The 288,358-nt window shown below is 44.6% G+C and overlaps 1 protein-coding gene and 2 long non-coding RNA genes across 8 annotated transcripts; 1 reads left to right on the forward strand and 2 right to left on the reverse strand.

The window, feature by feature from the left end:
• Nucleotides 1-10,952: 10,952 nt before the first annotated feature.
• On the reverse strand, nucleotides 10,953-32,647 carry LOC129052750 (uncharacterized). 2 transcript variants are annotated; one of them, XR_008517900.2, is made up of 5 exons: nucleotides 28,812-32,647; nucleotides 24,474-24,599; nucleotides 19,421-20,434; nucleotides 13,279-13,970; nucleotides 10,953-11,755 (listed from the first exon to the last, which is right to left on the reverse strand). It is a non-coding gene; the product is annotated as an uncharacterized LOC129052750 (long non-coding RNA). The 2 variants fall into 2 exon arrangements; XR_010139547.1 differs by lacking the exons at nucleotides 10,953-11,755; nucleotides 13,279-13,970 and having other exon boundaries at nucleotides 18,346-20,434.
• Nucleotides 32,648-44,001: 11,354 nt separating this feature from the next.
• ATXN10 (ataxin 10) lies at nucleotides 44,002-214,733 on the forward strand. Of its 5 annotated transcripts, none has more exons than XR_010139423.1 (12): nucleotides 44,002-44,375; nucleotides 61,965-62,156; nucleotides 65,253-65,335; nucleotides 72,515-72,611; nucleotides 74,897-75,055; nucleotides 89,273-89,353; nucleotides 100,181-100,346; nucleotides 109,423-109,531; nucleotides 111,059-111,228; nucleotides 177,565-177,710; nucleotides 178,816-213,334; nucleotides 213,688-213,804. XR_010139423.1 is itself a non-coding variant. In XM_063722671.1 (12 exons), the coding sequence occupies exons 1-12, from the start codon at nucleotides 44,260-44,262 to the stop codon at nucleotides 182,353-182,355; spliced, it is 1,440 nt and encodes a 479-aa protein (XP_063578741.1). In that variant the 5' UTR covers nucleotides 44,002-44,259; the 3' UTR covers nucleotides 182,356-213,804.
• LOC129052751 (uncharacterized) lies at nucleotides 60,576-69,740 on the reverse strand. The gene is made up of 3 exons (XR_008517901.1): nucleotides 69,635-69,740; nucleotides 65,617-65,716; nucleotides 60,576-60,993 (listed from the first exon to the last, which is right to left on the reverse strand). It is a non-coding gene; the product is annotated as an uncharacterized LOC129052751 (long non-coding RNA).
• Nucleotides 214,734-288,358: the final 73,625 nt, after the last annotated feature.

A 288,358-nucleotide genomic window follows, 5' to 3' on the forward strand; every position in this document is an offset into this window, starting at 1 on the left:
AGGAGATCGAGACCATCCTGGCTAACACATTGAAACCCTGTCTCTACTAAAAACACACAAAAAATTAGCTGGCGTGGTGGTACGTGCCTGTAGTCCCAGCTACTTGGAAGGCTGAAGCAGGAGGATCACTTGAACCCAGGGAGTGGATACAGTGAGCCAAGATTGTGCCACTGCACTCCAGCCTGGGCAACAGAGCAAGAGTCCATCTCAAAAAAAAAAAAAAGATTTTGAAATGTAAAGCTGTAAAATCCTGTACCCTTCTCTACAGTCCCAGGCTTGCTGACAGGCAGAGGTCAAGGCCACGTCTGTGCTGTGTTTTTCCACTGCTGTGGGCTCCCCTGCCACGGCTCACTTATCTGCAGCTCATGGGCCACGTGGATTTCAATGCAAGGGGGTGGCACTGGTCTTTGCTTATGCTGGGTGGGTGTCACCCTGGAATTCCTTTCCTGGGACTGCATAAAACAAACAAACCCCCAAACCTCTAATGAAATGGGGTGTAACAAATCAATGAAGGTTCTGCAGAGAGGCAGATGATCGCGTCTGTAAAATATTTCCAGAAACCGTGGCAGTTCCTGATGCACGTGATGGGAACACTGCCTCGGTGGGTGACTGTCCCTTTGCTGCCTCACCAGAATGAACCTCTGAGTGCCCCGGGAGCCACTCGAGGACGATGAGAAGGTAAACTGACTCACTTCAGCAAAACAGATTTGTGGCAATCATGTTGCGGCAGTAATTACAGTTTATGGCAGGAGATATATGCTTAGCAAAAATAAATACAAATAACACGACTCATGCGGTGGCAGCCTTCACTTTGGGACTGGTTTTTGTTTGTTTATTTGTTTTTGTTTTTGTTTTTTTTGACAGAGTCTTTCTCTGTCACCCAGGCTGGTCTCGGCTCACTGCAACCTCCACCTCCCAGGTTTAAGTGATTCTCCTCCGGCCTCAGCCTCTTCAGTAGCTGGGATGAGAGGCACGCGCCACCACGCCCGGCTAATTTTTGTATTTTTAGTAGAGTTGGGGTTTCACCGTGTTGGTCAGGCTGGTCTTGAACTCCTGACCTCATGATCCACCTGTCTCAGCCTCCCAAAGTGCTGGGATTACAGGCATGAGCCACCACGCCAGGCCTTTTCTTTTTTTTTTTTCTTTTGTGATGCTAGCATAGCTTTTAGAGGCACAGTGAATAAAATTCACAACATCTCTTTAGGGAGAGGCAGCGTATGTCCTTTGGAAATAGCTCCAAGCCGGTAACCTATCAAAGCAGGGAGGAGATAAACCTGAGCTCAGGCAGCCACTGGCTTGATAGCCATGTGGGTCTGGACAGGTCACTTCAACTCTCTGAGTCTATTTCCTGGTGGATAAAGTGGAACTAATAATGCCTGCCTCACACCATGGTTATTATGTGAATTAGAGAAACCATGTGACAGTCCCCAGCCTGGCACTGGGTAGCGGCTTTGAAAATGCAAGCTGGGGCTGGGCGCACTAGCTCACACCTGTAATCCCAGCATTTTGGGAAGCCGAGGCAGGTCGATCACTTGAGGTCAGGAGTTCGAGACCAGCCTTGCCAACATGGTGAAACCCCGTCTCTACCAAAAATACAAAAATTAGCTGGGCATGGTGGTACGCGCTTGGAGGCTCAGGCAGGAGAATCGCTTGAACCCAGGAGGTGGAGGTTGCAGTGAGCCAAGATCACGCCACTGCACTACAGCCTGGACTACAGAGCAAGACTGTAAAAAAAATAAAGAAAGGAAGGAAGGAAGGGAGGGAGGGAGGAAGGAAAGGAGGGAGGAAGGAAGGGAGAGAGGAAATGCAAGCCAGCTATCTCTGTGTGCAATCACAACCATTGCTATAATTTACTATGCTCTCTCCATTTTAGCTATTGGTGTGGGTCTGCACCATAATTTCTATCGAGAACCTCCTAGATTCTGGGCAAGAGGCAAGCAAATGACATCTTAGGGAGGTTAAGGGACTTGACCAAGGTCACAAAGCTGGTAAGAAGCTGAGCTGGAATTAAAAGACAGTTTCTTTTTCTTTCTTTTTCTCCCTTGCTTCCTCCCTTGCTCTGTCTTTTCCTCACTCCCTCCCTTCCCTCTTCCCTCCCTTCCTTCCTTGTTTAAATATCGCCCCCCAAAATGTTCATGAGGTCAGCTTTTTGAAGGGCTACCTTTCAAGGTAGCAGTTGTCACATAAACCATTATTGCAAGGGCTGTCCTCTCTGCCCGCCCCCTGCCATCCCCGCCCCCTCCCTGCCACCCCCTGCCGTCACCCCCTCTCTCCCCAGAAGTCAGAGGCCATGCAGATATTCTGGGGAAGCCCCCAAGGCCACTGTCAGGCAGCCCACACTAGCTCCGCCAGCCAGGAAAGTGTGACCTCACAGCAGCAGTCCCCTCGTGAATTATCTCCTTCCCCGTCCACGTCCACGCACTGTTAATCTCACCGCCTATCCACACCACCTCTGAAGGGTCTGCGGGAAAAATTGAGCTATGTGGGCTACTTAGTAGCTACAGGGAGAAGCACGGCCTGAGCAGCTGGAGGATTATGTATGGGCTTGTTGACTTTGCTTTGTCCTTGCCCTTGCTCGCCGGTCGTCCCCATTAAGCTGTGAACTAGGCGGTGGGATGTGAACATGGTGAGGGCCTCACATCCCTCCACTGGCTCATCCAGCAGTGTGTGTCAGCAGGCCTGGGCTGTCATGAGCCATAGTTCAATAGATACACCTGAGGTTCCCATTTTAAAAATGTTTTCGGCTGGGTGCAGTGGCTCGTGCTTGTCATCCTAGCACTTTGGGAGGCCGAGGTGGGCAGATCAGTTGAGGTCAGGAGTTAGAAACCAGCCTGGCCAACATGGTGAAACCCCGTCTCTACTAAAAATACAAAAAAATTAGCCAGGCATGGTGGCAGGAGCCTGTAATCTCAGTTACTTGGGAGGCTGAGGCAGGAGAATTGCTTGAACCTGGGAGGCGGAGGTTGCAGTGAGCCGAGATCATGCCATTGTGCTCCAGCCTGGGCGACAGAGCAAGACTCCATCTCAAAAATAAATAAATAAATTGATTAATTACATTAAATAAAAATGTTTTCGACAGAGGAAGCAGGGGGATGAAGCTGGAGAACGCGCTGGCGGTCGCCAAGGAAATGGTGCTGGCGGCTGGAAGAAGAGAGGCAAGGCGGAGAGGTGAGCTGAGCCACCACCCAAGGCAGGTGCAATCAACAAAGCGGGCCATCCAACAAGTGCGGATTGTGAGTATCAGGACCCGAGACCCCCATGTGGCCCGGGTGGAGTGCCGGACAGGTGACTGCTATAACCACAACTGGGAATTAAGAGAGGCGCACGCATCATCTCTTTCAGCGTCACAAGAACCCCAGAGGCGGCCCAGCTGAGGGGGGCAGTATTGATAAGAATGGGGTTCGGCTGGGCGCGGTAACTCACGCCTGTAATCCCAGCACTTTGGGAGGCCGAGGCAGGTGGATCAGTTGAGGTCAGGAGTTAGAAACCAGCCTGACCAACATGGAGAAACCCCGTCTCTACTAAAAATACAAAAAATCAGCCAGGCATGGTGGTGCATGCCTGTAATCCCAGCTATTCAGGAGGCTGAGGCAGGAAAATCGCTTGAACCTGGGAGATGGAGGTTGTGGTGAGCTGAGATCATGCCATTGCACTCCAGCCTGGGCAACAAGAGCGAAACTCTGTCTCAAGAAAAAAAAAAGAGAGAGAGAGAGAGAATGGGGTTCACCGCGTCAGAGGAGGGATGCACAAGCCCGAGTCAACCAGGAGAAACCAAGTGAGTCTGGGGGTTGCAAAGATCACCAGGACCCCAGGGAGAAAGAGACAAAATGAGCAGAGGAAACTGCAGATTGTTTGCCCTCTGGGGGTGCCAAGGGGTGCTGTGGTCTCCCAGACAGCCAGGGAGGGAGGGAGCCAGCCCTGCTCTCAGTTGCCCTGGCAACGCAGCCAGTCTTGGTGCAGGGAATTAGAATGAAAAAGCTGCATGCAAATGAGGTAAATTGCAATTGGGGGGAAGAGCAAACACTTGGTCTGTCCTTGAGGCCGCACTGGGGAGGCGTCCAGGAGGTATTTGTGCAGCAAAGAATGAGGCCGCGAAAAGAACTCGCATTGCATAAAAGCCTACACCAGGCCCAGGGTGCCCAGGGGTCCCTTGGGTCCTGGTGGATCCCCCGCTTAATTGGTGATGGTCAGATGTCTGGTGAATGTCAGGAGTCCCATGGCTGCCCCTGACCAGTATAATGCCTGCTGCGGAGACCAGAGGGAGCAGGATCAGCTGTCAGTACTACTAGAATTATCTCCTTCTTACAGATGAGAAAGCAGAGGCTTGGAAAGAGTGCACGACTCACCCAAGCTCACATAGCTGGTGATAAATTCAAAAGTCAGATTCCAGACCCCTCAACCATTCACTCACTAAGAACCCCAGGGGACTGGGCATCTGCCCTCATACCAAAAACAAACAATTCTCTAAAGATGAATCCCCCATATTCTGACAAGTATTCTGCTACCCACCTCGTCGCTCCAAACTGAAACCCACCAATGCAGCCCTGCGCATCTGTATTGTTAATGACTTTTATAAAACATGAGAGAGGGCCAGGGACCATGACGCACACCTGTAAACCCAGCACTTTGGGAGGCTAAGGCAGGAGGATCAATGGAGAACAGCCTGGGCAACACAGCGAGACCCCATCTCTATAAATAAATGAAGTAAAAATAAAATGTGAGGGACAACCAAGGAGCACTGGACTTTGAGGAATGCCTCTGACATTCAAGGTGAAAGTAAACAGCTGGGCACAGCGGCTCACACCTGTAATCCCAGCACTTTGGGAGGCTGAGGTAGGGAGATTGCTTGAGCCCTCGAGTTCAAGATCAGCCTGGGCAACATGGTGAAACCCTGTCTCTTCAAAAAATAAAAAAATTAGCCAGGCGTCGTGGCATGTGCCAGTAGTCTCAACTGCTTGGGAGGCTGAGGTGGGAGGATCACTTGAGCCTGGGAGGTTGAGGCTGTGGTGAGCTGTGATTGTACCACTGCACTCCAGCCTGGGCGAAAGAGTGAGACCCACACACAAAAAACAGAATAAACAAATAGAAAAAAAAATCCCTAAAGTAACAGATAATTAAGGAAATGAGTGAGAACTTCAAAAACAACCACCACAAAGACCTCTAATCAGGATCCCTAGAAAGACTGGAGAAGATGCTGTATTCATAAACCAAGAACTGACTACTCTGAGAAAGGAACGTTCTGAAAACAGGAGAGAGATCCTGTCTCCAGTGATTGGCAGAGCAAGAAATAAAGGAATGTATATATTGCCAAAAGAGAAGTATATTGCCAAAAGAGAAGGAGGCACAACAAGAGGACAAGAAAAGGTGCAGGGAGACGGAAACTCCCAGCAAAGGAAGGCGCAGGAGCCGGGATTTCTGGGCAGTGCCTGCCGTCCCTGGTGACTGAGAGGCCAGTCCTGCAGCAGTGGCTCACCTGCCCCACCCCCACGCCACCCCTGCCGGAGGAGTGCCCAATCTGTCCTTTCCCCGTGGGTCAAGAGGCAAGTTGTCTACTGTTCCTCTGGCTAACCCTACCTTGAAAGTGATTCCTTATCCCCCAGAGCAGGCAATGGAAAAAGAGATGCATTGTGCTCTGGTCCAAAGCCTGCATTCCCTTCTGTGGGGGTGGGGGAGACAGGGTTGGGGGGGTGCCAGTGTTTATTTTCCTAACCGACAGATAGCCTGGGATTATGACCTAACTTCAAACCACCCAAGCAAGAATGTGCTTCTATTGTTTTGTCTTCAGAAGCCACCTTAGTGTGTAGTGCAGGGTCGACCCTGGAAAATAGAAGTCATGGAAACTAAGATGTGATGAGGGACTGGGCTGATAAATAGCTCAGAGCCGGGCAGGAGCCAGCTAATCACTGCTGCAGAGAAGCAACAGCTCTGATTCCCCTAAGTTAGCCCAAGCCAGAGGAATGCTGACAGTATGATCTGCCTGGCCTGGGAGGGGGATACCAGGTCACTGGGATGAAGATAGGCAGGGCTGGGCAGTCAAAATCCTACAACACAGATAGCCCCCAAGTGCAGAGAACTCTAGAGGCCACGCCTGCGTATGCAAATAGGATGGAGCCACACTGGCGGACCAAGATGCCTTCCTGTGACCCCGAGACCCTGAAGCCGGAAGGATTGTCTTAGATTCCCAAAGGGCAGCTGCTTCTCAAAGGGTTACTACTGTCATCTGCCCTTGGTCAAGGGCATCCTTGGTGAGGGTGGGCGTTTGAAGAAGCAGTCACATTTTGTGTATTTGTATTTCTCATCCTTATGTCACATTTGTGTATTTGTATTTCTCATCCTTATGTCACAGAGCATCCACTGATCTGAAAGTGAAAAAACAATTGTGTATGCTTCGAAGTCATAGAGACTTGGGTAAAATTCCTGCTTCTGCCACGTACTGGCTGTGTGATCCGGGATCAATCCCTGAGGCTTGCTGAGCTCCAGTTTCCTTGTCTGCAAATGGGAGAAGTTACTTTTTTTTTTTTTTTAGACAGAATCTCGCTCTGTCACTCAGGCCGGAGTGCAGTGGTGCTATCTCCGCTCACTGCAACCTCCGCCTCCCGGGTTCAAGCCTCCCAAGTAGCTGGTACTACAGTCACGTGCCACCATTCCCAGCTAATTTCTGTATGTTTAGTGGAGATGGGGTTTTGCCATGTTGGCCAGGCTGGTCTCGAACTCCCAACCTCAGGTGATCTACCCGCCTCAGCCTCCCAAAGTGCTGGGATTACAGGCGTGAGCCAGCGCACCTGGCCAGGAAGTAATTTTTACACTGAGGTGAGGCTCAAGCAAGTCTCCCCTCCTCAAGGGAAGGCTCTGTTCTTGATGGGTCCCTGTTCTTATACCCTTAATGCCTCAAGGAAGCACTCCTTCAAGACACAGCTTAATTTTTCTAATGGCCAACACCCTTGTGTGGTGGGTGCCATGGGCAATGCCACTTCTGGGTGCTTTAAAGGCAGCAGCTCGTTCGATACTGACACAGCCCTCTAAGCTAGGATTTCTTTGCATCATCTCCTTTTGCCGATGGGGAAACTGAGGCTCAGAGAGGTTGTGTAATGGAGCCAAGGTCACATGTCAGCAGCAGCAGCAGAATATACTGGCAGAGAACCATGTTCAGACCCCCTTCCCTTCACCTCTGCGCTCTAGGGCCTCAGAATCCTTTTTTTTTTCTTTTTTGAGACAGGGTCTCACTCTGTCACCCAAGCTGGAGGGCAGTGGTGCAATCTTGGCTCATTGCAGTCTCCAAGTCCTAGACTCAAGTGATCCTCTAGCTCAGCCTCCTGAGCAGCTGGGACTACAGATGCACACCGCCATACCTGGCTAATTTTTGTATTTTTTTTTTGTAGAGACAGGGTCCTGCTAGATTGCACAGGCTGGTCTCTAGCTTCTGGTCTCAAGTGATATTCCCACCTTGGCATCCCAAAGTACTGGGAAGAATACTTTTAAAAATGAATCTTCTGCCGGGTGTTGTGGCTCACGCCTGTAATCCCAGCACTTTGGGAGGCTGAGGCAGGAGGATCACTTGAGGCCAGGAGTTAGAGGCCAGTCTGGCCAACATGGTGAAACCCCATCCCTGCTAAAAATACAAAAGTTAGCCGGGTGTCGTGGCGCACGCCTGTAGTCCCAGCTACTTGGGAGGCTGAGGCAGGAGAATTGCTTGAGCCTGGGAGGCGGAGGTTGAGGTGAACAGAGATCGTGCCGTTGCACTCCAGCCTGGACAACAAGAGCAAAACTCCATTTAAAAAAAAAAAAAAAAAAAGTCCACTTAAAGTATTAGTAACTGGATTATTAAGGAAAAAAGAGAAGGAAAGAAAGAAAGAAAGCCACAGGTAAATAAACGACTTTGGAACTCATCCTGGGGGATGGGGGCTCAGCAAAGATCTCCAAGCCAGACTCCCATTGTTCTCACAAGAAAACTCTGTAGTTAGGTCTCAAGTAGGTACTGATTGCAACACAAACAATTACAAGCTGTAAATGGCCTCTGCTCAGGGGAGAGGTCCAGGGATCCCCCCATGCATGCATGCATCACTAGGAGCTATGTAGAAATGTTTCAGGTCCCTTCTCTACATGAGCTTAACCCAGTCAGATGAACAGCAGCGAGGCCAGGAGCATTCCATTTACTGAGTGAGTTTAAGGTTTTGGGTTGTTTTTTCTTTGAGACAAGGTCTGGCTCTGTCACCCAGGCTGGAGTGCAGTGGCACAATCTCGGCTCACTGCAACCTCCACCTCCCAGACTCAAGCGATCCTCCCACCTCAGCCTCTTGAGTAGCCAGGACTACAGGCGCGCATTACCATGCCTGGCTAATTTTTGTATATTTTGTACAGATGAGATTTTGCCATGTTTCCCAGGCTGGCCTCAAACTCTTGAGCTCAAGTGATCCACCCGCCTTGGCCTCCCAAAGTGCTGGGATTACAGGTGTGAGCCACCACACCCAGCTCGATTCTTCTTTATAAGCCCTTCGGAGTAGGATCAAACCAATCCAGCCATTGGAGTCTTTCAAAGATGACACAGATGTGAGGTGAGTTTTGCAGAATCACAGGCTCAGTTTAGAAGCTGAGGCCGTGGTTGACTCCAGGAGCTTCTAAGGCCTTATTTATTTGTTTAGTGGCTGGAAGGTCAGATGGGGAGAACCCTGGGTGATGTTTTCTGCAGAGGTGGACAGCTGTATTTCAGTCCCGCCCACCTCTAGCCAGCTATTATTCCCTGCTCATTTGCCAGGAACCTAGCTGCAGATAGGCTGTCCTGCTGGGGGAACAGTTTTACTGGAAAAAAAGTGCCTGTCACATTTTTTACTGGAAAAGTTGAGAGGGTGGGAGGCAAGACTGGCTGGTTTCAGGTTCCCATCCATGTACTTAAGGCAAGCTGGGCTGACAAAAGCACCACTCCCTCAAAACCCAGGGCAGGTTTTAGACCAATAACAGCCGAGTTTGGTTAAAAACGGTGGAAAATATTGGTGCTTTCTCATGGTTTTGGCCCTAGATCGACTTGATGCCACTCCAGAGGTTCTAGCATTCCCAGCCTGCAACTGCAGATTCTCAATTTCTTTCAGAAAACAAGACGCCTCTCAACCAGCAAAATTGGTCATTTTCAATCTCGGTTTCCTTCTTGCCATTGTGTTAGTCCAATCTTGTTAAACCTATGAAGAGTGAGGGTCAGAGCCGTGTAGCCCTAAGTTATATTCCCAACACTTACAACCAGCCAGCTGATGTGTAGTTAAGAAGCACAACCTTCACTGGCTTTTACAATTATCAAGAGAGGAGCAGATGGAAGTCACGGGGCAGGGCAGTTTTCTGAGTCTGGTGAATTTTGCTGATATGAGAAGGAAAGTGATAGTTTTAGAATCTGAAATTCGCCATAGAGCAATGTCTTCTCTTCTGACCTCTGCACCTGCCAAGGCCCTGCTCAACCTCTGTCTTCTGTGTCCGGAGAAAGTCTTTCCAACCCCTTTCAGGATGAATGAACCCCCTCTTCTGTGCTCTCATCTCTTTTCTAGACCCCCAACTCATTGCTGTCTGAATAGCTCCATCCCACTAGACCAGAGACTTCCCGAGGCCAAGAGCTGTCCTACCTGCCCAGGACACCCTCATTTGCTTGAATAAATAAGCAAACAGCTCCTTCCTCCAGCTGTCCCAGCCACTAAGTTTCACCTTGACCATGACTGGTGCTTCTCAGACCCAAGCACAGTAGCTACTGCAGGAAAGGGAACCCCTATAAAAATGAAAAGATGTTCATTAACATGGGGGAACACCTGTTTGACCTCCCAGTTTTCTGCTTGTTGGAAAATATTCCAATTTTTCCTCAGCAAGTAGATTTCCCTTCCCACGCCTTCAATTTCTTTTCCTTTTTTTTTGGAGACAGGGTCTCTGTAGGCCAGGCTGGAGTGCAGTGGCACAATCTCGGCTCACTGCAACCTCCACCTCCCAGGTTCAAGCGATTCTCCTGCCTCAGCCTCCTAAGTAGCTGGGATTACAGGCGCGTGCCACCACGCCTGGCTAAGTTTTGTATTTTTAGTAGAGACGGGGTTTCTCCATGTCGGCCAGGCTGATCTCAGGTGATCTGCTGGCCTCAGCCTCCCAAAGCGCTGGGATTACAGGTGCGAGCCACCTCGCCCAGCCCGATTTCTTTTATAATCTGTCCCCAAAAAGGAAACTTACAAAATCCTCTTAAAAGAATATTCTCCACAGCAGTGGCAGATGAAAGAAAATGTTATTGAGTTGCGCGTGCCTTAATCGACATTCACTCTACTCTTAGCCATCTATATTTGTCTGTCTGACCGGATTCCCTTGTAAGTATTTGTACTAAGGAAATTTGACTTGCTGCCATTTGAGGTATTGTGGATAAATGGGCTTTTCAGTTGGCAAATCCAGAACTTTCCATCGTCATCAACCCATACTTTGTGAGCTCCTATTAAGGAGTAATCTCCTTGCTCTACTACGGTCTTGTACATGAGCAAGGAGATTACTAAAGTTTTTAAAGTCAGCTAAGAAAATAAATCAACATTTTTGTTTGTCAGTAAGAGGTTGATGGCATATATATTTACTGTATATATATGTGTGTGTGCACATACACATGTGTAAATAAATGACATACATGGTGAAAGCAATGTTATTTGGTTAAGACTGAAGGCATTGTTGGGAAGGGAGGTGGGGAATTAGATGTTGATACAGTAGGTGTTTCAAATGTCAGATTTCAATGGTAATGGGAAGGAAAAGAAAGAAGAAAAATGGCTCCTTTAGAATATATCAATTCATCATTTCCCATTTGCAAACATTGAAAAAAAAACGAGAGAAGCTGTATGTCTTTCCTTGAGAGCTGCCTTTTAGCTCCCAGAGAGATGGAGTTTGGCTGATGTCAGGGTTACTAAGGAAACGAAGTATGCTTATGAATAGCAAAGCAAATAGACATATAAAACGCAAGTAAATCATTAATTGATTAATATTATTATTGATGGGATCTGGAGAGACTTACATATTCCTTCTTTATTCCAAGCTCTCAAAAGTTTTCTTTCATCGCAAAGCAAACACTCAGAAGGCCACTTTATGGATAATTATTCCCTCTTCGCTTCACTCTCTAGAGACGAAGAAGGGCTCACTCTTGGATTTTAATGGATCAAAGAAAATGGTAAGCCAGGCAAGAGAAGTGTGCTTCATGTTTTCTGTCTTTTTTTAAAACTGATGGCTGTGGTTTTTGAAGAGAATGGAAAATGCATTAGGGATAGTTTGACTTAAACACAAAGCACATTTTGGTTTGACAAACAGATTTGAGTAGAGGCTGAGCCACATCTTCTGACCCATGATTATGTCTGTTGCAATGGTGCCTTTCTCAGTGGCTGGATTCCATGGCAGAGGGGTAGGGCCAGGAGGTGCTGAGTGGTGCCAGGTGCAGGGTGGCACAGTGTGGGGACGGCAAAAGGTGAGGGAAGCCAGTATGCGCTGATGGAAAGCAGAGGGGACGCCAGCCCAGTGGGCAGGTGAGGCCGACGCACCCCCGGGAGGCCACAGTTGCAACACGAGGGTGTGTCCCAGCTTCCTATTAGTGAGTCAGCATTTCCTCTTCTGGCGCCCAACAGCCCTGGGGTCGCTGTGGAGGTTAGGGAGAGGTGAACCGTCCCATCTGGATGATCCTTGTTTGCCTCTGGCCCTCCTTGTCGATTCAGACCACGACCGAGAAACCTTCCCTTCACATTGTGTCCTCCTCCCCTTCGCACTGCAAGTGCCCAACCTGAAATGTGTCCATGGTCACTGCTACCCAGGAAGTGTGCAGTTGGAGACGGGCCCTCTCCCGAGGCCACGCCGCGGGTAGCAGAGAGGTCAGACGGAGAACACGCCCTGTGCAGAGACCTCTTGGAGTTGCCCCTGCCTTGCTGTGTGACCTCAGCCAGCCACTTAACCTCTCTGTGCCCTGGCCGCCAATCCCCTCACAGCACCCCCCTCGAAGGGCTGCTGAGGGCATGCCTTTGCATGCACTGCTCCTATTCTCACAGTGAGGGAAGCAAGAGCCGGGGAAACAGCGTCTTGGTTGGCAACAGGTCCAGCTTCTGGCCCCAGCTCTAGATACTGTGGGTGCCCTCAGAGCCTCCACAGGACTTTCAATGAGAGGGGTGCCTCATCCAGCCCACCCCTACATGTAGGCCAACGGGATAAACTATCTCACATCCCCCACATGGCAGCCCCTTTCCTCCACTGAGCTTGCTCAGGGAAGGACTCAGTGCCTGTTTGTTGATTGGATAAGGTTGGTCCGTGCAGGGAGGTGCTGTGGTGCAGCAAGGTGAGAAAAACCACAGCCTGAAAGCTGTGAGCCCCAGGGGCCTGGAGCAGGAGGCGGGAGCAGAGGTGAGGGCAGTTAATTCTGTTGGGGGTCGAGGGACAGGAACCCAGGAAAGCTTCCTGGAGGTGGCTTTTGAGGTGGGTCTTGAAGAATGCACAGAAGCTTGGCAGAGGCTCTGAAAGCAAAGACAGCAAAGCCCTGGAAGTGTGGGAGGCAGAGGGTGCTGGGGGTGCCGGCTGTCCCAGGACAGCAGCCAGGAAGGGGGTCTCTTCTCCTTTCTCCTCCTCCTGGTGGACGATCTCAGACCCTGTAGGTCCCAGGAGGGGAGGGAGAAGCTTGATTCTCTGAGCCTGAGGTCTCTGAGGGCAGACCCTGTCCTACTCTTCTCACACCCTAGGAGCAGGTGCCAGTCTGGGAAGCTCCGAGGGCTTTTCCTTTTCAGAATGGGTGGGGGTTGCTGTGTCTCAGCCTTCACAGTTGGTCAGTGACACAGACCCTAGGCCTGTGGTCCCTGGTCAGGAAGTTGTGCTGGGGACAGGGAGGGGCCTGCCCTCAGGTGCTGGTTGGCCTTGGTGGAGAGTAGGGAGTGCTGGGGGCTGGGAAGACTCCCCTGGGTCCCAAAGGGAAGGGTTATGGAGGTGCTTGACTTTCCCACCTCATTGTGGTAGTTCCTGGTGGAGATACACGCACCTGACTACCCCTTTGAAGGGATAGAGCTGGCAGCTTGCAGGCCTCAGAATGAGGGCACACAGTAGCCCTGGGGTCAGCTGGGCCCTTTGTCTTTGTGGCAGCTACTCTCGGCTTGAAGGGCAGCCAAGCATTCACGTCTGCCAAGAACCTGGGACTGAATCCTGGAACAGTCCACACGTCTCCCACCCCAGGTCTAAAATGGGAAGGTGGACAGCGGAGGAAGCCGACAGAGGGTCACCCCAACCCTCCCCTTCCACCCTGGAAGAAGCAGAGGGGCGCTCCCTTACCCACGTTTTGTTGATTGGACGGTCGAGTTCAGAGAGGTTGCCCGATGGACCAGAAGAAACACAGCCAGGAAGAAGCTGTGGTAGCCCAGACCAGGAGCCCCTGAGGCCCGTGCTCCTCCCTCAGGCATGTGGGGCTCAGTCCAGTCCCACGCCCTCCTCTCCAGGGAGCAGCCAGGCTGGGTTCACAGTGCTCTTGTTCCAGTCCACACTCTCTGCTGGGTTTGGGCGGGTGCAAGGTGCAGTGGCCCAGAATCCCAGCTCCCAAATCCCATGAGCTTTGCCATGGCTCAAGCTTCTGGGCCCATCTGGAAATGATGCTGCCAGCCTTACGGGGTGCCTGTGGGGTTCACGGGCCGGCGTTTGAAGAGGCAGTGGTGGCAGGCGCCCGGAGAGCAGGGCTGGGGCTGGTCCCTGTGGGACGGTCACCCCCAGACAAAGAAAGGCGTGGAAGGCACAGGTGGACTCTCATGGGGCTCTCAAATCACCCGAGATGAAGGTTCAGTGCAGTCCCCAGGCCCGGCCCCCAGAGATCCTGACTGGGAGGTCTGGCGTGGGGCCCCAAAAGGTGTAATTTTCACCAGCACTGCAGGTGTGGGGTCCGAAGCAGGTGGTCCGTGCACGGCACTCAAGGTCTTGGTCCAGCATCAGTGCGGGGTTCATGCAGCAGCCACACGGGCTGACTGCCACTGGCCCTGGGAAGACAGGGCAGGATGAGGCTGGGCATCCCCCTGGGCTTGGGACACAGAGGGAACACACGGATGTAGGGTGTGGGCCTACAGTGCATCCTCTGCTCCCTAAAGTGTGCCACCATTCAACATAAAGCCCCTTGCATTTGCTGTCCACGCAGCCTTCAGTGAACCTGTCTATGGGCACACTCTCAGAATCAACAAATTATGGGGCTCAAAATCAAAATCCGCGTCTTCCCCCTATACCAGAAAGGCCTGTCTGTGCCCAAATGTTGAGGGAAATGGATCTGCCTTGACCCTTTCCTTTGGCGCGATCTCAGCTCACTGCAACCTCTGCCTCCAGGTTCAAGCGATTCTCTTGCCTCAGCCTCCTGAGGAGCTGGGACTACAGGTGCGCACCACCACACCCAGCTAATTTTTGTATTTTTAGTAGAGACGGGATTTCGTCTTGTTGGCCAGGCTGGTCTCGAACTCCTGGCCTCATGTGATACACCTGCCTCCATCTCCCAAAGTGCTGGGATTACAGGCATGAGCCACCGCGCCTGGCCACCCTCTCCTTTCAATGAAACGCTTTTACCTTGGTTTACAGACTCAGATGAGATACTCCCATCTCTTCATAAAGGGAACAGATTCTGACTTGTGTTCTAATCTTGAGTACCAAAAACTCCCCTAGAAGGGAGGTCTGCATTTTCAGAGGCTCACCCACGTGCCCATGTAGGGTCTGAGAAAGGTCCTGCATGGGTGAGTGGTTTAGAGACAGGCGGTAAACTGAGGAAGTGACATAAAGCCTACTGCACAGAGATCCCACATTCTACCTGGTATTACTCCCGTTCTCTGCACTGCTGACAGCTCTCAAACAGATTCTTTCCACGGGGAATTAGCCCGCACACAACATGAATGGGCTCGTTTTATATCAGAAGGCTGAATTTTAACTGACAAATTGGACAGGTTCCCCAAGGCAAGGGTTGCTAAGCTTTGTCATTCTTGCTAAAAATGTGATTTATAATATATTTCTATTTGCTAGACACTCCTTTTCCCAGGAATGAAGACCCAGCACAGAAACAGGAGGTCTGCTCAGTATCTTGACCCCATATAAAAATATGCTCCTCAAAAGTTTTCATTAGCATATAAACAGATGTGCATCAATCAATCTGTAGCATGGCCACATCAGCTTTATTTCATTATGTTTTAATGATATTTTAAGCAGCCAAACTCTTAGAATTCAGGACAGGGCAAGAGTAACCCACAATTTACTTTAGAATTTTATGTTTTAAAGGAAAGATCTAAGGGTCTGATGAAAGGAGTTGTATTTCCTCGGATCTTTTCTTCCAGTTTATAAAATAAAAACCATTTCTGTTGCTTCTTAAGTACTCTGCTATTGACGAATGCAGAATATGTCAGATATTAGAGATCAACCCACACCTTCAGCCAAGTTTCCTCAGAGATCCTTTGTAAAAAAAAAAAACCACACACAGAAAAAGTGGGTGAAACCGTCTGACTTCTTAGAAGTCTGAGTTAAAAGTTGCAAACTCATTTTGCCCAAGATAACCAGAAATGCTCTAAGCTAAGTGGGCAGAAACAGATTTGATCTCTGTATCTGATTGCTGGCAGAAGTCAAGCAGCCAATTTTTCAACAATGTCTCCATATCATGAAACTTCCTAAAAATCTTCAAGGAAGTAACCTGAGCTTGTGAAAAATGATCCCGAATGTCAATAGGACAAAGCTTCCCTTCCAAGATATAATTAGGGGAGCTTGGAGCAGGTCTTTCATATTTGAGTTGACAAGCATCTTTTTTCCTTTGTTCAGTCTGTTCTGGAGGGCTTTAGGAGGGCTTCACCATTTCTTTGTTAAGAGGAATGGTTGAAACAAAATTTGTATAAGAGGAATCATTTAAAATTGAATCCATTCAATAGGAATGTTTATTTTACCCAACATTTTTCTGTGTGAGAATAATACCAGTTTTTCTAGGTAATATATGTCTTTTATTTAATCACATGCATATTTAAGCCTCTAAGTTCTCTGTTCAAAACACTGATTGATTTTTTTTTTTTTGAGACAGGTCTTGCTCTGTCACCCAGGCTGGAGTGCAGTGGCGCTATCATGACTTACTGCAGCCTTGACCTCCCAGGCTCAAGCGATCCTCCCACCTTAGCCGCCCAAGTAGCTGGGACTACAGGTGTACATCACCATGCCCAGCTAATTTTTCGTAGAGATGGGGTTTCACCATGTTGTGCAAGCTGGTCTTGAACTCCTGGGCTCAAGCAATCTGCCTGCCTTGTCCTCCTAAAGTGTTAGAATTCCAGGCATGAGCCACTGCACCTGGCCCATAACACTGAGTAAAGACATACCGATCCGCCGGGTGCAGTGGCTCACGCCTGTAATCCCAGCACTTTGGGAGGCCAAGTGGGGGCAGATCACGAGGTCAGGAGTTTGAGACCAGCCTGGCCAGCATGGTGAAACTTTGTCTCTACTAAAAATACAAAAAATTAGCCAGGCACGGTGGCATGCACCTGTAATCCCAGCTACTCGGGAGGCTAAGGCAGGAGAATCACTTGAACCTGGGAGGCGAAGGTTGCAGTGAGCCGAGATCCCACCACTGCACTCTAGCCTGGATGACAGAGTGAGACTCCATCTGGGAAAAAAAAAAAAAAAAGATATACTGATCATATGAGCAAAGCCTTGCTAAGAAGGCTGATGTAATTGTTAGGCTCCACTGAGAGATGCCTGGTGTCTAGAACTTATGATGTCCAGGCTGGTGGGAGCTGGCCTGGAGTTGGTACCCCATGGCCATAGAAACATGAATGCATCAAGAGTATCCACAGAAGGGACCAGAACCTTGAGAAGACTCAGAGCTCTCAGGCAGAGGCCGGTTGCGATGGCTCATGCCTGTAATCCCAGCACTTTGGGAGGCCGAGGCGGGCAGGTCACTTGAGCCCAGGAGTTCGAGACCAGCCTGACCAACATGGTGAAACCCCCACTCTACTAAAAATACAAAAATTAGCCGGGGGTGGTGGCGCGTGCCTGTAATCCTAGCTGCTCGGGAGGCCGAGACAGGAGAATTGCCTGAACCTGGGAGGCAGAGGTTGCAGTGAGCTGAGATTGCGCCACTGCACTCCAGCCTGGGTGATAGAGCGAGATTCCGAGATTCCGTCTCAAAAACAAAAACAAAAACAAAAACAAAACAAAAAACCTCAGAACTCTCAAGCAGGACTTCTCAACCTCAGCACTGCTGACTTTTGGGGGGGACAATTCTTTGTTGTGTGTGTGGCGGGATAGAGGTGCTACGCGATGTACTGTAGGATGTTTAGCAGCATGGGGGCCTCTTCCCCACCAGACGCCAGGAGTGGTCTCCCTCCTCCGGGTAGATCACCAAAAGTTCTCCAGACATTGCCAAATGTCCCCTGCAGGGCAAAATCGTCCTCAGTTGAAATTGTTCACTGCTGTAAAGAATGCAGGAAGTTGGGCACACTTAGCTCGAAATGAATATTTACAGGGAACATTAAAGCTGTTTGTAGGCATCGTATGAAAAAAGTTATTCTGATTGTTTCAGAAGGCTGAACAAGAACAAACGGGGCAAACCTGTATTTTGACTAAGGAACAAGGAGACCTTTCTAAAAGAACTGCTCAGCTCCCAGTCCCCAAAGCGTGTATGTTTAGACCGGGCTAGGATCCTGACTCAAGGTCCGGGGCTCTTTCCTCGGAAGAACAGACGGACCGATGGTCTTCTGGGCACCCAGAGGAGCAGTCAAGCGCTGTGCTGAGAGCTTGGCCTCCGTGAGTGCCATTTAATCTGCTGTTTGGAGCGGTATTCAGAGCTTTGCGGATGGGCCTCTGCCGTTCCTCCGGGCCCACTCCAGTGCCCCAGGGAGGGTGGGCAGAGCAGCGGAGGCAGGGGGCTTGTGGTGGGGCCGGGGCCGGCAGAGGAACAAACGGACTCACAGGACGTGGAGCAGGCAGGAGAGCCCTCTCCCGACCTGGCCGTCACGGAAGCCTCTCAGCCGGTGTCTGAGCTGGGACTGGGACCCAGAGTCCTCAGTCAGGCTCTTCCCTCCGAGGTGGGGAGGCGAGCCCGGGGATCCGCACCCGCCCGGGTGGACTCCGCTGCTGCGTGGCGCCTGCGCTGGGACCCAAGTGCGCCTAGGCGGCACCTCCCCGGGCGCCCAGCAGGTGGCGGTGCGCGGCCTCGAATGGCGGCTGGCAGGGCCGGGACGCGGCGGCTCCTCGCCGGGTGCGTTTCCTCCTCCAGCACGGTCTCACCCTGCTCCATGCTAACCTGCTGAACAGCCCCTGGCCTCTTTCCGCCCTGCCCCCGCCTCCGCAATGCGCCCCCCTTCCCTTCTGTGGTCCCCTGCCTGTCGCCCTCTCACCCTCCAGATTGTGAGCGAGTATCTCCCCACTTTAATGCCCTACACCACACCGCGCCCGGCCACAAGAAAGCTTTTAAACATACACAACCCTGACAAGGAAACTTGTTCAAAACCAATCATTGCGCTCATCATAAAGGTAAAGAAAGCAAGGAGGTGTGTGTCCACGCACAGGGTAAATGTGGGCTGGGTGTGGAGTTCTAACTTGGAGAGGGCCTGAGGGCAGTGTCAACTCGCCTTGCATTGGAGGGAGGCCTTGCAGGGCCCACAGGGAGAGGCTAGAGAGCCTCCCAGGTGTGGGACAAGGCATGGGCTATGCTTGGGGGCAGAAACAGACATCTGTGGAGCAATGAGAGGCTTTTGGCTGCAGAGGGGCAGCCGGGACACCTGCCCCAACCCTCTTCAAGCCCTTGGTCTTGTTTCCTGACATCCCAGGTCATGTACAAATGTCTCCTCTCCTAGAAGCCGAGGTTAAAAAATGGTCGAACCATTAATTACTTAACAGTTTGTTTGGGCAGTACTGCCTGCAGCAGTGGGGTTTTTATGCAGCACAAAAATAACAGAAAACAAAGTTGGAAAGCGAGGGCCACTCTGGATGAACGTCCACCCTTGGCTCATGGTCCAGGCCATCGAGATGTGTGACCATCCTGAGAGAGCAGATGACAGAGGTGCTTGTGCCTTTGGTTGGTGGGCAGTGGGTGGAATGTGGCCATTTTTTCGTAGTGGGGTGAACTTGTGAACAGTGTGATCGTAATAATGGCTAACAATTTTTTTTTCTTTTTTTTGAGATGGCATCTCGCTCTGTCACCCAGGCTGGAGTGCAATGGTGTGATATTGGCTGACTGCAACCTCTGCCTCCTGGGTTCAAGGGATTTTCCTGCCTCAGCCTCCCAAGTAGCTGGGATTACAGGTGCCCACCATCACACCTGGCTAATTTTTGTATTTTTAGTAGAGACGAGGTTTCACCATGTTGGCCAGGCTGGTCTCGAACTCCTGACCTCAAGTGATCCACCCGCCTTGGCCTCCCAAAGTGCTGGGATTACAGGCGTGACCCACCGTGCCCGGCCGGCTAACAGTTTATGAGCACTTACCAGCCACTGTCCAGTGCCCTCTCGTTGAATGCTCACAATGACCCAATGGGATGACCCTGTCACCATCGTCCATCCCATCTTTCAGAAGTGGACGCTGAGTCATGCTGAAGTTATATAATGCACTCAGCTCACATGGCTGGTAGCATTTGAAGCAGGGATCTGGACACAGACGGCTTGACTCCAGAGCTCCTCTCAACCACAAGCCGATGTCAACAAGCCTCCACCATGAAGGTCCTGAATGATATGAATAAAATAGCGTTTGCAGGAGAGTGATCTCCTTGGATATCCTGAGTGGCCCATTTGGCAATGGGTGGCTGGGACAACTATTTGCTAGCTTACTGGAATGTCATCATTTGTGAAGTATCTTCATACACATAATCATATTTGATTCTCCCAGCAGCTCTGTGTGCTGGGCAAAGCAGATATTAGCAACCCCATTTTAAAGATGAGGAAAGTGAGTCTTGGAGGCTGTTGAGTGGCTGGCCTGGAAGCTGCAGTCAGGGAGTGGGATTTCAGAGTGCAGTTGGAGCCTTCGAGAGATGACAAGGCCCAGGGTATGGGTGGCCACGGTGGAACGGAGGTAAAGGTCACCATCCAGGAGGTATGGAAAGGGCTGTGCAGTGCTGGCAGTCCCCCGGACGCCTTGTGCACCTGAGCTGGGAATGGACTGGGAACCAGCAGAGTCAGGCACCTGCTGCAGGTCAGGCCTGTCGGTAGCTAATTTCAACCACTCTTCACGATTTATCTCGGTTTATCTCCCTCTCCTCAGCCATGCTTTCCAACTTTGTTTTCTGTTCTTTTCCTCCACTTACTGAGGCTGAGTGCTGTGACTTGTGCGAAAGCGTGACTGGCAGAACCCACAACTGTCTGCCTACGATGTTGTTATTTCTGTCCTCTCCCAGGGCCTCTTCTCGGCTTATGTCCTCTGCACACTTGCCCACCGTGGAATCCAGCCCGCTTCTCAAGCCTCACTGTTTAGATTTGGGACGCCAGTTCCTGGGCATGGTTTTAGCTCTGAAAATGGAAAGGACACTTAGCTTAGAAATGTTATGGACAAAATAATTCATGAGGATTTGTAATAGACTGGGGGTGGGGAGGAGCCAAACCAGCGAAGAAGAGGAGGAAATGAGTGATATAAAAATTGGGGGTTGGGAAGACAATGATAGGGTGGTTAAAAAAGGGAAGGATTTGGTATAAAGAAAAGAAGTCCTGTTCAGCAATGTTTGGTGGTGGTGAGACACTCACAGGGTAGACAGAAGCAGGAAGTGAGGGTGACAACTAAGGGCCACAGAGGCACACCTGTGAGTCATCGAGGGACGCATGGAACGCAGGAACCATGCACGCAAAGCCTCGGGGGGCTGCCAGCGCTGGGCTGCCCTTCCCACACCTCCTGGGCAGTGACCTTCACCTCCGCTCACTGTGGCCACCCACGCCCTGGGCCCTGTCATCACTTGAAGGTTCCAACTGCTCTCCGAGATCCCACTCCCTGGCCACTTCCGACGCCGCCGGGCCTCTCACGCCTCCGTCCCACCACACCCCCTGACCTTGTCCTGATCTCAGCTCCCTGCACTTTCCTGTGGACACCAGCCACCCCGGGTCCCCATCTCCGGGCCTCCGGACCACAGGAGACATCATCCCAGCCACCCTCTTGCCAGCGCCCTCACATGCCTGGCCCTTTTGTCCTTCCGCCCTGCTCATCCGCAGCACTCAAGCCACGGATTTACACAGCACCTGTCTCCCCCATCCCATGCTAACCTCCGCGTTCTGGCGGGAGAGAGCCCACACCAAGGATGTTTGGTGCCTACAAAGCCATGGTACCCAGAGGCAGCTGCTCACCCCATGCTCTCAGCCTCCTCCTCTTCCCAGCATGTATTCCAAATGGGTGACATCTTTTCCAGCAGATGGCTCTGCCTTCTAGTTCACAAAGGAACAGGGCAGGGCACAAGCACGGACGCCCAGAGCGCTGTGCTCCCCTACCTAGAAATGCATTTTCCTTCTTTCTTTCTTTTCCTTCTTTCTTTCTTTCTTCCTTCCTTCCTTCCTTCCTTCTTTCTTTTTTTTTTTTTTTTTTTGATGGAGTCTTGCTCTGTTGCTCAGGCTGGAGTGCAGTGCCGCAATCTTGGCTCACTGCAACCTCTGCTTCCCAGGTTCAAGCGATTCTCCTGCCTCAGCCTCCTGAGTAGCTGGGACTATAGGCACGCGCTACCAGGCCTGGCTAATTTTTGTGTTTTTAGGAGAGACAGGGTTTCACCATGTTGGCCAGGCTGGTCTCGAACTCCTGGCCTTGTGATCCGCCTGCCTCAGCCTCCCAAAGTGCTGGGATTACAGGTGTGAGCCACCACACTTGGCCTGGAAATACATTTTCTATGTGTGACCACTGTGCCAAGTGCTCTGTGGCTGTGTTATCTCATTCATTCTTGCGCCAACACCCCTTTATTCTCATTTTGCAGGTGAGGAACTTGGGGCTCAGTGAGATGGAGTCACTTTGACCTGCCTGATGTTCCACAGCCAGCAGGTAGGAAAACGAGGGGTTTCACATGTGTGCCCTGAGTCCACAGAGCCAGGTACCAGGCTCGGTGCCAAGAATAGAACCACAAGCTGGACAGACAATGTTCGTACCCTCACGAAGCATATGTTTTAGGACAGACAGGCAACAAACAAGGAAATAAGTAACTCCACTGAATAATTACAGACTGTGTAGGTGTCGGCAAAGGGAGACACAGAGTTCAATGACTAAGAATGCAGAGCACTCTGGCTTAGGTGGGGGGTCAGCCGAGACCCCAGCAGGAGAGTCACGTCCTCTCTCGCTAGCCACCTGTCCCTTGCTATCCACCTCCACCTGTTCAAGGGCAGCCCACTCATCTGTGCTCGGGATGCCAGCATTAGCAAAGCATCTCACCCTCATCATGGGCAAGTAGCCTTGGTATAGATGATGAGCTTAGGGGACTGAGGCCTAGAGGTAGAGAGGTTGTAGGGGTATTTGTGGGGTCAATCATCTAGGGAAGAAATGGGTCCTTAAAGAGAAAACCAGGGGCCGGGCGCAGTGGCTCATGCCTGTAATCCCAACACTTTGGAAGGCTGAGGTAGGCAGATTGCCTGAGGTCAGGAGTTCGAGACCAGCCTGGCCAACATGGTGAAACCCCATCTCTACTAAAAATACAAAAATTAGCTGGGGGTGGTGGCGGGTGCCTGTAATCCCAGCTACTCGAGAGGCTGAGGTGGGAGGATCACTTGAATCTGGGAGATAGAGGTTGCAGTGAGCCAAGATGGTGCCACTGCACCCCAGCCTGGGCAACAGAGTAAGACTCCATCTCAAAAAAAAAGAAAAAGAGAAAACCATGGTTTGGGTCACGAGCCTTGGATGGGTGCCTCAGCTGGGTCCCTCCCTCTTTGGAAGATGGCCTGGGCTGCAATGGAGGCAGGTTAGTTCAATTCCTGTCAACAAATAGTCGGTGAGCATCTTATCCCAGCTGGGACTCCCTAGGACATGGGGGATAGAGGATTTGGGCATAGGAAGTTTATTGGGAAGTTCTCTCGGTATCACAGTGGAGAGTAAAGGAAGCGGGATTGGGCAGGGGGAGAAGCTGAATGTTTGATGGTAACAGTGGGTGGATCAGTTTTAATGAGTGGCTGTCCGTGCCAGTGGGCTCATGCACAGCTTCAATGCTTGCCACTGTAGCCAATCGATTCATGAGAACATTGGGTCTGCTCCCTGGGGGCCAAGGACAAAGGCTGGTGGCTAACCCCATTGTTGGTTGTTGAATGCCTCTTCTGTGTTGGACACTCTCCATCGTGCATGAACCTGTGACGTAAAGCTATTTTTTCTTGTTGCCCGTTCTCTTCGTTCATTCACACCTTCTTTCTCCTCAAGATCTGATTCCCAATCTTCAGGCTTCTGACCATGCTATCTGCCACTGTTTATGAATCTCTGTATACTCCAACCTTGGGCCACCTCTCTTTCCTTGTGAAATAGATGACCAGCCCAACCCTTGAAACTCTGTCCCTTAAGATTTCAACTTATTGCTGCTTTCAAAGCCATCCCTGGATGGAGCTGCAATCCAGCCACGTTCCACTTTTGGCTTGTGCCCGCGGACCGAGTGTGGTCATCAGAACGGTCTCCCAAAGAGGTCTCTATCCTAAGTGCTGGCACCTGTGAATATGTTAAATTACAAGGTAGGGGGTGGATTCAGGTTGCCCATCAGCGGATCTTGAAGTGGGAGATTATCTTAAGTTATCTGGGTGGGCCCAATGTAATCACAGGGATCTTATAAAAAAAAAAAAGAAGGAGGAAGGAGAGTTCATGTTGGAGATAGAAAGGAGGTGTGATAATGAAAGCAAAGAACCAGAAGGATGGCAGTGTGAGAAAGACTCAGCCCTTTAGCCCTGTGTGGCTGGCTTTGAAACTGGAGGAAGAAGCCATGAGCCAAGGAGTGTGGACGCCTCTAAAGGTAGAAAAGACAGAGAAACATTCTCCCCTAGAGTCCCCAGAAGGAGCTGATGGGCTGGGTGAGGTGGCTCACACCTGTAATCTCAGCACTTTGGGAGGCCAAGGTGGGTGGTTCACCTGAGGTCAGGAGTTTGAGACCAGTCTGGCCAACGTGGCGAAACCCAGTCTCTACTAAAAATACAAAAATTAGCCTGGCATGGTGGCATGAGCCTGTAGTCCCAGCTACTCGGGAAGCTGAGGCAGGAGAATCGCTTGAACTTGGGAGGCGGCGGCTACAGTGAGCCAAGGTCACACCATTGCACTCCAGCCTGGGTGACAGAGTAAGACTCCATCTCAAGAAAAAAAAAAAAAAAAAAAAAGGAGCTGATGGACATCTTGATTTTAGCCCAGTGAGACCCATTTCGGTCTTCTGAACCCCAGGACAGTAAGATATTAAATGTGTGTTGTTTTAAGCCACTAAATTTGTGAGTATTTGTTACTGCAGCCGCCAGGAACTAGTACACCAAGCAATTCCATCTGTGAACCAAGCCTGCCCTTTTTCCTTCTTCCTGTGATCCTAAGGCACTCCCATCTGGTAGTCACAGGTGTGAGCTTAGGGACACGTACCAGTGCAACGGAGGTGGATGACGTGAGTTTGGGCCACTGGCTTGTGTGACTTGCTTTTGCCCTCTGGCTTTGCCAGTTCTCAGCCCCGGATGTGCCACTTTGTCCTCTGGTGAATTGCTGCAGCACCTGGAAGGGTGTGATAGAATCCGGCTTGTGACGCGCAGTACCCGTCACATGGACCCTTGACATCATGGTCAGGGGTTCCATATCTACCAGGGCTTGGTTAGCATGACAGGAGCTTGTTTTCTTTAAAAGTTTGCTGACTGGGGCTAGCACAGTGGCTCACATCTGTAATACCAGCACTTTGGGAGGCCGAGGCAGGCGGATCACTTGAGGTCAGGAGTTTGAGACAAGCTGGCCAACACGGTGAAATCCCGTCTCTACTAAAAATACAAAAATTAGCCCGGCATGGTGGCACATACCTGTAATCCCAGCCACCCCAGAGGCTGAGGCGGGAGAATCACTTGAACTCGGGAGGCAGAGGCTACAGCGAGCCGAGATCATACCACTGCACTCCAGCCTGGGCGACAGAGCGAGACTCTTGTCTCAAAAACAAAAGAAGTTTGCTGACTGTTGGTAAATTTACTCAGTGGCACGATCAAGGAGTTTCAGAGCACTTCCGTTACCCCTAGTATTTCCATTTGTGGTCTATTTGCAGTGTGTCCTGTGGTCATTTGCCAAATATCCCTGTTCCTACTCCCAGCTCTAGGCAAATACAAATCTACTGCTTGCCTGTATCGTTTTTGGTCTTTTCTAGGGATTTCATATAAATGTAATCATATGCTATGTAGTCTTTTTTGTCTGCTGTCTTTCCTTTATCATAATGCTTTTTAGGTATATCCATGTCACAGGCGTCTCTCCACTCCGACAGTCAGAACTCCAATGTCTCCTAGCTCTGTGTGAGCCCCGGGAATTGTGAAGGTTACAATTCCCTGACAGTCGTTCTTTGTCTTGTTCTGTGGACTCTCCCCCATGCACGCAGTTTAATATTTAGTCCAAGACCCAAGCAGATGCCTATCTGATTTCTGGAGTTCATTCTCTGCAAAGCTTCCACCTCCGGAAATTCCAGCCACTTCGATTTGCAATCTGTGATCTCTGCCTCCCTAATTCATTGAGATTGTCTTGCTATCCTGGGCCCCTGCTTTCTGTGCTGTGATGTGGAACGTGAGTCCAGGCAGAAAGGCTGGGCGATCATAAAGATCACCTCGTTTATTTCTTTCTCTCGGGGATCCCAGTCCTATTCTTCCTGTTAATCAATGTCTGAGAAAGGGTTCTGTTTCCCGTATATTTTGCTCAGTTTTTTAGTTGTTTGAGGCAAGAGGGCAAGTCTGCCACTAGTTATCCTTTATGACCATTATTGTTGTTGGATTTTTTTTTTTTTTTTTTTTTGACAGAGTCTCACTCTGTTGCCAGGCTGGAGTGCTGTGGCACGATCTTGGCTCACTGCAACCTCCGACTCCCTGGTTCGAGCGATTCTCCTGCCTCAGCCTCCCGAGTAGCTGGGATTACAGGCACGTGCCCACCACGCCCAGCTAATTTTTGTATTTTTAGTAGAGATGGGGTTTCACCATGTTGGCCAGGCTAGTCTCGATCTTCTGACCTCGTGATCTGCCCGCCTCAGCCTCCCAAAGTGCTGGGATTACAGGTGCGAGCCACCGTGCCCAGCCCTGGATTTTTTTTTTCATGATCTATTATTTATACACAATCAAATTCACCTTTTATTTTTTGTTTAATTAATTAATTATTTTTTGAGATAGGGTCTCACTCTGTCATCCAGGCTGGAGTAGTGGCATGATCACAGCTCACTGCAACCTTGATCTCCTGGGCTCAAGCAATCCTCCTGCCTCAGCCTCCCAAGTAGCTGAGACTACAGGCATGTGCCACCATGCCCAGCTAATTTTTAAATTTTTTCTGGAGACAGGGTCTCACTATGTTGCCCAGGCTGGTCTCAAACTCCTGGCCTCAAGCTGTCCTTCCACCTCGGCCTCCCAAAGTGCTGGATTACAAATGTGAGGCACCAGCATGTGCCCAGAGGGTAACTGTATACAGGTAACCACCATCACCATCACGAGAAAGAACAACTCCCTTCCCCTGGCCAGTTTCCTCCTGTTCCTTCACACTCCATCCTCTCCCCTCTCCAACCCCATGCAACTACTTATCTGTTATCACTATAATTTTTTTGTTTGTTTGCGTGTTTTTTTTTGTTTTGTTTTTTTTGAGACAGAGTCTCCCTCTGTTGCCCAGGCTGGAGTGCAGTGGTGCAATCTTGGCTCACTGCAACCTCTGCCTCCCAGGTTTAAGTGATTCTCCTGCCTTAGCCTCCCAAGTAGCTGGGATTACAGGCGCCCACCACCATGCCTGGCTAATTTTTTGTATTTTTAGTAGAGATAGGGTTTCACCATGTTGGCCAGGCTGGTCTCGAACTCCTGACCTTAAGTGATCCACCCACCTTGGTCTTCCATGTTATCACTATAGTTTTGTCTTTTCTATAATTCCGTATAAATGAAGTTATACAGTACACAGTCTCTTGTGCTTGATGCCCTTCATTCAGCATGGTGTTTTTGAGACTCACCCACATTTTTGCATGTGTTAGTATTTTGTTTCTTTTTATTGCTGAGCAGCATTTTATTATGTGGCTGTATCACAATTTGCTTGCCCACTCACCAGGTGATGGACATTTGGGTTGCTTCTGTTTTGGGCTATTATGAATAGTGTTACTATAAGGATTCACGTACATGTTTTGTGTGGACATACGTGGAAATGAGGGGACATGTTGTAAATGTATGTTTAGCTTTTGTTTTTTTTGAGACAAGGTCTCACTCTGTCATCCAGGCTGAAGTGCAGAGGTGCCATCATAACTCACGATAACCTCAAACTCCTGGGCTCAAGCAATTCTATTGCCTCAGCTTCCCGAATAGCTGGGACTACAGGTGTGCACTACCACACCCAGCTAATTTTTAAATTTTTTTGTAGAGACAGGATCTCCCTATGTTGCCCAGGCTGATCTTGAACTCCTGGGCTCAAACAATCCTCCTGTCTTGGCCTCCCAAAGTGCTGGGATTACAGGTGTGAGTCACTGTGCCTGGCAGTGTTTAGTTTTTAAAGGTATTGCCATACTGTTTTGCAAAGTGGCCATACCAATTTGCACTCCAACTAGCAATGTGTAAGAGTTCCAGTTACTCTAGGCCTGGCGCGGTGGCTCACACATGTAATCCCAGCACTTTGGGAGGCCGAGGTGGGTGGATCACCTGAGGTCAGGAGTTGGAGCCCAGCCTGCCTAATATGGTGAAACCCTGTCTCTACTAAAAATACAAAAATTAGCCAGGTGTGGTGGCAGGCGCCTGTAGTCCCAGCTACTGGGAAGGCTGAAACAGGAGAATCACTTGAACCCGGGAGGTGGAGGTTGCAGTGAGCTGAGATCATGCTACTGCACTCCAGCCTAGGCGACACAGTGAGACTCTGTCTTAAAAAAAAAAAGTTGCAGTTACTCTAATCCTCAGTGACACTCATAAACTTTATTTTTTCTAATTGGTGTGTATTGATAGTTTATTGATTTCCTATTTGAATTAACTTTGCATTTCAGTCAAACCCATATTTCTGGTAAGACTATCAAAATGTCAGGTATATTCCACTACCTGATGGGCCATTTAAATATATGTGGACAGATTTCATTCAAATGTCATCCTCAGTGCCTGTTTTCTGGGGGTAGAAAAGCTTTCCCATGCAAGAGGGTGGCTCATTATGCTGCAGTGTATTTTCTCCAGGTAAAGAAAACTTTTCGTGGTTCACTGACTGAGGAAAATCAACCCCTCCACAATCTAGAACCTGAAGACTGGATCTTCTGAGAACATCAGAAATAGACTGCCTTTGCCATCCACACTACAGCAAAACTCTGGGACCTTAAACTTTGGGTTCATAATCTCACAGCCCAAAAGGTTCCCTCCACACTCCTGGAACTGTACACCCATTGGAAACTTTAAGGTAACGCTAACCAGGGAAGTGTCTCCCCAGAAGGTGATATTCTTGATGTGAACAGCTTTTCCCCAAGATCATGAATCAAGATTTCTCTACTATCAGGAGACTCTTAATCTTTCAAAATTTTCCCCCTTGCTCATGCCTCTATGAGCAATAGAAGTGAAGTCGGGGTCAGTTGTGCGTACTCATGGGGTATGCTTTTATTTGTGAAGGATTTTGCAGCCAGCCTTATACATGGATAACCTTATGGTTTGACAGATGGAAGATGAAGGCCCAACAATGTAGGTGAGAAATGTGAATGGTATATTACGTTCCCTTATAATCAGTCAGAAAGACAACATGGGTCTACTCCTCTTTACCCACCTCATGGGTTAAAGAGAACATTGCCAGGAGGTCTTCACTCTTCTAGAAGGGCATCATTTGTTAGGTCCTTTTTCCATGGTTTGGAGTAAATGAGGCAATGATTAGAAATGTATCCCTCATGAGAGGCCCCACAGCAGATTCCACCGTAAAGCCTGTGGTTACACAACGGACTTTAAATTCTTTTTGGAAAGTTATGCTAAATAATAGAATTTCTCTAGATTGCTTACTGGCTAAATGGAAGTATCTATAGAGCTGCTGACACTTGTTGCCCACGGAGAAATACGTAACATCTGGTGTTACAGAGATTCAGTTGTAGGGGATTAACAAAAAGACTGCTCAGTTAAAGTGAGTAGACTCTTTAGCTCGTTCTTTGATCCTTTGATCTATTTGGTTTTAGCTTGTCTGGTTTATGGGGACCTTGGCTAAGGAGCATACTCCAAACTCTTGGTATTATCTTTCTGATATTCATAATCATCGTTTCCCTGGTGTGCTGTCTTCTCTTAAAAGTTTTAAATGTCTGCATGCAGCCATCTCTAGAATGTCAAATGGTCTCTCTTCAGGTGGAATGACAAGAGCTGAAAGAAATGTGTGGCCACGAGGGCACCATAACCTATGAATGACGTGCTGAGACCAGAAGCCCAAAATGATGGTAACTGAGAGTGGCACTAAGGCCCCACTTTTTGGTCACACTCTCACCTAAGTGAGAACGTGACCAAAAGGGGAGAATTTTAAGAGAAAATTATGGGAGGCCATTGTTTTGGACTGAGCTCATGCACTAAGCCCCAATAGACCAGACCAAACCAAAATGGAGTTACTCATGCTAAATGTGATGTACCCAAACTAAGACTTTCATGAAACACATAGATCCTAGAAAATACCTGATTTTATCTTTTTCCTGTGAACAGGACATTCCAGGATGTACCCTCTACTCTAACCTTTACAAAAAAGTAACCTGAAGTCCTTGTTCCCAACTTACAAAACCCACTGTTTTGCTATTGCCCAGTGGGTTTCAAGACTAAGTACATTTGTGATGGTAATAGTAACATCAATGACTAAAGTTTTGGTCAATCTCTCAAAATTGAGAGGATGACCAAAAGAGGGGAATTGTTAAATTAAGTTTAATCTAAAGCTACCTCCTTACATATTTTAAGTTCGGCCTAAGGGTTTCTCTGTACATCGTCAACTAAAACCTAAGTAGAGTTGTGTGCCTACTAATGTGCCAGTCACTGAGTTTTAACCAATCAAAGGCAGGCAACTGTTCAAACCATGTCCAAACAAGGCAAACGCTGAGCTGTAACCAGTCCAGCTGTTTCGGTCCCTCACTTCCATTTTCTGTCACTTTTCTTTGTCCATAAATCTTCCACCATGTGCCTATGCTGGTGCCTTTGAGCCTACTGTGGGTCAGGAGGCTCTTCAATTCACGAATCATTCTTTACTCAATTCAATTCAATTTAATTCAGCTAAAGTTTTTCTTTCAACACTATATAAGTGTGTTTATTTCTGGACTCTGTATTCTATTCCCTCGATCTACGTGACAATTTCACACTATCTTGATAACTGTAATTTTACAGTATCTTGAAATCAAATAGTTTAAGGCCTTCAACTTTGTTCTTTTTCAAAATTGTTTTGGATATTCTGGGTCCTTTGCCTTTTTGTATAAATTTAAGATCAGATTTTCAAAATCTTTTCACAAAGCATGTTAAAATTTTAATTGGAATTATACCAAATGAATAGGTCAATTTGAAGAGGACTTACATCTTAACAATATTGAGTATTCCAACTCACAAACATGGTGTATCTTTCCATTGAAATAGGTCTTTTTCAACTTCATTTTGTAATGGTTTGTGTTTTTCATTGCACAGGTCTTGTATATCTTTCATGAAATATAGTGCTGGATATTTTTCATATATTAACCTGTATCTTGCAAACTTGCTACATTCACTTATTAGTTTTAATAGTGTTTTTATAAATTCATTAGGACTGTCCATATACACTTTTTTCCCCCCAATTTGTTTGTCTTTTATTTCTTTTTCCAGCCTTGGCTAGGACCTTCAGTAAAATACCAAACATAGTGATGGCAGACATCTTTGCCTTGTTCTTGATCTTATATGAAAGCTGAGTCCTTCACCATTGAGTATGATATGAGGTGTAAATTTTGGTTTGTTTTTGTTTTGTAGAAGTTTTCAATCGGGTTGTGAAAGTTCCCTTCTATTTCTAATTTTCTGGAAGTTTTTATTGAGAGGGTACTGAATTTTATCAAATGCTTTCCCCCATATCTATTGAAATGATCATAACACTTTTCTTTTTTATTCTATTAATAAGGTGAACTATATTGATTCATCAAACTTTTAAATCATTTTAGAAGGTAAACTAATCTTGTATTCCCTAAATATGCCCCACCTGGTCTTGATGCGTTATTCTTTCTATAGATGATTTGATTTAATTTGCTAATATTTTGTTAAGGATTTTTGTGTCTATGATAGTTAGGAATATTGGTCTGCAGGGTTTTTTGTTTTTTTTTTTTTTTGAGACGGAGTCTTGCTCTGTTGCCCAGGCTAGAGTGCAGTGGCATCATCTTGGCTCACTGCAACTTCTGCCTCCCAGTTTCAAGAGGTTCTCCTGCCTCAGCCTCCCGAGTAGCTGGGATTACAGGTGCCCGCCACCATGCCCAGCTAATTTTTGTATTCTTAGTAGAGATGGGGTTGCAACATCTTGGCCAGGCTAGTCTCGAACTCCTGACCTCGTGATCCACCGACCTTGGCCTCCCAAAGTGTTGTGATTACAGGGTTGAGCCACCGCGCCTGGCCTGTCTGCAGAGATTGTGTGTGTGTGTGTGTGTGTGTGTGTGTGTGTGTGTGTGTAAAGCTTTTGCCTGGTTTTAGAATCAGAGTAATAATAGCCTCGTATAAAATAAGTTAGGAAGTGTTCCCTCTCTGTTTTCTGAAAGAGTTTGTGTAGAATTGGTGTTGTTTCTTCCTTAAATGGAGGATAGTATTTACCACTGAAGCCATGTCAGCCTGGAGCTGCTTTATGGGAAGGTTTTTATTTATAAGTTCAATTTATTTAATTGATTATCAGACTGTTTAAGTTTTGTACTTTTTCTTGAATGAGTTGGTAATTTGTGTCTTTTAGGGAATTTGTCCATTTCACATAGGTTATGTGAAACTTTATTGTTATAAAGTTGTTCACAATATGCCCTTTTTATTATTTTCTGTTTGTTTGTTTTCGTTTTCAAGATGCAGTCTTGCTCTGTTGCCCAGGTTGGAGTGCAGTGGTGCAATCTCGGCTCACTGCGACCTCTGCCTTCCAGGTTCAGGCTATTCTCCTGCCTCAGTCTCCCAAGTAGCTGGGATTACAGATGTGCACCACCACTCACAAATAATTTTTGTATTTTTAGTAGAGACAGGGTTTCGTCATGTTGGGCCAGGCTGGTCTTGAATTCCTGACGTCAAGTGATCTACCCACCTTGGCCTCCCAAAGTGCTGGGATTACAGGCATGAGCCACCAAGACGGGTCCTTTTATTTTTAAATTGAGGTATGGTCTTGCTGTGTCACCTAGGCTGGAGTGCAGTGGTGTGATCACAGCTCATTGCAGCCTTGACCTCTTGGGCTCAAGCAATCCTCTCACTGCAGCCTCCTGAGTAGCTGGGACTACAGGTGTGCACCACCACAACCAGCAAATTTTTTTTTTAAATTTTTTAGCAGAGACAGGTTCTTGCCACATTGCCCAGGCTGGTCTCAAACTCCTGAGCTCAAGCAGTCTTCCCACCTCGGCTTCCCAAAGTGCTGGGATTGCAAGTGTGAGCCACCACACCCAGCCTATTCTTCCTTTTTTTTTTTTTTTTTTTTTTTTTTTGAGATGGAGTCTGGCTCTGTCCAGGCTGGAGGGCAGTGGCGCTATCTCGGCTGACTGCAACCTCTGCCTCCCAGGTTCAAGTGATTCTCCTGCCTCAGCCTCCCGAGTAGCTGGGATTACAGGCACCTGCCACCATGCCTGGCTAAGTTTTGTATTTTTAGTAGAGAGAGGGTTTCACCGTGTTGGCCAGGCTGGTCTTGAACTCCTGACATCAGGTGATCCACCTGCCTCGGCCTCCCAAAATGCTGGGATTACAGGCGTGAGCCACTGCGCCTGGCTGATAATATCTAATATTTAATCAGTGTTTATTCCATTATACTTTACTGTAATTATTGATATGATTGGGTTGGGTCTATCATTTTATTTGTATTTATGTATTTATTTAGAGACAGGGTCTCGCTCTGTTACCCAGGCTGGAGCGCAGTGGCACAATCACAGCTTACTGCAGTCTTGCCCTCCAAGCAAGGGATCCCCCAACTTCAGCCTCCCAAGTAGCTGGGACTAAGGCCTGCACCACCATACCTAGCTAAGTTTTTTAAAAAATTGTTTTAGAGATGGGGTCTCACAATGTTGCCCAGGCTGGTCTTGAACTCCTGGGCTCAAGTGATCCTCTTGCCTTGGGCTCCCAAAGTGCTGGGATTACAGGTATGAGCCACCACACCTGGCCTTTGTTTTCTGTTTGTCTTCTCTGTATTCCCCCTTTCAGTTCCTCCTTTTCTTTTTTATTTTCTCATTTGAATGTTTTTCAGAATTACATTTTGATTTTCCCATTAGCCTCTTAGCTATAATTCCTTACATTTTTTAATGGCTACCCTAAGGAATGTAATATACAATGAACTTACAGGTCAGTATCCCCCTCTGTCCTTTGTTATTGTTGTTACATGTAATACATCTGCATACATTGTACACCTCACAAGAATATGCTTAATTTTTGCTGTGAACCATTATATGGTTTATAAACCAATTGAGAAGAAAAATGCAAATGGGAAAAATTATTTGTATTTACCCAGCTATTTACCATGTCTAATACTTGTCAGCTTTTCTGAGGATTTGAGTTTCCATCTGATATAATTTCCCTCAGCATGAAGAAGTTCCTTTAGCATTTCTCGTGGTACAGTTCTGTTGGTGAGGCCATCTCTTAGTTTTATTTTATCTGAACCTGTCTTTATATTATTTTTATTCTAGAATAATATTTTTTCTGGATGTAGAATTCCTGATTGATAGTTTGTTTGTTTTTTTTTCCTTCAGGAGGTTACAAATGTTCCACTATCTTCTGGACTCCATGGTTTCTGATAAGAGACAGTCATGAATCAATGATTGTTTTTCTGTGTATGTCATTTTTATGTTGATGCTATCAAGATGTTTGTTTGCTCTCTTTCTTTGACTTTCAGTAGTGTGATGTGTCTTAGCATAGGCTTCTTTATGTTGATTTTGTTTGGTGTTAGTTTAGCATCTTATATTTGCAAGATTCCACCTTTCACCAAATTTGGAAAATTTTGGCTATTATTTCTTCAAATACTTTTTTTGGGGGGTCCTGTTTTCTCTTTCCTGTCCTTCTAGTCTTGCAATTACACTAATATTTGAAAATCTGATATCCTCTAATAGGTCCCTGAGATTCTTTCTCTTTGTTGTTTAAAAATATATATATATTTTTAGGCCAGGTGCTCACACTTGAACTCCTGGCCTCAAGTGATCTGCCCACCTTGGCCTCCCAAAGTGTTGGGATTACAGGCATGAGCCATCATGTCCAGCCCTTTTTAATCATTTCTATTTCTCTGCTGAGATTGATCATTTTCTCTCTTGAGGTTTTTATTCACTGAAGTCATGTTTTGTTTTACCTCATTTAATTTAGTTATAATCACTGCTTTAAAATCTGTCAGTTCTCACATCTAGTTCATCTCACGGATGGATTTGATTTTCTTTTCTCTTGAGAATGTTCTCTAATTTCATATTTGTATTTCAGGTAACTTTTGGATTGTATTTTGATACTATTAATAGTAAGCTGTGGGGATTCTGGATTCTGTTATTTTCCTCTGTGGAGTGTTGTTTCCTTTGTTTTCATAGACAATTTTCTTATGTGGGCTTGGGGTGAAAACTCTATTTCTTCAGGAGTAGTTCCAGTTTTGCATCAGATCTTTTGTATTTAGTTGAGCTGCTTTGGGTCTATACCACATGATAAGGTTTATTAAGTGGGCAGTCAGCTATACGGATATAATTAATTTGGGGATCCCCTCTATCTTGGTCCATTTCCTGCTGCTTATAACAGAATATCTGAAACTGGGTAATTTATAAAGAAAAGAAATTTATTTCTTACAGTTATGGAGGCTGAAAAGTCCAAAACTGAGGGGCTGCATTTGGCGAGAGCCTTCTTGCTGAAGGGGACTCTCTCCAGAATCCCAAGGCAGTGCAGGGCCTCACATAGTGAGGGGGCTGAGGGTGCTAGCTCAGGTCTCTCTTCCTCTTCCTATAAAGCCACCAGACCCACTCCCAAGATAACCAATTAATCCACTACTCTATGAATAGATTAATCCATTCATGAGGACAGCTCTCATGAACCAGTCACCTCTTAAAGGCCCTACCTGTCAATACCGCCACCTTGGGGATTAAAATCTCAACATGAGTTTTGGACAGGAGAGACATTCAAACCATAACACCCTCTCTGGCTCTTTCCCTTTTGGGATTTTTCCCATTCTCTTCAGTGTTCACATTTTCATACATTTACTTTTATGTTTCCCCAGGCCAGAAATAATGCAGAGTTTTGCACATGTGCCCCCAACCATTGCTGTGCACATCCACGTACTACAATTAGTCCCAGGCTAAAAGCTACAGAGATGTGAACCTACTTGTGTAGCTCCCCATCTCCCTTCCTCCAAGTGAGGAGGTACTCCCCATCAGAGTCTGCGTCTGTTCACTCTCAAGCCCTTCAGGTGGTCGTTTTTTGTAGTATAACTAGGTTTTATGATTATTTACTATGGGGTACATATGTGTGGGGGTCACCAAGTAGGGTCTTTGTCCATCTTACCCAGAAGTGGAAGCTTGTCATGAATTGGTTCGCAGAGCACCTTGAATAGTCCTGGCCTAAACCACTGTCTCGATGATGGGCCCCATTCAGAATGGCATTTGCAAGTTTCTCTTCCATAGTTTTCTAGCAGATGTTTATAAATGAGGTTCAATACCAGTTAATGTCAAAACTAATAGAGGAATTCCCAGTTCAGGCAAAGGGAGCACAGAGTGCCAATAATATCCAAATATTGTTTGGTACTGATTGACTTGACAAAGCTCATTTCATAAAAAACAGTTCTGGCTTTTGCAGACTGTTCTCAATGGATTTTCTTTCTTTGCTGGCCTTTGACTTTCTGTGATCTTGGCTGCTGGGAAGTGTAAGGCAGAGGAAGTCCTTAGGCAGGAGATAAACCTGGGCCTGTTCCTACAGAGATGGCCTTCTGAGAGGCCTGGGAGCGCTAGCTGGGACAGCAGAAGGCAAAAGTCCCAGGTAGTGTTACGATGGTTTGGAGCAGAGCCATGTCATGAATATTTTAATTTTTTATTTTAAACCCTATGAGACATTGTTGCTTTATGATTGTTTTGTACTTTGGATGTTCATTTAGATGAAGCTGATGGTAAATACCATTCTCAGTCTTCTTTATTTCTTTCTACGTCTCTCATCTTCCATCTGGGATTGTTTTTGTCTCTAATTCACACTCTTTTGTATTTCCTTTAGCATGGATCTGTTGGCAGTTATTTTTATTTTTCAGCATATTGAAGACAGCATTCCACTATTTTGGTTTCCAGTGTTTCTGTGGAGGATACAGCTTACTCAATCCTCACTCCTTTAAAAATAAACTGTCTTTTTATTCCCCTGTGGCTTCTTATTAGATTTCATCTTTGTCTTTTTCCATAATTTCACTGGATGTGAATATATGGTGTGTCTATATTTAGATTTCTGTTCGTGTATTCTGCTTTCTATTCATTGAGCTTCTTGAATCTGTGGTTTGGGATCTTTCATCAGTTTTGGCAGATTCTCAGCTATTATCCTATGCGTTTCCTCTGTCCTGTTTCCCTCTCCTTTTGAGACTCCAGTTACATGTGTTAGACTTTCTCAACTTATTTTCTGCATCTCTTATCTCTTCTGTATTTTTTGTATTTTAATTTCTTCATTCTGGATAGTTTCTTTCTAAGTCTTCCAGTTCATTTATTCTCTCTTTAGGTCTCTCTAACCTGTTTTAATCCCATCAATTGAGTTGTTACTGTGTTATTTCTAATTTCAGTTCCAGAATTTCTATTTATTTATTATATAAATACACTATTTCACTTTTTATAGTTCAATTCCTTGCTTGGACTTTTGAACTATTTCTTTTTTCTTTTTTGAGATGGAGTCTCACTCTGTTGCCCAGGCTAGAGTGCAGTGGCACGGTCTCGGCTCACTGCAACCTCTGCCTCCTGGGTTCAAGTAATTCTCCTGCCTCAGCCTCAAGAGTAGCTGGGATTACAGGCGCATGCCACCATGCCTGGCTAATTTTTTGCATTTTTAGTAGGCACAGGGTTTCACCATGTTGGCCAGGCTGGTCTTGAATTCCTGACCTCATGATCTGCCCGCCTCAGCCTCCCAAAGTGCTGGGATTACAGGCGTGAGCCACCGCGCCTGGCCGAATTATTTCTTTGAACATAGTAAACCTGTTGTGTCATTGCCATGTTTCATTCCAATAGCTTAAGTTTTTGTGGATCAGTTTCTGTTGTATGTTGCTTCTGCTGGTTCTTATAATATCTGCTTTCCCTGTAGAGTGAGTTATTTTTGTGTTGTTCACTCTATTTGAGAAGTATTTGTAGAAATAATTTGATGCTTAGGATGGCACATTCTTCCAAAGATGGTTTTCATTTGCTTCTGCCATATGTCTAAATGTGCCACCATTCTGGGTCTGTCTTAATCCCAATTCAGGTGTTTTGGTTGCTTGGATCAACTAGGTGACAAAGAGGTTTTTGAAATATTTCATTTGGGTTTAAAATAAAAGTTTTTCTCATTCAGAGGATAGCTTTAAATAACTTGGCGTGACATTACCAGAAGTGAAGCTTTTTCTGTTTTATGAAGCTTCTTGTATAAGGCAGGGATTACATCTTTTCTCCATGTGTGGTAGAATCATATATAAAGTCAGCTGGTTTGAGGCTATATTTTGGTGCTTCATTTTCTGGAATGTACTTCCACCTTCGTTTGTCTAGTGCTCATATAATTATTTAAGATTCAGCTTACATGGTTTCTCTAGTTGTATTTCTTCATCTCTCCAGCTTCCTAGCTCTTTATACATCTTTTTTCTGACGTTATTTATTATGCTATATTATCAGTATATATTTCTGTTTTCCTTTAAAAGACTCAGAGGTTATTCATGACTGAGGTATTATATTATTCATCTTTGTAAGACTAGGTTCTAATATAGTCCATGATAGATGCTCAAATCTTCTGGTTAAATTGAAATATGAAAAATAAAATGTAAAATGGATTGGTAACAATCATAAGGAATAGCTTAATAACTTTACAAATTACATAAAAATAACTGATCCCCACAAGGCAACTATTACTAACATCAGAATGATCACCTCAAATACCGGTAGTCTATTGTCAGTCACTTATTACCAGTTATATCTTGACACTACTCACAATTTCCTACGTATTTCCTACTGTTTCTCATTTGCCCAACTACCTAACAGCTTTTGATCTCCTTGCTCACTTCATTCTTTCTACTTTCTCACTTTTACACCACACAGTTCACTGTTAACATGTATTGAACTAAGCTAAATATATGACAGACTCTGGATTGACTATCATCAAATCTTCCCAACAATTTAATTAAGTAGGTGCTATTACTATTCCATTTTACAAATGAAAAAAAAAAGGCTTAAAGAGATGGTTACTTGTCCAAGTTCAGGTGCTAAGAGATAAAAGAGGGATTCACATCACCCAGGTCTGTCTGACTCCAGAGCTCATGTTCTTTACCAGAAGTTGGCAAACCTTTTCTAAAAAGAACCATATAGTTAATATTTTAGGCTTTGGAGGCCATACAGTCTCTGTAACAACAAGTCAGTTCTGCCACTTTAGTGCCAAAGTAGCCACAGACAATATGTAAATGAATGACTATGACAGTTTCTAACACAATTTTATTTATGAAAATAGGTGGCGGGAAGAGTTTGGCTCATAGGTGATAGTGTGCCAATCCCTGCTCTGAACAAGTACACTACTCTGTAATTTTTTTCTCCTTTTTCTCAATCTCCAGAGTTTTCCATTCAACAGATATTGATAGCATTGCTTCTAAGCACAGGGCTGGGATGAAGATGAGAAAATCCCTGCCTTGAGGGACCTTAGATGTGGAAGAGGAGGGCATAAACACACATCTATAGCACAGGCTGACTATGGAAAGTCAGTGCCAAAAGAGAGGCACGGGCTGACCAGAGATTCTTCTGAAGAACACATGAGATCTTGTGGAGTTGGTGATATATGACAAAAGCTTTCTAGCAAGAGCATCATAGGCAGAGATGCTAAGAAGAAAGTTTCCAATAGAAGAGCCAGCACAAACACACATTTTTCTATCCACCTGTCACTTATCTTCTATTCTGTCTCTTTTTTTCTGAGACAGAGTCTCGCTCTGTTGTCCAGGCTGGAGTGCAGTAGTGTGATCTCAGCTCACTGCAAGCTCCGCCTCCCAGGTTCACACAGTTCTCCTGCCTCAGCCTCCCGAGTAGCTGGGACTACAGGTGCCCGCCACCATGCCTGGCTTATTTTTTGTATTTTCAGTAAAGACGGGTTTCACCGTGTTAGCCAGGATGGTCTCGATCTTCTGACCTCATGATCCACCCGCCTTGGCCTCCGAAAGTGCTGGGATTACAGGTGTGAGCCACCACACCTGGCCTCATCTTCTATTCTCTTTACCAGTATTCACTTACTTCCTCTCTCTTTTCCTTGCCAAAATCATATGCACTTTGGTCCAAATCTGTTTTTGCCTTGCACCTCATCTACTTTCTTCTCTGATTTTCTTTTTTGCCTTCCTTTTCTTTTCTTTGTTTTTTTGTTTCTTGATTACTGAGTCATTGTTGATTCAATTCTTCTGCAGTGGGCTCAAGGTACAAATTTATATCACAAATTTCATTTGAAGTTGAATTCATGTACATCAACATGGTGGCATGTTCATCTGGTTTGTCTAAGTCAAACAGCTGTACAACATTAACAATGTCATTTAGCCCTAGTGAAATATTAACTTGGTTCTGTCAATTCAGTCAAGGTTGAAATCCTCTAGTCAATTTTGGGCAGTCAATAACATTCACTGTTTGACCAGTTTAATTTCCTTTCGTTTCTCTTATGCATATTTCTACTTTTTGTCTGTCCTGTTAATCTCTCTCTCTTTTAATCTTTTCCCTTATAATTTTTTCTTCTTTTCCCATCAGCCTCCTTTTCTGTACTTTTTGGATTATTGCACTTCTTCTAAAGGCATGCTATCTCCTTTCTCCTTTCTGCAGATATATATATGTATATTTATTTATTTATTTAGAGATGGAGTCTTGCTCTGTCACCCAGGCTGGAGTGTAATGGCGTGCTCTCAGCTCACTGCAACCTCTGCCTCCCGGGGTCAAGCGATTCTCCTGCCTCAGTGTCCTGAGTAGCTGGGATTACAGCTGCCTGCCACCATGCCTGGCTAATTTTTTTCTATATTTTTAGTAGAGATGGGGGTTTCACCATGTTGGCCAGGCTGGTCTCAAACTGCTGACCTCAAGTGATCTGCCTGCCTCCGCCTCCCAAAGTGCTGGGATTACAAGCGTGAGCAGGCGTGAGCCACCGCGTCTGGCCTCTGCTGATATAGTTAAAAAGATTCTTTGTTCATTAATGCAACTTTTATTGAGCAATTACCACATAGTAGGTCTTTTTCTAGGTGCTGGGCTGGAGATACAAAAATAACCAAAAGAGACAAAAATCTCTACCCTTGTGGAGCTTACATTCTAGTAGTAAGTGAAATAGACAAGCAACAATAAACAAAATAGAAAAGTAAGTTATATAATATATCAAGTATTAAGTGCTATGCGGAAAATTCCTGGGGATCAGGAATTTGGGTAGCCTGTTACAATTTTAAATAGATTGATCAGGAAGGTTGTCAAAAGATAATTTGAACAGGTAGTTGAAGGAAATAAGGAAGCAAATCATGGAGATGTTTGTGAGGAGTTGTTCTATACAAAAAACAAAAACACCAGCATATACAAAGTCCTAAGGCAGGAGGGTTCTTTTCCTGCTGGAGTTGTGGGATAAAAAAAAAAAAAAAAGGAAAAACAAAACTTTATCTGAGGAATATGAGCTCCTTTAAATGATCAGGCCTAGAGAAGCATTGGAATGAAACAGCAATCATGTCTCTCCTCCTTGAGCTAAATACTTACCTCTTTTTAAAAAGAATTATTACTATTTTTTAAAGACAGGGTCTCACTCTATTACCCAGGCTGGAGTGCAGTGGTGTGGTAATAGCTCACTGAAGCCTTCAACTCCTAGGCTCAATGAATCCTCCCATTTCAGCCTCTGGAGTAGCTGGGACTATTGCCATGTACCACCACGCCTAATTTTTTAAAAATTTTTTGTAGAGATGGGGGGTCTCACACTATGTTGTGCAGGCTGGTCTCAAACTCCTGGGCTCAAGCAATCCTGCTGCCTCAGCCACCCAAAGCACTGAGACTACAGGCATGAACCACCATGCCTGGCCCAATTACCTCTTGAAGCCACATTCTATTTGGGCTCTAGATGAACTGATGTCAACTAGCCACACAATGGCATACAATCTATAGTTCAACATTGTACAGCCAATCATTAACCAACATTATTTCTTAAACCAATAAGAATTCATGACAACCTTTTAAATCACCCTGTCTCCTGATTCGTCCTTTTTTCTTTAAAAAGTTGAGCTTCTCTTTCGTTCGCCAGAGCACTCCCCAAGGCAACTTGGATGTGTGTCCTGGACTGCAGTGCTCATGTTGGCCCAAATAAACTCTTTATATTGATTTTACCTCAGCTTATTCCTTTTAAGCAGAGGACAATAAGGAGGTCAGTATGGCTGAAGCGCAATGGAAGAGGAAGAGGCTAATAGATGTGATTAGAGCCCGCAGGGGCTGGAGGTGATGGCGAAGGAGGAGGCAGGTCATTTAGGGGCTTTTCTATTGGAAGAACTTGGCTTTTACTCTGAGTGAAATGGAAGTCCCTTAGAGGGTTTTGGGCAGAGTTAAATGTTGACATATTTTTTAAAGGATCTAAAACATAAGGAAGCAAGAGCAGAGGCCAAAAGACCAATCAGGAATATATTGCAATATTCCAGGCAAGAAGTATGAATATTATAGGGAATGTTCTTCTGGGAATGTGGTTACATTTGAGGATAAGAAAACTAAAGGTCAGGTTTGTTTGTTTGTTTGTTTGTTTGAGACAGGGTCTCCCTCTGTTGCCCAGGCTGGAATGCAGTGGTATGATCTCAGCTCACTGCAACATCTGCCTCCCAGGTTCAAGCAATTCCCTTGTCTCAGCCTCCCAAATAGCTGGGACCACAGGCGCCTGCCACCATGCCTGGCTAATTTTCAGTAGAAAGGGGGTTTTGCCATGTTGGCCAGACTGGTCTTGAACTCCTGACCTCAAGTGATCTGCCCGCCTCGGCCTCCCAAAGTGCTGGGATTACAGGAATGAAGCTACCGTGTCTGGCCTAAAGGTCAGGATTTTGGTGCATAACAAGTACATTTTACCATCCTGTGCTCCTTAAGGGAAAATTAAGAGATTTTGCCCTGCTAGCTTAAGGAGTGTTAAACATTTTGCATTGTCTTGAGCATTGCTATTAATAAATGATCTAATACCTGGCACATAGTACACAGCAACATTCGTGGAATGAATAAATACATACCCAATTAAATGGGTAAACTGAATGACAGTATCAAGTAACTTGCTTGTGCAGCAGCATTCATTTCCCTCCTTCCTTTTTTTTTTTTTTTTTTTTTTTGATACAGGGTATCATTCTGCCACCCAGGCTGGAGTGCAGTGGTGTGATCACAGCTCACTGCAGCCTCGACGTCCTGGGCTCAAGCAATCCTCCTGCCTTGGCCACCCAAAGTGCTGGGATTACAGGCATGAGCCACCATGCCCACCAGGATTCACTTCTTCTGCATACTCTGGTGGTGTTTATTGTATCTTTACATTTTATTTAGCAAAGAATGTTAAAAGCGCCATGTTATAAGCACACTCCTACCCTCCAAGCAGAATGTAGAGGGTATGTATTTATATATTTTAAGTGGTCCCACAGCAATTTGTACAGTTATAGCAGTTCACAACCATACTCAGTTATGTTTGCTTCTCTCCTCAATAGTCTGTGAGGTTCCTTCAGGTTTGGAACTATCTTTTATTAATCTTTATATCTCCAGCACCTAGCACAGGGCTTAGCAACAATTTTTGTTGAAAGAAAGTATACACACTGTAATAAAGGGCAGTAGAAAGAAAATATGTGAGTTATCAACACCAGCTAGAGAAGCCTTGTCTGATTCCTGTGAAATATATTCATTTCCCTTAGGAAAAAAACAATTCTAACCTTATTGCTGTGTAACTTAGCTTCTTGACTTCGAACAGTATTTTAAGCCTTTGAGGAGCTGCAGCAATGTATACTCACTCGAGGCAGAGTGCCTGGTAAGTGGTCTGGTATTGATCAGCAATGATCAGTAAGTACTGGGAAGTGAGTTTTCAGGGCCTGAGACTTGCAAGCCGGTGACAGACCGCTCCAGCTTCCAGTGGACCCGGGCGGGGGCACTGATCAACCCACTTAGGCAGTGGGATCAAGGTCTTCAGCCTTAGCAGGGGGAGCCTCGGCCCGGCCCCCTTCGTTCCCAAGCCCCTCAGTCAGCGTCTCCTCCCAAAAGGGTCCCCTTCACCCAGAATGTCCTCCCCTGGGGGAGACCCCTCTGTCTGCGGGCCCCCTCCCATAGGAGGGCCCCTCTTCCTCAAGGTGAACCTCTGTTTCCGATATCCGCTCCCAAGACCGAGATCTTGTTACGGCCCCACCCTCCACAGGCCCCTTACCCCCCGGACCCCCTCCCCTGGGGGAGACCCCTCTGTCCGCGGGCCCCCTCCTATAGGACGCGCCCCCCTTTCTCAGAGTGAACCTCTGGTTCCCGATACCCGCTCCCAAGACCGAGACTCTGTTACGGCCCCATCAACACGGGTCTTCCTCACCGCAGCATCCCCTCCCCGCCGAGGAGCCCCGTCCGCGACGCTTCCCAGTCAATCACCCCCAGCATCCCTCCGCACTCTCACCCAGGACTTCCGCCGCGCCCCCTCCCCTCAGGCGGGACTTCCGCCGGCGCCCCCTCCCCCAGCGGCGCCGTCTCCTCCTCCTGCCTGAGGCGAGTCTGGGCTAAGCCTAGAGCTCTCCGGCCCCGGCGCAGCCTCAGGGCAGCGCGGGCTGCAGCGACGGCGGCGGTTAGGGCTGTGTAGGGCGAGGCCTCCCCCTTCCTCCTCGCCATCCTACTCCTCCCTCCTCGCCATCCTCCCGCTTCGACCTCCTCGCCTTCCTCCTCCTCGTCAGGCTCGGCTTAGCTGTGAGCGGCAAGATGGCGGCGCCCAGGCTGCCGCCTGCCAGGCTGTCGGGCGTCATGGTGCCGGCGCCCATCCAGGACCTGGAGGCCCTGCGCGCGCTCACGGCGCTCTTCAAAGAGCAGCGGAACCGGTAACGGGCCTGGCCGGGGGGCTGCCCCGGGCAGGGGAGGGCGGCCGGGACTCCCGCGGCGGCCCCGGCCTGGACCCAGGCGCCGCCCCCGCCTCGCTGGAGACGCGGAGGGCGAGGCCTGCGCGGGCTGCCCGAGCGCCACCCAGGCCTCCCGACTCCCAGGCACCGCCTCGTGCTCGTGGGTCCCCGCGGGGCCTGGGGCGGGCGCCCGCTACCCCACCGCAGCCAGTCCGGGTGCGAAGCCGCGACCCCGGGAGCCCTTGCCGCGGCGTGCCGGTGATGTTGACCCAACACACGCTTAGGCCGCCCCTGTCATGTGGGAGGGCTGCGCCAGGCCCTGGCTGCAAGACCCACGGGGCCCCCAAAGTCATAAAGCGTGTGTTTTAGCGGGAGAGACGCGTGTTACGGACGCGGGAATTAGGCAGTTGCGGGGATGGCAGTCTCTAGGCATGGAGTGGGACTGGTACTCCTTTCTCCTCGGCGTTAGAGCCCAGGCTGCACCATCTCCCCTGGGGGCAGCGCTCTGTGCAGTGTGGAAGAGCACGGGCCTGGAGAGACCAGTCCAGTCCTGATGCCACTGAGGGGCAAGATAGCCAGGCAAAAAGAGAAGGTGCCCAGGAGTCGACAGTTGTGGATTTGGTTCCTGGCCTTGTAAACTGCGTGTTACTGTGCAGTTTCTCCAGGCCTTAGAATTCTTGTCTAAAAATGGGACTATAATACACAGCCTAGTTGCTGGATTGTACAGAGGAATAAATGAAATAAAGCATGTGAAAATATAAAATGTGCGAAGCCCTCAGTCAATGCTTGTTTGATCTTGTTCTATCCTCTGGGCCTCAGTTTTCTTGTCTATTTAATGGGAGTAAAGTTGAACAGTACCTCCCTGGTGATAGTGTCATAAGGATTAAATGAGATATAATGCATATTAAATCCTTAGGACATACCTGTACATAGCACTAAATGTAGTTGATAGTATCACAACACATTGATTGGTAGTTCCCCATGTGTCAGCTATTGTGCTAGGTGATGGGGTGGGAAAATGAAAAGTCCTTGCTCTCTCCTGTACTAGTATGTACAAGATAACACAGCTGTGGGGGTATGTATGTACAAAGAGCCGAGGGAACATTGAAGAAAGAAATACTTAGACTTGGGTCTGCCTAGGTGATCACTAGAGGACTTCCTCTCTTTAAACTAGACACCTGGTCTGAGCACTTCCTTTACCTCAAATCAGTTTGGCAAATGTGGAGCTGCTGAAAGAATGCTATTAATAAAAGTCCCTGGTACTGCTCTATGGGCCTTTGGGGGAGAGGTATTTATTGATTTAATGCTTAGGCATTTCTGTATCATGATGGACCCTCCTTTTAGTTAATAACCCAGTCATCAACCATTTATTGAGCACCTACTATGAAGCAGATTTTTTGTTAGGGTCTGAGGGTACAAAGAGGAATGATGTGATCCCTTTTATCAAGCATATTTGGGAAATTGCTAAATAAACACATTGTAATGGAAATCTATACAAGAGGTGGTGGCACAGGGGAACATGTGGATCTGTTGAAGACTGGCGAGCCAGGAGAGGCTTTTTAAGATTATTTCAGGTGCTGGGTTATAGATAAGAGGACTAGAAGGAACAGTGTCTGCAAAGGGGCCATATGTTAATTTTGCAAAACCGATGAGACAATTAAGTAACATAGATTAGGTTTCTCGTACAGAGGAGACATTTATTCAGACATCAGTTCCCTTTTTATAACTTGGAGAAAATCCAAGCACCTGAGCCCGTTTAGAAGGCCCTTCTTGACTCTGTCTCTTGTGAGGGAAGAAGTTACAGAGAACCATTGATGGTTTTTGTCAAGGGAATGGCATGGTAAGATCTGCCTGTTAGATCTTCCTGGCCGCCTGCGCCTGCGCCTCCGCCTCCATTGTGGGGAATAAATGAGAGGATGAAGCTAGAGACAGGGGGGACCTTTAAGGAGTGGTAGCAGAAGCCCAGGTGAAAGAGAAAAGTGCCTAAATTAGGACATTGTGGGGATGAGTAGAATAAATACTGAGAGATACAAGGTCGAATGGGCAGGACTCGGACCAATTGGATTGTTGGAGGGAGAATGAGTAAATGAGGATGCTTCCCAGATTTCATCTGAGTTCTGGGGCAGTGTCCTTGTTCCAGGCAGAGATTGGAGACCAGGAAAGGTGAACTGATGTGCAGGTCCTGGCATGGAAAGACAAAGTTGTGTGGTGGTGCAGAGAACTCATGATCAGGGTTTATAAGGACAGGCTTCTGGTCTTGGTTCTGTCACTGCTTCTCTTTGTCTTTGGACAAATTATAAGGGTCTTGTGGGGCTGGGCCCAGACTCCCGCTCCTCTGAGAGGATCCCTCCAGTTCTGATGCTCAGGGAGCCAGTGTTTGTCCTTGGGGGTCTTCTCTTCAGAGAGGGCATAGGGCTGTTGTCTAGTGTGAACAGGAACACGGATGGACCAAGGTGTTAGAAGGTGGACGAGACAAAAAGCCAGGCAAAATGAGTCCTCAGTGTAGCAAATAGAAAACAGCAGACAAAAAGCAAAAACAGTGAGGAAAGTAATTAAGAGATTCTTCTCTTTTGGTGGAATACATTATTTCTCTAGGATTCCATTTTATATTTGAAGAATCATAGACATAATGTAGTTGGTGGTCCTTCTGAGCTCTTCCATGCTACAAAACAAACTTCTGTCAGTGGTAGCTTGAGTAATAGAAGTGTCATGCAGTGGAAAGAGCAGTGGCTTTGGAACCTTGGAGACCTGGATATGAATCCTGGCTTAGTTTCTGTAGACTTCTTGTTTCTTGTCTTGAAAACAGGATGATGGTAGCCACTTTTACAGATTATTTTGAGGATCTGTAATATTATATGTGTAGCATAGTGGTTTATGCATAGTAAATGCCATTTATTTAGGACCTGTTATTAAAATATAGCAAGGTTATAAGTGACCAAGAATCCATTTGTGTTGAATCTCCTGTCTTATCAGAAACAAAAATTGAAGCTATTTCAGGAAGACAGTTCTAATTTTGGGGTTTCCAGAGAAAGGGATCTCAGGATCTCATTACATTTTTAGCAACCCCCAAGTGAAAAGAAATTCTTATATCCCATTGTGGTAATTTTAAATATGTCCACAAATTCTTTCATACTCTGACCTTCTCAAGAGGAGGAGGTTAATTGTTTTCTCCTTGAGTGTGGGCTGAACTTATTTAGTGACTTGCTTCTGAAGAATAGAATACGGCAGAAGTGACAGTGTGCGACTTCTCAGACTAGGTCATAAAAAGCATCGTAGTTTCCTCTTTGCTGGCTCTTTCTTGGATCACCCACTCTGACAAAGCCAGCTGCCATGTCATGAGGACACTCAAGCATCCATATGCAGAGAGCTGTGTGGTGAGGAGCTGAGGCCTCCTTTGAACAGCCATGTGATGAACTCCCTTGGAAGCAGCTCCAGTCACATCCTCAGCCACGTGTGCAACCTCATGAGACACCCTAAGCCTCTCAGATCTGTGTGAGATCATAAATGTTATTGTTTTAAAATGCTAAATCTTGGGCTAATTTGCTATGTAGCAATACATCATTAATACACCAGTCTTAATTCTCCATGCTCTGTATTAAATGCATTCTGTAACCCACTTCTTAAACAGTGTCTTGGTCACTAAAATAATTTAAACATATTGCTTATGGTCGTATAATATCAGTATTGAGATATTCCTCAGCTGTTTCTTCTCTGTGTAAGATAATTCTTTTTTCTCACATTTGTTTTATACTTTTTGTTTAATTTAGATATCGGTGTATTTCACATTTGTTTAACAAGTGATTTATCTTGCTGTGAGTCTTTGCAAGTCATGTTAAATTCTTTCTGAACAAGTAAGACAAACACATTTAAAGTTCTATTTTAGTTGCTCCTTTAGTTATTTTTATTTTTATTTTTCGAGACAGGGCCTCACTTTGTCATCCAGGCTGGAGTGCATTTTTTCTAGAGAAGGGGGTCTCACTATGTTGCCCAGGCTGGTCTCGAACTCCTGGCCTCAAGTGATCCTCCTGCCTCGGCCTCCCAAAGTGTTGGGATTACAGGCATGAGCCACCGTACCTGGCTAGTTGCCTTTATGATGCATCTATGAGGCATCTCCAGACCCCACAAAGTGTAGAGCCAGGTGAGATGGGTTGTCATACTCCATCTGTGCTGTTCATTAAGTAGCCACTAGCTACATGTAGCTACTTAATTAATTGAAAATAAGTAAAATTAATGTTTCATTAATATAGCTAATAGTTGCATTAGCTATATTTTTTAATTTTTAATTTTTTTTTTTTTTTTTTTTTGAGACTGAGTTTCACTCTTGTTGCCCAGGTTGGAGTGCAATGGTGTGATCTCGGCTCACCGCAACCTTTGCCTCCCAGGTTCAAGCGATTCACCTGCCTCAGCTTCCCGAGTAGCTGGAATTACAGGCATGCGCCACCACACCTGGCTAATTTTATATTTTTAATAGAGACAGGGTTTCTCCATGTTGGTCAGGTTGGTCTTGAACTCCAGACCTCAGGTGATCCGCCTGCCTTGGCCTCCCAAAGTGCTGGGATTACAGGCATGAGCCACCATGCCCTGCCTTTTATTACTATTTTTTCAGAGACAGGGTCTCACTCTGTTGCCCAAGCTGGAATGCAGTGGCACGATCGTAGTTCACTGCATCCTCGACTTCCTGGGCTCAAGCAATCCTCCTGCCTCCTTCCCCAGTAGCTGGGACTACAGGTGTACACCACCATGCCCAGATAATTTTTTTGTTTATTTTTTGTAGAGATGGAGTCTCGCTGTGTTGCCCAGGCTGGCATTAGCCATATTTTAAGTGCTCATTGGCCACATGTGATTGTGACAGCACAGATACAGAATATTTCCATCATCACAGAAAGTTCTGGAAATAGTGCTCTTCTGTAATAAGTTTTCTATAGGGGAGATTGTGTTCTGACTCTTGAGTATTCTTGAAATAGTGGAACATTTGGATACTGCTTTCTATAAATTCATCTCATACTTAAACTGATATCTCATTGGTCTTCCACCTCATAAGCTTGTTGAATAAAGTGGGGCACATCACATTCACTGTATGCCTGGCATCTAGCATAGAGTTGATAGTGGCAGATGCTTATCAGTTTCTTGTGGAGTTGCTGCTATTTCTATAACTTATTACTCATTGCACTTGCTTGGTCTTTTTCTTGGTCATGTAGATGGTAATTTTTTTTTCAGCTTCTGTCAGTGTAGCTCATTTTTTCTTTTCAATCTGCTTAGACAAAATGAGGTTTCCGTTGGTGTTTAATTTAAAAATTAAAAAAAAATTCAGGCCAAAAGTTCTTAAAAAAAATGAAAAGGCAAGTCCTGGACTTAGAGAAGTATTTAAAATATATATGATAAAGAAGTTGTTTCAGAATATATAAAGTACTCCTACCTACAACTCAATAAAAAAGACTCCTACAACTCAATTTAAAAATTGGATAAAATCTGTGCTTTACAAAGAAAAATAAAGGCCAATAAGCATATGATAAAGTGCTCCAAATCATTAGTCATTAGGGAAATGCAGTTAAAACTACAGTGAGAGACTACTGCATGCCGTTTAGGATGGCTATTACCCAAAAAATGGAAAAGAACAAGTATTGTTGAGGATGTGGGGAAATGGGAACCCTTGTGTGTTGCTAGTGGACATGTAAAATGGTGCTGCCACTATGGAAAATAATTTGGTGGGTCCTCAAAAAGCTAAACATGGAATATGACCGAGCAGTTTTACTCTTAGGTATATGCCCGAAGAAAATGAAAAAGGACAAATACTGTATGATTCTGCTTTTATGAAATACCTAGAACAGACAAACTTGTAGAGACAGAAAGTAGATGAGAGGTTACTAGGATTTGGAGAGAGGGGAAATGGGGAGTTACTGAAGAATGAAGAATGGTAGCTTCATGTTTACGGAGTTTCTATTTGGGTGTTAAAAAAATTTTGGAGGTAGAGGTGATAGTTGTACAACATTGTGAATATAATTAAAGCCATTGAACTGTAGACTTAAAATGAACAACATGGCAAATTTTATGTTATATATATGTATTTCACCACAGTTAAAAAAATTAATTATATAATGTACGAAAATCCATTTAATTGTACACTTTAAGTGGGTGACTTTAGTGTGCCACATGAACCCTATCTCAATAGTGCTGTTATAAACAAAACCATAATAAGATACCTCTGCATCCCTATTAGAATGGCTACAATGAAAATGACTGACACTGAATTTTGGTGGGCATGTGAAGCTATATATTTATGATTTTTAAAAAGTCACATTGTTTGGAGTGGAGGGGATGTGTTTAAAATATGAGCTCCTGCCTCACTGCTATTTTCGTTTCATAAGAAAATAGCCTTTTATGTATCTTTTTCCCTACTCAGTAGTGCCTTTCTTGAAGGGAGGGACTTTATGGTGTTTCTTAGCAGAGTGCCTGGCCCATTTTGGGTACTCTGTAAATGTTGAACTGAACTGAATAGAGCAGTGAAGAGCCAGTAGCTCCAGTGAGCCAATCAGTAATTACTCAAATTACTAAAATGCTATTGATTAGTTTACCATGTAATTCATTCATTGAATCACGCCACACATGATATATGTAAGATCTGTGCTTAGTGCTGCAGCTGCGATCGATATGATAAAATTAACTATGTTAATTTTATTTTGTTAGTAGTTCAAAGTAGCTTATTTTGAACTAACATAGGAGTAGCTCACATGCTATTAAATTATTAAATTTAATAAATTTGTAATTTGCTAAAAATGTATATTTGTAATTTATATTTACAAAATAAATTTGCAAATTTGTAAATATAAATGTCTTAAGCCTTCATTCCTTTGCTTATACACACTCCTTATTTTCCCTCAAGGTTGAGTTGTCATTTCACTTCCTTTTGAAAGCTGTTTCTGACCTCCAGGTGCTTTTGCCCCTGTATTCCCTTGGCACTCTGTGCTTACCTCTTTCAAAGAACTTCACATAGAGTATTACAATCACTTAATTGCCTACCAGTCTCACTACAGTGAGAGCAGCCCAAGGCCAGGACTCTTACTTACCTCTGTTTTCAGTACCAACTTTCAGGCCTACCACATAATGAGAATTCAATAGTATTTTTATTATTTTCTTGAACACCTAATTTTCTTGAGCCATGAGAGAGAAAATGAGAGCATAGAAGAAAGACTTTAATTAGGAGGGGACAGGAAACGTTAAATATGACAGATGACTGATTTCAAGGGGTAAAAAATGACTTGGTGTTGTTACTTGGTTGTATAAATATGTTGACTAACCTTCATAAAGAAAGTGAATAGATTAAGCACTTTAGAGGTCAACATACCACAGAGGTAAAAAATAAACCTATCCATCTGTGTATACACACGCACATGGATTTTCCTCAGACGTTACTGAGCCTCTGGCCAGCAAGTGTCTTTAACTACACCAAAACACACAAAAACCCAAAAAACAAAAACCCACACGAGTCATCAGCTTGGCTAAGGATGCCATATGGCGTTTTGACTCAACCATGATTCAGCTCAACTTTGTCGAGAGAGAACATCAATTAAGTTACACTATAAAAAGCATATTTTAGAGTGTGCTGGCAGTTTCCTTTATTTTTACCTATGCCATGAGCTGGAATGCTACATGGAATTGTTTGGTAAGGTGTTCTGACTCAGCTTCAAAACACAGAAGTGGTCAGTGTGAGCCACCTCATACATTCAATTATCTTAAATGCATGAAGTAGACAGGAAAGAGTTTGAGCCAGCCAATCGAAATAAATAAGGTTAGGATTGTGACCACCAGTACCCTCAGAGCAGAGTTTCTCAGCTCTTTCATTCTTCCAGTCTTTTGTAGTGGTCACTGGACCCAAGGGCTTGGTCACTGGACTGTGGGCAATGTCACTCAAAAGCAAAGGAACTGTGGGACTACCACTAGGGCGAGCTGGGCCCTCTGATGGCCACAAGCTTAGAGAAGTTATTAGAATTAACAAGATGATCCATAAGTGAGGGATGCTCTTTCATTATAGCTATTGAGGAGTTTGTGTACTGCTTAGAACAGTGTCTGGCACCTAATAGACACAGTTTAAGTGTTAGCGTTATTGTTGTTGGTGTCATTGTCATCATCATCATCAATGAGAATATTATAAAACTATCAAAAGACATTTAAAAAGATTTAAATGGTAAGATACACCATTGTATTATAGGAAACCTCAATAACAAAGACATCAATACCTCCCAAATTGACCTATGGATTCAATGCCATTCATAATAAAATTGCAGCAGGGTTTTTGCTAGAAATTCACAAACTGATTTTCTAAGTTATATGAGAAACTCCTAGGTCTTCTCTTACTCTGAACTCTCATCCCTTTAAGGCTTTTTTTTTTTTTTTTTTTTTGAGATAGGGTCTCACTGTGTCACCTAGGCTGGAGTGCAGTGGTGCTATCACAGCGCCACCATGCCCCGCTAATTAAATTTTATTATTATTTTTTTTGTAGAGATTAGCTCTCACTATGTTTCCCAGGCTGGTCTTGAACTCCTGGGCTCAAGCGATCCTCCTGCCTCAGCCTCCCATAGCATTGGGATTACAGGTGTGAGCCACTGTGCCTGGAACCCTTTAAGGTTTTTTACATGAATCCTTTTCTGACTCCCCAGTTCTTAAGATCCTTCTCTATGCCCTCAGCAAAATTCCCTGTATCCTGAACTTCTGTAAACATCCATTCATCTTCTTGATCTAAATGAAATATGGCTCTGAGGACATGCCTTTCCCAGGGTTCTTTAAAGTGGGAGGCTGTTTTCTCTCCTGCACTCAGTATAATGCTTGGCTCAAAGGTGTGGTAGTTCTCCTTGATTGTCATTGCTGCTTTCAGACCTTTTTCCTCCATAGACCACTCCAACTTTTAATCTCATGACATCAGAGTATCCCTTGTTTAATCACTTTTGTAGTTAAAAGAGACCTTTGGGTCAGTCTGCCTCATTCCTTGAAGAGTTTAGCCCTGGCTTACTTTTCACTCTATTTGTTCTCCTGTTTTAAATCTTGGTTATTTCATTGTTTATATAGATTATCCTTTCATTATCCTGACCTCGAATTTCTTTGACTTTCTCTCCCTTAGTGAGCTTGACCTCCATCCCATCTCAGCCACACATTGCCATACCTTATTTAGACTTTATCCATAACTGTAGCTGCCTTCCCCCACAATCTCGAGTCCCAATCCCTGTTTTATCTTCTCTTTAGGGCCCCTGCTTCATCAAGTCTTTAACCTCACCAGGACCTACAGTCTTTTGACCCTATTTCCTATTTACTACCCCTTTTGTTTTTCATTCCCCTTCTTAATGTTCACATTCCCATCTTGATCTGGCTTAGATCCATGGATGAGTAATAAGAGCATTTTTTAATGTACATCCTCAACTCCACTGCCTCCTCTCTAAACTTCGTTATGTTTTCCTGGTAAAACTCCAGCTCTGGTCAAATCCAACTTGTTTCCTTTGCGCCAGTACCCAAATAGCTGAACAAGGCTAGAGAAAAACATACAGCCGTGCAGACTGCTCTCACTTTAACTTGCTGATCACTAACTAAGGTGGCCCTTAATGCCACCTGTCAGTCCCGCTGTTTGCCCTGGTCCCTTGACTCTCCTGCTCCCCGAGTCAGGTATTTCATGCCCCACTCTCTTCAAACCTCCATCCTATCTCCCTCATCCTCACTCTCAGCTCTCTGAAAATAGGAGCAACTAGAAGATAATTTCCAGGAACTCTCATCACCCTCTCTGCCCACCTACTTGTATCTGTGCCCATAACCTGCCTTTGCTTCTGGTCTGTGGATGAGCGGTCTTGCTCTGAATATAAGCTCCCCTTAAGTTTGCACTAAATTCCATAGCCTTTTGCACACATTGCTCCAGCAGTCTTCTTCCCTCCCCCCTTAAAAATCATCAATTTTACCCTTTCTGTTGGATTGCACTCATCAGTTTATAGAGCTGCTGTAATTTTTCCCATACTAAGAAAAATCTCTACCTCCATTTCCCTGAGTGATAATCCTTCCCACATCTTGGAACTCAGTCCTCAGACCTCTTCTCTTTTCTGCCTATATTTACTTTCACAGTATTCTCACTCAATCTTGTGGCTTTAATAACTTCCGTTTGCTGGTGACTAACATTTTTCTTTAGCTGGACTTTTTTTTTGTTTGTTTGTTTTGAGACAGGGTCTCGCTCTGTCACCCAGGCTGGAGTGCAGGGGCACGATCTGCAGCCTTGACCTCCCAGGCATAAGCAGTTCTTCCACCCCAGCCTCCCTTGTAGCTGAGACTACAGGCATCCACCACCATACCCAGCTATTTTTTTAAATTTTTTTTGTAGAGACAGGGTCTTACCATGTTGCCCAGTCTGGTCTTGAACTCCCGGCCTCAGGTGATCCACCCGCCTTGGCCTCCCAAAGTGCTGGGATTACAGGCATGAGCCACTGCACCTGGCTTAGCTAGATTTTTCTCCTGAATGCTAGACTTGTTTATTCACCTGACCACTTCACATTCTACTTGTATTTCTACTGATCCTCTCATCCACCAGATATCCTCAGAGTACTCTTGTTTCTGTAAACAATAAATACATCTTTCAATTTATGGCTCAGGCTAAAGTTTTGGTGTCATCCTTCACTCCCCTTTTTTAGACACCCTCATAAGAATCCATCATCAAGTCCTATTGGCTCTATCTTTAAAATATCCAGAATTTGATTTCTATTTACCATATCTGCTGCTTTCCCTCTGTTCCAAAAACAGCCTCCTAACTGGTCTCCTGCTGTCTTCTCTTTCTCCCTTTAAGATTGATTCTTTACAAAGCAGCCAAAGAGATCCTTTTAACACGTAAGTCAGATGATGTCACCCCTCTGCTCAGAACCTTCCATGGGCTGGGCGCGGTGGCTCACACCTGTCATCCCAGCACTTTGGGAGGCCAAGGCAGGTGGATCACCTGAGGCCAGGAGTTTGAGACCAGCCTGGCCAACATGGTGAAACCCGTCTCTACTAAAAATACAAAAATTTGTTGGGCCTGGTGGCACATGCCTGAAATTCTACCTACTTGGGAGGCTGAGGCATGAGAATTGCTTGAACCTGGGAGGCGGGGGTTGCAGTGAGCTGAGATCCTGCCTCTCCACTCCAGCCTGGGCAACAGAGCAAAACTCTGTCTCAAAAACAAAATGAAAAAAAGAACCTTCCATGGCTTCACATCAGGATAAAAGCCAGCGTGCTTCCGTGGCCTACTGTGCCTGTCCAGGGTGGCTCCGTCTTCTCTCTCTGAGTCACACTTCTCTTTTCTCACTGGGGTTCATTGAAGCCAGCCCTGACTTCCCCATGATGTGCTCTGTATGCCTTTGCCTCTAGTCCAAGCTCTTCTCCCAACAAGATGCATAGTTGGCTCCCTCACCTTCTTTGGATCTGTGCTTAAATACTACTTTTAAAATAAGGTTTAAATAATGTCTTATATACAAAATCTTTCTCTAAGAATATAAAGACATTCTCCTTATATTTTCTTCCAAAGCCTTGCAATTTTGTCTTCCATATATTCCTAAATCCACCTGGAGTTACTTTTTGGGTAGTGTAAGTAAGGATCCAATTCAGTTTTTTTCCTTCTAGATTAACAGTTGTTACAGCACCTGTTCGAGCACAGTCCATCTTCCCCAGGTCTTTAATGCTATTGATAGATGCCATTTGTCAAGTTACCATGTATACACAGTTCTGCTCTTGGGCTGTCTTTTCCAGTGGTTGACTTTCTGCCTCTGTGCTAATTTCACCTTTTTTTTAAGCTTCTCTTTCTTTCATTTTCTTTTCATGTTTTCTTAGAAACAAGGTCTCGCTGTGTCACCCAGGCCTGAGTGCAGTGTTGTGATCATAGCTCACCATAGCCTTGAACTCCTGGGTTCAAGCAGTCCTTCTGCATCAGACTCCCAAGTAGCTAGGACTACGAGGCACAGACCATCAAGCCCAGCTAATTAAAACAAGTTTTTTTTTTTTTTTTTTTTGTAGAGATAGGGTCTTGCTATGTTAGGCAGGTCTTGAACTCTCCTGGCTTCTGCCTCTCAAAGCACTGTAATTATAGGCATGAACCACTGCGCCTGGCTGCCTTAGTTCCTTTCATTTAGCACAGTGCATTTGTTCTGATGAAAGATGAATTTTGAATGTGATGAGGACAGTGGGAAAGAGGAAGTGTGTGGTTTTTGGGGAGTGGGGAGAGGACTGGTATGTTTGGAGCCCTTTAAAGCAGGGGTTGCCAAACCATGGCCAGATCTGGCCCACTACCTGTTTTTTTTTTTAATGACCCATGAATTAAGAATGGTTTTTTACGTTTTTAAATGGTTGGGGAGATAATAAAATTTCATGACACATGAAAATTATATGAATTTAAATTTTAGTTTCCACAAACAGAGTTTCATTAGAGCCCAGCCATGTTCACTTGTTTAGGTGTTTCCCGTGGCTGCGTTTGTGCACTGGGGGAGTTGAGAGTGTGACAGAGGCTGTTTGGCCATCAGAGCTGGAAATATTCATTCTCTGACCCTTTACAGAAAAAGTTTGTGACCCTGCAAAATGGATTGGTCTGGGTTGTCAGGACAGCTTCAGAATCCCGGATGTGACAGAAGAGGAGAGAAGAGTGTGGAAAAGAAGTTTTGAGTTCTGCGCAGATTTCAAAATTTTACTCTAGGCTGTTTGTGGCAGGAGATACAAATGTTTTTATTTTCTGTTTTTGTTCAATCCTGCCCAGTCAAATCGGCAAGATTATGGTTTTAAATAACAACCAGTGATTGTTGTTTTAATCTCTGAACTTGTGTGGATTTTAATAGTTTTTCTCACTGGCAGTTGTTAAACTACTCTAAACCACATATGCCAGTTTTTAAGTAAATCTAAGGTATTAGAATAAATCTTTTAACAAGTATGAAGGTCTTAGTTGTAGCATTACAATGACTAGCATGTAGCTTTTTTTTTTCAGTGGGAGGTCCCATCTGATGATTTAACTGTAAAATGTGTATACATACAGTATATTAGACCTATCTAACCTGTTACGTATAATCACAGGTAGTTTTCTTTAATTTTACTCAAACAGGACTTGCCAAGATTAAACCCTACAGATCTGTTCAAACTTGAGGGAAATGAAATTCTACCTTTTGTATAATTCAAAGGATTTTTTTGCTTCTGTAATGTAACATTTCATTTATACATTGTCTTCAGGGTATGCATTCCTTTCTAATAGGAATGTCTAACGGTTGAATTTTAATTGTCCTTGTAAGTACTTTCTGCCTTCTGTGAATGAAGTAGCTAAGCTTTTTAAAGTCTCTGTACATTTTTTGTTAGTTTGGTTAAAGCAGAAATGACAGCAGTTATTATTAATAACGTTTGTAATATTGGAGTGATTGATCTTTACTATTTCATTGTCGTTAATCCTTACACATATTTAGCTGCATTGTCTTGACAGTGAACGTAGATTTTGCAGACAAGAGTATACTAGGACTACTCTGGATCTGTAATGCCAAATAGTTTTATTTCAAAGCTGTAGAGAAGGTAAGGATGTACAGAAGAGTTAAATGCTTTCGTAGTATTTACTGTTACTGAATAAAAGCTTCTTTGTCCTCATCTGATGAAAGTTGTTGACATATTGTATAAAAATATGGTGAATAGAAGCTATAGATATTTATTATATGACTCTAGAGGAAGAGTTTTACCGACACCATTTATAAAAGGAAACACATCTGAAACATGTTCTTTGCTCTTAAGAAATTTAAAATGCAGTTAATTGGGTTATAACTCCTCCCAGACCCTCAAGCTTATCCACTGTGTCATTTAATGGGAAAGGAGAAATTCGATGTTTGCTTAATAGCAGTCATAAAATATCTACATGATATTCACATCTTAAAATCTGACATGTTTTTCAGTTTCTGAGTAGAGATTATGTGGATTTCTTAATGGGAAAGGGAGGGTTGAGCTGATGCCTCACTTTCCCCTTCTTTCTGTTGCTGACTCAAAGAGTGCTGATTTCACTGCCTATGTCAGGCCTGATTCCTGGCTCTGAGCACAAGCTCTGTAAGTGCTTGGATTACATAGCAAGGCTGTGATGCAGTCGGGGGCCACTTTTGAGTGTGCGAACAGTCTCATCACTGTTTAAAACTTGAACAAATTCAATTAATGGGTGCCAATTCTGGGCCCTAGAGATATAGAAAAGAATAAGATAGTCTCCATTTTTCAAGGACTTAATAGTCTAGCTGGGGAGATAGGTTAAGTAAATCTTATCTGATGTGGACAAGTTATTCCAGTCTTATGAACAGAGCTCCAGGGCGGCATAGAGGGAGTCTGTTTGTCTGGAAAAGTGGAGGAGTTTCACCAGGTCTGAGTTTTCCAAAGGTTTAAAAGGAGATGCAGGCCAGGCGCAGTGGCTCACGCCTGTAATCCCAACGATTTGGGAGGCTGAGGCGGGCAGATCACGAGGTCAGGAGACCGAGACCAGCCTGGCCAAAATGATGAAACCCCGTCTCTACTAAAATACAAAAAAATTAGCCGGAAGTGGCGGCATGCGCCTGTAGTCCCAGCTACTCAGGAGGCTGAGGCAGAAGAATCACTTGAACCCAGGAGGCGGAGGTTGCAGTGAGCTGAGATCACGCTACTGCACTCCAGCCTGGGCAACAGAGTAAGACTCCATCTCAAAAAAAAAAAAAAAAAAAAAAGGAGATGTAAGTTTCTCCCAGGCAGAGGCTTGGGAGATTTGGAGAGGACTTTCTTCTGGTGGTGAGATATGTTTGAGCAAACACAGAAGATTGGCGAAATCGGGGGTTTTCAGGAATCCATGGTTTACAACCTGGGGAGAGCATATGACAGTGATCACAGCTCCACATTATTTTTTCTTTATACTGCAAACGCGAATTATTGTGTGCCAAATAGATGCTGTCATGATTACTCTTTAGTCGCTATTAATAGTTATTTGGATTTCAGGAATCTTTTGGTTGGCCTTAGCTCAGTTAAATGCTTTTCATTTGGTTAAAATTATTATAAAGGCATGGTGCATATATAACAAATTACCATGTAGCATTGGGAATTCACAACATAGTTCATGAACTTAGTATTTATTCTATGGTCGGGATATCATTCCTCCCGTTTTCTTTAAGAATATTGCTCTTCTTCTGTCTTGTTTAGTCTGTACCATAGTTTGATTCCAAAGCTTTTGCTGTGCTAGATACCAATTTTGAGTAAAACAGATGTTAAGATTGCAAGGAATGACTTCAGGGAAGACCATTCATGGGGGGAAAGGTGGTTCCCATGTGACAGGCAGACAGCAAAGGATCAGGTGAAAGAAATAATTCTCGCTGCTTTCTTACAGCTGTAAATACACATTCTTAGTCATCTCAGTAGGAAAAGAGAGGCGTTATTGAAGCTTATTCAAGTTGCAGAGCTCTACTTTTACTTGACTATAACATTAAATAATAAATGGCTTCAAAACTTCATGCAGATGGGGCAGATAGAGGTGATTAGATTTGTTCTTTGTCCTAGAAATTGTGATCAACCTTAGCATTCTCATAGTGTTTTAAACTCCTGGGTATTTTCTTAGCTGATTAGTGTCTACAATATATTTGGTACTCCTTAAAGTTACCTTAAGAGTGTTAGTGAATCAGCCAGATGCGGTGGCTTACACCTGTAATCCCAGCACTTTGGGAGGCCGAGGTAGGCAGATCACGAGATTGGGAGTTCGAGACCAGCCTGGCTAATATGGTGAAACCCTGTCTCTACTAAAAATACAAAAATTAGCCGGGCGTGGTGGCGTGTGCCTGTAGTCCCAGCTACTCGGGAGGCTGAGGCAGAAGAATCGCTTGAACCCAGGAGGCAGAGGTTGCAGTGAGCCAAGATCGCGCCACTGCAACTCCAGCCTGGGCGACAGAGCAAAACTCCGTCTCAAAAAAAAAAAAAAAAGTGTTAGCGAGTATTCTTCTATTCTTCTTATGGCAATGTTGTCACTAAAAAATGGCTTATGTACTTGTTTCATACAGTTTATTGAGGCAGGATTAGTGCTGTACCCTTGAATTTTCATTTTTTAATTTGGTCACTCAGTTGCCGAGACACTGAGTCAAAGTTTCATTATCTACACTCAGGGCTGACTGGGGGAGACATAGACAAATTATTTTATGTGCAGTTTCCCAGTTTTTAGTTAATTTATACTCTGCCTCTTTCAAAACCAAGTTTGAGATGCCTTAAAAAATAAATACGAGAAAAAGATAAGGGGGGAAATTAGGGATAGTGGAAAAGCCAGATAGAAAAAGTAAGGATTCATATTGTTTGGGTCATAAATTTGACTCCAGACTTAAGAAAGGCCCCGACAGAGAGAAAACATAATAAATAATGTGAGTTCTATTGTCTGTTCGTAAGATAAAAACACACATCACTTGTTGTATAACAAGCGATGGTACTGAAGTTGAAGGAAAGAAGTGTTTCCTCTGCCCCCGGAAAAGGGGCCTCCATAGGTGTCTTCTGCAGCAACTGAGCAGCTCTGTAACCTGCGCAGCTCAGTGTCTGGAGTTCTGAATGAACATGTGGCTCCCTGCTGGTCTGGCTCAATCCAAGGGTGAAAGGGTAGGGCACTGTGAATCTACAGCGAGAGCAGAAGGAGAAAATTCATATGGTCTGAATCATTTGGCATTTATAGAATCTCTTAAATTGTCCAATGTGGCAACTTTCCTTCTAACGTTAAAAGAGATTTGCTGTTTCTTTAGGGGATTTATGGAATGAGGAAGTTGGCTTGCATTTAGGTGCCATGTTGCACAAAAAATTCTTATCTTCAGAGCTCTGGAATGATAGCCAGTGCAGGCAGTACTCCTGGCATGAGAGGCATGCAGAGACTGAGATGCCCAGAGGGTACAGCCACAGGTTCATCTTTCTCCCTGGGCATACATTCTTGGTGGAAGAACAGGCACACTTTACATTCTCCCTCTCTCTTTTCTCTCCCATCTATGTAGTTGACTGTAGAAATTTGGTGTGTGTGTTGTCAGCCTCACTGTGTCTACAGAGTAGATAGTATCCTTGTCCTACAGGAATATTGTTTCTTGTAACTGAACTTAGGTACATATTGGGTGACAGAGGACCGGACTGTACTCTCTGTCTAGAACATTAAATAAAGATACTCTGTTCTGATTCAGGGTAGATCCATAAGCATGAGCAGTCACTGGAACTGGGATTTGGTTTGTCATGGGTGGTGGAAGTGCTCAGGCCAGAGTGCTTCATTTGGCCTTGTGGCTCTGCCAGTTATTGGCTGAGTGATTTGTGCAAGTTACTTACCATCTCTACTTCGCTTACCTTATCTGTAAATGGAGAGGACAGTGTTGGCTTCATAAGGCTATTGCAAAGACTGAGATAATACATGAGAAGTGATAAGAACAGTGTCTGGTGCATAGTAAGTGCTCAATATGTGTAGATCTTTTATTTGGTGTTGTAAATTAAGGAGCTAAAACAGATAAGCCTAGCGTACCTCCCCACAATAGTAGATAAAAGCAGTTTTCTGAACAGGACATTTGGAAATCATAATCTTTTTTTCTGATTTGTGATAATTTTATCCTTTTTCAGAGAAACAGCACCCAGGACTATCTTCCAAAGAGTTCTGGATATCCTAAAGAAATCTTCTCATGCTGTTGAGCTTGCCTGCAGAGATCCATCCCAAGTGGAAAACCTGGCTTCCAGTCTGCAGTTAATAACAGAATGCTTCAGGTGTCTTCGCAATGCTTGCATAGAGTGTTCTGTGAACCAGAATTCAATCAGGTAGTTACACGCGTACCTTGGATTCTGTTTCTTTGTATATGTGCATGCTGGTTCTGTCATTTGGTTTATCTGTTAGAAGTTGTTTTGGGCTGGGTAAGGTGGCTTATGCCTGTAATCCCAGCATTTTGGGAGGCTGAGGCAGGAGGATTGGTTGAGTCCAGGAGTTCAAGACCAGCCTGGGCAACATGGCGAGACCCTGTCTCTACAAAAAAATACAAAAAATTAGCTGGACATGGTGGCGTGCACCTGTAGTCCCAGCTGCTCAGGAGACTGAGGCGGGAGGATTGCTTGGGCCGGGGAGAGGCAGAGGTTGCGGTAATCTGAGATGATGCCATTGCTCCAGGCTGGGCCACATTGTGAGACCCTGTCTCAGGAAAAAAAAAAAAAAAAAATTGTTCTGGCATGATAGTATCACCCACTGTTATTGCAGAATTGCCCTTTACATCTGCGGGGAGAGGCCTTCTACAGGCCTCGCCATTGGAGTCTTTCTGACTAGTGTATAAAATAATAGAGTGTGTTTAATATTAGGGGTTAGATTTCTTGTTTGTTTTAATCACATGTTTTGAGGTATTTGGTTCTTCTTAGCGTTTTGAAGCTGATTTTGAGTCTTTGTTCCTAGATTTTACCTGCTTAAGTTTATATGCAGTTCTTGACCTCAGGTTGTAAATGTTTTAATTACTTTTAATGTTTTAATTTGTTACTCTTGTGTTTGAACAAGAAGCATATTTTGTAAATTTACAAGATGACCTGTCTTTCCTAAAGATCATGTAAAGTTCCAAGCTCTGCTTCCACCTATTTTATGATGTGCACATTTTTAAAAGTAGTTAAAACATGAGCAGGCGAGCTGTCTAGTGCTCTTCTTTGCTTTTACATGTTACTGTCTCCTCCCAGAACCCAGCATCTTTCTTCTTTGATTTTATGGAACCTGCTTTTTATTAGAAATTTTTACTTGAAGTCAGAAGCCACAAACAGGATGCTCACTTTCTTTCCTGGACTTGGATGTAGACAGAGCCTCCAGGCTTCCCTGTCACCACTGTGACGGGTGAGCTTGGGCTGGTCCAGAAGCCATTTGAGGGACTCCCTTCGGTTAGACACGTATACCCGAGGCTTTGATATGATTAATGAGATTTTTAAGATCAAAGGAGAGAGGGTAAAAAGTGAGTTGTGTAACTTCAATACTAAACCAAACCTGCCATCCATTTGTAGATAAATGGATAGAAACAACAATAATAATGACAATAATAGTCAACATTCTAAAACATAACTAGTTATATGCTAGAAGCATCTGGCCAGAAGGCTAGTTTCTTTTGTCCTTTTCCAGTCAAAAGGTGCTCTAGTGTGATGGGGAAGGAAAGGAGAGCCTTAGAACTAACTTTTGACTGTGGCTGGCAGATACACCTTTGTGCTTGGCTAACCTTGGTGGGGAAGGGAGCGAGCATTCGTTGAGTCTGCCTTCAGCATTGGGCTTTGTCCCAAGTGCTTTGCTTGTAGTATCTTCTTAATTCTTAGAACAAACTCAAGAAATTTTTCCATTTTTACAAAAGACAAAACTGTAACTTGGAGAGGTTAAATAACTTGTCTGAGAGTCACTTGTTAAGTGAGAGAGGCTGGGAACATTCTCTCCATATCCAGACATGTGACCCTAAAGCTTAAACTTAACAAGCAGTCTGCCCTTACTGTTCTGAGCTTAAGCTCAAAAGCAGTCTGGGCCAGGCACGGTGGCTCACGCCTGTAATCCCAACACTTTGGGAGGCTGAGGCGGGTGAATCATGAGGTCAGGAGTTTGAGACCAGCCTGGCCAGCATGGTGAAACCCTGTCTCTACTAAAAATAAAAAATTAGCTGGGTGTGGTGGCACACACCTGTAGTCCCAGCTACTCTGGAGGCTGAGGCAGGAGAATCGCTTGAACGGGGAAAGTGGAGGTTGCAGTGAGCCAAGATTGTGCTACTGCACTTCAGCCTGGGCAACAGAGTGAGACTCCGTCTCAAAAAAAAAATGCAGTCTACGCTTGCTGTCCTGAGCCTTACACATTGGTCTTGTTGTGGATAACTGCTCCATCTTGACCCTGGACAGGTGACTTGGTCTTCCTGAGTATCAGTTTTCTCCTCTGTAAAACTGGGTAAGCAGTGTCTTCCAAACGGGCTGGTTATGGGGTGTAAATGAGATTGCTTATGTAAATGCCTAATGCACATTGTGTGCTCAGTAAACATTAAATGTTTCTGCCTCTGCCTCAGGAATGAATGTACAACACAAGTTTATGTTAATACTTTCTTTCAAAGCAGTCAATTTTTATTTTCTTTTTTGAGTAATATATACAAACTATAAAAATTCAAACATTACAAAAATAAATACTATGACAAGTAAGTTATTGGTGGTCTTTTGGTAGGGCCAGCAAAGCAAGGGCTGTGCTGTTTGTGATAATATCTTTTTATTGCATGCAACTTATGGTTGGGCTGAAATGAAAATGAACATTTAAGGGTGTTAATTTTTCTGCCTCTTCCCTTCCACGATTGTATTATTATTCACTGTTGATTTTTAAAGGAAAATTTCAACCATTTAGGGCAGCAATTTTCAGAAAAGAATTTTCTAGTTAGAAATACTACAAAGATTCTAGTAAAGACTTTGTGGCCAAGCTTAACTAAGGCCAGTATTTCTGAGCCAGTCAAGATTCAGATTGCAACTAGTACATATTTTTCTGATGTTTTATTTTAAGTCATTAAAGAAAGAGTTAATCAAAAGGTGTGATGCTATTAAAGCCTAGATCTTTTTACATCTTTTGCACTTTGTGTGGACTGGGACTGTTTTTGCCAAGAATGCGTGGAATGGGGTATAATACAATAAAGCAAAGAATCTGAGTGATGGGAAACTTCAGGAAGTGCTCAAAAGAAAACTGTTGGAAGCAGTTAGCTCTGCATGTAAATATAACCTCTACTGCTAGGGTTGCTATACTTTTCCTGTAAAGAGCCAGATAATAAATAATTTAGGCTTTGTAATCTCTGTCAGATTTCTCAGCTCTCCCATTGTAGTGCAAAAACAACCATAGGCAATATATGAATGAATGAACATGTCTAATTTTGTCTTTTTTAAAAAACCCAGGAACTTGGATGCGATTGGTGTTGCTGTTGATTTGATTCTTCTGTTTCGTGAACTGCGAGTGGAACAGGAATCTCTGTTGACAGGTAGCAATATAATTCATGAATTATTTATATCTTTATAAAGGGTTCAGAACCAGCACTTTGAGTATTAACATCATTCATTGAAACACATGTTCTGTATTTCATGAGATAGGGAAACTTTAATAGTGAAATATTAAAGAATTATAAAGTTGTAGCAACTTCCCTTCCTGAATGGCTGAATTTTGTTCCTTTCACATTTGTAGGTTGAAGTCTGTCTGTTCCAGTTGCTATAACAAAATGTCTTAGGCTGGGTAGTTTATAAACAACAGAAATGTATTGCTTACAGTTCTGGAGGCTGGAAAGTCCAAGATTGAGGTACCAGCAGATTGGGTGTTTTGCGGGGCTGCTCTCGTCTTCATAGATGGTGCCTCTTGCTTAGTTCTCCTGTAGTGGAAGGTGGAAGGCAGAAGGCGTAAACAAGCTCTCTGGGCCCCTTTTATAAGGGCACTAATCCCATTCACGAGGGCTCCACCGTCATGACCTAGTCACTTCCCAAAGGCCCCATCTTATACTAGCATGTTGGGGATTAGATTTCAGCATAGGAATTTTGGAGGGGCACAGATATTCAGATCATAGCATGGTCCTAACCCCCAGTACCCAGAATGTGACTGAATTTGGAAATAGGATCTTTAAAGATGTAATTAAGGTAAAATGAGGGTATATGACTGGTATCCTTATAGGAAGAGAAATTAGGACATGGCCATGCTCAGAGTAAAGACCATGTGAAGACACAGGGAGAAGATGACCATCTGCAGGCCAAGGAGCGAGACCTCAGAAGAAATCAGCCCTGTTGACACCTTGATCTTGGACCTCTAGCCACCAGAACTGTGTAAAAATAAATGTCTGTTGTTTAAGCCATTCAGTCTGTGGTAAGACTAATAGACCATCTTTTAATATTTATGAATGTGACAGGCCCTGGTCTAGGTTTTGGGTGTGATTCAAACAGTGACCAAAACAGACAAAAAGTGTCTGTCCTTAGAGAACTCACATTCCGTTGAGGGGAGCCACATGTTAAGTGTCTAAGTCAAATATCTAGTGTGATGAAAATGGAACTTAGCTCTGATTGTTAACGGTTGTTGACTTGGGATTAAGAGAAACACCACTCTTCTTTAGACTTATTAGTAGAGTGGTTTTGGTCTTTGTTCTTCTAGCATCAACACCTTTCCTTTGGACAGTGGTTATTATCTTAACATAATGTTTTAAAAAAAACATAGATTTTTAATTTATGATCTCTTTGTGCCAGGAATTGAAATACTTTATGGGTAAACCTAAATTATTTGATAAAAAAATCTTAATGTAGGCTGGGTGCCGTGGTCATGCCTGTAATCCTAGCACATGGAGAGGCCAAGGTGGACAGATTGGTTGCGCTTAGGTGTTTGAGACCAGCCTGGGCAACATGGTGAAGCCCCATTTCTAAAAAAATACAAAGGCTGGATGCAGTGGCTCACGCCTGTAATCCCAGCACTTTGGGAGGCTGAGGGGGGCGGATCATTTGAGGTCAGGAGTTCAAGACCAGTCTGGCCAACATGGTGAAACCCTCTCTCTACTAAAAATACAACAATTAGGTGGGTGTGATGGCGCATACTTGTAATCCCAGCTACTCAGGAGGCTGAGGCAGGAGAATTGCTTGAACCCAGGAGGTGGAGGTTGCAGTGAGCCGAGATTGTGCCATTGCACTCCAGCCTGGGTGACAAGAGTGAAATTCTGTCTCAAAAAAAAAAAAAAATAAAAAATAAAAAATAACCGGGCATGGTGGCACACGCCTGTAGTCCCAGCTACTTGGAGGCTGAGGTAGGAAGATTGCTTGAGCCTGGGAGGTGGAAGTTGCAGTGAGCTGAGATCACCCGGCTACACTCCAGCCTGGGTGACAGAGCAAGACTCTGTCTCAAAAAAAAAAAAAAAAAAAAACCCCGGAAAATTTTAATGTAAATTTCCAAGTGGATAAGTTAGATGTACTAAATTATAGGTTAAATTTTGTTGTTGTTGGCTGGGCGCAGTGGCTCACGCCTGTAATCCCAGCACTTTGGGAGGCTGAAGCAGGCGGATCACGAGGTCAGGAGATCTACCTGGCTAACACGGTGAAACCCCGTCTCTAGTAAAAATACAAAAAATTAGCCGGGCATGGTGGCAGGCACCTGTAGTCCCAGCTACTCAGGAGGCTGAGGCAGGAGAATGGCGTGAACCCGGGAGGTGGAGCTTGCAGTGAGCTGAGATTGCCGCCACTGAACTCCAGCCTGGGCGACAGAGCGAGACTCCATCTCAAAAAAAAAAATTGTTGTTGTAATAATGTCTTTACCTTATAATTCAATGAATATAATCTTTAAATGAGAAGTCTCCAGTTGCATTTAAAATATTATTTGACTTACAAATTGTTTTATATACAGTTTTAATGCCTGTACTTTGCATATAACATATGAGGCATATTTCTTTTTTCTTTTTTTTTTTTTGAGACAGAGTCTTACTCTGTCGCCCAGGCTGGAGTGCAGTGGTGCAATATTGGCTCACTGCAACCGCCACCTTCCTGCCGGGTTCAAGTGATTCTCCTGCCTCAGCCTCCTGAGTAGCTGGGATTACAGGCGCCTGCCACCACGCTCGGCTAATTTTTTGTATTTTTTTAGTAGAGATGGGGTTTCACCTTGGCCAGGCAGGTCTTGAACTCCTGACCTCATAATCCACCCGCCTCGGCCTCTCAAAGTGCTGGGATTACAGGCGTGAACCACCGCACCTAGCCACATGAGGCATATTTCTATTGATGTTAATATGTGTGCTTCTCTTGGTAGATAGACAAGAACTAGAGGTCATGGTCTTTTTTCACAGGTGAAATAGGCTAAATTAGCATGTTAGAGCCACTGCCTGGCTTGGTTTAATTTCTGTGATTTCCTAGTGTTTTCATTTTAAACTCGGTTTGCTAAAAATTCTTGGATCTTGCTATTCGATTTTGAAGTATTCCTTTAGGAAATGGTAATTAAAAATTAATTACTTCCTGTAAGAATTTACACACAAAGTGCATCGCCACGTTTTTTGAGCATCAGTTTTTAAAATAGTCTCAAGAAATTGAAAGGATGTAGGATTTAGTTGTGAAATGTTTTTACGATATTATATATTTAAAGATACTACTGTAGCTCCATTTTATAATAAAAGGGAAGCATCAGTACTCAGAATTGGGGAATTATAAATTAGCAGTAAAGTCCGTGTTTCACAGTGTCACTTGGGAAGGCAGCTATTTTGAGGTCTCTGTGTGGTATAGTAATTGAGAAAGTTAGTTCAGAATGTACTGTGTTTTATAGTTGGTGATCCTGATGGGGCGGGCAGTGTGGCGCTCCAGAGCTGCAGCGCTGTGGTGGGCAGAAGGAGGTTTCTCTTTTAATGATATATCCTAAATGAAGAAGCAAAGAGGAAGTGCTGTACAAATGCTGTGATTAAATAACTATTAGAGTGGAGCCAGCCCCTCCACCATGTGCTGGATTTCATCGCCACTTGCCCACGCGGAAGCTTTTCTCCCGAAATTATCCCCTTGCTCTCAGGCAGCCTCTGTTTTTTAACTCTTTACTCCATGCTCTCCCATTTTTCATTTAAAAATATCTTCTTTTGACTCCATGTCCCCCTCAGTCCAGTATCTCGTTTTTCTGCTCTATCCCAAATGTGCTACAAAAGATGTATTTAGTTTTTACAATATATGGTAAAAGATTATTTCATCCTTCACAGGATTACTTTTCACTGAAGCAGGTAGATGACCTAAGAAAAAATTTAACGGAGCAGATATCTGAAACTACTTTTATGAACCAGTTTGTCATTGAGGAGTAAATTGGTTATTTGGTTGTTAGCTTGGCTATTCACTCATATTCACTAGTCAGAGAGGGTAGATTCTTACAGACCTGTTACATGTTAGCTGTATTAAATGTTGTTCTTAATTTAGGTAGTTGCATTTGTATGAGTTTAATTACTTTTTATTGATGTGAGATTCACATATTGTTAACTATTTTAAAGTGAACAATCGAGTGGCATTTAGTACATCCACAGTATGGTGCAACTACCATCTCCACCTAATTAAAAAAAATTTTTTTTTTTTTGAGACGGAGTTTCGCTCTTGTTGCCCATGCTGGCATGCAGTGGCACAATCTCGGCTCACTACAGTCTCCCCCTCCCAGGTTCAAGCAATTCTTCTGCCTCAGCCTCCTGAGTAGTTGGGATTACAGGCACCCACCACCACACCTGGCTAATTTTTGTATTTTTAGTAGAGATGGGGTTTCACCACGTTGGCCAGGCTGGTCTCGAACTCCTGACTTCAGGTGAACCACCCACCTCGGCCTCCGAAAGTGCTGGAATTACAGGCTTGAGCCACTGCTTCCGGCCTAAAAATCACCCTAAAAGGATACCCTGTTTTCATTGAGCAGTTGCTCTCTTTCCGCCTCCCTGTAGCCCCTGGCAACCACTATTTAGCATTCTGTCTCTGTAGATCTACCTACTCTGGATATTTCATATAAATGGAATCATAGAATTAATTATGTGACCTTTGGTTTCTTACTCCTTTCACTTAGCATAATGTTTTTCGTTTTTTTTGTTTGTTTGTTTTGTTTTTGAGACGGAGTCTCGCTGTCGCTCAGGCTGGAGTGCAGTGGCGCGATCTCAGCTCACTGCAGGCTCCGCCCCCCGGGATTCACGCCATTCTGCTGCCTCAGCCTCCCGCATAGCTGGGACTACAGGCGCCCGCCACCACGCCCAGCTAATTTTTTGTATTTTTAGTAGAGATGGGGTTTCACCGTGTTAGCCAGGTAGATCTCCTGACCTCGTGATCCGCCCGCTTTGGCCTCCCAAAGTGTTGGAATTATAGGCATGAGCCACCGCGCCCGGCCTTTAGCATAATGTTTTTAAGGTTCATCCACCTTGTAGTGTGTATCATTACTTTGTTCCTCTTTATGGTGGAATAATACTCCGTTGTGTTGATATATCACATTTTGTTTATCCATTCATTGTTGGACATTTAGGTTGTTTCCACCTTTTGGCTATCATGAGTAATGGCTGTTGTGAACGTGCTGGTACATGCAATTGTTTATCAGTTTTTAATTCTTTTGGGTACCTAGGAATAGAATTGCTGGGTCATATGGTAACTCTGGTTAACATTTGAGGAGCTGTCAGACTTTTCCACAGCAGCTGAGTCATATGACTTTTCACCGACACCGTATGAATGTTCCCATTTCTTGCATCCTTGCTGACTCTTTCTTCCTGTATTGTAGTCATCCTGGTGGGTGTGAAGTGGGGGTACTTCATTGTTGTTTTGATTTGCATTTCCTAAATGATCACGTACTTATTGGCCATTTGTAAATCTTCTTTGGAGAAATGTCTATTTGAGTCCTTTGTCCAGTTTTTAATCGGGCTGTTTGTGTCTATTTCTTGTAGCATTGTAAAGGTTTTCTATACATTGTAGATACTTGGGATAATATTGAATCTAGAGATCAATTTGGGAAGAATTGCCATCTTAACACTATTGAGTTTTCAAGTTCATGAATATGGAACATCTCTCTGTTTATTCAGGTCTTATTTAATTTTTCAGTTGTGTTCCTATTTAGTAGATAGCTTGTGTTTAGCCACAGATATTATTGGAAGGATATTCTTGAGGCAAGAAGGAAAATGGAAAGGAAGTAATATTTCTCATCACCTTGAAAACGGCAGCTAGTGAAATGACCGAATTTTAGTTGGAATTCAGCAATGAAATTTGGATTCCACAGTGAAAGTTAGAAAAAATTTTATGGTGTGTTAGTTCAAACCTAATACAAATAATCTTTTAAAAAGTATTCTGGTTCCTAACAAAGCACCTGTACTTTTTTGACTCTTTCTCTGTGAGAACTTTATTCTAGGTAGATTTTTTAGCAGGGTATGTGTGCCAGTTTTTTGTTACCACACTTGAGGTAAGAACTGTAATTACATTGTCAAAATAATATTTAGAGTATTATTTTCAGGGAATAATTGCAGTGGTATGACGAATATATTATGCCCATCACATTTGATGTAAACACAAGCATGAGTTATTTTAATTGAGATTTTGGTGTTGTTTTTGGCCTTTATTCTTTCTTAATCTGTAAAAATAATGTTGGGATTTTTGAGGGTCTTCATAACATTTGCAGTATTTACAGAAAGATCAGTTGATAAGCTGTTTGGTAAACTGTCATTTGTACCTGTCTGGAGTTTTCTTTTCTTGTGTCTAGGACATCTTTAAGCCTTTTCCTTTTCAGAATTATGTTCTGATCCCGAGCATTAATCTTAGATGCCTGATGAGTTGTTGGATCAGTTGGTTTTCAGATCAACCTATACTGTTGGCTTTTTGCATGTTCAGTTTTATATAGATCTGAGTGTTAATATTCTAAAATATTCAGTAGAAATCTTTTTTTTTCTTTTCTTTTTTGAGACAGAGTCTGGTTCTGTCTCCCAGGCTGGATGCAGTAGCTCAATCTTGGCTCACTGGAACCTCCACCTCCTGGGTTCAAGCAATTCTCCCTGCCTCAGCCTCCTAAGTAGCTGGGATTACAGGCGGCTTCCACCACGCCTGGCTAATTTTTGTATTTTTAGTAGCGACGGGGTTTCATCACGTTGGCCAGGCTGGTCTCGAACTCCTGACCTCAGGTGATCCGCACCCCCCTCGTCTTCCCAGAGTGCTGGGATTACAGGTGTGAGCCACTGCACCCAGGCGATAAGTTAATTAATTTTGTATGTAGAGTATATTGTTTTGGTAAGGCATATTATTATTATTATTTTTTTTTTTTGTGAGACAGAGTCTCACTCTGTCTCCCAGGCTGGAGTGCAGTGGCATGATCTTGGCCCACTGCAACCTCTGCCTCCCAGGTTCAAGCAATTCTCATGCCTCAGCCTCCCAAGTAATTTTTTTTACTTTTAGTAGAGATGGGGTTTTGACATATTTTGCCAGGCTGGTCTTGAACTCCTGGCCTCAAGTGATCCACCCGCCTCAGCCTCCCAAAGTGCTGGGATTACAGGCATGAGCCACCATTCCCAGCCACGGCATATTCATGTTATTCCCAAAGTGAACTTGTGGAGACAGACTTTAATTTTTAAAAGAAGCAAGCAGAAACTTTCTGTTTAATAACATGGAGACTATTTCTTAAGATGCATTTATTTATTGTGTTTAATCATTTATTTATTTATTTATTTATAACTTTTATATATTCTTAGCTTTTCGCTGTGGCCTGCAGTTTTTAGGCAACGTTGCCTCACGGAATGAAGATTCCCAGTCTATTGTTTGGGTGCATGCTTTCCCAGAACTGTTTTTGTGAGTATATTGATAAGAATTTTTGTAACTTGTGAGAAGATTGTGGTTATATTTTTCCATTTTATATAAAGTTTGAAAACAGGAAAAAGTAACCCACTGTAATAGAGTTCAGGATAGTAGTTGTTCTTGGTGGGTGGGTACCAGCTGGGAGAGGGCACTAGGGAAACACCTGGGTCCTGGAAGTGTTCGTCTATATCTTGACCTTGGTGGTGGTTACATGGATGTATACATATCCAAACTTTGTTCATTGAGCTGTATGTACACTTAAGATTTGTGCCCTTGATTGTATATCAGTTTACTTTTACAAAAATAAAGTCATGGATAAAGTAAGTAATATTGTTAAGGACACTGAAATTTATAAGAAACACAATTAAAATAGAACATCAAAGTATGGGCAATGAATTAAAATTGTTTATGTATTGAATACTGATATGCTCAGCACAATGCTGTATGTTTTGGAAGATAAGAAGATGTGGATAAACAATCAGTTTATCCATGTAAGAAGTGAGTAATCAGTCCGTTTATCAGTGTAAGATGTGGGTAACCATTCCATTTGTCTGGATTGGATCCTGGTACTTTTTCTGGTGATTCTTAAAAACCAGCTCTGTTCGTAAGAAATTGAGCATTGAGGTAAAAGGTGAGCAGGCAATAGAGTCAGTATACCTAGTAGGAAAGGCACAGTCTGGGAGTGGGAGGCCTGGCTTCGAATCCAGGCTTTGGTGCCAATGAATAGGGTGACTCTGGTGGTTGCAACAGTGTAAGCAGCACAGCAGGGCATTATCCGTATATTTTTTCTGTTCTCACAATAGCCTGCAGAGTAAGTGTTACTGTCTCCCCATTTGGACAGATGAGAGACCTGAAGCTCATCACTGGTAAATGGCAGAGGTAGAGTGTAAACCCATTGCTGCCATCTGGATCCAAAGCCTATCTATGCTCATTGTGAATACTGTGCTGCTTAAATTCCGTGATGCCCTTCCTTGTTGTACAGCTTTCCTGGGCTCCTCTGTGAAGTATAGCGTTAAGATGGGATAAATTCTAATTCACTTGTAGCTCACGGAATTTCTCAAATTCCTGCAAATAATTAAGAGTTGAAGGTGTATATATATTAATGTTACATATATTAATGATATTTGAGCTTAGGTGGAAGAAGAGAATTATGAAATTCAAGCTACAGAAATAGACATCGCTTATTTTTGAGAATTCATTCCGTTAAAACATTTTGGATACCTAATATCTGCCAGGTTTTGGGATAGATGATTAGAATATGGTGGTAACTTATATATTCGTTATTCCTGAAGATCTCATTCTTTGGTTGGGGAAGTAAAGGAACAGACACATGTTGTGATGTAAGAACTAAGGTAATTAGGGTAAATCCAGGGTGTAATAGAAAAACAAGGGAGAGACTTAAGTGTAGGACAGTCAGAGAAGTCTTAACAGTTTACATGTTGCTTTTAGATGATCTCGTTTGATCGTCATTAAAAACCCTATGAAATAGAGAAGGTTTTGTTATTGTATTTTATTTTTTATACCAGAAAACATATTAAGAGAGGTTTTTTGCCTTCACTCTTTATGCATTTATGGGACAGATATAACCAAATTTGAATTCCAGTTTTGTCAGGTGCTGGCTTTGTGCTATTGGCCAAGTGAAGCTAACAAATTCTTTATCTGAAATATATGAATAATACCTCCTTCAGAAGAGTATTATGAAGTTTAAATGAAAAAAAAAAAATCCTGCCATATTGCATAACCCGTGATATAACTGACAATCAATATGGCAGTGACCTTCCCCAGGTCAGCTGGCTGATAGCTAGAGGAGCTAGGAGTTATAGCGAGAGGCTCCTGACTCCAAATTCTACTTCTTGCCCCACTATACCATCTCTTCTATAGGGATCTTGTCCCTGAGGACTATTAAAGCAGTGCCAGCAGTCGCTGAGGTATCATTTTGTACCTGTTGATTTTTTCTTTCTAACAAGAATGAACATTTTAATGTTTTATAAATGTAATCATTTTAACCTTTTTCTCTAATGGTAAGTTATTTGCTTTTTGCCCTCTGAGTTCTATGTCAACTTCAACTTTAATATTTTGGATACTTTTTATTGTGACTAAGTTTATATTTACTATTTTTACAGTAAATAATCTACTTATTTTAAAGTGCTATAATTCTCCCTTAAATCTTCAAAAGTATTAGCATGTAGTGAATTTGCTAATGGTATTACTGTTATTTTTGTGTTTTATTTTATCACGTTACTAAATTGGGCTAACAATCTCATTTCCTTGTTTGGAAGGTCTTGCTTAAATCATCCGGACAAAAAAATTGTTGCCTACTCTTCAATGATTTTGTTTACATCCCTTAATCATGAAAGAATGAAAGAACTGGAGGAAAACCTCAATATTGCAATTGATGTCATAGATGCTTACCAAAAACATCCTGAATCAGAATGGCCGTAAGTGTCTTGTTAGAAATTTGATTGCTTTGGGGCATCCTGACAGATCACTTTCCTTGCAGAGGTTTTAAGTAAAAATTTGGACATTGTGATAATTGAACGATAAGTTAAAACTTAACATGTGTTGACAGAATTAGAAAAGATTTTGAGCAGAGTCTAGAGAACTTGTGAATGAGGTGAATAAAGTGAGGCTTGAGTTGAGCCTTTAAGGACAAAGAGAATTCTTTAAGGTGGTGAGGAGCGGGAAAGACATTCTTGGTGTATGAAAAAACAGTGTGAAATGCCCAGGCACATTTGGAGTGCACAGATCAGACTGTTGTGGCTGCAGTAGCTAGTTCATTAGATCAGAGGTTGGTGCGAGCCTTGTAAGCATCTGTGCAGATGAGATAGTGACTGCCATTCAAATTGCCTCCTGATACATAATGTACTGCCACCCTTCATACATAATGTGTTATTTCTCTGTGATTGCTTTAAGATTTTTCTTTGTCTTTTCAGAGGTTAATTATGGTATTGGCAAAGATTTCTTTGGGTTTACTCTTTTTGGGGTTTCCTCAGCTTCTTGAATCAGTAGATTTATGTTTTTTGCCAAATTGGGGAAGTTAGTTTGGGAAATTTTCGCTGTTATTTGTTTGAATACCTTTTTTCAGGCCCTTGTTCTCTCTCCACTTCTTCTGGGACTCCATGTTTTAGGCGCACACGCAGTCCAAGGCAGGGCCAAGGCTGTGGCTCAACTGATGGGACTGTGAAAATAATACAAGTTACAACAATCTACTTTTAGGTTTAGACAGTTTGTTACTTACATAGACAGAGAAAAGAAGAAGGCAAAGGGGCCAGCTCCTCCTGATCCTTGTCCCAAACACCACAAAGACCTGGATGATTAGGATGTGAATTGTGAGGTGCCCCATTCCTGAGGAGCCCTTCTTGCCTGTTTAAAGAGGCTTTATATGCTAAGAGGGGCAAGGCAGAAAGCTCTGTACTTCATTAGCAGCGAACTCATTAGAACCTGTCTCATGACAGCCTCCCTTAGGAGACAGAAGAACAAAAAGGATACAGCCTCAGAGCCTCAGGCCTCTCCCATCTCGGGTTCTAGAAGGATCACAAGCTATTCAGCAGGCAAGACTCAGATTAGCCGCTGTTCAAGCTCTGGCATGCATGGTATATATGGATACATCCAAGGTCACCAGGGCGCTATGTGGAGCTGTTCCCCTAGACTCTGAAGATACAAGTGTTAGTCTTCTGTTGTTGTTTTGTAAGTCCCTGAGGCTCTGTTCAGTGCTTTTTTGTTTTTTTTTTTCCAGTCCATTTTCTCTCTTTGCCAGTACTGCACTGTCTTGATTACCGTAATTTTATAGTAAATTTTGAAATCAGGAAGTGTGAGTTTTCCAACTTTGTTCTGAAAAGTTTTGTTGTCCTGGGTCCCTTCTGTTTCCATATTAATTTTAGAATCAACTTTTCAATTTGTTAAAAAAAAAAAACAGCTGGAATTTTGATAAGAATTACATGAATCTGTAGACCAACTTGGGGGAATATTGCCATCTTACTTAGATTAAGTGTTCCAATCCATGAATAGAGGATATTCATCTATTTATTTAGACCTTTTAAATTTTCGTCAGTTATGTTTTGTAGTTTTTAGTCTGAGTTTTGGGTGTCGTTAGTTCAATTTATTCTAAGTATTTTATTCTTTTTGATGGTATTGCAAATGGAATTCTTTCATTTTTGGATTGTTCATTGCTAATGAGTAGAAATACAACTGATTTTTATATATTAATCTTGTATCCTGCAATCTTTTTTCCTGAACTTATTTATAGTTTTAGTAGATTTTTTTGTGTATGTGATTCTTAGGATTTTTTCTGTACAGGACCGTGCCATCTGCAAGTAGGTAATACTTTTTTCTTTCCAGTTGGGTTGTGTTTTCTTTCTTTTCCTTGCCTAGTTGCCCTGACTGGAAATTCCAATACAATGTTGAGTAGAATTGGTGAGAGCAGACATATGTGTCTTATTTAAGATCTTAGCAGGGCAGTCTTTCAGTGTGTTGTTGCCTGTGGGGTTTTCTTAGAAGCCCTTGCTCAGGATGATAAACTTTTCTTCTACTTCTACTGATTTTCTTTTACTTGTTGAATGTTTTTATTATGAAAGTCTATTTTATCAAATATATTTTGTGTCTGTTGAGATAATCATATGGCTTTGTCTTTTAATCTATTAATACTTTGTCTAACAGTGATTTTTATACTTTAAATCAACTTTGGATTCCTGAGATAAATCCCACTTGTTCATAGTGTATAATCCTTTTTATATGTTGCTGTATTTGGTTCATATTTTGTTGGGGATTTTTGCATCTATATTCATAAGGCATATTGGTTTGTAGTTTTTTTTCTTTTTGTGATTTCTTTTTCTGATTTTGGTATCAGGTAAATACTGACTTTACAGAATGAGGTTTTGTTTTGTTTTATTTTTGGAAGATTGTAAAGGATTGGCATTCATCTTTAAATATGTGGTAGAATTCACTGGTGAAGCCATCTGGTCTTAGGCTTTTTATCATGGGAAGGGTTTTGGTTGCTAATTCAAACCTGTTACTTGTTACAGGTCTTGGTTTTTTTTTGAGATGGAGTCTCACTCTGTTGCCCAGGCTGGAGTGCAGTGGCACGATCTTGGCTCACTGCAACCTCCGCCTCTTGGGTTCAAGCAATTCTCTGCCTCAGCCTCCTGAATAGCTGGGATTGCAGATGCCCGTCACCACACCCAGCTAATTTTTTTTGTATTTTTAGTAGAGACGGGGTTTCACCATCTTGACCAGGTTGGTATTGAACTCCTAATCTCATGATCCACCCGCCTCAGCCTCCCAAAGTGCTGGGATTACAGGTGTGAGCCACTGCGCCCGGCCCCTACTTGTTACAGGTCTATTCAGATTGTTATCTTGCTGAGTTGGTTTTGGTAGTTTGTGTCTTTCTAGGAATTTGCCTGTTTGGTCTAGGCCAGGGGTCCTCCAGCCCCCGACCTGTGGACTGGTACCTGTCCATGGCCTGTTAGGAACAGGGCCACGTAGCACAAGATAAGCAGCAGGCAAGCAAGCATTCCTGCCTGAGCTCCACTTCTTGTCAGATCGTCAGCCACATTCGATTCTCTTAGGAGCGCAAACCCTATTGTGAACTGCACATGCGAGGAGGGATCTAGGTCTCACTCTCCTTATGAGAATCTATTACAACTAATGCCTGATGATCTGAGGTAGAACAGTTTCATCCTGAAACTGTCCCCCCACCCCTGTCTATGGAAAAATTGTCTTTCATGAAACCAGTCCCTGGTGCCAAAAAGGTTGGGGACCACTGGTCTAGGCTGTCTAATTTGTTGGCACAAATTGTTCATAGTAGTAGTAGACCCTTAGAACTTTTTTATTTATGTAAGATTGGTAGGAATGTCACCTCTTCATTCCTGATTTTAGTAATTAGAGTCTTCTCTTTTTTCTTGTTCACTATAGCTAAGGGTTTGTTAGAGTTTTTGCTCTTTTCAGAGAACCAACTTGGTTTTGTTGATTTTCTTTACTGTTATTCTCTATTTCATTTCTTTTTGCTGTAATCTTTATTATATTCTTTCTTCTGCTTGCTTTGGGTTTGGTTTGCTCTTCTTTTTCTAGTTTCTCAAGATGGAAGGTTAAGTTACTGATATGAGATCTTCTGTCTTTTTTATATAGGCATTTACATCTACAAATTTCCTGGTAGAAACTGCTTTAGCATCCCATAATTCAGTATTCTGTAAATTTTGGTGTTTGTGCTTTTATTTTCATTTATTTCAAATTATAGTCTAATTTCCCTTGTGACCTATTGGTTATTTGGAAGTTTGTTGTTTAATTTCCACATATTTGTTTATTTTCTAAATTTCCTTTTGTTATGGTTTTCTAATTTTATTCCATGTGGCCAGAGAACCCACTTTATATGATTTCATTTGTTTTGACATTACCTAGGCTTCTTTTATGGCCTGACATATGGTCTGTCATAGAGAATGTTCCGTGTACACTTGAATAGAATGTGTATGCTGCTGGTTTTGGTGGCATGTTCTGTAGATATCTATTAGGTCTGGTTGGCTAGATGGTTGATAGTGTTGTTTAAATCTTCTATTTCCTTGCTGATCTTCTGTTCTAGTTCTTTTCATTATTGAAAGTGAATTATTGTCCATTTTTTCCTTCAGTTCTGTCAGTTTTTGCTTCCCTTATTTTCACGCTCTGTTAAGTACACACACACACGTTTATATTTATGATTGTTATACCTTCTTGATGCATTGACCCTTTCTCATTATAAAATTTATCACAAATTTTGTTGTTTATGTTTTAATAATATCCCGTTTTTTAAAAAATCTATTTTTACGTATGTTTTGCACATAGTAGTCAGTGTGTGATTAGGCCACAGATTTTCTCCAGGGAGTAAGCCTTGAGCCACCTGTAAGCCCACTTGCATTCACAGGTGAGGTATGAGCTTTTTCAATTTTGGCTTCTTTCAGTATAATCTTTTATCATTCTGTTGAAATTATACCTAATTTTGAAATTATTTCTTTTTCTGAATATTCATTTGTATTTCAATTAAGATTTACAAACAAACAGAAGTTGGTACATACAATGATGTGTTTAACTTAGAAAACTTCCCTTTGTATGCAAATGTAACATGACAGGATCAATCATTAGAGTCAACTTACTTAGAGAAATTTTCTGTAGCTGAGTTCTGTTTTATTTGTTGAGTACGTTAGGTCTGTATTTTAATCATCTGCAGTTTTTTTTTTAGCAGCTTGGAATAAAGGGCAAAAGGTCATAAAGGGCAAAATATAAAATCTGTTAATATAATACAATATAATATAATATAAAATATAAATAGCTCAAGTTAAAGGTATTAGAGACCACTAGAAGGAATTCAGAAAGGAACAAAGGATGGATCTAGTAGTGGTTAAATGATCACTTCTGCAGTCCAGGTGCGGAATACTTTGATTTGTGTGAGAGGAACTCTACATTTGGTAACAAACGATGAGATCACAAAATATCCAGAAGCTTCCGACAAAATTGTTGTTTTTGCTGTTAAAAATAAACTCATCCCTGGAAATTGGAGAAAACCCACTTTCTGCCTTTTTTCTCCCCTACATTTTAGGAGATAGGTGGCAAATAATACAAAACTACATGGTCTTAGAATTCATGGTTTCATTATGTTTTCTTTTCTTCCTTTGCTTGTTTCTTAGAAAAGGGCAAATGTGATTGCAATAACTTTGGGTTTTTTTATTTGAGTATACTAGAGATATAGGAAAGTGTAGGCGAGAAAGTCTTTGGCACTACTTGGTTTGAATTATTGGGATAATGTCTTTCTAAAAATGTCTGTTCTTTTGTTTGTAGGTGTGAAAGATGTTTTCATGCTCTTAGATAACCCTAGATGAATCCAGGGATTCTATTTTGAGTTCATCTAAATCTGAAAGTCCAGTAAATGTGCACTGGTAGGTTAGGTCAGTCAGTGCAGAATTACACAGTAGAGGAAGAGGTAGGACTGCCTTGTGCTGATCCTGTGATGTGTTGGTTGTTTTGTCTGTGTAATCTCATTTTCACATTGCTGCCATCCTGTGAATTGTGTTTTGCTACTATGTACATATGAAAGTTAAGCAGAGTAAACCAGCCTGACCAAGGTCACACAACTAGCATATAGCAGAGGCAGGATTGCTAGTGATGCCAAACTCGAGGGCCTATCCCATTTTTATTAATACCATGTCATGTGTTATGAAAATTACCAATTTTCAGAGAGGAGGTCTGCATTTCAAAGGTGAGGCGTGAACTCTTTCAGTTTTAGCCTCTTTTGGTATAAACTTTTTCTTTTTGAGACAGAGTCTCACTCTGTTGCCCAGGCTGGAGTGCAGTGGTGTGAGCTTGACTCACTGCAACCTCTGCCTCCCGGGTTCAAGTGATTCTCCCATCTTGGCCCCCTGGGTAGCCAGGACTACAGGCGTGCGCCACCACGCCTGGCTAATTTTTTGTATTTTTAGTAGAGGCGGGGTTTCATCATGTCAGCCAGCCTGGTCTTGAACTCCTGACCTCAGGTGATCTCCCCGTCTGTCTCCCAAAGTGCTGGGATTACAGGCATGAGCCACCGTGCCCGGCCTAAACTTTTATTAATCCATTGAACTTTTACCCAGTTTCACTACAAAAATGAAGTTATAACTGGGAGCAGTGCATTCTTTTTTGTTAATATTTGGGTTATCTAGTTGATTTATTTTGTATTCTGTAGAGATGTGTCTTGCCTTATGCATGTACATTTTATTATCAGCTTAAGTGTAACAATATTAGGAAGATAAACATAATTGTCCATCCTCTTGTAGTCTGAATCTGTTGCCCCTCTTCTGTTCGCTCACAACAGCCATGCATTCCACTTTCATGGCACTTAGCGCATTTAATTGTCCACTAGACTGTGAGCTCCCTGTAAGGCAGGATTTAGTGTTGTTTGTTATTGGATCCTTAACAAGATAATATCTGGCATGTGATAAGCATTATTTTAGTCATGATTCTTCTGAATCTAAGTGACTGAAGTCCACTTCAGATGGTTTATGCACATAAAGGAATTTATTGGCTTATGCAACTGAAAAATTCCAGGGTCATTGGGTGAAGGCACGGTGAATCCAGGGCTGAAAGATGTCATCAGTATCTGTCTCATCTTTGTCTCATTTTTCTCCTGTGCTGGCTTTGTTGTAAGGCACATTTCCTGCTTCCTGTGTTGGCTCCTGTTCTTGCCTGCTCAGGGTTGGCATGGCCCACGGCTGGTCCTCAGACCACTCTTCTCCATTATTGCTCATTCTCTGGGTGACCTCATCTCATACCACAGCTTTAAATACCTCTTCTAAATTGATGATTTCCACATTTATGTTTCTGTCCTTGTCCTCTTGCTGAAGCTCCAGATTTACATATACAGCTTCCTATTATGTGCTTCTAATTGGCATCTGAAATGTATGAAGGCTGCATCCAAACTTTTGATTTCCCCCACGCATAACACCTCCTGTTACTCTACCAATGTTTATCATTCAGTGACTGGTACCACCATTTACTCATTTGCTGAGGCCTGGAATCTGATTCCTGATTTTCTTTCACTCTCACCCACTTATACTCATCAGCCCTATCTTCAAAATGTGTTCCACATTCACCTACTTCACACCTCCTCTGCCATAGACATCTTTCATTGCTACTGCCAGAACTTTCTTACTCATCTTTCTGTCTCTCCTTTTGCCCTCTGAATCATCACACAGTGGCCAGAGTGACCTTTTAAAAATTACTGTAGCTCTTGTCACTCCTTGCTTAAATAAACCGTTCAGCCTTCTTATTGCAACCTAGAAGCAAATCCAAAGTACTTGTCATGTCCTGGCGTCTGACTGACCACCTCATCTTATTTCTTACTACTTTTAGTCCTGCTCATTAGTTCCATCTGGTCTTACTGTTTTTCTTTGAATACTCCAAGTTTGTTCTGTCCTGAAGCTTTACACCCGCTGTCTTTCTGCTTGGAACCTTCCTTTAGATCTTTGCATGGCTAGCTTTTTTAGGTCTCTGTTCAAATATCTATCATTTTGACTGAGAGACCTTCCTAGCACTTTATGTTCAGTAGTGTTTCCTCTAAACCCGTATCGCTTTACTCTATTTTATTCATTTGTTTAATAGCACTTACCACTATTGAACATTATACAAATCTTATTTGCTTTCTTGTTTATTGTTGGTTGCTAGAATGTAGGACTAGCTCCATAAGGCCCTGGAGTTTGTCCTGGTCATCATTCTATCCAAATCACCTAGAACATGTGTTGACAAACTATGACCCATGGTCTGAATCCAGCCCACTGCTTCTTTCTATAAATAAAGTTTTATTGGAACACAGCCAAGCTTGTTTATATATTGTCTACGGCTGCTTTCATGCAACAGTGGCAGAGTTGAGTAGTTGTGACAGAGACCATTTGGCCTGCAAAGCTTAAAATATTTACTATCTGGCTCTTTATGGAAAAGTTTGCCAACCCCATCCATTGAAGGGTTTTTGGTAGTAGTATTTGTTGAATAAGTCTAGTGATTGGTGGCATTGTTGTCCTTCAGTCACTTCAGGCTTATCTGGTTCTCCTGAACAGATAAGATATCCACAAGATAGATATCCACAAGAACTGTCAGTGTTTGGCAAATGCATGTCCTTTTCATTATCTGCTTTTGCTTCAGGAGGTAAATATAGTTTAATTTCTTTGATTTTTGTTGGAGTTGAATTCTGATACATTATTACTGGAAACAGGAGAAGCAGAATACCTTGATACTGAAGGGTAGACAGCGTAGCCAGTGTCACTCTGCCAGTGAGTGTTGGACTGAGACTCAAACTCAGCTCTTTGTGAGACCAAAATTTGTGCTCTTAATCTTTACACCCACTGCCCCCTTAGAGGACGACATTAAAGGAAGGGTGGCTGGGATGTGCATGTGTGTAATACGTTTCCCCCAGTGCCTGGCATATGTAGATTCAGGAAATCTATTTATATGTTTTTCAGATTATAACTCATTTTCTTCTAGTAGAGGAAGCATCGCCATTGAATCAGTGGACTGATATTTTTCTAATTTAATGCTACTCACGTTTAATCCATTGGAAATGTTATTTAACTCTTTTAACAGGAGAAGGGAGGTTATTTTCTAGACCAGCTTTGTAAGCTTTGTCCAAATTGCTGTGTTAAGCAGCCGTGGGTTAGATTTCCCAGATCTCACAACAAAGGAGAGTGGCGTTTATTTTCCATAGCACATTTAAATCAAAATTTGTTCATGAGGTATAAAAACATTTTCTAGGTTTTTGAACTGATTGAAATCTATTTTACTCATATTGTGAGTATAGCGTCGCCATTGTATGCATGTATGGATATGGATAATAGATGACCTTCATTAAAAAAAAAATTTCCCTGAAACCCCCCGCCTTTAGGACTGTCTCTGTTTACCAGTGAGGAGTTTGCCTTTCATTGTCTGTTGGCATGTGCTCCTCGATGCCCACACAGTGACCTTTACTACCTTCTATTTTGTATATCAGTATTGTAATGCAGATGCTGATTCATCTGCCTGCAGCTGTTCACGTACTTTAAAATCAATAATAAATGAGAAAGATTGAGAGAAGGAAAAAGATGAGAAGAGAAACCTTCATGCATTTTGTTTTTTAGCAAGTGTGGAAAGTGATGTAAAGTGTAGTTAGTGCTTTGACATCAACAATGTGATTTGTGAATGTTAGCTTTTCTGTGATGACATTTAAATGATGAATTTCAAGATTAAACTGAGGAGTTCCTTAGGAGAACTTAGCTGAGTTCTCCTACGTGACCGTTCCTCGTCCTTAAAGCCCGAGGAGCCAGGTTCATCTGAATGGTGCTTCCACCAAGATACAGAAATACTGTCACTCTTTAGCTGAATGGTTATTAAGTAGAAATAAGTGTGAGCTTTCTTTGCCTGTATATATTGCTTACATTACGTACTGAATTATTTGATAGACAATATGTGGTTCAGATATCAAAATGCATAGTTTACCCCCAGCCATCTACCTAGTTCTTCCAGCCACATCCCCTACTTCTCCCCACACTGTTGGGCTTTTTGCTTTTTTCACTAAATAGTACATTTCTGAGATCTTCCCATATTCCTATATAAAGACTTTCCTCAATTAAAGATCTTTCATTGTATGAATATACCAGGATTTATTTCATCAGTCTCTTCTCTATGGGCATTCTGATTGTTTCCATTTTTTCACGACTAGAAGCTACTGCCATGAATAGCCTTGGTTGCACATGTCATATTGCATGTGGACAAGTATGATTGTAGAATAAATTCATAAGTGCAATTCTGGGTCAAAAGGAATGTGCTGTTATAATTTTGACAAACACTTCAGGTTGTCGTTCATCGCTGTTGTGCCAGTGTCAACTCCCCTGTCCCACATCATTGCTAACAGTGTTAGCAAGATTTGGATTTGCCAGTTCTGCCAAGGTGTAAACCGGCCTTCTTGCAGAGTTTTATTTTGTATTTTTCTTATGAGTTGGAGAACCTTTTTTTTCTTTTATGTGTATTCTAATTTTCTTTACCTATTTTTCTATTGGGGTATTGATCTTTATCAGAGTATAGGAGTATTTTCTACATTAGGGATATCACCCGTCGTATAAAATAAAATACATATATTTTTCTGTTTTTGTATTTTGACTTTGTTCGTGGTATTTTATTTTTTATTTTTTTGAGACAGAGTCTCTGTCACTCAGGCTGGAGTGCAGTGGTGCAATCATGGCTCACTGCAGCCTTAATCTCCCAGGCTCAAGTAATCTTCCCTCCTCAGCCCACTAAGAAGCTGGGATCGCTGGTGCATACCACCACACCTGGCTGATTAATTTTTTATTTTGTAGGGATGGGGTCTCGCTATGTTGCCCAGGCTGGTCTTGAAGTCCTGGCCTTAAGCAGTCCTTCCACCTTGGCCTCCCAAAGTGCTGGGAATATAGGCGTGAGCCACTGTGTCCAGCCCTATGGTACTTTTTTATGTAAAAGTTTTTGATTTTTTTTAGTAGATGAATTTATCAGTCTTTTAAAAAAATGTGTTCTGTAGTTTTGATAATAGCTATAAAGGCCTTTCCTCTACCAAGGCTTTCTTCTAGTATATCATTTCAATTTTGTTATTTAAGTATTTGATTTACTTGGAATTTATGTTGGTTTAAAGGTTGCAGTGTGGATTCACTCTCATTTTTGTTTCAGATGATGTTGGTGGTCCCAGCAACAGAGCACTGTCATGGCTGAGACCTGTCTTCCCTTTTCCTCCGTCCTTGCCCTAATCCCTATACCCTTACTGCTCCATCCATGGACAACTTTTTTACTTCAACTTTTGCTGCCTAACCACACATTCCAGCATGCAGAACTTAGTCCTTCCTTTATGATGTCTCAGTTCTACTATTTTAAGTCCTTCAGGATTTTATAAACATATTGATCAAATCACATTTATTGAACATTTATTAGGAGTTTTTTGGTTTTTCAAGAAGAAAATTTCCAAAGCGAAGCAGACCCAGTCTGTTGCCTACTGTTTAAAAACTGTTTATATATATTGTCTGGTTTTATGTTGTTTAAGGTAGGGGGTAAATTGTTATTCCATTATGCCCAGAAGCAGAAGCGATAGTTGGAGATTTTAACACCTGATTTTCAGCCATGGGCAGAACTCATAGACAAATATCAGTACAGACTGATGTTTCATACATTATATAAACATGATGATGTGGATCAAGCTTGTCCAACCTGCAGGCCGCATGCGGGCCAGGATCGCTTTGAATGCTGCCCAACACAAATTTGTGAACTTTCTTATAACATGAGTTGTTTTTCTTATTTGCTGCTGTTGTTATTGTTGTTGCTGTTAAGCTCATCAGCTATTGTTAGTGTATTTTATCTGTGCCCCAAGACAATTCTTCTTCTTCCAGTGTGGCCCAGGGAAGCCAAAAGACTGGACACCCCGATACAGATGATCTCGATCTCGGTAGTACTGTCGTAGGTAGTCACCTTCACCGGAGTGATATTTATAGACCTTCCCTTAGCACTTCCAAACTCCACTTTCCTTTCACCTGCATGTATCATGTTCACTAAGGTAGACCATAGGCCGCCCTGTAGAAAAGTTTCAGTAACTGTTTAAGCACATTCTCTTACTCATAAGGTGATTTCTAGAAAAATTCTCAACTTTTGGAAATTAACACATCTGAATGATTTGTCAAAAAAGAAATCACAGGCAAATTAGAAAATATTTTGAACTGAAGTATCAAGTTTTGTGGGATAAAGCAAAAGCAGCCAAGTGTGGTGGCTCATGCCTGTAATCCCAGCACTTTGGGAGCCTGAGAAGGGAGGATAGCTTGAGGCCAGGAGTTCAAGACCAGCCAGGGCAACATAGTAAGACACTGTCTCTGCCAAAAAAATAAAAATAAAAAAAGCTGCGTATGGTGGCACATGCGTGTAGTTCTATCTACTTGAGAGACTGAGATGGGAAAATTATTCGAACCTAGAAGTTTGAGGGTGCAGTGAGCTATGAACACACAACTGCACTCCAGCTAGGTGACAGAGCGAGACCCCGTGTCTTAAAAAGACAGCAAAAACGAAAGCGGTGCTTAGAGGAGAGTTTATTGCTTTGAATGCTTCCTTTTTTTTTTTTTTGGAGATAGAGTTTTGCTCTGTCGCCTATGCTGGAGTGCATGGAGTGTGGTGGCATGATCTTGGCTCACTGCAACCTCTGTCTCCTGCGTTCAAGTGATTCTCATACCTCAGCCTCCTGAGTAGTTGGGATTACAGGCATGCACCACCACATCCAACTATTTTTTTGTGTGTTTTTGGTAGAGATGGGGTTTCACTAGGCTATGTTGGCCAGGCTGGTCTCAAACTCTTGGCCTCAAGTAATCCACCCACCTCAGTCTCCCAAGTGCTGGGATTATAAGGTGTGAGCCACGGCCTTGAATGTTTCCATTAATAAAGAAAGGTCTGAAATCAGTGACCCACAGTTCTACTTTAAGAGGATAGGAAAAGAAGAGCATAGTAAGTCCTGAGTAAGTAAGAAAGAAAGAAATAAAAGATGACAGAAATCAATGAAACATAAGACAAAAACAATAGAAAAAATTCACAAAGGTAAAAGTTGATCTTTGACTAACAAAATTGATCAAGAAAAAAGAGAGAGAGCACTAATTACCAACACTATGAAAGAATGTGTAGTTATCACATCAGTCTTCAATAAACTCAAACCTTGGTTGAGGCAACTTTCTTCACCTGAGATACTCTGAAGACCCACGCTTTTGGGTCCTGACTTCCTTTTGAAGCTCTAATAGTATTTTGTTGCTTGTAGTTCCCCAAACACACTGTTGTTCTTTCCTTCTTGCTGTTTTTCTAAGTCCTTTTTTTCCCCTTCTAATTTAAATGCTGTCTTCTTTTCCTTCTTCTAGGGATTGGCAAAATACCTCCTCTAGCCTGTTTGATCTTCTTGCCCCCTGTCTATCACCCCTCTTGCCCCCAGCCTATTGGTTAGATACATTTGTTTCTATTATATAATCCTTAATGTGTATCTGTCAGCACTTAACATGTTCTTCTGTAAATTATCTGTCTAAATATGGGTCTTTATTGTTTGGAGAATATATTTGGAAATATGGCTTGTGACTTGGAATATTGCGTTTTTGCTATTCTTATGGGAAAACGCTTTAAATTCTAAGTACCTGAATTATGAATGAGCTTTAAGATCTCAATTAGTTTGTGTATCCATCTGGGAATGCATAGATTTCTATTGACCTGCCCAGATTGATAGGAATACTGTTTGAGAATTTCAAATATTATCCATTATTTTTAGGAATATTTTACATCAGAGTGTTGATTAGCTATTTTAAATGCTGTAGAGGAAATAGAATATGTATTTGGATTTCACTTTTATGTGAAGTGACAGTGTATTGTAGTAGTTAATATGCTTCATTTGGTTATCAGACTGAATATAGTTTTATTGTATTATTGTATTGTTAAGTGATTAAACTATGTGTCAATATATTTAATGCTTACAGTCAATTTTTATTACTATAACCTGGTTATAAACAGTATATTCCTTAGTTCTTAAGTCTTTTCCTCAGATGCCCTCTGGTAAATATAATTCATAATTAATTAATAATACTGTTGAATCTTTTTAGTTGTCACAGGGGTACTTTGAAGAACTATGCCTATAATCTTTGCCTTGGGGTTTCCATAAGTTGATCTCTTAAGTTTAGATGAGTGCATTGCTTGACAATGAGGATATTTTCTTGGTAACTTGAGAATTCTTAAAGAGTGAATAATCAAGCCAGTAATGGAAGTGTGACAAGTCTTTCTCTGGTTCATTATAGCAGTTAGCTTCTGACTAAACCAATTTAATATGTTTTTTGTTTATACCTGATCTTGTTGCTAAATGAAGAATTTTTCTTTCTCAACTTAGGTAAAAGCTATAGTAGCCCTGTCTTCCTATTGAATCAATTTAAATTATTTCAATAAAGCTTTCAGAAGTAAAATTGGAGAAAAATATTTTTATGATTTTTTTCCTTTTAGCTGCTAATAGATTAATAGTATGTGAACCTTTTAAAACATTTAAGATTACAGCAAATCAAAAATTCACTGAAAAGAAATGCTTTTGTGTGTAAGTGGTGCCTATAAAGTAGATAAGGGCATGTCTCTTTTACTATGTTTCAAGTAACCAAACTTTCCTCCCCTTTTTTCCCTAGGTTCTTGATTATTACAGACCTCTTTCTGAAAAGCCCGGAATTGGTACAAGCCATGTTTCCCAAACTGAACAATCAAGAAAGGTAACTCCCCAACCAGTGTGGTTTTGAGTATTTAGCATTCCATATAGGGTATTCGATGCACGTGACTGAAAAGCTGTGTGGTTTCTGAGTTGGCACAGAATCTCTAAATACATGTTTCTGTGTTGGTAATGGTTTTAAATTGGTTGGTTAACGTTACAGCTTAGCCGTAATAGGCAGTGATTTATGGAGGGTAGCAGGATCCAGGTTGGTGCCATTATTCAGTAAATGCGTATTAAGAAAAACATTAAGAACAAAATATTATGCATGTGCCTGGATTTTAGAATAGTAATTTATGTAGCCGTGTATTACAGTTGAATATCTGAGGTGTACTCATTTGTTTAGGTCATGGGTGTTATTATTTGTGATACACTCTGCTAGGTTTATAGGTTTCTGATGGATAATTCGGACTAAAATAAAATTGACACCCGTCCACAATGTCACAGTTACTGTAGTAGGAAAAACAGTGACCTAGGAGTTCTAAGACACTGGCCCTGTGCTTTGCTATGATTATAGTTCTTTATGTGACCTTGCTGGGATTCAGTTTCGTGTGTGTGTGTATTTTTTTTTTTTTCCTAAACCTCTATGGTAAGGTACAAGGGATTCAGTTTCTTGACCTGTAAATTAAGGAGATTGAATAAATAATTTGCAGTACACTTTTCATTTCAATAGAACATATTTTTCCTAACCTTATTAGAAATGTTGCCTTAGGAAAATAACAAAATATATTCAGAAACTACAGATCTAATGATGAAAATCTCTTAAAGTTGTTAATCTTTTGATTGTAGTCATGAGTTTTAGTGGTTTTAGACTTTTTACTTTGTATTTAGGTTTCAGTAGTTAAGCTTTGTGTACTTCTTGTAGTCTTTTATTAATTAGATCATTTTTCTTCTTTAATATCTTTAACAAACAGGAAAAGCTTATGCTTTTAAAGTCATGTGAAATACCAGGTTTGTAAGTCCAATTCCAGTGCTCCTTTCCCTATATGTATACCCCCATTACAGATAGAGAAGTATTTGTAGTTTTTTGACCTAAAAGAAATAATACGATATACAGTGCTAAAAATTAGTATTTTTTTTTTTTTTGCAGTAAGGAACACCTGAATACAAGAAGAATGTACAGTTTAATTGTATTTTAATATTCAAGCTGATATTTTCCATAGTCTATCAAAATTATCTATTTTTAAATGATTTATTACATAACTACATGAGGATGGTAGACTAAAAATGTTCTATTTTTATTGATAAAGTTGTATCAGGTTCATTCAAGGTTCTGCTCAGTTGTCACCTCCTCTTGCCCCTGCTTTATTTTTCTTCTGGAGGAGATGAGCTGTCATTTCATCACATCATTCATTCATCGTGTCATGTCACATACCTGCTTGTTATTGTAGCACATTTCCATTAGATTGTTGGCACCCTGAGGGCAAGGATTCATCCCTTCTTATTCTTCATTCCATATTTCCAGTCAGTGGTTGGCACATAGCAGGTGCTCAAAAAGAAAAAAAAAATAGTTTTTCAGTGGAAGCATGAGTGAATGAATGAATATTCTTACTCAGTAAAGTGTTCCTCTAGTATATTGATTAATGTAATATTATCTACTAAGTTGGAAACCTCAAGGTTATATACTCAGCTTCTCCACTTTACCTTTTCAGTTCATACTGGTCAGTAAACCTTATCAGTTATACTATCCCAAGGTCTTATGTATTTATTATCTTTTTTTGTCACAGCCCTAGTTTACCCTATGGAATCTTTGACTAGATTTTGACAATAGCCTTTGTCAAAAAATTGTGGTAAATCACACATAATATAAAGTTTACTATCATAAACTTTTTTTTTTTTTTTTTTTTTGGAAAAGGTATAAGACAGGGTCTTGCTGTGTGTTGCCCAGGCTGGAGTGCAGTGGCTGCTCGCAAGTGTGATCGTAGTGCACTACAGCCTCAAACTCCTGGCCTCAAACGATCCTCCCACCTCAGCCTCCCCAGTAGCTGGGAGTACAGGTGTGGGTCACCATGCCAAACTACCATTGTAACCATTTTTTAATGTACAGTTCAGTGGTGTGAAGTATGTTCACATTGTTGTGCAGCCAACCTCTGGAACTTTTTCATCTTGTATATCAGAAACTCTGTACCCATTAACAATAAACTACAATGAGGTACCACTTGATACCCATTAGGATGGCTACTATCAACAAACTGAAAAGAAGAAGTTTGGACAAGGATATGGAGACATTGGAACCCTTGTGCACTGTTTATTTCCCACTGGTGGGAATGTAAATGGTGCATCTACTCTCTTAATCTGTTTTCTGCTGCCATAACAGAGTACTGGAGAGTGGGTAATTTATAAAGAAAAGAAATTTATTTCTAACAGTCTGAGGCTGGGAAGTCCAAGAACATGGCACTGGCATTTGGTGAGGGCTCTCTTGCTGTGTTATCCCATGGTGCGAGGTGAGAGGGCAAGTGAGTGCATGTGAACATTACAGAGACACAGTCCCTGCCCTCACTGTGAGGGTAATAACCATGTGTTGTTATGTGCAAGAATGACAGTGCTGTGTAAATTCTTAAGCTTTTTTCTTGTGCTAGTTCTTTTCATTGTTGTCAAAATTAGTTGACTTCTTCACCCAGAGGCTGGTAGTCTATTCATGCAGATTACTTGGTGGGGAAATTTTGGATATAGACTCATCATCAATTCGCATAGCATGATTCAGCAAAAATGAGAGCCTATATTTACATACTTGTCTGGTCTCCTTTCCAGGTGAATTGGAGTGAGTATTAACAAATTGGACTAGCTGCTCGTGGTAAATAGCTTGTGTAGTTTTCAGGTTTATAATCTCTGTATACAGCATAGTAGTTAAGGACAGATGCTAGTGCTGCCACTTACTACTTTGGATAGGTTTATGAGAATAATAGTACCTACCCCATGAAATTGTTATGATAACTGATTGAAATATGTATAAAACTCTCCGTGCCTGGCATGTAATGGTCACCCCCATAAACGTGTTGCAGGGAGGAAGATAATTGACTTTGGCATCAGAAAGAGTTCAAATACCACCTCAGTACCTCTGTAACCCAGGACAAATACCTTAATCTATAATGTGAGCTATTGCTATTTCTGCTTCCATGCTATTACTACTATTACTGCAACTACAAGTCTAACAACTGCTACTACTATGCTGATGACCTTGCCGTTTTCTCCAGGTAGCATCACTGTTATGTATAGAAGGCACCATGTAGCCCTTATCATTTAATCCTCACAAACTCTGTGAAATAGGTATTATTCTTGACATTTTCCAGATTGGAGTTCTGAGGCCTGTAGTTCCAGCTACTGGGGAGGCTAAGCCAGGAGAATCACTTTAACTCGGGAGGTGGAGGTAGCAGTGTGCCAAGATTGCTTCACTGTACTCCAGCCTGGGCAACAGAGCGAGACTCTGTCACATGAAAAACAAACAAACAAAAAAAAGCAGGAATCATAATTTTAAGGCAGACTATGTAAGTACCGTATTTAATCAGGGGAGAATTAGAAATAGAATGCTAATGACAGCCAGTGATTGAGAGACAAAATTATGGCAGCATGGCTCTGCTTGGAGGGGTGTGTCTGGTGAACTCAGAGCAGCCTGAGTGATGATTTCTGGGTTAAGGGAGCACGACTTTCACACCAATGTGTAATAATTCTAGACAGCTGTAGCCTGTAACCCCTTTAGCTGGGTCTTTCCTACTTTTGCATCCTTCACACAACAGTGAATAAGTCAATGAGTAACTAGCATTTGTTAGACCACTTGTATTCTTTTATATTTTCAAGGAAGAGATAGAGGGTTGGGTGGAGTATCCGGTAGGGAGACCCGTATACCAGACTAAAGAGCTTTTAGACTCATTCCTTAACAGTGGGAACCATTAGAAGGTTTAAATGGCAGATGACTTAATGTAAGTAGGATCATTTAGTGAAGGATAGTCTATTCTGAGGTGATATTCAAACTTAGTTTGTACTTTTATATTTTAAAGATTCATTTCTGACTTTGACCGCTTCTTTCCTTTGAAATCACTCAGTACCCACATCGTTAGCTCTCTCATCTTGTGACCATGTAATAAAGCTGCATGATACAGGCGGCGTCTGCTGGGCCAGGGAGAAGTTGAGCCAGAGGAGGCTGGCCTGTGTGTCATTGTGTAAGGAAGGCAGCTTGTGCTTCTACCTCCCTTTAGCACTTGCAGATCTCCCTGCACCTCATCCACTTGGACCCCCGGAGTCTCCTGTTGCTGCTGAACAACTTTGATTTCCACCACCTTGGGGCCCACCCTTCCTGTCCTCACCTCAGGACTGCCCATTTGGGATCTGCCCCGATTGAGGATCTGCACTATTGTTCGTTTTTTTTCTTCACTTGTAACCCATCTGTTTTCTTTCTCATTGCTCCACATCCCTGTCTGTGGATACCTTAACACTCACAAATCTGATAAAATTATTTTCTTCTATTTCATTACCTATTCAAGAAATAGTGAACTAGGTGCCAAATTCCCTGAAGCCAGGGATCCTGACTTCTTATACTTAGCAATAACTGCTACATTATGTAATCCTATTTAAAAGGAATATATTTAGAGTACGCATTTGGGCCACATGGAACAGGTGGCCTCTTAGCATTCCTTGAAAGTCGTGTGTGTGTGTGTGTGTGTGTATATATATATATGTGTGTATATATATATATATGTAGATAGATCCACTTGTGATAGAGATATATATAGATAGGTATATCTATATTTTATATAGACAAAATTTCAGTAGCTTTTGGGGTACAAGTGGTTTTGGTCACATGGGTGGGTTGTATAGTGGTGTGGTTTTGGTCACATGGGGGGGTTGTATAGTGGTGTGGTTTTGGTCACATGGATGGGTTGTATAGTGGTGAAGTTGGCGATTTTAGTGCACCTGTCACCTGAGCAGTGTGTATTATACCTGATATGTAGTTTTTATTCCTTACCCTCCTCCTAACTTCCCACCTGCTGAGTCTCCAATGTCCATTATACTACTCTGTATGTCTTTGCGTACCCATAGCTTAGCTCCCACTTGTAAGTGAGAACATATGGTATTTGATTTTTCCATTTCTGAGTTCTTCACGTAGAATAATGGCCTCCAAGTGGGCATGGTGGCTCACACCTGTAATCCCAGCACTTTGGGAGGCGGAGGAAGTCAGATCATTTGAGACCAGGAGTTTGAGACTAGCCTGGCCAACATGGAGAAACCCCGTCTCTACTACAAATACAAAAATTAGCCAGGCGTGGTGGTGCATGCCTGTTATCTCAGCTACTCGGGGAGGCTGAAGCATGAGAATTGCTTGAACCTGGGAGATGGAGGTTGCAGTGAGCTGAGATCATGCTACTGCACTCCAGCCTAGGTGATAGAGTGAGACCCTGTCTCAAAAAAAAAAAAAAAAAAAAAAAGGCTTCCAGCTCCATCTGAGTTGCTGCATAAGACATTATTTCGTTCTTTTTTATGGCTGAGTAGTATTCCATTGTGTATATATATCACGTTTTCTTTGTTCCTTCATCAGTTGATGGGTACTTAGGTTGGTTCTGTATCTTTGCAATTGTGAATTGTTCTGTGATAAACATACGCATGCCAGATGTCTTTTCCTTTGGGTAGATACCCAGTAGTGGGATTGCTGGATTGAATGGTAGATCTACTTTTAGTTCTTTGAGAAGTCCCCATACTATTTTCCATAAAGGTTGTACTATTTTACTTTCCCCCCAGCATTGTATATGCGTTCCTTTTTTACTACATCCATGGCAACATCTGTTGTTTTTTTTTTGACTTTTTAATAATGGCCATTCTGAAAGGTTAAGGTGGCATCTCATTGTGGTTTTAATTTGCATTTCCCTGATGACTAGTGATGTTGACCATTTTTTCATGTTTGTTGGCCATTTGTAGATCTTCTTTTGGGAAATGTCTATTCATTTCATTTGCCCACTTTTTGATGGAATTATTTGTTTTTTTCTTACTGATTTGAGTTCCTTGTAGATTCTGGATATTAGTTCTTTGTCAGATGCATAGTTGCAAATGTTTTCTCCCATTCCGTTGGTTGTCTGTTTACTCTGATGATTATTTCTTCTGCTGTGCAGATGCATTTTAGTTTAACTAGGTCCCATTTATTTAGTTTTTGTTCCATTTGCTTTTGGGATCTTAGTCATAAATGCTTTGCCTTCAACAGTGTCATAAAGCTTTTCCTAGGTTTTCTCCTAGAATTTGTATGGTTTCTGGTCTAGATTTAAATCTTTGATCCATCTGAAGTTGATTTTTGTATATGGTGAGAGATCTAGTTTCATTTTTCTACCTGTGGCTATCCAGTTTTCCCAGAACCATTTATTGAATAGGAGGTTCTTTCCCCAATTTATGTTTTTGTATGCTTTTATGGAAGGTCAGTTGATTGTAAGTATTTGGCCTTATTTCTGGTTTCTTTATTCTGTTCTATTGGTCTGTATATCTAGCTTTATATCAGTACAATCCTGTTTTGGTTACTATAGCCTTGTAGTATAATTTGAAGTTGGAGTAATGTGATGCCTTAGAATTGTTCTTTTTGCTTAAGATTGCTTTGGATATTTGGGCTCTTTTTTGGTTCCATATGAATTTTAGGATTATTTTTTCTAATTGTATGAAAAATGATGTTGGTATTTTGATAGGAATTGCATTGAATCTATATATTGCTTTGGGCATATGATCATTTTAATAGTATTGATTCTTCTAATCCATGAGCATGGGATGTATTTCCATTAGTTTGTGTCATCTGTGATTTCTTTCAGCCATGTTTTATAGTTTTCCTTGTAGAGATCTTTCACCTTCTTGGTTAAGTATATTCCCAGGCATTTGATTTTTTTTTTTTTTTTTTGCAGCTATTTTAAAAGGGACTGTGTTCTTGATTTGTTTCTCAGCTTAGTTATTGTTGATGTATACCAGTGCTACTGATTTGTGTACATGGATTTTGTTACCTGAGACTTTACTGAATTCATTGATCAAATCTAGGAGTCTTTTGGTAAAGTCTTTAGGGTTTTCTAGGTATATGATCGTATCATTGGCAAACAGAGATAGTTTGCCTTCCTCTTTTCCAATTTGGATGCGCTTTATTTCTCTTGCCTGATTGTTCTGGCTAGACCTTCCAGTGCTATACTGAATAGAAGTGGTGAAAGTGGACATCCTTGTCTTGTTCCAGTTCTTAGGGGTAATGCTTTCATCTTTTTCCCCATTAAGTATGAGGTTGGCTATGGGTTTGTCATGTGTGGCTTTTACTATTTTGAGGTATGTTCCTTCTATGCCCAGATTTTTATCATAAAACGATGCTGGATTTTGTTGAACGTTTTTTTCTGCATCTGTTGAGATGATCATATGGTTTTTGTTTTTAATTCTATGTGATGAATCACATTTACTTGGGTATGTTGAACCATCCCTACATCCTAAGATGAAACCCACTTGATCATGGTGAATTATCTTTTTGCTGTGCCGAAGGATTCAGTTTTCTAGTATTTTATTGAGGATTTTTGCATCTGATGTTCATCAGGGATATTGGTCTGTAGTCTTCTTTTTTTGTTATGTCCTTTACTGCTTTTGGTATCAGAGTGATACTGGCTTCATAGAGTGAGTTAGGTAAGAGTTAGGATTCTCTCTTTCTCAGCCTTTTGGAATAGTTTCAGTATGATTGGTGCCAATTGGTTGAATGTCTGGTGGAATTTGGCCATGTATCCGTCTGGCCCTGGTTTTTTTGTTTTTTTTTTGGCAACTTTTGTTATTATTGATTCAATCTCACTGGTTGTTACTGGTCTGTTCAGACCTCCTATTTCTTTCTGATTCAAGCTAGGAGGGTTGTACGTTTCCAGAGATTTGTTCATTTCCTCTAAATTTTCTTGTTTGTTTGCACAGAGGTGTTCATAGTATCCTTAAATGGTCTTTTGTATTTCTGTGGTGCCAGCCATAATGTCTCCATTTCTGTTTCTAATTGAGCTAATTTGAATTTTCTCTCTTCTTGGTTAATCTAGCTAATGGTCTATCGATTTTATTTATCTTTTCAAAGAACCAACTTTTATATTTTGATCTTTTGTTTCGATTTCATTTAGTTCTGCTCTGATCTTTGTTATTTCTTTTCTTTTGCTAGCTTTGGGTTTGGCTTATTCTTCTTGAGACAGGGTCGTGCTGTGTCACCCAGGCTGGTGTGCAGTGGCACGATCACTGCAGCCTTGACCTTCCTGGGCTGAAGTGATCCTCCCATCTCAGCCTCCCAAGTAGCTGGGATTACAGGCATGCACCACCATGCCTGACTAATTTTTTAATATTTTGTAGAGACAATATTTCACCATGTTGCCCAGGCTGGTCTCAAACTTTTGGGCTAAGCAGTCCTCCTGCCTCTGCCTCCCAAAGTGCTGGGATTAAAGGTGTAAGCCACCATACCTGGCCTAGTTGGTTCTTGTTTCTCTAGTTCTTTGAGGTATGATGTTAGATTGTCAACTTGTGGTCTTTCAGACTTTTTGATGTAGGCATTTAGCACTATAAACTTTCCTTTTAGCACTGCTTTTGCTGTATCCCAGAAGTTTTGATAAATTATATCTCTGTTATCATTTATTTTGAATAACTTTTAAATGTCTGTCTTGATTTCATTGTTAACCCCAAAATCATGCAGGAGCAGCTTGTTTAATTTCCGTGTATTTATGTAGTTTTGAGGGTTCCTTTTGGAATTGATTTCTAGTTTTATTCTATTGTGGTCTGAGAAGATACTTGATTAGTTCTGTCTGTCTGTCTATCTATCTATCTATCTATCTATCTATTTGAGACTGAGTCTCGCTCTGTCACCCAGGCTGGGGTGCAGTGGCACGATCTTGGCTTACTGTAACCTCTGCCTCCTGGGTTCAAGTGATTCTTCTGCCTCAGCCTCCTGAGTAGCTGGATTACAGGCCCCTGCCACCGCGGCTGGCTAGTTGTTTTTGTATTTTTAGTAGAGATGGGGTTTCACCATGTTGGCCAGGCTGGTCTTGAATGCCTGATCTCAGGTGATCCCCCATCCTCGGCCTCCCAAAGTGCTGGGATTTCAGGTGTGAGCCACCACACCCGGCCAATATATTTTGATTTTTAAAAAATTTATTGAGACTTGCTTTGTGGCATGTCATGTGGTCTCTCTTTTCTTAGGTCTAGTAATTGTTTTGTGAATCTGGGAGCTTCAGAGTTAAGTGCATATATATTTAGAATTATAATATCTTCCTGTTGGATCGATCCTTTTGTCATCATATAATGACCTTCTTTGTCTTTTTTTTACTGTTGTTGCTTTAAAGTCTATTTTATCTGACATAAGAGCTGTTCTGCTCACTTTTGGTTTCCATTTGCATGAAATATCTTTTTCCACCCCCTTAACTTTGATTCTGTAAGACTCCTTATGTTTCAGGTGAGTCTCTTCAAGACAGCAGATATTTGGTTTGTGATTTTTTTTTAATCCATTCTGCCAATCTGTATCTTTTAAGTGGAGCATTTAGATGATTTATATTCAACGTTAATACTGAGATGTGAGGTACTATTCCAGCCATCATGTTGATTGTTACCTGAATATTTTGTGTTCTCCATTGTGTTACTGTTTTATAGGTGCTGTGCATTTTGTGCTTTCAAGAGGTTCCATGCTGGTGCCTGTTGACCTTTTATTTCAAGCTTTAGAACTTTTAGCCTCAATTTATTTTTAAAGATTATATATAAAGAAGGGAAAACAGAAATTCTCTAATACTGTGCTCAACTGAGTGGACCGTGTATTTGTTTTATTTTGGATTAATTATTGTCATAAGAAATCTGAGGTTTTAGGAGTTTTGAAAATTGCTAAGGTCTGTAGGTGATTTTTCCAGACTGATGATATTTCCCATCATTTGGCCACAGTACAGGAAGCGTTTGGTATAGTTTTATTTCTTACTTGAAGCAGTAAATAATTTAAATTTTTTTCTTGGTAAGAAATGTTCCATGCCTAATTTGAGTGTATTTACCCTTATTTGCTAATAAGCAGTTTAGATATTCGTACCCTTTCTTCTATAGAAATTAGAATTATACATATAATCCCAAATCAAAATGTATTTTTGAGCAAATGTCCTAATTGATTTATGCTAGACAGATTGACCTATGTGTGATTCATTTTTCCTAGGAGAAGGAAAGAGATGGTTGAAAAGAAATATTTGTTTGGTAACTTATATATTGACGTAAAAATGGCACAGTCTTGGTCTTTAGATTTGTGTTTGTGTAAACTAAAACAAATAGTAAAGTTTCACAGTAAAGACTATCAAATGAGTGGTTAAAGTACCTGGCTCAGGGCACAGATTGAATCCTAGCTTAGACTCTCAGTGGTTTTGTGATACTGGACAAGTTAATTAACCTCACCAAGCCTTATTTACCCACCTTTAATGTGAAACTAATGACAGTACCTGCCTCATGGAGTTTTTGTGAGAATTAAGTGATACAATGTGTGTAAAATGCTTAGCTCTGTAGAAAATAGTGAACGAATGTTAGCCCATTTCACTTTGCTGTTGCTAGTATCGTAGATGTGTTCATACAAAAAACAGCATGTCTAAAATGTTGAATTATTTTAATGTTGAAAGTAATGGACATAAAAGGTGCATTAAGCAGTTCTAGTTTCTGTGGCCAAGACACATCAGAGAAACTAAGAATTTAAAAAGTAGGTGATTGATGAAGATTAACTTTATTCATGTTTTTCCTAGCTAGACATTATAAGCAAGGTAAGGAATTTAAAATAATAATATTCCCTTAAAGTTGCTTTCGTAGGTATTTTTAGCATTGTATAATGTAAGTATTATAGATTCATGCAGAAATCCTTTATGTTTTACAGAGTTACACTGTTAGACCTTATGATAGCCAAGATAACGAGTGATGAGCCACTCACCAAGGATGACATCCCTGTGTTTTTGCGGCATGCTGAGTTGATTGCAAGCACCTTTGTGGATCAGTGCAAGACTGTGCTCAAGTTGGCCTCTGAGGAGCCTCCCGATGATGAGGTAAGGGAGGCAGATTTCCCAATCTCGGGTAAAAGAGAATGGACAGATTTTCTAACTCAGCCAAGTCCTCTATGAGAATTCTTTTTTAAAAGCTTGAAAAAATATTATGTAAGTAATGTATCCATATATGAGAATAGTTAGAAAATTTAGATAAGGGAAAACAATGTCCTTATTCCTACCATCCAGAGTCAATGACTTAGACAAATTCTGGTTAATTTTCTAGGCAAATGACATCAGATACATGCACACAGACATAGACATGTGCACATATGTATCTATGAAAAGTGGAGCCTTTCTGTGCCTTCTGTTTGCGGGTTCCCATTTTTTCTTCGGAATGTAAGCTCTAGGAGGGCAGAAATTTTGACTGTTGTGTCCGTAGTACTATGTATATGGTAGGCACTGAACAAATATTTGCTGAATGAATAAATAAATAATACATTGTAAATGTCTTTTTGAATAAATGCCAACATAGGCTGGGCACGGTGCCTCACACCTGTAACCCCGCTTCTTTGGGAGGCCAAGGCGGGAGGATTGCTTGAGCCCAGGAATTCCAGATCACCTTGGGCAACATGGTGAAACCCCGTCTCTGCAAAAAATACAAAAATTAACTGGGCATGGTGGCATATGCCTATAGACCCAGCTACTTGGGAGGCTGAGGTGGGAGGGTCACTTGAGCCCAGGAGGTTGAGGCTGCGGTGAGCCGTGATTGCCCCACTGCACTCCAGCCCGGGTGATGGAGTGAGACCCTTGTCTCAAAAAAAAAAAAAAAAGCCAACATGACATTTCAAGTAAAGAATTTCCTGTTTATTTGTCCAAATCCCTGTAGTTGGACATTTAGGTTGTTTTTTTGTTTGTTTGTTTGTTTTGAGATAAAGCCTTGCTCTGTTGCCCAGGCTGGAGCACAGTGGCACAATCTTGACTCACTGCAACTTGCGCCTCCTGGGTTCAGTCAATTCTCCTGTCTTGGCTACCCAAATAACTGGGATTATAGGTGCACACCACCACCATGCCCAGATAATTTTTGTATTTTTGGTAGAGACGGGGTTTCGGCATATTGGCCAGGCTGGTCTTGAACTCCTGACTTCATGTGATCTGCCTGCCTCGGCCTGCCAAGGTGCTGGGATTACCGGCATGAGCCACCACGTCTGGCAGTAGGTTGTTCTTATTTCTACTTATTTTAGATAATACTGTAGTGCATGCCTTTATAGTTACATCTTTGCACATTTCCACAGCTATTATCCTAGGACATAATCTTAGAAGTGAAATTGCTATGTATAAGGATATCACGTGTTTAAAGCTCTTAATACATACTTCCAAACTGCTTTCTAGACAGTTTGCTTCTTTTCTTCTTTATAGGTGATTCCTAGTTGTATACTGTCCTGGTTAATTATTTAAACTATTTTTTATTCTCCTTAAGCCTACCTTAGATCATTCAGGTCTTGTTTTATCAGGGTGTGGAAGGGAGCTTGTGTTAATTCTCTGCCCTCCTCGTTACTTCGGCCTCCTGTTTTTATCTATTCTCCCTTTCTTCTGTCATGAAGTTAGAATTGTTCTTTCTCTGGACCACTCAGCTGTAAAAAGGGATGCACTTGTGATACGACAGGGAAGAATCTCAAAAGTGCTGAGGGAGAGAAGCCAGACAGACTAGAAAACATGCTGGCTGATTCCATTTCCGTGGGATTCTATAGCAGGCCAGATATATCGGTCATGACAGAAAATAGATCAGATGTCACCTGGGTCTGGAAATGAATGAGTGGAACTGATTGCAGGGCAACATGAGGGAACTTTCTGGACAGTAGAATGTGGCACTTAGCTGTATACCTTGACACAACTCTGTACTGTATGCTTAAGATGGATGTATTTCATTGCATGTATATTATACCTCAATAAAGCTGATTTAAACACAATAAAAGATGATGGAGAGTTCCTTTGTATGCCGATATGAATAGTCAGGTAGGGAGTAATTGATGGTGGAATCACTGTTGGCAAATGGGTGACACTGGAGGAGAGGGATTGGAATCCAGAGTGGATACTCATCCACTGTCCACAGGCGGGAATGTAGAGAATGTGATCCGATACTGTGAAACTGTTAACTCCTGTTGTAAATGCAGCTTATGGCTATGACTGCTTGACCACGAGAATGTATTTCCTTTTTTGCGAATATATTGTCGTTCAGGACCATTTTGGTATTGATTTTCTGTGCTTTGTCATATAGACCATGTTAGGTCTTACTAATCATTTCGTTACTTTAGTTCTCATTTTCTGTGATAGGAAAGAAAGGTCTTTATTCAGGGGCTTGCGTTTACTTTCTGGAGATAGATATGCCTTTGTTTCCAGCAGGAGGAGCAGTGAGTCGTGCTTAAGAAAAGTTTTAAAAATTCTCTAAGAGACAGAGAAAAGACAGTTCACAGCTTTAAACTTTTCAAGGCACTTCTGTTTAAAATATAGGTGATTTCAGTATTGTAGTGAGAAATTCCTGGTGTAACTTTTAATATTTAGGAAAACTTCTATTTTTCCTTCAGACTTTTTTCTCTAAGATGGGAAGTATTTTTATATATGAATGGAATGGAAAATTGTAGACCGAGAACAGTAGCTCATGCCCGTAATCCCAATACTTTGGGACGCCAAGGCATGGGAGGATTGCTTAAGCCCAGGAGTTGGAGACCAGCCTGGGCAACATAAGGAGACTCCATCTGTACAAAAAAACAAAGAATTAGCTGGGTGTGGTGGTGTGCGCCTGTGGTCCTAGCTACTGGTGAGGCTGAGGTGGGAGGCTTGCCTAAGCCCAGAAGGTTGAGGCTGCAGTGAGCTGTGATTGCGCTGCTGCACTCCAGCCTGGGGAAGAGTGAGATCCTGTCTCCAAAAAAAAAAAAAAAAAAAAAATTGTAGGCAGTTTCCTTTTGCAAAGCCAAATTAATTTACTTTTGGAAGTTTATTGAGTTATACATTTATGACTTGTGTGTGTTAATGCACATATGTCATACTTTTTTTTTTCTTAAAGAGGACCCCTTTGCCAGTATTTAAATATGCCAGAGACCAAGTGGTATACTGGAGCTGGCCTGTGGTGACTTCTAAGAGTTGATTATTAAGTGCTTAGAAATTTGTGAGCTGATTGTTAAATTGTTGGTACCTTGAAATCATCCCTGGTGGAAGTAGTTGTGCCATGGAAACCAGCAAATGCTACAAATCAGGGTTTTCCACTTGCCTCTTCCACCCCAGCCATTCTTCTGCCAAACCACTGCATTTACTCATTGGTGATCTTTTTAGGACAAGAAACGTATTCAATAAAGTTCTCAATGCTATGACTGAAAAGTGAAAATGGAAACAGTTGTATTTATAGCATGTGTTTTTTAATTTATGTAATTGTTTGGCTTTAAAATCCCAAGGTTTTCTTCATACGTTTCTTTATAAAAATAGTTTTGGGTTCTCATGTTAATGTACTTATTCCTGTCTTTTGATATATTTTGTATACTTGTTTCCAGTTTTTTATATATTTTTGTCAGTTCAGAATCTTGTTCACTTGTAGCAAGCCTTGCCTTTTCTCTGAAAGCTCAAAAAACATTCTTTTTAGCTTTGTATTTTCTGATATCCATATATTACAATAATTGTTGCCAGGTTGTGGGATTTGCATTCTGTTTTAATCTTTGCAACCCCAGTTTAGGCCATACTGTAGTACTTGTTATGCAGTAGGTATTACATATTTAATTACATAATACATATTTAAAACATATTCTACAATAAATAGTGTACTTTTTCCACATATTAAGGGCTTAAATTTTTGTATTGTGCAAATAATACTTGCTTTGTTGTTAAAAATTATTTAAGCTGAAGTCACTGAAACATAAAGTTACAAAGTTTCAGCCAGGCGTGGTGGCTCATACCTGTAATCCCAGCACTTTAGTAGGTCGAGGTGGGCGGATCGCCTGAGGTCAGGAGTTTGAGACCAGCCTGATCAACATGGTGAGACCCCGTCTCTACTAAAAATACAAAAATTAGCCGGGTGTGGTGTCAGACGCCTGTAATCCTAGCTACTCGGGAGGCTGTCCCAGCTACTCGGGAGGCGGAGGCAGAGAATCACGTGAACCCGGGAGGCGGAGGTTGCAGTGAGCTGAGATTGCACCATTGCACTTCAGCCTGGGCGACAGACCAAGACTCCCATCTTAAAAAAAAAAAAAGTTACAAAGTTTTCCCCTTTTTGCCCAGCCTCCATTTGTTTTCTATAGATCAATCTGCATATCCTTTTTTTTTGTTTTCTTTTCAAAGGTCTTTTTTTGTATATACACACCTATATGTTTTTTGTTTTCATTTTTTGCACTATTCTTCAACTTGCTGTTTTTACTTATGATATAACTTGTACATCTTTGCACTTTAGCATGTGTATATTCATTGTATGTTTTTAATAGTTGAATAATATTTAACTATATAGACTCATCATAATTTTTTCATTTGTTCCGTATAGACTTTTCAGCTGCTTTCAGGTTGCTTTTTTTTTCTTTTAACCTTTACAAATAACGTTATAGTGAACATCCTTGTACAAATTTCGGATAAGTAAATCTAAGATTATAAATTCCTGGAGTTGAATTGCTGGGTCGAAGAATTATGTGTATTTAAAAACTTCAGAGAGATTTCTAAGTTGCACACCAGTGCAACACAAGATTGCACGAGCTGCCTTTTGCAGATCTGATTTAATTACTATTTCTCGTTAATGTTTTTCAGTGACCATTATGTTTGTTTTTGCATATTAGGTTACTCTTTAAAATGCATTTATTAAAAAGCGTTTTCTGGAAATTAATCTTTCTGTCATACATACAGTGAACTATTGTTTGTGTAATTTTTGTTTGAATTAATTTCTGATGTTCTGTTAGCCTTTTAGTTGTTTTTGTTTGTGTTTAATCTAGTTAAGGTTATCAATTTTATCATTCTGGCCTCTGGATTTTTTTTTTTTTTTTTTTTGACAGTTGACAGCCAAGAAGATTTTTGTTTGTTTTTTAAGTAAATTCTCCACTTAGATTGTGGAAATGTACACCTACATAGTCTAGTTCTTTCAGTACTTAGTTCTCTTTTATTTATCTAGAATTTATTTTTGAGTAAGGAGTGAGTTATGGATCCAAATGAATTATTTATATCTTTTGACTATCCAAGATTATAAAATCTTTTGGTGTGAGACTGACTGGGTTTGAATCTTGGTTTCTTCTGTTACAGGTATATGATCTTGGAAAAGTTACTCATCCTCTCTCTGCCCTTCTTTTTCTTGAAATGGGTTATATTATTATTATTATTATTTTTTATTTTGAGATAGAGTCTTGCTCTGTTGCCCAGGCTGGAATGCAGAGGTGTGGTCTCGGCTCACTGCAACCTCCATCTCCTGGGTTCAAGCGATTCTCCTGCCTCAGCCTCCTGTGTAGCTGGAGGCACCCACCACCATGCCTGGCTAATTTTTGTATTTTTAGTAGAGATGGGGTTTCGCCATGTTGGCCAGGCTGGTCTTGAACTCCTGACTTTGGGTGATCCACCCGCCTCGGGCTCCCAAAGTGCTAAGATTATAGGCATGGGCCACCGTGCCCAGCCAGGTTGTATTTTAATATAAACATTTAATATGTGGATTGATACATAGTTAATGTTCCCTAAGTGTTATCTGTTATTATTTCAGTACCATTTAGTGAATAATCTTATCCTTTCCGTTAATTTTTTTTTTTTAATTGAGACAGGGTCTCACCCTGTTCCCCAGGCTGGAGCGTAGTGGTGCAATCATAGCTCGCTATATTCTCCAACTCCTGGGCTTGAGGATCCTCCCACCTACCTATATCATATCCTAAATTATTTTATTTATTTGGATCAATTACTGGTTCCCTCCAAACAAATTGGAGGGAGCCAGTAAGATGTTAACAACTGGAGCAGGGAGAATTCAGAGAGGTATGTGTTTATATGCCATAAAGGAACGCTGAAATGAACATACAAAAAAACGCAAAAACTGATGTATCGACAAAGTAGTTGCAGTCCAGGCAGATATAACTAATTTGCATTTTAATGGACAGGAATAATTCTGTATTAATATAAGTTTTCTGTAACTTACAAAGCTGTAAAATTGCTCAAAGATACCAAATGACAGTGTTAACTGAGACAGGTGAGCTAGACAGGAGGCTAATCTTTTTTTTTTTTGCTCACTTCAAAATCTTTCACGATGTTCCCTTCATTTGCTTGTCTTTTTTTTTTTTTTTTTTGCCGTAGTGCCTGATTTAATTAATATTAGTTTCATAAGACTTTTAAATATCTGGAAGGGCATTTTACTCATTAATCTTATTTGTTAAGACAGTAATTTTTCCCGGCTGTTCTTTCGTTACTAATTTCCAGATGCTCATTAAAAACACTTTATTAATAAAATGATTTTAATGACTAAAATTGGGAATGTGTTAGGTGGGGATAGATTAATTTTCTTTTAGGTTTATTTTAGTTAATATCATAGAATTTTAAGAGCTGGAAGGAGAATTCCAGTTCATCTCTTCCAACCTCTAATTTTATTTCTGTTGTTTTAATGTGGAAAATTTCAAACATAGACTAAGAAGAAAGTGTACTTATACTCCATATGCCATCCCCTGGCTTCAGCAGCTTCCCCTTCATCACCATTCTTCTTTCCTCCACAGTTCCACTCATTCTTATGCCAGTTGCTGTGGACTGAATCAAAGCTCCAACGTATTTCATCAGTTACTCTAAAAGATAAGGAGTTTTCAGACACAAGTATAATATGATAAGAACATCTAAAATAACTAATAACAACATTTATTATCAAGTAAATAGTATTCAGATTTCTCCCGTTGTCTAATAATCTTTTTCAAGTTTATTTTGTTGAAACACCTTACAGATAAGGGCCATATGTTGCAAGTGATTGACATAACTTTACTCTAGTGTATAGGTTCCCCTTTCCTCTTCTTTTTTTCCTCTTTGCTACTTATTTGTTGGAGAAACTGGGTTGTTTTTCCTGTAGACTTTTCTAGATTTCAGATTTTGATGAGTATGTCTCCAGGGTGGCACTTAACGTATTCTTTACCTTGCATTTCCTGTGAATGAAAATTAGTTCCAGAGGCATATTCAGATTTGGGTTAGTTTTTTTTTTGCAGTAGTGTTTCACTGTTGATGATACTACTTTCATCAAGAAGCACATGAGGCTTGGTTATCTCTTTGTGATATTAGCAGTCATTAATGATCACCTAGATCCATGAATTCTTTAGGGGTTGCAAAATGGTGGCATTTTAACATTATTGTTCATTCTTTGTTTATTAGCAGGAATATTTTTTAAAGAGAAACTTTCCCTAACCAATTCTTAGGTTCTGTGAGGTACACTGGATGAAGAAAGGCAGGATAAGTGCTCGATTGTTTTCCCTCTTGATTACCAATCTTCAGAGTAATGAGTTGGTTTTGTGGCATCATTCAAAGATGACCAGTGAGCTGGTTTGTTTTGTTTTATTTTCATTATGAAGCCATAGCTTTAAAACCGCTTGCTTTGTTTTCAGTCTGTTGCCGTTGTAATTCTTTCTGGTGTTTAATGTGCCATCGCTGGCCGGTGGGAGCCTCATCAAGTTGTTTCTGATTCCGAATTTCTGACATAACCCTAGTAGCCTGTAATAGCGTCTTTGTTATCTGCTATGACAAGATGTCCAGGGTTACCTTTTGCATGGGCTGTCCCAGGTCTATTCTTGAAGGAGCAGTGGTATCTCAAGATAACAATCTGGGCAACTACACCTTTAACAAAAGAGGTTGATGAAGCTTTGTGAAATTGATGGACTTGGTCAAGACTCGTTTTAACATGGTACTACTAATCTAGACTTCTAATCTAGATTTTTCCCGCTTAACTCTTTAGCGAAAGAAGGCTATGATATAAAATTAAAGATCCAAGACATTAAAAATATGTGTTGTTTTTTGCTATTTATTTTGAGATTTCAGAATACTATATTAATGTATTACCTTTAAATCTCTTAATTAGAAAACAGTAAATACACATTTAGAATTAACAAGGAAGTAATTCGTCTTTCTTTTGAAGAATGTTACCTTTCTTTTTTTTTTTTTTGGTTGAGACAGAGTCTTGCTCTGTTGCCCATGCTACAGTCCAGTGGTGTGATCTTGGCTCACTGCAACCTCTGCCTCCTGGGTTGAAACGATTCTCCTGCCTCAGCCTCCCTAGTAGCTGGGATTACAGGCACCCACCACCAGGCCTGGCTAATTTTTATATTTTTTTTAGTAGAGACAGGATTTCACCATATTGTCCAGGCTGATATCGAACTCTTGACCTCAAGTGATCTTCTGGCCTTGGCCTCCCAAAGTGAAGAATGTTATCTTTATGGACTAACTTTGTAATCTCTGCCACATTTTGTCAAATAATGGGTACTTTAAAAATGGGGTTCAAAATCTATACAAAAGTTACATTTAAAATTTTTGTATAGACTACTTAATGCTATGCAGTTGGTACTGGGTAGTTTCTTGGTCATGCAGTGTATTTGATAAATTATTTAGTAGCTTTGTGAAGTAGCATTTTCAAATAATACTGTCTTTCTGATCTACCAAGATATTGCATAGTTCATATTTACCCAGAAATTATGCAAGTTCTTAAAGCCAGAGTTTTTTCAACCACAGCATTTTACAGTATTTCTGTGGACAAGAAATTAATGTATTTTATGGGATATTTGTATCTTTAAAGTGGAATTTGCATGCTGGGAATGCTTTAAAAAGAAAGTATTTGCATAAATGTCATGTACGTAGCTAGTAATTTTGAACATTTATTCCACTGTTGGAATGTCTTTTTGCTTGAATAAGAACTTTTCTGACTCTTTGCTCCAAGAAGACACATAATGACACATAATCTTGCATTCTTGATGGCAGATGTCTGCTGTTAGTGAAAATGATGAGTTGTGTACATATTTCATACTTCTGTTTTGTTCTTCATAGTTTTGTTTTTCTCTTTGACTTATTACAAGCACAGACTCTTTAAATTTGTTGAAATATTTTATTCTCTTACAGTTATTTATAACAGTTAAATAATTTCTCTTAAAATATGCTTAAAAGTTATGTTTTCTTCTCTTTCTAGGAGGCACTGGCTACGATTAGGCTTCTCGACGTCCTGTGCGAAATGACTGTGAATACTGAGCTGCTCGGCTATCTGCAGGTTTTCCCTGGCTTGCTGGAAAGAGTGATTGGTGAGTGAAATATCACACATTGTATTTTTAGCTAAGAAATCTTTGGCTTGTCATACTGTAATGTAAATCCAAATACAAATCCTTAATTTTCAGTGTACTTTTGGGAATTTTGTGAATATATTTTTTTGAGAGGAATCACAGTGTTGTAACAGTTCAGGCAGGCCAGATAAACCTGAGCCCACGTGGTTGTTCAGCCACTTCCCTTCTGTTAACTGAAGATTCCTTCTCAGTAACATGAGGATAACAATGCCTGTTATGCACATAGTAGATGTTTCATCAATATAGGATGTGATGAAGAAGGTGGGGCAGGCAGGTTTGCAATGATGAATGTGGTTTTCTATTACTATAGCTTTGCAAAATGTGGCAGTAAATTTTTCCCATTTATATTTAGTGAACACATAGAATGGTGTTTTATACATATTATATATACAAATCTTAAGAGAAAAAGGTTTTAAACAAGAAACCATTGTTAAAAGTATTACCAACCTTGCTAAAAAGCTGTTTGCAAAATAATTCAAGTAGAACCTGTTCCTTGTGGCTAGCCATGCTTAGGTTTGCTATTCATTATTCGCAATTTTTTCCTTTAAAAAGATGATACTTACTCTGGAGACCAGTGTCCTGAGAAAGATGACTTGGTGTCTAGCAGTATAGATGAGCTAGCAATGAGCTGTAGAGGAAGATCCTTAGAATTCTTCATCAATGTTGTATTTTGAGTACAGTGCTTTTAGTGATAATTTAAACAAAACACCGCAAACCTAGCACACTTGAGTGATTGTGGAAAGAGCCTGAGTTTGTAGCCAGGGTCGATGTGGGTTGCCATCCCAGCTCTGCCAAGTGCTAACTTTTCTGAGCCTGTTGTTTTCTTCATTATAAAATTGGGAAAGTGATACCTTCCTGTATAGGTTTGTTGAGAGGGTTAAATGAGATAATGCAGAAACACTGAAATGCAGTTCCTGGAAGATTGTCTGTTTTCATTGGCTGCCTGGAGGTGCTCATAGAGTAGAGCAGTGGTAAGTTCTTTCTCCTGAATGTAGCTGGAGTGAAGTATAGGGAACACATGCTGGCTTCTGATGATTTGGCCAGTTGGATGAGGGAAAAATAAGCACTCTTGGTTTCTGTCATATGCATCATTATGGATAGATATTGTGTTTTAGACTTCACTGACTGAAGTTATTAGAAGAGTTCTTTCATAAAGAAGTTGAGATTGGAAACCTTTTTGTAAGAAGGATGCTAGCAAACTTTTAGCTAACTTTTTTTGTAGATAAATAGAAACTCTGAGTTGGGGTAGTCATTATGGCTTATCTCCCCAAAACTAGAGTCAAAAAATTTAAAGCAAAGGCAGAAGAGCCTTCTAATCATTTTTTAAAGCAAAGGCAGAAGAGCCTTGTAATCATTATTTAAATAAAGCTTTCTGTGCTCTACCTTTAGCCTATTAAAATAAATTAGATTTGTTTATGGAAAACTATTAGTACAAAATACTAAAAGTTACTTTCCTGTGGAAAATGAAGTTTACTCTTTTGGTTATAGATCTTTTACGGGTGATTCATGTAGCTGGGAAAGAAACCACAAACATCTTCAGTAATTGTGGTTGCGTGAGAGCAGAAGGTGACATCTCCAATGTGGCCGAGGGGTTTAAGTCTCATCTCATTCGTCTGATTGGAAATCTGTGTTACAAGAATAAAGATAACCAAGACAAGGTAAGAGGATTTCTTAGTATGTATTATACATGTATGGCTTCATTTAGAATATAGTCCTTGGAAGACATTCACTCTTTTGGAGTGAAAGCCTGAGGTTCTTAGAAAGTAGCTTGGATAGAGAGATATATATTTTATATGAATACACACACATACACACACGTACATACATATATATACACATATGTGTGTGTGTGTGTGTGTATATATATGTATATGTTAATATATAGGCTCTTTGGAGCCTAGACAAATTTCTAACACACAGTAGATATTTAATAAACGCTAGTTATTATTGCCTATTATCTTAAAAAACAAAGCTTAGATCTATATGTTTATGGACAATAGCATCATAAGCCTTTTCTTCTAGATGTTTTAAAATGGATATAAAAGGAATATAATATTTAAGTATGAAGTCTTTGAGGACCTAATAGGCTGCTTTTGGAAACCTCTTAATGTGCAGAACAGCTTAAAGGTAGTTATATTGAGAATGTGAGAGAATGGTAAGAAAGATCTCAGGGCAGTTGGACCACATGCTTCAGATTGATCTCGCCTTTCTGTATTTTTCTGGAGTTTTACTTTGGGTGGCATTTGATTTGCTTAGTTAAATATTAAATTTGTGCCAGATTATATTTTTCTAAGATGGTGGCAGAATGTCTTGCATTGTACATGTGTGTCTGCAGTATGACTTTGCCACTCCCCTGTCAAGGGTTGGCACTATTTCTCCATCCACTTGAATCTGGGCAGGCCCTGTGGCTGCTGTAAGCCATCAAATATGTGATCCTATACCATTTCTAGCATAGCCCTTAACTGGTCTAGCTGATTCTATTTCTGGCTTCTTAGAAGCCAGTCACTATGTAAGAAGTATAGATTCCCGGAGATCACCTTGCTGTGAGGTGCTGAATACACATGGAAAAGCCCTGGAAGATAAGATACAATGAGGAGAGAGGAAAGGTCTAGTGAAGGAACACCAAGGCGTGAGATGTGTGCGAGAAACCACCTTGGGAGTAGATCCATCCTCAGTTTCTTACTTGCCCAGCTGATGCCACATAGATCAGGGCCCCCCTACTGGGCAAAGTCCTTCCTGAATTTATGACCCATAGTATTATGAGAAAAAGTAAAAAATAGGAAAAAAAAAATAAGTAATATAGGTCTTGCTTCTGTTAGTAGCCCAGTCAGTTACTGTTGGACTGATCCTTCTTCAAATAGCAATTGTAAACTTTGGACAAAAAATAGCCATGTGAAGGCACTGGAATTTGACACAAACGGGCAGATTCTGGAGTGAAATTGACACTTGGAAGAAGGGAATGACACTGTGTGGCATGCAGGGCGGTGAAAAGTCAATTACAAAATCTTCCGTCTTTCTAGCTTGAAGAATCAAAGAACAGTTTGAGGGCAACCGTAGCATTGGAAAGTGAGGGGGGAATTGTGGAAAGTAGAAAACAGACCCCAAACTCTGGGTGTCAGCTACCTAAATCTCTGCTAATGCCTGAATCACACGTGTGGGGCAGGCTCCAAGCCACTAAGCTAAGGATGAAATAATTGTATTGAGATTTGAGCTCCCACCCTAGAGTTTATAGTATTAAGTCCAACTTACACTGTAGATAATTGATAATTGCCCTCTAAAAAAAAAAAAAATCAACACTCTTTAGAGGAATATAATATAATCCAGAATTGCCACAGCATAATGTATCCTGTAATGTCCAGGATACAGTTTACAATTACTTGACGTTCAGGAAAATGTGACCTGTTCTCAATTGAAAAGATGATCAGCGGAGACTGACTGTGAGAGGACACAGATACTGGGCTTAGCAGACAAGGATCTTAAAGTACCAAATGTAACCGTGCTCAAGGATGTAAAGGAAATACGCTTCATAAGAGTGAAAAGATAGGATGTCTCAGCAGAGAAATAGAAACTATAAAAAAGAACCAAATGGAAATTCTAGAACTGAAAAATATAGTACCTAAAATTAAAAAAAAAAAAAATACCAAATGTGCTTAACCTCAAGCACCTCTGTGATCTCACAGAGGAAAGAGCCAGTACACTTTAAGATACATCAGTAGAAATCATCTAGTCTGAAAAACAAAGGCGGGGAGAAAGATTGAAAATAAAACGGCCACTTTAAGATGCTAAATGTTGGGGTAATTTGTTACGTAGCCATTGATAACTGGAATAATTCCTGTGAGACATGGCACAGAACCAAACGCTAGACAACTTGCACTTTTAGTATATGGGCGCACCATTTTGGCAATCCTCATCTTCAGGAGAGTGAGACTACTAATTCCCCCTTGGGAAATTACTGGACTGATTTTTGCAAAAGAAAGTTGATAGAGAATAAAGCACTTTACCTTTTTAATGACCAGGACTGCCTTTCTTGAGCATAAAAGAGGTGGTTTTTCTTGTGTTTAACTATTCTTTTGTTGCTAATTTGGACTGGCCTCTTATAGGAACAAAATGTAGTAACCCTTAAAAGGCTTGTGAAATAACTCACCGAAGTCAGGATCAGATTGCACCGTAAGTAAATATGGAGTGTGCCCAAGTGCTGCTGTGCAGAGGTCACTGGGGCGCACAGGAAGTCGATAGTGTGTCCTGTCTCTTGTGCAGTTGCTAATAGCACTGCTGATTTCTCAGCAAACAGTTTAGAGGGTATGAAGGAGTTCATTCTTTGAGTATCAACTCAAATGCACTCTGTTCCTCTCAGTTTCTTACGTGTGTCAACAAAAGGCCTGAACCTGAAAGCATTGCCTCTGGGATTTTTTTCCTCCTTCCAAAGACCGACACAACACCAAAATCTTATTCTGGATGTGCTAGAGTCTTCTTTATTCTTGTAGCCAAATCCTGGTTCCAGCTGGGTGTTACAGATATTTGCCTTGCTCATTGTTGCCTCAAGGGATGGAGTTCACTCGCACTCAGATGACTTTGGTTATAGTTTTGGGAAAATGGAATGGATGGTTATGTAGCAGGTCTTTATCACGGGACCAATAATTCTCAGTGTTTTGTCTTGATGGATTGTCTCACTTCTAACCCAGCTAGGGCTTAAAGGGGAATTTGGCTCTCTCTCTGCTCCAAGATTAAAGATCTGAGTTGGGAGGGATTTCGTATCATCTAGCCTAATTTGGGTTCCTCCTTTGCCCAGAAGACAAAAGGGACTGATGATTTATTGTTTAGTGTTTACTATGTCCTTACATTGTGCTTAGTGAATTACATATATTATCAGCTTTAATCTTTGCGTCAGCCTTGCAAAGCAGGTTCTGGTAACCACATTTTAAGGAGAGGCCATCCAGTTAGTGAGGTGCAGAGCCCAGGGTAGAATTTGGATTTGTTTGCCTATTGAGTTCCCAGGCCTATACTCACTTCCCTGCCCCATGGTGAGAACTTTCCAAAAGGTTGGAGAAAAGTGTTTAAAATAGACTTCCTGAAGGACTTCAGGCTGGAGGCTGGTCAATCTGGGTCTCCTAGGCCAGCCAGGCCCCTTAGACTCCCTCCTGGTTGAAGTCTGGAGCTCTGGGGGTCCTCTCATCCTTGTTTTCTGATTCACCCATTCATCAAATATGAATGTTCGCCGGCTTGGGGATCCTTTGATGGGTAATTCAGGCAAGGTATTAATATCTTCTGTGAAGCTTCCATTCTGGCATCTTGGGACCATGCTTGCCTCTTTGAATCAGAATCTCAAAACTACTCATGACATAAATTTTCCTAAAATCTTTGTGTACTGCTTGATTCCTCTGAATTTTGAGCAAGACTCTTTCAAGCCCAGCTGTGTCTGTGTTGTCTGTGTAACTTTATCCATTGCAGTGAGTATGGTGCCCACCTGCTGGATGGCCCCGTTAAACGTGTGTGGCCCTTTCCATTTTCCAGAGCTCTTTTCATCTGCTTTAGTTTGTTGGAGCCTTATGATACCTCTGTGGAAAGGGCTGAAAAGATATTTCCACCATCATTTTCTAAATGAAGAAACCAAGGCCCAGAGACCAAGTGTGATTTAACTCAGCTAGCACTTGCTGAGTGAGAATTGCCGTGTGCTGCATGCTCTGGAGAAGACAGTCACTTTAGTGGTGGAATGACACATGTGCACTAGGAGCCGTAGCAAAAGTCCATGTGGTGAGGCCTGTCAGAGAGGAACAGGGGGGTGATGTGTCCTCTGGGCTGGCTGTGCCAGGAGCATTCCTCTCTAAGGACAGGCACTGGACTGCCAGGAGCATGGTATCAATTGGGAGGATGGTCATCTTTCTTTGAGATACTTGTCTTTGGGCAAGATTTAAGAGAATCAAGGTACCTCGCCTCAGATTGAAAATCTGCACAGAAATGTATTTTATCCCAAATTCTCATGAGTCTTTAATGCTTAAGTCTGTACACGTGATAGATGTAGTATTTCCTGAATTGTAAAGGAATTGCTAGACTTCCCTTTACCTCGTCATGGTAGGGAGGTGTCAAATCCTTACTGACTTCTATTCTTACCTTGTTTTTTTGTTCTCGACTTGTGTAGTATTTCCTTGCTACAACTGTAGTGATTAGTTTACTTCTAAACTTTTGTGGACCTAAATGGAGATTCTGTTTTGATTTCTATTGTAAGAAGCGCAAAGATACTAATGCTATAAACCTGAAGAAAGCATTCTTCAGCTTCGTCTTTGTTAGAATAAGGAATGTATGGTTTACCTTTTTCTTCCCTATTCTTCTTTTCTTCACTATTGTCAAAACCTCTTTATGTGAATCTTTATTAGAAGAAAAACCAAACATGTTTATTTCATAAAGCTAAGTGCATTTTTCAAATCGGACAGACAGATGATCTAGTTTATCTACCTTCCGCCCGCCAAGGAAATTGTATTGACTAGGATGGGCCATATGTCCGTTCTGCTAAAGGTTATGGAAATGCTGTTCAGTTTCTTCTCCTCCTCTTTCCTCCTCCCTGATATAAAATATTCCCAGCAGTCACATACTTGATGATCCCATGTCAAATATATGTGCCTATAAATCTTTTACTACAAGCATACCTTAATTTTAAAGTAAGTCTGTACTGTATGAAAAAGTTCAGCATGTAAAGACAAACTTTATTTCGCCCCTTCAGTTCTCAATTTTGAAGGCAGGTTCATTTATATACATAAAATAATCTTTGTAATACATTTTTCATTAACTTTGTGTTGCTCATCATGTTACTCCCAGCATCTAACTTGTACGTGGCACATAGTAGGCATTCAGTAAATTTTTCTAATTTTTCTTGAATGACAATTTATTTGTAAAGTAAATTGAATATTGAATGTTTACTACATATCAAGTATACTTTTAGGTTCTGAAGATATACAGCAAATAAGACACAGTTCTGTTCAAAGAGTGTAAATATTACTATACAATTTTCTGACTATATTTACAAAGACTAGTAAAGATAAATAACTTTTCAAATGAAAATTAATATTCCTCTAAATTCTGAGTCTGTAATTATTTTTGAGTCTTTTTTATGTTTGAATATATTCTAATTTACTATAATTTGCCATAGTTTTATTTGATCCAAATCATATATATTTTAGATTGTAAGAACATCTGTATTGTATAATATTTGCAAGTAATTAAAAAATATTTTTTAAATCCCAGGTTTAGGCTTTGTAGATCTGAATGCAGTTTTTTCATTAATCTTACATAAAATTTAAGACTGAATTTACAGTTGTTAAACATTCATAACATGATCAATTTTTAGTGGGTTTTTTGGTGGGGTGTACTATTTTCCACCCTTTTTGTGTCTGGTTGCGAGGAGCCAAGAACAGGCAAATTATTAACTCCTTTATTATTTCCTCCTGTCTGAAATGTTTTCAAGCAGCATATTTGTCTGTTAAATCATGAAACTGAAAAAAAAAATCTATGGCTATTTCCTAATGATTTTATTTAGGTTGTTGCTCTTAATGAGGGTTAGTACCTGTTTTGTACATCAGTACTGGCTGACTTGTCAGTTACTCAGATACTTGATCGAGTGATTGCTCTGCAGGGAAATAAATAAATGCTTAACTAATATGTGTTAGTGTTTTTCTTTTTGCAACTGTAAAATAGGCCAGGGTGGCATGGCCCTTGGTTCTCAGGCAGGGCCAGCTTCTATATTCTCAGCCTATACTAGCACTGTGTGGACTTCCCAACCTTCATACTTTCCCTGAGTGACCTTAACTTGGCCTTCAGAACTCAAGGTCACAGGTACCCTGTTGACCTGTGCAGAAACACTTTCTCTTCTACGCTCCTCACTATACTCTTCTGCCCTCTGCTCACTGCCTGACTTACACTCTACCTATAATCAGTTTCTGTGAGTAGATAGGTTATGGGTTGTTGATTCTGATGCATATTTCAGTATACGTGTGCTGTTGTTTTTGGTTTTACTTAAAAAGTGTTTAGTGTGATACACATACATAAACTGATCACCAGCAGAACTGTGACATATGAAACATTTGATTTGGGTATCACTCAATTTTACTTTAGCAACCTCCATCCCTTCTTAGTTATACCACCATTACCACCACTTTTGTCCTTGCTCCTCCCTTGATGTTTTGTCTTTCGTGAAACCCATCTCTCAAGGTCTTTCTGGATGATAATGGCTTAATTCACTCTCTTTCCCAGATATATGATTTTCCTTCTTTATAGGAACCTAACTCTCTGCCTGTCTAATTGGGGAATTCCAGGCAGGCTATTGAAAATGTCTTGGGGGGCTGGGTGCAGTGGCTCATGCTTGTAAACCCAGCAAGCACATTGAAAGGCTGAGGCAGGAGATTGTTTGAGCTCAGAAGTTGGAGACCAGCCAGACAACATAGTAAGACTCCATCTCTACAAAATGTTTAAAAATTAGCTGAGTATGTTGGTGCATGTCTGTAGTCCAGCTATTTGGGAGACTAAGGTAGGAGGATTGCTTGAGCCCAGGAGGTCGAGGCTGCAGTGCACCGTGATTGTGCCACTGTGTTCTAGCCTCGGTGAGGGTGCGAGACCCTGTTTAAAAAAAAAGAAACAGAAAATGTCTGAGCAGTGGGTTCTCCTGTCACTGACTTTTCTGTCATTGCTTGGCTTGTAACATTGGATCCACGTATGTGCTGTTCATAGAGGAACCTTACAACAGGCAGGGAGCTTATGAGACTTTAGAGTTCAGTAAACTCAGAGTTGCCCCTTAGTTGACCATCTATTAACTGTTTAAATTTGGACAAGTGTCTTAACCTTTCTGAATCTCAGCTTGTTCATGTATAAAATAGGGGCAGTTACACCTCCTTGTGGGGTTGGGAGGATTAAATGTGATCATGTATAGGAAGTATCTCATGTCTGTAATCCTAGTACTTTCAGAAGCCGAGGCAGGAGGATCACTTGAGCCCAGGAGTTTGAGACCAGCCTGGGCAACATAGTAAGACCGTTTCTCTAAAAAAATTAAAAAATTAGCCAGTGCTCCCAGGTGCTTGGAGGGCTGAGGTGGGACGGTTGATTGAGCCCAGTCGGTCGAGGCTACAGGAAGCCGTGATCATGCCACTGCACCCTAGCCTGGGCAACAGAGCGAGATTCTGTCTTTAAAAAAAAAAGGTAAGTATATAATGGATTGCCTTATGTCTCTAACTATAATACTTCAGTGTCCCTCCTCTTCCCCTCCCTGCCGGTCCCTTTGGAATTGGAAAGATCTAGTTCATTCCAGTGTCTCCCCATTATATGTATTTACATAGGAATTTGTAGACAACATTTCACAAGGATTTGCAAAATTCAAGGTAAACCTCATATTCTGCATTCTGTGTGTATTACTTTTTCTAATAGATGGGGCTTTATGGAGGAAGTAAAATGAAAACAAATATGAGAACTTTCTTTAGGATGAGAGTAATTTTGATTCTTGTCATAAATGCTTTCTGACTTGAATTTCTCTTATGTTATTATCTAGTAAAGAGCTGAAGTGTTTTCTGCATGAATTCCAAAATCTGTTCTAGCTCAATTCTGAAAGTATGTTAAGGAACTTTTAAATTACAGGGCATATGTCTTACCTCAATTGGATTGTGTGTTTTTCCTCTTGTCAGAAGCAAGTTGCACCAAATCTCAGCTTATTGATTTGAAGATTGAATGTATAGGCAAGATCTGGCTTGCTTAGAATTCCACTTCTTTGTAATGTAATCCCAGTTCAAGAAATATGTCAAAATTCATAAATCAAACTGTCACCATTAGTTTCCTGAACTTACAGTTCCTGTAACAGTAAATGAAATTAAAATTCCTATCTAGAGGAAACCTATCATGGTTGTTTGTTGCAGCTGTAAAAATTTTTTTAAAAGACTTGAAGGATGGTCTACCATTTGACTCCAAAAACCCCTTTTCTATGTCTTGTTATACAATAATTGACTTATTCTTTTCCAGGAAATGCATAACATTATTTAAAAAGAAGAATGATACTAATTATATAATTGCAATGTAACAGTGTACTGTTGTCGATTACCATTACTATTGCAAACTGACTAGGCTCCAGGCCCTTGACCTGTGCTTCATTGTGGAATACCTACCATCGCATATTCCTCCCTAGGCTTTAAGCGCCTTGAAGGCAGACACATCATATTTGCCTTAACACCTGCCATAACACTGGGTACATAGTGTAGTGAAATTAATGGACGCTGGATGACTTTCCTTGCTTTACTGGTGAGTCAAGCTTAGAGTAGTTACTTGCTTGGAGCGATAGCAGGCCAAATTCTGACTCCAGAGCCCATACTTTTCCTGTTACCATCCACTGCTTCCACTGTCACCACAAAAGGAGATGTTTGAGACTGGTCCTTTGAAATCTATGACCAAATTTGTGTGACTCCTTGGGGTGGCAGGGCATTGTATTACAACTTTTTCCACAATTCTTACTGAACTTTTTTCATTATTGTCTAATGTCTAGTGTTTTAGTAAGTGTAGTTTCTTTTTTCTTTCGTTTTCTTTTTTTCTTTTTTAAGAGGTGGGGTCTTGCTCTATTGCTCAGGCTGGAGTGCAGTGGTGTGATTATAGCTCATTTTAGCCTTGAACTCATGGGCTCAAACAATTCTCCTACCTCAGCCTCCCACATAACTGGGACTGCAGGCATGTGCCACCATGCCCGACTACTAAAAATTTTTTTTGGTAGAAAAACAGGGTCTCACTGTGTTGCCCAGGCTGGTCTCAAACTCCTGGCCTCAGGCGATCCTCCTTCCTTGACCTCCCAAAGTGCTCAGATTACAGGTTTGAGTCACCTTGCCTGGCCTGAGTATGGTTTCTTTAAGGTTCACGTTGAGGGCTACGTTTCAGGCACATGCGTATTTCCGAGAAGCATAATTTACCCCATACTGTAGACACAGAAAGGTAGACATTGGGGAAGTAGTGTGCTGCCCATGATGATTCCACAGTTTGTAAAAGTCATGAATCCAGTTTTCCTAACTGCTACTCAGTTTTCTTTACTTACGCCATATGATCAATTTTTAGATAACAGACGTTTTAATTTAATTTAATTTTATTTTTGGGAGAGGGTCTTGCTTTTGTCACCCAGGCTGGAGTGCAGTGGTGTGATCATAGCTCACCATAGTTCTTTGCTCAAGTGATCCTCCCGCCTCAGCCACCCAAGTAGCTGGTACTAGAGGTGTGTCACCACACCTGGCAAATTTTTGTGTATTTTTTGTAGAGGTGGGATTTTGCCATGTTGCCCAGGCTGGTCTTGAACTCCTGAGCTTGAGCAGTCTGTCCACCTTGGCCTCCCAAAGTGCTAGGATTACAGGTGTGAGTCACCACGCCCGGCCGACAACAGTGATTTTAAATGGATTTGTGTTTAACAGTAAAAACAATTATTTCACAGTATCCAAAAGAAGAATATCTGAGACTTAGGTGAGGGGAAAACCAGCTGTATAAACTGAGAGCTGTACCTTGTTCCTGTATGGAAGTATGGAATGTGGGAAAGATATTAGTTATTTTTAAACTCATTTTTATTACCAGACCAATTAAAATCCCACTGTGAAAAATAAGCCATAATTTTGACTATAAAATGAAAATAATTGAGGAATTGTCATATCAATATTAAAATATACTTTAAGGTTAAAATAATCAAAACAATTTACAAAAGTTTATAGGTTAGTGGAGGCGGACATAGTTTCCAAACAGACCCAGGAGAAGTTATACGAATTTACCATGTGATAAGGATAATCCAACATCCCGAGGAGAAAACGAAAGATTATTACAAAAGCTTATAAAAAACCTTATGTAAAAAGTTTTTCTCCATGATAAGAAGAGAACATGCTCCGTTCATTAGTGATTGTAGTAATTCTTTCTTCTACTTTCCTGTTTTTTTTTTGAGACGGAGTCTTGCTTTGTTGCCTAGGCTGGAGTGCAGTGGTGTGATCTCGGCTCACTGCAACATCTGCCTCCTGAGTTTAAGCGATTCTCCTGCCTCAGCCTCCTGAGTAGCTGGGATTACAGGCATGTGCCACCGTGCCTGGCTAATTATTGTATTTTTATTAGAGACGGGGTTTCACCATGTTGCCCAGGCTGGTCTTGAATTCCTGACCTCAAGTGATCCACCTGCAGCGGCCTCCCAAAGTGCTGGGATTACAGGTGTGAGCCACCATGCCCAGCCTCTTTGTTCTTCTTTTATACTTTGTACACCTCTTAACTCTTCTTTGGCCAAGATCTGGGGGCTTTAGCAATGACAATTTCAATTATACTTTCAGTTGAAAGATTTTTAAAAGTAAAACATTAGCATTGGATCTGGAGAATTTTGCTGAGATAATTAATAGCTGGGCTGGTGGTGATAGGGTTTGTGTGTTTTTGAGAGAGAGAGAGAGAGGAAGAGACAGACAGAGATGGAAATATAAAGATCATTCTTCCACTGTGTTATATGTGTTTTTTCCCCTTTAAAGGAATAGGAATTTGAATTTCCTCTCTGTTGTCAGGTGTTCTGACTTGGGTACATCAGCTCTTACTGAGTGCGTGAATGTTCACAATTTCTATGACCTATCTCAATCTCATGAAAATCTGACTGGGAAATGTCTATATATCTCCCCAGGCTTCATTTTCTCGGTTAAATGAGAAAAGTGTTCTTATTTCAAATGTTGGAAAGTAGCTCTACCTTTTTCTAAAAAAAAAAAAAATAATAAGATGGAAATGTCTGTCCCACATCTAAAACAGTTTTGATCTTTAGCATATTTAGTTTTTTTTTTTTTTCCTGGCAGCAGCTGAAAATTAAGAGGATCAAAGTTATGTTCCTATAAAAGACTTTTTTACTGTCAGTGCTTGAAGGCATTGTCTGACTCCCCCCATCCACACCTTTTAAAAGCTGATTGCTTATCTTATTCAGGTAGAATTTAACTTCATACCCATCATATTCTAATAGAACAAAAATGATACTTAGTTTCAGACTGTGGATTTTAGTTTGAATTCAAACCTACTACTATGTTGCAGTTAAAATTGGGAATATTTTTTACTCCAAATAGAAATGAACGTGCTATTTTGGCATAGTGGTAAGAGCTTGTAGTTCAATTCAACAAGTATGTGTTTGCCATATGCTGTGTATCAGCCAGTATTCTAGACACTGGGAATGCAGAAATGGATTTGGCCTAGTGTTCTCTTGAGGAATTCACAGTGTAAAGAAGGAGATAGATGTAGAAACTATCATCTCAGTATCATAGAATAAGTGGTGTGTGACAGGATTGAGAGGCAGTAGAAAAGTACCTAAGTGCTTGGTATAAATGGCTCTACTTGGAACTTCAGGAAGAACCTCCCGGATCCAGGCCTTGAAGGATGAATGAGAAAGAGTTAGGCAGTTAGAGGAGTGGGTCAGCCTTGCAGGCAGTGGGTGAGCAGGTGTGTGGGACAGTGCAGGACCCAGTGGCACCTGAGCGGTTGGGGTTGGGGTTGGGGTTGGGGCTGGGGCTGGGGCTGGGGCTGTGCCAGAGAGCTGGCCCCTTGGCTGCACGATGGGCTCTGCACTCACTGTGGGAGCTAAGGGTTAGGTCAGTTTCAGCATTAGTAGATTCCTTATTGTAACTGTCGTTTCTGAGAATTATTTTGTGGTTTTTTTTTCAGATCCACTTCTTTTTTTTTTTTTTTTTTTTGAGACAGAGTTTTGCTCTTGTTGCCAAGGCTGGAGTGCAATGGCGCAATCTCGACGCAACCTCTGCCTCCCAGGTTCAAGCGATTCTCTTCCGTCAGCCTCCCAAGTAGCTGGGATTACAGGCATGCGCCACCATGCCCAGCTAATTTTTGTATTTTTAGTAGAGATGGGGTGTCCCCGTGTTGGTCAGGGTGGTCTTGAACTCCCGACCTCAGGTAATCCATCCACCTAGGCCTCCCAAAGTGCTGGGATTACAGCGTGAGCCACCGTGCCCGGCTGATCAACTTATTTTTTTATTGTGTTGTCCATCTTTGTCTTGAGTCATTTAAGACACTTATTTTCTCTTGGAGATTGTTTTTATTTCTGGTTTTTAGGGTGTGGTTTTTCTCATTTGTTCTCTCTCATTTCCCTCTTCCCTTAACCCCTCCCCTCCTCCTCCCTACCTGCGGTTGCTTCTCCCAGTGGTTTTTTTTTCTTTTAACTTCATCTCATCTTCTTAGGAGAAACCTTTTTCTGCAGAAGTCCCATAGGTCCTGGCTGTGGACTTGTATTCACAGAGTGATTTGCTTTTGTTTTCATCTCCTTGGGTCCTAGAGGGTCCACTCACCTCTTACCAGCATTTTTTTTTGAGACGGAGTCTCGCTCTTGCCCAGGCTGGAGTGCTATGGTGTGATCTCAGCTCACTGCAACCTCCGCCTCCCGGGATTAAGCGATTCCCTTGCCTCAGCCTTCCTAGTAGCTGGGATTACAGGTGCGCACCACCACGCCCAGCTAATTTTTTGTATTTTTAGTAGAGATGTGGTTTCACTATGTTGGCCAGGATGGTCTTGAACTCCTGACTTCAGGCGATCCACCCGCCCTAGCCTCCCAAAGTGCTGGGATTACAGGTGTGAGCCACTGCGCCCATCTCAGTTTTTATATTAATATAATTTCTTGACTTGGGATTCTAGTACCACACTGACAATGTGACTCTGGATGCAGTAACTGCCTGTGATAATGGTCTTCCCTGGTCCCCCACTGAGATGTCGAAGCAACCCAAGACCTTTTTAACTGGTACACAGAGATTTTTATGAAGTGGCAGCCTGTGATGGGGTCCCATCCTAGACTAGAGTTTTTCATTACTTGTCTCTGCCCTTTGTAAGCCAAAAGCCACCTACTTGTTTGCAGTCCTGAAAACTCTAGCCTCCGGGAACCTTGTCCTGGTTGGATCCTGGATGCCTCCACTCTTGTCTGCCTCTCTGGGTTTTATTCCTGGCCTCTGAGAATGATGCTCACACTGCCCAGTGGCAGGATGCAACCTGGGTTCCTGAGCCTTATGGGGTTAAGTGCAAAAGTGAGTCCTGTCAGCTAAGCAGGAGCTGCTGAGAGATGACCCACGGAGGTGGGCTCCAGCAGCTTGGCACACGTACCTTCGTGGTGCATGGGAAATTTTGATTCAGGGGAAAAAACAGTTTAAATTATAGGATATTCTTGTTTTCTACCCAGGCAACACCTCACATGTTGACTTAACTTATGAGTCTCCCTTTCTTCATCTGTAAAGTAGAAATGATTTTACTTCCCTCATACATTTGTTGTGAGGATTAAATTACTATTGATGACAGCAGTCACAGTGACCTTCCATGAATGCCTCCTGCATGGGCTTGAGTGGGATGTTTCAGAGGTGTGTTTTGTTTTTTCTCATCCTCTTCAGAGCCTGTGCTTACTGTGTCATTCTGCCTCTCTAAGTTAAATGTGCAGGAAAGGCCTCCTCAAAGCCACTCAGTGGTGGGAGTGCTGTCTCAATAGTCCCGCAAGCCTGTAATCCCAGCACTTTGGGAGGCTGAGGCCAGCGGATCACCTGAGGTCAGGAGTTCGAGACTGGTCTGACCAACATGGTGAAACCCCGACTCTACTAAAAATACAAAAAAATTAGCCGGATATGGTGGCGCATGCCTGTAGTCCCAGCTACTTGGGAGGCTGAGGCAGGAGGATCTCTTGAACTCTGGAGGCAGAGGTTGCAGTGAGCTGAGATCATGCCACTGCACTCCAGCCTGGGCAACAGAGTGAGACTCTGTCTCAAAAAAAAAAAAAAAAAAAAGTATTGGCCCTCCTTGCAACAGGCTCTTGGGCAGGCAGCCACCATGAAGGGGTGCCAAGAGTATGAGAAGCATGAGGTCCATGCCAGTTCCTTCTCTGCCTGTGAGCTGCAAGACCGTCCTTCAACACACAGGACTGACTGGCTCTCTCTCACAAGCCACCATCCTGGTGCTCAGGAAAGCCAGGTGGCAGGGCATGGGGAAGGAGTACCACCTGTGGTCCTGTGCTGGTCACATGTGTGGCCCTCAAAGGAGATCTCCTCCAACCCTCCAAATGCTTGTTCAGGACTTCCTGTGCCTGCACAGTGCTTGTAAATCCTGCAGCAGCGGCCCATTCAGATAGTCAGAGGTGTGGCCTGATTTCTGCATGACCCTCTATCCTTCTGATATTTTCATCGTGATAGGAATTCCACTTTTAACTTTTCATTTCCTTTAGTTCAGATCTATGTCACAATGCAAACACACCTTGGAGGGGAAATGTTTTAAGCCCTCATCCTTCTTTTACATACTTGTATGGATGTATTTCTAGTTTTTCCTGAGAGCAAACTCTGATTGGGGGCCTGAAGAGACCAAGGAGGAGCAAGAAGAGGTGCGAAGGTTCTCTGGCCATTCTGCCTTCTTACTGCCGCCCAGGCTCTGCTCCTTTCCCCTTCCCTCCTCCTCGCCGCGCTAAGTTCTGGGGTTGCTTACTGTCATCAGTATCTTGTTTGTGTTTCTCATGCTACTAATAGTAATAATTTGTGTATATTTGGAAGTACCCATGTGTCTTTTGGGGGAAAGGTAATATTAACTTGGTTTCTTATATAGATTGGAAAAATAAAATTTTGAACCTTATTCAAGAACCTGAAAAGTAAACTGTTTCCAAAATGAATAATAATGACCAGAGTCACAGTAATGCAGGGTAGCATTTTATAGTGCTCACTGTGTGTCAGGTACTCTTCTGAGCCCTTGAATACATCAGTGCGTTCATCCTCATGATATTTCCTAGATGAGAACATATTATCCCCATCATAGAAATTTGTGAACTGAGGCACATCAGGGTTCAATAGCTTGCCCGAGGTCACACACAGCCAATCAAGGGTGCAACCGCATAAGAACCCAGGTGGCCTGGCCCCAGACCCATGCTCTGCACCACTACATAGCCGCCCACCCACCTCCTCCTTCTGCCATGTTTGGCACAGACTCAGCTTTGGCCAAGTCTCTGAGAGAGGTGACCACTGGGGATGCCATTAGCCAGAGTTTTCCATGTTATCGTAAATTAAGTTTAAAATGGAATTCTCTTTGTTTACCTAGACTTTTTTTTTTTTTTTTTTTTTTTTAAGAGACAAGGTTGTGCTTTCTCACCCAGGCTGGAGTGCAGTGGTGTGAACAGGCTCACTGTAGCCTTAAACTCCTGGGCTCAAGGGATCCTCCCACCTCAATCTCCTGAGTAGCTTGGACTGCAGGTGTCCACCACCATGCCTGGCTAATGTTTAAATTTTTTGTAGAGATGAGGTCTTGCTGTGTCGCCCAGGCTAATCTCGAGCCCCTGGGCTCGAGTGATCTTCCTGCCTCACCTCCCAAAGCATTGGAATTATAGGTATGAGCCACCGCACCCAGCCCCAGACCCTTTTTAAGTAATCAATATTCTGTGTACAGCCTTGAAAGACTGACATTTCCAAAAAGATATATTTATTAGAGGAAATTGTGTACCAACTTTAAGCAAGTGAATATGTATGCTTTAATCATTTGAGAAAAATGAACTATTGCGTGAAAAGAAAAGAGCTAAATATGTTGAATTTTTCCCAGTCCAGCTGAAGCTGCCCTTCAGAGTTTACTGTGGGGTGGGGGTGGGGGTGGTGATTGTCCTTTTCAGGTTGAACTTTTTGTATTATTGTACATCTTAGGTTACAAATCCTTCTACAAGCTGCACTTAGCTCATATTACTCTCAGACATTTGAATAATTGGTTTAATGTGAGACTACTTTCTGGGAATGATTCATTGGTATTTACTTGACATGTTTTAGTGATAATATTGAATATATCCACTGGAAAAATCCAAGAGGAACCTTTAAATGAAATCATTTCCATGTCAGAGTTGGGGGCAAGAGAGGGAGTTGGAGTTGAGTTCTCATCATGTGAATCCCACTCCATCAGCACGTGGAAACTGAGGAAGAGGGAAGGAGTGGAGAAGAACCAGAGGAGTGACACAGTTCCAGATGCTTTCCCAAGTGGCTGTGCCCTCCTCCTATTTGTGGAGGAATGGCTTTGGTCTGCACCTGCAGCTCTGGACGGACTGCCTGGGGCTGGGGCTGGGGCTGTGGAGGAGGACGACTGGGGAGTCTGATGGGGAGGCGGGTGGCGGGGGTGTTGACAGGAAAAATCCGACTGGCGGCCTCGGAGCAGTTCGAAGAGAGGGCGTGTCCTTTGCCAGTTGGAATTCCAACCCTGGCGACTTTCAGCCACACCCTCCTCCCTCCCCTAGCCCCACACAAAACAAAAATGCCTCAGAGCTTCAGTGTAGCTGGAGCAAAACCAGCTGATTCTAACAGTGTGGCCCAGCAGCGCCTGCTGGCTGGCAGCAGGGGCAGAAAATGCCTGAGGCGCCGAGGTGGGAGCCCAGGCTGGGATTCAGGATTTCACTGCTCCCCGTTCAAGGCCTCTGGAGAATGTTCCAAAGGGAGGTGTGGATGTTTCATTCAGTACTTTGGAGGGAGAAAGAAATGGGTTCTTTTCTCTGTATTCTCTTTAAGATAGATTTGTTCTTAATCTTGAAAAATCATTTCTAGCCATTTTAGAAAGAAAAAACATTAGTACAGTATTAGTAAATATGGATAGGATAAAAATTTTTTTACATACACATAGGATTCAATACATTTTTCATATGCTGACCTTATAAGTCAAATTGTTTTGAAATTATATTTATTAAAAATGTAATTAGAGTTATATTCATTCATGTTTGATTCTCTTTTAAGAGTTATTCTCTATTAGTACTTTTCTTACATGATTCAACTTGGACTTATTAGAGAAATAAACTCTGGCACACTTTCTCCAAACAGTCACATTCGTTTAGCCTATATTTATAAAATTGGCATTTATTGGACCTCTGCTGTGGATACTATTTACTTCTTTTGAAATTTGTAAAAGAAGAAAAAAAGTTGAGCTTTTGTGATGAGACACACAAATTCAAACTAAATTTGATGCTTCCAAAATGTATGGCAGAGACGGATGCAACTATTTGTTACCAGAACAGTGGCGTCAGGAAGCCCCGTGCAGTGGGTAGGGGACACCTGGTGCTGCCTCCACACCCTGCCCCTGCCAGCCCCCGTTGTCCTGAGCTTCCGGGGCTCCCGCCTGACGTTTGGCTCAGAGTCATCCACACTGCCCATGTCCCTTGGCTGTGGAGCAGGGCCACGGTCTCCCTGCAGGGTTGTTTGGAGTTAGCTGAGCCACCGTGTGGAAAGCACAGGTACTCGACAGACCACCAGTGCCTCCATGGAGCACCACCATTGTTACTGCAGACTTCTCTAGCCATTTAGAATCCATATGAAGACTCAGAAAAACCAGTTTTACTTTTAGGAAATTACATATTCATGGCTTGAGCTGTACCCACTGACTTTGTGCTTGGAACAAAATACATAATTCTTTTTGGTTCAAAAGATTAGATTCAAATTATTGATCATCAGAAACTGAAGTTTCCTAAGGCATATCACACGTAATTCAGGGTTGCTTTGATGTGTTATTGTGCTAATCCACAACCATGGAAGTTCCTGGTTAGTGCAATGTTTCATGCTCTGACAGCTATCTTTAAGATGTTGTTTTTGGGTTGCCAGGTGTTCATTTAAACACACTGGCCATGTGTTTGCGCACGCACATGTGCATACACATAGCCACTGCGGAGCGCCAGGAGCTGTAACTGAATGTGGACTTGATAGAGCAGTATGCGATGCTTTTGTCTTCAGGGCAAGCTCTTGATGCATAGCTTCATGTGACATCTCGTTTATAACAGCCTGAGGCATCAGTAATCTTTATAGCAAGAATTCTAGTGCTGTGTTATGCATACCAACCTTACCGTTTATTCTGCCCAGTAAATACATGGCTTTTCTGGAGTCATAAATCATGACAGTAGGAGTCATACCTGTCCAAAAAAGAAGAGATTTAAATCTTTAGAGTTAACAAGATTTAATGTAATTTAGACATTATTCTTACTTAGAAGTACCATTCTTATTTAAAGGCAGTATATCTCATATCTTTAAAGATAACTTTAGAAACTTACTGCCAGAGAAACAAATATTGATTAAGAGCACACTGTGTGCCAAGCATTCTGCGAGGTTCTGGAGAGAAGGAAGGGGAAGAAAATGTCCTCACCCTCAAGTAACTTGAAGCTTAGAGGACGATGCTAAATAGTAAAAGATTCTAGAGTCCGGGCTTAGTGGTTCACACCTGTAATCCCAACACTTTGGGAGGCTGAGGTGGGCGGATCACCTGAGGTCAGGAGTTCAAGACCAGCCTGGCTAACATGGTGAAACTCTGTCTCTACTAAAAATACAAAAAGTAGCTGGGCGTGGTGGCGCATGCCTGTAATCCCAGCTACTCGGGAGGTTGAGGCATGAGAATCACCTGAACTCGGGAGGCAGAGGTTGCAGTGAACTGAGATCGCATCACTGCACTCCAGCCTGGGCGACAGAGCAAGACTCCGTGTCAAACAAACAAACAAAAAAGATTCTAGAGCAGTCTGATCAGGGTGAGGGTTCTGTACTCTTCTTGTGCCATGAAGCAGGAGGAAAGGCCTCCTGAGGGAGCTGAGGCTGCACGAGGATGAGCAAGGTTTCGTAATGTCCTCCAGAGACCAATTTACCGAGCTGCATCAGCTCCTCCCTCCCAGCCACCCTGCCCTTCATAAGGCTCTAGTTTTGTAGGGGATGGGGTGGGACGGGGTCACACCTCAGCTGCCGGCATGAGCTAAGGAACCATATAACAGTCAGCACTGTCCACCACTTGCTTCTCTCTCTTTCTAATTTACATACAGCTAAACAGATTTTTAATGAATGGCTGATAAGTTTTGACAGATGTCTGCACCTGTGTAACTGTCACCCCAGTCAGGGTACAGAGAGCACCTCTATCCCCTCAGAAAGTTTTTTCCATGCTGGCTGTTGTGTGCCAGTGTGCCAGAGAGCATGGGACAGGGGAATGATGGCCCTAAGAAAGGAAGGAGGAACAGGGGGAATCTTGAATTACATTCTTTCCCACATGGAGATAGATTTGTGCTAATTCCACAACGTGGAACATCCTCCTTCGTTTGCTTAGACTTCCCTGGGAGCAGTAGCCCATGTACTGGTGGCCTAGCTCAACTGTGGCGTGGTTCTGGGCCTGTAAAGCCGTCTTTCCCACCTACAGATGACATTCCCTATCTTCATCATGTGCTTTTAGTCTGGTTTCCTGTGGGCCAGATGCATCTGAGAGTGTGCCCTCATTAATATGGGACTCTGTGTATGTCCAGCACATGTGGGGTTTATTCACGCACCAGTAATTATTATTCAACATCGTTCCCTTTGGTACAGCAAGCACTTTCTGAGTGCTTACCATGTGCCACTTTCTGTGAACCTCTGCAGTTCAACAGTGGAGTCAGAGGCAGTCCTTTTTCTCAAGTAGCTCATGATCTACTGTGGGAGACAGATGGCTAGATGATAGGGTGTAGTCATATCCCATTATTTCTGATACCCCAAATCTTGATCAGAAGCCTCGATCAGAAGCTAGGAAGGCTTCTGATCAAGATTGTGGTGTCAAGAATAACTAACGACGACAGCAATAGTAGTTGTTTATTGAGTGTGTCCTGTGTCCTAGGCACAGTTCTGAGTATTTGTCTCTTACCTCATTTAATGATGATACCTTTCCCATGTTGCAGATGAGGAGACTGAGGTCCAGAATGGTTAAGTAATGTACCCAAGGCCACACAGCTGTTAAGTGGCATCTAAGCTGTTAAGAAAGAAACTTTCATTTTAAGCCACTTAGATTTTTGTGGATTGTTTGTTACTGCAGCACGAACTAGCCCATCCTCACTGATAAGAGCACCAGTGTGCGGAGTGGATTCCTGAGCCAGTTAAAAGGTTGCTACAGCAGTGGAGGCCTGGTTGGAGGGTGGTGATAAGCCTGGAAATAAAAGGACATATGTGAGAGACAATGATTTGATAAAGAGTAATGAAAGAGGAAGCTTTCTTTCAGGTAGCTTATTGTGTTTCATTATTGTTGTTTTCCTTTTGGGAAAGAAGTTGAATTTTCATTGTTGCCTTATGTTTTCAAGGGTGACCTCAGTATTTTATTTTATTTTATTTTTTTGAGACGGAGTCTTGCTGTGTCGCCAGGTTGGAATGCAGTGGCTCGATCTCGGCTCATTGCAACCTCCACCTCCCAGGTTCAGGCGATTCCCCAGCCTCAGCCTCCCAAGTAGCTGGGACTTTAATGTTTTTATATTGGTGATTTTGAGCAGAGACTGTATTACCATCTAAAGCACTACAAGCTTAGCATGTAAGCTCCATGTCTCTTTGCTCCTCATTCTCTCCAGGGCCCCTGGTACAGTTCCGGGCCCACAGTGAGTGCTCTATAAACTTTTAGGGATGAACAAATGAATATTTTTAAATCTGTTCATTGTTTTCACAGTTAAACTTTTCTAAGCACTTATGTAATACTATGTTTACTTAATTTTCATTCTCACCGACCTTTATGGAAGACTAGGTGATAACTGGTTAAATTGTAATACAGTATCATAGGTATAATCTTGAAAAGGTAAAAATTAAATGTAATGAAGCATTATAATCCAGTGACTGGAACATTTTCTGCAAGCCTTTGCTCATTATTTATTTATTTTTTTATCATACACTTCTTCCCAGTTTTTGCTTAGTCCTTGTTAGCAGTTACATTAAAATCTGTTTTAAGTTCCACCTCAGGGAATATCAAAAGTTGGTTGCTTGTCCAAATGGGCCTTTAATTAAAATTTTAAAAAATTAGACCATTGTGTTAGATTTTTTAAAATGTTGGCTAAAACAGAAGAGGTTGATTTAAGTGCAGTTGGGCTGAAACTGTACTTAAATAGATTAAAGTATAATCTGGCTTTTTAAAAAAACACATCTGCCTGGGATGAAGTAGGTGTGGTCTTAACTGAAGCAGGTGAATGGACCAGATTCGCCTTTAAGAGCCTTCTGACTCCCAGGTTTTCTGATTTTTAAAAACTTCCTATTTAGTCATATGTTTTTACTTCACTTTATGGTTTAAGTGAGCCAAACAACAAAAGTTACTCACAAAAGATAGTATTTTACTTGTAACAATTACAGAAAAAGTGAAAAGCTTGACATTACAGGTAGAAAGGAAGTCAGTCTCTGTCCCCTGTGCGTTTCAGAGACTGTGTTTCTATTTATTTGCCCTTTGTCTTCCCTGACCAGCCTGCGTTTCTTTCTGGAGGTGCAGGTACCTCAGCTTATTTTTCTCTGTCTTTGCATCGCCTGACAGAGGGCCCAACTCAGGGTAGGCACTCCCGCTTCATGACTACATCTGATTTCTTATTTATCTTTGTTATGATAGATAGCAGATAAAGCAGTGGATTTCAGTCAGAAGCAGACCGCAGCAGCAGGATTCTTTCCACGGTGCATGTTCTGGCTGAGTGTTGCTGGGCTCCACCCTAGCCGAACCTGTGTCTGCACACCTGTCGTGTCTTCCTGGGAGGCTCCCAGGCATGCTCCTGTCTGGCCAGGGTGCTTCCTCCTCGCTCTCCAGCTGGCTGAAGAGAAGCTGGGCAAGAGAGTATGTGTTCAGGCCACAGGGAGAGCACAGACTCCCAGAGCATGAACCAAGGGGCTTCCAGACCTCAGGGACTGCCTCCTGGTCCCCCAGAGGCCACCTCACTCTTACTCTTGTCTCCAGGCTGGTGGCCTCACATGGCCTCAGCCATCTCTCCACATCCTCCCCTCCCTGCTGTGGAGCCCCCACTGACAGATGCCTTCCCCCTGTGTTTTGGCTCCAAATTCCAAGTGACAGTAATTGCGTGGCTTCCCTTGGGTCTGTCTCCATCCCTGTTGTAGTGCCTCACAGCCCAGACTGTGGACTGCAGAGGCGTCACCTAGGGGCTTGTCTGAGATGCAGAGTCTCAGGCTCCACCCCAGCATCCGGAATCAGACCATCCTCAGGGGATTGGAATGCACAGAAGCATTTAAGAAGCGCTTTGTAAAGCCATGGCTTCTCCTGCGCAAAGAACTGCGTGGTCCCTTTTCCTGGAGTAGGAGGCTGTGGCTACAGCATTTTCATCTGGAAGGAGGCCTAGGAAACGATGTTTCTGTGGCCTTCCTGCCCCTGCTCCCTCACCCTGGTGACTCTCAGCTGGGGGGGCTGCTGGGCAGTGTTCTGGGGGCATCTGGAGAGCTGGAGAGAGTGCCCTGGGGAGGTGGGCCTGGCGTGTTCAAGGCAGAGAAGGAAGGAACGCGGGAACTGGCTGGAGAGACTTGGAGGGCTCCTCAGAGATGAGGCTGAGTGGGAGTGAAGGTTTCGTCAAGGTTACGGAAGGCCTTTGAGTTCAAGCTGAGGCCTTTGGACTTGGCCCCTCGCTCTCTTTGCCAGGGGCGGCTCCTTGCCTGAGCCTCTGTGCTTGCGCTCCTCCCCACAGCCCCAGGTTTGCAGAGTGTGTGGCTGCTGCACCCTCAGGTGTTTGCTCATCTCCTCACAGGCCTTTCCTGCCCCTACCCGTTAAAAGTCGGACCCCACCACGCCCCCCACCTCTCTGTCCCTGCTCTTTGGGCCCTTCCTTTGCCCCAGGTTGGGCTGTTGTCTTTTTCTTTGTTCCTTCACTGCCGCAGGTCAGACTGTCTTCATATGCACGCATTTGCAGGCACATTTGTGGTTGGTTTTGTCTACTCTGCTCTTCGCAACCCTAGAATGTAAGTACAAGGAGGATAGGCAGGGACCATTTGTCTCTTCACCATTCTGGTGCTGGGAACAGCATAGCATGGTGGTGGAGTGGGCTCACTGAGTGAGCTGGTGAGCGTGGGCCGTCTTGAGGTGCCGGCTGTGTTAGGCTCTTACCCCTACCTCCCCCAGTGTCTTCCAGGCCCCCTTCTTATCTAAGGGTGCTACGTGTTATTGGAGAAAATTATAATACCTGACTTGTGAGTTCCATTCCAGAATTCGGCCAGCCAGTTTCTCCCCGGCCTCCCCGGCAGCCTCTCTGCTTCTCCCTGATCCTGCAGCGTGTGCTTGAAATCCTTCCTCACGCTGCACACTCATCTTCAATACTGCAGCATCTGACCCTGACTTCATATGCTTGCTTGCTAAGTCCAAATTCTCTGCAGGAATCATCTTCTCCTTCCCCCATCGCAGGGTAGTTCCCTCTCTGCAGGGTTAGATCCACCCCCACCCCTGAGCCCCCACCCCCACTCCCACTCAGGCAAGCCTTGTTGCCCCAGGCCCAGACCTCTCAGATTCCCTCCTGTCACACTGCCTTCCTGCTCAGCATGTGATCAGGGCACCTGGTAAGTTTCCGTGGAAGGGTTTCCCTTAGCAAGGCTTCTGTTCTATAAAATGTTTACAACTCCCCTCCCTTCCCCATGAGTTTGAGTCTCAGCTCTCAAAAGACATCTCCCTTGCGTCTGGCTAATCCAGGTTTGTTTGGCCTCGTCCTTTCAGACTTCAGAATCCAACTCGCTCTTCACGAGCCTTTGTCTTTTACCAGTGGTAGTTTCGTTGACTTTTTACCCCATCATCCTTTGTGGGTAGACTGAAGCTAAGATAGAGTTTTCTCTTTTTTGGTATCAAACCCTTGCATGCTTTGGTGAAGTGGAGCAAAGCAAAATTTGAATACCCAAAGAATTTATTCAGAACGGTGTAAAATGAGACTCTCTGGATGGAACAAATAACAACATTCCTAAACCACATGTATATTTAGTAAGCTGCGGAGTTATTGGAAATTCACAGGCACTTCTGCTCCACACACATTCTGTTGAATTCTCAGCATCAAACAGCTAGGATGTCAGTGCTGTCTGCTAGTGTCCTTGAGACCGTGGGGACATTTGTCTGTTTTAAATTGTTATGAGGTTTTTATTCTGAACCTCTTCACATCTTCAGTATATGCTCTTCATTTTTCAATCAGTTAATTCCCAACAATCATTGTCACCAGTAATCTTATATTTTACAGTTTAAAAGATTATATGATAAACTTTCCATTTTATAAATGGTAAAAATCCCTTTCAGGATTTCTGGTGAAACACTTTTGAAGAAACATACTGGTTGGAAAGCAGTGTAAAGTATGCCCCTGTGGCAACACTACCGGGAGCCAAGGAGATTGCCCTCTCATCGTGGGGCCAGTCCTAGAAGCCACTTCTTCCCCAAGGCAATGGCAGGAGGAAAGATGTGACTTAGTGTGGGGATGATAAAGATCAGGAGGTTGCAGCACATCATCATAGGAAGATACAGAGATGCTGCGAGGAGCAAGACAAGCCTGAAAGCCGCCAGGAGGGAGACAAAGCGCTAGGGAGACTTGGCAGGCTTTGTAGTAAAGCGAAACTTTGCCAGTCGTTAGAAATTAGTTTAGAGGCATTAAAATGCTGCCCAAATCTTGGAAGATAAACTTGTGCTCTGGTGAATTATTCCTCTCTCTCTCTCCCTAATTCCTAATTGCAAGAAGTTGCTTTAGAATCAGCTGGGACTGAGGGGTTGATTGAGGTGGATTTGCTCCCCTCCTCCACCTGCACCTTGGCATTACCTAAGTTCCCCCTTATTGGGTGCTCATATTTTTAGTGCAAATATTTTAAAAGCCCCTCCATGTCATAAATCACTCCTCAAATATAAATAACTTCCTGAAAATTGCAAATCTTACTCTTGCTGTTCAAAATATTGGTGGTTCTCATGAAGACCCTACTGAGATGGAAGCAGCCTACGTGAAAATTGTCCCTATTCGTACCATGTGCTTAGGTAAAAAGACTCGATTTCATTCAGATGGCATTTCTCCTTACATTAATTTACAAATTTAATATGATCCCAGTAATACCCTCAGGTTTTTTTTAAGCTAGATTAATTGATTCTAAATTTATTTAGATAAATAAAAGAGCAGTAATAGCCAGGAAATTCCCTGAAAAAGAAAAATAACAGCTAGTTCTACCAGATACTAAAAATGTTATACAGCTTCCACTGTTCAAAACAACCTGGCACTGGCACATGAAGGGGCTGACAGGCTAATGGGGCACAGTAGAAAAATCCAGAAATAGATTCAAATGTTTTTGGAAATGTAGTGTATGATAAAGCTGGCATCTCAGATCAGTGGGAGGAAAAGAAGGATTATTTAATAGAAAGTATGGGGACAAGGATATCCGCTACCTCTAGATCAGGGGTTCCCCAGTCCCTGGTCCATGGCCTATTAGGAACCAGGCCACACAGCTGAGCTCTGCGTCTAGTCAGGTCAGAGGTGGCATTAGAGTCTCACAGGAGCGTGAACTGTGCATGTGAGGGATCTAGGTTGCATGCTGTCTATGAGAATCTAATGCCTGGTGATCTGAGGTGGAACAGTTTCATCCTGAAGTCTTCCCCGCAACCCCTTTTCCCTCCCGGTCTGTGGAAAAATTGCCTTCCATGAAATCAGTCCCTGGTGCCAAAAAGGTTGGGAACTCCTCCTTTAGATAAAATTGGATTCATCCCTTATAACATACATCAGTTTGAATGAACTGTAAATGACACAGGTGTAAATGTAACAGCACCTGAACCCATGCAAGTATTAGGAGAAAACATGAATGAGTTGCATTATATAACCTCGGAGTCTGGAAGCAATAAGAGAAAAGGTTGATAAATTTAAGTACATTAAAAAAAAGTTGGATGACAAGAAGTGAATAAGCACATAAAATGATAAAGAAAAAATAGGGGAAAAGATTTGCAACTTAAATCACAAACAGAAAGCCTAATATCCGTAATACAAAGAGTTTCCAAAAATTAAAGAAAAAACCAATAGCCCTACGGAAAAATGGATAAAAGATATGAATAGACAGTTAACAGAAAAACGGAAAGGTGAAACAATGCTCAACTTTGCTCATAAAAAGAAAAATGCACATTAAACTACTCACTGAGATACCATTTTTCACCTGTTTGATATCAAATGTAGTTGGCAAGACCATAGGGCAACAAATATCTCTTGCTGTGGTGGAAATGCAAAGTGGAGCCGTCTTTGTAGATAGGAATTCGGTAGTGTCTGGTAAAATTCATATGCATTTGCTTTTTGACTCAGCAGTCTTGCTTTTAGGACCCTATCCTAGAAACTAGTTCAAGACCATTAATTGCAACATTATTTCTTATTCCAAGGTGTTAGAAACAAACCAGGTGTCCATCAGGAGGGGATTTCTGGTATGTCCATATAATGAAATACAATGCATTGTAAAAATGAATGAAGTAGACCTCTATATATTCTGCAGAGTGATCTGAGTAATGTATTATTATGTGGAAATAGCAATCGCAAAACGTTTTTATAGAATACTTTATCTTTTATGTAATACAGAGGGAGAAATATGAATATATGTACATATTCATATATTTATATACACATATGTATATAAATATACACACACACACCCCACACATTTTTTCTATATAATTTTAAAAAGAAACCATGGAAGAATAAACTAAAAACTCATTTTAAACGTGGTTAGCTTTAAGAGGAGAGGCCACGGTGGAATAGACAGGGATAGAAACTAAAATTCTTTGAGTGTGCCTGTTTTATAGAATTACTTTGAAATCAGGTATATGTTTTACTTAATTAAAAAATGAAAAAGGAAATACAAATACAATCTCTTCTTGAAAGAAAGAAAAAGAAAAAAGGGAGAGGGTTGGAGCAAGGAAGAAGGAGAAAAGGAAGGAAGGAATCTGTGTATATCTCACAGAGAGGATATTTGAACTGATTTTAAAACATCATATTTTGACGATGTAATTCTAGTGGGATATAGCCACAGAGAAATTATAAACTGCATTCTGTTAGTAGCAACGTTGGTATTGTTACTCTGAAATACACTGTGTGTATGTGTACACACTGTTTTATATGTGTGTGCTACATACTTTATTTTAGAATAGAGAAAACTGATTATGTTAAAGCTGTTAGAAAGCAAGAATTTCGCATAATAGAGATACAAAGATAAAAGCAAAGAGGTGAAGTTTAAAACCCTTAAAGTTTGAGTTGGAAATAACAGTATGAAATCATGGTTAGTGTTTTTCTTTCCAGAAAGTGCCTATTTCCTACCCTTGTTCACTGAAAAGAACTAAAATCGTTGAGCCCTGGTATCATCCAAATTGTGCTTTCTTAATACCATTTTTCTCTGTAAGGAACCAGGGCTCCTTGGAGATATGGCTGGTTCTAGGTGGGGCAGGAAATGGGGAAGGTGGACCTCGGACATACAGATGTACAAGAAAGTTGCCAAAGTCCCCCTGCAGCTATGTCACAAGGATACAAGACCCTTAAAGGGCTGTCCATTTTCCAAAGCAGGGATGGTTTGAGGATGAAAAAAAATATGCAGTGGATTGAAACACATAGAAAACACAACTGGTTTGTGTAAAAAACACAAAAATCCCATAGTTCGTTAATGATGCTAAGAATGTATGCAGTAAGTAAAATTGTGTGAAGTTTTCTTGCTAAAACAAATTAATTGCAATCAAATCAAACCTCTAGATCTAACTGTCAGTTTAGAGAAGATACAGGCATGAAAGAGAAGGGCGTGTTAAAGAAAACGTAGTCACCAAATCCAGAGGGCATTAAAAAAAATTTACAGGACAAACAGCCAGCTTGCTCAGTGACAGATGGCTTGAAAGGAGTGGGGGAGGAACATACCTTTACAGATTAAAACGATTTAGGAGGCACAGCAAGCAGATGCTCTGTGTTGACTTTGTTGGAGTGCTGATTTGAACAAACCAGTTGTAAAGGACATTTTTGAGATGTTCATGGAGAGATGTCCATGGATATTTGAACATGGACTGGCTCTTAGGTAATATTAAGAAATTGTAATTAATCTTTCTAGGCAAAACAATGACAATCTGGTTATTTTTGTTAAGGTGCTATCTGTTAGAAATACCAAGGTATTAGCTGGTGAAATGAGTCGCTGGGATTTATTTTAAATACTCTTGGTGGGAAAAAGTGTGGGAAGAAGACAGATGAAACAAGTTGAGAACATGGTGGTTTTTGAAGCCGAATGTTGGGTGTGTGAGTATGTATTATACCTCTCTCTTTCTGTACTTTGTGGTATGTTTGGAAATTTTCACTTAAAAAAATGGTTAAAAATTTTTAAAGAGTTGTTATTGTTGTTGACCCGAGGTTGAGAGCTCTTGGTGGGTAGGGGAATCATCATGGAATCTGAAAGGCAGCTTTATCAACAGAGTAACGTGTGCAGATGGGCGCCGTTCGTCCCCCCTCCCCCATATAGACACATTTTTGTTGTTATATTCATAGACACAACAGACATTTCTACAGGATCTGCTTGGTACAGGGCACTGTGCTAGGGAGATGGGAGAATCAAGCATGAAATGGGTAGAATCCTGCCCGATGAGGGCACAGAAGGCCCCCAATGCCACAGTATAGGGGGAGTGGAGATGGCTTGGAAAAGAGGTCACCGTGGAGTTGGGCCTTGAGGAAGGGTGGGTAGCAGTTATGTGGCGATGAAGAGAATATTCCAAAGGAATGAATTACACTAGCAGAGGTACAGTGGAAGAAGGGTAAAGGGTCAGTATAGGTTTGGCTGAAGCTAGAGAGAATCTCAAATAGACTTGGTCAAGAAAAGCAGACCAAGGCCGATTCCCTAGGACCTTGAAGCCAGCCTTGGGCATCTTCCTGGCCAGGAGCCACGCCTCTTTTCTCTTGCCTTCTCGAGTAGCCTGGTAAGATGTCTTCCAGGTGCTCAGAAAATATCTGATGAATGAATTTACTCTGTATGCAGTAGAGTGTGATCTGAACAAAAACTCTTAGAAGTGTCAGGAAGTTAAAAAATATAAAAAATTTTCTGATGAAATGTAAGTTATAAACATGTTGGTTGAATAAAAATTAAATGTTACCACAAGTATTTTGTCACTCTATAAATACAGTTCTAAATAAAGGTTCTCAGATGCAGTTTCACAGAGCAGGCTGTGGCCCAGATGGCAAGACTAAGAGCTGAAGAAGGGCGGCTTACAGTTTCTAGACCAGTAATGGCTACTGGTTCTTGAGAAATGATTATGTGGCAAGCTCTGTGCTTTCTGTATGCCATTTACCTAGGAGAGGTGTTACTCCTGTCTTACACATGAGGACATGAGGAACCAAAGTCAAAAGTAATTTGCCCAAGCAATTTACAGCAAATATGATTGAAACCCATATCTATTTAAATCCCATCTTAAGCAGAGTTTTTAAAAATGTGGGTTGCATCCCATTAACGAGATACGAAATGAATTCTTTGGTCATAGTGAGAATTTTTTTAAAATGAGACAGGATGAGGACACATTGTAATAAGTACTGTCGCTGGTTGGGACAGGTGATGTGAAAAAGAGGGGGGTATGTGATGAATATACACACTAATGGGACACACACGTGTGTTTCTGTATGTTTCTGAATGTGTGTTTGTATTAGGTTGCAATGCATATGTGTTTCTTACGATGAGATAAATTCAAAGAAAGTTTAACATTGCAGAGGGGGCTCTGAATGAGCTGGATGATAGGCAGACCTGGGCTCTGAGTCCTCCCAGAATGGACCAGACCTGAGGGCTTCACACAGAGCCACGTCCACGTGTGCGAGAGCCACTGATGGTTCTCGGCTTGTCTGAGGCAACAAACTTGTAAGCATGAGAACTCACTGCAGCTAGGCTCAGCCCAGGATCTGAAGAGGGCTTCTCAAAGAAAGGGGAGCTAAGGGCAGGATCCAGCCACCTCACATTCTCCATGCCTTGCTGGGACCCTTTAGCCAGTGAATTGTTTCATTTGGTCCCATGGCCTAGGAATACCCCCAGATTCCCTCCCTGATCCCTGAGTAGCTTCTCAGGAAGTGCTCACTTGGAGAGAGAGGACAGAGCCACAGAGTCTTCTCAGAGTGAATAACCCAGATCCATCCTGGGAGCACTCGAGGCCAGCCCTTTTGGCTCTCTGTGGCTGCCTTCTTCCCTCCAATGCAAAATGGTACAGCCACTACACCCTGGCAGCTTCCTATAAAATTAAACATACTGTCAAAAAACCCTGCAGTCGCATTCCTAAGTATTTACCCTGGAAAAGTGAAAAGAGGTTCACACAAAAACCTCTACAAACAAATGTTCACAGAAGCTTTATTTATGGTAGCCAAAAGCTGAAAACAACCCAAATGTTCTTTAATGGTTGAATGCATAAACAATGGTACATCCATACAATGGAATACAACTCTGCGCATCCTTGTCAGCTCTTGGTATTGTCAGTATTTTTAATTTAACCATTCTAATAAGTGTGTAGTGGTATCTCATTTTGTTGTAGTTTTTATTGCCCTAATGGCTAACGATGTTGGACGTTTTTTCATATGTTTAATTTGCCATGCTTGAGTCTTTTTTTTTTTTCTTTTTTCTTGAGATAGAGTCTTGCTCTGTTGCCCAGGCTGGAGTGCAATGATGTGATCTTGGCTCACTACAACCTCCGCCTCCCGGGTTGAAGTGATTGTCCTGCCTCAGCCTCCCGAGTAGCTGGGATTACAGGCACGCACCACCACACCCAGCAAAGTTTTGTATTTTTAGTAGAGACAAAGTTTCACCATGTTGGCCAGGCTGGTCTCGAACTCCTGACCTCAAGTAATCCGCCCACCTTGGCCTCCCAAAGTGTTGGGATTACAGGGGTGAGCCACCGTGCCCGGCCTGAGTCTTCTTTGGTGACGTATCTGTTCCAGTCTTTTCCTTATTTTGAAATTGGGTTGTTTTCTTTCTGTCTTAATTTTTATTTTTTTAAAAGAGAAGGGACCTTGCTATGTTGTCCAGACTGACCTCAAATTCCTTGGGCTCAAGCCATCCTCCTGCTTTGGCCTCCTGAGGAGCTGAGCCTACAGGTGCTTGCCACTGTGCCCAGCTGGATTGTTTTGTTATTGTAGAATTTTGAGCATTCTTTGTGTATTCTGGTCACAAGTTCTTTGTCAGAGATGTGATCCACAGTATTTTCTTTAGTCAGTAGCCCACATTTTCATTCTCTTAGCAGTGTGTTTGGTAGAGCAAGAGTGAAAATTTCTGAAGTTCACTTTATCAGTTTTTTTCTTTTATGAATCATACTTTTTGTGTCATTTCAAGAACTCTGTCCCTAATTCAAAATCACAAGAATTTTCTCGTAGGTTTTCTTCCTTGGGCTCAAGCCATCCTCCTGCTTTGGCCTCCTGAGGAGCTGAGCCTACAGGTGCTTGCCACTGTGCCCAGCTGGATTGTTTCGTTATTGTAGAATTTTGAGCATTCTTTGTGTATTCTGGTCACAAGTTCTTTGTCAGAGATTTGATCCACAGTATTTTCTTTAGTCAGTAGCCTACATTTTCATTCTCTTAGCAGTGTGTTTGGCAGAGCAAGAGTTAAAATTTTTGAAGTTCACTTTATCAGTTTTTTTCTTTTATGAATCATACTTTTTGTGTCATTTCAAGAACTCTGTCCCTAATTCAAAATCACAAGAATTTTCTCATAGGTTTTCGTCCTAAAATTTTGTAGTTTTATGTTTTGTGTTTAGATCTAGGATCCATTTGAGTTAGTCTCTCTATAAGGTGTGAGGGTTAGGTCAAGGTTCATTGTTTTGCAAATGGATGATGAATTATTCTAGCAGCATTTGTTAAAAAGACTGTCCTTTTTTGTTCATTGAATTGCTTTTGCACCTTTGTCAAAGATCAAATGGCCCAATTTGTGTGGGTCTATTTCCGGATACGCTATTTTGTTCCGTCGATATTTGTGCCTGTCTCTTCACCAGTACAACATTGTCTTTATTACTGTCGATTTACAGTAAATCTTAAAATTGGGTAGTGTGATTCATCCAACTTTATTTTAGTGATTTAATCTTCTTTACCCTTCCATGTAAATTTTAGAATAGCTTTTTCATAACTCTACAAAACTTGCTGTGATTGTGGTTGGAATTGTGTTAAATATACAGCTCTCTTTGGGGGGAATCAATGTCTTACTGTGTTGAGTCTTCCAATCCGTGAACCAGGAATGTCTTTTTATTTAGATCTTCTCTGATGTCTTTCATCAGTGTTTTCTCATTTTCAGCATGTAGATCCTGTATATGCTTTGTTAGATTTATTTTTAGCACAGTGGTTGCTTGGTACCCATGGGGTATTCGTTCCAGGACCCCTGTGGCTACCAAAAATGGATGTCGAAGTCCCTGATACAAAATGGTATAGTATTTGCATGTCACCTATGTACATCCTCCCGTATACTTTAAACCATCTGTAGATTTCTTATAATACCTAATACATGTAAATGCTGTGTGCATAGTTGCTATACTGTATTTTTAAAGTTTTTTTCCCCCCAGATAGTTTTGATCTGCAGTTGAATTAGTCTGACGCTGTGGAACCCAGAGACAAAAGGGCTGACTGTGTATAACATGTGGTAGGGGAGCTACTGTACATGTTACTTTTTAAAAACAGCCAGTTCCTGGTTGTTCATCTCGCGTGTGGAAATATGGTTAACTTTTGCATTGACCTTGTGTCCTATGGCCTTGCTGAACTCATTCATTCTAGGAGATTTGAAAAATAGATTCTCTGGGATTCTCTGCATAAACAATCATATCCTGTGAATAAGGATGAAGTTTTGTTTCTTCCTTTCCAATTTGTATGCCTTTTATTGCCATTTTGTGTCTCACTGAGTCACAAGCCTTACTTGATCATGCTGTGATGTCCCTGCCTGCCTTCTTCTCTGTGGGGGTTAAATGGGAACAGAACCTACTTTTTACTGAATGAAGAATTATTTATTTATTTATTTTTTGAGATGGGGGTCTTGCTCTGTCACCCAGGCTGGAGTGCAGTGGTGCAATCTCGGCTCACTGCAACCTCCACCTCCCAGGTTCAAGCGATTCTCCTGCCTCAGCCACCTGAGTAACTGGGATGACAGGCTGCACCAGCATGCCTGGCTAATTTTTGTATTTTTGGTAGAGATGGGGTTTCACCATGTTGGCCAGGCTGGTCTTGAACTCCTGACCTCTGGTGATCTACCCACCTCGGCCTCCCAAAATGCTGGGATTATAGGTGTGAGCCACCACACCTGGCCTGAATGAAGAATTATTAAACCTGAAGAGACAGTAAAAAATAATCACAAGAAAAACAAAACCACAGAAAGAAAAAAGAAATGAACTAATGTTTGTTTGTTTGTTTTAAAAGACTCAACCATTGGAAGAACAAGAGAAGGATGGGTTTATCCACAGGTGTATTTCTATGTAGTGATTTCCCATTAGTGGGATACTATGTAGATTTCTCATTGCAGTCCTTTCTGGGTAGAGAGAATGGCCTGTAGAATCAAATTGTAAGAAACATGAAGCCATCAAAACAGTCCCTCTTCAGGTCTTGCAGACAGAAAGAACCATTTGATGCCATGTGCTTCAGCCAGCACCATTTCAGCATGTGCATGTGTGCGCTGGCACTTTGGGAAGCACTGTGACAGCCTGCTAATGTCTGGGGGTGGCCCTGCCTTAGTAGGCATGGTGGGGCACCTGCCTCCTACTTGGCATTTCTGCTGGGGGAGTTTTTGGCCTCCATAACTCTGTGACTGTTGACCATGGCCATCTGTCCAGTAGAGCGAGAGCAGCAGCTGCACCTGTCTGGAATGGCAGCCTGTCCCTACCAGTCCCTGCATCGCTATTTTGGAGTGAGACAGATAATGCAGACACAGTGTGCGAGCAAGCAGTCCTGTGAGAGAGCTCTAGGTCTCCTGTTCCTTATGTTGGAAATCAAGTCTGCCTTAGAGGCAGAGGGGAACTACTACTTTGATGTAAGAGGGATCACTATTAGGAAATTCCAGATGTCTACCTGACACCTCCCTGCCTCTCCAGTCCTGACCAGTGTTGTACAGCAAAGGATCCCAACTCTAGGAAATCTTCCATGTCAGGTTCCTGAAAAGCAGAAAGGATGTTTAATGTTTTTTACAAAATAAAGGCAGGGGGGCCGGACGCGGTGGCTCACGCTTATAATCCTAGCACTTTGGGAGGCTGAGGCGGGCGGATCACTTGAGGCCAGGAGTTTGAGACCAGCCTGACCACCATGGTAAAACCCTGTCTCTACTAAAAATACAAAAATTAGCTGGGTGTAGTGGCACGCGCCTGTAATCCCAGCTACTGGGGAGGCCGAGGCAGGAGAATCACTTAAACCCGGGAGGTGGAGGTTGTAGGCTGCAGTGAGCCAAGATCACGCCAGTGCACTCCAGCCTGGGTGACAGAGTGAGACTCTGTCTCAAAACAAACAAATAAGTAAAGGCAGGGTCGGAGAAACACTAAAGTTTTTTGTTTGTTTGTTTTGCCTTTTCCCCATCCCTTTTTCTGGTAGTTTGTAAAACTTCAGTGTTGTATTACCAGAAGCACTTATCCACTCTGCAGATTTTAGGACTCCACCATTTCTAGAGGTGGGAATTTTGGTCTGGGGCCTTCTTTGAGAAACACTGGCCCTCAGTCCTTACCACTCCTAGAGAAGGAGGGGATGGGAGTGGGCAGGGGACAGATGTGTGCACACGGAGGACTGGGAGGGCTGGAAATAACAGGAGGCTACTGGTCCTGGGCATGGGGCTGTGTCCCTGTCTCTGTGCTCACATCTGGACCTCAACATAGGGCCTGTTAGCTGAGGTGCACCCTCTCTTAAGTGGCTCGATGGAGATTTTGTAAGAAATCGAGACAAGTTGGAAAACAAACATTGTGAGGGTTTGTAGAAGGGGCGGGTGCTTGCTGAAAGTTTATATTTAGTCCATATTTAGTTGTCTTTATTCTGTTCAAACATTTTCTTATTTACTTGTTGAAGCAGGTTCAGAAATAATTATTCTGTAGTGTCTCAGTTTTATTAAAATGCAGTTAATATTGGAAAATATGGTTAGAATTAGGTGACTGCCAAACATGGCTTTTGGCAGTGTTAGCCTGTGTAATAACACCGTTTTTCTCCTTAGTGTGACTATTTATAATAAAAATGTGACTTGCAGTATTGCTATTGAGAGAGATTTAGTGAAAAACAGCATTTGAGTAGTTTCCATGCTTAAAGTTTTTATTTTCTCATTAGTGCCTTATGTCATGACCTGGATCTTCAATTTATTTAGCACAGTAGCACCAATAATAAATATTTCTACAGCCTTTAACCTGATATATCATTCAGCCCCTCACAGCCAACCAGTGAGGTAACATTAATATCTGTTTGCTGTTGTCTGAAACCTGGAGCCCCCGGAGATTAAGTGGAGCCACCGTGGGCGCCGACATCCATGGCCACTCCACAGCCCATTGGTTCCGTCCTTGACCCACATTTGACCCATCTGCTAGAGGGGGACCCAATTCAGAGAGCCCAGGGCTGTGCATCACCACCTTTGAGCATGTCCTGTTACCTTTCTGAACTTTAGTTTTCATGTCCTCGAAATCAAGATGGTGATATACTCTGTAAGCCTACGGTTAACCAGAAGTAATAGTTTGCGGAATAAAAAAACACCCATTGTGTAAAGGCTTCAGTGATTGTTTCCATTTCTTTCTGTCTAAAACTTAATGTAGACCATGGTTTACCTTAATCATAAACCACCCACTTGTTGCTTTGTTAATAAGAACTAATCTTTTGATAGCATTTTCCATTCTATAAAGCACTTTCGTAAGCATGTCACTGAAGAAGTTGTTTGAAACGAAGATGATCATGTCTCCAGGTGTGATGCGTGACATGGATATTTTGTCTGACCACCTTTCATTTTTTCCCCCTTAAAATTTTCCCCTCTCAGGAAAGTTCACACACCTACAGCCATACAAAGTTTTTCATGTAATTTGCACTCCCTGATACCTTTTTTTTTTTTAAATGTCAAAATTGGAACCCTGCTTTAAGGGAATTAAACTGTGATATGGAAGAGAAGTTTCTACTTGAAGGCAAAGCAACCTGGTTCGGAAGCCTGCATGGCTCAGCTGCCCACTAGTTGTGTGATCTGGGGCAAAAGTAATTGAGCCCTACCTTTCTCAATAGAGAAAATAAAAATAATGCATGCATTATGTCTTGCTGCATTACTATAAACACAAAAGATAATAGATGTAAAGTATATCACATGATGCTTGGTATATGAATATCACCCAAAATACTAACTGCTGCTGCCACTGTTTTTTTAAGCATTGGTATTCTAATTAAATTATGTTTTTGCCATTGGTTCTGAGACAAACAAGAGTTTTTTAAAGTTTCTTCATGGAAGGATCTATATCGTTTTCAGCTTTTATTCCTATGCATCATTTTTGCACATAATTTTTCAATAAGTGTATCAAGTTGAACTTTTTGAGGCAAATAATATTTATGTCATTTGAATAATGGACAACGTTGAACTTCAATGATTTTATGTATGCATGAGCATTAATTTTAAATAAACCAGAAAGCTACTTTTATATTTTGAAAAATAATTCATTTGGGTTTTCCTGTTCAAACTTTGCCATGTTACTCCTAAGTGATACCTTACTTACTGAGATGGATCAGCCTTAGGGAGAGGTTTGTCATACTTTGTTACACACTGAATAGCCTATAATTATCAAGATTATATCCAGTTAGCATAAAGTGCTGTTTAGTTTCTGTTATGTCGTTGTTACCATAGCTGGAGTCGGGTGGGTGTTTAAACCTTTGTGAACTCAAAATTCTTTAATGATGATGGAATATTTCATGTTTTAATGTTCTCTTGATCCAGAGTATACGTTCAAATGTTTTACCAGGTATGTGTTTTTTACAGGTTCATGTAATATATAAAATGCATTTCTGTTCCAAGAAAAATACAAGTGGTAAACAGTTGGGAGAGAGCTTGCATATTTTCCTTTATTGTCCTGTCTGGTGATTAATGCATTCAGCTATGTTCAGCCTCACATTTAACCAGGTTAGTGTTTAGTTTGGTTAGGCTGTTTTCCTTATGAGAACAGAAATGGCCAATCCTGTGCCCTGCCTGTCTTCCAGATGGAGTCTTTGCATTGTTTCCAGATCACAGTGCTTAATGTAAGGTCAGATTTTCTTGTGAAAACAGATTTTGGATTAACTATGTCTGTGCACTTGCACGCACCCCTCCACACCTGCCTGTTCACTTAAGCTCTAGTTGCCTGCCGGAGTCATGGTTCTGATTTCAAGATGCAAATGAGAATTGAGATTCTGCTTTATAGCCTAAAAATGCAAAAGCAAATTCTTACTGCGTGATTGGTCTGCAAGTCTCCCTTTCATAGAGACCATGAGGTGTAGTGGAAAGAGCTTGATTCTTATGAGGATTTAATGCAGGGGTGAGCAGACTATGCTGTGGGCCTCCATTTGTAAATAAAGTTTTATTGGGACATAGTTGTGTCCATTTCTTTAATATTGCCTATGGCCATTCTCATACTACAACAACACAGTTGAGTAGTTGCAGTGGAGACCATATGGTTTGCAGAGTCTTAACTATTTATTTTCTAGCCCTTTACAGAAAAAGTTTGCTGGCCCCTGACTTAATGCAATAAAAAACTCAGTAGTTTGAATCCCAGCTCTGTTATGCAATAGCTGTATGACATTGATCATGTTCTGTAACCTCTTTGTGCCTTAATTTTTCCCCTATTAATGTCATTTATCCATTTACTCAGTGAGTATATATTATGAACTTACTATGTGCCAGGCCCTGCTCCAGGCTCAGGAAATACAGCAGTGAACAAATACTGGCTTTTATGGAGCTTGCGTCTCGGTGAAACTTATCTTTATGAGGATAATTGTACATGCCTCCTAGGGAGGATTAGATGAATTAATATGTGATACCTGTAAAGCATAAGTAGAATACATGCTCATATGTTCGTTATTATGCTAAATATAGGGTTGTTAATGTGTAAAACAAAGTAGAACCTCTGTTCAGAGTTGGAACCCTTATAAGTCCATGTTTACTATTCTTGAGGTTTTTACTGACATAACGAATGATTAGAAGTAATTGGGCATATATCTGGTACAATTAGCCTAAAAAAGAGAGAGAGGAGCTTGTATGAAGTTAGGATTCTCCATTAAGTGAATAAAATCGTGTCACTGAGTTCCCAGCTAAGAGCAGTCTGAGATTGACAAGATTGTTCTTGGTACACAGGATGGCTCACATGGAAAAGATGAGAACGGAAAAAGTAAACATTTGATTAATATATGAAATTAATACTAGTTTCTTTGTACACATTCAATTTTGATAATTAATTAATTTGATATTTGTACAAAAAGGTCCTAGGATGTGAGCACTCTCCATCTTGGCACTCAGGCATGTCTGATGAGTGGAATGGATACGGAGTATCAGAGGATCTAGAAGCTCCTGATTATATGAGTTGGGGGAAATAATTTTGCTGTGTTCCTCGTTTGTAAAGTAAGGAGACTGGACTGAGTTTTTCCAGGCTCTTTTCAGCTCTTGAGTATGAGATTTATGAATTTTCTCTGTGACCAGATTCCCCAAAATAAAGCTTTGCATCGTTCTTCTCTCCTGCAAGAAGCCACCACTTCTTCCCTTTCATAATGAAGCAACACCTCTATTTCTTCATGTTTCTAAGTACAGAATGCATAATATTGGAGTAACAGGACCCTACTCATCTTGAGAAATTATCAGTTTCTTCAACTTCTTAATGAGGATAATTTTCTTTTTTGGGCCTCATCTGTAAGTGGAAGTATGATTTTTGTTGGACCACATAGTCACTGAAGGCACTTTCCAGTTCTGGCATTCTGAGACTCCACAATATAATTCAGAAGACTATAATTCAGAAGACTAAAGACGGACTGGAAGGAAGAGGGTTATGTTGGGCTTTTGTTGTTGTTGTTGTTCTTTGAAGGAGAGAAACCTCCACAGCTGGGAGCGAGACTAGACTTGCTGTTGGGGTGAGTGGCCGTCTTGCAGTACGCAACCACCGGTAGTGATTTCAGGCCTCAGTAGGCATCTTTGTCATTTTTATGTGGTGTTTATGTAGTATCCTTTTTCCTCTAACGCTCTTCCTTTGGCACATAACCCTGTAGGAAAAGTTTAGATCTGAAAGCACAGATGCTGTGAAAGGACCAATTCTATATTGCCTTGCATGGTTACAGACAAGAAAGCGAAGACTTGAAATCTGTAGTTTGTGGTTTGTGATCTAGCAGAGATGAAATAGAATTCGTACATACTTTTTGAGAGTACAAAGAAAAAGAATCATTCATACTTTATTTGGAAACATGCCATTCTTCTGGGGCTTTCATTTTTAAAATATTTAGGAATTAATAATGTGTTTTTGAAAAAAAATCTCTGATTGATAAAGAAGTGGAAAAGTATACTCCAATGATTTTACCAATCAGGAGTCCTTGCCCTTAAACATTTAAAGTTAATATTTTTAATATCTAAGTATTCTACATTCATGAAATTCCAAATAAAAAGGCTCATACAGATAAAAAGGCAGACTGCATCATCTTTTTTTTTTTTTTTTTGAGACGGAGTCTCGCTGTGTCACCCAGGCTGGAGTGCAGTGGCACGATCTTGGTTCACTGCAACCTCCGCCTCCCAGGTTCAAGCGATTACCCTGCCTCAGCCTCCTGAGTAGCTGGGATTACAGGCGTGTGCCACCACGCCCAGCTAATTTTTGTATTTTTAGTAGAGATGGGGTTTCACCATGGTGGCCAGGCTGGTCTTGAACTCCTGACCTCAAATGATCCGCCCGCTTCAGCCTCCCAAATTGCTGGGATTACAGGCATGAGCCACTGTGCCCGTCAGACTGTTTGCTCTCATGAGAGCGGGGTGTGAAAGCCCACTTGTTGCCTGTTTCAGAATTTATGCAGTGTGGTGTGAGGAGGTCTGGCTCTGGAGTCAGGCAGACCTAGGTTCAACCCTGGCCCTGCTGTGGAGTGGATGTGAACCTGTGCCAGCCTGTTTCCCCCTCTGTAGAATGGGATAACAGGAAGTCCTGCCTCAGAGGCTCATAGGGAGGATTAGGTCAGATACTACATGTAACGTGAACAGTGCTGGCCAATGCTTAATACATGTTAACTGCCTTTATTTTTGTTTGCACAAATATATCCTCATCTTCTGAAATCTAAACCTGGATCAGTGACTTGTGTCTTCATTTGCTAATGGAAGTCCTTTGGCACCTTAAAAACAATACGCTGGCAGTTGGACTTGGGATTCTGGATTAAGGTGGTACAGATGCACTTCCCTGTATCTCTCCAGCTAAATACATCCAGAACCCTGTCATCATATGTGAAACAATCATAGAAACACTTGACAGGTGGGGAGAAGACGGCATACTAGCAAGGGGCCTTGAGACTCAGAAACGATAAGGTGGCAAGTTCCCTGGGTTTTCTCAGACTGATTAGTGTTAGAGAAGCTGTCAACCCAGAAACACCAATGGGTGCAGACCAGAAAGCCCTGAGGAAAGCTCACTCTTTCTCCCTAAAGGACCAAGAAGGGGGCAACTTAAGACAGAAAACTTTTAGACAATAAGTGCCCTATTTCAGCCAAACACCACGGAAAAGAATGTGGCCCCAGCCCACCAACAAAGGCTGAATGGGGAGCCAAAACAGAAACCTTCCCCTGGTTATAATGAGGCACCCCTCACCCCTGCTAGGCGGTGTCAGAGAAGATGGAGCTGGGAGCCAGGTTTTTATCCCCAACCCCTGCCCAGCTGTGCTGTCAGCAGAGACTGAGTAGGAACAACCAGCTCTGCCCAGCAGTAGTGAGGCACCCCTCTCTCCCTGGGTGTCAAAGGAGATCGAGTGAGGGACCTAGATCTTCACCACAACCTGGCAGTAGTGAGCTGCTCTGCCTTCCACATGCTGTTGTTGAACGAGCTCTGCTAAAATAGGAGGCTTAACTTAAGATTCAGTCTTCTCATACCACTACACCCAAATGTTTAGAGTACAATTAAAAATCATGGGTTACACTAAGGACCAGGAAAATCTTAGCTTAAGTGAGCAAAGGCGGTCAACAGATGCCAATACCAAGGTGATGACATGGATGTTGGAATAATCTGATGAGGATTTTAAAGCATCCATCATAGAAATGCTTCTGTAAGCAATTATGACCACACTGGAAACAAATGAAAAAATCTCAGCAAAGAAATGGAAGATACAAAGAAAAGCCACATGGAAATTTTAGGACTAAAAAAGACAGCAACCTGAAATAAAAAGCCAAACTCAGTGATTGGGTTCAGTGGCAGAATGGAGATGCTGGAAGAAAAAATCAGTGAACTGGAGGATGGAATAAAAATTATCCAGTCTGAGCAACAGAAAGAAAATAGACTGTACAAAAAAGTTAACCAAGCTTCAGGGATATGTGGGACTTTAATAAAAGGCCGAAAAAGTATTCAAAAGAATAATTTCCTCAATTTGGCAAAAACCATAAACCTACAAATTCAAGAGGGTCAAGACTGGATCGAGTTTCCTTGGTATAGCTTTTGAATAGCAAATGACTCAACTCTGGAAATTTTCATGATCCTATTAACCCATCATTCCTGTTAAAACAAGAAAAGATCTCTTCTCAGTCTTTTATTCTTCATGACTCGGGCCTATTGGCCTTCGTCCAGGATACATCAACCAGCATTTTTAACAAAAGTGATAGTGTTTTTGCTAAATATATTGTTTTGCTAAACCAGCTATTACATTGGTGTATATCCTGTAGAAATGAGTGCTCATGTCCACCAAAAGCCAAGAACACAAACGTTCATAGCAGCCTAATTTATAATAGCCAAAGACTGGAAACAACCCACGTGTCTATCACTAATCGAGTGGATAAGTACATTATGGTATTCATTCAGTGGAATATTACATAGTGGTGACAGAGGGAGCTTCTGGGATTGCAGCAGCTGGGCACAAGAGAGTGCCTACTGTATGACTCCATTGATCCAAAATCCCGGAAGTGGCCAAAGTAATGTAGGGTGATAGAGGTCAGAATACTAACCTCTAGTAGGGGTTATCAACTGGGAGAGGACACAAGGGAGTCTCTGGTGCTGGAATGTTCTTTATCACTATATGAGTGGTGGTTACACATCTGCCTACATATATAAAACTTGTATAAGCGATACACGTAAGATTTGTGCACTTTACCATAATAAATTAAATGTTAAAGAAATGTATACAGTCATCTCTTCTTATCCATGGGGGATATGTTCCAAGACTCCCAGTAGATGTTGAAACCAAGGATAGTACCAAACCCTATATATGTGAGGTTTTGTCCTATGCATATGTACCTGTGATAAAGTTTAATTTATAAATTAGGCACAGTAAGAGATTAACAACAACAACTGATGGTAAACTAGAACAATTACAACAATAGATTGCTTACAGTTTCACAGACAGAAGATTTTTCATACTATTGATCTTAGCAACCTCAGCATACAGTTTTTTTCTTAAGTCTAGAAGTCTGACCTTTTCACTTAAAGGAAGCACTTTATGGCTTCTCTTTGGCATATTCAAATTGGCAGCATCTACTCTTGTACTTGAGGTCATTGTTAAGTAAAATAAGGGTTCCATGAACACAAGCACTGTGATACCATGGCAGAATGGCTGGGGAGCATAGATAGTGTGGGTGTGCTGGACAAGGGAGGATTCAAGCCCTGGGAGGGATGGTGAGAGATTTTCTCATGCTCCTCAGCATGGTGCGCAACTTAAAAAACAGGAATTGTTTATTTTAGGAATTTTCCACTTAATAGTTTCAGACCACGGGTAACTGAAAATTGCAAAACGTGAATCTTTGAATGAGGGTACAACTCCCTGTTCTTTTCTGAAACACCAGTCTCTGTAAATTCTTTCTGTTGCCTTCAGGACAAAGTTAAAACTGGTAAGCTTGGCCTTCAGGGCTGCCCCTGATTGGACCTGCCTGGCCGGCTCAGGTGTCCTCTTCTGTATTCCCGCAGCCCTTCGTGTTTCCCTCCAGTGCTGGATGTGAATGGTGCTTTTTGCTTGTCTGTGGGGCCTTCTCTCTCCCTTTTCCCCACCCACATCCTGACATTGGTAAGAGCAGTACCTGTTTCTGATTTACCTTTTAGTCTCCAATACAAGGTCTATCACAAAGTAGCTTTCTTTTAAATGTTTATCAAATAAATAAATAGAAGATTAAAAGAGGTGCCAGGTGCCAGGTGTTAGCACACAGAGAAATAGGTCTTGGAAAAAGGACCTGAAAGTACTGTTGTCATGTTTGTGTCATGCTGATGGCACGATTCCCGAGGGCACTGAGGAAATGGTCAGACTTCTTTCCTGTAGGTCAAGGCTGGTGAGAGTTTGGCACTTGAGATGTCTTCCTAGGTCTGCTGAGGCTGGCAGCCCACTACCCGCATTTGTCCCTGACTGCTTTGCGGGCCGTCCCCTGTCCTACAGCAGGCCAGGTCTGTGTCATTGGCCCTCCCTCTCCCCTTCTTAATCCTCAACACTCTTCATTTGCACACTTTGAGGTTTTCCAGCACATTTAATATTATTTCAGCCATTCTCTCTTTTCTGAAAACCAGAAATAGTTACCTGCAATTTGTGTGGTACAATTTAAAAAAAAAAAAAATGTACATTTTTAAATTAAGCAGATCTGGGGTTTGCCACTCATTAAGCTCTGTGACTGTGAACAAGTTAACCCTTACAGATCTCATTTTCTTTATCTGTCACCTTGGAACATTATTTTCTACCTTGCAAAACCATTAGGAATACCAAATATTTGCATGTAAGAGATTTGTAATATAATAGGATACTTGGCATGTTTCCTTTCCCTCGCCTATTTCCCATTTTCAAGCAGAGCTAACACAGTTTCTAAGACACATGATCTTGATTCGTAAGACATAGTCCCCTAATTGTAATCTGCACCCCGAGTGTCACATTGCACAGTCTGCCTCAGGTAACAGTGGGGCTTCCACATGTCTCGCCTTGGAGGTCTGTGCTAGGCTGTCAGGAGGTGTGGATGGTAGGCACGGGAGAAGGGACAGGAGGCTGGCTTCCTGTGGGCTGGCCTGTCGACCCCCTCCCTGTGCCCAGAGGACACACAGCTTAGAGCAGGGCCCAAATTGACCTCATGGCTATTCTTACACATTCCAGACAGTCATTCTGAGGGCTGCTGTGTGGCAGATTCCCAGCACGGGCTGGACACTTGGGCTCCCAGCAAGCCTTTTATTTTTTTATTTTTTAAACACCATGGGCAAGCTGATCAACAGTTTCCAAGGCATTATTTATTGATGGCAAGGAGCTTATCATAATACAACAAGCAATTGAGATTCTGTCCATGGGTTAAAAATTAAAGACTGAATGTGTTCATGACAGAATTCTGTTTGTTCAGGCACTGAAGTATGACATTGTAGATGATGCATTATGGGTGGGTATTGCACCCCAAGTAGCAGAAGCAGAATGCATATTTTTAAAAACTTGCTGTATGGGTTATTTTTGTTCTAAATGTAGCTGTGCGTGTTAGCACAGATGTGCCAAAACAGCTTTTCAGAGCTGCTTTGTTTTCTCTGCTGCTGCCATGGTTTACCCATCCCTTTCTGGTATTGTTGCTTTCTCAAGTCATGTCTTGTGGTACTTTCGGGAGGCTACTAAATGGAGTGGAGTTTTAAGTAATGTGCACTCAAGTACATTAGAGATAAATTCACTTCTTGATTCATATTTTCTCCTGCTTCTGCTTAAAAATGGGGATCTTTCATCTAGCTCTTTAAATACTTCACTGGCCAGCTTTTGACATTTTGCCTAATTAAACTGTCTTAAAGAAATGACAGTAATGGAAAACTAACACTGTGCTTCTACTTTTTTTCTTATGATTCAGCTAGTTTAAAGTTCTTTAGAAGGAATGCAACAAAAATGCCCTAAGTAGAAGGACAAATAAAAGATGATATTAAATTCTCCCATTTTATTGAGCACTTTCTAGAAGCCAGGTATTGTGTAAGACGTTCTGTTTTCTTACCGTTTACTAAAATGACACCTTCTGTTTGCAGTAGAGCTTTTTGGCCTGTTTTTCATGAGGCCAAAATGACTCACCTAGGTTCACATGGCCGAGCAGGTGGCAGTGCCAGGCTTAAACTCAATGCTCCTGGGTCCTGTCCCTGCTTTCTTGCCATTACCTCTTGTTCTGTGGAAGTCTGAGGAAGCCGTGAGGCTGAGAGTCAGAGACAGTCCTGTGCAAAGGGGTCTGCACCGTCCTGCAGGAGGGGTATACTTGGCAGCCTCTGAGCCACGTCCTCCTGGACCAAACATGGGAAGATATTTTGCATTCCAAATCAGTTGAAAATACCTTTCTGACATCTAGCTTTAAGGTTTCTGGTTGTTTTGGACAAAGCAGACAAATTTTGTAGCTATGCAGTGATTCAACATTCATTTACCAAATATTTTTTTCATCTTGTAATCAGAAATATAGCTAGCTTCTTAAAAATCAGCTAATTAATTTCATTCATTATTTAAACAAAGATTTTATCTGCTAGTTGAATAATTCATGAGAAAATTGCACTAAATTCAGATGTGAATGTTTGCTAAAGAAAAGATAGTTGCTAATTTTTCTGGAATTTGGTAGTTGAACTCAGAGAATATTTGTATTAATCACATTGTGTTTTGTACTTCTGGGTACTTTAAGAGCCTCTGCCATTATTACTATTCTTGAAAAGCATCTTTATTTTGTCACAAAAGCTTGGAGAATGCTACTTACTACTTTACCCTATTGAGTTTTGCCATGGAACTGTAGTATCATTCTCTCTGGATTCCTTTCTTTTTGGAGGTGTCATGGGGAGCAGGGTTAGTTTATGGGATGCAGTCTCTGACATTCTCAGCCTCACTGTGTTCCCGTGTGGCCACTGAGGCCCCGTGCATTGGTGCAGTCCTTGTGTGAGAAACTGGGCGCCAGTGCAGCCTGCACTTTATCACCCTTCCTGCCAGGGCGTTGCTCCCTGGTCGGAAGGATTGTTGGTTCTTCCTTACTCAGGTCTCGTACCCACTCCAAGTGCAATGCTGCGGGCACATCTCAGCTGGTCAGCAAAACTTGTACTATTAGATGCCTTTATCTCATAAAATCTTAATTTATAAAATGTAGGCAGCTGGAGGAATGCTCAGCCTTCCTTTAAGGCAAAGGAAAGCCCCAAAGAACATTTTTTACCTATCAAAAAAGCAACTTTAAAAATCTGCAGCATCAGTAAGAAAAAGGGAAGCATGGACAGTTCTAGGGATGGTATGAATTGGGAGAACCCTCTTGGGAGGCATTTTAACAGTATGTCTCAAAGACATTCAAAGGTGGTTTGGTTTTGTTTTTGTCCAGTAATTCTTTTGGGAATTTCTCCAAAGGAAATAATCAGTGATGAGGTTAAAAACAATTATATATATGGATGCTCATTACATTGTTGGTGAAAATTTAGTCATGATGCAAATGTCCTGAAATGTTCAATAAATTATGGTAGGGTGTAGTGACTGAATAGACTATACTATTAGAAAATCACATTTTCAAATAATTTTTATTGTATGGAAAGACCTAAAATACTGTATATATAAAGGTGATCTTCATTTTTTAACAAATTAAGTATAAGTATTTAATATATGTGCATTGAAAAACACAGAGAATTTTCATGGATAGGATCTGTCCCCATCTCAGGGTTGGCGCTTGGCTCCTGAAAGAAGGGTCAGGACCCTAGAGTGTTCATCTGGGCTGCAGTGAGATTTGAGGGTGACGATCCTCTAGCTGAAATGGACTCTAATTCTCATTGACTCCAAAACTGGAGTTTGGACCTTTTTCCGTCTACTGCTGTGTCTTGATCTGCCTCCTGGCCCCTTTTCCCTCAGGGCACTAGGGAGACAGGAGGGCCTAGGAGATGCCGAGTGCCCTGGCAGTTTCCTTCCCACCTTCTAGCCTCCAGTTCTCAAGCCTGGCATTTGCTTCTTTTGACCTTCGGTACTCTGTAGACTTACTGTATGGGAAGGAATGCTGTCCATTTGTCTTGAGTTGAACTTTCTCATCAATACTTTTGTGGCTCTTCCCATATCCCAGCTTTGGACAGAATAGTCAGTTGGAATTAAAATAATTTAATTCAGTTTAGTGAGGTATATATGTATGTATGTCTGTTATTCCTGTATAATTTTAACAGAACACAGTAGGAAATTTGCGTATTTCACAGCCCACAGTTTGGAAATACATTTCTGAAAGAAGTTACCCTGAAAAACAATCAGCGGGCAAATAATTTGATGATCACTGTAACTTTTAAAGAAAATCTTGTGCAATTTCAGTTACTGATGATCTTTTTCCAGGAACAAAAATATTCATATCATTTACAAATTAATCTATCAGGAATGAGTGTTTACATTTGCCTACAATATTTAGTGTTGGATTACTCAAATCTTTTGGTTGAGTAATACTTGGTGCTGATGCCAAGGTTATACAAGGAGCACCAGGATTTCTCTCCTGAGACCTTTGTGTTCTGAGCCCTTTGCTATCTCCATCTACCCCCTTTAGGAGATTTCCAGTGCCCAAGATTTAAGGGCCATTTGTGTGCAGATGACTGCAGAATGCCTGTTGAGCCCAGACATGTCCCTGGGGCTCCACACTAGGGGACATAACTGCTCACATTCTCAATGTATAAGAGATGGATAATATATAACTGCTAACGTTTACTTAGGTGTCTCGTCTCTAAGTGCCTCCCGTGAAATATGCCCAAACTGTGCCCTTGAGTCCCACATCCCCAGATCTTTTCTTTGCCCTCCCAGTAAATGATCCCACCATACTTCCAGTTCAACCAGACTCTTAGAATCTTCCAGTTGTTTCTTTCTCTTACCACTGTCCTATAGAGCAGTTAGTGTCTGATCTACCTTTACCGTGTATCTCGTATCCACCTGCATCTTTCTGTCCCCACTGCTGTCGCAGCCTTCAGGCCTGCATCACCTTTCATTCAGCGTCCGCGGCAGCTTCCTCACTGGCCTTCTTGGTGCCGCTCTTGCTCCTTTTCACACAAATCTAAAATTTTTTTCCTGATTTCCAAGACTTTATATTCAACCCTTCTGTGAATCTGAGTCACCTAGGGAGCTTTTAGTTCATTAGTTAATGAGAGACAGGGTCTCCCTCTGCTGCCCAGGCTGCAGCACAGTGGCACAGTCAAAGCTCCCTGGAACTTTGAACTCCTGAGCGATCCTCCCACCTCAGCCTCCCGGGTAGCTGGGACTACAGGCTCACACACCACACCCAGCTAATTTTTAATTTTTTGTAGAGATGAGGTCTCACCATGTTGTTCAGACTGGTCTCGAATTTGTGACCTCAAGTGATCCTCCCACCTCACCCTCCAAAAGCACTAGGATTACAGGCATGAGCCACCATGCCCAGCCAGGAGCTTTTAAACTATGTATCTGTGCCAGGACCATCACCCCCAAGATAGAGATTAAGTTGGCATGAGGTGGGGCCAAGACATGGGTAGTTTTAAAAGCTCCCCAGGAGATGCAGATTGACAGTAAGGATGGAAAGTCACTGCTCTGTATCAGTGCTTCTTCAGACTGTATCAGTACATCATCATGACCTGAAAGGCTCACCTGACCACCCCTCTCAGTCTCTGGCCGCTCTCTCAGTCTCTAGTAGATCATCTTAATTATTTATTTTATAGGAATTACCATAGTTTGTAAATGTATTTTTAGTTATTAATTTACTCACCTGCCTCCCCCTGGCTAAGTTTCGTTCGGTACATATCTGTTGGTTATATTTGGACCCTGCAAGGGTGGAAGGTGAGCTTTTGCCTCTCACGCGCATATATTTTTTTCGGCAAATCATTGTTAAGTATCTCGGGACCGGGCAAGGGATGCAAGGATGAGTGGAAACGTGATTCTTGTCATTGAAAGCCCCAGAGTCTAATGAAAGAGTGAGACAAGCAAACAAATAGCTGCTCTGTATACCATGGACGCTATACAGCTCAACTCAGAGGGATTCGATTGTCACCGCACTGGGAAGGGGCCAGTGAAGGGCCTGGAAAAGTTAGGGGTTAGTATGTTAATACAGCTCTCTCAACAAGAAGAAGAAGAGAGGGAGAGCCTTCTAACCCATCCAGCCCCTTTGTGGTGGTGGTGGTACACTGATGTGTTGGGCTTTAGCTTTGGCTGTTAGGGATGTAGGAGTGTGTCCTTCCTTTGGAGAGAAGCTCAGTTTGTCAGGATCGTCCTGCTCCCACCTTCATGAGGCTGCTTTGCCAACTACACTCCTTTTTTTCCTCTTGGACCACTGGTGAGGAGTGGATATTTTACCCCCAGAAGACTCTTAAGTGGGTCAGAACAACACATGAATCTAATTAACTGCAAAATCACTTTGACCTCAAGGTGCAAAATTCATTCCATATTAAGATACTCCAATGAAAGGCCTACATTCATTGTAATAATAAAATGCCCATAAGAGACACTCCATATTTGAATATTAATTCTATCTCATTATCAGGTTCCCAGAGAGAGATTAAAATCCAAAGATTACATTGCATTTTAAATTAAAGTCCAAAGGCATTAAAGTCCAATTCTCTTGCCCATGTGTGTTCAAATAAATTGAAATTCAAAATATATTCTCCCTGATTTCTTATTCTGCACAATCCCAGTTAGAGGGGCTCTTAATGCCTGTATAGGGTCAGGATTTTTTTTTAACAGCTGCAGCCTGGACTGTCTCTTTCCAGAATGTGTGTGGTTCTTTCAGGAACACCCAATACCAAGCCTCTGATGTGCCTCACTTCTTAAAATTAAAAAAGTTAACAGGACACAAGATTATCAAAACATTGCCCCCCCCACCCCACACATACACCAGAGTTAGAAAACAAGCCGATTCCTGGTCTTCTAATAGTTACCCCAAGCAAAAGTATGTCCCCAGAAACCAATACTTCTTACTTGTTGCCAACTAGCAGACCATAGCAGAAAGTCTGTGATATCTGAGGGAAAGATGGAGAAAGTCTTCATTTCTGCTTCAGCAGATTTCAGTTAGTCTCTGACAGTTGGGGGGCTACACATTTGGGAGCAATCTCCTCAGTAGTTTCTTGGATCTTGCTGTCAGTAATTCCAGTGAGTCAAGACCATGCCTTGCTTCTCTCATGGGTTTTGTAGGACCCAATCACAGTTTCTGTTCAAATAGCCACTGAAACATCTACTCTTTTCTAAAATTCACTGTAAGTGTGTTAGAACACAGTGCGTTTTCATTCCTCTTTATATCTTTTTATCCTGACCTTCTAGATCTTATTTCCCATTTCATTTATTTTTGTTGTTTATTTTTCAAGACAGGGTGTCTCTCTCCCTCTCTCTGTCGCCCAATCTGCAGTGCAGTGGCACAGACATAGCTTACTGTACTCTCGAACTCCTGGGCTCAACCCATCTTCATGCCTCAGCCTCCCCAGTAGCTGGGACTACAGTTACACACTATCACACCCAGCTAATTTTTAAAAAAATTATTTGTTGAGATGGGGTCTCTCTGTGTTGCCCAAGCTGGTCTCAAACTCCTGGCCTCAAGCCAGCCTCCCTCTTTGGCCTCCCAAAGTGCTCTTACTCCAAAAAACATTACTGTTTTCCAGCTAAATCAGCCTTATTGCTTTAGTTTGTTTTTATTCTTTCATTGTTTCTGTTCTGATAGTAAGACTGAAATACTTTTTACATAATTCTAGTTCCTCTTTGATTTTCTGAGCATCCTTGATTTCTAGAGATAGAACATTTTAAACAAAGACCTTTTAAAATTATAGTATTTTCTTGAATTTATTTTTCTATATCAGTGCCAGGAGACAGTATCCTTGTGTTTTTTTTCTGGTCTTAGCATCTATGTAAACTTTCCTTTACCTATGACATTTACTGTGGGTTTCTGACACATAGCCTTTTTGAAGTTAAAAAAGTTCTCTAGTTTTCTGATAATCAAAAAAATCATAAATAGGGGCTAAGCATGGTCGGGTACTTTTTCTGTGATGGTTGATATTATTATGAGTACATTAATGAGGTTCATTGTAGATTTTCTGATCCAGTTGAATCTATTCTTGCATTTTTGAGAAAAGTCTGCCTGAACATGATGTATTATTGTAGCATCTTTGATTTAGTTATGCTAATATTATTTCTAGAATATTTTAGGGGAAGGGAATCTATTTTCATAAGTTAAAAAGGCCTTTAATTTCTTTACAGTGGTCTATCTTTCCTGGTTTTGGAACAAAGTCATACTAGCCTTGTAAAATGAGTTGGAAATCTTTCCTTATTTTTCTGTTGTTTTGGAACAACTTGTATACAAAATAGATGTTCTGTTTCTTGAAAATTGGGTGGAACTCGCTTGAGAGCTATTTGCGTCTTTGTGTTAGTGAGTTTTGGTCATTTTAGTATCTTTAAAAATTTTTGTTCTTTTAATATTTTTTCTTATTTTCTTCTCAGGCACAGTTTATTTTGGAATTCAGATAAGAACTGACACTTATAAACATTCCAAATGTTAATAAACATTTTTTTCTTCAAGGCAATTACCTTGTCTTAAGATCAATCTTAGCACTATCCTTTGCAAAAACAAAAATTAAAAAAAAGTCTAAATAGATTAAAATAGAAGTCAGTTCTACCCCTCTCATAGAAATTATTCTGAAAGAATTAGATTCAGTGATATAAATTAGATTAAGAGGAGGTAGACTTAAATTTAGTACCTAAAATATAAGTATATTTCACTAAGTAAGACCGTTATTCTTCTAAAGAGGTCCTCTAAGCTGGCTTTTATTCTGCTGTAGTTTCATCTCACTAAGAGGGAGGGCAGTAAATCAACCGGGTCTTACCAAAAAGTTTCCACTTTTTAGTAGTGAGCCCTCTAGCTTTAGGTAACTTAGAAGTTTATCTTTTTCCCCTTGGTAACCACTTTTTCTCCACCGTTCTTGTAGTTGTTGTAATAGAGCCCTGGTTTCTTTTCCCCCAAGAAATGTCCACTTTTCTGGTGTCGTGCCCACTGAACAGGAACTGTAGGAAGGGACCACAGCTGCCCTTTCTTTAGGGGATGGTGCTCTCCTTGACTCTTCAGTAGTTCACGTATGTGAGAAGTCACGGCAAGTTCCCTAAAGTCCCTAAGAAAGTCTTGATAGGGTTTCAGTGGTTCTGAACTATCTATTGCTTTAATTCAGTCTTTTTTATTTTTAACTATAAATAAGCCAAGGTTTTTCTCTTCTTTTCAAATCGTCAACCTCCAATCCAATTTTGTGACATCATTCTGTACTTTGAATAATGAGGCCAAAAGAGTCATTGGCTTTGGTGAAAAACCTTCGACATTTTTACTGACTTTGTTAAATTCTTCTAAACTTGCATTGGCAGTTACACCTACATAAGGAGCCACATGAAGATCATAGATAAGGTGAATCAAATGATTTACATGTTTACTGTCAAGAGCTTTTTTAGTTCCACCCAAATGCTTTCTCCTAATAGCCCAGCCAGGCCTTTTGCAGGCTCTGCAGTTGCTTCTCAGGACCGTGGTCACCAGGTTTGTCTACAGTTCTCCCACAAAACCTGACATATCTTAAAATTCAAAAACAATTGTATTGTACTCTGTTGATGTCCAACAAACTTTTCTTATTTAAAAAAATCTCCATAACCATTAAATTAGATAAAGTACCATCAAAACCCAAAGACATAGAATTGTTTGCTAGAGAGCTTTGTGTTCAGCATCTCCTAGTCAGTTGTGAATTTGTCCTCAGCATCTCTTCCATCAGCGACAACATCAATCCAGAGTGTAGTAATTTCAAAATTGTCTTCACGAAGCCTGGCAGTAATTGTTCTGTGCTTTTCTCCTGTCCATCATCCAAATACCAGCTGACGGAAACATCTACTGCATTTGAATAGGGGTAACAATGGTAGCAGAGTCCACATCTTGAGGTCTTATTCCATTTAATAAATCCCTCACTGCTCCTTCTGCTATTCTGAATTCACGATTCTCTTTAACAAATAATTCTGTCAGGCTCTTCAATCTTTCTGTGACAAATGACTAGAATTCTGGAGCCTGCACCTTCATTTTAGGCAGCTATTGCTTCAGAAGTCGCAGTCTATTCCACCAGCCTTTGCCAAGGATGCAGGTGCCACAGCATCTCAAGAGAAGTCACCAATCACATAGCTCCATGCTGAGGCCCTCTTGCCTGCTACTGAGGAGCTCTTGCCACCCCCGACTCCTGCCTTTCCCCAGTGATGCAGGACAGGCAAGCCCCCAAATTGGGACTTAGCCTGGGAAGGTTCTTGGCTTTGCCCAGGAAATAATTCAAGGGTGAGTTGGTGGTGGTAAACAGCAACTTTGATTGAAGCGGCAGTGTATAGCAGCAGCAGAGGTGCTGCTCCTTGCAGAGCAGGGCTGCCCTATAGGCAGTGTGCCCAGAATAGCAGCTCAGAGGCAGGTCTGCACTCATATTTATACCCACTTTTAACTATATGAGAATTAAGGGGCAGTTTATGCAGAAATTTCTAGGAAAAGGGTGACAACTTTCAGGTCATCAGGTTGTTGCTGTGGAAAGGGGTGGTAACTTCTGGGTGTTGCCATGGCAATGGTAAACTGACATGACATATTGGTGGGTATGTCTTATGGAAAATGGCTTCCACCCCGACCTACCTGTTTTAGTTAGTCCTCAATTTGGTCAGGTGTCCGAGCCCTGCCTCCTACCTCTCCAGGACATGGGCAGTAGCCTGGCTGGGCACTTTAAAAAGGACAGTCTTATCCAAGCCTTTGATTTTTTCTGTCAATTTTAACATTTTCTACTTTTCTCAGAAATATCTATTTCATCTAGATTTTCACATTTTTTTCATAAAATTGTTCATATTTTAATATTTTATCTAGGTTGTCTAAAACCTGTTCCTCCCTTTTAATTCTATTCTTTCTTAAAAAAAAAAAAAAGATGTCTCTTTTTTCCTTCCTCAGTCTTTCTGGTATTTTCCATTCTATTAATGTTTACAAATAACCAGCTTTCGGTTTTGGCTAATCTTCTCTGTAGTGTTGTTACTCTTAATTCACTGACTTTCTTGCCTGTCAGTTTATAAGAACAAAGATAAAAATGATAACAGGCTTTCCTTCAGAAATGATGCAAGACAGGAATCAATGGAATGACATCTTTAAAATACTAAAGGAAAACTGTTAATCTAGAATTATGTATCCAGCCAAAATATCCTTCAAAAATGAAGGTCAAAAAAAAGAAGGCAAAATGTCCTGTAAGAAACGTTAAATGAAGTTCAACAAGGTGAAAGTAAATGATAGCACATGGAAACCTGACCTATACAAATATATACAAAGGATTAGAATCACTGGAAAAGTTAAATATATGGGTAAAAAGAAAATATTTCTATTCTCACTTTTAATTTTCTTTGAAATGTAATTGGCTCTTTAAAGTAATCATAATGGCAATATATTAGGGGATTTTTAATGTGTATATAGAAGAAAAATATATGAGTAATTGCTCAAAGATTAAACAGAGTATACAGTTACAACGTTCTTACATTGTATGTGGGGTAGTATGGTATTATTTGTAGACAGACTGCAACAAGGTAAAGATGTATACTCTAAACTCCAGTGCAACCACTTTTAGAAAAAGAGAGAGACAGTTAATAAGCCAGTATTGGAGAAATAGGTGGAATATTTAAAAATGCTCAGTCTCGAAAGAGTCTGGAAAATAAGAACAAAGAATAGTCAAGACAAATAGAAAACAGATGGCAGAATGATAAACTCAATCATGTTGATAAATATATTAAATGTAAATGGCTTAAATATCCGGTTAAAGACTATTAGAGTGGATTCTATTCTGTTCTGTTCTGTTCTGTTCCGTTCTGTTCCGTTCTGTTCCATTCTTGAGATGAAGTCTCTCTATGTTGCCCAGGCTGGAGTGCAGTGGCATGATCTCAGCTCACTGAAACCTCTGCCTACCAGGTTCAAGCAATTCTCCTGCCTCAGCCTCCCAAGTAGCTGAGATTAAAGATTCACCACCACACCCAGCTAATTTTTGTATTTTTAATAGAGACAGTGTTGCGGGAAGTCAGGGACCCCGAACAGAGGGACTGGCTGAAGCCATGGCAGAAGAACATAAATTGTGAAGATTTCATGGACATTTATTAGTTCCCCAAATTAATACTTTTATAATTTCCTACACCTGTGTTTACTGCAATCTCTGAACATAAATTGTGAAGATTTCATGGACATTTATCACTTCCCCAATCAATACTCTTTTAATTTCCTATGCCTGTCTTGTCTTTAATCCCTTAATCCCATCATCTTCATAAGATGAGGATGTATGTCACCTCAGGACCCTGTGATGATCACGTTATCTGCACAAATTGTTTGTAAAGCATGTGTGTTTGAACAATATGAAATCTGGGCACCTTAAAAAAGAACAGGGTAACAGCGATTTTCAAGGAACAAGGGAGATAACCATAAGGCCTGACTGCCTGCAGGGCCGGGCAGAACAGAGTCATATTTCTGTTCTTTCAGAAAGTGAATAGGAGAAATATCGCTGAATTCTTTTCTCAGCAAGGAATAACCCTGGGAAACGAATGCATTCCCGGGGGACGTCTCTAAAATGGCCGCTCTGGGAGTGTCTGTCTTATGCAGTTGTAGATAAGGGATGACATACTCCCTGGTCTCCTGCAGGGCCCTCAGGCTTGCTAGGATTAGGAAATTCCAGCCTGGTGAATTCTAGTCAGACCGGTTGTCTGCTCTTGAACCTGTTTCCTGTTAAGATGTTTATCAATGACAGTGTGTGCCCAGCAGGACATGGACCTTCATCAGTAATTCTGGTTTCACCCTGGCCTTGTGATCTCACTCTGCCTCTCTGCCCTTGTGATATTTCATTGCCTTTGAAGCATGTGATCTCTGTGACCCACACCCTGTTTGTACACCGCTCCCCTTTTGAAACCCCTAATAAAAACTTACAAGGGGCATCACGGAACCTGCCAACATGTGATGTCACTCCCAGAGACCCAGCTGTAAAATTTCTCTCTTTTGTACTCTTTATTTCTCAGACCGGCCGACACTTAGGGAAAATAGAAAAGAACCTACGTTGAAACATTGGGGGCTGGTTCCCCCGGTAGATGGGGTTTCACCATGTTGGTCAGACTGGTCTCGAACTCCTGACCTCAAATGATCCTCCCACCTTCAGCCTCCCAAAGCATTGAGATTACAGGTGTGAGCCACTGTGCCTGGCCTATACTTGATTTTAAAAGGCAAGACTCAATTATATGCTATGATAAGAAATATACTTTGAATATAAAGATGAAGATACCTTAAGAGTGAAAGAATGATATACCATGTAAACACTTATAAGAAAGCTGGAGTGGCTATATTAATATTAAACAAAATAGACCTAAGGACAAAGAATATCCCTAGATGTAAAAGAGTGATATTTCCTAATGATTAAAGGGTCAGTTCATCAAGAAGACATAATAGCCTAAACATACATTGCTAATAGCAGAATTTCAAATAACTGAAACTAAAACTGACACCTGAAAGAAAAAATCGATCTACAGTCATAATCGGAGATATCAGCGTTCTTATCTTTATAAATTACAGAACAAGCTGAAAGAAAACCAGGAGGAATATGGAAAACTGGAATACCATCAGCCACCTTGATCGATCAAGTGAAATTTAGTGAACACTGCACCAATAACAAGCATGTACGTTCTTTCCAGTACACATAGAACATTCACCAAGACAGACCATATGCTGGGGCCATAACAGAGCTCAATAAATGTAGAAGAACAGAAAACATAAGACTATATTCTGTCTCTACAGCAGAATTATAAATTAAAACTATAAAATATCTCTAAAATCCCAAGATATTTGAAAATTAAACAGTACACTTCTAAATAACCCACATGTCACAGACACAATCATATCGAAATTAGAAAATATTTTGAACTGAATAAACATGAAAAATGGCATACCTAAATTGTGAGATGGGGATAAAGTAGTGTTTAGGAAATTTAAAATACATGAGAAAACAAGACAGATTTAAGATCAGTCATCTTAGTTTCCAACTTAAGCTAATAAAACCAAGAGTAGATTAAACCAATGTAAGTAGAAGAAAAGAATTAACAAAGATAAGAATGGAAATCATTGAAGTAGAAAATAAAATAGACGTAGAGTGGAGAAAATCCATGTAATCAGAAGCTGGATGCGTATTTTAAAAGACTGATCAATCTTTCCAGATAAATCTGTCTACCTGTCAAGAAAATGAGACAAAATATAAATGACCTCTATCAGCAGTGAAAGAGGAGACATCATTATAGATATTACAGACATTAGAAAGATAATAAGAGAATAGCATAAACAACTTGATGCCAAAAAGTTTTGACAAAATAGATGATATGAACAGTTTTCTTGAAAGAAACAAAATAAAAACTGAATAAAGGATAAATATTTTTAAAAATTAAATGTGTAGTTTAAAATGTTTCTACAACAAAATCTCCAGGCACACATAGTTTCAGCAGTGAATTCTGTCAAGCATTTAAGAAGGAAAGCATATACCCAATCTTTCTCTTTCAGAAAATAGAGGAGGGAACACTTCTCAACTTATTTTATGAAGACACCATTACTCTGTTCCCAAATCCGGACAAAAACCTTAAAAGAGAACAAACAAAGTAACTACAGAGCAGTGTCTCTCATGATCAGAAACATAAAAACACTTTTCAAAATATCAGCAGAGTGGATCTTGTAATACAGAAAGTGATAATGTATCATGAACCTATGATGGTTTATCTCAGCCGTGCACTGTTGGTTTAATGTTAGAAAAACAGACACTTTAATTCTCTCATATTAACAGAATAAGAGGGAGGAAACAATATGATTATCTCAATAGAGGAAAAGCATTTGGAACAAAATTTACACTCATTCATGTCAAAATTCACCACAAACTAACAGTATAAAGGAACTTTCTCATCCGGAAAAAAGCATCTATGAAAAAAAAAATCAACAGCTAGTTTCATACTTTATGATGAAACACTGCTCTCTCTCTGACATCAGGAACAAGGCAAGAATTTGCACTCACCACTCCAGTAAACAACGTGCTGAAGGTCCAAAGCAACTCACTAAGCCAAGAAAAATCAGATGCATGCAGATTGGAAAGAAGTAAAACTGGCTTTATTCATAAATGAGATGATCGTATGTGTTAAGGAATTGATAAAGTTATGAGAAGTGAATTTTGAATGGTTACAAGATATGTAAATGAAAATTAATTATATAAAACTAGCAAATAATAAGAAAAAATTTAAATGCCACATACAATAGCATCATAAAACATGAAATATTTAGGAATAAACTTTAACGAAATATGTGCAAGACCTATACTCTGAAAACCATAAAACATTGCTGAGAGAAGTTAAAATTTAACAGACAGCTCAATATGGTTAAGTATAAGATCTCCCCAAGTTGACCTATAGAGTGAATGCTATACCAGTCAGAATGTCAGGAGACATTTTTTTTTTTTTTTTTTTTTTGAGATGGAGTTTCGCTCTTGTTACTCAGGCTGGTGCAATCTCAGCTCACTGCAACCTCTGCCTCCCGGGTTCAAGAGATTCTCCTGCCTCAGCCTCCCGAGTAGCTGGGATTACAGGCGCCTGCCACCACACCTGTCCCAGGAAACATTTTTTATAAAAATTGATGAGCTGGTTTTAAAATTTGGAAATGCAAAAGACCTAGAATAGCTGTTATGGATTGAATTGTACCCCCCAAAATTCATATGTTGAATTGCTAAACCCCAATACTTTAGAACGTGACCTTATTTGGAAACAGTGTCATTGCCAATGTAATTACTTAAGATGAGATCATACTGGAGGAGGATGGGCCCCTAATCCAGTATGAGTGGTGTCCTTATAAAAAGGGGAAATTTGGGCACAGATTACACACAGAATGAGAATGTCATGTGAAAATACAGACAGAGATCTAAAAACCAAGGACACCGAAGATTGCCAGCAAACTATCAGTAGCTAAAGAGAGGCCTAGAACAAATTCTCCTTCATAGTCCTCAGAAAGAACCAACCTTGCCAACATCTTGATCTTGGACTTCTACCATCCAGAACTGTGAAACAATAAACTCCTGTTTTTTATACCATTTGGTTTGTGGTAGTTTTTTAAGGCAGGCCTACCAAACTAATATAATTGCCAAAACAATTTTGAAAACAAAACAAAGAAGATTATATTACTTCTTTCATGACTTACTATAAAGTTAATTAAGATAGTATGGTATTTATGTAAATATAGATGTATATACCAGTGGAACAGAATAGAGTCCAGACTCAGTGGAGAAAGGATATTTTTTTCAACAATGGCACTGGAACGATTTTATATCCTTATGGAGTAAAAAAGAACCTAGACTCTTAATTTATACCAAACAAGAATTGATTTAAAATAGCAACATAAAAGCTGGAGATACAAAACTTGTAGAAGAAAACATCATGGATATGTTGAAGTAGGCCAGGACTTTTTAGGATATAAAAAATGCCATGAAAAAATGTTTTGGTAAATTGTATCTCATCTATATTAAAGAGTCAATGCTCTTTGAAACGTATTATTAAAAAATTGAAAAAACAAGCCATTGTATAGGAGAAAATATTTGCAATACATTTATCTGGCACAGGACTTACTCATATGCAGATTATGTGAAGAACCTCTTACAACTCAATGAGAAGAAAACAACCCAGTTAATAAAATGAGCAAAATATTTGAATAACATTTCACTAAAGAAACGGAAATGTCCCATAAGCACCTGAAGATACTTTACATTATTAGTCATCAGGGAAATGTAAATTAAGACCACAGTGTGATGCTGCCTAAAACATCTGACAATATATCAACTGTTGGTAAGGATCTAGAGTAACTCCAGTACATTGTAGGGGAGAATGTAAAATGGTACAACTACTTTGGAAAAGACTGTGGCAGTTCTTAATAAAGTTGAACATATACTTCATATGATCCAGCAATTTCATTTGTAGGTATCCACCCAAAAAATGAAAACATGCACCCATGAAAAGATACAGATGCATGTGTTCATAGCACCTCCATTCATTGCAGATAAAACTGATATCAACCCAGTGGCCATCAACACGAGTGGATAAATAAATGGTAGTATATTCATAATCAGAAATCAACAAAAATTACTGATAGATGTAACAACATGGATGAGTCTTGAAAACATTGGAAAACACTTTTTGTTAAACCCATTTGTGTTATAGAATGGACAAAATTTATCTGTAATGACAGAAACAGATGCCTAAGAGGAGATGGGACAGGAGCGAGGTGAGCTGCAGTGATTGCAGAGCTGCGCAAGGAGCTTTTGGGGGTGATGGCAACATTCTGTGTCGTGATTTGTCTGTGGCTGTGCAGATGCACTTGCAGTTTATGTAAATTATACCTCAATAAAGTGCCTTTTAGAAGTAAAGAAAACGAAGCACCGAAGGGGATAGTGTGTGGAGGGCAGTGCGTTAGGTTTCAGGCGTTTCTTCTGAGCAGGTCTCATAGGTTGGCTTGATGGGTGCTGTTTGGCTTTGGGGAGATCAGGTGTTTTCACCTTGGCTGCATATTAGAGTCACCTGGAGAGTTTGTCTAAAACACTGATGCGCAGAGATTCAGATTCGTTTGTTCTGGGGTTGGGACCACAGCACTGGCACTTTTTAAAACCTCCCCCAAGTGATTCTAAGTTGTAGCCAAGGCTGAGGAGCACTGGCCAGACTTTGGCTCTGAGTTTTCTCTCTAGAGAGTGTCTGCAATGCCCAGACCACTTGCTTTTTTACTTCTGTTTGAGTCACACCATTTGTTGCTGCTCAGGCACTGTGGACAAAAGCAGCAACTCAGGCCTGAAATGCCCACTGCTAAGTGGCACAAAACACCATGGAAACAAATGCAACACAAAGATCGATGGTACTATATTTTTGTGAGACTTAGAATTGCTGTGTAAGGCTAAAGCCAGCAGAAGAATATGGATGGAAATTACAAATCCAGACATACACCCAGTTCATGAGACAGTCAAGAACAACATTACACTAACTTAGAGTAACCCCATATCTACCAAATTTCTTATGATTGTAGAAGTAGATCTTTCCATATTCAAACTTTGCTGAAGGACAGCTAGTGGTTGGTGAAGGATTACCATATCCAGCTCTTTTCAAATGTGGATGGTAAAGGAAACCTTTAGAATCTCAGAGCCAAATGGAAATGATATTACAAATCATTGCCATTTCCTGTGGTCTCATGATGTGCTGGGCACCATGCTGGATGCTTTCCCATACAGTCCTTACTGTACACCTAGGAGGTGGGTATGGCCCTCTTGTTTCATGTAAGAAAATTTAGACTTAATGAAGTTCAGAAACCTCCCCAAGGTCACACAGCTAACAGGCTCTGTTTTCTATCAACTTAATATGTTTTCCCAACAGAGCTTGGTTATTAGAATTGGGCCTGTACCCTTTGCAGAGTGCCTACTCTGGCATTATTGGCTAATGTGGGAAAGAACAGTTAGCAAATCTATTTGTTGTCCTCTGTTTACACTTCATTTCCAGAGGCTAAATGTTAATTTGTTTAAGCCAGGCTTATTGTCTCCTGGAGATGCACTACCACGGGAAAGCGGGAAAGCGTTGACTGAGCTTGGCTCCTCAGTGTGAACTGTAACTTGTGACTCATTAATTACGGGCCTACAATCAACTCCCAACATGTTAGTAAAGAAACAAACAACTTGTTTAATAGAGTGCTGACAGAAGAAAACTTAATTGTTTCTCTCCTGCCCCCAACATTAGCTTGACACTTGTAGTTACAGCAGTAAACTTGGACTTTGTAATAACAAAATTGTATCGTCAGTCACCCTTCCTGAAGGTGCTGTATTGGTGTCTGCTTTTCCCAGTGACCTTAACCTGTGTTCATTCTTAAGTATGTAATTGTGTATTTGTCATAATGCCGCTGTCATCCTTGTCCAGAATAGGTCATTTATGTTGTAAACATTTAATGAACTTCTATAAATGGTTCCCTTATATCCTTTCCTAATGCAGCTGTATGAATAAGAAATATTTATCCAGGAACGCATACCCTCAGTTGACCCACAACTCCAGTGGAACCGTGATTTTTAAGAACTCTTTAGTTCACCTTTATTGCCTGCTTAAATTTCAGTTTTTAGTGTGTGATTTCATTTCCCTCAAAGAACATCTTACCCATTTAGCATATCTCAAGAGTTCTACTTTTTTTTGTAGAAAGTGAGGTGTTTTCCATGCATTGAATAATAAATCCTGAATACTTTGATTTCTCACTTACCAAAACAAACCTGGTTTTTGAAAATAAATTTGAAATTTTGCCTAATGCAGAGAGGAAGTGTAAATTCAGCCCTGTTGAAGTAATTATTCAGTTTTGTCATGCATTTAGGAGCTACTGCCCAACCCCTTGTTCCTAAGTGAACTAATTGAATTTAACAGTGTGAATGTCACCAACTACTGCTGTCACTCCCAGTGCTCTTTATTGAGTATTTACTATGTGCTAAACACACTCAGTTACTCTTTGAAGAAGGCACTATCATCCCCATTTTACAGAGGAGGAAACCAAGTCTTAGGGGTTTCTTGACTTGCCCAAGGCCAACAGATCTCATAGCCAGGCTTTGACCCCAGCAGCCTGGCTCCACAGTGGCCACTCTTAATCCCTATGCCGCACTGCCTCCCAGTTCCATGAGCTTCATGTTTCATCTTACCTTCCAGCTTTTGCACATACTCTTCCCCCTGCCCAAAACACTCCCACAGTCGCCTTTGCCTTATTTAATTCCTGTTCATTCTTCTCATCTTAAGCTAAATGCCACTTCTTTAGGGAGGCCTTCTCTGTGAGCCCCATGCTATATGTTCTTCTAGCTAAACAAACTCTGAGTGTGAAAACCAACCTCAATCTGGCGTGGAGATGTACCTATGTTCCAGAAGGGTTTGGATCACACATTTCTGGAGAGCTGGTGAGGATGAGCTGGATTCTTTCCTCTCAGTGACACTTACAGGGCCCTTGCTTCTTTTCTGGATCCTTATCTTCATCCCAGTATCGGTCAGCACAAGGCAAAGGCATTTGGCATCTCTTCTTTCCCATTTGCAGACTTTACTGTGCATACGTACCCCATCCTGCTGGTAGTTGTGGGGCAGGTTATCAGAGGAGAAGCGAGGGTGTGAGGGCATCCTTGGGAAGCTTTGGATACAGTCTCAGGTGGGGTCATTACCAACTTGGCCATAAAACTCTCTCTGTGCTTCTCAAACACACGATCCCCGCTCCAAGTCCCACTCTCTATAGTGGTCAAATCCTCCATGCCAGTGCTTCCTAAACTAGCTGTGGTGAAGAACCACTTATCTTTCCCTCAAACCATCCTGGACCTACATTTGGATAGAATATAGTATAAAATGAATGACTAGAAAAATAAATCTAAAAAAAGACATAAGAATTCAAGCCCAAATTTCATCGTAAGATTCAGCAGACACCACATGGCTGTCATATTGTCAGCATTTTCTCAGCTCCTCCCTTCAGTGTCTGTTCCTGCAAACTGACAGTGGTCTCCAGACCTCACCTTGAATAGCACTTACTAGGTTAGTGACCACAGGAAGGGGACTTCTGAGCCTCACTTTTTTATCTGTAAAAGGGAACCAATAATACTTACTCTAGCATTTCAGAATTAAACGAAGTCATTAAAGCATCTGATTGCCTAGTATATGCCAGGTGTCTGCTAATAGTAATTCATTTCCCATCACACCTTCAGTGCCTGGAAAAAAATTACAGAAATCAGGTGGTTACCAACTAATTTTTTCTCTTCTTCTTGGCCTTTGTAAAATAAGGATCGTTAATAGATTCCTAGCAAGCCTGTGCATTAGAATCAGCGGGAGATCTGATTTCTTTCAGTGGAACATGGCGTTTGGAATAGTTCATGTTCAGATGACTGAATGCAGTTTAAACACTTCTATGCGGTTCTGTATCATCTTAGGTTATGTATATCTCACTAGGGATGTAAAGTCAAAATACTGTTTAATTCTGAAAAAGAACTTTATTTTATGTTTCATTAGTTTAATTTGTATGTTTTCAATTTTTATAACTTTAAATTTAATTTTTTAAAATTAGATAAAAAACAGAGGATTCCAAAGTCAAAATTATACAAGGCACCTTCACAGAGTCTCCATTCGTGTTTCCTCCACCCCATTCTCCTCTTTACCCTGTGGATAACGATTATTTGTTTTTGGTTTAACCTTCCATTGTTTCTTGTTCAGAGTATTTAAAAATACTCCTTTATCACACACAAGATTCTCATTTAAGGCTATTAACATGTTGTAATCTGGCTACATCTCCTGGCAATCCTCCCACAGCAGTCCATCAGCAGTCTTCTCCACTCACATTCACAGCCGTATAGCAGTCTACTGTGTTTGTACCATAGTTTATGTAAGCAAGCCCCCATTCGCGGAGACTTGAGTTGTTTCATAGTAAGTTGTGCTGCACCCAGTATCATTAGTCATCAGAAATGTGCATCAAAACCACAATGACATACCACTTCACCTACACTAGAATGCCTAATACAATAGCAAGTGGAGATGCTGGAGCCCTCATACACTGCTGGGTGAAAATGTAAAACACTGTAAACACTGTGAAAACAGTCTGGCTATTCCTCAGATGTTTATAACTCATATGATCTAGCAGTTTGACTCCTAGGTATATACCCAAGAACAGTGAATACTTATATCCACTCAAAAACATGTACATGCACATTCAGAGCAGCATTATCATGATAACCTAGAGGTGGAAATAACACAAATGTCCATTAGTGGGTGAATGGAAAAATGCAATGTGGCATATCCATACAATGCACTGTTCACATTACTCAGCCATGAAAAGAAATGAAGCGCTGACATGGGTGAACCTTGAGTGAAAGAAGCCAGGTTCAAAAGGCTACATGTCGTTCAGATTATCTGACTCCGTTATAGGAAATGTCCAGAATAGGCAAATCCAGAGAGACAGGAAGTAGAAGGATAGTTGCCAAGGACTGGGGGGAGGGAAGAATAAGGAGTGACTGCCAGTGGGTGTGGAGTTTCTTTTAGGGGTGAGGAAAATGTTGGAAAATTGGATCATGCTAATGGTTATATAACTCTGTGAATATACTGAAAACCACCAAATTGCACACTTTAAAAGTGTGAATTTTATAGTTTGTGATAATGTCTCAGCAGAAAATGAACTGGGCCAGGCACAGTGACTCACGCCTATAATCCCAGTGCTTTGGGAGACCAAGGCAGGAGGATCACTTGAGGCTGGGAGTTTGAGACCAGCCTGGGCAACATAGTGAGACCTCATCTTTACAAAAAAATAAAATAACAAAATAAACTGTACTGTAGTGAATAACCTTGTGTCACACATTATTTCATGGGGTAGTGTGCTTTTGATCTGTAATTTTAATGATGGGGTTACTGGGTCACATGTCATTTTGCTGCTTACACCCAGTTCCCTTTCATGGGAGTTGTACCATTTTCCCTCCAGCAGTGTATGAGAGTGCCTGTTTCCCTGTGGCCTCACCAATAGCATTTGTTGTCAGACTTGGTTATTTGTTAGTCTGGCAGGTAAGAAATGTGTGTAATTATAATTTGCTTCCCTCTTATGAGCACGTTTGAACATATTGTGATGTCTTTTTAGTTTGTTTGTATTTTCGGTGCCATGTATGTTTCATGTATCTCACCTGTTTTTCTATTGTATTGTTGGTGGTGGTTAAATTTTTACAAGTTCTTTATATATTAAAATATTAATCCTTTGCAAATATCTTCCAAATCTGTGATACCTTACAAATAATTTTCCCAGTTCTCATTTGCCTTAAAAAACAAATAGTCAAATTTTAAAACCTTTCCCCTGTTGCTTCCGGATTGAATCATAGTTAGGAAAGCTTTTCCTATTCCCAGCTTAGAAGAGGAATTCACCCATGTTTTTTTCTAGTACTTATTTTTTTTATTAGTTAAGTTTAGATCTCATATCTATCTGGAGTTTATCCTGGTGAACAATGTTAGGAAGTGATCTACTTAGATTCTTTTTTATACGGCTACCTAATTGCCCCAATTTTTTTTTTTTGAAGTCCAGTGAAAATAAAATAAAATATCACTTTTTGTTTACATGTCTGTTATATATAGTTCTGGGTTGATACAGGTATTTCAGATAATAGTGCAAACAGTATTATAACATTGAGTAAGAAAACACAAAAGGAACAAGTCATCTGTAATCTCTGACTATAGCCATGCTGTTTTCAGTGTATAAACTTATCTTCTTTCTCTCTAGGTAAATGAGCTGGATGGTATCCCGTTGATCCTGGACAACTGCAACATCAGTGACAGTAACCCCTGTATCCTTGCATGTGAATTACCTTGCACAAGTTTACAGCCGGGGCCCTTAGCAAAACAAGTCCGTTTCCTCATGTTCATTCAGTATGTAGCTGGCTGCTTTCGTTGCTTGTTTACTTGTTCCTGAGAACCAAATCATTTTCTCAGAGTTATGGTGCTAGAATATCATTTCTGTAACCTTTGTAATACGGTAAGCTAATTTTTTCAAGGTGAATAAGACATTCCAAATGAGCATGTGGCCAAAAAGCACTTTAAAACCTGGGGCAGAGGCAGCCCATGCAAGGCACTGTGCTGCACATCACCAGTGTCACCTTTCCAGTGTGTGTGTGGTCTTTAAACATGAACTATTGTATATTGTTTTGCTATAGAGATTCTGAGTATCCAGTCTTTTGGAAGTACTATTTTAACAAGGGTTTGGCAACATAGAAACATGAGGAGCACTCTGGCTCCCTAGTAAGAGGAAGGAGCATTTCAGTGGTGCTGAATTCTCATCTTCGGAGGGTTTGTCCTGCAGCCCTCTGCTGCAGAAGCTGAGAGCGCTGGCTCTTGCCCTGGCTTGGGTTGGCCACCCTTGCTGGAGGGTGTTCTGCAGGGACCCTGCTTTTTTCCTACCAGTTCAAGTAGTTATACTATACAAAACTAACCTAGTACAATGGTGAGTAATCAGGGACTGGATACAGCTTGTTTAGATTTGAGATAAAACCTACTGTTTAATTTCATGAACTTCCCTGGTGAAAGCCAAACTTAGCTGTGTCCCTTGTCCTGGTCACTGCTTGGCTGGTGGTGGGGTAGGGGTGAATAAAGCTACTGCAAGGACTGGGAGTGTAGCCTGCGGGAGGCAATGAGGAGCCCAGCCTAGCATTGAGGAGACTGAGGAGGGGGGCATTTTAAAAATAAAACTATGGCTTCTGCCAAGAAGAGAAAAGCAGCTGATGAAAATCATGTGTTTCAAAGTAAGTAGACTGAGCAATGCTTATTATTTGTGCTGAAGATACTGTCATTTGTCTGATTAGCAATAGAAAACAATCTTATTTTAAAGAGCACAGTAGCTTGTAAGTTCAGTCAGGGAAAGACAAATACACAGCCTCAGAAGACTCCTCTGCAGGGTAAAGCCAATTTGGTTTAGTGCGTGGCATTATCATGAGTCCCTGCAGGCTGTGCTCGTTAAAGAATGTTGATATTTTTTTAGCCCCCCAAAAAGGAAAGAAAAAAGAAGAAAGCTTCTAGTCATGGGAAAGCAGTACAAGAATGTTCAGGTACAATTGCAGATGTTGCATTTCCCAATGAAAATGATGATTTATTATGAAAAAAGAAATTGACTCACAGTTTACTTTTACATTCCCTGAATTCACCTTCCAGTGAAGAAGGGTTTTCATTGCTAGTCCTTGGCTTTTATTTAGCAAAGACCAAAAAATAAAAAGACTGTTGTACACGAGCACATCGTAGGCCTACAGATGCTTGCAGCACCTTCCACCTTGGTGTCCTCCTTGCCAGATGGCCATTCATTCATTCACTTCTTCCTTCAGGAAACATTCATTCAGTCCCTCTTGTGTGTTTACACCCATTGCTTTATTGAACCCTGACACCATGAAGCAGATACTATTATTGTCATCCATATGTTGTAGATGATGAAATAAAACTGAGTCTCTAGCTTGCCCAGAGGTCAGAACCAGATTTTATACATGTGAGTGCCTGACCTTAGCCACTTCCCCACACTGCGTTCTTACAAGTCACCGGGAGGAGACAGAGCACATGCAGAGAACCACATAAACATATTCATGTAGTGGAGAAATGATTCAGAGTTACACATGTAAAAATTTATATGGATAGCTATATCTTTAGCTGGATAACTGGCTTTTAGAATGATAATCAGTGAAACATTGCAAGATCACAGAATCTCCTGAATCATTAAGAAAAGATAAAATATGACAAGCATCTTTGGTGTTATGTGTATTCAGTAATTCTTTGGAGTTGTATTTATTAAGCCTACCAGATTTTAAAGGCATATAAAATGTAGTAAGTTATGAGACACATACTGAAATATCAGTGCAAAGGGAGAATGGTAGTTGAATGGTCAGAAACGAAAAAGCCTTACAGCCTAGAGATTCAGTTTTTAGATGTGAGCTATAAATTAAAATCTGGCCTTCGTAGTACTAAAGTAAATAAGGACATGATACAATTTCAAAATTCACCTTATTCCCTAGGTAAAACCACATTGATGCTCCTTCCAGGCTATTCCCAAAGAATTATCTAATGACTCCTGCTTTACTCCTCGCTTCCGATTCCCTCTTTTTCCCCCTTTCTTGTGCATTTTTTCCTTTATTTTTTTAATTCATGAAAATAATACACCTATATGGGAATTTTTAAATACCAAATGGCATTCAATAAGGGAACAATATCTCTAGCTCCACTTTTTACACTTTTTAATTCACCCTCTTAGCTATTTCTTCTAGTAGGTACTTTTGTATATCTAAATAATATGCTTTATTGCTGTTTCTTGATATATCAAGTTTTGGTGTGACCTGTTTATATTATGACATGAGCATTCAGCTCCTGTACACCACCTCCTCCCCTCCCTCCCTCGTGCTTCCCCTGGAGTTAGGACTGCACATCCCGTTCCCTGTTGCCCACGCTGTGAATGAGGCTTGGCATCTTCTAAAGTGTTTGCTATTTGAGGTGTGTGTGAGTGTGTGTATGTGCGTATGTGTGTATACATTACAATGTCCTTGGTCAAACCTTTTGCCCATTGGGATATTTTTCTTTATTATTTGTTAACACATCTTTATATATTCTAGATTGAAGTTCTTTGTCAGCTACATGTGTTGCTGGTATTTTCTCTTTCCTGTTCTGTGATTACCTTGTCATTTTCTTTATAGTTTCTTTTGAATAACAGAAGTTCTTTACTTTTAGTCAAATTCATCTCTTTTCCTTTATAGTTAAGGGTTTTTGCACATATATCTTGTTTTAAGAACTATTTCTTTACCCTGAGGTTATGATGATAATAATATATTATCTTTTGAATGCTTTATAGTTTTACCTTTTATATATATGTCTGTAATTCATTTAGAGTCAGCTTTTGTGTACGGAGTGTGTTAGGATCTATTTCTATTCTCTCCAGATGGCACACAATTGTCCTGGCCCTAGTTACTGAAAAGAACATGCGTTTGTTCACTGTAGTGCCACCTTTATCGGAAGTATTGATATAAGTTTTGAGTCTGTTTGCTCATTTTTTCCATTCATCTTTTTGTCTATTCCTGCATCAGTATGATGGTCTTAATTACTATAGCTTTCCAATATGTCTTGATAAAGGATAAGTCAGTTCTTCCAGTTTGTCTCTTCTTTTGTAACAGTGTTAGGACCATTTTTGGTCATTTGTATTTTTGCATAAAAGTTTTAGAATCAGTGTAAATTCTACACATTTGGTCATGTGCACATGCACATACATGTATATATCTGTACACACACAGATAACCTCGTTTACCACTAACAAAAACAATTTAAAGCTCCCACGTACTGAGTTATTCATTGAAATTGCATTGACTGAAATGAATTTGATGAGAATTGACATACGATACTTAGTTTCCAACCCAAGAACATGTTATATCTGTCCACTTATTTAGGATTATTAATTTTCAGTTTTACTCTTTTCTGTATATTTCCTGAACTCCATTGCATGGATTTTTGTATGTATTATTTTGTTGTCATTCATTTAAAAGTGTTTTTCAATTTTTGTTATACCTTCTTTTTTGACTCGTGGATTATTGGAAATTCATTTCTAAACAATTAAGAATTGTTTAGTTATCTTTTGGAGCTTGATTTCTAGTATAAATGCATTGTGATCAAATAGCACCTACTTGATATCCTCTGTCTTATGAAATTTATTGAGACTTGATTTATAACCTAGTAATACGGTCAGTTTTTGCAAATGTTCTATGTGAGCATGAAAAGCATGTCTGTTTTCCAGTAGTGGGGTATAGTAATGTATATACATACATTAGGTCAAGTTTGTAAATGCTGGTATTTAAAACTTTTATGTTTTTACTGATATTTTTGTCTACTTTGATTTATCAATTAGAGAGATGTTTTAAAATGTCAATCTTTGATTATGGATTCATCTAATTTTCTTTTTCATTATATAAATTTTCCCTTTATATGTTTTGAGGTAAGGTTTTTAAGTAAAGGTGTATGATAGGTCCTGAGAAATAGTCCTGTTATCATTATGCAGTGACCCTCTTTATCTCTAAAAATGATTTTCTGCCTAATATTAATATAGCTATCCTAGCTTGCTTTGGATTGGTATTTACATGGTACAATTTTATCAGTCCTTTTATTCTCAACCTTTCTGTCTGAGATGTGTTTCTTGTGTAAAGTATATACAGTCATGTGCTACATAGTAATGTTTTGGTCAGCACAGACCCATATTCAACCTTGGTCTCATAAGGCTGTAATACTGTATTTTTACTGTACCTTTTCTATGTTTGGATACACAAATACTTATTGTATTACAGTCGCCTACAATATTAAATACAGTTACATGCTATACAGTTCTGTAGTCTAGAAGCAGTAGGGTATAACATACCGCCTGGGTGTGTAGTAGGTTACTAGGTAATATAGCCTAGAATGTGAGTACATTTCTGTGATGTTCACACAATGATGATATTGCCTCTATCCCCAGTGCCACCATCCAGTCCACACTTGCATCATTGCTGGCCCTGAACTTCGGCAGTGACTTCCTAACTCATCTTTCAGTTTCTGCTCCTGCTGGGTCCAGGTGATTTTTGATTCCCCATTCATTCAGTGTGATGATCTTTGAAAACCAAAACTGGATCATTCCTCTCTGACTCTCCCACTCGCCACACCACCTTGCATAAGCATGCCCCTGTTCACAGAGCCTCCTAGACTGCCCATCATCCTCAGAATAAGCCTAGTCTATCACATTCTAAAAGGTCGTCTTCGTTTGTATCCGGTGCCGTTCTCCCCTTCTTCAGCATTCCCCGGGCACACCTGTGTTTTTGTTTCCGAGAAGGATCTCGGTTCCTGCGTGAAGGCAGTCGTCCAAGCACATCTCTGCTTGTGCTCCTCCCGGGCTCAGTCATCCTCATGCGTCACACCCAGCGTTCTGTGTCTTTTCTCTCAAGTCCCAGCCGAGATAGGCCACCCTCGCCGATCCCTGCCAAAACTTGTTCTGTTCCTTCAGCTCATCACAGGTTATTGTTAAATATGTGTGCATTTATGTCTGGATTACCTGCAATCCTGCTGGATTGTTTCCTAAGGGCAGGGATCAAGTTTTCTGTGTTTCACCTCAATATAAATATACCATTGTCTTGCATGTAGTAGATAACCAAAAAATATTTCTTAGATAGGTATCCGAATGGGAAAAGGAAATAATAAATAAATGAGCAAAGAGCAGCTTGGTGAAATATGTGTATGTGTGCGTGTGCATGTGTGTGTATTTATTTATTTTGGGGGAGAGGGTGGTTCTAAGCTCAAGAGAAATGTCTCCCATGGGTTCTTCGACTCTGGTAAATTAAGTATTCTTGGTTTGTCAGTCATATTATTTAAAATTTGGTTTAACCCATTTTTCTAGTAGTTAGCACCATCCAAGATTTATTGAATTTAATATTTGTATTTTGTGTTAAAAAGCAATAGATATTTTGGGCATGCTAAGACTAGGAATCAGTGCTGATATCGAATATCCACTAATAACAATACCACTCTTCTCTGAGCACTCTGGATAATGTCCTTCTTGGGATAGGGGCGAGGCCTGGGATGCCTTTGGATAGGAGTCTACCCGGGCCCCATGGGACATCTGCAGTCAGGACTGTATAGAAGATTCCACTTTTGTCGGCCACCCTAGGGGTTAGGAAATCCAAACTGGCCTGTCAGAGCAGATTAGAAGGAAAAACTGCCCCACAGTAGGGGACGGGGCTTTAAGGGTTCCTTTTCCATTTCTTGGAGGTAGCTTTTAGAGACCACCAGGGATTTCCAAATCCAGGGAAAAGGCACCAGCTACAAGGGGAAGCTTAACTCTGAAGGACCGCCCTGGCTGCTGCCTCCTCAGGGACGCAAGCCCAACTAGTGCCCAGCTGTTCACTCACCCAACTCACTTTTGGGTCACCCACAGTAATGACACAGTAGCCAATGCCATTGGAAAATTCCAGCTTCGCTACCGCAGAGGTAATTTCTTATTTGTCAGTTTATTGTGAGATTTTTTTGTTGTTGTTGTTTCCAAATAGAAACAGCTGAACTTTATTTGAAGTGTTTTTCTTTCATTCTTTTTTGATCTGTGTTTTGATCGGTTGTCCTTGATGTGGGTTTGCTTTTTTTTTTCATATTGTTTTTATTGGGGGGAGGGTGTGGGGACAGGGATAGAATGAGAGTCCAGACTGGGTTGTTTTGGGTTTTTTTGTTTTTTTCTTTTTTCTTCCTTTCTTCTTCTTTTTTTTTTTTTTTAATTGAAACACCTAATTTGTAAGAAAACAAAATTCACTTCTGTACAGAAATGTAAGAGTTTATAGGAATAATCACTGAACAGTAGTTTTCCCGGTAATCCTATGTTGAGGAAGAACGGCACAGTGGCAAGGGCATCAGTCCTGTGGCCAGGCAGACCCACACTCAAGTTCTGCCACTCCTTAATTTCCGAGCATTGCACTCAATCTCTGTAAGTTTTAGCTTTGTCTGTAGAATGGGACCTACCCCAACAGGGTTATAGTGAGTGTGAAATGTTATCATGCCTATAAAGTGCCCAGAAATAGTTTCTCAACAAATAAGTGTTTTTGTGCAAATATCCTATGTAGCTATTCATTCCTATAAGAAAGGTAAATTTTCATCTGTGATTGCACTGTGGGTCAGTGGTGAAACTCAAATAATATCACCGAACAGAATAGAGTCCAAAAACAGATTCACCCACACTCAACAAAGGCCTCACTGAAGTTCACTGAGAAAAGGATGGTTTTTCTCATAAATGGTGCTGGACCAATTTAATGTCCATAGTGGGGAAAAAGTGACCTGGGAATCCTAACTCACACTATTCAGAAATGTCAATTCAAGTTGAATTTATAGACCTCAGTGTGAATGGTAAAACAAAAGAGCTTCTAGAAGAATCACAGAAGACTTTGGTTATTATCTTGGATTGGGCAAAGGTTTCTTAAGGCATACAAAGGCTAACTTAAAAACACTAACTGTAAGAGAAAGACTTTGAAACGATGTTTGCATTACATATATCTGACAGAGGATAAGGACTTCTATAAAACAACAAGGAAAAGAAACAATTCAATTTTTAAAAATGGACTAAAGACTTGCATGCCACTTCACAAGAGAAGAAATCCAAATGGTTGGTAAGCATATGGAATGAATTCAGCATCATTAGTCATCAGGGAAATGCAGATTTAATCCACAACAAGTAACCACTAGACCCCACCAGAATGGCTAATTTAAAAGCCCCAACAATACTCAGTGATGGCAAGGATATGAAGCAGCCTGAACTTTAATACGTGATGGTGGGATGTAAATAGGAAGAATTGCTTTGGAAAGCTTTTTGGTTGGGAATGTCTGCTAACATTAAACATACAGCTATCCTGTGAATCAGCAGTTCCACTCTAGTATATCCCCAAAGAGAAATGCAGATCCCGAAAGAGAAATGCAGATACATGTTTATTAGAAGAGGAGTCCCCATTCTGTCAGCCACAGACCTGGTACTGGGCAGCACAGCAGGAGGTGAGCGAGCATCAATCACCACCTGAGCTCTGTCTCCCGTCAGATCAACAGGAGGTGAGTGAGCATCACCACCTGAGCTCCGTCTCTGGTCAGATCAGCAGGAGGTGAGTGAGCATCACCACCTGAGCTCCGTCTCCCGTCAGATCAGCAGGAGGTGAGTGAGCATCAATCACCACCTGAGCTCCGTCTCCCGTCAGATCAGTAGGAGGTGAGCGAGCCTCAATCACCACCTGAGCTCCGTCTCTGGTCAGATCAGCAGGAGGTGAGTGAGCATCAATCACCACCTGCGCTCCGTCTCCGGTCAGATCAGTGGCGGCATTAGATTCTTGTAGGAGTGTGAACCCTATTGTGGGCTGCACATGTGAAGGATCTAGGTTGCATGCTCCTTATGAGAATCTAACTAATGCCTGATGATTTGAGGTGGAACAGTTTTATCTGAAACCTCACACCCCCATCCGTCCATGGAAAAATTGTCTTCCATGAAACAAGTCCCTGGTGCCAAAAAGGTTGGGGACTGCTGCATTAGGAGACACGTGCAAGAATGCTCACAGCAGCCTTATTCTTCAGAGCCCCAAAGTAGAAATAACCCGGATGTGCAGTAGTGGAATAGGTAGTTAAATTGTGGTGTGTTCATGTCGTGGAATACCATATGGCAGTAAAGAGGAGTGAACTGCTATGTGTAACACATGGAGGAGTCTCACTAGCATGATACTGAGTGAAAGAAACCAGATTCAAAAAGACCGTGTACTGTACAGTTCATCTACCTGAAGTTCAGGAACAGGCAGGATTCATCTATGGAACAGAAGTCAGAATAATAGTTACGTGGGGTAAAAGGGTAGGGATTGGCAGGGGAGGAGGGTGCTGGACATGTTTTCAGTCTTCCTGTGGCGGGGAGTCACGTGGAAGTATACGTGGAAGAACTTCCCTAAGATGAGCAGTGCAGGTGGGACATTCTGCTGCACTCATATTAAAATTGTTTAAATCATTTATTGAGTGCTTTTGGTGTGCCAAATCCTGTGCTACATTTTCAGAACAGTTCTCTTTGGATTTTTCTGTTTTGTTTTCATTTTTTTCCTTTCCTTCCCTCCTTCCTTCCCTCCCTTTCTCCTTCCTTTTTCATGGTGTCACTGAAACAGTCCTCTTTGTTGGAAAAAATTGTTTCCATTTTACAAGTGAGGAAACTAAAGCTCTGAGAGTTAAAGTAGCTGGTCCAAGCTCTCCTGGCTTCTGATGGAGCCAGGGTGTAAACCCAGCTTTCTCTGACTCCAAGGCTTTGGTCCTAATTCAGACGTTTAAACTCCACACAGGTCCTTCATCCATGTGAAGGATGAATGTCAGTGTTTCTTTCCATTGTAATTCCTGGAGGGACAGGTGACTATACATCTGTGTTGGATACAAAATATTTCATTAATCCTACTGAGCATCTAGCACATAGTAACCACTCAATAAAATTCACTGGCCGGGCGCAGTGGCTCCTGCCTGTAATCCTAGCACTTTGGGAGGCCGAGGTGTGTGCATCACTTGAGGTCAGGAGTTCGAGACCAGCCTAGTCAACATGGTGAAACTCTCTCTCCCAAAAATACAAAAAAAAAAAATTAGCTAGGCGTGGTGGCACGCACCCTTAGTCCCAGCTACTCAGGAGGCTGAGGCAGGAGAATCGCTTGAACCTGCAAGGCGCAGGTTGTAGTGAGCTGAGATTGTGTCATTGGCATGCCAGCCTGGGTGTTGCAGCAAGACTCTATCTAAAAAATAAAAATAAATAAAAATTCACTGCCCTATTTTGATCTTAGATCATAATCAGGAGAAAGTGCTGAGCACTGAGATAGTAGCTCCTTGGGAAGCAGATACTTCTCCTGTTTCCCCTCTTTCCTCCTTTTAGACTTGGGTCATGTATGTTTTCCTCTCAGAGTTCTTTCTAGATCCCTTCAGTGAGCTGAGTGCCTCCATTTGGTGTGTTGAGTTGAGTTGCTGTGCCTCTCCCTGAACACGACACACCAGAATACCCAGATATGTAACCTTTCCCCCCAGGGAAGTTTATCCCAGGCGGGAACTATGTCATCTTGCTCCCGTACCCTGAGTGCATCCCCAACATTGGACCCTGTGAACCCAGGGGACTGTTTCCAAAATGTGCTCCAAAGCATATTTTGTCTGTAGTATCTTAATAGGTAATATATGGGAGAAGCCTTCTTTTAATAAAATGTGGGAAAGCCTGTGTGAAGCAGGTGTTCTGGCTTGCAGAACCTCGTGGAGTCTTTATTAGTCACATGTGCATTTTGGAGCTTCCATTTGGGAGATTCTGAACTGTAGTGCCACATCTTTGGGAATGCAGGAATCTTAGAATAAACGTAGGAACATGTTCTGTTCTGTACTCTTCTTGATGGAGAATCTAGCATGGTATCGGGCCTGCCAAACAGCAGCCGGAAGGAGGCTCCTCAGGAAAGTGTCTTAAACACCTCGAGATGGCGCAGCTGGCTAGGCTCGGTGTGGTTTGTAAAAGATAGCAACGAATTTCCATGCCAGGGAGCGCCTGCTCTGTGTTCACAAAGCGATGTGTGTCTGCTTTAATATCTCATTTTGGCCATCCTGACGTTTGTTTGATGCAGCGAATGACTAGGACATCTTCCTGCCAAAGCCAGCCTTTCTTCCTCTGGAGGGGCGGTCTCTCTTCCGCTTATTTCTACATTCTCAGGATTAAACAGCTTATAAGCACTATGTGTTAATTGTTCAGTTATTGAAAACCCATTAGTGCTGTTTTGCTTTTAAGAGAGAATCTTTCTGGTATGGCTTCCCATTGATTTAACTTTTTTTTTTTTTTTTTTTTTTTTTTAAGACAGAGTCTCACTCTGTCGCCCAGGCTGGAGTACAATGGCGCGATCTCTGCTCACTGCAACCTGCGCCTCCCGAGTTCAAGTGATTCTTGTGCTTCACCCTCCCTAGTAGCGGGGATTACAGGCACATGCCACGACCCCTGGCTAATTTTTGTATTTTCAGTAGAGACGGGGCTTCACCACGTTGGCCAGACCGGTCTTGAACTGCTGACCTCAAGTGATCCCCCTGCCTTGGCCTCCCAAAGTGCTGGGATTACAGGCGTGAGCCACCCTGCCCAGCCTTAATTTTTTTTTTTTAAGTTGTATAGTAATTCTCCCACCCTCAACTACTGTGATTTATCTGCGTAAACCAAATCAATGAAGACAAACAAGTGCACACACAGAAGGTGATTTCACAGGTGAGCGGAGGCCTCCCAGGGCCCTGTGTGAGTGAAGGGAGCTGATTGCGGAGTGCAGGACTGTGAGATGAATTGGTGACACTCCCAGCCCAGACCAGTTGGTGGCTCGCCGCCACCAACTGCCTCCACTACACAGATGCAGGAGTCACCATTCAAACAGACCCATCCCTAGTGAAAGAGTGAGGGGGACCTGCTTTAGCCAGCTCTCCTAGTATCCTAGCAACGGGCTCCCAGGGCGAGAAGCTAGAAGTTGGAGAAGGACATGCTGGAATGCATAAGCTTTCAGAAAAGGGACTTCCTTTCCTCGCTCAGGTGTCTTGGCAGGCAATCAAACCGTTTTAAAATGAGACTATACAAGTAAATATTCCAAGTTGTGCTCCTTCAGGTTTTATCTACTTAGCTTTTAGTTTTGTGCCCCTCATTTTCTTACACTTCCAGAATCACAGAGGCTAGAATCTAAAGCTGTGTCAGCACACTGGGAGTTTTACAGTGTACAGATTGGCAGACAGCCTGGCTTCTTTCCAGGGCGTTAACAGTTATGCACTTGTGTGTCTTTAGAGCCACGGTCACTGCGTCCCTCTCTCTGCCTCAGGCCTCTGTGTTCCTGCAGGCCAGTGTCTTGCGTTTGTCCTGCCAAGCCTGGTTGCTCAGCTCTCCCTGGCTCTCAGGAGTCAAAGCGCTTCCTGTTCTGCTTGTCTGGTTTACCTGTGCTAAAAGCAAGATTCTTCATGTTTATTCTCACATCAGTCAGAAGATGCCAGCCTGTTGTTTTTCAGAGCGAGGTTCTCAGTGTGAGCCATGTGGGCGGTCCTTTTTGGTCTGAAGGTGACCACCCTCGCTTCCAGCGGCCCGGGGCAGGGATCAGGGATCAGGGATCAGGGCAGGGATCGGGGGCAGGGATCATCACACAGGAAGTTGTGTGAAAGAGGTGTGGGAAGCTGCTTCCCTGGACTTGCTCTCGGTTACTTCAGCTGCCTGTCTGCCATGTTTTCCTAAGTGTGCTTCTCAGTGGTCGCTGTTAATGTTCTAAGGGCCACCATGTAACATTTATTTGAAAACAGAAACAAAACTGTATGTGGACACTGCCTGTTCCTAAGGACCTGCTCCTTAGAGTCAAGCCCCATGACTGATGCAGGCTGATGGCAGCACCCTGGGGCCTGACCTTGGTGCACTGTGTCTCCGGCTTCTTTGCATGCCTAAAACTTGCATAGTCTGACACGTAGGGAAAACATGAGAAATCCATGCCTAAATAATTTCACCTTAATAGTCACTATTCTAGACCAGTTGTAAGCTTACTAGCTTAAGAAAGTATTTTAAATTTAGAAGCTACATGAAATACTTGTTTTTCAAAATTGTTTACTCAGTACATTTAACAGAGTAGCCATCCTGCATTCCTCGTGGTTTCTCTGTAGTATGAAGAATAGAATAGAATAGAATAGAATAGAATAGAATAGAATAGAATAGAAAGAGCTTTTATAATTCTTTGTATTTTAGAAATTTTGTATCTGATGTATAAGATCAGATCATAAGCCTAAAGTAGCCTAAAGTATCAGCCCAAAATCCACATGCCTGATGGTTTCCTTCAAATGCTGCCTCTGTGGGTGGGAAGCACACTCTGATTCCACTGAGCCTGTCTCTGCACGGAACGAACACAGTTCGGCAGTCACAGGACTCCCTTGCCATGCTGCATAATGATGTCTCACTCTGTCCCCAGGTGGCTTTACCAAGCCACATCACTGACATATTCATTATAGTTGACTCAGAACCACTTGGGCACTTCTGTGATCACAGCAGTCCCATGGAGGAAGCTTTAAACTTCAGGAAAGCTGCTGGATTGAGACTGGAAGGAAGTGTGACTGCCTGTGCATGAAGTGCTGAGATGAGTTCTTGGCCTGTGGTCTGTGCTTGTATACATTATTATTATCATTTAATGTATGTATTTTCTTATGAAGTTAATTATTTGCCAATTTTTCTTTTTGCATTAGATTAATTAAAAACAGCAGTGACTTTTGGATACGTTGAGAAAGTTAATACCTTTTTAAATTGCCAAACTTAAATACCATTGCCACACAGATTATATATTTTGTGAGACACTTGAGAGACTGTGTAGCCAAAGTTTGGCATAAAGGAACATGTTCCGGTAACCCTGATGATTGTCAAGATTTTTGTCTAAAAAGACCTTAGTCACATTTAGCAGTGACCAAGGGTCTGGTCAAAACATGAGTGTGTCACAGCCATTCAGCACTGTTGGACTGTAACTCCTGGGCTGTTTTATTTTGAGATGATCATTTCTATCAGGATCAGGAAGTGTTCTATTCTCTGTACCAGTTATTCTAGGACCAATACATTAAAAAACAAAAACGTATTGGGTCTGTTGGATTCTGTGAAGGGTTCTTTGAAGGAAAATCTCCAATGGGACTTATAAGCAGGCACTCATTTCCTTATCCAGGAAATGAAAAGGCCGTGTGCTACGGTGGGACCACCAACCTAAGGAAGATGCAAGCTCTGATCACCGTCTAGTTGGAGAAACAGGCCATTGTGATAATACAGGACAGAACGCTAAGGGATGGTAGAAGAAAGGCCGGCCTACTCAGAGGCTCTGACCCAACCTGCACATCTCTCATTTGTGTTTCTTCTAATGATAAGCAACTTGGACTCTGAGCAACTTGGAGGGAATTCAGAGGTCTGCTTTTCTGCCTGGAGTTGACTGCTTCTTATGGAGTGAGATGGGGTGGCTGGAGGAAAAGGGAAGCCTCTGGCTGCTTTGGGCTTTCTGATCCTTGTGGTTTTGAGGATCCACATTATCCCTTCGTTGGAGAATGTATAAAAATAAAGCTAACTTTTAGATGTGCTCACCTTTTCAACTCTTACCATTCTTTAGTCTTAAAATCTTCATTGAGGTCAAGACAAAAGATGTTGGACCCCGTGGCCACAGGCATTGCCAGGGTGGTTTGCTTACCCCGGCCATCCCAACAATGGTGGTTGGTTTTTGTGAGCTGCCGGGAAAGTCATCTTGGGGAATGGACAGACCTTTTCTTCAGGGTTAACTGAGCACAGCTGAAAACAGGCCCTGTGCTATGAAAGAGCCTCAGTGGTGGACAGAAGCCAGGGAAAAGCACGAATAGAAATGGTTTGAGTTTCTATGAGAAGGACCCAGCCTTGCCTTTCAGATTTTTCACCTGAATATGACGAGACTTAACTTTTACAAGAGAGTCTTGCCTTCGTCTTTGGAAAATGACCTAACTTTAACGTTCTCCAAGAAGCTCAGAGAATGATGACTCTGTCAGATTCAGATAGAGATGTGCACTTTCTGACTGAAGATAGGAAAAGCCTGTAGAAAAGTCAAAATATTTTCCCAGTTTTTTGAGAGAAGCCAAAGTGTGTCAGAATCAAAACCACTTCCTTTGTGTTTCTCTCCTAAAGCACTTGTAGAAACGAGTACAATTACCAGGCATAGTGGCTCACGCCTCCCCTCTATTCAGGAGGCTGAGACAGGAGGATCGCTTAAGCCTGGGAGTTTGAGAGCAGCCTGGGCAACATAGTGAGACCCGTCTCTTTAAAAAAAAAAAAAACCTAGCACAGTTTCCTCCAGGCATAATTAGGAAGCACCAGGAAATCCTAATGGGTTTTCAAGAAGAAAATGATGATTGTGAAAGACCCCAACCTCCTCTCCCTGCTAGGTTTCTGATGCAGAAAAAGCAAGTCAGGCACCTGAGCTGGGAAGGCACTGCACATCATGGCGACATTTGTGAGTCTATATCCAGGATAAAAATTATTTGTTCAGTTGTATGTGTTGAAATAGTCTCTCCCATCCATCTTAGTACCTCATGATGTCTTATTTCATTGAGATATAACTTACATATAGTAAACTGCAAGTTTTAAGTATACATCTTGACATTTGGGGGCTGTATTTCTTGGTGCTGTCTATCTGATGCAACCTGTGAACTGCATTTGGCAGATCCCCCTCACACTTCAGGTCTCACTTCGGTCATCCTAGTTTTTTTAAAACTTCTTGTTTTTATTTTGAAATGTAACGTGCATACTGAAAAGTGAAGCCAATATATATGTATACACGTGGCAAATAATTATAAAGCAGACATCCACATACCAACACTCAGGTCGAGAGGAAAAAACACTGCCAGCCTTCCCTGAGGAATCCATCCAGTCCTCCGCTGGCCTGACCAGCACCAGGCCTTCCCTGATCTTCCCCAGCGTCAGCTCCAGAGTGTGTCTAAACCATGTCTGGTAGATTGGCCGTCTTTGAAGTTCATATAAACAGAATCATAGCCTGCATTCTTTTGTTTCCTATCATTCAAAATCATGATTGTGAGATTCACCAAAATTGTGTTTGGTCTGTTTTATAGCATTTCATTGCAAGAAATTTTAACATTTTTGCATTCTACTGTTGGTGGATATTTGTCATATTTCCACTTTGGGGCTATTACAGTTATTGCTGTGAGCATCTTGGTACAGTGTATGTGTCCTGCTACACCTATGTGTGGTTGTTTTTCTAGGCATGGGATTTCTGGGCTTTAGGGCATGTATATCTTTATCTTAGATGATGCCAAACTCTTCAGAGTAGTGGTACCTGTTTTCCATCAGCAGTATATGAAAGCTCCTTTCACTCTGCCTTCTTGCCAACACTTGATGCAGTCAGACCTTGTAATATTTGCCATTCTGAGGAGTATAATATGTTGTGATTTTATTTGAATTTCTCTAATTTTTTTTTTTTTTTTTTTTTGAGACAGAGTCTTGCTCTGTCGCTCAGGCTGGAGTGCAGTGGCACGATCTTGGCTCACTGCAACCTCCATCTCCTGTGTTCAAGTGATTCTCCTGCCTGAGCCTCCCGAGTAGCTGGGATTACAGGTGCCCGCCACCACACCTGGCTAATTTTTGTAGAGCTGAGGTTTCATCATGTTGGTCAGGCTGTTCTTGAACTCCTGACCTCAGGTGATCCGTCTGCCTTGGCCTCCCAAAGTGTTGGGATTACAGGTTTGAGCCACAGTGCCCAGTCGAATTTCTCTAATATTAATAAACACAGTTTTGTGATTTTTGGCTATTTGGATTTCTTGTGTCATGTAGAGTTTGTTCAGATTTTTTGCCCATAGTTAGGTGTTTTAAAAACTGATTTTTAAGAACTTTTTTCTATATCCAGGATAAAAATTATTTGTTCAGTTGTATGTGTTGAAATAGTCTCTCCCATCCATCTTTGTTCTTACTTTCCTCATGGTGTCTTATTATTTCATTGAGGTATAACTTACAGAATAAACTGCAAAATTTTTAAGTATACATCTTGACATAAGTACAGACGTATGTACCCATCACCCAGAAGGAAATACAGAACATGCCCATCTCCCTAGAAGGCTTCTTGAGTGTCCCATCTCCCTCACTGTCAATCCCCAGACGTAACTTCTGTTCTGACTTCTATGGTGTTTTAATAAATAAAAATTCCCAATTTTAATGTAAAATTTATCAGTCTTTCCTTCTATGTTTAGTGATTTTTGTGTCGTATCGAAGACTCTGAGGTCATAAAAGTATGCTAAAAGCTTTACAGTTTTGCCTTCTATCTAGATTTGTAATCTATCAGAATTGTAATTCTTATTTATGGTGTACAGTAGGGATTCTGTCTTTTTTTAATTTCCCCTGTGGTTATGCAGTTGTTTCAGTTTCAGTATTTAAAAACCTTCGTTTCACCTTTGGCTCTGCAGGACCGCCTTGTCATAAATCATTGTCCTACAGGCATGATTCTGTTTCCTGTGCTGTATTCTTTGTCCCTGGCCTGGTACTGTACTCTTGTAATCATCGTGACTTTATGATCTTGGTATCTGGTAGGGCAAATTTTGAATGTTAACCAACTTTTCATATATTATCCTTCTTTTATGTTGCTGGATTCAGTCAATTGCTGTATCATTATGTTCATGCATTTATTCGGCAGGTATTTATTGAGTAGCTGGTATGTTATATGCTGCACACTGTTCTAGCTGCTAGGGATACAATGGTTGACCAAAAAAGAGACACTGTGTGCTCCCATGAAGGTTTCAGTATGGTAGGTGGGCACACCCCCTGCTAGGCTTGGGGGCAGGGACTCCTGGGAGACTCTGTGCCCTCAGCATCTTGTGACGTGCCCTTGCTGGGTCTGTCACTTGTACTTTTTTGTGAGCTCCTTGAGAGCAAAGCACATCATGTTTACTTCTTCGTTTTTTTGTTTGTTTGTTTTGGTAGTCCCTGGCACATGGTGGTACAGTGGGTATGCAGTAAGTTCTGGAGCAGGGACTTACCTTCCTACCTTCCTTTGCCTTCCCCACGCTCTTACCTGCTGAGTGTAGTCAGCCCGTCCTGTTTTTCCTTCCGGCACTTTGGCCACCCTCTTCTAATATCCCACACTGCCCCTGCACCTCACAGAGACCTGCACATACTGTTCCTCTCACTGGAGTTCTCCCCTTTCTACATTTGGCCAACTCCTACTCACCTTTGAGTTTGATTTAAATATTATTTACTTAAGATAAGTCTTTCATGATCCCAACTCAGATTTAAGGCCCCTTTTTTATTGTTTCACCTTATCCTGTAATTTAACATTGTAGCTTTCATAATACTTTGTAATTATGTGTTTATTTCTCTGCATCTAACTCTCTTCAAGGCACTGAACTGATATTTAGAGTAAACATAGGCACCATCTCTGCTCTCTCCCCCTTCCATAGTGATTGTCTTTACTTTCCATCCCTTAGTTGAAAATTGGTAAAGGGAAAATGAGGAAACTCTAAGAATCATGTCATATTTAATGAAATCTTCAAGTGGCATCAGATGCTAGTTGGGAACAATGACTTACAAAATGCAGTAAACACATCACATATCCATGGTTGTGTGGTGGCAGCTAGAAAACAAATTTGTATTGATAGCTGAATTGATAGAGGTTTTTATCTATGGACAGAGGTGATGTGATCTAGCTTTTTCCATGATACCCAGAATCTATAACCTGTCTTTGTTGACCTCAAGATAAAGACGTAACAACGACAGTAATAACAGATTTGTGTGGTAGAGGGTTCAGGGAAATTCATGGGTAGGAGGTCCCAGGAATCTGTCTTCTCACCTAGACAACATTTGTACTGAATCTGATGTAACTTTTTTGGTACTCTGAAGTCCACTGAAGTCTTGCAGTGTCCACGAGAAGGCTTGAATGGTAAAGTGGAGTTAACTTCTGTCAATTTCAGCTCTAGCACAGTGGCAGCTATTCCTCTTCCATCCCCAGTCCTATGGCAGACAGCTGTACACTGTTCCTAGAGCATCTTGCAAGCAGCTTGTGGGAGCCAGGTAGGGTGGGCCAAAAAGACCCTGACATGCAAATATCTGGGGTCAGTGCTCTGATGACTGATTTCAGCTTTTGATCACAGAGGTACAAAGGAGTGGAGACCATTATTGTTGCACCTACCCCCATTGTTGTAAGTCCTTCCACCTCTGGCTGAAGTGGCTTTCTGGGTATTTAAAAGGCCAGCACCCTTTTTCCCTCTTCCCTTTATTTTTCTTTTGCATCTTTTGGGAACCAGGCATTAAATACTAGGACATCGAAAAATAACTATATATACAGGGAAAATTAGAAAGTTACCGTAGATTCCCAGGGAATAGCATAGGCTCAGAGAAGACCTGAGAAGATCTTAAATTTACACCTAAGGTTTATCCTTGGCACAGAGAAAGCCTGCAACTATCCAGAAATAATAATGAACAGTAACAAAAGTAGCAAACACTTCGGCTTAGAATCTGAATTCTAGAGTTACCACATTATTAGAGTTAGATGTCCCATTTAAAAAACAATCATAAGGCATACATAAGAAACAGGAAAGTAGGCCCATTCAAGGGGGAAAAAATGAAACAAACAGAAACCATTCTTGGATTCATCTACTATATTTTAAAACAAGTGTCTTACTAAAGATGCTCAAGGAACTAAAGGAACATGTGTGGAAAATCAATAAAACAATATATGAACAAGCCCAGGTGCAGTGGCTCACACTAGTAATCCCAGCACCTACCAAGGCAGATGGCTTGAGCTCAGGAGTTTGAGACCAGCCTGGTAACATGGCAGAACCCCATCTCTACAAAAATTAGCCCCAGGCATGGTGGTGTGCACCTGTAGTCCCAGCTACTTGGGAGGCTGAGGTGGGAGGATGTCTTCAGCCCAGGAGGTGGAGGTTGCAATGAGCTGAGATTGTGCCACTGTGCTCTAGCCTGGGGAATAGAGCCAGGCCCTGTCTCTAAATCAAAACAAAACAGAAAGCCCAATATGGACAAAATGAAATGTCAACAAAGAGATAGAAGACCTGAAGATAAATCAAAGAGAAATTCTGGAGCCGAAAGGTACAATACCTGAAATAAATTTACTAAAAGGATTCGAAGACAGATTTGAGCAGGCAGAAGGAAGCTAGGACAATGGAAAATATTAAGTCCAACAAGCAGAAAGAAAAAAGGTTGTAGAAAAGTGAACAGAGCCTAAGGAATATGTGGAACACCATCAAGCCAACCAACATACGCATTGTGGGAAACAAGGAAAAAGAGAGAGAAAAGGGCAGAGAGGATATCTGAAGAAATGACTGAAAATTTTCCACATTTGATGGAAGTCACGAACATATACATCCAGGAAACTCAGTGAACTCCAAGTAAGATGAACTCAAGGAGACACGTTATAGTCAGAGTTTTGAAAGACAGAGATAAAGAGAATCTTAAAAGCAGCAAGGAAGAAGCAGCCCATCACATGCAAGAGATAATCCATAGGATTATCAGCAGTTTTCTTATTAGAAACTTTGGAGGTCAGAAGGCAGTGGGCCAAAATGTTCAAAGTGCTAAAAGAAAAAACTGTCAACTAAGAATCATTTGTCTGTCCAAACTGTCCTTCAAACATGAGGGATAAATTAAGGCATTCACAGACGAACAAAAGCTGATGGAGTTTGTTACCACTAGACCTGCCTTGCAAGAAATGCTCAAAGTAATTCTGCAGGGTGAAATGAGAAGACAACAGACAGTAACTTGATGCTATATAAAGAAATAAAGATCTCAATAGAGATAAATTCATGAGCAATATACAAGCTAGTTTATAACTCCACATTTTGTTTTCTACATATTTTAAGAGACTAATATGTCTAAAAGGATTACTAGTTTATATTTTGGGGTACACAGCATATAAGGTTATAATTTTTTTTATGTTAACCAAAAGGAGTAAACAGAGCTGTAAAGGAGCAGCATTTTTGGATGTTATTGAAGTAAAACTGGCATAAATTAGAATTAGAGTATTATAACTTTAGAATGTTAAATGTAATCCCCATGGTAACCACACACACACACACACACACACACACACACACACACACACACACGGCTATAGAATATACACAAAAGGAAATGAAAAAGGAACTTGAACATTTCAGTACAAAAAATAAACTAAAAAGAAGACAGTAATGCAAGAAATAAATTATAAGGCATATGGGAAACAAACAGCAAAATGACATAAATAAGCCCTTATCAGTAATTATTTAAATGTAAATGGATCAAGCTCTGTAATCAAAAGACAGAGATGAACAGAATGGATAAAAACACTTGCTCTAACTGTACTGTCTACAAGAGATTCAGTTTAGATCCAAAGACACAAATAGGTTGAAAATAAGAGGATAGAAAAAGATAGTATAAGGAAATGGTAAGAGAGAGCAGACATGACTGATGTCAGACAAAATGATTTTAAATCAAATAAAGGTTGCAAGAGACAAAGAAGAACATAATATATTAAAGTTTCAGTACAGTAAGAAGATACAACAGATATAAACATTTGCACAGACCGATAACAGGCCAAAATATATGAAGCAAAAACTGAAGGAAGAAATAGTTCTACAGTAATAGTTGGAAACTTCATTACCCTACTCTCAATAATGGATAGAAGAACCAGACAGAAGGTAAGTAAGGAAACAGAGGACTTAATAAACAAACTAGATCTAACAGACATACACAGAACACTCTATCCTACAACAAGAGCATATACATTCTTCTCAAGTGCACAGAAGACATTTTCCAGGATAGAGTGTATATTAGGTAACAAATTAAGTTTCCATAGATTTTTAAAGATATCATACAGAGTATCTTTTCTGACCACAACTGGATGATGTTAGATATCAGAAATAGAACTAAAACTGGAATATTCACAAATTTATGGAAATTAAAAAACATACTGTTAACCAGTAGATCAAAGAAGAAATCACAAGGGAAATTAGAAAATACTTAGAGGTCAGCTGGGTGCAGTGGCTTATACCTGTAATCCCAGCAGTTTGGGAGGCCAAAGTAGGAGGATTGTTGGAGGCCAGGAGTTCAAGACCTGCTTGGGCAACATGGTGAAGCCCCATCTCTATTAAAAATTTAAAAAAAGAAAGAAAAAAGAAGACAAAAAATATTTAGAGACAAATGAAAATGAAAAGACAACATAACAGAACTTATGGGACACAGCAAAAATAATGCTAAGGGGGAAATTTTATAGCTATAAATGTTTACATTAAAAAATAAGAAAGTTCAGGGAACTAGATAAAGACATAGACAAAGTAAACCCAAAGCTAGCAAAAGGAAGATAATAAATATTAGGGCATAGATAAAACAAACTAGAGAATAGAAAAATAATAGAGAAAATTATGAAAACAGAAGTTGGTTTTTTAAAGATCAACAAAAATTCACCAACTTTTAGCTAGGTGGACTAAGGTAAAAAGACTCAAATTATCAGAAATGAAAGTGGGGACATTACTACTGATTCTACAGAAATAAAAAGGGTTGCAAGAGAGCACTGTGAACAATTGTACACCATCAGTTTGGATAATGTAGATGAAATGGACAAATTCCTAGAAACTCAAAACCTATCATAACTGTCACAAAAAATAGAAAATACAGATGGACCTATAACTAGTAAGACAATTGAATCAGCAATGAAAAATCTCACAAAGAAAAGCCCTAAACCTGATGCCTTCACTGGTGAATTCTAGCAAACATTTCAAAGGGAACTAATACCAATCCTTCTCAAACTTTTCCAAAAAAATTGAAGAGAAGAGAACACTTCCTAACTCGTTTTATGAAGCCAGCATTACCCTGGTACAAAAGCTAGACAGAGACACTATAGGAAAACTAAAGACCAATATCCTTTATGAACATGAATTTAACTGTACTAAAAGAATCACACACCATGACCAAATGGAATTTATTCCTGGAATGCAGGGGTGGTTCAACATATTGAAATTGATCAGTGTAATACACCACATTAATAGAATGAAGGGAAAGAAACACATGATCAATTCAGTTGATGCAGAAAAAGCATTTGACAAAATTCAACATCTCTTCATGATAAAAAACACTCAACAAACTAGGAATATAATGAAACTGCCTCAACATAATAAAAGCCATGAAAACCCAACAAGTGAAAAATCAACAGCAAACATACTCCATGATGAAAGACTGAAAGCTTTTTCTCTAAGATTGGGAACAAGGCAAGGATGTCCACTTTCATCACTTTTATTCAATATCTTACTAGAAGTTCTAACCAAACCAATTAAGCAAGAAAAAGAAAAGGCATCCAAGTTAGAGGAAGAAGTAAAATTATCTTTTCACAGATTATATGATCTATGGAAAACCCTAAAGATTCCATCTCCCTCATACACAAAAACCATTAAAACTCATGTTTTAATGAATTCAGTAAAGTAGCACTATATAAAGTCAACACACAAAAATCAGTTGCATTCTATTTACTAATACTGACTGGAATGGAAATTTCAAAAGCAATTCCTTTTATAATAGCATCAAAAATAATAAAATACTTAGGAATTAACTTAAGGAGGTGAAAGACTTGTACCGTGAAAACTATAAAACATTGCTGAAAGAATTTAAAGGAGACATAAATGGGAACACATCACATGTTCATGTGTTGAAAAACAATATTGTTAAGATGTCAGTACTGCTCAAAGCAATTAGAGATTTAATGCAAGTCGTGTCAATATCCCAATGAAATTTTTTGCAGAAATAGAAAAACCCATTCCAGACTTCATATGGAATCCCAAGAGACATTGAATAGCCAAAGCAATGTATAAGAAGAACAGAACTGGAAGACTCACACTTCCTGATTTTGAAACTTATAATAAAGCTACAATAATCAAAACAGTGTAGCACTGACATGAAGACAGACATCTGGACTAGTGGGACAGAATAGAGAATCCAGAAATAAATCTCCACAAATGTAGTCAAATGATTGTTGAAAAGGATGACAACACCATTCAGTGGAGAAAAGGCAGTCTTTCAATAGATGGTGCTAAGGAAGCTAGATATCCAGGTGCAAAAGAATGAAACTGAACCCTTACTTAACATCATATACAAAAATTAACTCAAAGTGGATTAAATGTAAGACTCTTAGATGAAAATACAGAGCAGAAGCTTCACATGACGTTGGATTTGGCAATTATTTATTGGATGTGATACCAGAGGCACAGACAGCAAAAGGAAAAATGATAAATTGGACTACATGAAAATTTTAAAATATTTTGCATCATTCAACAGAGTGAAAGAATCATTCAACAGAGTGAAAATGTAATCCACAGAATGGGAGAATATATTTGCAAATTATTTATTTGATAAGGGATAGAGATCTAGAATATATAGAGAATTCATAAAACTTAACAACAATAAAACAACCTCATTCAAAAATGGACAAAAGACTGAGTACACATTTCTCCAGTAAGATATACAGATGGCCAAGAAGCACATGAAAATATACTCAGCATCACTAATCATGAGGAAAATGCAAATCAAAGCCACAATGAGATACCACCTCACACCCATGAGGATAGCCACTATACAAAACAAAACAAAACAGAACAAAAAACAAGTCTTGGCATGAATGTGGAGAAGTCAGAACTCCCATGCATTACTGATGGGAATGTAAAATGGTGCAGCCATTGTGGAAAACGGTTTGGCAAGTCCCCAAAAAGTTAAAGATAGAATTACTATATATATGATTTAGCAATTCCACTTCGGGGTATATACCCGAAAGAATTGAGAGTAGTGTCTCAAAGAAGTATTTGTACACCGTGTTCCTAGCAGCATTATGTGCAGTAGCCAAAAGGTAGAAGCAACCCAGGGGTCCACCAAAGGATGAGTGGGTAAACAAAATGTGGCCTCTACATTTAATGAAATATGATTCAGCCTTAAAAGGAAGGCAGTTCTGACACACACTACAACATGGATGAACCCTGAGGACCTTACGCCTAGTGAAATAAGCCAGTCATACTGTGTCAGCTTATTTATAAGAGGTACTTAGAGTGGTCAAAATCACGGAGACAGAAAGTAGAGTGCTTGCCAGTGGTTCAGGGGAGAGAAGAAAGGGAATTACTGTTTAATGGGGACTGAGTTTCAGTTTACAAGATGAGTTGCAGAGATGGATGGTAGTGATAGACACACAATGTTGTGAATGCGTTTAACACTACCAAAGTGTACTCTTTAGTATAGTTAGGATGCGAAATTTTATATTATGTGTACTTTACCACAGTAAAAAAAAAAATCTGGAGAAAAATAAATGTAGGCAGCAACTGTACCTCAGACTTTTCCTGTATGTCTCAGATCCTCATCAGGGGCCTGAGCACAAGATAGTTTTCTAATTAATCATTCTTCGGGGTCAAAAAAAAGCAAACAGTTCTGTCTGTTTAACGGTAATATCTGACATTGAGTGCCTCTTTCATGCCAGGCATTGTGATCTCATTTCATCTTTGCATCCATCCTATGAAACAATATTTTTATCTTCATTTTATAGAGGAGGGAATTTAGGCAAATGGTTTTATAACTGGCTAGGGCCACCAGCTGTTTGGCAGCGGAACGGCAATGCAATTTGAACCTCAGCTTTCTGCCCACAAGGCCCAAGAACATAATCACTTTTTTGTACTATCGTTTGACATATTGAGAGATCATTTTGTCTCCCCCTCATTGGTGAAAGGATGTAAAGTCACATGCCTGATAGAGGAGCGTGGCGGCCTGTAAGCCCACCCAGAGCCTGTGCTGGAGCTCCACCGTACCCATGGCTCTCAGGTGCACTGAGTGTGTTGTGCACATGGCAAACACCCTCTTCCGTCACCTGTACCCACTACCTGTCCAAGTTCACAGGTGGAACAACTGCCTTGGTATAGTTATATAAATTGCCCAAAGCCGTGTGGCTTGTAAAATGGCAGAGCCAGAATTGAACCCAAGTCTGTATTATTCCAAAATTTTATTCTCGCCATTATGGACTCCTGCTCCCTTGTTCCACTCTCCACGCAGCTGCCCACAAGAGCTTCTTAATTTTTCTACTTCAGCTCTTTCGATGAGTTCTCATTGTGTTAGAATGCAGTACAGCAAGCTCCTTACCATAGCCTAAGAATCCCTGGAAGAGCTGGCCTTGACTGACCTCTGCTTCATTTTATCCACTCTCCCTCACTCATTCTTCCCAGCCATACAAGTTTTTCTCATCAGTGTTCCTCCATGTGGAGACGCTGCGTGGCCTGCTCCCTCCTGTCTGCAACCTCCTCCTCAGCTCTCCAGGGGTCTGGCTTCTTTTCATCCTTTGAGTTTCAGCTCTGATGTTAATTCCTCAGAGAGGCCTTCCCTAACTCCCCTCTTTCCCCAAGTTGTCCTCTTGTAATTATGCTCTGTCACCCCTTTCAGACTTTGTTTTTTGGTTTAGGGCCTGCCTCTGCAAGTGCTAGAATGTAAACGCCCCAAGGGCAGGGACTGGACTATCCTGTTAGCTGTTGTCTTACCAGTATTGAGCATTTTGCCTTCATATTTATTAAATGAATGAATAGATCATGATTACATTTTTGAGAGACATTCAGATGTAAGATTAACAGTTTGAATTTTTGTTCATATCTAAATCCCTTGCTCCAACACCAGTCTAAATATCAAGAGGTGTGTTGTTTATAGAAAAGAGGAAAACAGTGTTAAAGTATTAAGTTTCTGTAATTCAGTGAATTTTCTCCCCAAAATGAAATGTTCATTACTTCAGAAATTTTTGAGAGAGATACGTGTCAAGGGAGAGTTTTAGAACTAAGTGTCACCAGCATGACAACTTGGCTTTTAAATAGTCTAAAGTGTTATAATTAATGTTGGAGTTATTTATGTATTATACCTTTCTTCTGAAGGTTGTCCTGACTTTAAATGGATATAGTAGTGCTCTTCCCCTGATGAGGATAAATTAGAATTAGAGATCTCCTTGTTGAAAGAAATCAATCAGACTGCAGGTAACTCTTGAGTCACCTATTACTGTTAGAAGTGAAAGCAGACAGCATGAAGTGAGAACCTCTCCTGTGTTGACTTTGCAGCATAGTAGAGTCCTTGGGAAGCGCACGCATCTGGTATCTGTCCCTGTTCACCCTGCAAGCCCTCCCCACCCTTGACCACCGACTTCCTGGGAGCTGCTGGAGGTGTCGCGGGAGGTGGGGTGAGGAGGCAGACCAGGATGGCCGTGGTAACTAATGCCATTGGAACAAGTGCTACCAGATGCCCAGACACTGGTGTGTACAGCATAAGAGCGCTCCCTGACTCCTCAGGGCCTGCTGTGTCTTGTCTGTTCTAAATCGCCAGAAGCTCCACCCTGTTCATGTTCTTCATTTAATCCTTTCTAACTTAGAACTATTTTTGATCCTTGGCTGTACTTCATTAATTTTGAAATATCAACAGTGCTAGACAAACACTAATGTCTTATAACTTAGGTGGGTTTACTTTTTCTGCTCCAAATTTTTATTTCACTTTGAATTGTTAGCTTATTAGCTAGTTCTAAAGGTATTTTGCAGAGATAGTTACTCTGACTGGTATCTGCAAGTTTATTTTATCACTTGGGATTTCTTTGAAGAGAAAGAGATGTATTTGATGTATCACAAAACCTACCGTTCCTTGTACTGGTTTGCAGGCATAGCTCAGAAACGTGCAGTCATAGCAACCCGGAAGAAGAACTGCTCTGCCCTCCAGAGGTCTCTCTGGGTGGACTGGTCATGAGAGCATACTTAGCAGCGATAAGGCATCGCAATCAGGGGAGCAGACGTTGGAGCCTGACTGCCTATTTCCAAATCCACCTTGAACACATCCAGTTGTGGGACCTTGGCCATGTTCGCCTCTGTGTCTAAGTTTTCTCATCGGTAGAATGAGGATAGTAACGAACATCTACTGCATAGAGAGTTTGTGAGGATTGAATGCTTTCACACTTAGAAAAGCCCCAGGCACATCCTGTGTCCTGGAATGTGACAACTGATGCTGTTACCTTTATTAGTTTTACTCGTGTTACTCTTTTATGAAGGTAAACTGACAATCTCATTTTCAGTCTTGGCTTATGTGAGAGACACTTAACTGTACAAAGCTTCGCTTGCTTTGAGAGTGGCAGTGTGTTCCAGGAACAGAAATTCAGTGGGGCCAGCTTATTATCTGACCACTGATCCCAAAGATCACCAGGTACTTGGTAAACATCCTCTTTACCTGGCAGGCGAGGCCTGACACTTCCCCTGTTTCTACTGGGTTTCCATTGACTCCCATTCATAAATCCCCTATCGGGGGCAGGACCTCCCCTGCCACCATCTGGGCAGTGAAGATCTGCCGGTGTGCTACTGGCAGCGTCCCGGGTTGTGTGTGGAGACACTGAGCACTGTTGTTTACTTTAGAAGTTTATTGTCCCCAGAATGCTGCTCCTCCACAACTGTCTTCTGCAGCATGAAGGCTGACATTGTATCGTGGCTGTCTATCCACATGCATTTATTAAATCACACCTCCCTTTCAGCCCAGATCTGACAGAACTCTGGGAGCTACCCCCTCATAAGTAGATCAAATCCAGGCACCAATGGGCAAATATTTTAAACACTCGTACTGTAGCCAGGAGCTACAAGGACCAGTAAGATAGGAGTCTGAGCACACGGTGAGCACACATTCTCTGGAGTCAAGAGCTCGTGCACCGTGGCCTGAATGTCTGCGGTGTGCATGGGTGTGCCAGGCACTCTGCTAAACATGCTGTATACAGTGGCTCCTTCCGAGTCTCAGATGTGACATTGGAGTGCTGCCCCAAATCCTACTGGAACTACTTCATGGCCCCAAAACCCTTTTGTGTGGTTTAAGTTAGAAGTGGTATTGGTTGTTTCTGACCCTGAAACCTGTGTGTGATGGGGCTGCCAGATTGTGACTGCTTCGTACCACGCTTTGCTTTGAAGTGGTCGGTAAAATGATTCCAGAGCATGTCATGTACAAAATTAGTTTCATTGCCACAGGATCCTTCACCGCCAAAACCCCGTGAATGTGAGGTACCTGTGAGCGCGGCCCTCCATTGGCCACAGAAGCTTTTGGAGTGGGCAGTGTGTGCGGTGATTGTGCAGGGCACAGGTCATCTTCCCATGACTTCACTGCCAGATGGACGGGCTCATGGGTCCTGCTTTGCCTGGCGTGGGCTCATGGGTCCTGCTTTGCCTGGCGTGGGCCCTTGAACTTTCACATCTGGGACTGGTGAGGGATGGAGAGTACACGCCCAGCAAGGCCTGGACAGCACACTGGTGCCACAGCCCTTCGCTCAGGCCCACGGGATGCAGTGGAGGAAGTGTGAGCCTTGTAGAGAGAGAGGTTTCAGGCTTCAGAGAGGAGGCCTGTGAAGTCAGGAACATCTCCCCTCTCCCTTGACAATTTATGGAAAGTACATTGTGCCAAGCAAGGACAGTGAATGGGCCTTCGTTTCAGCATCTTTAATAAAGTACTGATTTGGGTTATGCACAGATATAAAATCTCTAGTGGACAGAGGTGTGAAATGTAGTTCTGTCAAAACTCAGCAGTGTTTCATGGGGCCTATGTACCACTTCCCTTACGGCCTAGAAGCCGAGAAGCAGCCTCAGCTTTCAGTGCAGGGGTGTTGCTGAGATGGCTTTTCCCTCCGGAAAGACTGAAAGTGCTCTTTCTTACAGTGTGTATTAAATGCAAATCTTATTCTATATTCTTCAGATTGTAACCTATAATTTCCAAATCTGACAATTACTTCTCTGCCTTTTAGTATTTTTTTAACACTTTCAGTATTAGCAATTAGCCATTAATTGGTAAATTGGAGGGTATACATACTCATGATTTTAGCTTTTATTTTTAAATGCTATTAAGGCATAACAGGCTACAAAACATAGAACAGTACATACAGCACTGCATGGAAACATTTGAAGCACAGATGTTCTGTCGTATTAAAATATAAAAACTCAGAGGGAAATTAGATACCAGATAGACCAACGATTTAGGGAAGGAAGAGGGAGCCAAAATGGGTGGTTTGTGGTGGGTATTGCACACATAGTTTCCAGCGTCATGCAGGGAGACCCTGTGTAGAATCTGCACCATAAATTAGACTTCTACTTTAATTTTCTGAATGATAAGAGTGTGCAGTGGGACCAGTGACATAAATGAGAGTTGAGAACAAAAGATAATCATAACAGATGAAGGTGGAAGTAAAATGAACTTTAGAAAGCAATGAAAATATCTCTTGACATTTGAGTTTATTCTGAAAAACTTGTGACCCCTTGCAAAAGTAAGGGGATCTTCAGATGTATCTCTGTCCCAGGACCTCCATCTTGCCTGGCCCCCTCCCTCTCTCCTGCCTCCTGCCTTACTCTCCAGCACCCTGCGACCGGGAGCTCTTCTTTTTGGAGGTGGTCCCAACAGGTAGCACAAGTCCCATGAAACTCCAGGAAGCCCAGGGCTCCCTGGGCAGCACTTTGGGAAGTGTCTTTTTTCTTCTCAGTAAGAAAGTTTTTAGAGAACAGGGCCAAGGTCAGTGAGGACTCCCCCCTGGGGATGCGCTGGGGTGAGACGGGGTGAGGAGACTCCCTTTTCAGGGCCACACTCTTGGGTGTTTTCTTCTTTGGCTGACAGAAATTGGCATATTTTAAAGTATTTTGGTTTGTAGCAATATAACGCATTTTGAGAACAATTTTTAAACTGAACTACTACTTTGCACTCTAAAAAACTCTACATTTTACCATGGTCTGAGAAGATATTTGTTTAGATGTGACAAGGGATTTGTGAAGCATCTTCATCTAGGAAAACCTTTTTCTAACAGGGCAGATAATTACACAGGTTTGTAAAAGCCTGGGTGGAGTAGGCTTGCCCGTGCTGACCATGCTATGTGCAGGCCAGCTCTGGGAGAGGTTCTAATTTTGCGCCCCTCCCTACTCCACAGCGTACTTTGGAAAGCCCTGCAGCACACAAATCCTTTGCCTTCATGGGTTTGTTATCTAAAAAGAGTTTTAAAATATATATCCTGGATGTAAAAACTAAATACAGATATTACATATAATATATGTATCTGTTATACAGATATTATAAATAAAGTCCATATATATCAGAACATCATGAAAAGTCTTTTAACACATTTAAATCATTTTAATTTACGTGATGCATATTTTTTCAGTGGCAGTACTTTTTAAGGTTGGTTTATTTATTTACTTATTTTTGAGACAGAGTCTTGCTCTGTCGCCCAGGCTGGAGTGCAGTGGCGCAATCTCGGCTCACTGCAACCTCTGCCTCCTGGGTTTAAGCGATTTCTCCTGCCTCAGCCTCCCGAGTAGCTGGGACTGCAGGCGGCTCACCAGCACGCCCAGCTGATTTTTTTTGTATTTTTAGTAGAGATGGGGTTTCATCATGTTGGCCAGGCTGGTCTCAAACTCCTGACCTCGTGATCCGCCTGCCTCAGCCTCCCAAAGTGTTGGGATTACAGGCGTGAGCCACTGTGCCTGGCCTATTTATATATTAATTCAACAAATATTCATTAGTGCTTCCCATGTTCTAGGCCGGAAGTTGGCACACCTTTTTCTGTGAAGGGCCACATAGTAAATATTTTGGCTCAGTAGGCCGTGCTATCTCTTGGCAGCTCCTCCACCCTGCCCTTGCAGTGTGACAGCAGCCGCCAACACAGGCCAGTGATGGGCATGGCTGTGTGCCGTAGAACCTTGTTTATGGATACTGACATTTGAATTTCAAATAATTTTCATGTGTCAGAACTCAGTATTCTTTAGATTTTTTTCCAATCATCTAAATATATTAAAACTGTTTTTAGTTTGGTGTCATAAAAAGCACAGGCCATCATTTGCTGACCCCTGTTCTTAGCAGTCTTCTAAACACTGACAGAGCAGTGACCAGAACAGAGTTCCTGTCACCCTGGAGTCTACATTTAATGATGTACAGAACTTTAAGTAGCACTGATTTTGATAGCTGGAAGAATAGTTTAGCTTGATGGAATCTGTCTCATCAGACAATTCCAGTTTTAACATTTCAGCTTACCTGACTGTACTTTAAAAGTGAGCTTGGCACATCAATCTGCTGGTCATTAATACCCTTACCGTGGATTGTTTTTCTGTATCATGTTGTTTCCCAGCCTATGTTCTTCTCCCCTGCTAATATCTTATCACCTTGCTGGTACAAGTCCACCCAGTTTAGTGTTGGGCCCTGTGTTGAACCAGCTGAGGCCCATTGCAGTGCTGCCTCGGCCATTCAGCAGTACAAGGTGCTTTACTGACGCTGTGGTCTTGGTGGCCTGGGTCAAGACCCCAGAGTCCCCTGCTGAAGAGCTGGCCGGCACTATCAAGTCCCGCTCTAGTGCTGATTGCAGGGTTCTTTCAAGGCAGTTTTGCAACAAACAGGCTCATGCCTTCTATTTGTAGTAGCTATGGAAACGTTAGAAGCTCTCTTTCTAAAGCTAAGCATACAATAAAGCACTTCAGATGTTGGTGGGATTAGAGACTTTAGAAGATGTTTAATTTTCTCCCCTACTCTTTCTTTCTCTCTGTCCCTTTAGAGAGGGAACAAGAGGGCAATGTGAATATTAACTGAGACTTGCTTTAATCTCTCTCGTGACACTTCAGACTGTCTAGGTCTGCACAGGCTGCACTCTAACAAGGAGTGGCATGCATATTCATGACCCAGGGCTGTGGACCAGACACGCTTCCTAGGGCTGTATTTTACAATGTTTTTATTTTCTACTCAAATTTCTTGAAAGAAACAACTATGAAAAATTGATTTTGTGATTATGATTAAGTCTAGAACCCAAGACAGCAGTGCTAAAATGTTCTCACTGGAAATAGGAACAGATTAGAGGAGGTTTGTGTAGCATTTGATTTACAGATAGACAACACAAACCCCAAAATGTTGGTGCTCACTTAGAGGGGGCAGTGGAGCAAACTTCACATCTGCCTAAGAAGAATGCATAGGGGTTCTACCTTCGTGAAGTCCTCCTTAAACTGGAAGGAAAGATGAATTTCACTTAAAATACGTAAGAGTATTAAATGTATATTTAAATGAAAAGTGTGGAGGTTTACTATTATTGGCATGGTTGTTATTTCTGATTTTCAAGGCCCTGAAAGGGAGTTGACTCCAGAGTGGTCTTGTGGCCCTATATCTTCTCAGCCTTTCATACTTCCTTGACTTACATCTTTTTGCACTTTGGATACTAACTTTGGAAGAAGACAAAAATGCCTTTTCTGCTTTGGGCTTCAGTGCTTCTTCTGTTAGGTTGTCAGGTCAGTGGCTATGGCAAGAATCTGCTCCGTGTGAAATACTAGACTATCATATTTTGTTCCTGGAGTAGTGAAGCCTGGGGCTGCAGGGGGCTGAGCAGGACCCATCACCCCAGCTGCAAGCAGTGCCCCTGTTTGAGGGAGACACCTGGCAGCCCTTCATCTCCAAGAGGGCTTTTCTTCAGTCTCATTCTTTCTGTGCTCCACTTACCTTATATATAAAGCGGGCATTGTGTAAGTTTGTATTCTACAGAAATTAGCTACCAAACACTTTAAGGGTGGGTTGCTATTAAAATACCATGATAACAGTATTTTCACAAAACGTGATAGAAATTTTGCCCTCCAACCCCAAGATGAACATGATTAAGATCCACTCTTTGATCCCATCCACATGGGAATTCTGGTGTTTTGTTGTCATGGACCTTTTATTTATGCAGTCCAGCCTCCTTGCCTGGGTTGCATTTATATTGGTTTACTTTCATCTTAATCTCTCAAACCCTAAAAAGCCCTGGGTCGGGAAACCACACTAAGAACAGGAGGCAAAAACACAGCCTGTGGGTCGCTGCAGTGCAGCCATGGCCCCACCCACATGGTGAATGAGAGATAGCATGCTTACATTTGTTCATTTAGCAAACATTTCCCAGCACCACGCTAGGGACAGAGCACAGAGAAGCGAGTAGCGTTGGTCTTGTTGCGAGGAGTTCACAGTGCATTAGGGCATACAGAAATACAAACAGTCATAGCTTACATGATTTCAATAAGGCCAGACATGGTGTGTAGTCCCAGCTATTCAGGAGCTGAGGCAACCTAGGCTTTCAAGATACAATTTCAGTAAATACGTATTGAACACCCACTTTGTGCTGGGAACTAGACTCGGTGCTAGGATATCGAAGTCAATTAGATGGGGCTCCTGTGCTCGAGGAGCTCACAGACTCATAAGCAGATGAGTACGGTGCAGTGTGATGAGAACTGTTAAAAAAGAGAGAGAGAATGCATTGGAAACAGACAGCAGGTGCACCTAATCTAAGCAGGTGCCGAGGGGTAGTTAAGCAGGGAAGGCTTCCGGGATAATGTGATACTTGCTGAGTCTCGAAGGCTAAGTGTGCCCCATGAGAAAGGAAGCAGCAGTGAGGGAAGCACATCCCAGGTCAGGGATTCGTGTGTGCAGAGACAGAGGGGAGGCCAGCGTTGCAACATTGCCAGAGGCTGAGAGATGAGGGCGCCTGGCAGGAGAGGTGGGTACGGGCCGTCTGGCAGGGTCTTGCGTGCCCTGGACTGGAGCACTTTGATAGTCCCTTTCCTCCAGAGACAGCCTGCGTTTGCTGCTGGCAGTGACAGTGCTGGCACCAGACTCTTCAGTTTCTGAGCCAACCACCCCTCTGATCTCAGGAGCCCTGAATGCATTATTGGGAATTTCAGCTTTCCTACTTTAATTTTATTTAAGTGAATAACCAGGACATTTCAGAAAGAAGTGTTATGCTTCTTTCATTTACCATTAGAGAGTTATACTCATGAACAAAAATTCCCCAGTCTTATATTTCTTGCTCCTTGAGTCAGTTCTCCTCATAATCACTGACTCCTCCTTTTCCTACAAAAAGTGAGAAAATGAATTTGTATATTGACAGTGACATCCTGGGTGTGAAATTCAAATAATTCATTGTTGAGAAATTGACGAATATGTTGGAAGTGCTTGATACCGGGGCTCATTATCTTTATTCTCTATACTGGCACAAAGTGGGGGTTCAGTGATCATGGAAAAGAGGTGGATATTCAAATTTAGGTTTTATGCATTTGAATATTTGAATAGATTCTGTCTCCAGAAAGGAAATGCAGCCATATAAAGGACCTGGACTTTGTCACGAGAGAATGACAGATAAATGACAAAATAAGAACTTTTTCCCCACCATAGACAGATGACTGATTATAGAACCAGCATTAGCTGGGCACTGACAGTCCTTTTCTCTGTCATCTGGAAAAGGTCAGTCATTTATACCCATCAGTGGTTTTGATGCTAAACCTCCAAAGACCAGCAGGTCATTCACTCAGCACATGTTGGTTGGTCCTTTGCTTTGTGCCAGGCTCCATGTCGAGGCCCAAGGCCCCAGGAACACACGACCACAGCCGTGGAGGAGCTGGGAGACACAGGCCAGGAGCTTAAGTGCTGTGAGTGGGGAAGCAGAGAGGACCCTGGGCCAGCTCACCCGGTGTGTATTGGAGGGACTAAGATGGAGCAACCTTTTTAAAGCCGCAGAAACTCTTCCTGAGCACACAGCTGCCTGTGCTTAGTACGTTTCAGTTGTCTGACTTAATTGGACAGTCGTTTTTACTATTTTATTTTGAGGCTGTTGAACTAGGGAGAGAAACTGTTGGACTCATTTTCTTTCCCAAATACTACAGGAAAGAGCACCAGCTTTATGAATGTTGAAGTTTTCGCCGTGTTCTCAAGCCATGTTGGGGGAGCTAGAAATGTCTCAGAACTGGTCCACAGCGTTGCATAGGGGCGTTCAGGACAAGATCAGAAGATTTGGCTCTTTAGCTCTAGGGTTTGATACCTTGTGGGGACACTGACTCCCTGACTGGCATTGGCAGTGCCTGAGTGGGAAGCATCTGATAATCATCAGGGGACAGGACTTGTTTGTCTTGATGCCTTTATCTGCTCATGGGCAGGGAGGTCTCTTTCTTTGGAAAAGTATTTGTTCCACCCTAGGTTCTTCGTTGTTCCCCCTAGATCAGGGTGCCAGGCCCAGTAGGGACACAGCCTCTCTTGACAGTCTCTTATATATGTCCCTGGATCCAACCACTGAAGACTGGTCCCTGCAGTAGTTTTTGTACAGTCCTTTATAGAACTACATATAATAGCTTAATGTTTGCATGAGGTTTACACGGCTCTTGGTGATTAAATCAAACGCCCTACTCAGTAATGTGGCGATGCTATCCCAGTCTTCGTAGGTTGTCTCTGGTCTCCTGCCAAGCGGAACGTGCCAGGTGAACACTTGGGCACAGTGAGTCCCAATGCTTTCAGGAGCCTGAGTATTCAAACTAAAAACAGCAAATCCTTCAAAGGCTTTCCAGCTTCATCTTTAGAATACTGAATGAGGGAAATTCCATGGTGACTCCTAGGAAACAATTCTTATTTCTAACTGGGCTCCCATTAAAACAAGATGATTTTCCTGATTCTAACCTGACATCTTTGTGACTGATTCTTTAGTGGTCCTCTTATTCTTTCCCTAGTGAGTCAGTAACGTAATTATTCAGCAAAGGAATGTGTGTGTGTGCATGCACACACGTTTGCCTGTGTGTGTGTTCTTGGGTTCATAAACTTCAGTTTGAGCTACTCTAAGTCTTTGCTTCCTTGTTCATTCATTCAACAAATACTGAGTAAATATCTCTGGGTGCCAGTGGCTGGACATCACACACACATGCTGGATGTATATGTGCATATGCACGCATTGCCTGTTGTTAATGTGTTTGCACTTTAGATGCATATTCATAGAATGCATCCTCAAGAAAACTTGTTAATTGATACTAGATGTTCCGTGTTTCTGTGCTCCTCTACTCCTTTTCTGATAATTCTTATGTGAAGTTCTCAAACAGGAAAGTATGTTGTCACATTCCTTCACTCTGGCTCCAGTTCTGACCCAGTGGGTGATATATGCCATCCGAAACCTTACCGAAGACAACAGCCAAAACCAAGATTTGATTGCAAAGATGGAGGAACAGGGGCTGGCAGATGCATCCCTACTTAAAAAAGTGGGTTTTGAAGTTGAAAAGAAAGGCGAAAAGCTGATCCTGAAATCTACTAGAGACACCCCTAAGCCAGTAAGTACCCTTGAGGGAACTGTCCTTCCCTTTGGTTTGTAGAAAGCTGTTTCCACTTCCCCATTGCTTCAAGCACGATGCTCTTTGTAAGAATATGGATGGGAGAATTGTGCCCTCTATAGTGGTTTACCGAGGAAAGCCCTAAAAATAGCTGCAAACAGTTTTTTTGTTCCGGCTTTATGCTGCCATTTTCTTAAAAGAGAGACAATTTCAAACTCATTCTGGGTGAGAAATATAAAAGGCATATCAAAATTTATACATGATCTAAAAGTAAGTTACTCATAGGAATTAGATTTTCTTTAAAAGATAGTTAATGTTCACTGTAGGTTAAAAAACAAAACTCCTTGAATAATATTGCATGAATTGTTTTAGGTTTCTCTAAGTTATTTGTCATCACTGACCAAAGTTCTGGGTTTTTTCCCCCTTTGTCTGATGAATCTTGTGAATAGATTTGTTATATCTGCAATTTTGTTTCTTTTTTCTTCTTAGTGAATGAACTACATCCAAATACCTGAATTTTTGGAATCTGTTTCATGGATTTTTCATCTTCTACAGTATGTGAAATTGCAAGTGTTTGAAGATTTATAAGTACAAATTGGGGAACATACAAATCTTTTAGGTAGTAGAGTTTAATGTGTATAAGCTAAAAGTGAAGTAACTGAGTGTTCTCTTGTTTCTTTGCATTAATGTAACTGTGTGGTTTGCCTTTGTCCCCCTGGATAGAACGTGCATTTAAAGAATATATTGTACTTACTGTGACAGCAGATAATAAACCAGTCTCTTGGAGGGCACAACCCTTATTTGACAAAACTTGGACGTTTGCTTGACTGTGTTTGTCCCTTCAGATGGCAAGTCAGCATCATTCTTTATATTCCTCTTCTCATTGGGTTTTCTGAACTCTGGCAGGCGGTTGAAGTAGTTTCTCACTGTGATTAATTCTAGCAATCTCTTTTCACCCCTCTGCCTTTCCAAAACATTGACAAGACTCATTTCCAGTTAATTAATTCGAGAACCCTCCCTCTTCATTTTAGGTACTGGGCTGTCTTGTCACTGAGCCCTATCCCTTTGGAATGTGGCAGGGAGCGAGGTTGGTGAGAGAACATGTGGGCACTTAACTCTTCGTGTTCCAGTTCGTCCCAGAAGTAGACATCCCAGGACCCATTCTGTGTCAAGGTGAATGCCTGTGTCCTCCCCAGCTTCATGCCTCTGTCATGGGGGAAGAAATAGCTTATGTTCTGCTCTGGTGCAGTGCCATAGATTAAAGGTACATTTCTATCTTCTTTGATTTAAAAAGCACCAGTCTCATAAAGGGGCCACTCAGTTTTAGCCTTGTCTTCACTGGAATTGCAAAAGTACTTTTAGGGAGCAGGAGTTTATTTGACATCTAGTTATCTGTCTGTCTGTTCATCTATCTGTCTGTCTATCTGCTGTATGAGAGGTAGGACCGGGTTAAATGACCACTGAACTCACTGAATCCAGATCATTCATATCATCAACAAAAGCTCTAGGGGGAGGTCACATTGTGAATGCTTAAAACATATTATCTTCTTCAACAACCATATCGCTAAACTAATATATCCAGAGATTTTGCACAATTCATGCTGAACCTTCCAAAACAAAAACAATAAAGACCTGTCCAAAAATTTTTACAAAAATACTGATTGCTCCCAAATAAAGTGCTTCTAAGCTTTGTGTAGGCATACTTTAACTGATTTGTAAAAATAGCTTAAGCATGTTGAGAATGAAGTAAAAGTTTTCCCATGTGCTATCTAATGTACTCTGTGTAATTCTGAAGACACATCAGCTTCTAGGATTGCAACAATCTATGAATAACATTTTTTCTCTCATTTATGACTTTCCATCAGTAACGAAGCCATTGCAGAATTTAAAATTACACAAAGGAGTCATTCTCTCCTGGGACATAAAGAGTTAAAGCTCTGTCCTCTAAATAGAAGCCTGGCCAAAGGGAGAGAACAGTGGGAGTCCCTTTTCCCTTTTAACAAGTTTGCAATAGACACTTCTTTTTTTCCTGTCTCAATGGATGTGTGCACACCAGTGGAATCACACAAACTTGTCGGTATGAGCTATATAATAACAAACACAAATAAATAAAAGGGAGCCTTGTGAGAATACAGAATGGGGTAATGGTTATGTGTTTTCTGAGTAGGAAGTGTGGGGCTTGCATAGTGAAAACATGCTGATGACTGCATTGTGGCTGCCTTTGATTCCCTCGGATGGATTAATTCTTGAGCACAACAGCTTCCCTGTCCTCTACCGTGGATTCGGAGCTCCTGAGAACCTTGTTTTACATGCTATAGAGGATTAATCACCACCTCAATCAGTCATTTAGAAGGAAGAAAAAAGCAGGCCAGCCTTACAAAATTTGTAAAGAGACAGAATGGTCACAGCAAGTTTTGTGACCATATTATTGCTTTCAAGAGCAAGCTGACAAAGCTTTTAGCTGGCTTCACTTTAAAAGATAGAGGGGAAGGCTTCTCAGCTTGATACTGAGTCCAAGTATTTGCAGAATGATTATTTTTTAATACTCTAACAATGGATGTGAAGATTTCAAAAATACTTATTTTTGCAGTCTTAAAACAGTCAGCTCTCTGTATCCACAGGTTCTGTATCCACAGATTGAACCAACTGGGGATTGAAAATACTCAGGAAAAATAAAATAGTAGTACAACAACAAAAAATAATACAAATTTTAAAATACAAGGTAACAACTATTTCCATAGCATTTACATTTTATTAGGTGTTACAAGTAATCTGGAGATGATTTAAAGTATGTGGGAGAATGCGGGTAGTTTATATGCAAATACTGTGAAGGTTCGTATCAGAGACTTGAGCATCCATAGATTTTGGCATCCAAGGGGGGGTCCTGAAACGAATACTCCACAGATTTCAAGGGCCAACTTACTAAACTGTTAGGATTTGTTAATATTTGTTCATTGTCCTCCTGCCCCAGCCACATAAGACATGCCTGCTTCCTCTTCTGCCATGATCCTAAGTTTCCTGAGGCCTCCCCAGCCATCCTTCCTGTATAGCCTGCAGAGCCATGAGCCAATTAAACCTCTTTTCTTTACAAATTTTCCAGTCTCAGGGAGTTCTGTATAGCAATACAAGAATGCACTAATACAACGTCCTGATTTTGTGGTTCTGTTTTTGTTTTTGTTTTTAGGAGCTAACATTGAGATGCATTTTTTTGTTGTTGTTCAGTAACTTCACAATCTAAGCATAGGGCTTTGGAAACTGCTAAAACATGTCATTTGCAAAATAGGATATAGAAAAAATGATTGAGATGATTTGAGCTACCAATTAACACGTCTTTAAATCAAAATTTTTTTTATTGTGCGTCTTACATCCATTCTCTTTTGAAGTCATTCATGTGCTGCCCTGATAATACATGGCATTTAAGTGTTATTTAAATGATTTTTTTTTTTTCGAGACGGAGTCTTGCTCTGTCACCCAAGCTGGAGTGCAGTGGCACGATCTTAGTTCACTGCAACCTCTGCTTCCCAGGTTCAAGCAGTTCTCCTGCCTCAGCCTCCTGAGTAGCTGGGATTATAATTTTTGTATTTTTAGTAGAGACAGGGTTTCACCATGTTGCCAGGCTGGTCTCAAACTCCTAACCTCATGATCTGCCCTCCTCGGCCTCCCAAAATGCTGGAATTGCAGGCATGAGCCACTGCGCCTGGTCTTAAAATGATTTTTTTACTGTCCTTTAATTTCTATCCTTGAATGAATAAAGATGTTAGAACAAAAATGCCAGTCTTTGCAGGAAGAGAACTTTTAAAAAAATCTTTCATCATCAGTAAGTTCTACATATAAGTGCTTCACATGTGAAGCAGTAGAATTGAGGCGGAATTTTTAAATGCAGAAAAGTTGAGGAAGAACCTTAACATTTAAGATCTAATATAAAACCAAGCCTGTGGGGTGGGGGGGGGGGAACCAAAACAACAACAACAACCAAAAAAACACCCTCTCGGTGCTGTCCAAGGTTCTGATCGTTTCAGCCATATTGGCTTGTCCACATAAAATCAATTAAAAACCTTGTTTTCAAAATTCAGATTTTTTTTTCTTGTGTTTGTATGACACAATATCTGTTTTCCTTTTTCCTACACACTTTATATATTTATTTATATTTTGAGGTCAAATATTATGTGATATTTTACAATATGAATTTGATTTACCATCCACAATATATATGAATTTTTAAGCTTTTGCTGTAAACATAGTGGTTATGGCATTAACTCATCCATCAGACTTTCCTCATCTCAACCAGAGACATTCCTGGCAGTGGGAATTAATTTTCATAGTTTTCCATAATTATTTATTCTTGCTTAAATTAGAAACATTATATTAAATATTTCTTTTTGTTTAAACAACGTCATATACATTATTCATTTACTCACAAATTTCTATGCTCATTTCACATCATTGAAGCAAGGGCTTAGGCAATTTTTATCATACGGATTTAATTTTTCCACCACTTTGTAAAGCGTATTGGCCAAGAATATCAGCTCTGAAGCTAGAATTCCTGGGTTTCAGTCCCTGCTGTTTTTCCTGCTTACCCATGGGCAGGTTCCATAAGCTCTGGGTGTCTCCATTTTCTCATTGTCAGCCCCACTGAAAATGCGGCTCATAATACCACCTGCCTGATCAGAGCACATAAGAGCACAAGCAAGTGGTTGTGTGTGAAGTGCTTAGTCCTGGTATTAATCCCATTATATGAATGAGGAAGTTGAGTCACAGAGAAGTTATGCCCAAGGACACACAGCAGTCAATGCTTAGTGATTAATTGCTATAGTTAATTGGAAGAGAATGAGTGAGAAAAAAAAAGATAGCTTCTTTTCCCAGAATCGTGGAAAATTAATATAGCAGAAATGCCTGGACTATGGCTTTGGACATTGTTATTAGTGCATTCTCGCATTGCTATACAGAACTCCCTGAGACTGGGTAATTTGTAAAGAAAAGAGGTTTAATTGGCTCATGGCTCTGCAGGCTATACAGGAGGTATGGCTGGGGAGGACTCAGGAAACTTAGGATCATGGCAGAAGGGGAAGCAGGCACGTCTTACATGGCTGGAGCAGGAGGAAGAGAGTGAGGGTGGTGGTGAAGTGCTACACACTTTTAACCAGACCTTGAGAGAACTCACTATCATGATAACAGCAAGGGTGTAATCCACCCACATGATCCAGTCACCTCCCATCAGGACATTGGAGATTACAGTTGGACATGAAAATTGGGCAGGGACACAAATCCAAACCTAATCCACCCACATGATCCAGTCACCTCCCATCAGGACACTGGAGATTACAGTTGGACATGAAAATTGGGCAGGGACACAAATCCAAACCATATCAGATGTAGAGCAAGGAGAGTGCTATGGGAAGAACATAGGCTTGCAATTAGAAAAACCCAAGTTCAAATCTCAACTTCACTTGCCAGCTGTGTGGCTTTGAGCAAGTTACTTAACCACTCTGAGCCTAAGTTTCCCCCTCGAGGACTGTACCACGCACTGGGGATACAACAGTGAACAAGACAGACATGGCCTCTGCTCTCATAAGGATTATCTTCTGGTGAGGGTGACAGAAAGTTATTAATAAGTGAACAAATACGTAAAACAAGAGCATTGCGTGTTGTAGTAAGTGCCATGAAGAAAATAGGCAAGTTGATGGTAACTGGGGTGTTCTTTTTGAGTAAAAGCCAGAAGGTTGAAAAGGTGCCAGCTGTGCAAAGAATCAGAGAGAAGTGTTCTGGAAGAGGGAGCAGCAAGTGCAGAGGCCCCAAAATTGGAAAAGCTTCACCTGTTCAGGGACCAGGAGGGTGGCCAGGGGAGAACATCATGAGACAAGTCAGAGGGGCCAGCAGGAATCAGATGACGCAGAGTCTTCAAGGCCATGGGAGGAATCTGAATTTTGCTTGAAGTACACGGGGAAGCTATTGAGCCATTTTTAGCAGAGGAGTGCGAAGATTCTGCTTGCACTTTTAAATGACTGCTCTTGCTGCAGTGTGGAAAATGGAGAGGAGAAAGAATGAAAGTGGAGAAATTGCGTATGGGGCCGTTGATGACAGTGATCTAGACAAGCATGGTGGCAGTGGAAATGGAGAGAAAGACTTGAGTTGGAACCATGTGTCTGAGGGAGGATCCGTAGGACCAGCTGAGGGTGGGGTGCATGAAGTCCACAAGAGTAGCTCCTGAGATCTGTTGAACAGCTGGGTGGATGATTGTCCATTCACTGGGGTGGAAAAGTTGAATGTGAAGATTAGTTCTTGTGTATGTTTTATTTGTGGCAAAGAGAATCCAGAATTCTATTTTGGGCAAATGAAATTTGAGATGCTTTTGAGACATCCAGGTGGTGATGATTTTAAAAAGTAATTGTACCTATAAACTAGGGCTCAGAAGACCGATCAGTATGGGAAATAGATATTTGGAATTATTGGTTTTACGTATAGATGATATGAAGCCATGGAAATCAATGAGATTATCTAGGGTGAGGTTGTAGAAAGACTAGTGAAGCAGGCCTGCTGTCAACGTGTGGCCCACAGTCTAAACTTGCTCTCAACATTAGAGCATGAGGCTCCTCAATATGTTAGAGACCCCTCAAAAAAATTGTAATGGCTTTATCACAAAAATGTACTATAATGGACTTGAGCATTCCCTTCTTTTAATATATTTATATATTGATGGGGAGGGGGTCTTGCCCTATCACACAGGCTGAAATTCAATGCCACAACCATGGTTCCCTGCAGCCTTGAACTCCTGGGCTCAATTGATCCTCCCACTTCAGCCTCCTGAGTAGTTGGGTCTACAGGCGTGAGCCAGTGCACCCGGCTACCATTCCCTTCTTGTTAGACATTTTATTTTCTGCTTCTTATCAGTAGAAATGCTGCAGTGAACATCTTAGGGCATAAAGCCTTATCTTTGTTTTAGGTTGCATACTGTGGGAGGTCAAGGAAGGAAGATAAGGGGTTAAAGAAGATTTGTCTCAGAGAAGTAATCATATTAGAAAAGAAAAGGCCCTTCCAAATCAGTGGTGATTGACTAGGTAGTTCTGACCAAACCCCTCTGAAGGCAACTGAAACACAGATCAGAACAGTTTCAGCTACTGTTTAAAGGTACCTGGGAGCTAGCAAGACACAGCAAGGAATTACAGGGCCAGGGTCTGAGAGTGAAAAGAGGCCCAGGAAGATAAGTGTATTTGGGTTGCTGTTTCCTCTGAGAGTATTTTTCACTTCAGAGGAGGAGGCAGAGTGGCTAAGAGGCCAAAGAGTGCTTATGAGAGTCCTGGGAGCCAAGGCAGTGGGATGCTGTTCCGGTGAACCTCCATTGCTACAGGCAGGGGACCCAGTGGGCTGAGTCAGAAGAGTTGCAGTGAACCGGAAGTAGTTCCTCCCAGAGACCACACTCAGTTTCCAACCATTTCCACCCCAGAAACTGAACTAAAGTTCCCCGTGTGTGCTATGACATGTGATGTCAGTGATGCACTACATCCTGGAGTACTGCTCACCCAGGCGTCTAGCAACAGAAATCTCAGGAAAACGGCTCTACCCTTGGTCTTGCATTATTTGTATAATTTTTCATATGTTGTCTCAATCAAAAATAGGAAGTGACAAGACAACACAATATGAAAATCAAAAGAAACGATAACAAATAGAAACAAACTTAAGAGGGGCTCTTGACAGTGGAGTCTTCAGGCAGGAATTTCAAATAACTTTATTCAGTATGCTTAAAGAGACAAAGGACAATATTGGAAACGTCAGCAAAAGAAGGGACACGTTGTGACGGGGGGACCAAATGAAAATTCTTGAACTGGAAAAATATAACCAAAATTAAGAAATCAATGGATGAGTTTAGCCACAAAAAGATAAATAGCAAATGGAAGGAAAATAGCTCAATTGAAAACATCCAGAAGGGATCGCTGAGAGACCAAATGATGAAAAATATAGATTATAGAGTAAAAGACATATAGGATACAGTGAAAGGTTAAGTTCTGATATCCCTATTTAGGGTCTAAGAAGAGAGGAAAACATGGGTGCTTTAGTTTTTAGTAATAATACCCAAAAGTCACCACCAAACCTTGGGGTTTGAATGTTACCAAGAAAGCAGGGCATTGAGAGAAAATTCACATGAGCATCACTTAGCCCAGAGAGGTGATTCTTTTTGTTCCTTCAATAAGCCAAGCAGTAATTGTGAGCAAGCAGAAGAGAGGGGCACCATTTCCCGAGGTTGGTCAGTCTTTTCTCTCTCTCTTTTTGCCTTAGTCTCACTTGCAGGTTTCTTGCCCCATCCAGCGTGTCTAGTGACCACCACTTAGAAACTTCTCATCCCAGTCTGCATAAGGGGCTAGAGTCAATATGTGGTTGGCATGCAGTGCTCTCTCAGCCAGCTCAGTGCACTCTAAAGAGACTCAGGTGGTCAGCGCTCGCTCTGACAGGCTGGGCTTTGACTGGGTATCTGGGCACTTAGTGCGCTTCTTATCCTATAAGCTGACAATTGCATTGTTCTGACTGGTTACGCCCACACTAACCTCCTCCGTTACATCATGGGTTAAGGGAGTTATTTATAGCTTATGAGTATAGCAGGGATTTATGTCTTTGGGTAAAGTAACTTATGTTTTATCTCAACACACACAACCTCTCACAAACAACATATGCTTATCCCAACAGGGCACACATTTACAATTTTGGCAGGATTTTGAGTAGTAACATGATTTTCACCTCTTCTAGAGACATTCTGTAGTGCATTTGAAGGGAAACATGTTTACAAGCAAAAGGACATTTTGGTGGGTGTTATGGGCTGAATTGTGTCCCCCCAAAATTCATATAATGAAGTCTTAACCTCAGAATGTGACCATATTTGGAGCCAAGGTTTTTAAAGAACTAAGTTAAAATAAAGTCATTAGGGTTGACCCTAATCCAGTATAACTGCTGTTCTTTTATAAAAAGAGGAAGTTTGGACACAGATACAGAGGGAAGACCATGAGAAGACACAGGGAGAAGACAATAATCTATAAGCCAGGGAGCGAGGCCTCAGAAGAGAGAATAAATTTCTGTTGTTTAAGCTGCTCAATGTGTGGTACTTTGTATGGCAGCCCTGGCAAACTAATAAATGGTAGGAACCTTGTTTGCCAGTTTGTTTGAAACACAGCAAATATACCTAATGTCCTTTGTGATGGAGGATAAGGCATGCGCCACAAAGATTTGTTTCACACGTCACAATGGGGCAGAAGCAATTTTGGAGAGATGCTAGCTAAGAATCTTCCAAAACTGAGACAGACATCAAGCCACAGATTCAAGAATCCCAGTGAACCCCAAGAAGGATAAATCATAGAAAACAACACGTTGTAAAACCACTGAAAATCAGTGACAAATATTTAATCTGTAAAGCAGCTTGGAAAATGGGGACAGCAACTTCTGAGATGACTCCTATGATTCTACCTCATGCCTTCTGTGATCCTCTCCTCTTGAGCATGGGCTGGACCTACTAAATTGCCTCTAATAGAATATGGTAAGAGTAATGGATGTCACTTGCATGATTAGATTTTTAAAAACTGGAACTTCCATCTTATTGGCACTCTTGCCCTCTCACTTGCTCACTCTAATGAAGTGAGCTGCCATGTTGTGAGATGCTCATGTGGCAAGGAATTGAGGGAGGCCTCCAGCCACCATCTTATGAGGAACAGCCACCTGAGTGGTCCAGGAGGCCAGACCCTGCCCAACCAGCCCTTCAGATGACCACATCCTTATGCAAGACCCAGAGCTGGAGAAACCAGCTAAGCTGCATCTGTATTCTTGCTTCACGGGAACTGACAGATGTTGTTATTGTAGGCCCTTGAGTTTTGGGATAATTTGTTATACAGCAGTGGTTTATTTACACAAGAAATAACACAGATTACCTTCAGAGGAGTAAATATTAGACTGACAGCTGATTTACCAACAGAAATATGTAAGCCAGAAGGAAATAGAATGCTATCTTTGAAGGGTTGAAAGTAAATAATTGCCAACCTAGAATTCTATATCCCTGCCCTGCCCCCTCGCAAAAAGAAAAAAAAATGAAAAATGAAAAGGGAATAAAGATATTTTAGATAAACTTTAGTGAATCATTGCCAGCAGACTTTCACTAATAGAAATACTAATGGGTATTCTTGAGACAGGAAAAAAAAAAAGTGTCAGGGAAGATGTAGTTTCAGAAAAGAATAGAGAGCAAGATAAGGGTGATTATATCAGTATGGAGCATAGCCTTAAAGTATATTAAGCAAAAACTGACAGAACTAAGAGGAAAAGTAGAGAAATCCACAATCACAGTGGAAATTTTTAATAAATTTCTCTTAGTAAGTGCTAGAATAAGCAGACAAAAATAATATCTAAGGATATTAAATATTTGAACAGTGCAGTTAGGGTTAACCTTAGTAGACATATTGAACCCTGAACCCAATAACTTTGAAAGCATGGAAAAGCTAACCTCATGCATTAACATAAATCCAAAGACCCTAAACATGATATTAACAAACTATATATTTTAGGGATGTAAGATTGGTACAACATTTTTTAAAAGCTGGGCACAGTGGTATGTGCCTATAGTATCAGCTACTCCGGAGGCTATGGTGGGAGGATCACTTGAGCCCAGGAGTAAAAGACCAGCCTGGGCAAAATAGCGAGATCATGTCTTTAAAAAATAAATTTAAAAATTAAAAAAAAATGTTAATTAGAAAACCACCATAATAATAAAACAAAATCATTATCAACTAGTACAAGGAAAAAAGTATAATATAATTCAGCATTCAATTGTGATAGTACAAATAACAAATTTGGAGTAGAAGAGAACTTTCTTATTCTGAAGAATACCTACAAAAACCCCTATAGCAAACATTGGACTGGTTGAAGAAATGTTGAAGATTTTCTTTTTGCTATTAAGCACAAGGCAAAAGTCAATCACAATCGACTGCTTACATTTATCCTTATGTTGGAAAGGTGAAATAGCCAGTGAAATACAGGGGGAAAAAGGGAGGTGGAGGGGTAATCAAGGGGAAAGAAATAAGACAGTAGGATTGTTTATATAGCTAATGCAAAAAAAAAAAGTCTGCATAAGTTGTTAGAATGAATAAATGAATACAGCAAGGTTGCTGGATACAAGTTTAATATACAAAGGTTCATTGAATTTCTACATACTAGCAACAGAGAGTTAGGAAATAAATTTTTTAAATAAATTCTAAAGTGTCTAACGAAATGCAATAACAACAAAACCAAGAATAGCCAAGATATTCTGAATGAAGAACCAAGTGGAGAAGTTGCTCTGGTGAATATCAGAACTGTTAAACGCAAGCTTAGTTAAAAGCGTATTGTGCTAGCACCCAGGTAGATAAGTAGACCACAGAATAGTGTCCAGAAACAGACACATATGTGGGCACAATATGTTTTAAAAGGTAGCACTGCAGAGCATGGGGTGGCGGGCAAAGGGGAAGGTGGGCATTTCAACAAATCACGCTGGGACCACTGAATATTGGGGGCTTGGAGCAAGGATGATAAGTGACCCTTCCCTTATACCATATAAAAATATCAACTCCTAGATGGATTGTAGATCTGACAAAATGCTAAATAACATTCAGCAAAATGCTAAAACTTAAAGAAAATAGTCTCATGACTATACAGGGTAAAATTTTTTAAGTATGTTACAAAAGCCCCTAAAATGAACTTCATAAAAAAATTACAAGAAACACCATTAAGAGAGTGATTTCTCCAGAGAAGTCAATAGGAATATATGTAAAATAAGGAAGTGGCTCACAAACCATGTAGACCGAAGTCCCACAATCTGCTGTCTGCAAACTGAGGACCAGAAAAGCAGTGGTGTAAATTCCAATTTGGGTCCAAAGGCAGAGAACCAGGAGAGCCAGTGGTGTAAGTCCCAGTCCATGGGCAGAAGACCAATGTTTCAGTTCAAGCAACAGGCAGAGACAGCATTTAACATTCCTCTGCCTTGTTCTTTTCGGGCCCTCAGCAGATGGGATGATGCCCACCCACCCTGGGGCGGACTGTCTGCGTTATTCCGTCCAGATGCCAAACTGTTCTGGAAACACCCTCACCGACACACCCAGAAATAATGTGTAACCAGATATCTGGGCATCCTATGGTCCAGTCACGTTGACACATAAAATTAACCATCACAAGTCCACCCTTTGTCAACTTGGCACCCATACCTGTCTCCGTAAACCATACTTCTCCAAATGAAGACAATAACAAAGTCATAATTCTGCCTAAATGATACACATATCCCGAGTACAACTGAAAAGGCACTAACCCCTTCACCCGAAGAGGAAGTAGAGTCTTTAAGTGTTTATTCCTGTCCTTGATATCCTATGACTTAAATACTGTGATGTAAAATTAACAATACTTAAAATACTATACTGTAAAGTCAGTACACCTCATGTTGCATGGTAAAGGAATAACCTAGGAAAGAAAATGAAGATACTTGCTATGCTCTATAGATATACACCCACAAACATATTCATCATTAGATTGGTCATGTGGTTGTAGCTGGTATTTATAACTACCTTCTGCTACTGCATTGCATGTAGGGAAGGCAATTGTACCCAGAGTGTCTGTTTCAGTAAAGACAAAATGCTATTCCTTCTGTGATGGGAGCAGTCCTTGTCATCTGCCTGCTACCAGGTAGCTGGTCAATCATCCTGGGGAGTGGTGCCATATTGGGGCTCAATGTTGGTCTCAGCTCCTGGCCGACTGGACGCTCGGTGGTAGTCAGGCAGCCTTGGTGGGTGGAATTCCATGTTGCTGAGCCCATGCATAGCCTCCATCACTGCCACCATGGCCACTTTGTTCATGAGCCCATTGGACAGTGACAGGAGTGGCTGGGAAAACAGACTGCCTGGCATTCCCACAATGGGCTATTCTCTCCACCAGATTTTTTAAAATCCTGCTTTGCTGAGGTCATCTTTTGGTGGGCATTCTCATGGAAAAACGTCTTCACATTTATTTTCCCACTCAGGTCTCCCCACATACCTCTTCCTAAGACTTCCTTGTCACCAGCTTTTCAGTCATGCACCTTCCAAGTCCCTGGCCACCCAGCCAGACCTTTGGCCACAGCTCATGAATTGGTAGATAATCACACATCTGGTCATCTCTCCTTCAAGGCACAGTGCACAGCCAGGTGCATTGCTTGAAGTTCTGCCCACTGGGAAGATTTCCCTTCACCAGTCTCCTTCAGGGGTGTCCTAGAATGGGGCTGTCATGCTACAGCTGTCCCATTTCAGGTGGTGCCTGTGAATCATGCAGAACCATCTGAGAACCAGGCCCAAGTCCTCTCTTCTGACAGCTGATCACAGGGAACTCTCTGAAGCTGTCATGCAGGCTTCAACACTTCTCTGTCTGGGAGAGAGAGGGCAAGGTAGCAGGAGTGGGGACCGTGGGCATTTGGGCCACTTCTTTGTGTAATTTGTGCCTTCAGGGTCTGCTCAGACCCAATCACATATACACCACTTCCAGTTGATGATGGAGTGCTGCTGTGCACGCCCAACTTTGTGGCTTGGTGGGTCAGATAACACCCAGGTCTTGATGGGCAGCTCAGGTCACATGGTGACTTGATGGCCTCTGGTTAAGTGTTCTTCTATCTGTGCTAAGGCCCAGCAGTAGGCCAAGGGCTGTTTCTCGAAAGGAGAGCAGGCATCTGTGGAAGGTGGTGGAGCCCTGCTCCCAAATCCCAAGAGCCTGTGCTGTGATTTACCTATGGGGCCTGCCACAGGCTCCATGCAGCGTCCCTGTCTGCCACTGACACCTCAGCACCACTAGATCTGCTGGGTCTTATGGCCCGACTGGCAGAGAGCCTGCTGTAGAGCCTCCTTGTGCTCTGGGCCCTGCTCAGAGCCAGCAGCTTTTTTGGTTACTTGGTAAAAGGGCTAATACCCTCAGATGAGGACTATGTTGTCTCCAAAATCCAAAAAGGTCCACTAGGCATTGTGCCTCCTTTTTGGTTGTAGGAGGGGCCTGATTTAACAATTTATCCTTCACTTTAGAAGTGCTATCTTGACATGCCCCAACACAACTGGACCACTAGAAATCTCATTGAGGTAGAAGGCCCCTGAATTTTAGTTGGATTTCCTTCCCACCCCCGACACACAAATGTCTGACTAGTAGGTCTACTGCTTTGCTACTTCCTGCTCACTAGGTTCAGTCAGCATCATGTCATCAGTGTGGATTCGTGTGATACCTGGTGGAAGGGAAAAGCAATCAGGATCCTTGTGAGATCTCACAGGATCTCACAGGTAGGGCTGTGAGAGCGTATCATTGACCTTGCCAAGTGAAAGCACACCGCTCCCGATGGTCTTTACTAATAGATGTCAGACAGGAACACTTGCCAGATCAGTAGCTGCCTGAAGGAGATGTGTTAATTTGCTCAAGCAGTGAAACCCTTTCTGGTAAAGCAGCTGCATTGGAGTCACCGCCTGGTCGAGTTTATGATAATCCACTCTCATTTTCTAAGACCCATCTAGTCTCTGCACAGGCAAATAGGTAAGTTGAATGAATGAGGGTTTGGTGGGAGTCACCACCCCTGCCTCCTTTGGATACTTTAATGGTGGCACTCATCTCAGCAGTCCCTCCAGGAATGCAGTATTCCTTTCAGTTTACTGCTTTCCCAGGTAGAGGCAGTTCTAGTGGCGTCCTCTTGGCCTTTTCCACCGTAATAGCCCTCATTCCACAGGTCAGGAAACCAGTATGGGGATTCTGCCAGCTGCTGGGTCAAACTATTCCAATTTTGCATCTGGAATTGGGAAGATAACCACAGGATGGGTTCAGGGAGCTGCTGGGCCCACTATGAGATGGACCTGACCTAAGATTCCATTGATCACCTGACCTCCATAAGCCCTGACTCTGACTAGTGGACCATGGTGACATTTTGGGTCTCCTGGAATCAGGGTCAGTTCAGAGCCAGTGTCCAGCAGGGTCCACGAAAGGTCTGATTATTTCCTTTTCCTCAGTGCACAGTTACTCTGGTAAAAAGCCCTGGGAGAATTTTTTTTTTTTTTTTGAAGCCAGATTTTGCTCTCTTGCCCAGGTGGCATAATCTCGGCTCACTGCAACCTCCACCTCCCAGGCTCAAGCTATCCTCCCACCTTAGCCTCCTGAGTAGCTGGGATTCCAGACATGAGTCATTGTGCCCAGCCAAGAAATACTAATTGTATAAAATGTTGGTAGGGTACTGGGGTCCTTCCTCAAGGGGACCTGGCCTTCCTTTCACTGTAGGGGTGCTGGGTCTGTCAACTGGCTCAGGTGTAGAAATTGAGGGGCCTTGTTTTTATGATTCAGGTTAGACTTTTGTTCAGTTGACCTAGAACGTTTCTGTTTATGCACGTATCTAGGAAGAATTGAGTAGCTTCTCTATCTATTGCCCTTGTAGGAACACCATGATCAACTAGCCCATGTCACAGCTCTGTGCGAGTCAGACCCCCTCACTGCCTGGGGTCTGCTGTCCATTACGGTGGCTGTGCCTGCCCTGCCTTTGGTGGGTGAGGGCTGCTACTTGGCCCCTGGCACCCTGGCATTCAGTGGCACCCACTGCATTTACATTTCCCTGCTCAGTGACTGCAGTTCCCACTGCGAGTCTGACCTACAGAGAAGAGCAATCACAGAGCTCTTCAAGGAGCCCGGGCCCCTCAAAACCATGCTGCTCAGTCGGAGGGACAGGTGTGTCTTCCAGACCCTCCCAGGGTGAGCAAGTGGATCTTCAATGACAAATCCACTCTGGCATTCCAGTCTCCCTGCACCTTTGAATCTCCTTTGATTCTCTCTGGTCTCCTACCCACCACCTCACTCTGCAGGAGCCCCAGCAGGGCAGCGGCTGTTTGCTCAGCATCTTCTAAGAGCAAGGCACCTTATAGAAAGCACTGGATGGAATCCTCCCCTCAATTCAGGTTTGCTGGAGAAGATGTAGACCTTGGTGCTCAGAGACGCTGAATCGCTGGGCTCGCCCAGGCAGGTGCAGAGCCCAGTCTGCCCCTCGGCCAGGCTGCCTCCCGCCTCTGCCCTGCAGTGCCAGCTTTGTGTTGCCCAATTCATCTGCAGCCACTAGAGATATCTTCCTTGAGAATCTCCTGTTGGAGGCTCCCACTGCCCTCAGGACATGGCCCAGACTCCTTAGAGAGGCACATGAGGTGCATCCCGAGCCCTCCAGCCCTCCCTCTCTGGCAGGTGACCATGCAGCAGCTGGAAAGCACTTGGCGGTCTCTTCTGGCTCGAGGCTGACGCCCACGCGAGCCCCAACCTAGAACCTCCCCAACCTGTGTCCACCGGGTACGCCCCCAGAAATCTCCTCCAGGAAGACTTCCTGAACAGCCCTCTGCTCCTGCGACGGCTCTGGGCCGTTTCACATTTGCCTCCCTGCATTGCACTGAGCTAACCCAGGGCTGGGGTGAAAGCGCTTATTGATTCAACCTTCAGCAAACACTGAGCACTAACTATGCACTTGTATTAGTCAGCTCAGGCTGCCGTCACAAAATACCACTGATTGGTGGCTTAGGCAACAGAAATCTATTTTCTCACAGTCTGGGTGCTGGAAGTCCCAGGTCCAGGTGTTAACAGGGCTGGTTTCTTCTGGGGCCTGTCTCCTTGGCTTGCGACCTCCTCACTCGGTTGTCCTTCTGTGCCCCTGGGGTCTCCTTGTATGCCCACATCCCCTTTTCTTACAAGGACACCAGTCAGGTTGGGTTAGGGTCCACCCTAATGCCCCATTTTAATTTAATGACCTCTGTAAAGGTCCTGTCTGCAAATGTAGTCACATTCTGAGGTCCTGCAACACATGAATTGTGGGGGGTGGGTGGGGGACACCATTCAGCCCACGACAGTAGTAAACATGCACAGGCATCATAGGTCAGGCTCAGTCCCTACTCACTGGAGCTAGCCCAGTAGGGTGCAGACTTTGAACGTGCAGTTCACGTGGGGCCCAGGTGAGCCAGTGCCAGGCCTGAGCCGCTTCCCTGGTGACCAGCTGCAGCCTCCTATCCATCCTGCTCCCTCCTTCTTTCCATCCTCCCTGCTGAGACTTGCCTGCATGTGAGGCCCGCCCGCGTCAGTGCCCCTTTGTGAGACCCTCCCGCGTCAGTGCCCCTTTGTGAGACCCTCCCACGCCAGTGCCCCTGTGTGAGATTCGCCCATGCCAGTGCTGCATGAGAAGGCACACACACATCACCCCTGCATTCTCACGGGAAGTAGGGCGTGATGGTTCATTTTATGTGTCAACTTGACTAGGCCATAGGGTGCCTAGATATTTGTTCAGGTATTATTTTGGGCTCATGAGGGTGTCTCTAGATGAGATTAGCATTTGAACTGAATTTGAATTGGTAGACCCCATAAAGCAGAGGGCCCTCCCCAACGTGGGCAGGCCCCATCCAATGCATTGAAGGCCTGAACATAACTAAAGGCAGACCATCCCTCCAGCAAACCAGAATCGAGGTCAGGATTCCATCTGGTGGTTTCCAGAGGGTACCTTCCTCTTAGAAGAGGAAGCTGCTAGAAATTGCAGCTGCTGTGCTGGGGCTCCTGCAGAGTGGGGTCGGGGTGGGGGGCGGGGTGGAGTGCACAGAGAATCCTGCTGCAGCAGAGGATGGCAGAGCCCCACCTGCTTCCACTGGCAGGATCTGTGTGGGTCCTTATTCTGGGCTTTTATTCACATTGTTCTCCCCCACCAAGAACCTGCTCTTTCTTTAAAGCCCAGCCACAGTGCCCTCCCCCTTTCAGGAAACCTTCCAAGGACTCGGGTCCGCCTCGATCTGCACCTTCCACTAACCCCTGGGACGTTTACCCACTGCCGTAGATGGTTTCGTGCATCATGACAACTCACTCAGAGCGGGCGCTGGGAGAGAGATGAACGGGATGCCTGTGGGAAGCAGGCAGCAGGTCACTGCAGTCTTAGGCCTGGTCATGACAGCCCAACCTGGCTTTCTCACAGCTGTGCTTTGATAATGCCTGGGCTCACGTGTCCAGCAATCCATCCCTTCAACAAATACCAAGCCCCAGACCCTGGGCTGGGCACTGGGAAAAGACAGACAGTGGCTCTCCAACTGAGGCACTAAAGAAGCGCAGCTTCAATTGTGACAGGGACTGTAAGAGTGTCGAACAGTCTCCTTTCATAGTGCGTGCATCACGCCTTCAGCACCCTTGAGCCCCGCCAGGGCTACTGAAAACCTGAATTCTGCCCAAACATCTGGCCCCCCATCTCTTCTCACCTTCTACTTCACCAGGACCTTCGAACAGGAACTCCCTCGATTTCTCACCTCAAAACTTTCCAGCCTGTCCCTGCACCCACCTGTTCCTCTCTCCCTCCTGGACAGTGAAAGAAGCCCATCTCCTTCCAAGGCCAGCCCCTCCACCTGTGAGCGACGCTGCCCATTCCACTTCCACAGGGACCTCATGCTCGGGCAATCCTCAGTCTCCTGCATCTTCCACCTCTCCCTCCCTGCCACCTCCTTTCCCATAGGCTCAAGCCTGACCCATCCTAAAAGAAAAAGAAAATGCCGGAATTCCAGATACCTTGTTATTCATTACTCAGCTAAGTTATCTTCAAACATTTTGTTCACATCTCCCCAAAGAACATGGAAATAAATCTGTATCAAACTATCAAGTTGATTTCTAAATTTTTTCATCTTAAGTATTTACAGATGCAAATAATATAATTTTCAACAAATAGCTGAGATGCTTTAAAATAGAACAATTACATCACTCCTTCAATGATCTTAATAGAATTCAAATACAGAAAAATGTAGTACCCACCATTATCCATTTTGAAATGGAACATGCTTGCTTTTAATGTTTGGAAATACAGCTGGCCCTCAAACAACACGAGTTTGAACTGCAAGGAGCCACTTATAAAATGGATTTTTTTCATCCAAACATAGACTAAAAATGCAGTGTTTGTGGGATACTCCCAAATATACTGAAAGCTATATTCTTACTTTTTCTTCTAAAACCTGCGTTTTCATGTCCCTTCATTCAGAATGTTATCCTAAGGTAGTATATTTATGCTTGAAATTCTAGAGAATAACTATGATTTCACATACAGAACTAAATTAAAATATATAACAAAAAGATGCCTGGAAAAATCTGAATATTTGGAAATTGAAAAGCATTTTTATGAATAACTTGTAGGTCAAAGAAGACATTAAAAAGCAAGTTGGAAATATGTTGAGCTGAATAATATGGAAAATACAATATCTGGAAATTTTTTAGATGCAGCTAAAGCAGTGCTTGAGGGAAATGCAGAGCTTTATGCTGTGTTAGAAGAGAAGGGAGATTGAAAACTGACGATCTAAGTTCCCAACGTAAGAAACTAGAAAAACAAGAGCAAGTGAAAGACAAAGTAAGAAGAAAACAATACCAGGAAAAGCAGAATGAATGGAATAGAAAATTGTCAAACAATAGAGAAAATCAATAAAACCAAAAGCTGAATCTTTGAAAACATCAATAAAATTGCTAAATCTCCAGCTAGAAAAAAACCCCACACTTTATGGATATCAGCAGTGACAGATGGGACATCACTACAAGTCCTACAAAGGGAGATAAAGAAAAATTATGAATAACTTTATGCCAAAAATTTTGACAACTTAGATGAAATTTCCATGAAAGACATGAATTATTAAAATGGACACAAGAAGAAGTAGAAAATCCAAATAGCCCTGTATCTATTAAAATTGAGGCTGGGCTCAGCAGTTCACACCTGTAATCCCAGCACTTTGGGAGGCTGAGATAGGAGGATTCCTTGAACCTAGGAGTTCGAGACCAGCCTGGGCAACAGAGCAAGACCCCATCTCTACAAAAAATAAAACAATTAGCCAAGGTGGTGGTTCGTACCTGTAGTCCCAGCTACTCAGGAGGCTGAGGTGAGGGGATTGCCTGACCCCAGGAGGTTGAGGCTGTAGTGAGCCATGATTTTGCACTTCAGCCTGGGCCACAGAGCTAGGTACTGTCTCTTAAAAAAAAAGAAAAGAAAGAAAAGAAATTGTCTTCCACAAAGAAAATTCCAGGCCTCAGTCATCAATCTTATCTTTCTCTAAAGCATGATTCACCCAGCAGCCGAAGTGATCTTTCTGGAGTGCAGATCTGTCCTGCCATTCCCCTACCTGAAATTCTTCAGTGGCTTCCTCCCCAAGATGGCGTTTGAGGCAATTGATGAGCCAGCTGCTGCCTCTTGACACCCTCATCTCTAACCACCATCCTTCTCTGTGCCCCCTCACACCCACACATCACACACTACTGCAAATTCAGGGCAGTAAGTTTGTTGAGCATTTGTTCAGAAAAGTTATAAGAAATAACATTTAAGCAGAGCCTCAAACTCTGAGTTGGGTGAGCCAGATGGAGAAGAGGTGGAAGAGCTCCCGGCAGAGCTAACTGCACGTCTAACCTTCCAGAGGTGAGAAAATCCCCACACACCCAATTATCCACCCCAGCAGCTCTCTGGCAGCAGTACCCCCTCCTCCCAGCAGGGGGCATTTTGGACTATGTGGGAGCGTGAGTTGTCTGTCAGTCACTAGGGGATGTCACTGACATTTAGTGGGCCCAAGTGTCTGACATCCAGCAATGCCCGGAACAGGCCCCACAGTGAAGCGCCCAGTTCTCTCGGGTTTGCCTCTGGAAGGAGGTAACTTGTGCAGTTAGCTCTGCCGGTAGCTTCTCCACCTCTCCTCCACCTACCAGCGTTTGAGGTTCTGCTTTTCTCGGAAACCTTTCTGAACAAATGCCCAAGAAACTTACTGCATTGAATTTGCCTCCCCCACCCCCACCTTTTCTTAAATAGAAGTCAAGTTAAATTCCATGAGGAGAGACTTTTAACTTGAATATACTCTGAAAAACACTAAGAAGGAGGGGAGAGGAAATGGTAATGTTTACTCTGTAACCATGGCGTCCTCCCCACTCCTGAGAGAGGCTTTCGCCTGCTCTTGGTATTCTTGAGCTGTAAGTGGTTTCCCTGGAGCTGCTGGCTCACACCTGGGCCTGCACAGTTGCAGCAGCTTCCCAATGCCCGCTCGCCTCTCCCCTTCCCGCCTCCCGCTTCCTTATCCCCATTCATCTTTGCCTTTTATTAGTCCATCTTTCCGTCGGAAGCACCAGCACTCGCCAGGCTCTTCCCCTCCCTGCTCCCAGTCTGGGAGCCCATTTACCTGGGGACCCCTGGCCTTGCTCCCCAGGAAGGTCCTCGGGAAGAAAGGTGAGACCGTACTTTAACTAAGGGAAGGGCAGGAACTGTCCTGGAGCTTGCCCCATCTGGTTTGCCGGGACACACAGCAAAGAAGCACTTAGCCTCCGTCTTGGTATCTTTTTTTTTTTTTTTTTAATTTTGCATTAGTAATTATGGGCTGTGGTGTTACTGAAATCTGAAAAACTCAAGGAAGAAGAGAAGTCTCCCCGTGCTGTTGTCGTTGATTCTTTGCTTCTTTAAATGTATAGCTGAGTCTAAAGACTTGTCAGTCAAGGCAGGAAGATTAGCCTCACCCATGTGAAGGGAAAATTGGGAAGAAAAAAAAAAAAAAGCCTTGTCTGAACTTGAAAATAAAAATGCTGATGTGGTTTTTATTCCAGAAACATATCTTACTGATTAGGAGCATGGAGCACCACTGGATCGTGGGTGGGCCAGCTGTACTTGGCCTCCCTACTCTGCTGGGCCAGGCTGTCCGCCCGCAGGATGTCAGAGGCAGGGGGCCAGTGGGATCTTTGCTGATGGGCATGGCGTGTGCACACGTGCACACAGGCACTGAGACGGTGCCCTTGGTCAGCACATTCACCTTCAGGCAGGAGACAGAAGGCGAGTCCCTGTGGAAGCAGCATGGACCCGGAGTCAGATGGGGCTGGGTTTGAACCTAGAGCTGTCATTTACTAACTGAGTGACTCTGGGCAGGTGACAAATGCTTTGAGCCTTTGTTTCATCGTCTGTAAGACAGGGATCGTGGCACCTACTTTGTTGAGGTTGATGGGATAATGCATGCACAGCCCATGGCCTGGCCGACACAGGATAGACGCCCCATGAAAGGCCACCATGCCAGGGGCTAGTGTGGTGCATGGCCATACTGCGGCCCTCTCCACCGCCCCCTACCCACCACCACCCCCTGCCATCTGAGGCAGGCTTTGGCCAGGCAGCCTTTCCCTCTCTGGGCTTTCTGCCAAGGGTTTGGGCTGAAGGAGAGGCCTTAGCCTTGGTGGGCCTCAGTGTCCATGACTGTGAAATGGAGCCGACACCTCTGCAGCTTCGACCACACAGGGCTTGTGGCTTGGCGTGGCCACAGACGCACTGCCAGGCAGGCAGCCTTCGCCAAGAACTGGATTCCTCCCGGCCCGGCCCGGCTGGCATTCTCGCCAGTTTCATTGGGTTGAGTTCCAGAGCGATGGCAGCGATTGATAATGCTGTAATTGGAGTGACTTGGGTATTTTCCGAGGTGTTGCCATGATGACTCACACTGGGCAAGTTGAGGGCCCGCACTGTGGAGCCGGAGTCGGTTAGAGACCCTCAGGAGGCTCACAGGCTCCAGGGCCCGGGTGTCTGAATGTGAGGCCTGGAGTTACCGAGATCCCACACCCAGGAGGTGCTCGCGTGGAGCCTTCGCTCACATTGGCCTGCGCGAATGGGGCTTGCTCCGAGAGGTTCAGCTGGCACCGAGAGCTGGCACCGAGAGCGTTTCCAGCTGCAATCTGTTCCCAGTAATTAATAACTGTAAATAACAAGTCCGCTCCTCCGCCTGGCTCCCCGCTACTCTCCGCTTCCCTCCCAGCCCCTCAGCTGCTCCCCTTCCCGTGCCCACCCTCCCTCTCCTCCCCTCTTGCCTTCCATGTCGTCGAGGGGTCCCTGCCGTCCCTTCCCCGGGTCCCTCTGAGAACACCCAGCTCCCTTCCCGTAGGCCATGGGGGAAGGGACGAGCTCTGGCGCGGGGCAGGCGGGTGCTGGGGAGGTGGAGACAGCGCGCTCCCGAGCCCTCGACCACTCCCCCTGCCCCGTGCGGGGCCGAGCTCCACGGCACGTGCTTCGGCTTGGACCGGGAAGGCCCGCAGTCCCACAGTGCCCGGGGAGGACAGTCCGCTCCTTCCACGACTTCGCGCCGCCCGCGTGGCTGCAGCGCCGTGGCCCGGGGACGCGAGGCCACCGCCCGGCAGCGAGGAGCGTGGGAGGACCGGCTTGCCTGTGCCCGGCAAAGGGGGCCCTTCCGAGGCGGGCTCCCCTCCCCGCCGCTCCCGTAAGCGCGGGAGCCAGAGGACCCCAGACCCGCCGCGGCCCACCCCAAGCCCCGATCAAGTCCTGCAGCGCGGGAGGGACCCCTGCAGGCGCGGGGCCAGATGGGCGACAAGGCGGCGGACTGCGAGGGCCCTGAGGAAGCCGGCGGCGCGGGGTCAGGAGCAACCCGCTATTCGCAGGGTCAGGAGCCCACGCGTCCCCACTGCGGAGGGCGGGGTCGCAGCCCGGCCTCCCCGTTTCTAGCTGTGCGGCCTGGGGCGAGTTGCTTGACCTCTCGGGGCCTCAGTTTCCTTCTCTATGAAGCGGAGCTGATCGGCCGCGTCCCGGGGCTACTGTGACAGTCCAAGGCAAGAACAGCAGCTCCGCGCCGCCCCCGGTGCTGGAGAACCGCTGGGGCCTCGGGAGAGGGCGCGGCGCGGCGCGGCGGAGCGGCCCTGGCAGCCGGAGGGCGCGTGTGGCCAGGGCCGATCCTGCACTGCCCTCTGCGGGATGGCCCGGCCGGGTCCTCGAACCCCAGCACCTCCGCCGCCCGGCCCGGCCACCACCTCCGCCCCACGCGCCCAGGCCGCTCCCGTCGCGGGTCTCGGAGATTCTCCCGCACCCAGCAGTGTCCCGCAGCCCCGGGCCTCAGCCCCCGGCGCTCCCTTCTCCACGACGACAATGAGGCGGACCCTCCCCAGCGCCCTCCAGAGCTGTCGCATCCCGGGAGGTCAGGGCGAGTGTTGTTTGCATTTCACAGAGCGGGAAGCTGAGGCACAGACAGCGGCTCCCGACCCTCGTTCGGCCTCTCCCGAGCAGGGCACGGCCTGAAAGCGTTCGGCCAAGCGCCGCCTCCGGCCTCTGCCCGCGGCCCGGAGCGCCCTCCTCCCCAGCGCGTCCCTACCCTGCACGCACCCGCGGCCCCGGGCCCTCTCCGCAGCCCCACGCGATCTCCTCCCGGGTTAAATCTATCCACTCGCGCGTTCCTTGGCAGCCGTGACCACAGGCGTGACCGCGGTCCCCAAGCCCTCGCGCCTCAGTCCACGCTACTGCGGCCGCCCCTGTGCGCCTGTCCCCTCCCTGTCCCCTCCTTCCAGCTCTGGAAACAGCAGCATCAGAAGCCCCCTGCCCCAGACTCACTGCCCACCCCCGGCCGAGCTGGCTGCGAGCCGGGCCCCTTGGATCTCTGCGCCCCCCGGGCTCCCCACCACTCCACAGCCGCCCACAGCAGGTGCCCAGGAGCTGTGACTTCACCCATCTGAAAATCCCTGTTCTGACGCCCTCCCCTCCAGCTGCCCTGCATGTCTCAGGGCTTTCTGAAAGTAAAGCACTTCAAGTGCCATCCACTTGCGTCTCCCATTGGGATCCCCCTTCTCACACCCCACAGCTCCTCCTCTGAAGCCTTTCATGTCCCTCAGTCTGGCTTCGACTCCTCCTCCTCCTGCCCTCCTGTTGGGTTCCCTGCTTTCCCCACTGGCGGCTTCTCCGCTGTGCTCTCCACCAGGCTTCTCTTTTCTACACTCCCTGGAAACCCATCCAGTTCTTCAGACACAATAATTCTCCTATGACCCCTAAATATGTGCAACCTGGACGCTGCCCTGAGCTCCAGACTCCTACATCCAACTCCAGGCCAAGCCCAATGCCTCACCTGGCACCCGCCCCAGCCCGGACCTGCTCCCGCCGACAACTTCCCAAACTCAGAAAATGACAACTCCTTTCTTCCCTTTTCTCCCCACGCAAAGCTTGTCCCTGACTCCTGTCTTTCTAATCTCACATTTATTCCGTCAGAAAATCCCATGGCTCTCCCTTCCAGACATGGCCAGAATCCGGCCTCCGGGGCTAAGCCACGGCAAGCTGCCTTTGCTCTTCCTGATGGTCACGGCTGCACCTTCCCTGGGCTCCCTGCCCCTGGTGTGGCCACCATAAGTCCCCACCCATCATCCTTTCTGAACCTAAGTCAAATCACATCATTCTTCTGCCAAAACCCTCCAAAGACTCTCAGCTTGCTCAGCGCACGGCCCAGCGTTCCTAGAGCCCTCAGAGGGGGCACTGCCCTGGCTTCCCCTTCTGCCGCCGCAGTGGCTGAGGTGCTCCTCACTCAGACCAGGCTTCCTCCTGCTTCAGGCCCAAGGCACCAGAAGCTTCCTTCACCCAGATGCTCCTCCCTCAGACATCTGCCACCTGATTCCCACACCTCCTCCCAGTCTGCTAAAATGTCACCTTCTCCATGAAATTGCACCTGCAGCCTCCTCCCCGCAGTGGCCCATCTCCCCTGCCCTGCCCCCCGGTTGTCTTGGACTTGCAGCCATCTGGCTGGCCCAGGGTCTATTATAAGCACTATCTGGCTCACAGGGGTAGTATGTGGGTCCCTTTGCTCACCACTGCATCCCTGTGCCTTGGGCAGCCCTGGCACATGCCAGGTGCCTGGCAAACAGCTGCTGAGCGAACAGCACATGGACGGCCCCATGCTCCTTTCTCAGAAGCAGGAGTTGCAACAAGGTGGTCCCAGGGGCGAGTCTTCATCAGTCCCAGGGCACTCCACCCTTCCACTCCCACTGCATTTCATCCAGGGCCGGAGCGGGTGGTCCTGACCTCAGCGCCCTGGATGGCCAGAGGGTCAGCATCAAAGCCGGATTAGCTCCCCAGCTTAGCCCTGGCTGCCACATTCTTGTGACAGTTGTAGAACTGGAGAGTGTCGGCAGGCCCAGTCTCAGCCTTGGATTCAGAGCTCTGGGAGTCCCTGCTACCACACATGCTCACACTTACATGTGCACACATGCACTTGCGCGCACACACACACACACTTGCTGGTGCTGCCACTGCCACTGGTTATGGAGCCAGGGGTCCTCAACTTTGCTAACAACTCCTTGCAGCCCGACAGGAGACTGAACCCTGGGCGGGCCCTTCCTGTCAAGACCCTCTTGTGTAGCATCTCATTTGCAGGAGGGAGGACCCTGCCTGCCCAGAGGGCCACAGGGCTTGCAGCCCCTGCTGCTGCCCACCCCAAGGGCAGGGCTGGCTCCACTGTGCCTGCTCAGCCATGGTGAGGGAGAGTTCCTCCTCCCGGACAAGCAGCAGCCTCTCCCAAATAGGAAGGCTACAAGCGACCCTACTGGTCACCATGTGGACCAAACAAGGTAACCCTGGGAATGCTCAGAGTGTACTGGCTCTCAGGGACCAGGGTGGTAATGACCATGGCTGTACTTAGCATAATTCCAGGCTTGGCTTGATGCAGCCTGAATCTTAATCAACCCCTCAACTGGCTCTTATTTTATTTTGCCCTCACCTGAGGAAATTTGTTCTCCCCCTTCTTCCTGGAGCGTGGCACCTTTGTCAGTCTCTTTCTCCAGTTCAAAGGGAAACTGCTCTCTGAACAGCAATCAGAACCACAAGCCAGGGGTTCCAGGCTCTCTCAGCCTTGGCATCGTGGAGATGGAGAACACCGGGCTTTTTGTCTGCATGAACAAAGCCTGTGGACATCCCACCAGGAGGTTGCTTCTGGCTTGCTTGCCTCTGTCCAGTGACCCTGGCCAGCCCAGGTACCTGGTAACCTGTGTCAAATCACATTTTATTCTCTTTCTGTAAAAATTACTGTCTGCAGTTTTCCCCATCACTACCACCACCAATCCATTATCCCTTCGGTGGAGTTGTAGTCAGGAGAGGGCTGGCATTTGTCTGGCTTTGTGTGGCGGTCACACGCCCTGCAAGTAGGAGGTGGCCAATACTTGATTTAAAAAGAGAGAGCACTTCTGCTTCTGGCCAAAATGGAGTAACAGGCTTCTTTACCACACCTGCAACAACTGAAATAATCAGACAGAATACATGAAACAGTGACTTCCAAGACCCCGGCATCAGGCAAAATTAAATGCAGTGATCCCAGAGAGAAAGGAAACAAGCAAGATGAGCCCCTCTAATTGCCCCACATTTCTGCCTTGAGAGAGGCAGATTTCTCCCCCGGCCATGGTGCAGGCAGTGGGAAGCCAGACAGATCCCAGAAGACTCCTAAGTTGCAGAGGTGGGGCTGGGAGTCCACCAAGATCAAGGCAGCTGGAGTTCACTGGACAGAGTTTCAGCGAAAAGAGAGTTATGCAGGGAGGGAAGTGAGAGACGTGCAGGGGTGCCCTTCCAGTGTCCCCCAGAATATAGATCACTGCAAATATGGGAGGAAAATAATTGAGGCTTGTGGAGAGAATCATCCTAAAGGATTAAAAAGAACAGGCCAGGCGCAGTGGCTCACGCCTGTTATCCCAACATTTTGGGAGGCTGAGGCAGGCAGATCACGAGGTCAGGAGATCGAGACCATCCTGGCCAACATGGTGAAACCCCATCTCTATTAAAAGTACAGGCCGGGCGCAGTGGCTCATGCCTGTAATCCCAGCAATTTGGGAGGCCGAGGTGGGAGGATCACGAGGTCAGGAGATCAAGACCATCCTGGCTAACATGGTGAAACCCCGTCTCTACTAAAAATACAAAAAATTAGCCGGGCGTCGTGGTGGGCACCTGTAGTTCCAGCTACTCGGGAGGCTGAGGCAGGAGAATGGCGTGAACCTGGGAGGCAGAGCTTGCAGTGAGCCGAGATCGCACCACTGCACTCCAGCCTGGGCGACAGAGCGAGACTCCGTCTCAAAAAAAAAAAAAGGGTATAAAAAATTAGCCGGGCATGGTGGCAGGCGCCTATAGTCCCAGCTACTCGGGAGGCTGAGGCAGGAGAATCACTTGAACCCAGGAGGTGGAGGTTGCAGTGAGCTGAGATTGTGCCACTGCACTCCAGCCTGGCGACAGAGCGAAACTCCATTTCAAAAAAAAAAAAAAAAAAGCACCTGGTGCTCACACGGGCCCAGGAATAATGTTTATTTCCACCAGCCAGACTGGAATAATCCATAATTCTGGTGGGGCATTTGGCATATTTGTGTCTGGGGTTGGGGAGAGGCAGGTTGAGTAAGAAAAGTCTCGCCTCAGTAGTGGAGAAAAAAATTAATCCTAGACTGACTACTTATCCAGACCTTTCTAATAAATATATTATGAAGAATTAAACTAATTCCAAATAACTTAACTGCATCCCAGAACAAAGCATATTTACTGGAATGCAAAGATATGCACTGTTTTACCAAATGTCAAATATCTAATCAGAGATTATGAGACATACAAAGAAGCAGGAAATATTATTAATACTGACATAATGAGGAAATGATTAAGCAATCAAAACTGACCCATGATTAACACAGATGTTAAAATTAGCAAAGAAGGACATTAATTAAGTTATCGCTGGGCGCGGTGGTTCACGCCTGTAATCCCATCACTTTGGGAGGCTGAGGCAGGCAGATCACTTGAGGTCAGGAGTTTGAGACCAGCCTGGCCAACATGGTGAAACCCTGTCTCTACTAAAAAAATACAAAAATAAACCAGGCGTGGTGGTGTGCACCTGTAATCCCAGCTACTTTGGAGGCTGAGGCAGGATAATTGTTTGAGCCCTGGAGGTGGAGGTTGCAGTGAGTGGAGATCATGCCACTGCACTCCCGCCTGGGTGACAGAGCAAGACTCTGTCTCAAAAAAAAAAAAAAAAATATATATATATATATATAAATAAAATTATCATAATTGTATTCCACAAGGTCACACAGTAGAAACATGTAGGATTTAGAAATATATGTATACCCCAATCAGGCCAGGCACAGTGACTCATGCTTGTAATCCCAGCATGCTTGAAGACATAGCAATAGAAACTATCCACAAAGAAACACACAGAGAGAAAAGAATTCCACATTTGGGAGGCTGACGCATGTGGATCACCTGAGGTCAGAAGTTCAAGACCAGCCTGGACAACATGGTAAAACCCCTCTCCACTAAAAATACAAAAATGAGCTGGGCATGGTGGCCTGGGGCTGCAATCTCAACTACTTGGGAAGCTGAGGCATGAGAACCTCTTGAACCCAGGAGGCAGAGGTTGCAGTGAGCAGAGATCATGCCACTCTCAAGCCTGGGCAACAGAGCAAGACTCTGTCTCAAAAATAAATAAAATAAAATAGCCCAATCAAGCTTCATTGAAAACTATAACGCATGAGATGAAAAATGCATTAGATGTAATCAACAGAAAATTAGACGTTGCAGAAGAAAAGATTAGTGAACTTGAAGACATAGCAATAGAAACTATCCACAAAGAAACACACAGAAGGAAAAGAATTCCACAAAATGGAGAACATCAGTGAGCTGTAGGTCAACTTCAAGCAGCTTAATAATTGGAACCTCTGAAGGAAAGGAGGTAGGAAATGGAAAAACTTTTTGAAAAAATAATGATCAAAATTTTTCCAAAACAATGAAAGCTATAAACCCACAGATCTAAGGAGTCTACAAACTCCAAACACAAGAACCATGAAGAAAACACCAAGGTACATCATACTAGAATCGCTCAAAAACAGTAATAAGGAGAACATCTTAAAAGCAGCCAGAGGTGGGGAAAGACGTATTACATAGAAAGGAAGAAAATAAGAATGGCAACAGACTTCTTATCAGAAACAACGCAAGTGGGAAGACAGTGAAGCAACATCTTTAAAGTACTGGGATCAAAAACTGTCAACCAATACCCGTATGTAAAGCAAAAATATATTTCAAAAGATATTTTCAACAAAAATATACTCAGTGAAATATCTTTCAAAACCAAAGGTTAAATAATGACATTTTAAAACACAAAAGTAGGGGAAAAAACATATTGGCAACATATTTGCTCTGTAAAAAAAATGTTAAAGAAAGTCCTCCTTGCAGAGGAAAAATATCAGATGGAAATATAGATCTACACAAACGAATGAAGAACACTGAAAATGGCACCTCCATGGGTACATATGCAAGATTTTCAAAATCGTTTAATTCTCCTTAAAAGATAATTGAAAAGAATGCTTAAATAAATGAAAAGATATCCCATATTCACGGGTTGGAAGACTTAATATTGTTAACATGGCAATACCGCACAAAGTAATCTATAGATTCAATGCAGTAGCTATCGAAATTTCAAGGGCCTTTTTGCAGAAATAGAAAAAGCCAATCCTCAAATTCATATGGAATTGTAAGGGGTCCCAAATAGCCAAGAAATCTTGAAAAAGAACAAAGTTGGAGGTCATACTTCCTGATTTTATAACTAACTACAAGATGATAGACTTAAACCTAACTATATTAATAATCACATTAAATGCAAATAGTCTAAACACCCCTGTCTTAGAACCTTCAGGATGCTATAACAAAATATGTTAGACTGAGTAATTTATAACCAACAGAATTTATTGCTCACTGTTCTGGAGGCTGGGAAGTCCAAGATCTAGATGCTAGCAGATTGGGTGTCTGGTGAGGGCTGCTCTCTGTTTCAAAGATGGCACCTTCTAGCCGTGTTCTCACATGGTGGAAGGGACAAACACCATGAGGTTAAAAGTAAAAGGATAGAAAAAGACACACCATAGTAACAGTTGTCAAAAGAAAGCTGGAATAGCTACAGCATTGAAGTAAATTTTAGAGGAAAGAATATTACCAGGCATAAAGAAGGCCACCTAATAATTATAAAGGTGTCAATTAATCAAGAAGACAGAACAATCTTAAATAACTATCTACTTAATAACAGCGCTTCAAAATGCATGCACAAACTGATGGAACCGAAGGAAGAAAGAAATCACAATCATGGCCAGAGATTCCAATATCCCTCTCTCAGTCATTGATAGAACAAGTAGACAATCGGTAGGGATATAATAGAAGATCTGAGCAACATTATCTGCCAACTTGACCGAATTATAATTTATGGAATGCTGTACTCAATCATAGCAAAATAAACCTTCTTTTTAAGTGTACATAGAACATTTACCAAGATAGACCATATTCTGGTCCATAAAATGTAAAAAGATTCAACTTATACAAAATATGTTCTCTGGCCATAATGGAAATCAAAAACATGATTAATGATAACTTGACAATCCCCAAATATTTGAAAACCAAATAACTTATACTCCACTAGTCAAAGAAGATACCAAAAGTAAAATTAGAAAGTATTATAACCTGAATGAAAATGGAAATATAGCACAGAATTTGTGAGAAAGTCCTAAGACAGAGCTGAGCTTAGCTTCAGATGCTGCCAAATGCCTAATTAGAAAAGATGAAAGAGCTCAAATCAGTGACCTCAGTTCCACCTTAAGAAACTAGAAATAGAGCAAATTAAACTTAAAGTAAGCAAAAGAAAGGAAATAATAAAGATCAAAGTGAAAACCAATGAAATAGAAAATAGAAAGGTAATACAGGAAGAAAATGAAACCACTGGCTGGCTCTTTGGGAAGATCAATAAAACTGATAAAATTCTAGCCAAACTGATCAGGAAGAAAAAAAGAGAAGATACCAATTTCTAATATCAGAAATGAGAAAGGTAGCATCACTGCAGATTCTACAGATGTTGAAAAGATAATAAAGGAATATTATGAACAAATTTATGTCTATAAATGTGACAACTTAGATAAAATGATCAGATTCTTTGAAAGACATGAGCTTCCAAAGCTCACTCAAGAAGAAATAGGGAATTTGACTATCCCAATATCCATTAAAGAAATTGAAATTGCACACACAAAAAACTTCTGATCCAGATGCCTTCACTAGTGAATTCTAAGAAACACTTAAGGAATTCTACACAAACTCTCAAAATATTAAAGAAGAGGATATATTTCCAAACTTATTCCATGATACAAATCCAGAGACAGAAAGGACAGGACTACACTGTTCAGGACTATAGAACAGTCTCTCTCATGAATTTAGATGCAAAAATTCTAAACAAACCTTAGTAAGTTGAATCCAACAATATATAAAAAGAATAATACAAGGATCAAGGAGGGTTTATCCCAGGAATGCAAGGTTGGTTTAAAAATTAATCAATTTACCATACTAAACAACTTAAAAAGAAAAAAAAAACTCATATAGGCCGGGCACAGTGGCTCAAGCCTATAATCCCAGCACTTTGGGAGGTCGAGGTGGATGGACCACCTGAGGTCAGGAGTTCAAGACCAGCCTGGCCAACATGGTGAAACCTCGTCTCTACAAGAAATACAAAATGAGCTGGGCGTGGTGGCGCATACCTGTAGTCCCAGCTACTTGGGAAGCTGAGGCAAGCAAATCACTTGAACCCAGGAGGTGGAGGTTTCAGTGAGCAAAGATCACACCACTGCACTCCAACCTGGGCGACAGAGCGAGACTTCGTCTCAAAAAAAAAAAAAAACTCATATAATCATCTCAATACACGCAGAAAAGGCATCTGAAAAAATTCTAACATCTATTCATTATAAAAACTCTCACCAAACCAGAAATAGAAGGGAACTTCCTCAACCTGACAACAGACATCTACAAAAACCCTGCAGATAAAATCACACTTAATGGTGAAAGACTGAATGTTTTCCCCCTGAGATCAGGAATAAGAGAAGGATGTTCACTCTCGCCACTTCTATTCAACATTGTACTGGAAGTTCTAGCCAGGGAAATGGGTCAAGAAAAATAAATAAAGGAAATTCAGACTGGAAAGGAGGAAACAAAACTGTCTTTATTTGCAGATGACATGATCATCTATGTAGAAAGTCCAGTGAAGCTACAAAAAGCTACTAGAACTAATCACTGAATTTAATAAGGCTGCAGGAACAAAATCTATACACATAAATCAATTGTATTTCTGTACACTAGCAACAAGCAATTGAAAATTAAGACATACTTAAGGATAAATCTGACACAAATGTGAAAAACCTGTACATTAAAAATACACAGCTGAGATAAATGAGGTCTACCTTAATGGAGAGGTATACTACATTCATGGGTTGGAAGACTCCAAATTGTTAAGATGCCATTTTCCTCTCAAATTGATCTATAGAGTCAATGTAATTGCAATAAAGATTCCAGCAGGCTTTTGTTGTAGAAACTGACAAACTGACTCTAAAATTCATATGGAAATGTGTGGAAAATAGAAGAACCAAAACAACTTTATTTATTTATTTATTTATTTATTTATTTATTTATTTTTGAGACAGAGTTTCGCTCTTATTGCCCAGGCTGGAGTGCAATGGTGTGATCTCGGCTCACTGCAACCTCCACCTACCAGGTTCAAGCGATTCTCCTGCCTCAGCCTCCCAAGTAGCTGGGATTATAGGTGCCCACCACCACACCTGGCTAATTTTGTAGTATTAGTAGAGACAGGGTTTCTCCATGTTGGTCAGACTGTTCCTGAACTCCTGACCTCAGGTGATCCACCCGCCTCGGCCTCCCTAAGTGCTGGGATTACAGGCGTGAGCCACCGCGCCCAGCCGACTATGGTTTTTAAAAGTAAAATCCTTCAGACCTTCCTGGGGGCAAATAATAAATGCCAAGATGTGGTGACCCAGAAGACAGGCCTGTCCCTCGGTCACCGCAGGATCCCTTCTCTGGACATTGAGGCTTCTTGGAGGAGAGCAAGTGTCTGGTCCGCAGGCAGGATGTCTGATACGAGGAACCCACGGTGACTCCACCCTGCAGACCGGGCCACAGAGGCAGCTTCTCCGGGGCCACTTGGCTCTGAGGTGAGTTTCTAATGGGAAAAGAAGGCTTGTCTGTGGGTTGGAGAAATAAGCCCAAATCCCCTTTCTGGGACCTGATGTTCAGCTTTCATGTCAATGCACACATCCCAGAAACGGGGGCCAGCCAGAGACTCCAGTAAGTGGGCTCCCCCTCAGGGTCTCCCTAGGTCCGGCATGGGCTCTGGCTCTTCGAGGATCTTCCTAGAGAAAGGCACCGTGATCAGGCCAGTGGCCCGAGGGGACAGGCTCAGGAACCGGCTCCTAGCTGGCTGCACGGGGGAAGGGGTTGGGGGAAGAGGGGCAGGCCCTTACTCCTCACTTCCACCCCTGCCCCGCCCCAGTCTACACATTTGGGAAGCAAGGCTGGGAGAGACCCAGCCGCCTGGCCTGCAGCCCACATCCACCCCCGTGGGACCAGAGAACCCACAGAGGGGCGCCCAGAACACCTGGGACACAGAGGCGTTTTTCTGGGTATAGCCAGGCACACATCCAGCTGCAGAGGCCCTAGGAACGGGGCTCAGGGTGGAGCCTGAGTGCCCTGAGGCAGCTTCTGGGGGTCTTCAAAAGAGGACCCATCTCCTGGACACACAGAACCCACTTCGCCCATGCAAAGCCTGGGGCCCAGTCCTGACGGCTTAGGAGCAAAGAGACTTTGGGAGTTATGGTAAAATTGGGGATACTAACAGCTTCCTTGCAGGCCTGTCAGGAGGACCGGATTAGATAGGCACCCCTAAGCATCTTCCCATGTGTGGAGGGGGCGCTCAGAGCCCTGATGTCCTTTTCCTATTTGTTCCCCGCAGGAGTGGGGTGACCAGAAGATTCTGGGTCTACCAGATTTTGAAAAAAGGCAGAGAGCATAGAGAGACGGAGACAGCCTGGAGAGCCAGCCAGCAGAACTCTGCACAGCTCTATTCTTTACCTCCCACCTCGTGCCCTGCTGTGCCCAGGGTCGTGGACCAGCAGGGCGTGGGCAGGAGACCACGTTCACGGTGTGGGCTCCTCACTATCATCCCAGAGTCTCCCCTCACGAGCACCCCGGCTGCAGGGTGTAACCTGAGGCCCTAGCAGGGCCCATGGAGCTTGTGCCGCTTTTCCCCGTGGGCCCTGATGTGACATTTCTCATCCAGGAAGAGGATGGAAAGTGAGGCCCCTCTCCACACTGCACCTGCCACCCTGGGGCTCCCCACCCACCTGCGTAGGAGGGAGGAGCAGGGGACACCCTCGGGAGAGCGTTTCCTTTAAAAATATCAGACCACGAACCAGGGTCCAATGGGGCGGCCCCAGAGGCAGTGGGAGGAAAAGCGGAGCTCGATCTGGGTTTCGGCCCCAGCAAGTCCCCTCCCCCGGTTGACCCAAATTTCCCACTATAAAGTGAAGGCGGGAGCTGGACTCCAACTTGCTGAGGAAATCTGGCCGCCACACGGCGGGCTGAGGTGGAAGGTGTCATCGGCCATCCTCGTGATTTTGATATTCACCTTGGACCCTTGTGGGAACCTCTTTCCCTAGTTTGCCACCAGCTCTGCCTCTCCCTCACCCACCTGTGACCCAAGCACATTCTCGTGACCTCTCTGAGCCTCAGTTTCCCTATCTGTCAAGTCGAGATCACAGCACTGACCTCCAGGGCTCACTGGGAAGTGGGGATGAGGTGGTGCGCATTGCAGTGGCTGGCACCGGCCATGAGCTCAGAACACGGCGGCCAGAGCTATCCGCCAGCAACTTGTAAGCCAAAGCCCTCACCGGGCTGCCTGCCAGCTGTCAGAGACCAAGCTCCAGGTGACCCCTCCACCGAGAGCAGTTCCCCCTTCCCCCTTCTGAGCACCAGGCAGGTCCACAGCCGCCCTGCTCCGGAGTGGGTCCCAGGTGGCAGGCGGGGGTAGAGAGGATTCAGGGTGCTGCCTTCTGTCCTTCACACCCTGCAAGGGGCCCCTTCCAATCAGAAGCTGTTTCCATGGCAACCCTGCTGGGCCCCATCCTTGCCTTTGCAGCCAAAGACTCCGCCTCGGGCCGGCCTCGCCACTGTCCCTCCTTGAAGGCGTGATTGGTCTCTTCTCCCCTGTGAATATGTCCAACACGTTTGAACAGAGTCACTTCTCACAGCCCATCCTCAAAGCCAGCACCGGGGCCCAACACCCCGCCCCCCATGCGTCACCCCTCACTCAGCTGTGGCCCCGCCTGCCCAGCAGGGCAGATTGCCTGGCAAGCAGTCAGCTCGTAATTAGCACTCATTAGCGCTCCAGCAATCTGCAGACAAGTCACCTGTGGCCAAGTCCCTTCTGAACGATTGCAGTGATTCCCGTGGGTTTCAAACATCAAAGGATGCGGAGATGAGCAAGAGGCAGGCAGCGCCCTTTGTGTGTATTTCTGCCCCTTCCCTCTCTTGCACCCCAGAAAGTTCTCATCTGTGGAATGGGCCGGCAGGGAGGGTGGCTGAGGTGGCACTCACAGCAGGCCTGGGGAGCTGGATGGGGCTGGGTCCTGGCCTCCCAGCCAGCTGCCCTTCCTGAGAAAGCATCTCTGCAAACACGGTGTGTCCACGAGGTCCCTGCAGGAGGACACTCACATCCAGCCAGAAGATGAGGCTGCTGTGCCGGTGGCTAAGGCCCTCCAGTGCCGGGGCTGGAGGAACTGCAGGTGGTGTAAGCAGAGGGGGTGTCATCCTCGGGGAGCTCACAGCCTGGGGAGAGGCAGAGGGGTCTTGGGGTAGACTCAGGCCCCAGCACTTCTAGAAGAGAGAGCAGAGGGGCTGGGGAGACGGCCCGTGGTCCCCACACAGGGAGAGAAGAGCATGTGCAAAGTCCCAAAGCAGAGGGCATCTGGGCCATGATGACCACTAGCCAGTCAGACAGGGCGGCCTTCCCACAGCTGACACCCTCCGGCCTTCCCTCCCTCCTTCCCACACACTCCCTCCCTCCTTCCCTCCCCCTTCCCTCCCTCCTTTCCTCCCCCTTCCCTCCCTCCTTCCTCCCCCTTCCCTCCCTCCTTTCCTCCCCCTTCCCTCCCCCTTCCCTCCCCCTTCCCTCCCCCTTCCCTCCCTTCTTTCTTCTTACCCTCCCCCTTCCCTCCCTCCTTCCCACAAACTCCCTCCCTCCTTCCCTCCCCCTTCCCTCCCTCCTTCCCTCCCTCCTTCCTACACACTTCTGCCTGCCCTGCCTTCCTTCCTTCCTTCCTTCTTTCCTCCCTCCCTCCCTCCCTTCCTTCCCTCCCTTTCCCCCCTTCTTCCCTCCCTCCCTCCTTGCTATCATCTAGTGGGCAAAAAATAGACCCTACTTTAGAGTCAAAGACTCTTAGACCTCAAATGCTCTGGTCCTGGGCCCAACTGGCCCAGTTCCCAAATGGAAGAACTCAGCAACAGGGATTTGCATGAATCGTGCTGCGCCCGGCGGAACCGTGGCCAAGGCCCAGACCCCTGGACCCCTGCTCCGTGATCTTCCCATGACACAAAGCTTCTGTGACCTCCGCCTCGGCCCAGGGTCAGAGAGCGCCTAAAAAAAAAAAAAAAGCCTGCCACATTTCTCTTCTGGTTTCAAATTGATGATCCGAGAATAATTGGCTCTATAGGCAGAGTAGGTCCCTGTACACAATGCAACCTTCAGAGATAGGACAGGACATGTTGGCAAATCCTCCATCCTCTTCTGAAGGATGCTCGGGGGAGAGGAGAGGGCTGGGACATCAGGACAGGCTCTGGGAAGGCTCTTGGTGTTTCCCTGTTGGGGGACCTCTGCTGTGACTCGGGGGACATGTGCAGCCATACAAGGAGGGAAGGTCAGCTGCCTCCACCACGACCACCTCCTGACCGTGCAGTAACTGCTTAAGAGTGGCAGCTCCTCAGGCCCTGGGAACAGCAGGGAGGGGGCTGGTGACAGAGGCTTTGGGGAAGGCAGGCCCCATGGCCTCCAGCCCGCATGGAGTCAGCCACCTGCGGTGACCTCCTAGTGTCCAGGCCCCAGGCCACCCAGGGGCTGCTCCTGGCAGCTCTAGGCAGTGGTCAAGTACTTGAGGAAAAGCAGAAGAGGTGGCCGGGCTGAGGGCGCCCAGGACTGTGGGGGAGGAGCGGAGCCCAGCGACCGGGCTGAACTCTGCCCAGGGTCCATCTGCTGGCCGGCCGCCTCCGAGGATGGTCTGGCTTTCCCATCACGGTTTGTCAGGAATGGGGTCGGGGCTGGGGCTCATGTATTTGTATTCCTCAGATATCCCTGTTGCCCGGTCTGCCTTGGTGCGGGAGAGGACGTTCCGGCTGCACCCCATGAGTTCCGGGGGGAAGGAAGGAGAACGCACGGGAACCATCGATCCCATTGATTTGCCGGGGGTGTGGGAAGACGTTTCTCTCCTGCGGGATTTTTTAAAGCGCAGTTTGGCTGGGCTTGGGTTTCTTCTTCACTAATTGAATTCCATTTGTGCCGGAGAGAACAGAAAAAATACTGTTTGCCTCTGCCCGGCCCCTCCCCCTGCGGCGAGGAGGAGAAGGGCAAGTGCGGATGGAGGGGACGCCTTTCAGGCCGTGTGAACGAGCCCCAGCCGTGGTGACCCGAGAGGCCGCGGCTCGGCACAGGGCAGGTGTCCCCGGGAAAATACCCCCCGGCCCCCCGGGCAGCCTTCAGGGACAGTGGCAGGCACTGGGGATGGGAGGGCCAGGGACCACCCCGGGGAGAGAATGCTGGAGCCAGCCGGGGTCCTGGGGGCAGGGCCTGAAGGAAGCCCCGGGCACCGGGGCCCTGATGAATGCAGCCGCGGTGAGAATCGCCCGCGTGAATCCCTATTCAGAGCGGAGCCCTTGTTCTCACCGAGTCCGCTGCCTGGGCAGCCGCAGATGTCCCAGAGCAGAGTGGACGATTCTGCAGACACAAAGGCGCTTGTCGGGAGCTGGTGCTGCGTTTTGTTTGGGTTTGGGTTTATCGTGCCTAAGCCAGTGAAGCGAGTGAGGCCTTCGCTTAAACTTGACCTCCTGGTAGCTCCCAGCACCCCGCTGGCCGGCCGGTCCCAGGAGGGCTGCAGTAAGCCAGTGAGTCCGGGCCACTTGGATGCCACCCGGCCCCAGCGCCCCCGTGGCAGCTGCTCTCCAGAGAGCAGTGGTGACCATGGGAATGATCGTGACAGTGACAGTGCCCTGCTCACGGGGTGTCTTCTCATTTCCATGTTATAGATGAAGAAACTCAGGCCGGGAGGCTAAGCGGTTTGCTTCTATCTTCACACAGCCCCACAATGTCCGGAGTGGGTGCTTCCCGCCCGGGCTGTCTCTTGGATGTCCCTGTGCCCAGCCCTGTCCTGGTGCTCCTTGAGGGGAGGAGGCTGGGGCCACCCAGCTTCTGGGGCTCAGGGCCTTTCCATCCTTGGGGACGGCCTGTGGCCGGCAGACACCTCCCATCTCAGGGTCAGACCTCCCTGCTGTCTATCACGCCTTATGGGGGATATGCCCATTGAAGTCTTTTTTTTTTTTTTTTTTGGAGACGGAGTCTCACTCTGTCACCCAGGCTGGAGTACAGTGGGATGATCTCAGCCCACTGCAACCTCTGCCACCTGGGTTCAAGCAAGTCTCCTGCCTCAGCCTCCTAAGTAGCTGGGATTACAGGCACCTGCCACCTGGGTTCAAGCAAGTCTCCTGCCTCAGCCTCCTAAGTAGCTGGGATTACAGGCACCTGCCACCGCACCTGGCTAATTTTTGTAGTTTTTAGTAGAGATAGGGTTTCACCATCTTGGCCATGCTGGTCTTGAACTCCTGACCTCATGATCCACCCACCTCGGCCTCCCAAAGTGCTGGGATTACAGGTGTGAGCCACCGCGCCCGGCCCCATTGAAGACTTTATCTGTGACCGACATTGTTCAAGATGGGAGGTTGAACCCCAGTGGACGGTCACTTCCATCCTGGCTCTTACGGCTGCATGAGCCAGGCTGAGAATTCTGCATGTGCTGTTGTCTATGGTCTGACTGTGGCCTGAACCTGGCGGCTGGCAAGCTCCGTATGTCTCTGAGCCATCTTGGCTCTGCTGCACCCAGTGGTTTAATGAACGTGAGAAAACGTCGCACAGAAGGAGCTGGCAAACCCCCTCCCGACAAGGGCCACAGTCCAGGTCCTGGGAGGGGCTCATGCTGTTCTGCCGCCGAAGATATTGGGAAGCCCCCCAGACCAGTAACCCATTATCCATACCCATAGGGGCCTAAGGAGAAGGGGACTTGCCTTCAGGTAGCCCCCAGTCCAGTGATTCCCCCACCGACAAGTGCGCACCAGTGTAAAGTGGGGTAATGGAGGCGGCCCAGGGAGCACTGACCGTGAAACAGGCAAAGCGACCACTGCCTGAGCGTTCCACATTTTCCCAGCGCCAGCCTGACGGCCATTTGTCGGCACTGGGCAAAGCACCTATGACATCAACAGAACCCCAGCACCCGCCCCAGAAGACAGCGCCGACAGAGAGGAACAAGGGGCACAGAGACGTTAACTGACTTTCTCCCAGTCACACGGCAGTAGAGGAAAGGGCCTATGCAACCCCGCCCTCCCAGGCTCCCAGCAGTAGATGGATGAAGGATGAGGGGACACATAGGGAGGAGGGCAGGGATGGGAGGACCAGGAGCTAAGGCTGGGAGCCGGGAGGAAGGCGGCCGGCACTCAGGTGAGTGTGGGGCCAACGCCAGGCCCTGGGCATGGAACCGGGGAGTTGGTGTTTCAGCTCCAGAGCCAGGACTCACTTTGCAGGGAGAGCGAGGGGGAGGGTCACCTGCTCCCTGAAGCCAGGTGTGGGCGGTCAGGCTGGCTCCCTCTCCAGGCCACCTCACCCCACTTCCACCCCACAGGAGGAGCGTGGGCAGGCAAGTCCCAGCAAGGGTGCTGCTTTCCTGGGCCTGAGCCACGACCAGTGGCCGCGGGGCTGGGGAGATGGCAGATGTGGGGGAGAATGTTGAGGCTGGTGATTGGTGACAGCTGCGGACCAGCCAGCTTGGGTACTGCATGCGCCATCCAAAGCCCCGAGGCCCGGGAGAGGAGCCAGCCCAGTCGGATCATCAGTGGAGAGCCAGGCCGGGCAGCTGGGATACCTGGCTGCAACGGTGCCTCTGGGCTCCAGGGATAGGTTTGGCCTCAGCGGTCCTGACTCAGGATGCCCTGCCTTCTCCACGGGTGCCCAGCACAGGGGCTCCTCCTAGGGCCAACACTGCACTCTCCAAGGATTTACTCTACCCTCTGGAGTGGGACCCCTGGCATCACCCGTGCTACCCCAACTTCCTTGCGGGGCCAGCCTTCACACGGCCGAGAGTGATGATGTGGCTAAAAATCATCACCACCATTATCGGGCACATTTCACATGCTGAGCCCTGAGCCCCAGACACACATAGCCTGGGCTCGTCCCCTCCCGCCCTGCTCCCGCGCTGTTTGTACCCTCAAGGTCCCTATGTGTGTTTGCTGCAAGCGGCATTTGGGTAGGTTCTTTGCATCTATTTTCTCTACTCCTTGCAACAGCCTTGTCCCCATTTTACAGATGATAAATTAAGCCACGCAGAGGAGAGATAACTCCCTTCTGTCCTCAGAGTGTCCTGAAGACCCTCCTTTGCCTGGTGAGTGACACACTAGAGCCCCCACGGTGACGGCTCAGGTATGTGGCGCCCCTCGGACCCGCCCCTCCCTGGGTGGAGTGGCCCAGCTGCGGTGGGCACTTCCTCACTCAGCCGTGGGCACGGGCCAGACCCTGAGCCCAGCGGCCCTGTAATTTCAGATGTAGCTGGGCATGTGTGTGTTGTTGGGTGATACTTAAATCCTAACCTTTTCAAAAGCAAACCCAAGTAAGTACATATTTGAGAACCATAATTCCAAGCTTGGAGGCCTCCCTCAAGGCGATGGGGAGTGTGGCATCGTGACCGCTAACCCGGTCCCTCCACGGCCTTGGGTTTAAAAGTGTCTGTGTCCAGCTGGGAGGTGAACTCCTGACACCAATGCCCGTCCAGCCCACACCTCTGCCTGGCAGTGTGCAGCAGGACTCCTGAAGCCCGAGTCGAGAGCAGCGCCTGGTCTCCACCCAAGACTGGGTGGCGGGGAAGCGCTGCCACTGACCTCAGTGAGCATGGAGGGGTGAGATGCCCAGCGGCCCACGCCATTGAAGGCACAGCTGAGGGCTGGTTAGGGCAGGTAACTGGGAAGGCTGTGGATGCCTCAGGCCCCCAAGCAAACAAAGCCTTTGAGGGAGCCCAGGGTCCTGACCGGGAGCGATGCAAGGCCCCCGGCTGCAGGGACAGCTTAGGAAGGGCCCCCGCTCACTCCAGCTGCACTGTGTGGGCCATGGGGAGCTAAGGGATGTGTTCAAGGAAGGCAGATGTGTTTCAGGAATAAACCAGCCCAGAACCCCCTGGCAGCTGGCAGGGAGTTCCCCACCCTTATCTCATTGGAGGCTGCATGGTGTGGCCAAAGGCGCTGAGCCAGGCTGTCCCTCACGTGGGGACCGGGGCAAGGGCCTGGCCCAGCCTGGGGATTGCAATGGTCTCGCTTGGGTTTGCTGTGCAATTGGGTAGCGGTGGTGCCTACCCCGAGCCCTCGGTCCAGTCAGTAAGGGTGTGACAGCGAGATGAGCCAGGAGAGGATGTTCTCCCTCAGCACATGGCTGTCCCTGAGAGGCCACCAGGACGTGGCTGTCATTGTCCCTGTCACTGACAGCTGGAGAGGATGCCCAGGCTGTGGGCAGGGCAGTGTGGGAAGAGGGCTGGGCAGGAGGTGCTGGGACGAGGCCAGGCTGGCTTCCCTGGTGTGTTGATGGGCTATATGTTTTCTTTGATCAAGGCGGTGATAGGTTTGGACAGTAGAGATTTCAGCAATTTCTGAAAGGGTGATTTGGTGCCGCAAACCCTTGCCTGGGAGCTGGGACACACAGCCTGGACCGAGCTGTGGTGACAGGGGCGCCCCTCCCAGAGCCTGGGCTCCCTGCTCAGCCTCACTCCCCGCAGCCTGCATGTGGCCGCCCCCCGCCCAGCGAATTTGTCTGTTTCCCCATCCACCCGCTCCCAGGCTTCATTTGAGGCTGGGTCCAAGCACCGCCCCGCAGCCTTCCTGGCCCCAGCCAGCGGCCTCTGCCCTTCACAGAAGCCTGCTCGGGGGGCCTCGTGGGCATCAGTGGAGCTGGTCGGGGGGTTTCCTCTGCACCCCCAGTGCAGAGGTGGGGAGCCCTGCCCGGGGTGACTGCCTCCCACTACCGCATGGGGCCCACAGATTTGGCCAAGATGGTCCCCCCTTCCCACAGAGGCTGAGCAGGGCCCCACTCCCCAGGGATGGGGACTTGTGGAACCAGGAGACACTGCCCCTCCCACCACACCCTCTCGGCCTTGCACTGGCCCCCACCCCCATGCCTCCCCTGCTCTTCACTCTCATCTTCAGGACACCCCCTCTGTCCCTGTCCCCTCACCACCACAGCCTGCCTCATCCATCTCAGCTCACCACTCCCACCGCCCAGGGGGTCTCCCTGCCAGGTGTGAACTAGGGGTGGTGGGGTGGGTGGAAGGGTGAGCGTGTGCCCTCTTCCTGTGCTGGGGGAGCTGGGGGTGTCAGGTGTGGAGGGAGGAGCCTGGTGGTGAGGCCTGGAGGGACCAGCAGGGGCCGTGGGGTCCTGGGCTTGTGGTGCATTCCCCCGCTTCAGTCTGAACAAGACCTGCCTCGGAAGCAGAATCGGATTCCGCTGACTGGGACAACGTCATGTGACAGCGACTCCAGCGCCCAGGGGCCCAGGAGAACAAAGGCGGCTGACCGGGTGAGCAGCAGTGACCGAGCATCCAGGGCTGCTCGCTGGCTCTCTCCAAACACATTAGTGGGCTTGTCAGAGATGCATGCTCCCCTCCGCCCTCATTCACGATACAAATGCCATTCCCAGGTGGCTTCGGGCCAGACGCACTCTGCTTGAATGCCCAGTGAAGCAGGTCCCAGCCCCAGACCTCAGCGGTCTCTGCCCCATTCAAGCCCAGTGCTGCCATCTGCATCTGGAAGGGGGCAGAGGGGGCCCAGGGCACTGACGAGCACTGGGCTGGGCCGCCTCCTCATCTGGGGCACCCTGCAGTCGGCCTGCCCCCAACACTAGGGCCTGACGCATCTTCCAGTGCCACCCAAGGAGGGTCTGAGGGGGCCATGTGCTCCTAGGCCCTCCACGTCAGGTTCTCGGGAGGGAGGGCCTGGAAGGACTCAGAGCCTGCCTGATTCAGGGCGCCTTGCTTAGGTACAACCCCTGGCCCTACCCACCCCAGCACCCTCCTTCCCGCCCCCCTCCCAGCAGTTCTTCCCTCTCTCTGTCACCCAGGCCCATGCATATTCTTTCTACATATTTCACTTGGATGCTCCCTCCTCCAGGAAGCCCTCCCTGACTGCACCCCAGCCCAGCAAGCCTAGGTGCTGGCCATGCTTCAAATATCACATACTCACACACGTGCTCACATGCTCACACATGCACACACACACGTACTCACACGCTCGCACATGCATACACACACTTCCCCTCCCACAGCCACCGTATGGTGGGAGGCGAAGTTTCCATCTCCTGCGCTGATCAGAGTTCACTAAGAGTAGGGACCATGTTTTGATCACCGTGGGATCCTTGGCCCCAGCCGGACCCCAGGGCCTGTTATAGGACCCCGGGAAATGTTTGCTGAGAACCGGGAGTATCTGGAGCCTGCAATGGTGCAGACAGCCACTGCTTCTCTGCGACGCCACGGCCAGGCCCCTAAAGGTTCTGGGTCATGCAAAGGGCAAGTTACCATTTTTTGAGCAACTGCTGTGGGCCAAGGGCAGTGCTGATTTGTACAAATCACTTCATTTCCTATTGTTCATAATGGTTTTGTGAGCATTTTCACCCCCACTGGAGAGTCAGGGAGATGGAGGCTGAAAGGAGGCCAGGAGCACAGACTGTGGGGGCAGAGACACCTGACCACAGGGTCCCCATGGTGCCGGAGCCCAGGCAGGCTACACACGTACACACACATTCACACACACATTCACATTCTCACACACACAGGCACTCACACACATTCACACACACATTCACATTCTCACACACAGAGGCACTCACACACATTCACACACACACATTCACACACATGCACTCACAATCACACACATGCACACTCATATATCACACATGCACATCACTCATGCACACACTCACACATGCACGTTCACACACAGTCACACACACTCACACATGTACGTTCACACACAGTCACACACATTCACACTCACACATGCACGTTCACACACTCACACACATTCACACAGACGCACTCACACATTCACACTTTCTCAACACACACATTCACACTTTCTCACACACATTCACACTCACGTACTCACATTCAACACACGCACTCTCATACACACTCATACACCCACACGCACACACACATTCACGCACGTACTCACATGCACACACGCTCCTGACCCTCCAGGTGCCCTCCAGGTGGCCTGCAGACCTCGGCCAGGCCTTTAGTCACATCCTGGTGGAAGACTGTGGCCGAAGCCTGGTAGCCAGGCCAGGCGGGTGCCTGGACAGCCTCCCTGGGCACCACCTGATGGGGGCTGGACCCGCCCAATTGCTTCCTCATCAGAACCTGCCTTTCCTGCTGGGGTGAAGCCAAGGCTGTCCTCCCTGCCCCAACGGCTGCCACAGGCTCCTGGCCATGAGCAGAGCTGACAGGCCCCAGATGGGAGTTGGGGCAGGCTTCAGAGTGTGGCAGGGCCAAGTGACACTGGGGGCTCCACCTTCTGGCTGGGCACGCCCCACTTTGGCTGAGGGAGGATGACCCAGTCCTGGCCAAGGCCCAGGCACTTCCCCACAGGGCCTGCACCCGGGTCCCATGTGGGACAGGGCTGGGAGTCCCCGTGGGGACAGGGTGAGCTTCCCTCAGGATGGCACGAGGTCTCAGGATGAGCTGTGGCATCAGTCCTAGCTGAAGTGGGGCCCACCTTGGTCCTAGCACTGGCTCTGGTGAGTCCCTTTGTGCCTCAGTTTCCCTAGATGTAAGTGACACGGCACCCACAGGGGCACTTTTGTGGATTTGGCGATGTAATCATGGCATGTGAGAGGCTGGCGGATGGCGGGGCTACCCGCTTGCTCTTCTGGTCGCCAGAACATGCTTCTCCCGGCACGGTCCCCTTGCTCAACCCTAGACCTGACCCTTCTTCCAGCTTACCCGGGCACCCCAGTTCCCAGAGGAGGCCTTCTTCCTGATTACTGCACACATCCCAACACACCTCCCTTGCCCCTGACACACATGCCCCGCACCCTGGGCCAGCTCACCCGGGCACCCCAGCTCCCCACTGTCTCTCCTCTTGAATAGACACCAGCTCTTAGAATGGCTGCAGCGGCCCTCACAGGCCCACCAAGCACTTCCATTCCAGCTGTCCCTGGACAGCTCGGGAAGAGTTTTCTAAACACAGAAATGAGCCCACGCCCTCTGCCCTCGGCTCTCACCAAGCCCCCTGGGTGCTCGCACGGTCGGGCCGCCACCCACCCAGAGCCCACTCGGATGTGCCCTCCAAGACCTCCCTCCTTCCCTCTCCCTGCCTGGCCCCTCAGAACCCCACACCTGCTGTTGGCCCGAGGCTACCCACAGTCCCTCCTTGCCCAGGTCGGCCGTGGACCCTGGGCACAAGTATGGGGTCGCCTGCTTATTGACAGTCCCGGGGCTCAGTCTCTGATCCTCAAAAAACCCTCAGGCAGGCGAGGCCCGGGGCAGCCAGAGGCCTCCTGCTACGGTCCAGCTCCAGGTGTCCGAGCCGGGACGGGCTCCAGGGTCCTTGCTGCCCGCTGCTGCGGGCTCCTCTTCTGGGCCCCCCTCCGCCCCACCCTTCCCTGCATCTCAGGCCTCACTCTGACCCCTGGCAGAGGGGCACACTGCGATCCGGAGCAGAAGGTGGCCTGGCGGGGGCCTGGCTTGGCTTCTGGCCTGTGGTCACTCCTTGGCCACCTATGCCAGGTGCAGCACTGAGCCCCCAGGACAGGCCGTCCCTGAACAGAGCGGTGAGGATGAGGGGCTCCCAGCCGCGGCCCCAAGGACTATCCGCCACCCCACCTCGCCATTCTGCTGTCCCCTCTGCCCCTGAAGCACATGGACTCTTTCTGAGACATCAGCTTTAGCGTTGCTGGCTGGGCTCCTCTGGGGGTCGCTGGCCATCCGGCTAAAGGGGTCTCGCCCACCCAGGCATGGAGAGGCCAGCCAGGGGTCTGAGGTCCATCCGAGTAGCCAGGCGCCATCTGGGAGATGACATCCAGCCTTGGGGCCAGGCCGAGTGGGTGCTGATGGCAGCAGGGACCCGAGTGTCTCTTGCTGTCCCTCTCAGGCCTCCTCTGGGGGTTGGGGGGCCTTTCAAGGATGGAGAGGACCGTCAGCAAGTCGGCCGGCCCCGTTTTGTTCCCATCCTGATGGGAAGCTCCGGTGGGGCCCCTCGCCCTCCCGGCGGGGCCGTGACTAAAGCCCGAGCCCCCTTCCGCCCCAGTCACTGGGCCTGGCTTTGTGCGCCGGGCCTTTCTTTCTCTGCCGGACCTTTCTTTCTCTGCCGGACCATGGAAAAGGCGGCGTCAGCGCGGGCTTTGTCTGGTCCCTCTGCGCCGCTGCTCTCAGGACTGGACAAAGCCGGCCGGTTCACAGCCGCCCGGGCGGATGCAGCCATTCACTGTTCGGATAATTCGACCACAAAAAGCGTGTGGCCCTTTCGCCTCCATCAGCGGGACTCGGCACCCCGCCCCCCGGCCTTTCAGGGCTCTCGGAGGGAAAATTCCCACAGGTCCCGGAGGCAGGCGAGGGCCCTGGAAACACAGCGGCCTCGGCCCCCAGCGGCCCCCGCCCAAATCCCGGTACCGGCTGCGGCCCGGGTGAGGGACCGATTCTCCACCGGAAAACAGGACAGGAGGCCCCCACCCCAGAGGCAGGGTCCTGGGGCCCTGATGAGCCCTGCCCTTCCCCTCTCCCCTGGGAACCGCGCGAGCCTCTGGGCAAGTCACTCCCTCCCTCTGGCCTCAGCTTAGTCTTTAGAGCTGCAAAAATTGGGGATAAATCATGTTTGCGTCCCAGGGGGTCACAAGGCCTGGGTGGGACCCCCAGTCCCAGAGCTTGGCACATAGTGACAACTGGAGAGCCGCCAGCCCTTCCTCCCACACCCACGGGGGTGCGCCGCGCCCCACAGGCTGCACAGGGTGCGGGGCGTGTGTGAGCGGGCGGGTGTGTGAGGGTGTGTGTGTGAGGGGTGTGTGTGAGGGCGTGTGTGTATGAGGGTGTGTGTGTGAGGGGAGTGTGTGTGAGGGGCCGTGTGTGTGAGGGGGGTGTGTGTGAGGGGTGTGTGTGTGGGTGTGGGTGTGTGTGTGAGGGGGGTGTGTGTGAGGGGTGTGTGTGTGTGTGTGGGTGTGTGTGTGAGGGGGGTGTGTGTGAGGGGCCGTGTGTGTGAGGGGCGTGTGTGTGAGGGGCCGTGTGTGTGAGGGGGGTGTGTGTGAGGGGTGTGTGTGTGTGTGGGTGTGTGTGTGAGGGGGGTGTGTGGGGGGCGTGTGTGAGGGTGTGTGTGTGTGTGAGGGGTGTGTGTGAGGGTGTGTGTGTGTGAGGGGAGTGTGTGTGGGGTGTGTGTTAGGGTGTGAGAGGGGTGTGTGTGGGGCGTGTGTGAGGGTGTGTGTGTGTGTGAGGGGTGTGTGTGAGGGTGTGTGTGTGTGAGGGGAGTGTGTGTGGGGTGTGTGTGAGGGTGTGTGTGTGTGTGAGGGTGTGTGTGTGAGGAGGCGTGTGTTAGGGTGTGTGTGTGAGGGGTGTGTGTGGGGCGTGTGGTGAGGGGTGTGTGTGAGGGTGTGTGTGTGAGGTGTGTGTGTGTGAGGGTGTGTGTGTGAGGGGTGTGTATGAGGGTGTGTGTGTGAGGGCGTGTGTGTGTGAGGGCGTGTGTGTGAGGGGTGTGTGTGGGGCGTGTGTGTGAGGGGTGTGTGTGGGGCGTGTGTGTGAGGGGTGTGTGTGAGGGTGTGTGTGTGAGGAGGCGTGTGTTAGGGTGTGTGTGTGAGGGGTGTGTGTGGGGCGTGTGGTGAGGGGTGTGTGTGAGGGTGTGTGTGTGAGGTGTGTGTGTGTGAGGGTGTGTGTGTGAGGGGTGTGTGTGAGGGCGTGTGTGTGTGAGGGCGTGTGTGTGAGGGGTGTGTGTGGGGCGTGTGTGTGAGGGGTGTGTGTGGGGCGTGTGTGTGAGGGGCGTGTGTGTGAGGGTGTGTGTGTGAGGTGTGTGTGTGAGGTGTGTGTGTGTGGGGCGTGTGTGTGAGGGGTGTGTGTGGGGCGTGTGTGTGAGGTGTGTGTGTGTGAGGGGTGTGTGTGAGGGCGTGTGTGTGTGAGGGTGTGTGTGAGGGGCAGGGAGGTGCGTTGGGATGTGTGCAGTAATCAGGCTTCCAGACTGAGAAAGGGAGGCACCGCTAGACCCCACGAGCAAGGGCCCTCCATGTCCCGTCAGACCTGAAACCAACTTTCGGCCCAAGAGCAGCCTCATTTCTGCGGAGGACCTTGTCTGAGAAACCGTCTTCCTCCCTGCTCCGACCCCGCCCCAGCTTCCCGCACAGCCCTCGCCTCCTTCCTCCCAGGAGCTCAGGCCGCAGCCCTGGGCTCTCCCATACCCGCCATTCTCCCAGCCCGCCGTCGGTCCTTCAGCCAGCCCGGCTGGCCGCACCTCCATGGTGTGTTCAGACGTCTCCGTCCCAGGTCCCAGCACCACCCTCCCTCTCCTGGCAGCTGCAGCAGCACCCGCCCCACGTCCCCCCGGCCCCCCACAGCCTCTGCTAGGGGCAGTGCTCACCCCGCATCCTCGCGCCCTCGCACCTGGCCTCATCCACCCCAGCCACAGATGTTTTCTGGGCCTCAGTCCCACTCATCCTCTGCTGCTCCTGCCATGCCGCCCGCGCCCTGGGGCCTTCAGGTCTTGGCTGTGGGGACACTTCCCGGTGAGGCCCCGCTTCCACCCCATCCCTCAGGGCCCCGCCCTGCACCAGCCCAGTGGCTCTGCAGGATCTTCATCACAGCCCAGTACTTTCCTTCCTCTTTCGTTTTCTGTGTCTGCGCTGGAGCAGCTGGCCAGGGAGGCAGGCTTTGGTCTGTCTTGTTCACTGCGGTGGCCCAGTGCCCACACGTGCCCGCGCCCCACGGGAAGTAGCTAAGTACTGTTGGGAGTGAGTGTGGACAGCTAGCACCCCACCCCCGGGATCGGCCACACCTGTGTGCACAGCGCCCCTTCCCCACCCAGCAGCCTATCCCTGCCTGATCTGTCTCCTGCCTCTCTTCCCCTCCAAGCTATGAGCCCCTGTGGCCCCCACACCAGGCCAGACACCCCAAGGGCCACCTTCGAATGTGGTCTGTGTGCGTGGAATGAACAAATGAGCGGGCTCAGCCGTGCCCTGGGGGAACAGTGCCTGTAGCAACCAGAACCAGCAGAGTCCCAGCCCCACCTACCTCACCCGGACAGCCCCCCGAGGGGTGTGCCGACCGGGGTGCCTCCAGGCCTGCCCTGACTCTCTTGACTGAAGTGGGCAACAACCCCTCAGTCTCCTTGGCCACACCCGGGCCCCGGGCACTCTCAAGCCCCCATCTCTGCACTCCTGGGTGTGGTCACGATGCTCCCCAGGCCATGCAGGCAGTCATTTGCAGGGACCGTCTCTGGAAGGAGAAGGGCTGGCCCAGAGCCCCAAGACCTGAACACCCCAGACCCCTCACCCACACACAGCAGCCTCTGGAGAGAGGTCCCACCCAGCCCGGGGCATCCCTCTTCAGGTGGCCCTCTGGCGTCTTGGCAGCGGCTGCCTGGAGCTGCCTTTACTGGGAACACCTAAGCCCTGTGGAACCGATTCTCCCCATAGCTCCCGGGCTTCCCTGTCTGGGCAGGGCCCTGGACTGCGGGGGCCGCCTCAGGAGGCCTTGGCAGCTGTGGTCTGGGGCTGTGGTGAGCAGGCTGGGGCCCCACTGGGGCCTGGCTGGGATGTGTGAGCAGCCTCTGGCCTGGCAGGTCCCCTCCCGCCTCATGTGCTCAAGGCCCTGGGGAATCAGCTCCTGACATGAGAAGGGGCATCCTGCAGGTCAGTCACCCCATTCTACAAGTGGGGAAACTGAGGCGGGGGAGGGGACCTGCTGGAGGCTGAACAGGAAGGAAGCAGCACTGTGAGGCTGAGAAGCCTGGCAACTGCCCATAGACCAGGCCCCCTCTGCTGGGCCAGGCTATGCCAGCCCCTGGAAGCCCTCTCAGTGTAACTGCTTTTAATGCATGGATCACTCAGTGATTCCCAAACAGTGTCCCATGGAACCCCACGAGATAGGACATGCCCGACCACAGAAGGGCTCAGGGGCCAGGGAGGACAGGAGATGCCACGTGAGGCAGCAAGCCATGGCATGAAGTCAAACAGTGGCATTTCAGGCTGGTAAGAGAAGTGGCATTTCAGGCTCCCCAGATATCCTGGGGAGCCACCTCTGGCCAGGGCCCTGTGGCCCCTTCCCCACGTGCAGCACCCGCACAGCCTCATGCCCCCGGCCTTGCCCACCAGGCAGGCATGGCTAGACATGGGTTCAGTCTCCGTTCCACCCTGGCTGAACCTGGGTGAGGCACCTGATGACCCAGAGCCTGTTTCCCCACTTGTGTCTCAGGGGACTAAGACCCACCCACCGCCTCAGACTGTGTGTGGCTATGAGCCAGTGAAAAAGCCCACATGTCCTCAAGGGGCCTACCTCTCAGACCCTGGCCCCCCCAGGGGCTGGCTGCACCTTGGCACGTACCTGGGGCCCTGGCCGTAGCGGCCTGTGTTTCCAGAAGCTGGGCAGGGCAGCTTGAGGCAAACCCTGGGATGGAACTTGCAGCCACCCTGGCTGGGGGCAGCTGGGACCACCCCTACTCCTGAGATACCACCAGCAAATTGCAAATTCCAACGGCAGGTAGATTTTTCACCCGATCTACGCAATCAAGGTAAAGCTTTTAGAAGTTGATTCTGTCTAGAGTGGCTCATTAGACATGATCGTGAATGCTCTTGCAAATTCAGTTTAAAAGTTCAGCACGAAGGCAAAATTGTTTGTTTTTGCAGTGATGATAGACACAGAAATTCTGTGGTAAAAGCAATGTTCTCATTAAAGTCACACACCAAATGGGGTAGAGACGAACTTGGTGGTGACACTCACAGAATTCATAACTGCGGCTGTGACCAAGCGGCAAAGCAGAGGCTGTGGTTATTCACCTTTGCCACTGTCTTCCCGTGTGCCCAGTCACAGGAAGATGGCAACGTATCTGAGACGATGCGGTGTCACCTTCACAGCCGCTCTGGCACAGACACTCCAGCCTTGCCGGTCTCTCGCCTCCCAAGCACAGAAGCCTCCAGAACGCTGCTTTGAGGACAAGCCCAGGAGACCTGCCATGCTCATGCGTGTCTTTGGAAACAGGTTCTCTAAATTTTGCTTGTGGTTTGTTAAAAAAAAAAAAAAAAAAAATCTGAAGTGTAATCAAAGACTTCAACAAATGAAGCACCAAAACACTTCAGCTTTGAAATGTAGAACTGCAGTGATTGGAAACACGACTTGCAAAGCAAAAGACATTAAAATTCAGTCATCCCTACAGAAGCCAGACAGGAATTGATCACGTTCACTAGTGAAGGCTCAGAAAGTGACAAGATTTCATTTCAAAATCGTACCTGTGTCCTGGGAACATCCTGAACCTTGGGAAGCATCAGCTCATGGAGTTCCTGCTATTAATTGGATAAATTTATATTCTGGATTGAAGTGGAATGGAATTAAGTAGGCCCACGGTTTTGCAGCACGTACGTTTGAAGAATCATTAAAAATCATCATAGAAACAATTTATTTGACGAGATTTGTCTTGTACAAATATTTGTTAAATATTTGTACTCCGAACGGAGGCCAAAAGACAGCACCTGTGGGAAACTTTGGGCTGAAATATTTACACATTTCAACGCAAAATATCAGAACTGAGAACCTGCCGTGTGCTCACAAGGTACACCAACCCTGCAGAGAGAGACAATTTTCTTGATCCAAATGTCATCATCTACCCAGAAGTGTCCGTGGACAGCACAGATTCACATTCTGGGGCCGTTAAAATGTGAACGTGAGCCATCAATGGACACTTCTGGGTAGATCGTGACCTTTGGATTAATTAAGATTGATCCAGGCCGGGCACGGTGGCTCATGCCTGTAATCCCAACATTTTGGGAGGCCAAGGTGGGCATATCACTAGAGGTCAGGAGTTCGAGTCCAGCCTGGCCAATTTGGTAAAACTGTCTCTACTAAAAATACAAAAATTAGCCGGGCACGGTGGCGGGTGCCTTTAATCCCAGCTGCTCGGGAGGCTGAGGCGTGAGAATCTCTGGAACCCAGGAGGAAGAGGTTGCAGTGAGCGAAGATCGTGCCACTGCACTCCAGCCTGGGTGACAGACTGAGACTCCATCTCAAAACAAATAAACAAACAACCCAAAAAATTAGCTGGGTGTGGTTGCGGGCGCCTGTAATCCCAGCTACTCGGGAGGCTGAGGCAGGAGAATCACTTGAACCCGGGAGGTGGAGGTTGCAGTGAGCCGAGATTGCACCACTGCACTCCAGCCTGGGCAACAGAGCAAGACTCCCTCTCAAAAAAAAAAAAAAAAGAAAGAAAGAAAGAAAGATTAATTCAAACTTTGAAGACTGCAGGAAAATTGATGGAAACAAACTTTAAAAATAATAAGGCCATATTTTAAAAATACACTGTACTGCGAAATACATAGAGACAGATGGGCTCAAAAATGCGAGTATGACCAAGACTCAATATTCCACATGTGTTATTTTTCAAAGGTCAGGTAGTCAATATATTGGCACTCATGTGTGCATGCCAGGTTCTTGGAGGGGACTCGGCCTAGCCCCTGCAGTGGCCACGGCGTAAAGTGGTCAACACCTCGGGGTGGCAAGGGCCCTCGACAGACTCCAACCTGCCTTCGACAGACTCCAGCCTGCCTTCCTCAATAGCTCCTTCCTGCCTCCTTTTGACTTAAACTTCTGCTCCATCATCACCTCCTCCAGGAAGCCTTCCCAGGACCCAGGCAGGGTTCCATGGCCCCTGACCTCCCTCATCAGGGCCTTGCCCAGCGAGGAGGTAGTGAAGGCTTCTGGACGAGGGGGCCTGGAGCTTTGTCTTGGAGGTAAGCAGGAGTCTGCCCGGCAGAGAAGGCAGGCAAGGACCCAGGTGGGGTCTGACGTCAGGCAGGGAAGCTGTAGGGTGGAGGACATGGTTGGGGAGAGGGCTGTGGTCTCAGCAGCATTGAGGTTGGTGGCCCCTGTCCTTGCAGCAGGCCTGGGAAGGACAGGCCTCTGAAGGCCACAGGGAGAAGCCACCTGATACCAGAGCCAGGCTCTGACCCCAGCCATCCTGCCGGCCGCGGTCCTGCCTCCGTGCATCTTCCCCAGGATGCTGAGCTCTGTCCCCGGAGCCCAGGGGAGGCTTCCATGCTGCAGATCAGGCAATGGGAGTGCTGGGAGCAGCGCCTGTGCAGACTCCGGCTGTGGATGAAGCTTTATTAGCCCAGGGAGGGAGTGGGGCCACACAGCCGGCAGGGCAGCGTTGGGTGGAGAAAAACATGACAGCGTGCCCCTTACAGATGGAGCCATGGAGGCCAAGGTGCATGGCTCAGGTAGCTGCAGATTGGAGACAGAGCACTGAGCTAGGTGTCCTGAGCCCCCGTCCTCCAGGACTCTGCCCTTCACACCGAGAACTGCATCCTCAGCCATCAAGGGCCAAGCTGCTCCTGTTGTCCACAGGGGACCCATGGTTGACCAAGGTGGAGGCCCTGGGGATGTAGAACTGGATGCTGGGAAGAGCTGGCTCCTCCTAGCTCTGTTTTACAGAGATGGGAACTGAGGTCTAGAGAGATGCAGCTGGCTTGCCAGAGACCACAAGGAGGGCAGCTGCTTCCCCAGATGCCAGGTCCCTGGGGCTGGAGCGGGGCCTCTGGGCAGAGCCCTTCTCAGGAGGGAGCCTGGAGGTGGCTCTTTCTTATGGAGGAGAATAGAGGGAGGAGGTAGGAGGGGAGGAAGGCAGGCCCTGTCTGACCATGCAGCTTCTTGTAAAAACCTAAGAAAAGCTGCCGGGAAACTCATCTGCAACCGGTTTGGCCAGTTCCTAACATCCTCCCTGAGAACCTGGGTTCAGGCTCTCTGTTGCTGAGCCATTATCCCAGGCCTACTGTGCGCTATGCGCTGGCTGGGCCTTACAGTGGGGAGGGGCCTCCCCCATGGGCTTCGTTCCCAGGCCTGTAGCATGAGGACTTGTCTGCAGTCGCCGAGAGCCCCTCTGGTCCTAACATCCTGGACACGGCCTGGCGCTGAGCCCTGGAGAAGGAGCGTGACGCTGATCCCTCGCTGGCCGCCTGTCCAGCACCAAGCAGGGATCTCGCATCCTCCGGCTTTGGTTTTGTCTCACCCCAGCCCCTGATGGGGGGATCTTTCTCCCAGTCAAGGGAACTTATGTCCCAAGAGGGGCTTGTAAGTGATAGAGAACCAGAGCAGCCCACCAGAGTGCTCTTCCCGCACCCACCCCAGCGCCACTCAGGAACGCTCCATGGCTCTACGTTGGCCAGAGTCCAAACTGCCAGGCCTGGAGTTTCAGATGTCTCGGGACACAGCTCTTCCTCCTGCTCCAATCCTATTCCCTATAAATTTGCCTAATGGCGCCCTGGGCTGCCTGGGATCCCACTCTCAGAGGATGGGAGTCCTTAATTCTGGGAGTGCCCAGGGCAGGGTGGGGGTGAAAGGCCCGGTGTGCCTGCTGGGAGTGGATGATTATCTAGAGATGGGGCAGGAGGGTCTGGGGGTGCTCAGAGGCTGATGGGAGGGGCCTGGCCCCAAGTGGGGACTTTGGGCTTGGGCAGAGGCACCGGCAGCCCAGGTGTCAGGCAGAGCTCAAGCTCTGGAGTGGAGGTCTGGGTGGCCCCCACCACCCATTTCTGGCCTTGTGGACTTGGCCAGCCCACTAAAGCTCTCTCAGCCTCAATTTCCCCATCCAGACATAGGGTTATTCCCCAACACACACCCTACAGGGCTGTGGGGAAGATGGTCCTTCACACAGGGCCCATCAAATGTTCTTAAAAAGCAAGTGAATAAAGGAACAAAAAAATGGGTGGGAGGTGACAAGAAGTGGTTTTCCAATCTATCCAGAGACCAAGATGCCCAGGGGCTATCAAGGCCATACTCCCCACTGGCCTGGCTCAAGGTCACAGAGAGTGGGGGCAGGCGGCCTCACTGGCACCTGGCTCCAGGTGGCCTCAGGCTTCCTGCTCACACCTACACTGGGGGTAACTCTAGAACCCTCTACACAGGGCCTCAAGGAGTCTGAGTTAGTGCCAGGCAGGGCAGGGCCAGCAGTTGACGACTGGCCAGTTTGAATGATTTCTGTGGGCTGTAAACATAGGGGTGGTGTCCAGTTGCCTGGTCCCTGGCCCAGGGGCGATTATGGCCAAGGAATACCGCCTCCCAGGGGCTATGTGCCAGGCAGAGGAGGACGGGCTCTGGACTGGGGGTCTGCGTACCAAAGGCCTGATCCAGCTGGGCCCTTTGTGGTCTCTAAGGATTGGCTAGCCTGGGAAGGGTCATTCTCTCCCGAACCAGAAAGGTTTTGTGGGTTTTTTTGTTTTTGTTTTTGTTTTTAGACAGGGTCTTGCTCTGTCACCCAGGCTGGAATGCAGCGATGCAATCACAGCTCACTGCAGCCTCAACCTCCTGGGCTCAAGCAATGTTCCCACCTCAGCCTCTCAAGTAGCTGGGACCACAGGCTTGCACCACTGTGCCCAGCTAATTTTTCATTTTTATTTTTATTTTTTTAGAGATGGGGTCTTGCTGTGTTGCTCAGGCTGGCAGAAAGGTTTAAGATGTCAAAACGTTACTATATGAGGGAAAAATACTTAGACACACACAAAATACACCTGGGTACCTGGGGACTTACGTCCACATCCCTTGGGGTCCTTGTTCTCTTCACCTGTAAAGTCTGGACAAAAGTGCCTGGAAAAACTCCCTCTGGCCCCTACCTCCTGCAGGGGCCACCCCAGGAGGCCAGGCAGCCCAGCTCAAGCCCCGGCTGACCTTTCCATTCACATGTCGGCCTTACACTTCACAGTTTGCAAAGAGCTTTCTGTCTGTGGTCTGACCTGGCCTCACTCCCTCTTTGAAGAGGGCTGGGGTCCTTGCCCCTAATGTGCAGGTAAAGAAACAAACCCTGACAAGAGAAGTGACTTGCCCAAGGTACCACGGGGACCCCAGCTCCCTTCCTGTCTGCCCCAGAGCATCGATGGGGACCTCTTGCCAGGATGGCTCTGGGGAGCCAGTGGTAGGAGATGTCCACCTCGTGGCACTGGGAACCCCGCCCAGGCTGCCACCCAGGTTGGTCTGGCTGGTGAAATGGTTAATGTTCAAACCACAGCCAGGAATTCCTACCTTTCCACATGCCCCCACCCCATGTAGATAGACTCACTGAGTGCCTGAAAAACAAGCTCACCCACGTAGGGGAAGTAAGGATGGGGCCTCCCTGCCCACTTGCCTCTCACCCAGAGGCAGGGGCCTTTCCAGGCGAGAAGGCACCCTGGAGACCATGGGGCCAGCAGAGAAGACACCGCAAGCAGCGGGCCAGCGACAGGTAAAGTCCTTCTGACCATGTCATCTCTCAAAAACGGCAGAGGCCATTTTGCTTAATTAAAAAGAGTAATATAGTAATACATAGACTTGCTAGAAAGCTACAGTGATCGAGACAGTGAAACAATAGACAGATCAATGGAACAGAATAGAGAACCCAGAAATAAATAGACCCACCTATATGAGGCCAATTGCTCTTTGTTTATTTTTTGTTTTTTGCTTTTTGCTTTTTGAGACCGAGCCTCTCTCTGTCACACAGGCTGGAGTGCAGTAGTCCGATCTCAGCTCACTGCAGCCTCCGCTTCCTGGTTCAAGCGATTCTCCTGCCTAAGCCTCCTGAGTAGCCGGGATTACAGGCATGTGCCACCACGCCCAGCTAATTTTTGTGTTTTTGGTAGAGGTGGGGTTTCACCGTGTTGCTCAGGCTGGTCTCGAATTCCTGACCTCAATTGATCTGCCTGCCTCGGCCTCCCAAAGTGTTGGGATTGCAGGCATGAGCCACCGTGCCCAACCTCAACTGTTCTTTGACAAAGGAGCAAAGACAGTCTTCTAACCAATGGTGCAAGAACAGGTGGACATCCACGTGCATAAAAACGAACCTAGACACAGGCCTTACACCAGTCACAAAAATCAACTCAAAATGGATCATAGGCCTGAGTGTAGAACACAAAACTATAACAACTCCTGGAGGATAACATAGGAGAAAATCTAGGTGACTTGGGGCTTGTCAATGACTTTAGATGCAACATCAAAGCAGAATCTAGGAAAAAAAGAATTGATGAGTTGAACATTAGAATTTAAACTTCTGTGAAAGACACTATGAAAAGAATAGAAAGACAAAGCACAGACTGGGAGACATGTTTGCAAAGCTCATCAGGTAACTGGTATCCAAAATATACAAAGAACCCTTAAAACTCAACAATAAGAAAACAAACAACCCAATTAAAAATAGGCAAAAGGTCAGAAAAGATTACTCACCAGAGATGAGAAATATATGTATTTAATATCTTGGCCGGGCGCGGTGGCTCACGCCTGTAATCCCAGCACTTTGGGAGGCCAAAGCGGGTGGATCACTTGAGGCCAGGAGTTTGAGACCAGCCTGGCTAATGTGGTGAAACCCCATCTGTATTAAAAATACAAAAAATTAGCCGGGCGTAGTGATAGGCACCTGTAATCCCAGCTTCTTGAGAGGCTGAGGCAGGAGAATCGCTTGAACCAGGGAGGTGGAGGTTGCAGTGAGCCAAGATGGCACCATTGCACTCTAGCCTGGGCAACAAGAACAAAACTCCGTCTCAGAAAAAAAAAAAAAAAGAAAAGAAAGAAAGAAATGTATTTAATATCTTATAGGATGAGCCACTGATGGCAGACAGGCACATGAGAAGGTGCTTAACACTGGGCAATTACAAATGAAAACAGTGAGCTATCACGACACACCTATCAGAATGGTCCAAATCCAAAACACTGACAATGCCAGATGCTGGTGAGAATGTGGGGCCGCATTTGGTGGGAATGCAAAATGGTACCGCACCATGGAGGACAGGTCGACTGTGTCTCATAAAGCTAAACATACCCTTTCTGTATGATCTAGTAGCCTCGCCCGTTGGGATTTACTCACAGAAACCTGCACACACATGTTTATCGCAGCTGCATTCACGATCACCAAAACTTGGAAGCAACTGAGATGTCCTTCTGGAGGTCAAGGGACCAGTAAGCAGTGGTGCAGCCAGACCGTGGAGAATTACTCGGCACCAAGAAGAAAGGAGCTCTCCAGCCATGAAAAGACATGGAGGAAATGCTTTCTTTTTTTTTTTTTTAACACTTTTTATTTTTATTTTTTTGAGACAGGGTCTCACTCTGTTGACTGGAGTGCAGTGGTGTGATCACAGCTCACTGCAGCCTCGACTTCCTGGGCTCAAGCAATCCTCCCACCTCAGCCTCCCGAGTACCTGGAACTACAGGTGTGCATCACCACGTCTGGCTCATTTTTAAAAATGTTTTATAGAGTCAGGGTCTCACTATGCTGCCCAGGCTGGTCTTGAACTCCTGGGCTTAAGTAATCCATCCGCCTTGGCCTCCCAAAATGCTGGGATCACAGGCATGAGCCACTATGCCAAGCCTGACACAGAGAAAATGTAAATGCAGCCAGGCGTGGTGGCTCACGCCCGTAATCCCAGCACTTTGGGAGGCCGAGGTGGGCAGATCACAAGGTCAGGAGATCGAGACCATCCTGGATAACACGGTGAAACCCCATCTCTACTAAAAATACAAAAAAAATTAGCCGGGCGTGGTGGCGGGTGCCTGTAGTCCCAGCTACTCGGGAGGCTGAGGCAGGAGAATGGCGTGAACCCCGGAGGCGGAGCTGGCAGTGAGCCGAGATGGTGCCACTCCACTGCACTCCAGCCTGGACAACAGGGCAAGACTCCGTCTCAAAAAAAAAAAAAAAATGTAAATGCATCTCACTAAGCGAAAGAAGCCAGTCTGAAAAGACTACAGCATGATTCCAAATAGATGACATTCGGAAAAAGGCAAAACTCGAGACGGTGAAAGGATCAGTGGCTGCCAGGGGTTGGGGTGGGAGGGATGCATGGACCAAGCAGAGAGGGTGCTCAGGCGGGGAAGCGGCTCTGTGTGACTCTGTGACGGAGGAACCGTGTCGTTATTCGCCTGTCCAGACCCATAGAGTGCCCAGCGCCAAGAGGGACCCCTAATGTAAACCATGGGCTTCAGTTAGTGATTTCTCATGTTAGCTCTTCAGTTGCAAGGAATATGCCACATGAATGCAGGACGTTAATAATAGAGGAAGCTGTAGGGGAACATATGGGAATGCTTTGTATTTTCCCCTCAATTTCTCTGTAACCCTAAAGCTGCTCTAAAAAACTAAAGTCTCTTTTTTTTTTTGCGACGGAGTCTTGCTCTGTCGCCCAGACTGGACTGCAATGGCGCGATCTCGGCTCACTGCAACCTCCGCCTTCCAGGTTCAAGCGATTCCCCTGCCTCAGCCTCCCCAGTAGCTGGGATTACAGGCACATGCCACCATGCTCTGCTAATTTTTGTATTTTTAGTAGAGATGGGGTTTCACCATGTTGGCCAGGCTGGTCTCGAACGCCTGACGTCAGGTGATCCTCCCACCTTGGCGTCTCACAGTGTGGAGATTACAGGCATAAGCCACCGCCCCCAGCCCTATTTTTTTTTTTAAGTGATACATGAGTTACAAACACACAATAGCATGGGCAGGCTGGGCACAGTGGCTCATGCCTGTGGTCCCAGCTACTCAGGAGGCTGAGGTGGGAGGATGGTTTGCGCCCAGGAGGTCAAGGCTGCAGTGAGCCGTGATTGTGCCACCGCACTCCAGTGTGGGTGAGAGAGTGAGACCCTGTTTCAAAAAAAAAAAAAAAAAAGAGACAGTAGTATGGGTGAGTCTTATAAACACGACGTTGAACAAAGAAGCCAGCCAGCAAAGAGGATGGGGTGTGTGAGCCATTCCTGTGCAATGTAATAACAGGTGACAGGGACCCACGGTGCCACAGTCAGGAGCAAGGCCCCTGGTGGGACCGTGGCCACCATCCACGTCCTGCCTCTGGCCTGGGTGCCCGTGACATGGAGGGTTCGGTTTCTGAAAATCTGCTGGGTTGTATACTTCTACTGTGTCCGCTTTCCTGTGGGTTACACTTCACTAAAGAGTTCCAGAAAAAATAGTGTTTGCGGTAGAAAACTGGAAATCCCAGAAAAGGGGAAGAAAGATGCCACCCCTCATCTACTCAATGCCGAAGGGGGTGTCTGGCTGCAGAAGACCCTGGCCCTGGGCCGGGCTGGGGGACTCTGTCCTCACTGGGGACAGCTGAGCACAGGGCCAGCCGGGAGGAGGGTCAGTGGCCCTCGGGAGAGCCTCCCAAAATGTGTGAATCACAGCGTCTTGGAAGGATGTTCTCCTGGCTCAGGAAGTGCCCCCTCGATGCCACTGCAGCCCGGCCCAGAAGCCGGGGGGACTCGGTTCCTGCCTCTGAGGGGGTCCCATGTTGGTGGCCCAGCCTTGGGAAGGCATGGAGGGGCAGGGACGCCCAGAGCCCGTGCTGGGACAGGCACCTGAGTCCCCGCTGGGTGCCCCATCCCAGCATCTCTGAGCTACCCCAGGGTACCCTGCGTCTTCCCAGAGGTGGTGGTGGGGCCGGGGCCGGGGCTGGGTGGTGACATCATGGGTTGAGCTGTGCCAGTTCTTTCCCGACCTCGGAAACCCCAACATCCCGCTCCAGGAACTGGCCTGCGGCGTCGGCTTTGGCTGGGCGCCCCAGGAGTGTGGCAGGGAGGCCCGGAGCCCCCATCCCCCCAGCAGTCAGCCCCGAGGCCCCCCCCTTCCCTTCGGGGGCTCCCAGGGAGCCTGGGCCAAGTGTGAGAACCAGCAGGGTCAGCTCCCCAGGTCCCGCCCCCACCCCGCCCCTCCTCTACTGCAAGGAAAATAAACAGCTGTCCCGTCTCTCTGAGACTGGAAACACCACTGCAGCCGCAGCCTCAGCCTCGGCCGAGCTATGGGGCTGACTCACTGCCCGCCCCGGGCGGGGGCAGCGAGAAGGGGCCGGGGCTGCCCTGAGGAGCCCTGTGGTGACCCTTCTTTGCACTGTGCCAGGGGGAAGGGAGGACACATCCATCTCAGGACTCCTGAGCTCGGCCACGTTGCCCTGCTCTCCCTCTGGCCACTGTGTGACCTTTGTCAGCCAGGCCTTGACCTCTCCTGGCCCCAGGGGCCTCATCGGCCCAAACGCAGGCTGGAGCATCTCTTGCTCTGTCCACAGTTGTGAACAGGGAGGAGCATGGTGGCTGGGTTCAGGGGTCCACCCTGGGGCCTCATGTAGTAGAGGAGGAAAATAAACGTGTGGGAGTGACTTTCAGCAAGGGTGGAAATGGAAACCTGTGTTCCTGCGCGCCTCGATCATTTGGGAATCTGATGATCCCGAAGTCACCATCGGTCTCCCACGCCTCCTGCACTTGTCCTTCAAGCCTTCTTTCTTTTCCACGGATACCTTCCAGTGTTCCCAAGCCAGCTCCCTCCTGTGGGTGGAGGGCGTGGGCAGGAGAGCAGTCCCTTTTCTCCGAGACCCTTGGTTGAAGCTCCAGGCCGCTTCTCAGAGCCTTACAGCCAGCCTTGCACTGCACCTTACCAGGGGCCTCGCAGGCCTTAACGAAGCACCTCTGTGTGCCAGGCTGAGCCCCTTGTCCTTGGAGATGACTCAAACTCGGCCTGGCCACGTGAAGGGAACAGATAAGGGCAGGGATGAATTGGAGATACGCAACCTTTTTTAAATTTAACTTCCAAGTTCAGGTTTTAAAGTACATGTGCAGGTTTGTTAAATAGGTAAAGTTGGTCATAGGGGTTTGTTGTACAGATTATTTCATCCCCCAGGTATTAAGCCCAGTACCCATTAGTTATTTTTCCTCATCGTCTCCCTCCCCCGACCCTCCACCCTCAAGTAGGCCCCAGTGTGTGTGGCTCCCCTCTATGTATCCATGAGTTCTCATCATTTGGCTCCCACTTATATGTGAGAACATGCGGTATTTGGTTTTCTGTTCCTGCATGAGTTTGCTAAGGATAATATAATGGCCTCCAGCTCCATCCATGTTCCTGCAAAGGAGGCGATCTTGTTCTTTCTTATGGCTGCATCACATCCCATGGTGTATATGGACCACATTTTCTTTATCCAGTCTACCGTTGATGAGCATTTAGGTTGATTCCATGTCTTTGCTATCGTGAATAGTGCTGCAGTGAACACACACATGCATGTGTCTCTATAATAGAATGATTTCTATTCGTTTGGGTGTATACCCAGGAATGGGATTGCTAAGTTGAATGGTATTTCTGTTTTTAGGTCTCTGAGGAATCGCCACACCATTGTCCACAAGGGTTGAGATAATCTACACTCCCACCAGCGGTGCACAAGTGTGAATCTACGCTCCCACCCGAGGTGCACAGGTGTGAATCTACGCTCCCACCCGAGGTGCACAGGTGTGAATCTACGCTCCCACCGGTGGTGCACAGGTGTGAATCTACGCTCCCACCATTGGTGCACAGGTGTGAATCTACACTCCCACCATTGGTGCACAGGTGTGAATCTACGCTCCCACCGGCGGTGCACAGGTGTGAATCTACGCTCCCACCATCGGTGCACAGGTGTGAATCTAGGCTCCCACCAGCGGTGCACAGGTGTGAATCTACGCTCCCACCATCGGTGCACAGGTGTGAATCTACGCTCCCACCGGCGGTGCACAGGTGTGAATCTACGCTCCCACCGGCGGTGCACAGGTGTGAATCTACGCTCCCACCGGCGGTGCACAGGTGTGAATCTACGCTCCCACCGGCGGTGCACAGGTGTGAATCTACGCTCCCACCGGCGGTGCACAGGTGTGAATCTACGCTCCCACCGGCGGTGCACAGGTGTGAATCTACGCTCCCACCGGCGGTGCACAGGTGTGAATCTACGCTCCCACCGGCGGTGCACAGGTGTGAATCTACGCTCCCACCGGCGGTGCACAGGTGTGAATCTACGCTCCCACCGGCGGTGCACAGGTGTGAATCTACGCTCCCACCGGCGGTGCACAGGTGTTCCTTTTGGAGAGATGTGATTTGCTGCCAAGCAGGGGCAGCAGCATGGTGACCGTCATAAGAGTCATGTCAGTGGAAGATGGAGGCTCCCTGGGACAACGAGGCCTTCCTGTGCCGGGCAGAAGGGTTGTCCTGGGTTGGGTGTGGGTGAGGACGGAGAGGCAGCTGGGCAAAGGTGGAGAGGTGGCTGTGGCTGGAACGTGGGACACAGACAAGTGTGCCTTTGGGGCAGTGCTGACACTTGTCCCTGCACGGGAGCTCCAAAGACTCACAGGCTCTGGGGGGTAACGAGGGAGGAGCTGGAGGCTGAGCAGAGGGCCTGGCGGGGCAGGGCGGATCAGAGGGCGACGGAGCCCTGCTGGGTTCCCACGCCGGACAGCGGGGCAGGTGTGGCCTTGGGGTCAGCAAGCGGGGGGAGGCGCGAGAAAGCCGGGAGTCTGGCCCTGGCGGGCAGCAGTGTCAACCAATTAACCTGTAATCGCCCAGGGAGATGCTAAGAGGATTTGCCTTTTGTCCGGCTAATTATTCTGCTTGGACACTTTTCCTTTCCTCGGGGAGCTCAGGCCCTTTGCAGAACTTTAATTAAAAGGAAGCCGCTTTCTCAATTACCCCGAGGGCGGGGCAACCGGTGAAAACCGCAGGGTTGCCCTCCCCGGCTCAAGCTGATGGTCTGGGGGTCTTCCTTATCTGACCCCCGGGCCAGCCGGGGAACCTTCCCCGGTGCCCCTGACAACGCGGTGAGGACTGCCGCTGAGGTCGTGGAGGGAGAGGGAGCTCCTGCCCCGAGGCAGGAGGCCCCCAGTGCTGGCTCTCCCAGCCCCTCGGGCAGGAGCCGACAGCTCCCAGGAGCAGAGCTGCACTGACAAGGGCTCTGAGATCCACAGTGAGGTCCCGGGGCCTCTCCTGGAGCCCTGACCACTGGCCACTTCCTGGTCCCCACCGGACCTTTGGGGGGCAGTCATTGCCGAACAGTAATGCTGAGTGAGGTCCGCAAGTGTTTAAGGACATGGAGTCCAGCCTGTGAGCTCCCCACACCCGTGCCCAGCCCCACGGAGCTCCCAGGAGGGCAGTGAATGTTCACTGCCGCCAAAGGAATGCTGTGAGATCGCAGGAGTCAAATCGCTGGCTGTTAACACGAGCAAGGCACGGCCGCTGTCCACTGCGTGCCAGCCGCGCTGACTGCCGAGCTCTCAGGGCCTCCTCCAGCCCCGATGTCTTCCCCAGGGTGGCCCAAGCCCTGTTTTACTGAGGAGGAAACGGAGGCCCCTGGGGTGAAGGAACTTGCCCAGGATCAGCCTTGTCAGGTCCCTGTCACTGGTGGCTTCCTCCGTGGGTGTGTGAGTGCCCTAGGCTAACGGGATCCCTGCACTGCCCCCAGGGCCTCAGGGCCCAGCTGAGGCTGGTGGGCTGGTGGGCTGGTGGGCTGGTGGAGGAAGATGCCCTCCTGTGGGGCTGACCACAGCTGTAGCCATGGATACGCCCAAGCCAGGCTCTCCCTGAAGTGAGGGGGGAGCTAGCCCCCGCATCCACAGAGACACAGTCATACGCTCAGCCCCATCCATGTCCGGGCTTTGACTGTGCTACCCACGCTGCCACTGCCAGCAGCAGACACCCTGCCTGCCTGTGTCCTGCACACGCCACATAGGCTACGTGGTCATGATGGAGCTGTAAGGGAGAGAGCCCCATTTTGCAGATGAGGAAACTGAGGCTCGGAGATGTTAGGACACCCAGATCTGGGTCTATGCGGGAGCAAAGGAGCTGAGCACTGACATCAAGGCCATGCCAGGCCCCAAATTCTGGCCAGCCCCATTCGGTGCAGGATCCTGCCAGCCCCTCAGGAGTTCAGGCTCTGCTGTGGGCTGGGAGAGGGGTGGGGTTGTGGGACTTGGCTGGGAGGTTGCATGGCACAGCCTCTCACAGGCTTTGGAGCAGGTCAGCAGGGACTGGGCCCTGGACCCCCGGCCCCTGAGCTCATCTGTGCAGCACTGGGGCTTCCTGGAGGAGGTGGCACGTGAACAGATTTCGAAGGATGCACAGTTTAGCAGGCAGAGAAGGCTGGATGCTCACCTTGAGCAAGAGGCAGTGAGCCGGTAGACCCAGCCGGGAGCAGTGGCCCGAAGAAAGAGCCCTGCGGTCCTGTGGGTCTGAGCATGGGTCTCACTGGCCCAATTCACAGGGAACCTTGGGAGATGTTTGGACTCCCAGTAGCCATGGAGCCGTGCGGCAGACCCGGACTGACCTCTGTGTGGTCCTGCATGGCGTGGAAAGGGGAGTGGGGCTGTCTGCTCTTTGGGGAATGCTCCTGCTCACTTCTAAGGCAGAATTGGAGCTTCGCGAATTCATTCATTCACTCATGTATCCATTCACTTGTTCTTCCGTTTGTCTATTCTACCTTCATTTGTTCTTATTCGTGTGTTCACTCATTCACTTATTCACTTGCTCATTCATTTCTTCATTCCCTCGTGGCTTCTCCTTCACCCCACTCTCTCCTTCGCTCGTTCACTCACTCACTCTTTCACTCGTATTTCATTCCTGGGTTCAATCCATTCTTTCACTGTTCGGGAGGCTTTGGCAGGTGCCAGCGTGGGGCTCATGAGGAGGGACCTTCCCACAAAGGAGGTGATCAGCAGTGGCAGACGGCAGCTGTGAGGCCCATGTGAGGGGTTTTAGAGCAGCCAGCGGGTGGGAACTGCCCAGGTGCTTCCCTGGCCCTGGGGTGGGGCAGGCAGTGGCCTAGGTATGGTGTTCCTGGCCCTGCACACTCTGGACCCAGCCCCTGCTGCTGGGGACCCTCAGGCCTCCCAGAGCTCCCCTCCCCTTCGGGCACCCAGCACAGAAACCAGCCGGCCTCAGCTCCCTGGGGTCCTTCCCTTGTCACCATCAGTCAGGCTGGGAAGGTCCAATTCTGCCCTGGGCAGCGGGGCCAGCACTGCCTCCTCTGTGGCCTGCTAACCTCCGCACCTCACTGAGCCCTGGACCTGCCTGGGCTCCTTGTCTGGTTTCCTTGCCAGGAAGCTCCTTCTGGAAGGGTCCACACCTTTCTCACCTCTCAGGGTCTACCCGGGAGGCCCGGGGCTGGGTGGTGTGGGGTCGGTCTCATAAGATGGGTCACACTGGCCCCCTGCATGCCCCGGGTCACAGGCGTACTCTGCCCACTGTCCTTGTTCCCCCACAGGCAGAGCAGCAGCCAGGCCTCCTGGGACGTGGCAGGTGGACCAGTCCGTCCTAACCCCAGGTGAGCCAACCTTCGCCTGGTGACAAGGCTCCCTGTGCCACCCGCCCTGACCCACGACCTCAGCGACTGTAGCTAGCATGCTCGAAAGCTCTCAGAGAATTTCTGGAACTTCTCTTTCCTGTGGCGGTCTCACTTAGGAGCATTCTAGCACAGTCTCCTGGGGTTGGCTTTCGCCAGCGCTGAATGTGGGTAACTGCGCCACCCCCTCGGGTCTGCATGAGCCAGCAGCCCAGCCTCAGGGAGCCCTTGTTTGGGGTTGAGCCCCTGGGTTTGGGCAAATGTGGCCAGGAGAGCAGCACAGCCTGTGTGGCCCGGGGTCAACCAGTACCCAGGAGGCTCCAGAGCCTTGAGTAAAACTTCAGGGCTGGACTCACTTCGTGGTTTTCAAATGTTTTTAGCAGCAGAGCCCCTTTGTCAAACCAACGCTTTTGTGGGAACCTGAGTTGTAAAACCATCAAAGTGGAGTGTCCTATGGAGGGGGGTCTGAGGGCCAGACCCTGCCTGAGCGGGCCCTGGACACCCACCCTGAGCCCTAGACCGCATCAGACATGGCCCAAAGTCCTCCCAGTGCCCAAAAGTCCTCCCACGCTCTGCACTCCAAAATGACATCTGACTTCGTGGCCTCTGAGTCAGCCATGCCAGCGATCCAGGCCCCAAGTCCCTCTCCCTCCAGCATATGCGGTACGAGATGGAAGAGGCCCTGCAGCCTCTGCCACCTGGCTGCCCCCTGCAGCCTCTGCCACCTGGCTGCCCCCCTGCAGCTTCTGCCACCTGGTTGCCCCGCTGCAGCTTCTGCCACCTGGCTGGCCCCCCAAAGCCCCACCCAGTGTGAGGACAGAGATGTGCTCCTCTTAATCCGTTGGGGCCAATTGTCCTGTGTGATTTGGTTCAAAAAGTATTTGCTAAGTCCTGCTGTGTGCCAGGCTCCAGGGCACTCCAGAAAGATGCCCAGCCTTCTGTTCTTCTCCGGAAAGGTCTCCAGACCCTAAGGATGGGTGGATGGGTTGAGGGCCTCATCGGGGTCCCCTAGTCCCAGAGTGTTTCTGGATCTGACACTCAGTACACTGTTCCTAGGGCAGTCTTGGCATTCAGTAGTGCTCAAAAAACACATTCAATGGACAAAGGTGCACCGGAGCTCGTGTTCTCTTAGCAACCTGAGCACAGCCAGGTTGGGAGGGACCAGGCCTGGGGTGGGAGGAGGGGACATCAGCATCTCCTTTGGGCTTCCTGGTGCATCTGGCGGGCTCCTGCATCCTCTCTTTATTCTGATTTTTAATTTTTTAAATAGAGATGGAGTCTCGCTATGTTGCCCAGGCTGGTCTCAAACTCCTGGATTCAAGCAATCCTCCTGCTTTGGCCTCCCAAGGTTCTGGGGTCGCAGGCCTGAGCTGCGGCACCCAGCCAGGTTCCTGCCTCCTCTCTGCCTGGCGTTTGGTTCTGTACTTAGATATTCTCGTTTTCTGAGTGTGCAGAGAGCCTCCCTGGCTTCCTCTGGGCTGGAGTTTTGGCATCGTCTTACTGTTGAACCAGTATCTGGAAAATACCCCTCCACTGGCTCCACAAAAGACCGCTGTGTGCCTGCCATGCCCCGGACTCTGTCACTGGGCTATTGTGGTGACAAGCCGGCCACCACCCCCGACTGAGGCATTCACGCCGATCAGAACAAACCAGAGGCCTGGGGACCGTGCTCAGTGGCCAGTGACTGGGAGGTGTCTTCAGGTGGGGGCCCGGGGGTGAGGCCTGAGGATCAGCAGTTTGGCCACAGGGAGGTCTGTGGCGAGAGTCGGGGCAGAGGGGCTGAGGCTGCCGCAGTCCCAAGAGGGGGCTTGTTTAATGAAAGTTGAGGACCAGGGCAGACACAGACCTGAGAGTGTCAGAAAGGATTAGGGGCATCCTTGGAGGTTTTGGACAGGCTGCTGGTGTGGTCTGTTGTGCATGTTACTAAGGTCACTCAAGTGCCAGCTGGGAGACAGGGTGGGAGGAGGGCCCAGAGTTGAAGGGACAGATGATGGTGCTTGGGCAGAGGGGATGGGGTGGCGGGGTGCAAGATGGGTGTTGGGGGTAGTGTTCGGGGGACAAAATTGGGATTCCACATTCTCACCTGACCCACAGGCAGATGAGGGGGGTCTGGGGAGATTCCACAGGGAGACTCTGACCTCCTTGGAGGTCAGGTGATCCCTGGCAGGAAGGCCTGGGGCAGGGCATGGGAAAGGTAAGAGCCACTGGTCACTGAACATCCACTCTGCACAACACCTCACTCCCAATGCCCACGAGAGCCCTCGAGCAGGGGCCAGGATGACCTGGGCCAGGCTCAGGGCCAGGTGCTTTGCTGCACACGGAGTCCCAAGCGTCAGAGCCGATGCGCACCCAGGCCTGCTGCACGCCATCACCCACCCAACCAGCAATCATGACTCTGGGGTGTAATGCACCAGGACCCTTACTTTTCTCCCTAAACCCCAATTCTGGATGCCCAGCTGCAGCCAGCTCCGATGGACCCTCTTCTGTCCCCTGCTCCAGAGGAGCTGTCCCTGGGGTCTTCTCTGAGCCTCTCTACCCAGGCCGCCTGCAGGAGGCTGAATGATGGCCCGCAAAGATGTCCAGCCTCTGAGCCCTGGATTCTGGAGAGATCCTTGGATTCTGGAGAGATTGCCCTGCAAGGCAGATGGGGTTGAGTGGAGGATTTTTTGATGGGGAGATTATCCGGGATGATCCGGGTGGGCCCTAATGCAATCACAGGCATCCTTTTAAGAGGGAGCTTTGGCCCCAAGGCCGTGGGAAGAGGAGCGCAGGGAGATTTGAAGATGCTGCCCTCCAAGGCCGGGTGATTCCGCCGCAAGCCGAGGGTGCCGGCAGCCATCAGAGGCTGGGTCCTCCCTGGAGACTGGAGGGAGCGCGGCCCTGCCCACCTCTGGATTTGGGCCCAAGGATGCCAATTTCAGACTCCTGGCCTCCAGCGCCGTGAGACAATAAATGCTGTTTCAAGCCCCGTTTCTGTCATTCATTCCAGCAGTCCCGGGAAACCGTGCCCTCCCACCTTAAGGTCCCCAGCGTGGAAGCCTCTTTGCTGTCCCCACCGGCGGCTCAGCCAGACTTCCCAGGCCTCTCCAAGCCTGGGAGCTACTGAGGAACATCTTGCTTTCTTGGGACACAGCTCAGGGTCCAAGATGAGGCCATCAGAGCAGCACCCCCAATAGGAGGACGCTGGCCCCCACATGGCTCACGGAGGCCCCACCAATTGCTGCAGGGAGTCCTGGGCGGGGAAGGGCATCCCCAGGGAAGCAGGGGGGCTCCAGCCAACCTTAGGATGCAGGGCATCACTGCACGACACACCGAGAGGAGGTGCGCAGGAGCAAGGGCGAGAGGGGGAAGTTGCCAGGCGAGTTCAGGAAGGGTTGGGGAGCTCAGGGAGGGTGGAGACCCTGGGAGGCTCTCTGGAGCGGGAGGCTGTGCGGGGTGGGGCCTGTAGGATGACGCAACCAAGCGTGTGCTTCAGGCCCCAAGCCCTCCATTTGAGTCCTTTTAAGAATAAAAACAAATATTTGTGTTGTGTTGCATATTGTGTGTGTTGGGGTTGAGTTTTCTTCTTAAGGCTAAAAATAGGTGCATCTCCGCGTCCCCACAGGGATTCCTCCTGCCCCAACCAGAGTTGTGCAAGTCCTGGTCTGGCGCTCCGGATCTCATGCCAAGTTTTGACTTCACCTCCAGCGATGGGTGTAGGAAAGGTGGCAGAAAACAATTATGAGGTGGAGGCTGCCCACTGCAGCTGCAGAAGGCTTGGCAGGGCCAGGCAGGCCACGCCCAGGCAGGTGACATCGACCCTGTTCTGGAAGAGGCATCGTGCCCAATGAGGCCTGAAGGGTGACCGGGTGAAGGGGCTGTGTCTCTGCCTGAGGGAACTGCCAAGGCCAGGCTGGGACAGTCCTGGACTTACTGGCCCCGGCCGGGCTGGTGTGGAGACCGAGGGGACTAGTGAGGGGGAGCCAGGGAGCACCGGAGGATGAGAAGTCTGCGGGGCCTGTCGGGGGGTATGGGGTGTGGGGTCCAGGGTAGACATGGGGAAATGATGGTCAGCCACTTCACGGGGTTTGGGGAAGACACTGCAGCCCCGAGTGCCTGCGGGGGCAGAACAGTGTGGGGGTGCAGCTTGGCATGAACATAGGGACCCCCAGGAGAGGGGCCTGTGGGGTGCAGAGGGAGCCCAGGGCAAGTGGCCCCAGGCAATCTCCAGAAGGGAGGGGCAGTTCGGAGAAGGCGCAGCTCTTAGGAGATCATGATAAGTACAGAGGGGATGGGGGGGTTCAGGGAGGAGCTCTCTGGCTGGCTGGGGACAGGAGGGGACCCAGGGGCCAGTGAAGGGAGAGAGGGCCCTGGGGAGGAACCGAGGAGAGGTGAGAGACACCAGCTGAGGGGCCCTTGAAAACTAGCAGAGAGGCTGGGGCACGGGGCTTCCGGGCCTCAAGGCTGGGCCAGATAATGCTCACAGGGGGAATTCATAAACTGTAAAGTGCTGTTGGCACATGGGCAAGGGGCTCTTTGAATCTTCACCAGGAAGCGATCCAGCTGCCATGAAAATCCCCTTCCGGAGCCCCAACTTCCCAGAAGCCAGCCCTGTGCTGCCTCCGGGTCTGCAGAGCTCCGAGGACACAGCCCCGCCCACCTCTACCGCACCCACACCCCCATCTCCCCTCCACCCATGGGTCTGCCCAGAGGAGGGGAGGGACCTTTGCTGGGCCCTGAGCAGGGCGGTGGCTGAGAGACCTCCCAGGGCTCCTGGCTTGGCTGCCAGCTGGAGGGACACAGCTGCTCTCTGTGGGTCTCTTGGCCCCCAAGGCGGGCAGGGGGAGGGGCTTCTGCGGAGTGTGCCTCCCTGCTGCTACCCAGGCACTCTCAACCCAGCTTACAGGGGAAACTGAGGTAGCACGAGGCCAAGGTCACACAGATAGCCCCCACCAGAGCCTGTCTGAAAGCGGCTGTCCAGCCCAGAACCCCTGCTGTCAGCCCGCTCCTGGGCCCGGCTAGCCAGTCCCTCCGCCACAGGCCATGTCGGGTGAATGAGGGGCAGGTGCCTCCCACCCCAGGTTCCCCGCTGAGCCTGTGTCCTGGCTCCTTTCCCCACCCCTGGGGGGCCCTGGAGCAAGTCCCCCCACACCTGAAGGATAGCTGGGGTGCTCAGCCTGGGCCAGGCACACCCTTGCCTCCTCTGGCCTTCCCCTCCCTGGGGTCCCTGTCCAGAGCCTGCCTGACCTCTGTGCGGGGACGCCCCTGGTCTGCCTGCGAAATGCCTCCAGAACCCCATGCTTCTCCCATGCACCTCCTGATCTGACCTGAAAGTGGCCTCCTCGCCCTCTCCCTGCCGCCTCCCCTGCCCAGCTGGGACCCTCTTAGAAATGAAGGCAGACCATGTCCTTGTCTGCCACCAGCCCTGCAGTGCCCACTGAGTCACTGAGAGGAAAGGCTACATCCTCTTGGTGGCCCAAAAAGACCCTGCTGTCTGCCCAGTCACACCTCTGCACTCCTCCCCTCTCGCTCTGTCCCAGCCACCGACCTCCTACAGCTCCTGGCCATCAGTCATTCTCCTGCCTCCCAGCCTTATGCCTGGAACACCGTCCACACCCTCCACACACCACTCCCTCCTCTCTTGCGCTGCCATCTCTGTGTGGCCTGCTCTGCCTCTGGCTCTTCCTGAGCCATGATGACCTCCTTCCACGCTGAGTGCTTGATGATTTATAATAGCTGCTTCCTTCATAGTAGGTGTTGATGGTCTCACATCCCCCTCCAGACTGTCACCTCCCTGTGGGCAGGACTTTTGCCAGACACATGGGAGGAGCAATAATGTCTGTGGAACCAATGAACAAGGGTGAGACAGAGCTTCTCACCTCTGAAGGGAACTCCCAGTGTCAGGCACAGGAGAAGAGGCTTCCCCTAGACCCTGGCCCAGAACCGCAACCCCTTCCAACCACAGAACAAAGTCTTCTTGTACCTACAACTAAACATACAGCCTCTCAGCATCTCAGAATCGTGGAATCAGAACACCAGGGGCTGCACACCTCCCTCTCCATCGTGTGGAGATCAAACCATGCTTGAATTCCTCCAGCGGTGGGGAATTCCCTCCTCCTAGTGGCTCGGCTAGCCTGAAAAAGGCCTTTCTAATGCAGCCTGAGGCCTGCCCCCTGCAGTGTCTAGAATGAGAGGTGCTGGTGGATCCACATAGCAGTAACCCTTGCCACAGAGCGGGGCCCTTTGAGATTGAGGAGCACCCTTCCCTGCAGAGTACACTCCCTGGCTTCCTGAGACAGTCCTGGTGACTCAGATCTGTCGCCGCCTGCCCTCTCCCTCCCAGAGTGTCTGTGGTTGAGATTTAATCGGTCCCTCTTTCCTGGGAACCAGGAGAGGAAGCAGATGTTAGTCACTGTCTGTGTCAGGACCCATTGGCCATCCTGTCCCCGCTCTGAGCAGGCAAGTTGTCCCCCTTGCAGGGCTGGTTGACAAGGAGCTCAAAGCCCTTGGCATTGGCCTTGTTGGTGCAATGCAGGCATTTATGACGAGCCTGGGGGGGTAAACTGCTCTGTGCCCACCCAAGCTCAGCCCATCCTGGGGTCTGATACGAACCCCAGGGATCAGCCTGTCCAAATAGGGCAACTGAGGCCCAGAGGAGGAGTGTGGAGGCCTCTCCTGGAGAGCTTTTGCTGGGCTAGACAGACCTGGGGAAACAGCCTCCTCCCCAGGGCAACCTGAGGCCAACAGCCCTAGCCCACTGGGCCTGGCAGGGACTTGAGAGGGGGCTAGGAATAGTACCAAGGGGGGCCCCAGTGCCCAGCCCTCACTCCCCACTCCCCTACAGCCCCATCACAGCATGGGACACTTTCCTCCTGGGATCTAGGAGCTTGGCAGGCAGCCAGGGGTGGCCAGGCAGCCACAGGCCTTGTCCAGAGGGCACCAGGCTGCAGGGCCACAGGTGGGTGGGGTGGAGGGGGTGAGAGCTCCTTGTCCAGAGGGCACCAGGCTGCTGGGTCACAGGTGGTTGGGGTAGGGGGGTGAGAGCTCCTTGTCCAAAGGACATCAGGCTGCAGGGCCACAGGTGGGTGGGATGGGGGGTGAGACTTCCTGCTGAATGCTAGAAACCATGGGGCTCAAGAGCAAGAGTCCCCTCTTTCCCTCCAGAATCTTCTGAAACCTTGTCTCCAAGCTCTAGCGTCCCCTGCCCCAGCTCCCACTAACTCCATCTCCACTGTCCCTTCAGTTACCCCAGGCTGGCCGCTTCCTTTCCCT

The sequence above is a fragment of the Pongo abelii genome, chromosome 23 (genome assembly GCF_028885655.2).
Source record: "Pongo abelii isolate AG06213 chromosome 23, NHGRI_mPonAbe1-v2.0_pri, whole genome shotgun sequence".
In the NCBI taxonomy this organism is placed as follows: Eukaryota; Metazoa; Chordata; class Mammalia; order Primates; family Hominidae; genus Pongo; species Pongo abelii.

Coding starts and splice junctions, on each gene's coding strand:
- ATXN10 (XM_063722670.1), top strand. CDS start 44,260: ATGGCGGCGCCCAGGCTGCCGCCTGCCAGGCTGTCGGGCGTCATGGTG. Junction 72,612..74,896: donor GCTTTCCCAGAACTGTTTTT/GTGAGTATATTG, acceptor CTTGTTTGGAAG/GTCTTGCTTAAATCATCCGG. Junction 89,354..100,180: donor AAACTGAACAATCAAGAAAG/GTAACTCCCCAA, acceptor TATGTTTTACAG/AGTTACACTGTTAGACCTTA.